Source organism: Apteryx mantelli, chromosome 2, assembly GCF_036417845.1.
Source record: "Apteryx mantelli isolate bAptMan1 chromosome 2, bAptMan1.hap1, whole genome shotgun sequence".
Taxonomy (NCBI): domain Eukaryota; kingdom Metazoa; phylum Chordata; class Aves; order Apterygiformes; family Apterygidae; genus Apteryx; species Apteryx mantelli.
In genome coordinates, this window is record NC_089979.1 from 36341080 (window position 1) to 36613415 (window position 272336).

Below are 272336 nucleotides of genomic sequence, written 5' to 3' on the forward strand. Positions count from 1 at the left end.
GGGGGAGAAAAAAAAACGTGCATAACAAAGACAACATAAAGTTTCCTGTGTCTAATCTTACACCTCAGCCTTTGATCAAGATTTTCATGTGTTACGTTAGAGTGTTACTTAGATCGCAAGCACTTCAGTATAACTGGTCTGTCCTCATACTTATAAAATTGTACAAATACAATAGATACCATGAAATAAACATTTTGATTAATTTATCTTTATTTTGATATATCACATTTGTTTAATAAATTATTCATTTCTATATCTAACTCATTTTGCACTCATCTTTTATATCCCTTCCTTTTCCTTAACCATCCCTGAGATCATTGCAAAACTGACCTTCTTTTCTGAAAAAAAAATAAGTAAACACACCTTTAGAAAGGGCTATAGCAAGTTTTTTTTCAGAAAAGTAAACACTGTTGTCTGGATTAAGGGTTTACCAATCCAAATCATTTTTAATTCTTGAGAACATTAGGCATTTTGTTTTGTTCTTTTTCCCATGCTGTTTCTTTACTGGTTCTGCACACAGCATATGAAATAAAAGTAGATCAGCTGTAGTAACACTGAGAACTTGAATAGAATTTTACATCTTGAGCGTGGAGGGCCAGCTTCCTATTTTATTCACACTGTGATATCCACACTATAACCCAACTGGCTTGAACAGAACTCATTCAGACTTGACAATATTCAGCAGAATCTGTTATTCTTGAATTTTCTAGCTCCTGGTAATTAAAGGAGCTAGATAGGCAATAAATGAAACACGCAACATACAATAAATGGCTCCCTTAGTGACTCTCCTTTAGTGGTTATTGTGTGTTATAGCAACTGCTCCTTTCTCCCTTCCTGATCCAGCCTTCACCTGATACCATCCTCCAGCCTTGCCTGGTTAGCTGAAGAAAAGAAATACCTACCCTGGGGTTCAAGCACTGTGTGACAAGAAGAAAGTTGTAGTATGTAGTGAAGACAAAAGTAGGGTGGTGGCCTTTCTATGGATAAATTTTGCTTCCCATTTTAGTGTCATCACATTTTATATCTGCTATTGATTCAGTTATTATATGCCATTCCCTAATGTAGTCATTACTGTATTCCTACATTCCTGTGGTATCATAATGAGAAATGTGATGCTATGTGGTTTTAGTCCCTATAATGAGAACAAGACGGCTCTCCTCACATATAAAATTTGTAATTACAAAAGGCTGTGTTGAGTTACTGGCAACTAATTAAAACTCTCTGTTGAAATGACATTACTTTATTACAAATCATTAACATAAAATGTCAAAATTAGCATGGTAGATGTTTTTATATGAAAAAATGGGACTACTTTTGTAAGTGAAATCAACAAAATTTCAGCATTTTAAATATCAATATTTTAAGATATTTTATATTGTCATTGTTAAAGAGATAGAAACACAACTTTTACTATATAAAATCATAAAAAGCGAATTTTTACTTTTAAAAATGTCAGTGACTATCAATGTTGCTTCTTGCATTTATTATGCAGATTAAATAAACTTTAAGAACATGAAAATGCCAAAGGGGGGGTCTGAAATTACAGTATTAAGCTCATATTTCACTCTATATTCTTAGAACACAGAGCACACTAATTTACTCTCCTCCTCTGTGAAGTAAGTAATATTATTATCATATTACATACAGTTAAATTGAGGCAAAGAATTGAAGTGAATTCCTCCAGGCCAGCCAGTAAGTAAAATGCTAGCACTGGGATGGGAATATAGGGCTCTACACTTCACAGCAGGCTGACTTCCAGGAAATCACATATACTTCTCACTCATGGATTTAACTGAGAAGGAGTATACTAAAATACTTGTCGTTATTGTAAAGGTGTTTTGCAATAACAGCTATACAGATAGAAAGCAATTAGGATATTCAGAGATGTAGCTAAAAGTTCTTACTGTCCATAACAGATTTAGGACAAAAATAAGTATATAATCACTTGCTCTAAGATCACATGATTATTATTTAATGGAGTAATCAAAGCAATCACTCTTGGAGTGCATTTCCATGCTAGGTTTGAATGTTTGCAAACTAGATAATAAGCATGTTTTTCATTAGAGGTCTGTAAGAGACATTAGTGAAGTCAAGCCATAGTTTCCAAGGTACTTGTTATTTGACAATATTATGACTTTGATGACATATAAAAGTGCTACGAAGGTAACATTCTACTGGTAGCATATTAAATATGCTGTAGGACACATAACCAATGGATATAATTTTCAAATGTGCATGGAGAATCAGACTTGACAGTTTTGCTTACAAAGGCAAGCAGCTATTTGCTGAGAACAGATATGACATGCTATTCATCTTGTTGCTGCTAAGCCAAAGGGATTGCAACTATGACAACAAACTGTTAGATTTGATTGTCAGACTGCTTATGCAATGTTAGTAATAAAGGGTGTTTAAAATCATATCTCATTTGTTCTTGGGCAACCATATAGTATTTCCTATAATAATTTTCCTGGGGCACTTAAAAGGACAAGCCTAATTAAAGAACTGATATCTGTCTAGCTCAGCTTTGCTGGGTGTAAGTATCCAAAGTATGTGTGTGTAGGGAAAAGGAGCAGACGTGTCGCTGTTCCTCTCCTTGCATGGGTTGAGGCAACATGTCAAATGAAATAGTCATGTCCTCAGACCTGTCAGCTCCCCCATGTAGGCTGGGCTACACAGCTTCTGACACTGGAAAGTCAACGCAGCTTTAATCTCATATATAAGGCCCAAAGTGATAGTGGAGAAGAACTAAACTAATGTCCTGTGCTGGATCTTAAATATAGTCAAATTCAAGCTGCTGAGGAGAATGCAGTGATTGAGAGAAGACAACTGGGAGTCCTCTTACGTAGAGCTGAGAACTTCAGGGAGCGGTGAAGACGGTCACTGGCTCGTTTCTGGTTTCAACATGATAGCACTTGAGAGCCAGTGTAACTCTCCAAGCTCTCCTCTGCCATTAGCCTCACAGTTCAGACAATACTGGAAAAACACTTTTTCCCAGCACACCAAATACTTGCAGCATTAACAGCCCCTTAATAACACATTGCTCACAGAGTATGCAACTTTCCTACAGAAATCAGAGCTTATTAAGGGAAAAAATACTGCCCTGTGTTCAAATGCAGGTGCTCCAGCGAGACTACAGAGTCCTGCACCATCTTGTTTGTCAGAGCAGCTGGGCATTTGGGGAGCTGGAAAGGAAAACTCAATCTTTTTTGGTGAAATACGGGTCAGAAAGATTTGTTTAGTGTACATGCAGCTAGATGATGCACAGTCATGGGCAGAGTCAGCTGCAATGGCCAAAGCAGTTATTTTCTCCAGCCAGCCATCTCACCCCTATCTTGGCAGGTGTAGCTGAGGTGGCATGAGTAGGCAGAACAGGCTGCCTATCAGAAAATCACATTTACTTCTCGCTTGTGGACTTAACTGAAGAGTATACTAAACTGCTTGTTGTCAGTGTAGTTGCTGCAGGTTACAGCTTGGCACATTAATTCCAGCTGCTGCTGATTCCAGTTCACACCTCCTGGGCTGTAGACTGAAGGGACTCGAGAGTAAATGCATCTTACTATTCATCCCCATCCCAGCAGACGGGCAGGGTGGAAAGCTGCAACAGTCAGTACTTCAGTTACCATGGTTAATTCAGTACAACTGCTATGTGATTCAGGCATGAGTCTGAATTTTGAAATGCGTTTTGATCATTATACATAAGTTTACACAAGCAGGACAGATTCACGACTTGCTTCTTTGCAAATGTCATATTGAATGTCAAAATACAGCTGAAATTCTCTTTTAATGCAAGCAAGTAGGCTTTAGGCTTAGAAGTAGATGTGAGATGGAGATTCACTATTGATGGCAGATTCAAACAGTGTGAGCAATAGTAACGCATCATTTGGGGTGGACAGAGCTTGTCTTCACCAGTGCATTGTGCTGCATTAGAACATGACCTTGAGAACCTGTGCTAATTAATACAATTTTATTTTAAATAGTGTCAGATGTTTCTGAGTAAACCTGCTGATTAGAACTACAAATACTATATTCTTGGGCTCTCTTGCAAGAATATGGATTTAGGATGTGTGTTTTGCTCAGGGGAACTCTGAAAAAAAAAAAGTTGGCAGTTATGATCAGTATCTGGGTTTTAATTTTGTAGCTCATCAACTTTTGAAAACTGCAAAATATTTTACAGGATTTTACAAGATTAATCCCTTTTACAATTACTTGTTCTTAGGTAAGTGTAAAAAAGAATAAGACTGGAACTGGGTAATTTTCTGTTTATCTCCAAAGGTTCTTAGTTTAGCTCCAGACAGTTCAACTCCTTATGCACAGGCTTTATTTTACTCCTATTGAGTCTTGTTAAAGTAGATGAGATTAATCAGGTATGTGCATGTTTATGGAATCAGATTCTCACCTTAGATATTATTTGTAAATCAAGAGCCAGTTGGGATGCTGCATTTCAAAATGCAAAGGCCTGTGTAGAAGAATAATGATTTAACATGCCCCCCAAATGTTGTCCTGTGGCCAGGGTGCTGGCTTTTACTAAAAGGATTTGGAATATGATGAAGTCCATAGATGTTCATGATCAGCTAAGATCTTTATTTTGCTGAGCAGCTGGGAGGTCTCTAGTCACTGTTTTAATGAGTTGGTCATCTGTCTGAGACAGTAGCTAAGTTGTCATTGATTGTGATGGTAAGACTGAAGATCACATTTTAATAGCTATATTAAAATTAAAAGGTGAGACATTAACTGTATTATTCCACGCTTCTTCTCAGATGCAGCAGCTGCACAGTGTGGCATAATTTAATAAAGCTATCCCTCATGTGATGCATGGGAGTGAAAAAGTTACCAGTTAGTAGTGTAAGAAACAGCTTGATAGCTTTTGTTTCATCAGCAAGGACACAACAGAGGGGCTGTACGCATATCTAGCTTTTAAAAATGTTTGCATAGTGAGCTGGAATTAAAATATTGTTAAGGCTCTGTTTTGACCAGGGACTCTTTTGGCTAAGACAGGCCATCTTTACTAAGCAAGAACATAGGGAATTCCTCCCCCTTCTGCTATCATAACTGGTGTGAAGGGTAAGCAAGTGTTGACTTGAGTACCAGGATTGCAGAGCTGAAATCAGGGAGGGGGAGGATGGAGGATGTTTATAGAAAGGACAATGGCACACTGAAAAGACGTGTTTGCAAAAAAATGGTATTTCAAGCAATCAGCAGGCACTGGGTGTGTAAATCACCAAGCAAATGAGCGGCAATGCGTGAAAGAAAACACATGAACTAACGCAGACCATGGGATAAAGCTGGATCTGAAATTCATTCTTTATAGTTCTGGTTGCTGCAAAGTGAGGAATGCTAAGAAACCAGTCTTCACACTCTCTTCTACCCTCCGCAATAAAAAAAACTTAATTAAACAGAGGAGTCAGCAGTCACCTCCTCAGGCATAAACAGGCACCTGAGACGGTGCGTGTAGGCTGACTTCAGCGCTGGATCCGGAGCAGCGTTTGGCGCAGGCGAACGAGGTTTTCATGACAGATCCTAATCAACTTCAGCGGAGCCCGCTCGTGTTTCTCAGGGCCGTCGGCACAGCCTCGGCGAGGCGAGGCGAAAGCGCGCTGCGCGCAGCAGCCATGCCGCTCTCTCCCTCCCGGGCTCGCGCCTCCCCAACAAAGGCAGCTCGCTTCTGCGGGCGGCGGGCGCGGGAGGGGCGCGCAGCGGCTCGCGGCCAGCTCGGGCCCGGCGGGGGCGGCGCGGCGCAGCGCAGCGCACCGCAGCGCTGCGCGGCCCCCACGCCCACCGCGGCGGCGTGCCGGGAGGGAGCGCCGGCTGCGCGGCGGGCGGCTGCCAGCCGCACGGCTGCCCCCGCCCCCGGGTCTCCTCCCTCCGCCGCCGAGCCTCCGCCTCCTCCGCCTGCTCCTCCTCCTCCTCCGGCGGCGGCGGCGGCGGCGGCTTTCTCGGCCCCGGCTCCCCGCGGCTTCGCCTCGCTGCGCTGCGAGCGGCTCCCGCGCCGGGCTGGCGAGGACGGTAAGGGCGGCGGCGGGGCCCGGGCTGGGCGCGGCGCGGCGCCGTCCCGCAGCGACCCCCCCCGCCCGCCTCCCGGTGTGGCGCCGCATCCCCCCGCCGCCGCGGGGAGCGGCGGGGCGGGAGCTGCCCGGGAAGGGGCCGGGAGCGCGGGGCGGGGGAGCGCGGCGGGCCGCGGGCGCTGCGCGGGGAGCCGCGCCGGGCGCCCACCTGCGCGGGGAGCGGGCGGCGGCGCTGCTGCTGCCGCGGCGGGGGCGCGCTGGGCGGCCGCGGTGGGCGCCTCGGGGCCGCGCCGGGGCCCGCGTAGCTGTGGGCGTGAAAACGGAGCCGGCTCCTATTACTTCTCAACCTCGGAAAGGTGGCTCCTGCTGCAGGAGATCCCCAAGGTGAGGGCAGCTCCGCGGTCGGTCCCTGGTGGGGCGGGCTGGCTGCTCCGAAATCCCCCCTGAACGTCAGGGGAAAACATAAGGCCCCGGAGAAAGAAGCTGAAAGTAATAGCTATTTAGCTGCTCGGAGTTATTTTCCTGAGCCGATGAGAAGCGTGCACTTCCTCCCGTCGATGCCCTCTCCCCGAGCTGCGGGGCAGAGCACATGGCTGCTTCTGCCGGGTCAGGCTCGGGCTCCGCTGCACATCTGTCACTACGCTGCGGGAAATCGGGCCTGGCTGCGGCTGGGCTGCCAGGCGCTTTAGTTTCAAAGTGATAATCTGACCTAAAGAAAACTTTACATGAGGGAAGACTTACCCAAAAGGTTGGTTATTTATTTATTTACTTTCCCCTCCCTCTTCCCTTGTTCAGACAGGGCTGTGATGAATCTCTCAATGAAGGGAAAGCAATGAAATTGCTTAGTTGTACAATACTATATGTATTCATGTGTCCTAGGTTCCAATATACATGGGAGTTCACAGGACAGAGGGGAAGGTTAAAACTTTGAAAGAGCTGGCATTGGTGAATTAACTTCTCCTGTGCCATCATAGTATTAACTTACTGTATCTGTATTCATGGGTAACTTGCATGTTGATCCCTCCTATTGCTTTTATTTAGAGTCTGCAGTTGTTATATTTGGATATTTAAGGCAGAAGGAAACATCTCCTTTGTGCTTAAAATGACAAAGGTATTGTGTTTTGTAGGCAGGAAGAAAATGTGTAACTCTAATATAGAACTTCTTATCATTTAGTTCTGAATACTCATTTTGTCTGTCAGTCTGCCACTAATTTTCTGGGTGATTTTGCAAAGGTCACTTCAGTTCAACTTCCCTCTTCTGTAAAATGCTTATATTGATTTAATATAGTATTGGGACAGAATTGGCATTTATAATTTATTACACATTCATACTTATATGCCATAAGAACAATGTTTTCTCAAACAACTTATTCTTGGTTCTGTCTGTGAAGCCCAATTGTCATTCTTGGTGTGTGTGGTACCCGGTGGGTGTACAGCTTGGCTTGTCTAATGTTGTGTCCTAATTATTTAAAAAAATGCTTGGAGCTGTAAAAGGGTCAGTGTAATCCATACCACACACTTGTACTGTAAACTGGCCTAGAACTAACAAAATAAAACAACTGTAAACACTTTCAGAGTAAAGTGCCATGTTATGTATTTGTGTCTGACTAATACAATGAATAGCTTTTCCTGAAGCTTGCAAAGTTTTCGGTGCTGTCATCTTTTGTTTGGAGAATGGCTGAATAAAGCCCTGTTTCTGTAAATGCTTGGCTTGAGCTAATGAGACTGGCCATGAAAGTAGAAGGCACCAGTGGTGTCGTGTGCCTGCTGGGAAGACGTGCCTACTGCTGACTGTGGCCAAGGGAGGTGGGCACAGACATCACCAGTGGGCCTTCAAAGTGTACTGTGGTGTACCTTGGGGACATAGGGCAGAGCTGTGTTCCTTGGCAAGGGCTCCATATTACGTGGTAGTTTACCACCTTTGTTGATATTTCATGTGTCTATATTGAGTTTCCTCTTTGTGGGTTTTGACCTCTTTGGGCAGGAGATAGCAGGCAGGTGCTGCACTCTCCTCCTCGCAGCTCCTTTGTGTAGATGCAGATATACCAGTAATACGCTTTTTTTAATGCAACTTACTGCAGTGTTGCAAGAGATTGAATTTGCTGATATAACCTCTCTCTTGTAAAGAAGGCCTAAACTGCCCTCATGCAATCCACAGTACATCTGCATAAAGAAAATTGTATCATAACTTAAAGCTAAGAAGTAAACAGTGTTTTGCAGGATCATACAGAGATCATTCACTGTCACCTTGCCAAAATGGTACTTCGTGTCCTACTTTAGTACTTGGCCATCAGTGCACTCCATATTTTCCTTGTGGTCTCGTGACATGCTGGAAGTGTCAGATCTCAGGTTGCTGCTGGGGATGCTTAGTAAGGGCACAGTCTTGCAGTGAACATGAGGTTGTTTTTTGTTGAAAGCTCATGTTCCTCTCCAAACTTTGGAGAGCTAATGCTTATTTAATGAGGCAGAAACTAGTTGATTGATTCAAAGAATAACTACACTTATTATAAAACATACCTAGGTAAAGGTGTTTTGGTTGCTCAAAATTCCAAAAGTGTATTTGAGAGATTATGCTAGCAAACAAAAGGAAGACTCTTTCAAATGTGCTTTCATAGGTATGTTTCCAAGCAGTGGCATGATTAGATTGGAAATCAGTATGCTGAAATATCATAGAATAGATTTTTAGCCATTAATTGTAATGGAATGCATAGTGACTGAGGCTTGTATTTACAGCCTGCACAGAATTAGACAGCATATCTTTGAACTCTGATTAAGGAATGTCTCTGGTCTCTCCGTGACTGACACTGGATCTTGCTTTCCATTGCTAGATTAGGATTCTGTTCCACAAGACCTTAGGCACATGTGTTGATTAGCCACAAGCTGATTCATTTTTAAATTAAATTGACAGATAAGCAAAAATGTCTGCTACAAAGGGCTTTCATTTCAAGGAAGTTTTACTTCAGAAGGACAAGTTTTGAGGAATTAGAGGAACTAGTTTGTGAAGTCCACTGGACTGAAGACCCATAGATGTTAGATTTTTTGTTTTGTTTTTTTTCTTTAAGTTTGGGATGTCTTAAATGAAAGGTACGACATCTGCTTGGAAATTGCACTTTAAGCAGGAGGAAAAACTTGTGAAGTGGGAAGATGCAGACCATGCCACAAGAAAAAGATACTGTGAGTTAGCTGAAAACCCGTAAGGAATGAAGTGAAGGAGGGGATCGATCATCAGACAGCAGAAACTGCAGGGATAACGTGGATTTGTCAAAACCTAGCACACGAAGAAATTTAAGATGAAACAGGAGGAGAAAAAATAAAAAGAAGAAAAGAGAAGCTGACTGTGATGTGTTGAGGATGTGTGGCTTTGACTCCTCCAAAATTACCCAGTTATAACTAGTTTTCAGTGGGGATGAGGATTTGAATGTGGGTGAAAGAATAACAAATGGAAACTACCGAAGTAAGTATCTTGCATCTGCTTCCAGACTTAATACAGTCAAACTGAGGAAGCAAAGAGTCTCTGTCTTAGGACTCTGAAAGAGCTGGCACAGAACATTAGTCAGGTAAAAAGGGTTGTTTATTATCTGCCAAGTTAGATATAGTGATGCGATTGCAATATAGCCAAAGAAGTATACTTCCCTTTATTTTAAAAAGGGGAAGAGGATGAAATCCATTCATACTTTTTAGTCTGATCTTAATAGTATTCATGGATTTAGAACAAGTTGGGAATGGAAGAAGTAATTAAATATACAAAGATAAGTGGAAAACAGGATAAAATACTGTGTGGATTTGCCAAGATTAGGTCATAGAAGTCTAAAGTCATATTGTTATTGGATAAAATACCAAATTTTCTAGACAAAGGAACAGAGTAAACTACTTCTGTTAAATATATGTATACTGTGGTGCTACGCTGAAAATAACTCAATTGGAAATACGGGAGTTGGCTAAAGAGTGGTAAAGTAGCTTAGGAGAACAGCTTAAAGAGGAAATTGTTGTTTGACTGTATTGCTAAAGGAATTATTACTCTGGATAGATATAGCTGGAGATCTGTTTTTTTTTGTTGGTTTTTTTTTCCTTTGTAATATTGGCTTGATAAAACCATGCTAAGGATGACACAAAGTTAGGAAACGATGTCAGCACTGAGAAGGATTGGGTTATTGCACAGGAAGAATTGGATGTCCCTGATGCCTGAAGCAATAGGAATGACAGGAAGTAAAATAGCTCTAAAAGCAAAGTCATCTGCTGAGTGTTTATTAAGAACACCTCTGCTATTAGTTGGCAGGTCATCCCTTAAAACAGGGCAGGAGGAAAAGGCCTGAATGCCATAGTCAAATGGGGGAATGACTGTTTCATGGTGGGTGTGAAATAAAGGTAAGGTGATCCTCAATGAGATCTCTTCAGTGGAGACAGGCAAGTTACTCTTAATACACAAGGCATTAGAGGCACTTCATGTGAAATACTGTATGCAGTTCTGGTCACTTGTGTATGGAAAAGACTGAATCTCATGGAAGAATACAGAGACATCCAGGTTGCAAAGATGACAGGGCATAAACAGTCTGGGTTTAGACAAGAGACTAAAACATCATGGCCTTTGTAGCTTAGCAAAGGCTGAGAAGGAAGATATCAGCTGCTTATAAATTGCCTGAGGTGAATTCCTAAAGAAGAGGAAGGGTCACAAGCTTAAGGCTCATCTCTAATTTTGGATTAAAAACTAGATAAAAAGGAGGATATCTGGATGACTTTGAATGTCGGAATACATGTACGCTGGAAATGAGAATGAGTTTCCTAACTATTAGATTTTGAGTGCACTCCTAGCTGTACTTTTCTTAAGTCCCAGTTTGTGTGTGTGTGACTATGAAAGTAAGGAAATATGCAATTCAGGTAGCTCAGGCTACCATAACTTCATTGTTTCTATCCTGACTGCTGTTCAACAGAAATAGAAAACACTTCTGTGAAGGAGAATTGAGAAGCAGAAATGCTTGTTGTTTGAGGTATGTGTTGTCCAATTGCGTGATGCGAATGGAATTTATAGCAAGTAACACTCCTGTCTATGGCATTAGTAGCTGCTGCTTTTTTCTTTTTTTTTTAATGTATAATGAAGTGGACTCAACTATAAATCATAAAATATTAAAGATAACCACAAATTAATATATGTGGGACAGAAAATGCCTAAGTGAAATGCAGGCTGGAGGTCAGGATGGCTGACCTGAACACATAAATAAATAACAGGATTATGCTCTCTTACTGAGTGTGTGTGCCCATATCTGTCTGTCCTCTATCTAATTTCATGCTTTTTTTTTTTTTTTTTTTTCAAAAGTGCTTTGAGAGCTGGCTGTATTTCTTGTTGAGAAGAACATGATCCTGGGAATATGAAGGGGAAGATTGCACCTGGGAAGGGACTTGAGGCAGAGCCTTCCATAGTAGGCGAAATGCAGTCCTGCTGAAGAGATCTACTGCTTCATTCATCAGGTGTAGTCCCCGCCCCAGGGCTTGGCTTTGGCCCTGAGCTATAGAAAGGCTAACGTGACCTACCCACAGAGAAGAAATTGAGGCTAGTGTCAGATATGCCAGTTCAGATGCTTGTTACATACCTTCTCCAGTAACTCTGAAGGCGTCTTTGGCCGTATGGCCAAGAGCTGTGTGCTTCATTGAAAACATAATAAAGGTGTATATGGCTTGAAGGCTTTGCTATGTTGACTTAATTTGATCTCTGCCAGTGTGTTTGTCTCTGCTAAGGTCTGCCCATTTATGAACTCAGCTCTCATATGGCTGGGCTTTGTGTGCACTGTCAAACTTTTGGAAGTTTCAAGTTGAACTTTGTGTGTCATTTTGTGGACAAGTTTTTTAGAGGAATTGTTTTTTAGAGGAATTGTTACAAACACACTTGAAGCATCTTATTTTTTATATCAAAGCAAGATCAGTGTCTTGACATTGCTTTATGTCTGTTTGTTTTTAATTTAGAAGATGGGAGGAAGATGCATAATTTCCTTAAAAAATGCAGTTGCAAACTCCTTTCTAGCATAGTTTACCTAAAATTTGATAGTTTGGAATTTTAATGTTTGGCTTAAATGCATACTGCTTTAGAAAAAAGTGTCTGCATCCCCCACAGGAAATAAATGTGAAGAGTTTGGGTTGAGCCATCAAAAGAATAATTTAACAGTTCCTGGGAAAATTGAATTGATTGTCTTGTAACTCTTAGCATGTATTATTAGGCTATTCCCTTATTGTGACTTTCATTTGCTCCTGTCGCTCTTTTATGAGTGTTGGGTGTATCATTAAAGAAGATGAGACTAGGGGTATGCTTTGCATTTTATAGCTTCCTTCATTTGACAGTTTTTCAGTTCCAAATATTAACGGATAAGGTGGATAGGTTATTATTTCAGATGTATAAAAGAGAGTTTCAACCTAAAATCAACCAGTCTCTAGCAAATCAGAGCAGAGCACATCTCTTGGTGCATAGTTGTGTTCTTTAAAAACAGAATCACTCTAATAATTTCCTGTTACAATTTGAGGTCTTGGAAAAGCCTGCATTAAGAAATGGAAGGAAATGTTTTAAGCCTTTATTGGTTAGGGAAGATAACAGCATCCAGTATTGTCTGCAGCTCAAGCAAGTGGAAAGGAGTATCCTTATTCTTGTAGCTAATAGGTCAAGGAACTGTGTTTGTTCATGGTAAGCATAGACTGGGAAGTAGAGAAATGGGGTTGGAGTGAGGAGAAAGTGGTTTAAGAGAAGGAGGTGAAACCCAGAATGTCCAGAAGTGGAAGAATAGAAGAGCGAAAATGTGATTGAGAAAACAAATTACGGAAAGACTGTGAATGAACAAACTGGTGAATAGGGAAATGAAGGAGAAATGCTTATATTACACTTGAACTCAGTATGCCCATTAACTTGCATTCAAATTAAATTGGAAAGTTCATGTTTTATTCATCACTGTGATGTAACTGTGGGATATCTATTAACTGGGTTGGGGCTGCACTATTAAAAACATGATTTGAATGAAGAGAAGGTTATAGTGGGGAAGGAACAAAGCAATATCTCTCGCTAAACTTCAGGAGAACCTTTTAGGCATGAGTATCTGTAAATTTTGTGGTGTGTTTTGTTTTGTTTTGTTTTTTTCCCCCTCCCCAAACACAAAGCAAAGGGAAGGAGAATAATTGTGGGAAGAAGAAAGGGAAAAGGAAGGTTGTTCTGCAGCCTTCCAGTGTTCAGTTCCACATGGTATTTTTTAGTTTCAAATAGCAACTTCAAGGCTCTCCTTCTCTTGTGAAAGAACCATTGGTAGGAATATCTAATTTCTTTTTTTCTTTTTTTTTTCCTCCTTTTTGTCCAGTACCTCAACATAGTATTAGACAAGTCTATCTTAAATAACTACACAAATACATGAGTGGACCCAGGTCTTTGGATTTGTAATGGCCTTTGTACGTTGTTGTCTCTCTCTGAGGAGTTATCTGTGCATGCTCCCATCTGGGAGTTCAGTGGACCGTTACGAGTGAAATACTTTCTCACTTATATATGCAGCTGAAATGTAGTTGTAGGAGAATCATTGTAAGTAATGGTTGTAATAGAGAACTCTTCCAAATGAGAATGTACGTTTTATCATCATTACCTTAAAAATGTATGTGACCTATATGACAGACTATTATTATTCCTCCTGTCCACCCCCAGCCATTTTAGACCTGTTTTTTAATCTCATAATTAAGAACATCTTGTCACTATACGTGTGCACATACTGCTTCAAAACTACAGTTAGAAAAGTTCAAATTTAATATTAGCATTTATGAACTAGTCATGCAGATATGAGTAGTTAAAACTTGATAATTTCCCTTGCGTTGTATTTAATTGCAAAATTCTTATCTATGTTATTTTGCCTTTCTGAGATGTGAAAATACTGAAGTATATTGCTGTTGAGTTTTCCCAGTGTGTCAGTTTTGGATGTTGAATAGCTGTGGTGAGTGACAACCTCACGAGCTTAAGTGGTAGATAATGTGAACAGAAATTTATGGATTACTTGTTCTCCAGTTGTTGGACAGAAATTGTTTTCCAGCTGAAGATCGCTTGTGGTTGTCAGACCTCTCCGTGATAAAACTTGATACAGTATGTAGGAATTTACTAACAAATAAGAATAATTAACTGATATCTACTAGGGAGAAACTGGAATCCCAATTCTGTGTTTTGAATATGCAATCTTAATACATGAGGTTTCTACAGTGCATTAGTATAAATCTTTGGGGACACTTACAGGCATGAAGGTCTGCTTGCTTAGATTTCTTGCAAGGCTTCAACACAAGCTTTGTCCCCTCACCCTGTGTTATACTCCCATATTTCTGCAAATGAAATGATGCATATTAGGCTAAGCTTCAGAGGTTATAGTTGAAGTGGATCTCTAAAATCCTTTGTATATTTAGAGTCACAAATTTCAATTAAAAAAAAAAGAAAATTCTATTTTGTTTGGCAGACTGTGAATTAAAAGAGAAACTGACTCTAATGAAATGGAGCACATAGAAATGTACAATGTAAGCACTCAAATTCAGAGAAAATGTTTTTCTTTCTTTTTGCTATAATGATTTGAGATGTTTACTTGCTTACTTGCAATTGTAATGAACAAAATTCATGTTTGGAAAAAGTCTTCTTTATCGTTGATGGCCTATTTATTATGACAAGCTTGTGCTATCAAAGCTTCTTTTTTAAGAAGACATATATATATATTTTTTTCCTCTTTAATTGGAGGATGATCAGTGTCCTTTTTCTCTTCCTTCCCTCTCCATCCCCCTTAAAGCAAAACAAAACCTTCAGTCCTTAAACAAAAGTGTCTTTGTTTTTACATTTGTTTTATGAAATCACTTAAATCCTTTGGGAAAAGCTTTCCTCTCACAGGAAGAGACAAAGTTCTTTAAAGCCAAAAACAGCAAGCCTGCTAACAGACATCACAATGTTTTACTATCTGAATAGTACTAGATTGCATAAAAGAAGCAATTTCTCATCTTAATGAATGAAAAAGTGCAATTGCAGAAATACACGCAAATAGACATATGGTTTTCACTTGGCAGATGCAAAATTAATAGCACTTGGGGCAAAAACTTGCTGTGTTACCTTCCTTGGAGCTTCTTTGGATTGCCACTGTTGTGAGTGCAACTTTAAAAGGGATTTTTTCAAAGCTCTGCAAGATGGGAAAATGGAATATTCTCTTTTGGCCCTTCTGTTTTTTTTTTTTTTTTTTTTTAAACCATTTGTTCTCTTGGTTCTCGATCTTTGAGCTGTTCTGATGCTGTGGCTCCAGCTGTGCATCCAGCCATCATAATTTTCAAAAGACAGCTGCTGCAGTGGGCAGATGTGTGAATTACCCTGTACTGATCTAGGAAGCTGGCAACTGACAGGAAACAATAAGTGAGGGAAAGAACCATAAAGACCAAGAACTATGTGAAATATCTCCCTGCTAATTTGTTTGCATAGGTTTTATCCAGAAAAATACTTAAGAAAAGGAATGTTGGGCAGATATGAGATTATTGCAGCATACTTTCTCCAAAATATGACAAAAATGCAAAGTTGTGTTAGAAAATGTAGCAGTGGCTTTGAGTTGTTACCTGTATTGTTACATGGACTGGAGGGATTGGGGGGTGGAAAACCATCCAAGTAGGTGCCTAACATGAATGGAAGAAATAAGCAGCCCCTCCCCCCCCCCCCTCCAAGGGCAGGAGGTGTCTGGCTTGTTTCCTGTGGAGTAGGAAATTAGATGCTGAACTGCAACCATGGTATAGGACAGTCCTAGAGGATGCTTTTGTATGCATTATATGGAGAATTCAAAATATGGGCGTATATCAGTGGCCTCCCAGAGATCGAGTGGCATCTCACAGCATCTCTTCAGGTCTCAGGCAGTTCTTGGACTTCGCTTAAAAATCTTCCTGTTGATGCTCTCCATTGCCTCTCTCTTCATTCTGTCCCAAAGCGCACACTGTGTGAAAATTTACAGCGTTAAATAGGTTCCATGTATTCACAAGCTGTGTAACTGCTATAATTTTGATATTGTACACTCATGGAACAGCTGTGTCATCAAGATTGGCTTGACCATAGTGCAGTGGTGAATACACGCATTGCTTCCCTGCCTTATTTTTATATCCTGATTTTTACAGGCACATCTGCTAGCCTTTCTGGAAGCCAGGAGGGGAATAGTGCCTTCTGAAGTAGCATCCTTACCTGAGGAATCCACTCAGAGGCATGCGTGGAGATGGTTATATGAACATTCACCTCATATTTCACCCATTTTAAGTGTTCTTCGTGAAGACTAGGCCAGAGAATTATAGGCTTTGGAGAGATAGAAACTGAATTAACTCATGCTTTGTGGGCTAAACAGCAGTGATGTTTTCATCACTTGGCCTAAAATGCAGGAGGCAAGTTGTGTAGGAAGAGGCCCTGTCCCCCAGTTATGTTTGGCATAATAAAAGATGGCATTTCACTCCCTGATCTTCCATTATCCGAGGACTGCTGTGAAGGTATTAAATGATGCTATTTGTACTGTTGCAATCAACTAACTTGCTTTCTAATTTCTGGACGAGTGTTGCTGAGAAAACTTCTAAAAATGTGCACTGTACCAATTTGAAATCAGATCCCCCTGCTGAACCTTACACATATTTTACTGCATTAGGTGAGCTGCGCTGCTAAGCTGGAGAGTACAGAGGGATATTTGTGTCCTGTGCTATTGTTATGGTCAATACTAATCAAATAATACTACTAATGACAGTAGGCTTATGTTACTACAGAGTATTGCGATATTGTTATATGTTTTGGTCAGAGGGGATCAATGAGGTAATGAAGTGGAAGAGCTACTTGCACCCATAGACCCATACTTGCTCTCCCACTGCCCTTTGTCCAATTTTGCTGTGGGGCTGAAACCTTTTCCTCAAACTTTCCTGGTAGATGCTCTAGCTGGGGTGGGTTGGGGGCAGGGAGGACAGGACTGGGGTCTAAGGCTGGTCTCAAAAATGCCGCATTAGTATTTGCACCTATTCATTTTGCTGTGGTTTAGGAGTACACACAGTTAGAACTGCAGTGCTGCAGAGTGGTGGCATGTCATCTGTTGCTACTGTTCGAGCGTTAAAGAATTGCAGTATAACTTGGACAGGAGGACAAGGAGACAGTTTGCATATTCACATGAATTCTGTCTGTTTTGAGTCAATTATCTGGTGTTCCCTATTGTCTTTCACAGTACTGAAGTGTATAAATACACTATTATTTTCATTTCAGAGCTATTTAGCAAACACTTCAATTGTAGAATAAAGTTCTTATCTGAAGGAGTGGTGCTATTATATGGCAATTGTTGTGCTACAGATACTGTCTAATGCAAAGTTAGCTGCTATGAGGTTCCAGTCTTTCTGCTATTTCTTTCCCATGCATAGAACACTTAGTAATTTAAAGCTGAATTTCTAATGAGAAACAAAACCTGTTTCTCATTCACTGTGACTCGTTTTTATGGAATACTTAATCCAACTTGGTGCAAATTATGAAAGCTGTCTAATATTTGAAAGTTAAGTCTGTTTTGAGCATCGGAGCAGACTGCAAAGTATGAGCAATCCCAGTGCGGTCCTTCTCTTCAATGAAGTGTCATTTGTACCATAGTGTATTAAACTGAAGAAGCAGTAAAATAGTCTTGTGCTTTGTTGTAAATAGCCTAACCGTTTAATTACATTTTTATTATGTGTTATTATAATAACTGATATACTGGGGTGGAGAAAATATTCTCTTGCTCTCCAGTAGAGCGGTCATATGGATGAAATTTTTTCTTCATTTGAAAATGTTTTGCATTATACAGAGTTGTACAGATTTTTATTAGGCTCAAATTTTTGTGAAGTCAATGCCAGAACTTGCTTTTTTCTTATAGCAAAGGTTGCAGCCTCTGACAGATATACTTAATCTTAGTTCTGTTTATCAAGTCACACAGCTCTTACAGTTGTTATCTGTGATCGACTACCTCTTTGACATGCCGACTAATACAAGTATAAATGTGAATGTAAGAAGTCTTGTGGTTGCTGCCCTACAGACCTCACTAGAACTTCTAGTGAGTGTTCTCCAAGGGTAAGATAGAGGCATAGGTTGATAAGGATGGTAAGGAAGCACTTAATGGTGTTAAGGGTATGGCTGGATTACTTCTGGCTGCTGTGCTCTGTACCTCTGAAGGCTTCTGAGAAAGTAGGGAGTTTCCCACTGGGTTGCTGTCCAGAGTCCTATTTCTTTTTTGGATATTATCATGTCTTTGATCGCAGCTTCACAGCCTTTGGGAGCTTGAAGTATAGGAGAACGTCTTTTGCCTGTTGAGAAATTACAGAACGCACATGTTTGTTCCTGGTTACACGGTAACCCTTAACCAATGTTTTTGTGACTTGAGAAGAACAGGCATGTGTTCTTCATGGAAATCTGTATTATTCAGATAATTGAAAACATGTTTTAAAACTCATCTGAATTCTCTTGAATTCTGTAATTGGTCTTCAGCCTAAATACATATCAAATGCAAAATGATGTAAAATTAAGACATCTGGTTTATTCTGTTGTCTGCTCATAAAATGTAACTTGTGGCAAGGAAAAATCTTCTCAAGAAAAGATTTCCCTTAGTTTCTTACTGTGAGTTATTCTCACTGTCTTCTCTTCTTGTCTTAACATTTTTTTTAGTTAGGACTTAAAATTATTCTCTCTGCTTGCAGTCTCTAGGACTTGCATTTAAACTAGCCAATTTATGCTTCATTTTTGATGTCTGTAGTAACTTTACCTTTATGTTAATGTATATAGATGAACAGTTTAGGACTTGACCTATATAATAGAAGTGCCTTTCAGGATGTATATATTAAAAAAAAAAGAAAAAAAGGAGGGGGAGGAGGGAGAACTAGTGCCCAATGCAATAATTTTACTGATGTCTGTAAAATTAGTGCTGTTAGAATAGTCGAGATCTGTTGTCTGTTTTGCAGTCATGGCTGTAAATGCAGCTTGTTAAGACACATTTTTAGCTATCTTGAAATGAGGCAGGGGCTGAGCTAGTGCTCAGGGGCAGAGTCTTTCCATAGTTCTCTTTACAGTCTTGATTTCGGGATGTGCGTTTCATGTGCCCTTATTGTGGGGTTCACCTTGTGGTTGGGCTCCCTGATGCTCTTGACAAGAAGCAGCCTCTTGGGAAGTTGTGCAGTTCCCTCCTGCACTGGAGGTCCCAGTTTCCCTCAGGATCTCACATAGGCACAAGCAGAGCTCAGCCTTGTCTGCCTCACCCCTGGGACTGGGGTATATCTGGCACCTGGGTTGGACTAGAACAACTGTAGGGCCTACTGCAGAGACCTTCTGCAGGAGAACGTGTTCAGCTGTTATGCGCACCTCGTGGCACAGTCAGAAACCTGCTGGAGAAACTAGATGAAGGGTTTATCCCACACACAGATTTGTGCTGTCCTGCTTAAACTTCCAGAGCTCCTCTCTTTACTGTCTGTGATTGAGCTATAACAATAATAAAATGATAGTAGTTGTCTGCAGTCACATATAAAGAACAGAATGCATAGGGCATAACACTGCACAAACTGACATGTCAGGTCAATAAGAGGGAATAAGCCCAGATTTTAGTTGTGTTTCCAGGAAGCCTTGCAGTCCCCTACCTCTAGTTCTACTAAGGACACTCAACAGGAGAGCTACAGCTGACATACCAGGAGTCAGGCCATGCGGAGCTTTTATAGGTCACAGTCAAGATTTTAGATCATAGTTAGAGAGAAAGTAGAAATCCCTTTGCATAAAGCACAGGGAGGTCATCAAGTGAAATAGTTCTCAGGGAAGTGTGCATACATGGGATAGGGAAAGGAGTTGAAAGGGGAACTCTGGATTTATGACTTGCACCACTGACCGTGGGTTACCTTAACATCCAAGAAACATTACATTGATGTTTCCAAGTGATCTTGAGTCATCTTGGAGACAAAAGATTGAATCCTCCTCCCCATCCCTTGGTATTTTTGACATTAACTCAATGGTGTCCACATGTGTACACACATACAATATTCTTTGTTTAAAAAACCTAAATGTTTCTGTAGGGACCTGATTTAATTTTCTGGATGAGCTTTTCCTTTCTGCACCTGGTTTGGACACAATCTGGGAAAGTGGTTCCAGGACGTGATTCGCATCCACAGGAGAAGCAGTGCTCCTCTGAGGATTGTTAGCTGCAGTAGGAGTATCACCTTTAGTGGCAGGTATCAACCCAAATTCATCTACTGCAATGCACATAGAAGAGGTGGCATATGAGCCCTAAGCTACTTCCCTTCCCCCCCCCCCCCTTGGCTTTTTATGTGTCCAGAACAGAATGGTGACAAGGCACAGCTCTGTGGGGCACTCTGTGGAATGTATTCCCTAGTACCTCTCCCTAGGCCCCCTCTCAGATATCTCCTAAAATACCTCAAATGCTTTTAATTTTCACTCAATGTCTGTACTTTGAGTTGCTTTGTCTGGAAGTAGTTACTTGTAGAAATTCTCACTGGTGGTATAAGATAACTTGGCAACTTCTATGAGAAAACAGTTATATGGGGAAGAGGTTATTTTGAGACTTTGTCTTATCTGGAGAATTGCCAAAAATTAGGAAGTACAAAATACACTTTTTTCCCTGAAATTTCACACTGCTTTTAAAAATAAAATGCTTCTGCTTTTAAGTGGGTGAGTCCTTGCTCAAAAGTAGTGATTCTCAAATGTTCATATTTTAGCCAGGAATAAAATCCTTTTTTTGTAAAATCTTTTCAGAGCCTGCCTTTGAGAAGGAATGAATTTGGTAGTCTTTAGACTTTTCTCTTTACAGAATGTAATAAGTTTGTTTGCTTTTTCAAAGGAAAAACTGAGAATTGCAGTGAACATGCTCTGTTGCATTTTCAGCCCAGCTTTATACAGGATAAAGCTGTTTAGCCTTTAATACAGTAAACAAACTAGTTAAAAGGGGTAAGTTATGTAATTATCATGAAATTTTAAATAACTATGAGCTATTAGTATCTGATTGTCAGTAACAGCATATTATGATATTTAAAAATTAGCATGTACAAAGCAGCTGTCTGAGCTTCTCCTCTTACTGAGCTCATAATTAAGGAGGTGACTTATAAGTAGGAAAATGGTTGCAGATATTGTCAGATCTTTTAAAGACTTTTGGTTATTCCAAAAAGAGATTTTGAGGTTTTGTGGCTTTTATTTTTGTTTTCCCTCACTTTCGTATCTTAATTATGTAAAAGTTTTCAGATTGCAAGCTGAAGTGCTATTTTATTTCTCCAAGAGTCTCTTGGTGTCAGTGTGGTGAGTGCCAGTTTCAGGAGCTTGTAACTTGTTTGTGACAGTCTGTTCCTAGCTGAAGTATAGCAGATGTTTGATGCTTTAAAATAATAATGAACACCGTAAAATACTTAGTAATATGAATGTACTTTACAGGTCCTGATGTAATTTCGTTTGAAACTAGCAAATATGCATATGGTATATGGAAACAGATAAGAAAGTACTCCCCCTTTCTGTGATATCGTATCTGTTGTGGACTGCAGCTGACTCTAGGCAAGAAAAATACATAGTGGATAAAATGTGAAGTGATATTAAACAGTCCCAATGGCAATTAGCTTGAGTTGTGCATTCAAGGGGGAAGGGTGAGAAAATAGCCTGCAAACTTTTGCACTTCTCAGTGCAAAACTGTGGGTTTAGGCTCAGTGTTGGCTACAGATGGACTAGGAATTGAATCCCGTTTTACGGATAAATCTTGCCAAATTTAAATTCTATTCCGTGTTAAGAGAAGCAACACCAAAAGTAAACAAAATAATTCTTTCTGCTTTGGTATTTGAACTTTTATGAGGAAAATGGCATGTGACTGAAACCAGTAATTTCAATCTCAGTAGCAAACTATGGAGACTTCTCAAAGCTGCTGAGCTTGGACTTCTGAATTTCTGATGCTCACTTAACTGCCCAGGTGATACAAAAAGAGCTTCCATTTTGAGATGGAAGTAATCCCTTAGGTCCCAAGTTGGGCTGGAAGTTTCCTGGTGTACCAGTACCTACTGTGACAACTTTATATCACAGCATAAAAGTATAAGAAAGGATTGCCAGAGGCAAAAGGAGATAGTATTTAAAGAGGAACCTTTTTTCCTCTTTCACCTAGTCATTTTGCTGTATCACATGAATGATAACTGTCTTTTAAGATTATTTTGTTGTTATGGGAATTCATTTGTTTCTGATGAATTTCTCCTCCCGTCCCCTGTTTTTTGAAGATCTTAAACTGAGTGCTTAGACTTCATGAATTAGTCCAGGAAATTATGGAAATGTAATGCAAAGTTTACCGTATAGTGATATGTATGACAGCATCAACTTGAATTGTTTAATATCTGCACAACAACAGCTTTTGATTTTTCTTGAGCTTTTTTTCCTCACTGTCAAGTTCATTCCCAAGAATGGTGGGTTGAATATACATGTGTCAAATGCAGGTATTGCTCTGGCAAAATTGCTGACAAGCTAAAGTAGGTGGTTATTGTTTGTTTTCCAGGAAGACAGATACAGTACTCCACTTCTGAGCCAAAAACAACTTTTCTCAGACAAAGCTCGATCTTTTTGTAAGTATTTTAAATCCTGCCTACGTATTGCAGGTGCGCTACACAGACCACATGCTGACCGGTGATCACTTCCTCTGTGGACAGAAGGATTAGAATCGAGTTTCAGTCCTAATCCTGGGTTTCCTGCTGCAGATTAACTTTCAGTTCTTATTCCCGTTTATCTAACTGTGCGTTAAAGGCTATGTTTTTATTTATTGTTGCTCTCAAAAACAAACAAAAATTCTACTATGCACTACATTTGAATGAGATTGTGTTAAATGGTATTTTGATGTCTGTTATAGTGGTGAGTCTATTAAGACTTGTGCCTTATTCTTTCGGGCTCCTCACACATAATTAGGCATGTGCTATACAAATTCATGGAGTAAAAGGCATTGGCTATTTATTAATTAGAGCTGAATGATAGTAACTTCATATTGAGATTATTTTATGATACCTAAATGGTTTAAGATCTCAAAGCTCTTATTTTTTTCAGTTAATGCTTTATTAGTCTATGTTTTGTTATTTTTAACTTTACAGTAAATATATACAGTTCCTTATGTGCGGACTGATATCCTATAATAGAAAATACATTTTTTGTTTTCCTTGGAGTTTGAACCGACCTTCAGAATTTTATATCTGAAAAAATGCTTTCATCACTCTGGGTTTTTTTTAGTGTTCTCTCTGTGTACTTTATCTGATCCACACTTTTAAATGTGATTGTGCACAGATTAATAGCATCTAAAATCAATGTTGGCCAGAACAAAAATATTAAACTAAATTTGTTCAGTCTGTTCAGTTGATAAAAACTTGGTGAAGAAAAACTGTTTCCTTTTTACACAGTTCCTTTTGTTTATCCTCAGAAGTTTTGGATTTAGATACCTAGTTAAACCATCTAACCTAACTAATTAAGACATAATCATCTAGATACAGCATACAATCTGGTTTAAGCAAAAGGAAAATTAATTTCTTGGTGTTCTAAGAAATTTAAAGGAAATATTTTTAAATTGTTTAGCCAGGGCAAATGATATCATGTTTTTCAAAGAAAAAAAAATTACTAGAAGCGTGCACGTGGTATGGTGTGTTAATTTTTGCATAGTTTGTTCCTAGCTGAAGTATAGCAGATGTTTGACATTTTAAAATTATAAGGTATTTTATGGTTTCGTTATTTACTTAGTAATATGAATGTACTGTATAGGTCCTAATGTAATTTCTCAGTTTCTTTCCCAGTCTCTTGTGAGACTTGAATTGGTGCCCTAATGAAGTCTCTGAGGAGTTGTGTGAAAATCTGGATTTAGTGAAGCAGAACGCTTTGTGTTTTGTTAACTAAGGGTCAAAACATCTTTGACTAAGGGATTGTGTCAGTTTGGGCTTGTAATAGTGCCCACTGTAAAGGATACTGCAAAAATGTATGTATGTCATAACATATACATGAAAGTGTATGGAGCAAGTTTAGTTACAGAGTTTAGAAAACTTCACATATTGACAATTTCATTAACGTATTTCTGTAAAATGGTCATCAGCATTCCCCCAGTTTTACTATTTAAAGAGAAGCTTTAATAAAAGGTAAGCCTTTAGTTCTTGTGTCCCACATTGATAGAGCAATGAGCTGACTTCCTGCTTTGTGGGGGGAGGAAGAGATGAGAATTCTTCTGTCTCTCATCCATCCATTTGTAATCTCCTACTACTATTATTCAGAGGCCTAAAAAAAAATATACAGGCTTCTACTTAAAATTTTTTTTGATTGTGTTATAGGAATAATATTTTAGGTAGTTTGAGATTTCAAGAAAATAGATGTTGTATGAAAATACCTATGTAAGTGGAGAGTATTTCATTGGCATGCTTTTGAGACAAATTAATTGTTTTCTATATGAACGAATACTATTTTTTTCAGTTTTCATAGAAACTCATCAATAAGCCGTGAGCACAGAACAGATTCTTTATCCTATATGATTTGTGTATCTTTGTCTCTTAAACCTGTTTAACAAAGTATTGCAACAAATTTGGGATTAGTGATGTGCTTAGTTAGCTTTGTTGAAGGAGCCTGGGACAGAAAAATGGGGAAAATTCACCTTTTTGCATTAGGTATGATTTGCTGGCATAAAGATTAGCTGTATCATGCATTTCTTTTCAAACAGTTCCTGGCCTCATGGGTGCAAGGAAGCTGTGATCCAGCCCTAGCAGTATAAATTTGGCAAAGAAAATAAACATGGGTTTTGTACAGATTTGTATATTGGCAGTAAAATATTCTCAGCTCATGTGCTTTCCTTTTACCTCTCACAAATTTAAAAATAATGTTGGTTTAGTGCCAAGTGTCTGTTGTTATACATGCCTGCTTGTATTTTAGTATACTTTACTGCTTTTAGTGGCTTTTTTTTTTTTTCTGGATCAACTCTGACACACTTATGATATTGAGGGCTGTTAATACCAGCTTAAATCAGGTATTGCTCAGAAAAGTTTCTGATACATTATTAAATAGAGGTTTTAAATTTCAGTGACATGAAGTCTTTATTGTAAAATCTGAGTTATAATCTAGGTTTGTTTGGTTAAGCTATGTTAATCTATTACTAAAAATACTCGGGCTTTTCTGTTTTTTGTTGTTTTCATTTGGGATCGAATCTCTTTGAACCATGTAGACATGCACCTGTGCTCATTTTAATCCCTGTGTAGTTTTCATCAATTATCACAGCAGGCAAGAAGAAAATCAAATTGTAAAATGCTTTTGAAAAGTAAATACGTTCAACCCGGAGTTCAAGTTTCTATTTTAATCAAATATCTGTATTCATGTTCTCACACAAAGCTGGGTAAGGGAGGGGCAAGAAAAGCCTTTTTTGTTTTCATTGTGAAATATCTGTTTTGAAGTGCTTTGGAGTAAGATGGGTGTAATATGTTAGTGTTTGTAGAGGAAAGGCTGTTATGTGTGTATATGGATTTTTTTTTTTTTAAGCTAGGAAAAAATCTAGGTCAAGAGATTTCAGTCTTATTAATAAAACTTAAGGCTTTATTCAACAAAAACTATCCTCCCTGGCTAGAAAGCCTCCTGACTCGAGAGCCATCGGTGGGGGAGGAATCCATGGCCCTAACGCATTCACAGCAGCTTTGCTGTTTCTATCACCATTTTTAAAATGTCACCTTCCTCCAGTGTATTTGTGATAACCGCCTTCAGAAACTCGGATGTACGGTGTTTTTTTGTTCTGCTTTATCGTTGAGGGCTGGGGTGGTTTGTGTGTGTGTTGGCCTGGCCGGGCGCTCGGGGACCTCGTGCTCGTCGGCTCCCATCACGTCTTGCCCCTTGGCAAGGGGGCGTTCGGGTCCGCTCGCTGGGAAGAGCAGGACTGCGAAGGCCCGCAGTGATAGCCGAGAGTCGAAGCTCTTGTAGCTTCAGCAAGAAATACTTGGGAGGGTGGGGGTTGAAAGGAGAGGAGGTAGTTGTTTTGCCATGTTTATTTTCTCTTTAAAGATAACTTTTGCTGGTCCTAATTTTCATCTTTCTTGTCATTTGGGAAGCTGCCAGTGTTTTGCATGCGCTCACGTAACCGAGGACCCAGACGCTTCAGAAGAGCTCCTTCGAGTCTGCACCGGCTCCTCCGAGGCAGGAGGTTTCTCTCAGCCGCGTTTCCCGGGACGTCGGGTTAGGGAAGGGCTTTAATTGCAGGGGTGTCGTGCTGAGCTCGTGATGTGAGCGCTGCGGCGCCTTGATGAATTTTGCGAACGCTGTTTAGGGAGACCTGAACTGCGACTGCAGGCAGCCGTGTGGGGTTTGAGATTTATTAGCTTGTCTACCAGTTAAAGCACTCCTGAACCCAGTCCCAGAAGGAGCAAAGCCGTACTCATACGGTGCTTTTTCCCACAGAGGGCCCCACAGCTGTGGCAAGCTTAATTTGCACACAGGTAACCGAGAAGTGACTGTGTACTCCCCCTCTCTCCTTAACGTTGTCTGAGGCAAATAGTTTCTTAAGAGTTTCGCTCTAAACTGTAAGAAAGCGGACTTTTTTTTTTTTTGGCAAGAAGTTTATTCTGTGTGTATGAATCTACTTTTCTGGGCAGTGTGAGTTGGACCTGGCTGCTAGGTCTTGGTTAGAAAAAAACCCTGAAGACTTAGTCTGGAAACGAATTAAAAGCTGTCTTTTTGTTGTCTCGGCCATAAGGACTGAGACTTGTAGGCAGGTAATCAAATTCCACCCAAAACAGATTTCATTAAGTTGCTAAACAGGCTCTGGCCACAGGCCTGAATGATTTTATTTTTATTTATTTTTTTGTGTGTGTGTTTGTGAAAACATTCATGTCAGCAAAAAAAAAAAAAAAAATCTTGCCAATCTAGGCCTCTGATTTTAATTCATTAGGAGATATTAAAGCATTAAATCTCTTCCTTAGACTCGTTTAGCTTTTCTGCTCCTCTTATTTGCCAGTTACTGACCTATTTATTTACTTGCAGCTTTTCTCATAAGCCTGTTCCATGCAGGCTGCGGCTTGACTGCCTGGACCTGGCATGACCTTCCCAAGCGCGTGTGAAAGTACAAGTCTTTGAGTTCCTTTCAAAGACCCTTTCTGCTGTTATTCTGCTGTGACTTGCTGAGCCAGAGATTAGGTGAAAGAAAAATAGCTGCCTCTTTTTCCTGCTGACCTCTACTCGCATGTCTGAGTTCCTGTCCTTGGACTGGGAGTTCACTACTGGATGGGGTGTACTTTTGTATCTGTACTCTCTGGATAGAAGGTATTATCAACAATATATTGTGAAGGTTTTTTTCCCACCGCTTTCTTAACCCTTGCACCCCAACGTTTTTTCTTGGTGGCAGCAAAGAAGCTTGCTATATAGGAATGACAAAATCAGAAAAATGTAATTTTTGGTAGTGTGTGATAAGTAGTTATCACCCTCTTGTTATTTGGGTGTTGTGGATGTAGAGCAAAGTAGTTGGGGAAATAGGGTACACAAAGGGGCACCCAGAAATGTGAAATCTAATTCCTTCAGAAATGGCTCATGTCCCTGTTGCAGTATTTTTAGTGACTACATACAAACTGCTGTCAAATATATAAACTGAAAGAACAGGAGAATATTTTTCTAGGCTCTTTCAGCTACAGCAATCTACTGTACTAGAGCTCCAAAAAAAGTCAGGAAAAACTGGTTATGAAGCCTTTGGTTTTCCTTTAAGTTTGTGTGTGACCCTGGAACCAAAAGCCAAGATAGCTAAATTTATAGTAATTAATCATGGAACAACTTACCAAGGGATTGTAACATTTTCCATAAGATAAGAGGCTTCTTTAAAATATGCTGTTTATAAACTACAGCTGCTGTATTTTACAAAAGAATTAGGTAGGTAGTTGCCATCTGTATTGGCATGTTGAAGTTGTATCTGCAATAGTCCTTTCAGGCTTTAAGGTTTTAGAGAATTGATCTGTATTTAACATTGCTTCAAGGAGTGTGAATTCAGGGGATGAAAGGTCATCCTAAACTATTAAAAAAAAAAAAAGAAAAAAAAGTTTGTTCAAGACTCCTGTATTTACATTTTCCTTTCCCTCTTTACTTGCCCAAGATCTTATATGTGGGGAGGAGGGCAGAGAGCCTGCCCATCTGCTGTTACAGGAGGTGATATGTTTCTGCCCTTTGTTTTGTGCTGGCAAAAAGACTTGATTCAATATATTTATCGCTTTCAGGGGAGTCCTTCAAATATGTGCAGTTGCAGGTCCTAACTTCCCTGAGTGAGAGGTGCAAAAACCTTAGACATAATAGCCCATATGACTAATATAATTGCATCTTCTTTTTGAATTGCTATTGTAGATATGAAGCAAACTTTGAAGCAAGTCAGTTGACACCCACACAGGACTAAATTATAACATCCTGAATAAATTACTGTTCAGTGTAAGTGCTACAGTAGTGTCAACACCAAGAAAGCTTGCTCCAAACAGTTCTTTACAGGTTGAAAATCACTTTAAATTGCCTGGGTTTTAAAAAGTTAATCTGTTTAGTTATTTGAATGAACAAAGTTTGAGATTATCAAAACTTCAAATGTACTAAAAATAACTTGACATTTTTCTCTCCTATCAAATTCTGTTCGTATCCCATAGATTATGTTGTAATTTTTATAGTTAGTGACCAAATGGTGACTTTTAGTATACTATTTTTTCTTTAAAATGTAATGAAATAATTGCTCCCCCATTTCATGGCAAGCAAACCGAAACATATTCGGTCTTGAATTAAATCACATGAAACCCTTCAGTAGGGTCTGAGGAGGCATGCACCTGTGAAAACTTATCCTCTTTCTTTCTTCACCCATGAACATATTAAATGTATCGCTTCTACAGCATTAAAACGCAGTGGCAGAAGTGATAGCACTCCAATAAAGATCAAGGTAGAACCTGCTTAGATGCTGGATCTTTTGTTTACTTTTATAAAAGCTTTTTTCCTTTGCTGCTAGTGAGTCTGACGTTTGTATGTGGGCACTTTGTTAGGATGCCTTCTATTTGAGCTTCCAACTCAGAACTTTCAAATTCAATATTTAGGGTTTAATACTTTTTTGGGTGCCTATTCTTGTAGTTAAGTTCGTAACTAACTTTCTGCAGGAACATCATCATACCTGGTATAGCAAATGTTATCTAGTTTTACAGAGAGAGTGCCATATTGGCATTTTGTTATTATAGTGGAATTATCAAAATATGCATTTTCAGCATAAAATCATCAGTCTCCAAACATATGCTGCTTATCAGAGTTAAAAGAAAATTATACACCCCAATGATAGGAGTTATTAATACCTCCAGTGAAGAAATGTGTGTTTCGATATGCAAAATATCATTTGTATACTTGGAGATCTTTTTGTATCCGAAATAACTTTTGAAATTTCACATGATTCTACCATTACAAAAATGCTGGTTAACTAGCACAACTGTCAGTATAGTGGGCTTTAGTGGTCCATCCTTATTATTAAAAAAAACACCTATTACTGTTAGGTATCTGAGTGCAGAGTGAATGACTGTGTAGAATGAGCTCTCCATTGCCCCTGGGTTTCAGAGTAGAAAGGAGCATTTGCCTTATGGACCAGTCACATGCAACTGTTAGGTTACACAGCAGTGTTGCACTCATCCTTTCTGTCTGCTGTGAAATATCTGTGTAGAAGTCCTGTGAACTGCTGTTTATGTAGCATGTCTGCTTTAGTAATAAGTCTATCCACTTTATGAATCTTCTTCCTGTTTTAAAAGCCTTTAATATTGTATACTCTTTCCTTCCTCTCCTAACTGCAGCATTGTTTAATGTGGATAAGAGTTATCAAAGGAAAACCATATAGATGGCAACTCATAGAAAAGCCCTATCAGCCCTGTGGACCTTTTGCAATGTATATAGGGTTATGATATGACTGTAGAGAGTCCTATGTGATATTATAATTAAGCTATAAGATGTGTCAAAAGTTTAGGTTTGAGTTATCAGAATTGTGTAGTAATATCGTCTCTGCTAAGCTTCACACTGATTTAGCATTTTGCAAAGTGGCCTAAATCAAGGTCAAGCTGATGGATGAAAGTGGCTATAGTTGCAGAACTCTTTGCATACTGTAATGACTTAATATAAGGTTGATAAATGTTTATAGAAGAAGCTGTAAGCAGCTGCAGAAAGGTGGCAATAATTGCAGAACTCGTTACATATTATAACAACTTGATATAAGGTTGATTAAATGTTTATAAAAGAAGCTATAAGTGGCTTCAGAAAGGAAGTGTAGAATCTTCTGATTCAAATTGTTGATTTATACTGCTTTTAGCGTTAATAGTTGGCTTGGCTGCTTGCCCCTTCCATGTGTTTGCCAACTTCCTGTTACTTAGAGCAGTGCAGTTGCTTGGATTTGTTTCCTGTTGGATATGGAACTACTGTAGTATTGCACTGATGTTCTGGGTAGTAATAATTTGTATTAGTTAAACCAATTTTAATGAATAATCAAATTTTGATAACTAATTTAAAACCAAGAAAAGTAAATAAGCTTGGTGTCTTGTATACACTTTTACTAGTGTAAATAAGAATGCCTTGAATGACCTGTTTTTAAGCTAGAGTTGTATCAGTATATGAAGTTGTTTCCTTCTCAAAAATGCGTGCAGAACGAGAACATCACCTTAAGTGCCTCTAACTTTAGACCTTGCCAAGCTGAGAGATTGTATTTAATTCCTGCCAATGTAAATGTCTGTCAATTGTCCTAAGGACTGAGCCACAGCCTAGACATGGGCTCAGTTTCTTGAAGTTTAGACAAAGACTTGATAAGTCCAGTATCAGTGAAACCCTTGGGGATGGGTGCTAGGATTCATTTTGCTGCCTCATTAAAATTGTATTATCAGTATAATAGTAGTATAATATTATAATAGTGTAATATTATAAGTATATTCAGCATTTTTTTTCCCTGTAAGTTGTGATATCATTTTATTGTTCCTATCAGTGAAGATGGTGAAGTACTGAAACAGAATGAAGGGAGGTATTGCATTTCTTGAAGTCTTTTACAGCCCAATATTAGGTATATTTAAAAATCATTCTCTAACCAAGTTTCTAGGAGAACTTTATTGCGTCTCTATTCTGAGGTGTGTTGACCTGAGCATCCTTGAGTCCCTGCCTAGGTCTCTAAAATGGGATCCTGGAGTGCTTCCCAACCTAGGTCCTTGGGGTGTTTCCTAGTTACGTACTGTCCCCAAGAGTTCCCCTGCTCTAGGTTTGATGCCGAAGAAACCTAGGTGTGGAAGCTCAAATTGCTGTGGTGCATTTTAGTGGGTCCCCCAGCTTGACTGCTGAAGGGGAACAGGCTTGGCTGCTGTGCTGAGGAACACATGTGTTTCAGTATATAGGTTATCATCTGAGTGCTAATTTGTTGATAGCTGTCTAATCAACAGAAACACTTTTTTTTTTTTTTTTTTTTTTTTTTTGGTGTGTGTGGCTACCAGGCAGATGTGTCTACTCCCTTTCTCCCCTGTTACTGAAGGAGGAACAAGAGATTTTACTATAGCCTGTATCTGGCTTAGGTTAGTACCCTTTTGAATATATTGACTTTGTTACTGGCTTTTTTCAGTGCTGGTATATTTTATAAGCCCTGACAAATATGTTGGCACTTGCTCTCTTGTGCTTTGAAAAATAAATTTTATAAGTACTTCTGTGACTTATATCCTTTTTACAAATTTGACCCTGCGGGCTGACCTGAAGTCAAACCTTTTCATATGTTTTCATATTCCTAGCAACTTGGACTGTGGTATTTTGAAGTCTGGATTTAGGTTTATATTACTTGTGTTAGAAAATACTATGTTTCGGGTCTTCTGGTGCCAACTTCTTTTTTCGTTTTGTTTTTCCTGTTGACTGACATTGAGTCCAAAATTGAGTTAACCTATTTGTGTCCTTCCCTTCCCTAGTTGTAAAATATCTAAGGAGAAGCTGTATTACAGGTGAATAACCATGAAAAGGTTAGTCTTCATGATTATACTGAGATGCGATGTATTGAAAGAGAACTGCACAGTTTCAGTGTAATACAGTGTAAGTGGTGGTTAGCCTCAAATGAACATGGATCAAATTAAATTTTTCCTATTTTTTCTTTTGGGTTTTAATTTCTTGCTGATGAAAGTTTTTAACTGTCAATTTGCACATAGACATGTGGTCTAGAGGATCTGTCAGACCGGAAGAAAATCTGCCTCAACAGGCTGTAATGTCCACCTGTGTTTTCTCTCATGCTTAATAAATAAATAGATATATCAATGACTGCTTCCTTCCGCTGATTCCTTCCTCTTGCCAACTGTTTCTTATTTCTTCTAAAGTGTGTAACTGTTTTTATTTTGTCCTGTTTGCACATGTCTCCTATTATTAATTATTTGTACTTACTCTAGTTCTCAGGTTTATATTGTAAATCCTGTTCTTGTGCTGGGCAGTGAGCAAACAAAGATGGTCTGATACTCCTCCAAAATGTGTGAACAACTCCTTATTTAGTAACTGTTGTGCATACACTCTAAACAGTCATCACTGCCCCAGGAAACACTGGACAGAAGTAAGTTTGTCTCACTTTTAAGACATATTTGAAAAGGGTCCTGCAGGATACAATGTTTAGACTAGATAACCTGTGGAGTCTCCTTTAATCTTGCCATCAATAATTCAGTATGTTGGGGTTTTTTGTGTGTTTTGGTTGTTTTTCTTTAATATTGCAGTACAGGTGCCTTGCTGGTCTACTGAATTTGTTTTTTGCCATTATGGAAGAGATCTCACATATTCATGCACACAGAGGCTAGTAGTTTCATGCTTTCTGGCCTTTCCATAGTCTTGACAAAAGTGCTGTACGGCCTCCTAGCCTTTTGGTTACTTTGGAGAGCCATGCTTGTAGTTTCCTGGCATCAATCCCTGGCTGAATTGCTTGGGCAGGTATTACCTCATTATTTATCTCTGCTCTGGAAACCTGAGAGCTATCTTGATTCTTGATCTGATCATTTAATGGTATTGGATGTTGCTCTGATTGTTTTGAATGTGGGTCATTACCCCTTTGTCAAAGGCAAGGCAGAACTAACACATTTGCATCTGCATCTCATGGTGTTTCAGTCCCGTGGTAGAAGGCTTTGGACTCTTGTGTCTCTTGAGCTGTCTGTCTTCTGTGAATATAGCAAGATATGGAAGATGAGATGCCTACGGCAATTTCATTTTATAATTTGTGAAAAATCCTACTTCTCTAAATGTGGTAGACTTGCAATAAGAACAGTCACAAGTCCAAATCTGTTGGAGGCCCTAGGTGATATTTGTCTATCTCTGTGATAATATTACAAAAGCTTTTGAAACCTTCCATGCATTCCAGAGATTGTTCTTAAAATGACAATGGTGTACCTGTTGAAAGTCAGAAAGAGGTGTTACCATTGTCGAGTCTAAAAATCTTTCTTGCGCTTAGCTTTGCTCACAGCTCCACCCATTAGGTGCTTATTCTGGACACTAGGTGCCATTAATTTTTGAAGAGTTTTTTATGAGAATGTAATCAGGGTAGTGTAATGTACACAATTCCTGGTTCAGCTGCTTATGATTACTCATGTATATTTTTTGTGAATGTTTCATCATTAAATCATCATTCATCACCCAAATAGTGGGCAAAGATAGTGATAGCATATGGTTGCTTCTAGTATCTGTCCTACAGTCAAACCAATTACCTAGCTTGCATCTCATGAGCTGCAAGGTGGTTATGCTTTCTTAGGGATTATGAAAAATGAATAACGCTAAACCACAAACAAACAAAAAAAAAGTGTTGCCCAAAGGCTTTGTATGCCGTGCACTGTGGAGCTTCCTATGAAATCAGTGAAAATATAAGATGCTTTTCCTATTTTTCTGCCTTCATAAAGTTTAAGATGCTTTACTTCAGGTGTTATACCTAAGATATTCAGCAAGTTTTATATTTTGGGCACCACTTTTTAAGATGATATATGTTGGTATGTTCCCAGGATAATCAGTAATGAGACTCAAACAGAGGGTATGCTGTTCTTGTAAACAAAAACCACCAGGGCTATGTCCAAGTCTCAAACCATTTTCAGGACTGCTAAGTCACAAATCTCTTTGTCATATACATTGGAATGCCTGAGCGAATGATTCTTTGTTACTTTAATGCTGCATCTGTGCATCATTGTTAATGCTGCCCCTTTTCAGGAGCTTAACTGCCCTTTTCTAACTACTAGAGAAGTCACCAGAAACTCTTATGAAGGGCCTCTTAATTTGCCTTAATTTCAACTCTTGTTTCATATTATATGGTTCTCAGTAATATAGTAATAATGCAGTGTGGTTTTCTTCTATTTCCTTTCACAAGGAAAATTTAAGACATTTGATTTTTCTGATCGAATTTCCTAGTAATATTTATGTAAAATAATTTGGCCCACCAGTCCACTTCTTAAGCATGTCTCCTCTTGCCACTAGAATCATTGTATTTACTTTGCATCGTATGCCTGTTTTTCCTTCATCAGCCTTCCTTTGAAGTCTTAGCTTGCCATTGTCACAGGATCCAGGAGCCTTCTTGAGTGTACAGGCTTCCTTCTTTGAAGTCTCTTTGTCTAGAGGTGTGTATTCACCGAGGCTGAAGACAGTAAGAGACTGTACATTAGCATGTAAACTCTGTTCATAAGTTCACAGTTGCAGTTTTCAGTGAGTACGTCTTGATTTGTGCCTGTGTAAGGACCTTTCAGTGTGGGAATACGTTCATTTCTTCTCAGTGGAGTTACTTGTAGGAATGGTTCACCGCCACAGGTGTGTCAATCCTCTTTGAAAATTGCACATACACTTGTATCTCACATTTTTAGGATTTTCATACCCAAATATGATAAATTAAAATTGAACACAGCTGTTTCTTGAGCATCATTTGTAGTCATAAGTTAGAGCCCCAGTAACTACCTGTTTCTTTTACCAGACTTGAATCTGACCATGTGTTTTTTGTTGTTGTCTTTAACTTGCTTGGGATCCAGCTGTCATTCCTGGACACATGATGAGAATTGCATGATGGAAATTATCGGCCTGCCAGGTTGACTGGATACATCTGTATTGCTTCTTTGTTTAAGTATTGTCATTTCATTGGGAGTAATGTGCTCTACCATATCCTTTCACTGCCACCCAAGACTCTTCTAATTTATTCATGTTTGGAGCCCTGTTTTACTGGGCTGCCTACTGATACTCTGAGAACCCTAATCGTTTCCCTCACAACATCTATACTTATCTTCCTTTGTTCTTAACTGTCGGCAAAAAAAAAAAACCCTGCAGAACTAGATAACACTGTCCAGCAAACCTGTTTTTTTGCTTTTTTGTCTTTGACACTTAATGACTGTTCATGATTCATTCCAGGAAAGTGCTAGGCCTTTGTTAGAAAGTTCTTGAAATACATACATATTTTATCATGTAACGCTATGAACTTATAAGAAGTCCGCGGAGGAAGGACTCTGAAGTTTTTCTGCTCTGTTTTTGTAAATAATCATATGATTGCTTTAAGGACTCTGTCTTGTTTTCCTGATCAGTAGCACAACAACACGTCAACCATAAAATGACGGCTTGTATAACTGATGCACGTGTTTTCACAGACACTTAGTGCTTAATCCATAACTGATACAAATCTTAAACTAAACCCTCAATCTTAGACTAGAAGAGAGTATCTGAGAATGTGAGTAATAACTATTGCAGGTTTTGTCAACAACAGCTACCCCAAACCTAAAATCTTCTTTTTGTGTTGTCTTTTATATGAATTTTTCAAACATGCGTGCATACGTGCACACTGACAAAAAATTAGGGTGCTGGACTTGGCAGTCTGCTTCTAATCTAAGTTTTCTGTCAGTATAATTAACAAGTAGGAGATTAACGTACTTTCTGTTCCTGTAAATATATTTTAGCTTCACCCTGGCAGTATATACTGGCTGCATAGCACTGCTGATGCAGGGTCTTTACAATGAGATGCTCAAAGCAACAAAAACAGTGGTAATGAAATTGTTAGACTTCTGAAGAAGTTGTGGTCCAATTGATGTAACTTTTGTTCAGGAAAATTAGCAGTCTATTCATCAAACTTTGTGGAGAGTAAACTACTTAATAGTTTCTCATGTGTGTCTTTGGGATGAAATTTATCATCCTTGGTCTGTCTTGACGTAGTTTTTATCCCGTGTGTATAAAGTCATTAAGGTTCCTAATTCAGCGGTAAAACCTGCTACATTGAAGATGTGTATGCCTAGATTTGATAACATAATGTAAAGTTATACATTTCATAATGCTGTGTGAAGCATGAACATGTTATCATTAATTGTGGGAAGCCTGAGGTCTGTGTGGGGGTGGGTGGGTTTTTTTGGGGTGTGTTTTTGGGTGTGTTTTTTTCCTTTTTTTAGTTGTGTCTTTTCTTTGGTTTAAAACAGAATAGGTGAGCAGGCTACCATTGTGTTTGGTTGTTATTTTTAACAAAAACTCATCCCTGTGCAGGAGCAGAAACTGCCAGAATTAGCAGATGTGGTCCCTTCCTAACTTCCTCCACTAATTAATGTTTTCTGAAAATCATGTTCTCTAAATTGATTACACCTTCTAATTTATATTTGAGGTTTTTTGCCTGAAAGCTTTGAAGGTGTAGAAGAGTAGTGAGTCAGCACTCCTGCCTGTGAAAATTTAGGATATACAGTAAATAGACTGAATCTTTTTGGTGTAATATCCATTGGCAAATAGTTTCTTGTTTCTAGCTATATGCTCAGGTCCCCTATACTTTGTCTGCTGTGTTAGATTATATTCTCTCTAAGGATCCATTTTCTGTTTAGCTGCAGAAAGCATCTATATCTCTTTTGGCATAGAAAGCATATCCTGTTTATCTGAGTAGTTAGATCCTTCCAGCTGTCTAGGTGCAGCTTCTTGACTTTGGTTTCTTCCAAGTGACAGTGATTAAGGTAGCGCCTTATCAAAGCATCAGGTTATCAATTGTTTAATCATCTGCTGCTGAGTTTCTATATCAGCTTATTTCATTGTCAAGAAATACTACATTTTTAAAGACTTACGTTGGGATTATGGAAACCTCAGAGTAGATTCAAGGGAGGTTTGAAGGTTTAGCTAGGAGCCTTTGGGATTGTTAGAATAGGGAGTCCATTCATTCATTCACTGATCCTTCTGAATGAGGTTTGGCTTGTCTTCCTTGATGTGTATTTTTGTAAGTACTAAAACTTTGATCTCTTCCTTAGAAAGAGTTTGAAGGAAGGGAGGAACATAGCAAATGAGGATATTCCTTTTTAAAAGAATGAAAACTCTTTTCAGAAGGAACATCCAAAGACCTGTTGATATTGGGCAGTGAAGAAGGTGACAGTGTATCCTGAAAGGCTCCAGATTTTTAAGGCTAAAAGGCTGAAACTCAAGATGTAGTCTATAAATACAAAAGAAATTTCATAAAAATATTTCTGAAGTACAATTCTCAGAGAAGCTGACTAATAACTGCAAATACTCTATATAAACTTATTCACACACACGTATGCATACTATACTCTTTTTTTTTAACATGAATATATTTGATTCAGTGAGTGAATTACCACAGCACCAGGTATAAATTTGGGAACTATAACCACTATTCTTTGCAGACTCTAAAACAGCAACCTTCCCTTGCAGAAGACGTAGAAAACAAAGAACTCCAGTTGCAGCAGGGGCAGAAGGGGAGGAATTGATCTGTGAAGCTGAATATTTTCCTGCATGAGAAGACAAACCTTTTTTCTGCAATATTTTGTCACTTTTTCTCTTTAAATCCCTGCAGTGCATGGAGGGATTAGTGCCTTTAGGGATTTTGGAGGTGTCTTCTGTGCTGCAATAAGTCATTGATATCTGTAATACTTGTCACTCAACTCAGAGATAAAAGTACTTGAACTTGCTCAAGCTTAGGCCAGGAAACATGACAAGAACATGCTAGCTGCACTCAAAGAACATGCTTTTTTTTTTTTTTTCCCCTTGACTTGTCAAATATGAATTTACTGGGATCTTAAACTTAGCTGCTGCCATCCTTTTCCCTGCAAAGTTGCTTTAGTTTTCAGACTGAGAGGGGTTTCAGTTCAGAATTGCTGTTTGAAGCACAGTGATCAGAAATACCAAAAGAATTTTTAATAATAAAGTACAAGAGTGTATTTCTACTTGGAAACTTATCGTTGGGCTTTGTACTAAACAAGTCAAGGTTGGCAAACTTTCTATTTTTTTCTCGCACTTGCTTAGGGTTATAAAATACTTTTAATTTTTGCTTTTGTACCAAATAGCAGAATAGTACTACAGTAGTCCCGTAATAACTAACTATAAAGCTACATTTCTCTGCATATGCTTATGCATTCATGTTTCTCTTGTTATTTCTTCTAATTTGTAATTGCTTGTGAGACGGCACCCATCTGTCTCTGAATTCCCTTTGTTGCTTGTTTCTGTTGTGCTGCTATTTCAAACCCAGCAAATCTCTGAGAAAATGTATGCTAAAATCCATCCACCTGTGCAACAGTCTTCAAAGACAGTGAACCAGCCATCCTCTATGTACTAGTATTGAGACACAAATTTGGGCAGATTCCCCCAAAACTGGGGGGGGGGGGGGCACGGAGAGAGAAGGTGAAATAACTGCTGTCTGGCAGATGTTGCTTCTTTGTGTGTTGACTCTGAGGTAACAGTTTTCTTGAATTTGTGCTTAAACAGTTTCTGCAAATATTTGAGATTTTTAGTGTAGAAATTCCATGTTTTGTCATATATTCAGTACCCTGATTGCAGTTCTGGTTTTAGAGTGAATAACAGTGATTAGAAAATTAAAATCATTTGAAGATGCTCTGAACTCTTTCCTTAAAAAAAGCTGCTGTGCCATTTGCTTGTGCCAGTAAAGGTGCTTGAGCATATACTGTTGAATAAAGCCAAACCCCAGAAAACTCAGGTATTTGAATACTTTTCTTTTTAGTGTATTGTAATTAAAGCAGGTCTTACCCCAGGTGGCATGTTGCGAAAAAGAACTTGAACCTAAAGACATATTTATGTTGCATCTTTTAACCCAATAAATTTTGTATGGATGTTTTGCACATAAAAAGAAGCTATTAATGTCATTTCAGGAAGGCAGCTTCTGTGTTATCCATCTCTTCTGATGGTAGATTTTGAGCGTGTTGTTTGTTTTGTTTTTAAGTCTTTCTCAGCAAGAGAAAGTATATTTAACGGGGGCTACTCAGTGAGCTGGGGGAAGGCGGCCACAGCTCTCGCCAGCAGCAGTGCTGTGCTGCACGCTGGTGCCCTGCAGGAGACGGCGTCTTGCCCTTCCTTCTTTTCCCATCTGTGTGCTTTCAGAGCAGGAGAGAAACTTGTACCTCTAGGTGTAGCCTGTTAAATTTCAGGGCTTGGAGTTTTTGCCATTAGGACTGGTAGTGTAAATGATGGAGAAATTTGGAGCAGACTGAGTGCTTGGCCTGTGTCACTAAGCTGCTCCTTGCAGCCTTTTGGTCTCCAAAGGAGGACATATACTTCTGATTTCTGAAACCTGCTTTCCCGTTGTTTAAGCTGGCAGATCCAACCTAAAAAGAGGGTGTCTCAACTGTGGTTTTGATGACACACAACGATGGAGCTGAATGCCTTCCCTGTTGCCATGTCTCCAGGCACTGCTGCAAAGAGCCTTTGAGAGCTTCAGGGTGAGAGAGCTGCCTCCAAGGTCGACTCTCCATTTGGAAACCTCTGCTGAAGGTGAAGGCCTCCCAGTACGCCAGGCAGCCTTAGCCGGTGCTCAGAAATCTTGCATCCAGGTAAGAGATTAATTTTTCAAGTGAGTTGAAGTGGCTGACATAGTTTGCGAGATGAGGATTTTTTTCAATTCTTACTAAAGAAACACACAAAGGCATCTCTGGGCTTTTTCCTTCTTGTGAGGATTGTTGCTTGCTACCTAGTACAAATGTTGTCATAGCAAAAGCTGGGGGAAAGAAAACAGTATGTTGTAGGCTAGAGCCAGTGGTAATCCTTATAAAATTAGTGGAAAGATAAATCCACAGTTCCTTGTTGACAAGGAAACAGACTGTTTCTGAACTCTACAGTGTTGTGGGGTTTTTTTGCAAATGTATCCTATTTTAATTGCCACATTCAGAACTCCTTTCTAGTGGCCACAAAAATATGGAAACACTGTAAGATGTGTCCAGTGACGGGAGAAGAGTGAGGCTTGTATATGATGCATATCTGTTTACTAGTGCTATACCTATTTCTTAGTCTGGCCATCCAGAACTCCTCCTTGCTTGCAAAGGATGAATACTGAAGGATGAAAAAGAAATGGGATCCTGAGATGTTGAACTTTGGGCCTGTCAGCACTACAGACACAGGCATTTTGGGAGATGTGACCATACTACAATTTTATTTTATAGCCAGGATTTTGAATGTACTGATGATATACGCAGAATCTTTCCTTCGTACTGAAAAGATTAATTGAACTTGTGTAGAGAGTTGGCTGAAAAAAGTGAGAAGTAGTGGAGATTGTTTTCCACCAATTTCTTCAAGATTAAACATGGGCCTTTCTAAAGGTCTGCCAACTTTTGCATTTTTTAAAATAGCTGTTGGGAAGGTGTTAACTTCATTGCTGGAAGGTTCCTTAAATAAGTAGTCCTTGATTCATTTAGGAAGGATTACATATTTTTCCTGTTAATTCCTCATTGAACTTTCTCATTTAGACTACAATTAGGGTAGTGCAAAAGAGCTCCAAAACAGAGTAAAGTTTACTGCCCTAGCACCAGTGTAGTAAAATCAAAATCAGCAAGAGTTTTCCTCTAATACAGTCAGCGTTTTGGCCAGTAACCTTCCCTCGTGGTCTGTTGTACGTGCCCCGGAGTAAGACAACCAAGAATGGTTAGGCCCACTTATCCCTTTCTTGCACCATTCTCTTTCTCTCTGCTTGTTACTACTTTGAATGAAATTTCAGTTCAGTTTCTTCAGTCCAGTAGAAAGATCATTCCTGAATAATTAAGGATACTGTACTGAAACCTTAGTAGAGCAGAAAAACTGATTATTTTACAGCAATTTCAAGCTGAACCCCTCCCCCCCCCATATTTTTCTCCTAATGTTTCCCTTTTTACACTTACTTTAGGGGTATGTGAATGAATACATGTTGAAATACCCTTCCACTAAAAAAAAATGCAGCCTTTCTCCTCGATACTCTTTAAAAAGTGAAATTGTACATGTTAGTAAAGGCTTCGTAGAAGGTATCTGCCTAATCCTATAGGGGTGCATGGATATACCTAAAAGGGGGGGAGGGTATGATTCATGTACAAAAGTTTAAGAGACTATAAGCTTTCAGTGGTGCATAGTGTATGGGATGGGAATAGTCTTGAATGCTGTTTCTGCTTCCAGCAAATCAGTTTGTTCTGTGTCTTTGTCTCTTTTTTTCCCTTTCTTGGAGGGGTGTGTTGCTAACCAGAAACACACGATATGAGACAGCCAAATATTCTGGAGAAAATCAAGGGCACTTTATAGCTGTGAAGATTTTTATTTGCCCTAGATTTTTTTCATTGATGCAGCTGTAATTGTTGTAAATTATATGAATAATTGATCAAGGAGTTCTTGTTACCTGAAGTAATATTATGCTTTTTGCTTCTCAGAACTGTGCGCTTCTTTGTACTACAGCACTGCTCACACATTGACTGTTTTGTTTTTCTGAAAGCTTTCTGCTCATGCTGCCTTTGCCCTCCCTTTTGCTTCTCCCCTCCCCCGCCCCCCCAAGTGAGTGTTGTTTTTGCTTCAGTATACTCCATGATTTAATTGAAAAGTCTCTTTGGTCAACAACAACAACATTTAAAAAAAATCCTGGGAACTGTGCAATGTACACATCTGGTTTCACATGAGCGTGAATTGCTGGCTTTACAAATATGAAACATGTAGTTCTTGCCACAGAGTTAGCTAAAGTGTTCCGTAACTTGAGACTGTATTTGAAATAAAAACAAAATTGTATAGCTTCTTTACCATACTAATGGAAAACATTTAATTTACTTTTTTAAAGCCAACCAAAAGAATGATGCAATGCTGTTCAAGCAGATTTATGGTGCCTTTTCTTTTATAGAAATCAATACAGCTTGAAGGTGCTGTTATGGAAGCTGGCTAGTTGACTGAGATCCAGCTGTGTTCAAATGTAAACTCCTGCACCGCAAACCAGAACTGATGGTTTTGATTTATTCAGGCATCACTGTATGTCTGAGATCTTATGGTGTTGGATTTTATTCATAGCTTTTCTCTGCTTTATTTCCACTGATTCTTGATTAGAATTTCAAAATAGCAAGTTCAGTCTGTGTATGATTATTATTTTTTTTTTTTCCCTCTCAGATTGTTCAATATTTTCTTCATTTCCTGAATTAAAGTAACTTAATTCTGGGGTAGTGATACCAACCAATGTGTGCCTTTCAGTGGTGGGTTTTCCCTCTCTTTCTGAAAAACAAGCACAGGCCTTCATTCAGCTGGAGTGTTAAAGGCCAGCATAATCTTCCACTTTGTACAGAAGGAGCTCTAGACGATGAATGCTCTTCCCTTTCTTTTCTCCTGCTAAGGAAGGTAAAAATGCAACAGTGTAATTTTGGCTCAGCCCAGAAAAGTTCTTACAATGGAACTGCTTTTTCCTGAAGAAGTGAAACTAACTGCAGGTTTTCATAGTACACCCACTTTTACATCTTTGTTTCCTTTCTTATTCCCCTCTGCCCCCACTGCTTTGACTTATTTAAACTCTGGACTATGAAGGGTGGTTAGTGTTTCTTTCCTTCTTATTTTCTTCCTTAATGGGATTTCTGTCCTGCTTAAGCAACGTACTCCTGGTAAAAATTTCGTTTATAAAATTCCCCTTCAGATGGGTCCCTGACACTGCTTCCCCCCCCCCCCCCCCCCCGTGATGTCTCTGCTTCCTGTGAACCTATGAAGGTCCCTAGTTGTTGATCTATGTGCCAGTTGTGCTAACTTTTACCATAAGGAATCTCCCAAGCTGATACTTGTTTCTGGCAAGCTACAGAATACGTTTCATCTTTTCAACAGTTTTTCTCAATTTCTCAAGTAGTGAAGATGCCTGAATCGGACCATTTTCTCTCTCATCTACTTAACACTCTTGTAGTGAATAAAAGGTGTGAGAAGATGTTGTATGTAGGAAGTGAATCGGAGTAGCTTGTGTAGACCTTCACTAGAGCAGCCAAAAATGACAGATAGGCTTGAGTGCCTTATCACAGGGCTGGCTCAAGGTGGGGTGGTGAAGAGAAAGCAGGTGGTTGTAGTTAAGAGTCTTGGGTTGGGTTGTTCTTGTTTGAGTTTTTTTGAGAGGATGGAAAAGTGAAACTGAATACCATTAAGATGGAGGGTAGTGTTGCTGATAGTTGCATTACTGTGTGTGTGAGAAGGCTACCAGGGGTGAGACTTGATACAGAACTATGCGAATCCAAATTCACGAATTTTAACAAAATTAGATTATCTAGAGGAAAACAGTGAAAGCATTAGATTTATAGGCCTGAATTTCAGTGCAGTTTCAAAAAAAATTATACAAAAGTTTGTAGACTTTTGTACTACTCAGTAGTTTTACTTGTAGGATAAACATTGCACTTTTAAGATGTATTGAATGTATATTTTGCCACAATTTTTCTTATGTGATACCAGTAGTATTGTTTGGGAGCATACAGTGTGATTATGTTTAGTATAACCATGAGGACAGCATATATCCCATAGCTGCTAAGACATAATAGAGATTTCAGATATTAGATATTACCAAGAAATTTTGAACAACTTATATTATTTTCTGATGTGCTTTCTGAAGATGGGCAAAATGCCTTTGTATTAGCATCAGAATGACCAATATGGATCACTGATGTTTGTACAGTCATAAATCTTTTTTCTCTGTGCCTGCTATTTTGCAAATATTGCCTTGTGTTGTAGAATATCAAGTTGTTTGAGGTACTACCCACCAATACTCTTTATAGGAAGTGTGTTATAAAAGCATATGAATCATTAGAAGAGACGTAAAATATTTTTTTTCCTTTTTTGTAAGGCTCTTCCAATATTCAACTGTTTCTACTCTATTTGCAACTGAAACACAGTTGCTTCAACAAACAGGCTGACACATTTTGACAGTGTTTAGTCAAATAGGTCTTTAGTTTGACTGTTGTAAAATTCCTGTTAGCATGCAAGGTCTGGCACTTAGTTTTCTTTCTGCTTTTTTTCATATGCTTATACCTCAACTTGGACTGTCAGTGGGCCATAACACTTGTGAACTTTAACTGAAGTGTAGCTTTAAAATTTATCACAGGGTATTAGCTTTGATTTACAGTAGTAGCACTGTATTTCCAGAAAAACACTGAAATGGAGCTGTTAGTGCAAATGCTGTAAGATTTTTTTTTTTTTTTTTTCCCCTGAAGTTCATGGAGCACAAGATGGTACTTTTAGGATGCTGGTACTTTTAGGATGGAGAATTAAAAAACTTTTCAGAAATAAATAACATTCTCAGACTAGCAAAGCAGTATGTGAGGGATGAGAAGAAAGGCACTGATTATTTTGTAGAGGATAATCCCAATTGAAATGCCGTTGCGGAAGATGCCTTATACCTACTTTTCAATTCATAATTTAAGGTAAAAATACAGGGAATGACCTAAAAATGATAGTCTTTAAGCTGCTTTGAGTATGTCGTGTCTTACTTTTAACCTAGCTTGAAATTTAGCTTTTCCTCTCAAGTCAAACCTGAATAAACTGTTTTGGCTGTTCATGTTGTCCTCGTGGTTCTAGCTTTACCAAACATAGCTATTGCTACTTTATTTTAAGGCAACTCTTACTTGAAATTTGAATCCCTCTGGAAACAGAACACTGTCTGGAGGATGCAGACTGGCTGTTAAGAAATTTAAACAAGATAAGGCTAATCCCATTGTATGCTTCCCCATTAGGAGCTGGTATCGAGACTTCCCTTTCCTAGCCATAGTTCCATGCCACTGGCTGTGTGCCTTAGTAGATTTCTCCCCTGCCTTTTATTTTTTCTGAATTCTTGGCTTGGTTAGACATTAATATTAGTGTTGTATGCAGTTGTGGATCACTGCCCTACTGTGCCAATTTTCAGACCTCTATGAAACAAAAAAGCTCTCGGCTTCTAAGGATGAAAGAGCACTATTGAAAATAAGTGCAACTATAGTCTGGTTATGGCAAATGATTAAGTTTCTTGTATGTGGGATATTTCATTTCAAAATGGTGTTTTGTATAAGTATAGATATGCTAAGGATTAGAATGCTAAATACTTGTGATCTTTTGCTCAGCTGATTTACAGTTTCAGAAGCAGAAATTTGTACATATAATATGAATTTTTGTACTGTCATTTTGGAGTGGTACTGAACCAAATTTCATTATCCTTCCCCATAGAAGAGCTACTGTCAGATATTTCAGAAGCAAATATAAGAATCCTCCCACAGGTGTGGGATAATACACTCTCAGTAGTGGTTTTGCCCTGGTCTCCTCCATTTAGAGATTAAACTGCAAATCAATCAGTTTAATATCTGTTCTAATATTGTTTGCATTGATTAAAAAATATATATTTATACAACAAGTATATTAATCTTGTTAAAATACTGGTCTTATTGACTTCCGGTGGCAAAGATATCCATATTTAAATTGCATGATGCCTTAGAACTTGTTTATAAATATTTCTGGGCATTTAAATCTGCATCTTTAATAACTAAATGTAGCCTTTTCCCTTGTTCTTTCTATTTGACTACACAAACAATCCTATTTTTTTTTCAGGTTCTTGTCATATTTTTGTACCCTCAAGTATTTTAATTGCTTTCTCCAAGGCTTTTTTAAGAAAGGAAAATTAATTGATACTCTACAAATAACACCTTTAAACTTGCCCCCCCCAAAAAAAAAAAAAACTTTTTCAGAAAGAAAATAAAATGCAAAAAGTGACTTTTTGATTTCAGGGCCTGGTTATCTTTTAAGTTCTCTCAAGAAAGCCTTAGCTTTCTTAAAACTTGCAGCATAACAGAAAACTTGTTGGGTATTAGGGCATATGTTTTTGAAATTTTTTTGTTAAAGGCACACTTTCAAACCTTCCTAAAATAAGAATTGGTAACTTCAGTAAATAAATGAATAAATATATCCTAAGCAATGATTGTATGTTAGTAATCAGCAGTTAGTCTCCTTTCAGTATTTTGAAACTTTTATAAGACTAGATAGTTATCAGTAGGTTTTGACTCACTGGGAAGAAGTTTTCTTTGGTACTTAAGGTCTGGATTAAGGGCAGAAACTTTTTGTTCTAAGATCAGCTACTAACTTCTGTTATGTGGCCTTGGGCATGTTGTCACTTTACCTTTCTTTCAGGGGTTTACCATTTGAATCCACTATTGTCTCCACCGTTGTAAAGTACTTTGTAAGCTTTGGAACTATTGAAACTCTACTCTGAGGGGATTCAACTTCATTTGCTACGCAGTTACGCATGTAGCAGTGTAAACTAAAGCAGTAGTATGTAGTTTAGTTTAAGTTCATTAAAAAAATTCAGCCAGCAAAATGAAGCCACCCTGTATGACATGTGTTGCAGTAAAGTGGATTTGAAGAAAACTCTAGTAGTTAAATTTTAGGAGTACCTGTCTGTACAAAGAGTGACAGGAATAAAGCTATTTGGTCTGAAAATGGAAATGCTATGAGCAAAATAGTTATAAGAAGGAAAGAAAAGATCTGTCCTAAAATGAATACGTGTCAGTCTTAGTTTGCCTAAGTTTTGAGCAGAAGATTTCTACTTATGTTTCATGCCAAGTAAATTAAATCTATGAGGAAAAGCTAGACTCCAAGTTTTGGACTCTTAGTTTCTTTTAACAATATTAATGTGATGAAACAGAATATTGATAAATGCAAGGTTACATTTAACATGGACCAGCTGAGACTCCTTTCTGTGTTCCTATGTAGTGTGAGGATTGTGTCCCCTGTAAGTTCATTGCTTTGTATTTTGTCTGTACTTTTGCATGTGTGCCAGAACATGCTCAAGGAAGAGACATAAACTTTCTTTCTTTTTTCTTTTATGAGTGCTTTTATTTCCTGTCTAGAGCTGGAAAAGAGGAGCAACAAGAGGGGTTTTGTTAAATACAGCAAAATCTAATTACAGCTTGATTTAAAGCCACACTTACACAACGGCTGAGGGGTGAGTTCACTTCCACAAAAACAAACTTGTTGGCTTCCTACTGTGCTGCGAGGAATGTTAAGATATGTTGCCTGAAGAGCAGCTGCCTCCCTCTACTGGCACTAAATCTTCTTACACTATGTGCTGCAGTTACGTGATGTGAAAATAAGAATGTACTCCTATACTAAAGAGTATTGGTGGATGTATTCTTCAATGTGTACTCATCTTACTGGTTACGATGTAGGTAATGCAACCTACATCATTTGTTAAGTACGTGACCAGGCTCAATGCTTGTTTTTCTATTAACTGGGGGGAAAAAACTCTTTCCCCAAAATATGGAGTGGAAGAAACAACTACTTCATTTTTAAAGAGTTGTGTGTCTCTGATTCAAAGCAGAAATGGTGGTGAATATAGCATTTTTATTTACAATATGTTTTTCGTTGAGTGTGCGCATCTGAAAGGAGCAAGTTGTGATCTTCATTGTCTGCTGATGTATTTCTGAAGGTTGTGGACCAGTAGAAAAAGGGCTTTTAAACTTTGGATTTCTGTCTTCTTCTGTTTCTGATTTAAATGTTCTGCTTTTCTTTTAACTCTTCCTCAGGAGGAAAAGATTCTGTATCTCCAGCTTACTAAGAGCTGATCATTTATATCGTGCTCTTCTCTTCCCGGGATAGCCTTTGCCCAAGGCCTGTATCACAGATGGCATCATAACAGTGTCCTCATAGTCATTTGTGACTGACTCATGCACACAGGTCTTTATGCATCTCTTCTTTCCAGCTGATGACTCTGCCGTTTTTAGCAGAGTTTTTGATTACTGTTATGAAAGTGCCTGACCTTGCACTCTGTCACTCTAATTCATGAGATTACTCATTTATTTCCGTGAGGGGCTTCAGTCCTTCTCTGTGTTGATTGATGCCTTTCAGTTTTGCATAATCAGAAAGTCTTATCAGTGCACACTTCCAACTTGCAGCAAGGTCTTTTATAAAAATATGAAGTAACATTGGAACTAGCTTAATTTCCTTGATGTAGGAGGGTGGGTTTTGTGTATGTGTGTTCTGGATTTTTTTTTTTTTTGAAACAATTTCTTGTCCTTTCCTTGTAGTGACCTCAGCCTTACTTATAGTGCTTTCGCCACTCCCTCTCCCCCTTCTTCACCTGAAGTGATAATTTTCCATGTGGCGTCGCATGAAAGTTTTGCTAGAGATTAGACTTACCGCAATGCCATTACCTAGGAAAATCAGTTGCAAAGAGAGATGCTGTAATAATCTAGCCCAATATACTTTTGGTAAATGTATGTTGCAGTTTATCCTGCTTTCCAGTTTTCTCCATATCCTTTCTTATCTTCAAAAATTGTCCTATAACTGTGTGCCTGAGGTGAAAATAAGAGGTCTACAGTTCAGCGGCTCCTATTCCTTAGACATGTTAGACAAACATAACTACCTATATATAATCACATTCCTAAAAATATAAGAAAGTGTCTCTGTTCTGAAGTCAAATACAGGAAACTTCCCAGGTGAAGTCTCAGACTTTTATTCAGATTACATAAGCAGTAGCTTTTGTAAACACTGATTCGCCACGTTTCACTTCTCTAGGTATTTCTGGGCTTTAGCTAGGTCTCTGCTAGAGTCCCTGCATTCAGTGCCTCATGTTTTCCCTGAGAGGTTGTCAGGTGAAGGTCATCAACTGTAGAAAGAAAAATAAACTGTCTTTTTTAGCACCTTTTTGCCTGCATTGTAAAAGGCCTTCAAACTGAGGTGCCCCACGTTCCTCAGAGGAGCACCTTGTGGTCATAGCTTTTTTTTATCTAGTTGTGTTGAAATTCTGCCCTGGCTAAATGAAGAGATGAGTGTTTGCTGGGTTAAAAAAACATCCCATCCTTCACTAGTCCTCTCCAAACCAACGTGGTGAAGAAAGCCTTCAAAATCCGAAGGCTGGAAAAATGCTTGAGCGTGTATGCAGGTGTCCAGGGGTCAAAGTTGCCACTTTGTAGGGCAGCGTGGTAGAGAAGAGAGCTGCTTTTGGCACCAGAACTGTTTACACTGGCATACAGCGGGCGTTCTGGAGTACTCCTGTGAGCCCCGCCGAGACAATCCCAGTCTGGAGCTGTCTCTCATCTCCAGGGTGGCTACGGGCACTTGCTGTTGGAAGCCAGGCACTACGTAAAGGGGTTCTGTACCTTTTGCATCTTCTCATGCAGACCTGAATTTCTGCATTCAGGTTCTCTAGAGAAGGAGGTTTGAGGAGAAGAGGTGTGCTGATAAGCACAAATGACTTTTTAAGCTTTTCCTTCAGCTGTGACAATTATAAAATTTATTCTCCTAGAAGATACACAGATCCTCCCCCCCACCAAACTCCCTAAAAAAAAAAATAATAATAATAATAATAGGGGGTTTTTTTTAAGTGTAGAAATTCCTGCTGTTTCTTTAGTGGATACATTTTTGAGAGGATGAAATTTTTGCCTACATTGATTGCCAGTAGCACATTACCAAAATACTAGCTATATGATTTTAGTTACTTCCCTGAAAACTCAAGCTCTGATTTTTTTTTTTTTTTTTTTTTGCTTAAATTTGTGAAGAAGGACCTTCAGAAAGAAGTAATAAGAGACACAGATCTTTTGTCTGTTCCTAATCACAAACAATGTTCCTTCCGCCATAAAGGAATTTAAGTCCTGTCCAGAGTCTCATTTTCATTTAATATGAGCAATGTTAGTGGGGCCCTGCCAGAGTGGGAAAGTTTACAGGATTAAGGCATTATGTGGTATAACCCTCCTGTTGCATCTACCAGATACAGTTGCGCTGGGGACTGTATGGGACTGGTAGGTTAGGTTAATCAGCTGACTACTAATCTCAAGCATTTAATGTCTACTGTGGATCTTTCATTTAGCTCTGGTTAGTGCTGACCAGTAGCAATATGGAGCGTTGAGCTTTTCAAACAGCAAAAGCTATATGTTCCTCTGCACTGAAAAGAGCTCTTCATGGATGGAAAAGCTTGCTTTTGATGCAGCATGCTGAGCCTGAAATGGATTTCCAGGGGAGGACTTCAGTCCTCCTGGGCTTTTATCCTGGTAATTGTCAATTGTGGGGATGTCCCACCAGGGTTTACCAGAAGTAGCATCAGTCCACTGAATGAAGCTTTTTGTGAAAACCCTTCTCCTTCTGTAGGGATAACTGAGGACATGGTGCTTGTCATGTAACAGTATCCAGAATTACCCGCTATGCGATAAATAAGTGTTTCCACTCAGGCCTGTTCAAATATCTTGCTTCATCTGTTTGTTTGTTTTGAGACTTTCTAGAGTTTCTTAGACAATGTACTGAATGAAAACATATTTCTTTTTTTTTCCCAGGATTCAGTACTAAGCTCTCTGTGATTTATTAAAGTTCGATGTGTACAAAAAGTAGGAAAATATTTTTCAGTGAACTCCTTGCTAGTTGATTTTAATTTTACTTTCTCACTAGTGTCCCTGAGACCTCATACCATGATCTGAGAAGAGCTTGTTACCCCAACAGCTAATAGGTTTCTTTATTTAGCATAAATAAACAATCCAAGACCTAAATCAGCATCCCCTCTTTTGTATGTGCTGACACCTTCAAAACCTTTTGCTGATCTATAAGGTATTTTCAAGAAAGGGAGGATGTTTATGCATTAGATGAAAGTGTCTAATTTTCTTTAATTAAAAAAAAGTCTCTCTCATTTCTGCTGCCTGTTAAAGCCACAGTTTGTAACTGATTCCTTCATATCAGGTTAGGTGCTGTTAGCTTTCAGTGGCATGAAAGTATTTTCTCCTGCGTCACACAAACAGTGTTTGGTAAGAAGCACTCTACGGTGGACTGCTTGAGCAGAGCGAGTGTAGATACATGACCTCAGCCAAAAATTATTCAGTCACTTCAGTGTGATTTAAGTTATCTACATCCAGAATTGCATGTCATTAACACTTGACCATTCTGACATTCAAACTTGAGTCTTGTGTTTGCATCAATCGCGGAATCACAGAATCGCTGAGGTTGGAAGGGACCTCTGGAGATCATCTAGTCCAAACCCCCTGCTCAAGCAGGGTCACCTAGAGCACATTGCACAGGATTGTGTCCAGGTGTGTTTTGAATATCTCCAGAGAAGGAGACTCCACCACCTCTCTGGGCAACCTGTTCCAGTGCTCTGTCACCCTCACAGTGAAAAAGTTTTTCCTCGTGTCCAGATGGAAGTGTCTGTGTTTCAGTTTGTGCCCGTTGCCTCGCGTCCTGTCGCTGGGCACCACTGAAGAGAGTCCGGCTCCATCCTCTTGACACCCTCCCTTCAGATACTTGTACACATGATAAGATCTCCTCTCAGCCTTCTCTTCTCCAAGCTAAACAGGCCCAGCTCTCTCAGCCTTTCCTCATAAGAGAGATGCTCCAGTCCCCTAATCATCTTTGTGGCCCTTCGCTGGACTTGCTCCAGTAGTGCCACATCCCTCTTGTACTGGGGAGCCCAGAACTGGATGCAGTGCTCCAGATGTGGCCTCACCAGGGCTGAGTAGAGGGGGAGGATCACCTCCCTCGACCTGCTGGCAACACTCTTCCTGATGCACCCCAGGATACCATTGGCCTTCTTGGCCACAAGGGCACATTGCTGGCTCATGCTTAACTTGGTGTCCACCAGCACTCCCAGGTCCTTCTCGGCAGAGCTGCTTTCCAGCAGGTCAACCCCCAACCTGTACTGGTGCATGGGGTTATTCCTCCCTAGGTGCAGGACCCTGCACTTGCCTTTGTTGAACTTCATGAGGTTCCTCTCCGCCCACCTCTCCAGCCTGTTGAGGTCCCTCTGAATGGCAGCACAGCCCTCTGGTGTATCCGCCACTCCTCCCAGTTTTGTATCATCGGCAAATGCTAACAAAGTATTGTTACCTGCGGATTATTCCAGTAGTCTTATGCCTTCTGTAGAACTTTCTCCGTCAGGCTGATTAGCAGAACACAAAAAAGAACAGAGAGGTTCAGAGAAATGAATAAACCTTTATTTACCACACTAGCTTTGAGTTAACTGTGTTGAATTACATCTTGATAATGTAATTCTTCAGTCTTTTGCAATGTGTATTCACCTGGGTTTTCATGATGATAGGCAGTTTTTAATGAAAATGTTGACTCATCTAAATAATACTAGTTTTCTTTATTTTAAATCAAAATTGGAAGTATTAAATCGCACCTTTCCTGAATGATTGCTAATGATCTTTGCTAAGTCAGTACACTCATTTACACATTTTAATCACAGGCAAGGTCTTAAATTTCAGTATTAAGGGAAGCAGATGATGATGTTCATGTGGAGTCTTGAATGATAACAGCATTTTGCTGGGTTGATATTTTGAGTCTCTTCAAATTGATAGTAACTCCTTATGCTAAAAGTTTTGTATGAAGAACAAAATGGACTCCTCATAAAACATAAAACTTGGGTTATCTTGGGCAGGAGGGAAGGGTCTGTAAGATGCAGTCTGGATATGCATTTGATACAGTCTTTCATGCTGTTACAGACTGTACACCAGCAGTCCCTAATGTTTGAATGCTTTAATTCTAGTGCAAATACTGAAAAGACTCACCAGTTATCTAAAGCGTCAGGTAACTATACCTGTGTTTAGCTTTGTACTATCTTCTTATCCATGTTTCTATCTCATTTTCTCAGCTGAGAAAATGACAGCAAGTTTCATTAATGTTTAGAAAAACAAAAACCCAAAACACCATGGGAAGTGTTCTCACCACTAGAGTCTGTGCAGGCTCTTGGCTGGCTCTTGTTTCCTCAAGCGATCAGTTATTCGGATGTGTAGTATATGAATCTTCTTTCACAGTACCTTCAAACAGAAAATATTTAACCTCGACTTGTCAACAGGCTACATTTGGAGGTGACTTTAAAAAAAAAAAAATCTTTCTGCTACTAGAGAAAATGGGAACCAATTAATTTAGGAACCTGTTTTTAGTTTATAAGGTCAATGAGAGAGTTCCAGACCCCAGCCTTAACTACTTCCCTTCTCCACTGAGAAACTACTGTGTGCTGGAGACTGTAGTACTTAACCATGGGTTGAGGTGTCTGCTGCCTTAACTGGCTAGTGGATCGAACTGCTGACTTGCAAGGATTCAGACAAGAAATCAATACTGTTTTTCCATCTGGCTGCCTTGAAGACTATGTAAATTAAATCTATTTATCTGTGTTTAAAAAAAAAAAAAAAAAAAGTATGTCCACACTACTACAGTTAGCAAGTGTGAGCTGCTGCATGTGTTGCTGCTAGGAAGAAGTTGGCTGGATACTCTTGTTTTTAAAGCAGTTACAGATAAGTTTGCCTGAGACTTATAGCAGCAAGGTGCAAATAACATACAGCAATGACAGGGTTTTTTTTTTTTTTAGTTTTGTCTGTCTTTTGTTTTTCCTCCTCACAAGCTTGGAAATCTGCAGCCCAGCAGGCTTTGAAAGCTGCTGAGGTGAGCAAGGAGGTACTACCACCTAGAAGGCATATTGTTTTCAGAGCTTCGCTGTCTCCTAATACCTCTTAGGTGTGGCTTTTGTTGCCCCCTTCTTTTGGACACATGCTTTTTTCATTTTTTGTTGGTCTTGTTCTTTCATGTGTGTTTTGTGGTGTTTTGTTCTGTTTCACAGAGCAAACTTCTTAAGTGCAGGCATGCATCTCTGTCACCACCAGCAGCTTCTACAGATTTTATGCATCTTTTTATCTCCAGCCCATCTTGCATATCCGCAGTTGATTGGGCTTCATACTTCTTCCTCTGTGTATTTTTATTTACTTGAGCAAGCTGTCTGTAAGTTCTGTCAAACATTAACTCGGTCTTCTGCTGCGGAAAAGCTAGAGGAATGTCATGAGATGGGAGATATGAGATATTCTAGTATACTACATGATTGGGAGGACTTGAAGGAATCTCTGACTTTACTCCAGCTCCTCTCTTTTGTTAGTTTTGGAGCTGGAGAAACGTGTATGCAGAAGCCTAAAAAACTGATTACTGTAAAAGGTAAAAGATAATTTCCAGACTTCTCCTTTATGCAATCTCAGATATGTAAGTTAAATCCCATGTGCTGAGTGAGTAAAGAGATTTCTGAATGTAGTTACTACTTTATCCTAGCATAGAAAGTAGAATAATAATAAAAAAAAATCAGATATTTAATTTGGTCGTTTTTTGTCTCACTGCATTGATATAAGATGCAAAGCAATAGTAGAAGTTACTGTTTCCAGAAGTACTGTACTAATTTACCACAAGAGATGATTATATTCCAAGTATCTGAAGAGAAAATGAGCCTTCTGAATTCTCCTCAACATCAATATTTCAAAGCTATTTCAATTTGTTTATAATGAAACAGATACAAAATTATATAAAATGGGGCAGTTGTAAGTACTCAGAATAACCTGAATACTTTAAAGAAGATAAATGACTAGATTTTGAAGGTTAGCCATGAGCGCACTAACTTGTGTTGAACTGATCAGTGTGGAAATTGGGCACTTGTGTGCACTTGGTTATTTACACTGCTTCCCTTCAGTCATTCCAAATGTGGATATTTAAGCTAGTGGTTGGGATCTGGTGAGATTGTATGTGGCAATTCAACTGAGTATAGAAATTATGGCATTTAACAGAAACCCCGTTATTATGGCACTTATCAGACATGAATAATATTTACAGTGAAATCAGTGTTAAACAGTTGGGAAACTTAGAAACTTTCCAGTGTTTCCCTTTGCTACCAGAGCTTTTACTGTGGCTATGCTGGTTGTGTTTTGACTACAGAATGCTGGAATTTATCAATATCTGCTTTATTTGCTCATTAGCTTTGAAGCCGCTGCTTTTTTAGACCCTGAATAAGACAGAAGTTTAGGGAACAGGGAGAGACTTCTTTGTTCATTTAGCTAAAGACTGCGTTGTTATCGTGCATGCTGGAGATATGTTTGTGAATGACTGGAGAAGCTATAGTTCTGGCTTTTTTCTTAATTTTTGAGTGCTTGCCTTTTGACCTTTGTTTCACATGGTTTTGTACCTAATTCTTTTAGGGACAAGGGATTAGTGGTATTGCTATTATGGTGTTACTGACTTACTCTTCTACCTCTGGCTTGTTTGGGACTTCTAGTCTTACCACAGAGATGTCACCTGCTTGAGGTAGTGGGAAATTGATCTAAAAAATGTGCTGTCCTTTACAGAGTACAATATCAGAAAAAATGAGGCATTTTTTTGCTGCCTGTGTATGTTTACAAAATGACTTTGAGTTTTTAATGAAGACTAGGTTTAGACATACAACCATTAGTCTGCATTGTTCTTACTCTTATGTTAATATAAATTCATGCCAAAATAATAAATGCTCACTAAAATGACGTGTGGAGCCAGCAGTGCTAAATTACAGTGCCAGTGAGACAAAGGTTGTTATGTACTTGAATTTTAATGTAAAACTGAAGATCCTGATGCATGTGCTTTTAGAAACCAATTCTGGAAGCATTGGGGATTTGCAGTTGGGATAAAGGGATAAAAGGCTCGGTCTGATTTCAGATTTATCTATCCTCTGAGCAGCCAATACTTCATGAAGGTGTGATTTTTTTTTTTTTTTTTTTTTTTTGGATGGCCACAAAAAGAAATTGTGGTCACCAATAGCAGTAGTAGTACAAGTGCTAGTCCAACAGATGTACAAGGCTATACCACATGGATATGTGCTGCAGAGAAATTAGGCAACACTTTTTACTTTTCCCAGCTCTAGGAGGGGAAGATGAAGAAAATGTCTGCTATTGTGCCCGAAAAGGGTTTGGGAAGGCAAAGCAGTAAGTAGATAATTTGCCCCCAGGTTGTGGCACAGTTTTCCTGGTGCATGTTTCCCATCCTTTTTAGAGTACTCTCTAGTCCCCATGCTAATGTTGGTAGGGTTATCTCTTACTCTTGTTTAGTTGGAGCACAATGCAGAGTGTCTATTCAAATGGCTAGAAAGGGAAAGACAACAAGGAGTGTAATTCGTTAGGCTTGAGGGTCAGGCACTTATCTGTCCTAATTTATGCTAATTTTTCATAGCCCTAGCTATGTGAATTTTTTGCTCATTTTACATTACAGAAGGATTAGCTAAAATCCAGAAAGAGTCTTGGAAGCAGGGCCTGGATTCTTACCTGTGCTACAAACTTCAACTGCTAGGTCTATGTGCTGCTACGGGTGCACGGACGCTATTGTTTGGGACATTATACTGAATATGAGTCCTGAAGGCTTTTTTCGTAAAAGGGCCTTTGACTTGCTCTATTAGATAATTAAGTCTCTCTTCCTGGAGAGGCTCTTCATCTGTTCCAGCAAAATGCTTCTAGTTTCTTGTAAGACTGTGTTCTGGTATAGTGAGTCACAGTTACTAGTCTTAAAAGGATACAATTTCTAGACATTAAGACTCTTTCCAGGATTAAAATCAAATTATTTTACATCTAATTGAAAAAAGCTTTAAGATTAGTAGGCTGTCTTCAGACTTGCTAGCCTTGAGATGTTAACCAAAGCCATTGCATACAAGAGCTAGTATTCTTCTGGGATCTGTTGTGTTGAGTGTCTTCAACTCCTGTGCAAATTAGTAAGATCTGAGAGTTGCTTTGAAACTCTGAATTAACCAGCACTTTACCAGTGAGGACTGGAGACTTGAAGTCTCAAAGGTTTACAGCTCTGAGTTCGCATTGAGCTTGCTGGCTGCAACGCAGTTTTTGAGTGTATGCCTGTACGTGTTACTGTCTGAAGAACCACTTCATGTACTGACAGTCATACCTTGACTTCCTTTCTGGTTGTGTCTTGTGGTTCAACATAAATATGTTCTCACATAAAGAAATGTAAGAGAGGGGGAAACAATCTTTAAAGGATGAAAAACAGTAAGTTTTAAATAGCTTAACAGGTCTTCATTGTCATCACACAAGATCAAAGAAAGCCACAATGCTGTACTTTCTGCTCAGAATTTGAAATAACATTCATAATTACAGAAGTGAGCAACTCTGACAGTTTTTTCGTTCAAAGGTAAGAATGCTAGACTTCATTCTTTAGCCTATTACGCTGTTTGCACCATGGCATTTTTGAAAAATTACACCAGTTCTCTAATGGAAAACTTGCATTTAAAGTTTTCCCAGGCCAATCTATGTATATCTCAGGTATATAGGCTCAGCATCTGACTGTGTGTTACAGGTTACAGTAATGCAGTCATAGTGAAAAAGATACAAAGTAGAAATGGAAGGAGAAGAACATGCCAGTAGTAATAATGAAGATTAATAACGTGGAGGTACTGGAAGTATGCTTAGTGCATTCCAAGGTTCTTTTCTGCTCTTCCATTAAGAAAGATCCGAGAATGTGTCGTACTTGTCTGTCAGCTTTCTGGCTCAAGTGACACTCTGGATCCCCATTTGCTTCCACATCAAGTGCACAAATTAATCTCCACTTGTGAAGTGGAGTCCCTTTTGTGGCCTATTCCAAAACAGATTTAACTTCTCACATCTTGTAAACTGTTGGGATTTGCTGCTGTTATTTCTTATATTATGACTTCAGCATCTTAGATCAATTATGATATTTTTTTTATTGTCAGTTTTTTTTTTAACCTGTTTGTTACAGTCTCCTAATGTCTCTGTCTCACTTGGCTGTTTAGAAAAAGCAGTTTCCGTAACATATACTGTCTTTGGCTCAGTAGGGTCCTGATCGTTGATTTATGCAAGTCAGGTATTCACTATATGCAGTGCGGGGGCTGGATCCCCTATTTAGGGCTATTTCTTATGCTTGCAGTGTTACTAACAAGCAGTGTGATCCCTTCCTGTGGCTCACAAACTTCTGGCCAACTGGCTGGGCAGCCAGAAGTTGTGGTGTGGCGGCTAGGAGGCACACATGGGTTCTCATCTGCTAATGCCTTAGCTGTGTGGGTGGGTGCCTTCCCTTTCAGTAGTTCATTGTGCATCTCAACTGCTGGGTCAAAGAAAGAAGAGTTAATAGATGCAGTAGTGTGGAAGGGTAGGGGAGAGAAAAATAAGTGGGGTGGTAAGACAAGAGAGCATGGAGGAAGTTTACATAGTTTGAAGTGATTGCTGAAATGTAGAGTGGAAGAAAACATTCCAGTGAGGAAAAAATGAACATTACAGAGTAATGGAAGCTTTATATCAGGATGTAGGTGTATTGGAGTAGCATGTGTGAGGGGAAGCATGTTTCAGGTTGATGACTTGAAGTCTTTAGAATGACCTATCATTGGCATTTGGCTTTTTTGTGTTCTTATAGATGCTAACAGAATAATCCTAACACCTATGTTCTCCCACATTTGTTTGTGCTGGCAAAGTGCAAGTGCTCAAAGTAGTTAACCTCCTCCAGACTCCACTTTGGATCTTTCTTTACTGCATTTACTGGAAGTGTCCATCAGTGGTAGGATGAAACAGACCTTACTGACAGCTTAACTGCTCCTCATCTGGTTCTTGGAGGTAGTAATGACAGATTGACTGTGTTAATTTTGGTCAGTTAGGTCTTGATGAAGATATTGCCAACATGTCAGCAAAGGCAAGAGGGCAGTAGTTCTCTTTGGAACACGTGGGGCTTTTTTCTTTTATACTTCTGAGGAGCACATCATATGCATGCTATAAAAAATATTCTGTAGCAATCAGTCTTAGTGTCATCCTCCAGAAACTGTCTGTATGACTTAAATACCGTGACTCCTCTGCCTGTTATTAAGCACCTAGAGGAGCGTAGTCTGGGGAGTTTAGGACAGAATTAGCATATTTGGGGAAAAAAAAAAGTTACAGTTGAGGGTTCATTGACTAACTTCTAAGCGACACAGTCAGTCTTGACACGTACACACTCATGTACAGGTAATTGTTTTTGAATTGAACCGCACTGAAATCGTGATCAACCCAAGAAATCTCCATGTTCCATAAAATAAACACAAATTTGTAACTTGGCACCATCCTTAAAGCCTGGCATTTGCAACTTCTTAAGAAAAGTTTAAATGACACACATTAGGCTCGTGTTTTCTGTTGTCTCTCTGTCCATGAATGATGATGGGTCCTCTGATTTTCTACCAATCTGCAGACTTGCCAAAATCCATCAAGTACTTGATAGAAAGGGGAAGAACACAAGTAACTATTATGAAGTCAAAGATAATTTTCACAAGAAACAAAAATAAGTATCTCGGGGAAGGATTGTTGAAATGTAGAAAAATTAGTAAAAGATAAAATTGTTCCCTCTTTTTTTGATCTGTGTAAATGTGAAAAGTGCAGCACATCACTTCCTTAGATTTTTCTGTTTTTTTTGTTAAGAATACATACCTATGCAATGGTTTAGCTCACTTTCTTCTAAAAGCTTAATGAATGCATCAAGCCAAGTAAAATATTCATTAGGGTAATTGGTTCAGTTCAAGCTCTGTGGGCTACAGCTTGGAAATGTACACACTACTGCCTTTATAAATGCAGCATGTTGATTCACCAACCCTTTTACTTTTCATTCCATATGTTTACTGTATTATGCAAAATCTGATTAAGTAACTGTTGTAGCTGTTTCCAAGTAATATTTTGTATCTAAAGTCAAAAGTTAAGTGTTACTCAGAGTGAAATCTATTTATTTGTAAAGCACATATGATTTTTTTATTTAAAATATTGTTTTGAAACCATTGGATATGTATATTTAAAAAAGCTATTTTAACATAAAATATTTGTTCCCAAAATATTGATCTGACTCTTACTTCACTTAGACATGCCTAAATGAGGTATAAAATGTATTAATTGCTAGCTAGATAATTTTCAGTATAAGATTCTGGTTTCATTTCCATGTAAATTCACCATACCCCATAGGTTTTCCTCTGTCCTCCCTGTTGTGATGGGCACCTGCCTCAGGCAATATGGTTTAAGAAAATTTTTAGAATATATATATAATATATATATATTTTTTTATTTTATTTTTATTTATTTATTTTTTGAAAACTCTTTTGTCAAGAATGTGGTTAGGGAAAATTTAACTTATAATTTCTAAAAACACTGCATAGCCCTTTCCTTGGAGTACTTTACTACTCCCCTGCGGAGGAGCAGGACCTTGAAATTTAGCTCAGATAGATCCTTTGTGTGAAGGATATGCTTTTGCTTTCTATGAAAGTCTGCCTAATATTGGCCAAGTTACGTACCTTTGAAACTTGGTCCTTTCCAGCAGATACTTGCTAGGGCTGAGAAGTCTCTTGTGATTGTGTCCTCAGGAAACCTCTCTGCTTCTGTTCCTGACAGAAGTGTCCATGAAGGTGTCCTGTCACAGGTCCTTCGAATGATCCAAGCGTTTGTTGCATAGCAGTCGCTGGCAGCAGAGGCAGCTGGCACAGGTCTTTGCCCTGGGCTGAAGTTTCAGCCCTGTGTAACTTGCCACAGTGAGCTGCAAGAGTCAGAGCCCCTTGAAGGTGCTGTTTCCTACACCTGCCTTTCCCAGCGCATCATCATAATAGCTAGAAGAGCAGGTGTCCCTTGAAATACCAACTTTGCAGTTGTCGATGGAGATGTGTCCTCACTGAGGACCTGAACCACCACACAATCTCAGAAGTGGCAGCGTCCACCAACCACAACTACCACCATGACATTAAAAAAAAAAGAAAAAAAGAAAAAAAAGAGAGGGAGGAGAAGAAGAAAGCAAGTACTAAGAGAGCCTGCAGGAGTGCCACGTTCAGAGCGTGATGGCCAGCCAGCCTTTGCCAGGGACTTCAACTGTAGCTGCTGTCTGAGCTGAGCCAGCAGGTGCGTGGCAGGAGCCTGGCTGTGGAGGAGCTGTGCCGGGCACATGTGGGAGGGGAGCAGTGGGGCTCTGGGAGCTGCTGGGTAGAGGAGGAGACGTGGGTTTAGGCAGAGAGCCAAAGCAGTGGTTTCCATAGCAGCTGGAGCTGGTTTGATTTCTGTTTAAGGTTTCTTGGTCTTTTTGTCACCTGTTGGTGGTGGTCTGTGAAGGTTTCCTCCTGGATTAGATAGAACAATGGTTTGTCCTTTTTTCTTTTTTGTTTTTCTTTTTTGTTCTTTTTTTGTTTTGGCTATTTCTTTTCTTAACAAAATCTGAGCATTTCCGAGAGTTGGATCAAAGGACTGGGAATCAAGGCTATTGGCCTTGTTCCCCTGTTGTTACCTTTGGCAACATGTTGTTAGAAAAATCATTGTGGAACCAACTGTCAGACAGTTGAGCACCAAACAGTTTCACTGTGGCAGTGTCTCCTGAACTCTTTAAATGCAGTTTTTGACCTTCGTATATCCTCCTCTCTTTGTTCATGATGTATATTGTTATCTGACTTAAAGCAAGGAGTACTGTTGAGAAACTTGGTATATTCTACATTGCTTTAATGAAATGGTTTATAACAGCTAGTGATCTCCTTAGACGATGTAATCTGAAAATGAAGATTTAAAATAATAATTAGCATCCTTAGTTTATTAGAACAGAAAACTTAATGTTGACTGAAAGGTGAAACAAGGGGCAGAATGCCACTCTTCCCTCATTTCATTTTTATTTGCAGCCAGTGATAGCTTGGAGTTGTTTGTTTTTTTTTTTTCCTTATAGAAAGAGGTCTAGCACAGAGTGACTATGAGCAATTTTCACTGGCAGATTAAAAAAACTGTGACACAGCCATTTGCATATTATCAATAAATTTTTTTATACTGTTATGATATGAAAGTCTTGTTGCATTAGCAGCGTTTTATGTAGTAGCAAACATAATTTTTGCTACTGAAGTAAGTATGATGCACAAAAATACTTATAAGTATTTAGTACCAAGTACTTGGACTGTGCCTGACATTGTATGGTGCTAGTGATAAGAAAGTAAAGAATTAGGAAAAACGTTGGCATGGGCACATAGGAACTCACTGTATTGTGTGGGGTTCGGGGTCTTGTTAGTATGTTGCTTGTGGATTTGTTTTACTTGCAACATGATAGAATGTGTTAATAAAGTTATGTATACCTAATTCTGTGTTACAGCTTCTGGATTTCATGAGACAGCTACTTGGCACTTTAGAAAAATAGGCTGTATGTTTGACTTAACACCTAGCCACTTACGTTTGAAAACTTTCTGGCCCCTATAGAGCTTTAGGTGAATATATGAACCATGCAGCACTGAAAACTTCAGAAGACTGATTCATTTGTGCTAATCAAAGAGAAGATTAATTGAAATATACTGTCAAGGAATACTAAACTTCAGGTGCTGGTATCTTTTTCTTATTGTTATACACCTGATACTCTGTAGCCTGAAATAATTGTGGAAGCTGTCAGCACATGATGTGGTGCATGATGGTCTCGTAGATCATATAGGTCCACAAAATTAAGGAATATTAAGATGTGTTTAAGGTGTGCTTCACCATGCTTCTAAGAAGTATCTGTTCATGAAAAGTATTTTTCCAAATGAATTCAGTTGTTTTGCATAACAGCACAAATTTCCTTGGCCTTCCACTATAGCTTCAGGAAAGCTTAGTTAAACATTATGTACCCATGCACAAGGAAGCCCCTCAGTCAGCTGAGTACCTGCCCACATGTAAACTTAAAGGACAAAGATGGTCCTGTTGACTTCTGTAGGGTTGCTGTGCCCTAAAAGCATGTGTTTAGGTACTTCACTGATATGAGGTCTAAATTGTAAAGTATTGTAACTAAATCAATCTGAGATGTACAACTTGTATTGTGCAGATAATGTGTATATTTGAAACAGGAATTCCTAATGAAGAGTAAACTGCTTTGTTAGTGTCTCCTGCTAACAGATCTAGCAAACTGCAAGTGGTCAGCTTCTGAAAGTGCGCTCCTAAATGCATCTTTTTTCAGAGATAGAGACAACCATATTTTTCAAATGATGCACTTCAGGTGGAATTTTATCTTTCTGCACCCAGATTAAGAAAACTCCCAAATCTTGATTCTTTGGCTTAATATATTCAAATGCAATCTCCTCATGCGCTGTGCTTTGGCAGCGCTGTGCTAGCGAACAGCTATAATTAGATTAGCAGCCCGCTAAGCAGCGGTGGTAGTGTGGGAGCCTCAGAGAGCATGTGCTGGAGTCTGCATGTGCCTGGCTCTTATTGGCGGGTGCCGTTGCTGCCTGCCGGTTTGATAGGTTTCCCCAGTAATCTTTATGCTGCATTACAGACATAGATACAGAGGTACTGTGTGCACGCAACGGTGGAGGTGCTCAGCTCGTAGCGTAAAAGAAAGCCCACGGATGAGACGCGTTGGTCTTTGTTATAAAACATCAGTACTTAAGGACTGCTAGCCACGAGCGGAGAGGTCAGTGAAGGAGTTTTACTTTGTGGTAATTACTTTCAGGTCTTTATCTCTCCAGTAAAACACAGTCATGCATGAAATGAATACTGTTAATCATGTCATCTGTTTAATTTGATCTTGCTTTCATTAGTATCATGTGTACTCCAGTGGGATAACCACCAGATTATAAAACATATCGTTACAGAGTGGATTTAGTAGAAAAATAGAGTATATTTATACTGGAATATTGCTTTCATTTGAAATCTTGAGCCTGTGCATGTGAGTAATCTTACTGATTGCCTTTTGTAATGCTAATGGAAATATTTCTTTTACTGAGATGTTTTCGGCAGAACAACTGAACTAAAGCATTTATGACTGCTGGTACATGAAGATGAATTTCTAAATAGTGATTAGTTTAAAGAATAATTCTGTGAAGTGTTCTTTGATTTGATCAGAGCAATAACCATCTTGATGGCTCCTTTGCAAAAGAGGAATGAGGAGTAATATGCTATTGTTCTTTCAACAAAGACGCTGTAGCCTTCATGTTTGGGTGGATTCTTTGTTTCATCCACTGGATTTTATATTAAGTAGCTCTTAAAATGAAACTAAAGCCAGTCTGGCTGGTAGACTGCAGTATATCCTCTGCTTGCACACACATATGTAAATACGTATATCTGTATTGTTCTCAAAGGCCAAATTTTTGGCCCAAAGCCTTGTTTATTATCAGAATTGCCTTCAGCTGTAGAATGAAACAAGATGCATATGCCAGTCTCTTCATCTGCGAGTCTGAGACTATTACGGTATTTATCATAACATCATACTCATTTAAGTTCTTTTTATACTTGACTTACACGTCAATTGATCACAACTTTTCCTATAAAAAAAAACCCAGATATTTAATGAGCACCTTTTACAGTGAAAGCTGTTCAAAATAGAAGGAAACAAGCATAAAATATAAACAGATCTCTTAATGTAGTCATGCTTCATATGGTGACGTTTGAATATTGAGGCTGACTGCTGAGACTTCAGAGTTAATGCCCTTGTCTGTGTCAGACTCCAGAGCCCACATAAACTTGTATATTAAGTCACCAGTCATCTAGCTGGCTGGCTGCCACCATGCGTCTGAGGTAAGAGTAGATTGTCTCAGCCAGTATCAGAAAGGTGTTAGGAATGATAGCTATTTTGGTATTAGTCTTCACCCTTTCCTCAGCACCTATTCATGAAGATGTGTTTCCTACTGTATAAAATGAAGCAAAATTAAATTCTTCATGTGTAAGCTATTTCATGTGAAGCTCTGTTACCTTCTGAGTAGAAACCCTTGAAAGTGGGAATTTATTTAGCTGATAACGTTAAATGGCTGTGGGTACTATAGATATGCACACTTTATTTGTGAAAAAAATATTTAAAAGATTTAACTCACAGCTGGGTATTTCTTGGTACATACCAGTTTCCTTGAATTTTTGCTACTAACTAAAACAGTTACCTTGCTGTCTGTATTCACCTGGGTTTTATTTCCAAAGTTATTTCCTTCAACGCAGACTTGGAAAATTATATTTTTCCATAGCAACAATTAAGCCTGGACAGGGGAGGACTCAGGATGTGAAGGCTTGTTGTTTTCAGGGTGTTGCATATTCCTCCTTGCTCCAAATTGCCAAAAAAGTGTGTTTTAAAGAGGTTTTAAGTTAATTTGTGCCTTGTGCCTTTAAGAGAGTCTTTCCTGAAATAATTTATCTACATCTTTGTGACAGGATCCTGTGAAGGAGTAAATAATGGTGATGTTAGTTAAAGAAACATAGTGAGTAAAATCCCCGGTTGAATTATATATCCACCATATTCAGACTGTTTATGTTCAAGAGAACAGAGACTGATATATCTTGTCTTTCATTTACTGTTTTATGCATTGAGCTGTCATCACTTCTTTGTAAAATAAGGCACAGCTGGAAAAATGCTGTAAAAGTTAGCATATTTTTAGTGCTGAGTACAGTTAATACCATCAACCACTACAACTGAAATACTGCACCACTAGCTATTTAGGTATGGACACCTCTACCGCCAAAAAGAGCTGTAATGATCTATGTAAGTATCACCAGAAAAAATGACAGTCATGAACCTAGCACTGGTGACAGCGTAATTTAAACTTACAATGCCTTAACAGCAAGGAATAAGCTACTTTGTTATTGCTTCACTTTTCATCATAACCTCATTTTTTCTTTCAGGTAAACAAAGAAAACAAATTGAAGCAACAGTTTGTATAGATTGCTCTCTAAAAAAAGTTGTATTTGTCACTATATACATATTTTAACCAGCCCATTGCTACAGGAAATCTAGTACTCTTCAGATTGACAACGAGATCTTACATTCAGGTTTTGCCAGTGAATTTCTTGACTTAAAAGTTTTGAATTGCTCTTTGTGAGGAGGCACGTACGTTACGCATTTGCTGTGTGTTTGCCTCTGTGTGCAATTCTTATTTTTGATATGTTGTTCTGTAGCTAAACATCAAAATCTCCCCTTATGTGGAAGGGAGATTTTCCAACCAAGAATGCAGGGTGTGCATGTGTGTACATATAAGTATGTACGGTAAGAACACAAAAGTAGCTATAAATATCAATGTCTCAACTGTTACGGTGCTTCATATATATGTAAATATATATAGCTGCCTAAGAATCACTTATGCCATCTAACATGAAAATGTGTTTGTGTAAAACTAATGTTTTTAGCATTTTCAGTGTCATACTAGTAATATAATCCAATGGCATTATAAATATCCTTGGAAGAGTAGTGTTTTCAGAATCATTGGCTTTGGCTGCTAGCTGAAGATGGATATATGCAATAATCTGAGTACCACTAATAAACAGTGTTGTGCTAGCTCTGGTTTATTAAAGTATTATGTCTTTTTACTGTTACATGTGTAAATGAATTTTGCATTACATAGAACCATACCAAATCTAAAGGGGAAAGATTATGCCTAAGGTTAACGCATTTTTTCTAGTCTGTTAGCAATGAAAGAGATGCTCCAGGGAAAAACAGTCATAGGGATTTAAAATATTACCAAAGTGTTTATTTTGCGGGATTGGCACTTATATGCCATATGACTTGTAAGGTCAAGTAGCAGTAAATGATATATACATACACGTATGTATATGTATGCATGCATTTCTAGGTTTACATTAAAATGAGAAAAGTGTCCTAAAGCACACTTCTCCTTTTCCTGTTTTTGGAATCAATTGCAATTATTACTTCCTGATGTAATATCAGTCTGTATAAATAGTAGAGACATATAGATACCTTATTGAATGTTTATTATAACACTTTGAAATTTCATGGGAAATCAATAGCCTGTTTTCTGTGTTTTGCTGGGGAAGGTCTTTTCGTTCTTCAGACTGTTGAGTTGGGAGGCGGATGAGCACTAGACGGAGATTCTTTACTTAGTCTCTATAAGGTGTAGGTTAAGAAAGAGAGGCCGTATTGTGATTACGATCTCTCAGCACCACTGTAGCAGAAATAATTAAAATAATCAGAAACATTACCATTTTTTCTGTATGCGGATGTTTGAGTAAGTATAGGCCTTAGGAACACCATCTAGTAAGGAGGCGGGCTTTCTTCACGTTGCCGATGTGAACTGTGGGTCTATCTCGCATAGCATTTGGATGGAAAGGGTAGAAGGTTGCTGAAGAAATGGCTCTGATCTCCTCTGTGGCCCCAGCTAGCTGGCCGAGATGGTCTCATGTGAAGAACGCGTGCTGCAATCTCGTCAGCTCGGAGACAAGAGCAGGGCCTCAGAGTGGGGAGTGTCTGCATTTCCCTTGCCACAGGTCTCGCTCAGCTGCCACAATTTATTTTGTAGACTAACTATATGAAGTCAGAAACTTTAAACAGAGGATAAAATATGCATTGCTCTAGGCATCTGCATGTCAAACATTTACAATATATAGAGGAAGATCGTGTTTTACTGAGCAGGATAATGAAAGCAGCAATGCCTCTTTCTCTGGTTCTTGCAACTGCAGTATTTTCCCTCAATTGTATACTTCTAGTATGGTGAACTTATTTTATTTTTTATTTTTTACATTTAATCTCCTGTAGTAAATAACTTTAATTGGTCTTGAATATATTATATGAGGTATTAAATGTGGCTTGATATATTTAATGTAGAATATAACTGGCAAATAGTAATCCTTGATGCTATTGTCTCAGAATAATCCTGGCAACAAGATTCCTGTCTCAGTTTCTCATTGTTTTTCATACACCTGCTTCAGCCACCTGTAGGCACAAATACTTTCTCCAGAGTCTTTCTCCAAAGCAGATGAAGTTTTCAACCCAGATCTTCACTTTGTAAATGAACAATTTAATGAACATGAGCATAAACATGAATTGTCATTTCATTGTGTAGCAGATATTATTCTGTTTTATGCCCCATTGTGCAGCTGTGTCTCACATGTCTGAGTTATATTGGTTTATTAATTGAAAGAGTGTTATTTATACTGGCAATGATTATATGGCCATCTATTTCATTGGTTGTATAACTGGGTTTTGTAGGATGGTTTTATTGCATCCATTCATACCTTCCAAGTATGAATGTGTGCACTACAAAATTCCAATTAACAACAAAGAAGCATATTAAATTCTTGTTGTTGCTTTGAAGTAGCTTATTTTGGAAATTAGTAGACTAGCCCAAAGACTAGACTACTGTGCTTGTTGATTAGCAAGTCTGTTGAAACACGTTCTGTAGCAAAGTCATGCAATGTGGCGTACGACTTGTATGGGTAATTAGTGCTGTTTAACTGGAGGGAAGTTCAAATGTCCAGATTTGCACTGGTATCCACGTTTTCAGGAGTTTAGGAATATTTAGCTCCTGCATCTGTTTAGGGTCCACAGCTATAATCAGTTCTAAGATCTGGGAGCTGTTTTTGTTGGTAATGATTTAGAAGGGGAGGTATTAATACGGTCAGGCGTGTTGGCCTATAACGGAAACACGTAATATGGTACAGCCCCTGTCCCAAAGCATTTTCTCCCTGTATAGTCTAAGCAGAAAAAGACTAGAGTGGAAGGGGAAAACAGAGCCAATAAAGACGAGGCAACTTCTGTGTGCCCACGAGCTGTGGGCTTGCAGAGGGGGCTCAACAGCCTGTGCCTTAGGAGTCGAAGCCCTCACTACAAATGATGTGCAGAAGGGTATAAATACCCTTGCCTGTGTAAGCACTCACAGTATAGACTTCCCAGGGTAAGGACAATTTCCTCATAATGTTTCAGTATCATAATGGGCATTGAGTATTTTGGGCACTGCAGTCATCTGGAAATGAGTGTGCAGTTTTGTTTCTACCGTGACATTACAACAACAGTCTAATCAAAAGATGTATGAGGGACTTGATGGTAAATGATATGCTCTCCTCTTCCATTACCGTTATATCAACCCTAATGCAATCCATGTTCCCCCCCCACCCTTATTTTGCATTAGTATGTCATGGAGTGCAGCGCCTCTAATTTTGGCCCCTAGCTGCTGATGGGGAAAGAAGTCCCCAGGGACTGGGTGAAGCCCAGGAGAGGCTGTATGTCTGCTGTTAGTTTTACGTGGAAGGCAGGTATTGTGGTGGATGCAGCAGAGCAGGACCTTGAAATAGGCAGTATCATTGTCCTTCAGTGCTTTGGTGTCTTGTTTTTTCTTTTTTCCACAATTCTTTTCCTCTTGCCTTGCTGCCGCCTCCTTTCTAAATTTGTCTGCCCCATTTTCCCATTCCAATCTATCGTCTCTTTTTATTCACATTCTCCAGTCAGTCTCTCCCTGCCTTTCAGCTTATATCTGCCATTCAGCCATGTGCTCTTTCACATGTCACAGCCACCTCTCTCTTGGGGGGGAGTGAAGGGGGAATATCACAAAATACCTCCTAGTTAGAGGTGCCAACGATGGTGTGCAGGTGAAGAATTAAAGTTCTCTTACCAAAGATGCTTATTTTTTTGAGCACGATGTCCTTGGTTCCTGCTTGGGAAGCTTATTCTGGCAAATATAAATCTTACCCCTGACCTTTCAGATTCTGACATATCTGCTTTTCTTCTCTCACCCTGTTACCTCTTTACTGAAGACAAGCATCTCTGTTCATCTTCCTGTCACCCTCCTGTCATCTCTAGATCAAGGCTTTCCAAAGTGATTAATGAGTTTTTCTGACTGAAAACAGTGCTGCTTTTAATAATGCCCCCATGCGGATATCCCAGCTCAGCAGTGGTTCTGTAAAATCTTGACCTATGTAGCTGCTTTTTACTACTCCTGCTCTCTGTGGGTTTCTCTGGCAGCAGCGGCAGGATACTGACCTGAATCTGGACAGCTTCACTGCTGCCTATGGAGCTCTGAACTGCGTGGGTGCTTACTGGCTTAGAGTCTTGTTAATTTTACTTTTTTTGCCTGCTGCTTGGCAAATTTGCTGCACTGGTTGCCTAAAGGATCCTGCTTGAGTCTGAGAGCTCTGACTCTGTGCTGGGAGGAGGTTTCGCAGAGTACCTTCGTTAAATCCTCACAGGGCAACAGCCAAGCAGGTTGTGCCCCATTCCATGCAAAAGTATGTAGGATTTGGGATCCATATCTGTAGCGTGGCTAATTTTTACTATGGTATATGTAGGAAAACTGGGTTGCTTCTTTATTATCTATGGTGATTTTTAGCTCTCTAAAGAGTCAGAGTTTTCTGGGAGTATTTCCTTATACTTGAAACCTAAATTTGCATCAAAAGCATATCTGCAGCAAACTCTTAAATCTGTTCTTAGAAGACATCTACAAATACTTAATCCATCTGTTGCTGAACTACTTTCTTTCTTTTTCTTTCTCTCTCTCTTTTTTTTTTTTTTTTGCAAGCTTCATAAATGTGAATGTGAATTGATGCTTCCCTCGCTTCCAAGAAATATGTACATTTTCAGTTATAGCTACTCCTACTTCTGGCCTTTGTGGAACCTACAATTGAAAGCGTTAGGATCTTATAGAGAAAGGTTTTTTGCTTCTTTCAAAAACTGATAATTACATACTTCATGTGTGTAAATACCTGATGGAGAGGAGTAAAGAATATGGAGCCAGACTCTTCTCACTGGTGTCCAGTGAAAGGGCAAGAGACAATGGGTACAAATTGAAATACAGGAAATTCCACTTGAATATAAGAAGGTTTTTTTACTGTGGGGGTGGGTGGTCAAACACTGGAAGAGGTTGCCCAGAGAGGTTGCGGAGTCTCCATCCTTGGAGATGTTCAAAACCCAACTCGACGCAGACCTGGGCAACCTGCCATAGGTGACCCTGCTTGAGCAGGGGTTTGGACTAGATGATCTCCAGAGGTCCCTTCTAACCTCAGCAATTCTGCGAGTAGAGGTCTCTAAACTGCTGACCAGGCAGCTCTTTCACCACTAAGCAACTTATATTTTATGTATTGGTTCTATGATCCAAAATTACTTAATGCTTATACCTATCCTTCTGTATGAATGTGTACATGTATAGATAGGTATACATATACATATCTTTGGCTGCTGGATAAACGTAACTGAGACTACAACAAACTAGAGAAGTTGGAGGAAATTTGAGATAGGAAAGGGTTGCTCAAGGAGGAGATTGCTTTTGTTTTTCTTAAATATACAAGCCCCACTTCACACAGGCCACACCTGTTTTCTTTGCTTTATGCTGTCATTGTCATGTTTTCCCTTCTAAAATTTCTTATGACCTCTAAGAACAGATGCAAGACTGCAGGTTACCTAGTAAATAACTGAGTGAGAAGAACAGGTACCTCTACTTAAAGAAAAATTATATTGGTTTGTCATGAATTTATTCTTGGAATTAAAACAGATAATATGCTAAGTCTGTATAGTTGTAAATGCCATGCAAAAATGCTTGACAGAAGTTTTATTTCTTCTAAGATGCTTTCTGTTTGGCACTTATACAGAATTATGTCTTTGTTATGGACCATGTTAAGTTTCAGTGGGCACACAGTGTGCAGGAGGAAATCTGCCTGGCAGAAGGAGGTGACTAAAAGGCTCTGGGTCAGAAGAGGAGCGCCCTCAACCTCAAAAGCATAGCTCCAAAGTAAGCACTAAGCATGGAAAAACTCTTCCAAGTTGAGAGCGCTCTACAGAAACTTTGTATTTATACAAATATGTTTTGAAGGTTAATTAGCACTCTCTAATGGTATTCAGTCCTATTTCTACAGTGCATAGTAGTTGTGTAGACTTAACATCATTGCTGAAAACTAGATAGCTGAATGAGCCTGACTCCTGAAATTACTTTGAAGGCACTTGAAAAAACAATAAAAAAATTTGTTTTGTAGATGAAAGAAACCAATCTCTATTTATAAGCGCTTGCCTAGCTGACACATCAGCTTCAATTGCAGCCACTAGGAAGTCTTGAACTTCATTTTTCTATTGAATTTTCAAAAATTATTCAGATAAATTCTTTAATCCTTATGGCACAGTACAGTTTTTTTGTTTTTCATTTTAGTTTAGCAGTTAGGCCTTTTACTTAGGTTACCTTCTCTGGTCCACTCAATTGTCTTTTGAAAATACCCCTAATCTGTGCTAATAAAGAAGTTGCATCTTGTCCTGCACATATGTTTTAAAACCATCCCTTCCTCTGTGCTCCAGCTGCTTCTGTTCACAAAGTCCGTAATGCTCAAAGGTGATGTGAATGTCAATTTGGAGGGCCATTTGGCTATCTGTAGCAGGAAGGAAAAGTACTGTTCTGTATTTTAAAGTGTAAAACTTGCATTTCCTGCTCACGGTATTTCCAGAACTGTTGAAAACACTTGATAGGAAATTCTTCAGTAGAAGTGGGACCTACTCTTAAATCAAGCTCTGCAAATCAGAGATGGGCTTGATTTTTGCCAGCAGCGAGTGCTAGGCTGTCACCAGAGTGACAGCTGCTTTTTCCTGTGATTTTGCATTTCCAGACTCCTCTCTTTCCAAAAGAGAGACAAAAGTAGCAGAAAGGGTTTATGTTGAGCTACTTAGGGTATTTATATGGTGTTCCTGAGGGAAGCATTTGCTGGCTTTTAGGATGTTTTCTTCCTGAAATCTATCAGTTAGAGAATCCTATAACACCAAGTACAGTATTGTTAAAATAATAATCACAAGTTGCACAAAAGCAGGTCTGCACTAGATGCTTTTGGGAAAGACACTTGGCCAAAGATGTGACTTTTTGAGAGCATAACAAAAGCAGCAAAAGCCCTAATACAGACTTAGTGCTTAGTTTCTTTCAGACAGAAACACTGACCAAAGCACTATTGTTTCTCTTGCATCGCTGCATCAGTAGCCTTACTCTTATGGAAAAGTTGTGAAGATCCATACATTTTCTGAGGACAGAAATCTAGTTGCAGTGATCCTTATGGGAGCCCTCTTTGTATTTTGTATTCAAAATGAGGTTATATTTATCGTGTTTAAAAAATGTGTTGCTAATGCTGAGAAACAGGCTGATGTGGTTAATTCTAGCACTGATTTATTTCACTTTTTTGTACTTATGGGAGAAATCAGATGGCTCAGTTAGCAATGCAGAACTGATATAGCCTCAAAAAAATTGATTTTTTCCCTCTCAAAAAGCAAAATGATGCTAAGTATAATTCTGTTTCAGTCCCTGTTTTACCTACTATGATTTTAGCACAATTGCAGAGTCCAGAGAGATTTCTTTAAATCTGTATTTCACATGAGCTGTCACCTGAAGTGGTTTTGTACTTACTCTCACTTGAAAGTAAGTCCCTAAATAATCTGCATAAGTTTTGAATGGTCAAGTTGCCTCTGGTATGGTTAGATGATAGCCTATTTCTGTACAGATCTGATTCTTATCTGTATGTTTTATGTATATAAAAACAGGGTTAACTGTAAGAAATCTCTTCTATGTTGTTCTCTGAACAGCTGAAATCTTGTATTTGTTTTCAGGGTCTTTTAAACTGCTAATGTGTCCTAATACTTCTTATCAATAAAGGTCACCTTCTTGTATAGCCAGTGCAATTGCTATTAAGTTAGCCTACGGAGAGCCTTATTTCTTAAGGAGCCTTTATAATCTCTTCAGGCAAAGTAGCTCTTATACCAGCTTCACAATTTTTCCCTAAGGTAAAAATTCTACAACCCACTTGAATAAGGAAATATATTTCTCCTTCTGCCTTAAAATAATTAAACTTTTTAAATAGTAATGAAAAATGAATACATAACTCCTGTCAAGCCCCCCCCCTTTTTTTTTAATCTAAGACAGTATTAGTGGAATGAAAACTGACCCTACTTTATTTCTCTCAAGGTCCTTGTAACCAGATTATGTCTGTATCTTGAAGATTCTTCTAGCATAGCATGTTAAGATGCATCCTTCCTTATCTGTTCACATTGTGAAATTTTCCATCCATGGATCTCACTGTACTAGCGAAGTACTGCATTTTTTTTAGCTTGGATGAAAGCAGTCTTGTCTCACTTGCATCAATTTTGAATGTTGCTTGAAAGACCATTTCTCAAGCCTGTGGCTTTGATCATATCATCCCTCTTTGCATCTTTTCATTGGTTACTTCTTTTTTGTTGCATCCAGTACTAAAACTCTTGATAAGGTATCCTAGCACTATCTATCATCTCTAGTTTATTATCAAAACTTTGATTTCCTGTCCCCATAATGCCATAAGTCACCTTGTCATTATGCTTTCAAATGGTTAGCTTTCTTGCTTTGTTTTGCCTTCTTTCCACCTGGGATGAGCTAATACTGTTAGATCAATTCAGTATGCTCCGCTGTGTTATGGTCTTTTAATTTACCTTGTATCACTGAACTTGATCTTACAAAATGAATATTAGTAACTTTTCAATTAAGTGACAACAGAAGACCTAGATTTGTACATGGAACACTATATCTTGAGACACATCTTCTGGGAAGACTTTTTTGTGCAGATGCTATGCAAAAGCCTATAACACAACTGAAACTTGCTGAAGTGGCTTCGCTGATCACAGAGGGCAAGTCTAATCCAGGAGTACTTATAGACTGTTGGATTTGTATGCCGTGGAAATTTATCTTTGGTTAGAAAAGCAAATTGTCCTATGAAGGAAGTAAAGTTACAGAGGATGAGGATCAGCTTAAAGAATAAAAGAATGATGAAATAAAATATAACTTTTCAATGTTGCTATTTGGTGTTGAAGGTTCTAAAGAATCTTGGTATGTATTTTCTGGTGTTTCACAAAATAATTTGTGCAGGTACAGTGACTATTGGAGCTTAGGTAGCCATATTATTTTGGAAAATTTGAAGCATTGCCTCTGCAAGTGTTGTGTCTTAATAGAGGGAAAGCTGACTTGCTTCAGGAGCCAGAACTTGAAATAATGATTACTATTTTGTTCCACTGACCATGTACTTTTCTTCATGTATGACACAGCAATGATGTTGGTCTAACCCACACTGTGGTTGCTGGGATTAATAAAGTAACCTTTGTTTAATACCAATCTGGAAAGTCGATTTTTGTGGTGGTGGTGGGTTTTTATTAAGTGGGTGCCTGAAAATCTAAGACCAGTTTTGTTTGCCGTATTATTCAAAACTGTGCTACGTTCACTGTCCTCCAGTGAAGGTGGTTGGAGATGCTACTGGGCAGTTGCAAAATTTATTAAAAAAAAAAAAAAAAGCTTTAATTATATTTTAATGCTTACATCATAAAAACACTTGGGAATGCATTGCTAGTAAATCATAAGAATACTGCCATATCTATTCAGAAAACATCAGAACCTTAAGTGCCATCAGACATTTAGAAAAGATTTGCAAAGAGTGGATTTTTTACTTAAGAATTTGTTATTTCTTTTCAGTACTTTGAGAACTATGAGGGAAAAGTACTCAATTTTTAACAGGCCCCTTAGAGATCCTGAGTGAAAAGGTTCTGAACCACTGTCACAGTGGTCTGTTTGGTACCACAGCACTGTCATTTGAATAAAATTCAGTAGTGGTCACTTGAAGCTGAAAACTTATTTTGAGAAAGTACCCTATCCTAATTGAAGGAGGAAGAAAGAGACTATTCCTAAATTAAGGAATTCTGTTTATAGGTCAGTCACCACAAGAAATAAGATACACTTGAAAAATTCAAATGCAAATTTGATATGTTTTTGTTTCTTAGAAATATTGTGACATATGTTTCTTCTGGACTTTATAGTGTGTGCAGCATTTTTATTTATTTTTATTGTAAAGGTTGTGTGCATGAGAAAAGCACGAGTAACAAATATTACAGAAAATGCACAGAAAAATGCTAATGCCAGGGTCAGGGCAAAATTTGTGTTCTGGATGTTTCTCTTCTGCCTTGCTGCAGTTTGTTAAAAGAAGAAACTGGGATGGGGAAGGATACTCCCATTGCCAGAAGCTACATGTCCCACTGGTTGGGATTGGTTTTATTTCACTAATATGAGCTAGTGACTTCAGTGGCCTTCATAGTCAGTGGAGAGATATGGGCCTGTCTCAGGTGTAAGCTCTTGGACTAGCTCAAGCTGTCCACTTTCTCATGAGGATCTGGAGAAGGACCTCTTTGCCTCTACAGGCTGTTAAGTGCAGGCTGGTGAGTAGCTCGGGTGTAGATGTCTGTGCCTGGTTTGGGGAATCCCCCCTTCAGAAACTCATTGAGCTCCATTTCAAAAGAAGTTACGGTGTCTTGGCTTTGTTGCTCTCCTTGGAAAGCAGCTTCTGAGCCTAATTGCCATAGTGGTTAGAAACCTTCTAATTTCCAGCATGAAGTTTTACTTTTTCTTAGCATAATATATTATATTGATAATTTAAAACTTGTTGCAATACAGTTGTGTGTTCTTTTTGTTTTTTTTTTTCCTCTTTTTTTGTCTATACTCTTCTGTAGACTGAAGGGTCTGCAAAACAGAAAAGACTTTTCAAATGCACCTTCCTTGTATCATCTTTTGGAGTAGGTTTAAATTATGGGAATAGATGTGGTTTCTGGAAGAGCAGTAGAAGAATCTTTGTTCCTCATGAAGATTGTTTGTGTATATGTGTATATATGAGGTTCTGAAAATTTGAAATTGTTAGGTGTGAAGATGGTGTGTGAACATGTTCAGTTCAGGGGTAACCTTTAAATCTTAGTTGCTTTTCAAGGCTGTTCTGCTTTGTAGGTGCATGGTAGCTGAGGTGAAGGTGCAGCTGGCCTCTTTGCAATTAAAAATAATCTCATTACCAGTGCGTAGGCTCTTTGCTTTGCTCCTCTGTGGTGCTAGAGGAGCGAGCGGAGATTACCATGGTGGAGTTTGGAAGGTGAGGAGGTGAACGCTGATGTCGGGGCCGGGGGGAGATCCCAGTGCCAAGATGTTTAACTGAGTGATGACATTTCTTGTGTCACCATTTAAGTTTTTAGAGGTTTATGTGCCAGTTCATTGATTGAAATCTCCTGGGCTCATGTAGCAGTTGCTAAGCAACTGTAAAACACTTCAAAATGGTATTATGTCGTCTTTCTTACTCTGGACCCGTCCTTGAAGCAGGGAGGGGAAAGGAAGAGTTATGAAAGTTGTGGCATGGTGGAACGATATTTCAGCCAAGTGCCACGTGGCAGCTCTCCTGCCAAATGTCACTTCCAAGGTGACGGGGAAGTGCCTGAACTTTCTCGCAGCTCACTACCATTGTAAATTCGTAACTCTTTCACACTGTTGCAGCAGTTTCTGTTTTTTCATGTACATAAATATTATCTTTGACAAGAGAAGGCGCTATATTCTGAAAGTTCCTCTGTCAGATAGTGAAATTCTATAGTAAAACTTTCGCTTTTTTTACAGCAAGCAGTCAAACATGCAGCAAAGGGACTTAAAGGGAGAACTTTTCTACAGCTGACCAGTGTCATTCATTGGCGGACAGGGGTATGCTCTCAATGTGGGCATTGGATGAAAATAACTTTCATTTTTGTGCCAGCCCAGCAACTGATACAGTGTAAAAACAGCAAGATGTGTAAATCACTTTAGCAGTTGGCATGCCAGCTATTAAGATATAAATTCTACTGTCATGGAATCTCAAATTATTATTTCCCACAAATTATGATTTACATATTAGGACTGTGTTCAAATTATTGCAGCCTGAAACCGGCCGTGTTTCATGCATTTTTATCATTAAAATATGATGTCCTTGTTGGCAGTAATTTAGTTTTAGTGTTTGATATATTTTCAAGCACCTTAATTTTACAACTCATGTATTGTTGTTTGACAGAAATGCATCTGTGCAGAATTTTTATGATCCAGAGCCACTATTTTGCATTAACAACTGTTGGTTCTCCTCCTGACCAGGTTTTTCCTCCAATTAAGATGCAGCTGCTAGGACTCCTGGGGAGAGTGAGGGAATTATTTTACCTGATAGAAAATGGGATAATCCTAAAGTAAGGATCTGTCCTTCAAAACAGTCAGGAAAAGGACAGTTTATGAGGCCTTAAAATGACATTTAGCTAGAAATACACTGCCCTGTGACATAAAATAATCAGGTATTATTATGTAAATGATTAATTTAAATCTAAGTGATAAATGATAAATCATATAAATCATGTAAATTGTACTGAGATCAGATCAGAATTAATAATTCAGGGAATTTAAAATATTTTTCATAGTGCATATTTTATAATGGGGGGAATGTATGTTTGTTCAGTCCTTTGAACTTCTGGTTTTCTCATGACATTTTGAGCACTCACAGATGTGGGGCTTTTCTACTTTCTGTTGAGCAGATGAGTTTGTAGGTCAGAGTCTTAAAACTTTCTTGCTCAGTGTTCAGTGGTGTTCAGTTTTATTATAGACTCATCAGTGCTAGCTTTGAGCTTTATGTGCAATTTTATTTTGGTCCCATTCATGCATATGTAATTTTTGAAAGAATATGATGTGCTCTTCTTCCCCCCGCCCCCAACCCAAATGCATTGGTAGAAGTCACATTACCAGTAGTGACAAATGTAATACAGCAGAAAGTCGCTCATACCCTATAATGAAAATAGAAGAGAGATGTCATCCTCCTGTTCAAAGGGTTATCCAACTGGGAAAATATACCAGTCAAAATATACATGTATGCAGCTATATCTTACCTTGTATGATTCACAGTGTAGATGCTTTTTTTTTTTTTTTTTTTTTTAGGTGATTTTTGGAAAGCTGGGGGTAGAGAAGGAAATTCCAGGGTACCTGTGTTGCTTACTGCCACTTTGTGTGATGAAGGGAGGCAGCAAGTAATCTTTTGCTCATGTAAGTGTCTTGGAGGGATTTGCATAGTGTCTTCACACACTTTCTTCCTGTTATCCCAACTTTCTGAAAGGAATATAAGTTATAGCCAGTTATTTCAGCAAATTAATCTAAAATGCTTTGGCACTACCTCCTGACTGTAAATTATAGTATCATCTAAGAGAATAAAAACTAATTAGGCAGGTCAAAATTTGAGAAGTTGAATATTTGGTATATTCTTCCACTAATAAAAATGGATAAAAATTCTTACTAATTTCCATAATAAAACCCCTGTAATATCACAAATCATTGAACTCATTGACACACACAATATTAGAGCTATTGGCTAGCGATAAGAAAAATAGTGCAACTATTAAGATAAGTCAGTATTAAGATAAATCAATATTAATTTGTTTCTGGTCACAGATCTTTTTTTATAATATAAACAATGTGCAGTTTTAACCAATGCCTCTATCTCTTATTGACGCAACCATAAACCAGTGATTTTATTCCTTTTACTTCAATGCAGCAGGAGTCAGAAGAAGTTCATGTTTATAATCTCAGTATTTTTCAAAAGACTTTTATGAACAGTAAGACCACAGGAATACCCCAAGCAGGTTGTTACAGCAGACTTATGACAAATACTATTTATATGGCAGGAGATGCTATCTTTTAAAATAAAATATCCAGCTGTAAGTCTTCAAGATTTTAACTGCAAATAATTGATGCAGGTTGAACAAACTGTTGAAAAAGTTTCTTGACCCTTGGTTTCCCGAAGCAGAGTCTCGGATGCGGAGTGTCCCTGGTGCTCCTGCCACAACCGAATCTAGTTGAGCAGAATAATATGCAACTGGTCTCTGGTGAGGCCTTAATTTTTGTGTTATCACTCCGCTGGCTATCCCCTTACTTTTATGTACATACAAATTGAAGGGGTTTGTATAAACTGGGCGCCCAAGAGCAGGTGCAGACACCAAAGCTCCTTTTAGGGTTTTAAAAGTTTGTTCTCTCTCGGGGCCCCATGCAATGCGTTCTGCCTCTTCATTCCTCGTTGCCTCTGTCAGGGGTTTTGTTAATTCTCCCAACCCAGGAATCCATGGTCTGCAAAATCCCACAGCTCCAAGGAATCCTCGTAACTGTTTCTTTGTTACTGGACGGGGGAGTTTTATTATAGCATTTACTCTTTCTGGGTCTACTAGTTGTTGCCCTTCTCTCAAAATGAATCCTAAGTATTTTACTTCCTTTTGACACATCTGGAGTTTAGACAGAGATGCACGGTGATCTTTTTCTGCTAAAGCACTACATAGATGTGCAGCGTCTATTATACAGGCATTTTCATCCCTACTTACTATCAGCAAATCATCTACATATTGCATGAGAGCTGATTTACCTGGTAATTCTACGTCTTTCAAATCATTTCCTAATACTTATGAGAAAATTGTAGGAGACCCTGTGAACCCTTGGGGGAGGCGTGTCCACATTAATTGTTGTCCTTTCCATGTAAAGGCAAATAAGGGTTGACTACTTTCATCAAGTGGGATACTAAAGAAGGCAGCGGTTAGATCAATTATGGTAAAACATTTTGCCCAATGCGGTATTTGTAAAAGTGTTGTGGAAGGATCAGGCACCACTGGGTGAGGAGTCACCACACGTTGATTAATTGCCCACAAATCTTGTACAAAGAGGTATTCTGGATCTCCATCTTTGTCTAGTTGTTTTTTGGGGGTTTTTTGTTTGTTTGTTTGTTTTTTACAGGGAGTATGGGAGTATTCTGTTGCAAAATACATACTTTTAGAACCCCTGGGGCCAGATATCAGTCTGTCTGCTTTTGCATGCTTTTTTCGGCTTCTTGGGGAATAGGATACTGTTTTATAGCTGGTGGTGCTCCTCCCTTTGTTTTTATGACTGTGGGTTGAGCTGAGACTAACAATCCAACGTCAGTACCAGTTTTACTCCATGGCTTTGTTGGCACAGATTTTAACACTTCTGGTACTTTTACTCCGCGGTTTGGGCTTTCAGTGATTACACTCATTTCCATAACTATTAGATCCATTCCTTCAGGAGATAAGCGTAATTGTACATCTAGGGCTTGCAAAAGATCTCTTCCTAGCAAACATGTTGGAGATTCTTCAGCTAATACAAATCTTCCCCATACACTTTTGTTTCCTGTTGTTACCAATAGAGATTTACTTAACCTCTTTTCCCCTCCTCCTGTGACTCTGTGTATTAGAACCTTATCTTTAGTTTTGGATCCTTTGGGGTAAAATTTAAAAGAGTGGCTCCCGTATCTACTAAAAATTCAACTTCTTGACCTTCCACTTTGCCCACTATATGTTCTTTCTGGTCTAAATGAATTCCCCACATATGAAAAATTCCCAACCCTACTGCCTCCTCAAGGTCATCAGGGCTCCCTTCCTCCTGTCATTGTGAGTGGTTATCTCCTCGGACTAACTCTTCGTGTTGGTAGTTCCCCTCTCTAGTCAGACCTCACGGCTGAAGGGAACATTGCTGCTGTAGATGTCCTAAATCCCAGCAATAATAACACTGTCTCCCTTCGCTTCCCCCTGTCCTTCCTCCTTTGTTTCCTGGCCTCAGCCTGAAGCCTGGGCTTGGCCTTCCTCTTCCTCCACCCCATACCTTTCACTTGCAAGTCTCTTGCTAAAGCTGCCACCGGTAGATTTTTCTCTTTCTTTTTTACTTGCTCAGCTTTCTCTTTTTTCTTTCATCCATCATATATGAATACTGCTACACTTAAAATCTTCTGTAAAGTCTCTCCTTGCCAGCCTGGCATATGTTCCTTAAAATATTTTTGTATATCTGGGGCCACTTGATCTACAAAAACACTAATTGCGAGTGCATCATTGAAGTTTTGTGGGGTCATTCCCCCATATTTTAGCAGGGCTTGCTGAAGCTGTCCCCAGAAGTCACTGGAGTGTTCATCTAGTTGCTGTCTACATTCTTGTACTTTAGCCCAATTTACTCCTAACTCACTGCATACTCTAATTGCTTCTATTAAATTTCGGAGTCCTGTCTGGCTTGCGGCTCTATCTCTTGCATTATTATAATCCCAATTTGGAGCATTTGCTGGCCAGGAGTTTACTATTTCCTCCAGCTTGTTGTGCTAGTTCTGCATCTTTATTGATTATTTTATCCCATTCATCTGGTCAAAGTAATGCTCTCAAAAGAATTTGGGTTATCTCCCCAACTTGGGTTATACCCTATACATATGTTGGAAAATAATTGAGTGTATTGCTTGGCATCTTCCCTTAACCTCAGCATTTTGCTTCCCCGCAAGGCTAAACTGCTAGGATTGCAGGGCTGATTAGTAAATACATGTAATGCAGCAGGAGGTGAATTGGCTCCACCTATTCCCCCTTGCTGTAAAGCAGCAGGATTAGATAGCACGTTAGAGACCGTAGGATTGAGTCCAGCAGCCAGTAAAGTAGAGGTAGGTGGTAAAGGAGGAGAAGGAACAGCAGATAGATCATCAGGCATATAAGGCAGGGCAGATACAGTTTGAACGTTATTTGGAGTATTAGCATCTGCTAGCGCTAGCGTCACCTTTGGCAGGGTGTCTCTCTTCGCTGACCGCTGGCTTGGGTGCTTCTGTTCCCATGCCCAGTTTTCCCAAACACACCAGTAATCCATTTGTGCTGGAAACCTGTCCTTGAGACGACAGCACAAAAAGGTTAGTTTCCGCTGGTCAAAAGTCCCTTGCGGTGGCCATTGTTATACTGGGCTATCATCTTTTGTTGTGAACAGCCAATCCTCCTGCCATGACATAACTGCGCGCCTTTTTGACAAGCTGACTGTACCATCAATCTTTTGGCCAATTTGGAGTACCTTGGCTAAGGGCGTCCACTTCTCTACGCCAGGTACGTTTCCCATCGTTTCTCATCTCTGTGCGCCTTATGCTGATCAGGCTGCTCACCCTTTGAAAAAGCTGCAGCAGGGGAAGGACTCCAACTCACCCCTATATTTTCTACTGAGAGGGACTCAAACCCTTTCTAAAGCTTTCACCGAATCTGCTCAGGGAATTTTAACACTCGCCCTTCGGCTTCCTCCCGCTCCAAAGGTCCCATGTGAACTCACCCACTGCCGGCAGTTGGATGTTTGGAGGCGAGAGGATCCGGTGGTGGTGGCCTAGGGTCCCATCTGGGTCACCAAACTGTTAAAGAAGTTTCTTGACCCTAGTTTTCCTGAAGCAGAGTCTCAGACACAAAGTGTCACAAACTGATTTACTATAAGTGGTACAGCAGCAAATAACAGCTGGAGCTGGGTGCCTCCGGAGAGGGACCTTGTTTGAACAAATCCCTGGGTAATTACACCCTTCCCATCTTGTATCCACCCCATTGTTCTGAACCAATCATAATATTGGAGTTTGGCGTCTTCTAGCTCCTGGTTGGTCCTTTCCGTAGTTTCCAGGTGTGCTCTTTACTTCTTATCTCACTTCAGCATTGCTGTCGATGGCTCTTTTCCTCCCTTGTCTTGTCCCTCGGAACCAGTCTTTGTGGTTACTTTTTTCTCCCATAGTTGTCTGGCTCTTCTACTTCTTTATCTTGTCCTCTGGGATCAGTCTTGTGGTTCCTTTGTGTCTTTCTTCTGTGTCCTAGGGTAAAGTCCATCTCCCTGCTGTGCTCATTAATGCTAAACTGCTTATTTCTCTCTTCAGTCTTGTCATTCTCCCTCTCCCCCGCTTATCTCTCAGACTTGAACCACCTCTGGGGCCGCCTTTTACTAAGCTAGGTAAAAGTTCAACATACCTAGGTGAAAGTTCACAGCTTGCAGCCTAAGGCTTCAGCAAATTTAGCTACTAATGCTAAGCGAGTTTTGCTGAGCGATCAACCCTAGACAGCTTCAGTCCAAGGTTCTTTAGCAAAGTCTGTTGTGAAGACTTGCTGGGATGGACAGAGCTACTTGGCCTCATGGGGTCCTGTAGCACCTGTTGTGTGAAGACTACATGGCACAGCTGGTTCTTGAGAGCTGGCTGTTGGGGTGAGGATTTTTTTTAAGATATAAAAAGCTAATATTTTTCTTATTTGTATGAGTATAGAACAGGTCTCTTGGTTCACATGGATGTGATGGCTGTGAAGATGATGTCTTTTGAACATTGAACTTTATACGAGAATGTTTTTTTAAGTTGTATGTTCTTAGTTTGCAGCCTGTCTGATCAAGGATGGCAGGTTGACTTTCAGGGCATCTAGTGCCATTTAACATGCACCAGGGTATGTGAGACAGCCTGGTGGGTAGGTTCATGCTGTGCAAGAAGCTCTGAGTGTGAGGTGTCAACCGTTTTTTAAATTGGGTGTTTAAATAGCAGTTTTGCAATAGGGAAAGACTGCCTTCTCCTTGTGACCAATCTGCAAAAATAAAACTAGAGATTGGGTCTCAAAAGTTAGTATTTCTAGAAACTGAAACTACAGAAACCATTAGCAAGGCCTTACAAGCTGCTTTTTTGTTGTTGGGGATGGTGGGTTTTTTTCTGTTTATACAGGATTTCCCACAAAAAAAATCCAAAACTAAAAAAAACCAAGAATTTTTATAACTTCCTTGATCACTGAGTTGATCACAGTGGATTTATAAAATAGTCCTTTTTGGTTGTACATTATGTTACCATGGTAACATAGACTTACTAATTTAGAAACCCTTCAGGCTAGTTTTAAGAACACTAACATTACACTAGTATACCAAAACATGAAAAGACTTAGTGTTTAAGTAACTGTTAATGATGATCCCTGTAGATGCATGATGTAGATACCTGTTTTTTTCCAATTTCCAGTATTATGTCAAAGCTGTTGTAGTTAAAAGTGTGTAGCCCAGATGTGGGAGCTGTTATTACTGATACATGTTTCATGCTCTAAATAAAAAGACTGTATACTCTGAGTGCAGTTTTAGTTCATTCTGTGAAATGGAATGAATTTTAGTTTTCAACTGTTGTATGTCATACTCTGTCAATGCCTGGTATATTAACAAGTTCTGCCTGATCTTATTTGCATGTGATCAAAGGTTCTTTCCAGCTATATTGGTTTATACCAGCTGCACTTATATTGGGAATTTTACTACTCTTTGTTTTCTGCATATTTGAAAAAAGAAAAAAAATTGCTAACAACTTCAATGTCCCATTGTAATGCTATATAACTAGTATCTAGTGATAAATATCTTTTTTTATTGCTTTACTAATTAAGAATTAAAGCTTATCAGCAGTAGAGAGGATGAGATATGAAAATTCACTTGAACTACAAAGCTCTGTTTTTGTGAAGTGGTTCTGTCTCACTGTTTCTTGTATTATCTATCATTTTCATTATTTTACCATAAAAATCACCTGTAGTACTCCCTGCTTTGGGTGATTTCCCATATAGCAGAGTGATTCATAGGCTAAACTACTTGAGCCTGTTCTTTAATGTCCTCTAAGGCTGCCATGAGTCCCTATTTCTTGTTGAAGTTCGTGAGAATTGTGGTTGTGTAGGACCAGCAAGGGATGAATAGTACCCTGGTAAGTTATGTCCTTTTTTGCTAGATCTCGCATGTTTATTGGCATTATTTGTTTCACTCACAGTAGACAATGTCACACTGCAGTCTGTATAAAAAATATATATATATCCAACAGCCACATGCTTTTCTGTTGCATATCAACACGTGCACGCAACTGGATTTTTCACTTCTTTAATGTGTTTATATTAAGTTAAGCCAGACTTAGCATGGGGAATAAGCAGTATTTATTAGACGTGAGTTGAATTGATTCTGCAGTCTAACTAAAGAAGATATTTGCCAGGAAAGAAGTGACAAGAAAATTGGAATCTCAAGAAATACAGTGAAATGAAGTTGGCTGAACAATAACCTCCTTTGCAGAAGTATATTTACCCAAATCCGCTTTGTAGCAACTTAACATGCTTCTTGTTTTATGATAATATCTTAAGTCCTTTTTGATGGTGATGGTAGGTTTTATTTGTTTTAATCTAATTTTCTGTAAGTGATACTAAGTTGACAGATCTGGAAATGAACAGGTAGGATTAGATCACAGCTTTGTCAATACCACCTTGGTCAAAAAAGGGATTGTTTTTCCCAGATCGTGAAGTGCTCTTTGCAGCCATGGAATCAGCCCCTTGACAAATGTTTATGTGTTGGAATCTAAGCTTTTATTTAATTAATAATAATGGGAAAAAAATACACTGTCAGCTCTTCTGGTTGTGAGGATTAACCTTAAGACAGTTCAGAATGCAGCTGAAGCAATCGTGTCATCTTCTGTCTGTGTACTGCCTAAAGCTCTGAGATGTTTAAACCACCTTCCTAGCCTTAATGAGTGTTGACTCTGAAACCACAATTGCAGCTGATGTTTGAACATTGCTGTAACTTCTAGCCTAAACTTGCAATGAATGTGCCTATGTGGGATGCTCCTCTTCTGTTTGAGACGGGGGGGAAAAAACAAACCAAAACAACACAGTGCTATATTCTTGGCAGGATTCCCAGCTCTCCCATAACAGTTGCTGTTGTGCAGTTATTCTTTATTAGAAATGGTCAGCACTATGAAGGGGGCATGTAGGAGGCAGTTAGTTAAATAAAACTGTTAACATAAAGATTAAAAAAAAAAAATTTGAACAAGCCTACAGGAAAGCATCCAAGTCTTGTTCAGTAAGGTGCACCCAAAATTAAGCTAGATTATAAAGAATACCTTCCTTCTTTCCCTTCTTCCCTTTTTGGGGGGAGAGCAGGGAGGGAGTTATTTTTAACTTGGATCAATTCACTGTTCTGCTTTTGCAGCGCCCCTAGGAGCAGTCACATCAGCACAACTGGAGGAGTGCTGCGGTGGTGGGCACGAGCCGCTGGGGGAGGAGAAAAGTCACCTTGAGCCAGTGTTGCTGCCATAGGGAGGGCATGCAAGAGGGTATTCCCGCTCCGGGAAGGTGCCTGGCCCTAGGACAGAAGCTTACTCCTGTGGCCCATCCTTTGTCACCTTGCCTCTCCTCTTGCAAGTTTGGTGACATGCTTTTGAGCCAAAATGGGCTAATTTTAGGTCAGCACTGAGACAGTAGCAAAGGAAGGCAGTGCAGAGCTGGGGTGGGCTCTGGACTGGATCCTAGGGTCAGGTTGGGGCGGGTGCCCTCGGCCACCTCCTGGGGGATGTTTGGTGATGGACGTAGGAGGGGGGGCAACACTGCTGGGGACGGAGCTGGTAGGAGCCCAGCGTTGTCTTCGTTACTGTGGTGGGAAGGCCGGCGAGAGGAACTAGTACATGTGAAACGCAGACCATGTCTAATGGCACAGTTTCCCTCTTCGATGGAGAGAGAAAACCTTATCAGCTGCCACCGTAGCTATGATATTTTCCAGGTTTGCTGTCCTCCCCCTTCCTTTGCAATGTGTGATCCAAGCTGGATGCCATGGAGTGGGGGAGCACGTTTATAAGCACGTGCTACTGAGTTATGCCAGCTATGTTTCAAGCAATCACTCCTGCCACCCACCACTCCCTTCCGCCTGCAAAAGTAAATAAATATGTAAAGTCTAAATTGCTTTATTTAGCAATTAGCTCCTGATAATGCAGTAATAACAGTGCTGACATTTTAGCATTATCTAGAGTTAAAGTATTGTAAGTCTCCATGATTTTTACATATTAAAATGTATTCTGACAACAGTGGTTTAGCTGGAGAAACTGCCCTACTTCAGCACCCTCATTAAAGTTTTTCTGATTTTTTTTTTCCCCGTCCCTCCCCCCCACAGACACACACTTCCCCCTGACACTTTATTATTAATTGCATTTTTCAGATGTATAAGAGGCTGTCTTCTTCTCTGACTAGCTGATTAATATCCCAAGGTTTTCCTCACTTAAAATAGCATTAGGGCAGTGCTGGAAGTGGGTACCCTAGTCTCACTGGTATTTTCAATTTTTTTTTTAATTTTGCTTTTGACTTTTTTTTTTTTTTGAGTGTAATATTTGCCTTGCTGACAGTTAATTGGGCAGACTAAGGCATAATAAAAAGTAAAAGCCTGCCTCAGCCAGAAGTACCTAGGTGTTGGTGTGCTGTGGTACAGAATACAAAAGGAGAGAGTGAGTTTTGTTTCTTTCCACACCCCAGAATAAAATGTCCTTTCACTGCCTGCTGCAGACCTTCTGCCTAAGGCTGTAGGTGGGCAGTTTGTTAGTGCCAGGTATGGGCAGCTGTTTCCTATCCTCTGCTGCTGCTCGCCTAGGAGGGAAAATTACTGTGCTCAACCCCCTACTTCTGTTCTTGGAGAGGTGGTTCATTTTTCCCATTAAAGGCTATGTGGCATATATTAAGCATCACAGCTGACTATGAACAAACAACCCCCTCCCTCCCTCTCAGAAGTCCCTCCTTTTTTTTTCCAGTATGCTGACGCTGGTTGTTTAGCACTTTTAATTGTTGTTATACAGCCAAACCACTTCATTACCTTACAGTGCAAGTGCTTGTGAGAGTCAAGTTGTGTCAAAATCTGTTGCTCAAGTGCAAAACTCTCATCTCATAATAGCAACAGCAAATAACCCATGTGTACTACAATGCTACGAGGTTGCACATGGTGCACACACACAATGTAAAAATGCAGAAAAGGCTTCTCTTGCATCTTACTCGCCCAGATCCAGCCCCAAACACAGTGTGTGCACTTTGGCTTATTTGTCCCATGTAACCTCGAGCATTTAAATGAGAAGCCCAAATAACAAGCCTCAGCTCCCTCTGTACTTGATGGAGAGAACTCAGCGTCGGCACTTTGATGCTGGGACTCTGCCTTCCCGCAGATGTACAGTGCTGTTACCAGGTGCCCTTAAGGCACTGTCAAATTTGGGCCTTACAGTATTGCTTTGTATGTTAGTGCTGCACAGAGTGGTTGGATTTCTAGAGTAATGGCACAGGCTGTCTTTTTAAGCACTTTATTTGGATGGGGTTTTTTTGTGGTTTGTTCTGCAAAAATAGTGTCCATCCTCTTTATGCCAGGGTATATTTGTGTCTGCTTTATCCTAACTTCCCCTAACGTGTAAGAATAAGTCACTGCAATATCTTACCTACCTCAGTTTCACCTTACCCTACCTCAGCAACATACTCATTGGAGAGAGGTCTTGCAGGACTCTGCATTCAGAATTTTTGTTCTCAATGTCCCATGCTTTTATTCACCTTTGTAATAATACTAGTTATGCCTGGTGAGGCCAGGCAGATGACTTTAGTCCCTTGAGTTTTGCCGTTGATGTCAGTGACAAGTTACATGTTCTGTCCCAGTCTAGCAGAGGAATAGACAGAAAACAGCTGTTGTCAGGATTGAAACTGGTATACCATATGGCGTCTACATCACCTTTGTCTTGTGTGATTGTTTATTGTGGAAAAATCACTGAAAACTTTTATTTTCAAAGCCAAGTCTGCAGTGCAAACTGTTTCTTTGCTTTCTTCCCCAGCACATTACATGCCTTGTCATTCTGAAACTAGCAAATAAAAAATAAGTCCTCAGGTGCTAAAGATAACCTTACCATAGCACGCTCTAAAGAATTATTTTGTTCTACTGCTTTTATATTTTAAGTGGCAATGTTATTTAGTATTCCCAGTAAGTTCACATCTCTTGAAAAGTCTGTATTTCTTGAATACAGCAACATGTGCTCCATGGATCTGTTACTGATCTTTAAAGCTTTCCATTGTTTCTCCCCAGTTTGCTGTTTCCCATTGCTTTATTAACAGAGAAGCCATTCTAAGTTTATATAATTCTAATTTGATTCTTTTTTTCCAAAATAGAGTATATGACTTTAGATCAAAATTGCCTCAACAAAAGTAACCTGACAAGCAGCATGTTAAAATAGGGTTTAATTGTTCCATCTTTCTTCTATAGCTGTGTCCTGGCTCACTCTTCCTTAAGTTTTTTAGTTCTGTCCTTTCTAAACTAAATTAATTAAATGAAGAGGATTCAGTTGTTTTACTAACCAGATTCAAATTAGGAAGAGCTGAAAGTACAAGTCTGGATAAATACCTAAAATTCAAAAGTATCTAAAGAGGTCAGGAACATGAAGTGAAATGTAAAACTGTAGTTTAATTAAACTTAACAAAAGATAATCCCAAATAAAACTATTGCAACAGAGTGGCTTCAAAAAGGGTAATGCTGGAAAAACTTAGGAGTGATACTAGCAAGAGTTTGAAATATAATATAACGGGGAGGAGGAGGGATGGACAAAAAAAAAAACAACCTGTATAATTATGGGGTGTATAAAGATCCACAGCAGAGCATGCTGCAGGGAGGTAGTAGTTGCTCTCAAGGTCTGATCGCAAGCCCTCAGAGATTGACTGGAAGATGCTATTGATACCAGCTGGTGTTGGAGTAAGCTCTGTATTTCTGTTGTGTTGGCATCTGGAAAATGCAGTCAGTGGCAGATACCTTATTACTTAAGAGATTGACAATACCAGAAGGATTTCAGGAAAGAAAAACATGCATGCAAAAAATAAAATTGGGGGCAAAATAAAATTGAAGTGCAAAAGTTATTAGCAGAGGTGATGTAACAAGAAGCAATGGGATTAACAGAGAAAAATATAACCAAAAATTCTTTGGTACTCATCTTGTAGTTGCATAAGCTTGGGGAATGATCTTCCACAGAAATTGGGAAAATATTCTAGCACTTGTGGTCTCTAATGCTAGATCTAACAAGTCATTAGCTAAGGTATCATAAAGAATAGTCTTCAGTTGGCAGGGTAATGGACTGGACAAAGGATCAAGTCTTTTTCCTAACATCTGTGATTCCTAGTTGCTTTGCCTTTTATATATGTGCAAATTGTATGGAAATTGTAATAAAATTACTCATGTCACTGCTTCTGCTAAAAAAAAATCTCTCATCAGAGAAAATATTTCTATCCCGTGAATGAACTTTGCTTGTTCTCCAAAACTTAGTATTAACCAAATGAGGCAATAAAAACTCTACATTTTATGACAGATCTACTTTCTGTTGTCATGATATAGAGAGGATGCTTTTTTCCCCATATATAATTTCTTTCTCTGCCTTTTCATGTAATCTTTCTTCATTCTTATAAAGTTATCTTTTATTTTGATTTATCTAAATTGAATTTTTTTCCCAGTTGGATGTCTTCTAATGCACCATTATTATTATTATTGAGAATCATCCTCTGGGTAAAATGTCTGCTCATCTCTGGATTTATGTAGAACTCCTTAACACAAAGTATTTTGTCATGCTGTGACCCATTCAAATTGTTTTTCTTGTAAGCGAATCGTGCAATGTCCTGTAACAAGCTCAAATGTTTTAGTTTCAGTGAATATTCAGCAGGTGTAGCTTCTTCAGGGAACCCTATTACATTTTGGTTAAGCGTTCAGGCAGTGGGCAAAAATCTTCTCTCAGATCGTTGCAACTCTTGGATTGCCACCTTCGCCGATGCTCTGGGATTCCCATAGAGGAACTATAAACCTTTCCGCTGATAGGATTAGAATTACAGGACAAGCTAAACTACCATGTATCACTATCCATAAAGCTTTTCCCCTCTGAATTCCTATGTAATTGAATCATTCTTTTGTAAAAACATGCTAGTTACTGTGTTGCTGAGAGCGTATAAGGCTAATTTTTATAAATAACTGCAGGGGAAGAAATAAACATTAAATCTATCAACTAAAGAGTAGTCGATACCAGTCGATAGAGGTGCCGGCTGCGGGCGGCCGTGCCACGTTGCTGGGGGAGCCCACTGGCCGAGCGAGGCTGCCGCGCCGGGCGAGCCCCCGGCAGCGTTGCAGCACTGCAGGGGGAGGATCGGACCTGCCCTGCTTCTCCTGGTCCGCCTGCACAGGTTTCCCCAGCAGGGTTTGCTCCTGCCAAAGCGAGCTGTAAGGGCAAGGCACTTACAAGCACTTCGGGATCCTTCAAGGTGGAAGGGGCTGCAGAAAAGACTGGCTGTAATGCAAAACCATGGCATCTCTTAAGAGCTGTTGTCAGAATGGAGTTAGTTACTGAAAATAAGAGCGAGATCACTGCATGTTTCAGAGGAGTGCCACCATTTAACATGTTTCAAGTCATTTATGTTGAGTTAGGCAACTGTGTCTGATTGCTAGTACGGGGCCTGACTGTTTCTTGTGTTCCTGCCACAAGCAGTTGCTTCCTCAAATAATGCTATTCTTTTAAATATGATTGAGTCCACTCGTTTGCAGAAATGCATGTAAGCTGCCAGTTTGGCAGCCCCAGTGCCTTCAGCGCTGTATTTATCATTAGTTACGTCCAGTCTCTGCACTGACACCCCCCCAGCATTTGTCGGTGCAGAGCTGAGGCGCTGGTAAGACAGTGTGCAGCTGCTGGCAGAGATAAGTCTTATTGCATGTGCTGCTGGCTGAGCTCTGCTTTTCCTCACATGGCTGAAAATTTCTGCCTGCCATCAGTCCCCACTTAAGGTCTGGGTCATGTGGAGCTCAGCCAAAGGATGGAGATGCCTGCAATTTTAGTATTTCTCTGGTGGTTGGCAAGCACACCTTCAACCTCTGGCAACAGCTGCTAACTTAGAAAAAGTTAACTCATGGTCATTTATGCCCTTTGCTGAAATTTTCCATTAAATATCTTCTGTACTGATTTTATTCTTTAAATTGCATTGGAACTTTCATCTTTTTTCATATGCAGGTCAATAAAAAGATAGCAAAGTGTTTAAAAAAAAAAAAATTAGTCACCAGTCTCTGGGATCATGCTTAAACTGGTGACCTAAATTAGAAATATTTCATATTCTGTGATTTATCCAGCTTCCTTGAGCTCCAGACTATTTTTGTTCTGCAATTGCAAATATGAGAGATGCTTTTATTGAAGAGCAGATCTCTGTCATTTTAATCTGCTAAAATTTGTAAATTAGAAATCCAGAACAAACTGGAGGGAATACAAAAAGCAAGCAAAAGAAATGCAGAAAAATATAAGTTATACTTGACTAGCTTGAACAAAACAGTCACTTGCATTTTGATAATACACTGGAGTCTGTTTCAGCAGTTCAGTTGGTTCACTTCTACAGCAAGCGTGAAATCACTGTATTTGTGTATATGAGCAATAATAATAGGTTACAAAAGCATCACAGTAGCTTTTTTGGGGTGGGAGGAGAAACTGGAAGCTGCCTAGAGGTAGAATATTTTTAAATATATTTATTTATTTTTGGAAATAATTCCTTTTTAATTGTGTATTCTGGTGCTGTGCACACTGACATTGAAAAGTATCTTCTCAGTCTGCATAAATTGATTTGGCCTGTGGTCGGCTGTGCTGTGTGCATCCTCCATGTCATGGTTGCCTCAGTTTGCCGCTATTTCTTATGCATGTGTGAGTATGGGCAAACATGCACGAGTGTGGGAGTGCAAGTTTTAGGAGCACTTGGCAACAGCCCCCACACATACTGATCGTGATGCCTGCTAACAGAAAAATACAGAACAGAAAAGCCAGAGGTTATCTTAAGGAAAAGTAAGATGCAGCTTATAGAAGTATGTGTTACTTGGCTTTCATTGCTGAAGTGCAGGGCCATTCGGGGGGGGGGGGGGGGGTTGTCCTGTCAGACCCCTGATGATGGTGTCAGTGCCCCATAAAAGGGATCCCAGAATTCGCTCTTGAAGAAGGCACAAACGCTGGGATGACCCAGGATTTTTTCACAAAATCTATCTAGCCAGTGCAAATTGTTTTGGCTGTTTTGGTATGGGTTTTGAACACAACATAAGCGAGGGCTTGGTGCATTCCCCCCTCCCTGGTTATCAGAAGTTGCTCAGTGTTTGAGCAGTTCAGACAAAATTCAGCAGCATTCTTGCAGGGGCTTCCAAGAACTTATATTGGATTTTGCTGACTTTTTTTTTTTTAATATCAAGGATGGCAAAAACACACTGACATCTCTGGTCTATCTGCTTGGCAATCTGCAATTTTTATTTCCCTATGCATCTAGTGTTGCAGCGCTTCTCCCTTCCACGGGAGCCATTCCAGAACAGGACTTGAGAGGAAAGATTGCTGCAGGGGGAAGGAGATTGTATCACTGTGAAGAAAGTGAAAAATTTCACTAAACTTCATAGGTAAATTTGATATCCTGCAGTTTCAGAAATCCTAAGAGTTGGTCTAGAAGTGTTTTATTCTGTTCTCTCTAAATCCTAGTACTCTGTGGGGACGCTGATCCTCTATTATTTTTACTCCTTGTTAACTTAATCTGGGAACTAAATAACTGCATTCTTTAATGACCTGGTTTTGCTCTTTATCTTTGCCAGTATTTTTGGCATATGTTGACATTTTTCATTTATTCTTATCTCCTCCTGCCCTGAGGTAAGTTGCATTTTGCTCTCTAAAATATTTCACGTCGTAAACAATGACATTTCAGTTAAGACCTTTCTCCTCCTTTTGCTGGTATTAGAAAGTATGCTGGGAAGGAAAGCAGCAATTTTTCTGATGTTCAGGCTAAAATATATGAATAAATACTATATATACATTATATACAGACTATAACAAAGTCTTTATTTCCAATGGTCCCTTTCCAAATTTTAAGTCACTTTTCTTAGACAATATGGAAATTAAGGGCAACACTGGCATCTCAACTATTGGTTTTCCACTGTAGCTACTGATGGTGAATGAAAGAAGATAAGCAAATTCAAGTTAAAAAAAAAAAAAAAAAAGCTATTTTACAAGAATTAGTAAGATACTGTAAAAAAAATTGATCAAGGATTTTTACAGAAATTTTCACTAACTGTCTAGGATGTATTTAACCTTCAGTGCAGGTGCATGGTGTCACATGAAAAAGGTGGAATCTGCTACACTTATGAAATTTGGCCCTTTACTAGGAAAATGCAGCACATAAAAATTATTTAACTTTTTTTTTTCAATTTATTATGCTTCTATAAAAATACTATGAAAATGCATGTGTGTTTAGGTGATGCACACACTTACTGATGTGGATTTCTTCAGAATCCAGGTTTCTTCAAATCTACTGAGAAGAAAAGGAACAGATCTACCCAAAGACCACGGTTAAAAAACATGATTAAAGACCATGGTTAAAAACCAAAATACTGTGTGTTTTTGCTGAAATCCTGAAGCAAATACAGAAATCAAAGAGGAGCTAGGAAGAAAGAATAGAAAACGCTCAACAGTTGTTCATTTAAGTTGCCTGTTATTACTGCCTGAATTCATGTTCTTGCCATCAGATTTGTCTTGTTCAGTCTTTTGTCTCCCATACATTTCAAAATATGGAACTTCAAAATTTGATTCTTTTTGTATGTATTCCTTCCCATTTTATCTTGTCCCCTTTTCTTTTATCCATATATTAAACCAGAACACACAATTGTATTCTTGCTTTTAAGGAAGTTTCACAAAATTAGTGGTGTACTACGTGGTTTGCCGTTTTTAATTTCACAAGAACAGTTGAAAAAAAATCTCTACAGCACAAGGGGAGGCAGTACGTGATAACTGCTTTCTATGTAAGAGGTTACATCTGAGAAATAGGGAACTGCTGAGTTTCATAATTCACTAAAGTTTAACACTTAAAGTTTTCATTATAGTGGCACTTCGTTTGCTATAGTGAGGGGCTGCTTCAATTTCTATTGTAAATCTGACTTTAGAAGGCTTTAAAGTTTTGTAGGCTATTAAAAATCACTCTAGGATTGAATTTGTGAACTAAAAGATTTGGTACTTCTAGTGTATTTTTATGCTATAGGCATTTTGTCTTCTCAGACATTTTTTCACCAAAATTTCATTGTTCTTGATTTTTTTTTGAATAATGCTCTAAGCTTACCTTGACATCTAAATTAGGGGGGGAAAGGCAGAACTACAAGACCCACCTCTGCAAAGTAAAATTTAAAATACCAATTTTAGCACTGGAAAAAAGGTCTAAATGTTTAACGTGAAATATATTGTGTCTGATAAATTTTTCATATAGAGTACAAGCTTCCCTGTAAGCTACAAAGGGTAAACTTTATTGTCACTGAAAGGAATTTTTCTGGAAGACTGCACTGGGAGTTCTTCCGTGTTTAAAAAGGTGCAGATTAAGCAGGAGAGGAGAGACTGTGTCATCTGATGTGAAATTTTGCTTCTTTATGGTAAATTGTTGCATGGTGTCATGGAAGTATTCATCTGCCTGGTAGCATAAAATGAAAACCCAAATAGTTATGCAGTGTGATTAGAAATAAAGGTCTTGATCTATACATAAGTAGCTGTGAGTAATACTAAGACTTAGCCATTAGTATTTGTCGTTTAATTTGAAGGACTGTTATAACTATCTTTCTCTGAAAATGTGTTCCCTTCAATTTGTGGTAATGTGAGACCAATTAAAAGTTTGGCTCAGGAATACTATATTAAAAGGATCCTAAATTCCCACACCAATTCCCTTCATAATTTATACTAGATTTGCTCATTGTTGGACCTGTAGTTTCTGGCCCAGTTGTCTAATTTGAAATGGCCGGGATGCCGCGTGCAAAGCCTGTGACTTTGCCTGTGACTTGCAAACGGTGTTTTGAGTGGCCTTCTTCAGGCAGCCGCCGGGGGTGGAGATGAGTTTGAGAACGATAAACAAAAGGGCAGGGGCGACCCTGAAGCAAAGACTTGCAAGTTCCCCTCCACAGTGCTCCTTCCCACATTTCTGCGGGCTTGAGGCAGCGGTAACTTCCTTAGTAAGGCAGAGTAAGCAGTTAACCAGCTTTCTCAGAGGGGTGGTTGGTGACTATCCTCTTTTAACACTTTGTGGTTTCCTGGGTATTTCCAGCATTTCTATTATATTGCTACAGTTTTTTTTTTTTTTTTTTTCGATTTGATCACCATGCCGGTCATGCAGGCGCGATCCTGTGAGGTGCGAGGCGGTGCAGAATCCCGTCCGCAGGGTCGTACCGAAATAGCGCGCAGCCTTGCCAAGTGCCTTGCACGGTGTTTGGCTGCTGTCGGACAGAGAAGGGAGCATCGGTGAAGCTACTGCTGGTGCCCATCATATAAACCGGACAGGGGAGCCCAGCATTCGAGAAAGCTGTGGCACGTGCTGTGCATTTTGGACAGCTGCACACAGTGGTATTTTGAGTTTGTGTGTAATGCAACTGCTGGGGGAGAAACTGTATCGTGCCATGCTTATGTGGGCCACAGCAGATAACCAGGTTTGGACTGTACAGGTGCACAAGATAACTGCCAGGAGAAAAATGGAGAGTTAATATAGGAAAAAAAGCAACTCCTAACAGTAGCGTTTCCTGTCACTTTGGGCCCTGAAGAGGGGGCTAACTGCCAGCTCCCAGTATTCAGCTCCTAAGTTGCCTTAAATGCAGCTTAAAGTGCACTGGCTGTTTGTCTCATGTTGTTCTGTGTCAGCAACTGCAGCAGGTTGCGTAAGGATTCGGATGGAAAGAGAGGTGATTCTTCATGTTTGTATGTAGGTATTGTCTATGTTCTTGATATTTAAGAAACTTTGGTCTACAGCTTTCCTCATGTGGGCAAGAATATCCCATTTCTTGTTGTTTCAGGGGAAGAGGGATTTGCATGTGAAAATCAATCCTCTTCAAATTGATAATAATACTCCATGTTAAAACAAGACTTCTTAGTAGTATTACTTTTACGATAGTCAAACCTACACTAGAGAAGAACTCTGTAGCGTGTGCATGGTTTTTAGCAGTATTAGGTAACTCTAAGAGGGTGTGAAAGTACTCACATTGTCTAACTTTAACTTAAAACTGCCAAACAGTCAGGGGATTTGTTTCCCTAGGTTTTGTATATAATCAGTCCTTGGAGAGGAAGAGAAGTTCCTCTAGGAGGCCAGGCAAGAGCAGGAGCTCAAGTTGGGTTTACCAGAGCTCCTTTTAGAGGAAGCTTAGCTTCTTGCTAAATTGTATGTATGGGGCATTGAAAGGCTAGCCTCTTAATTTGAGGTATCTTAAGTTTTGGTGGTATGAATACTCTGTCAGCCTTAGTTTACATGCTTTGAATCCATGTTGTACTGAAATCATCCTCCAGCAGGCAGGGCAGTTTGTTCATGTCCTATATTAGGAGTGTCCATAATAGTAAAATATTTTTATAATGCGTATATTTAGTTGTGTGTTAGAATCATTAGATGTAGAAGTTTTTTCTTTTAGGAAGTGTAAAGTAAATGTGCCTTCAGGCAAGTTGTGCAGCTTTTCTGTGAGGAAGATCCTAATATTGTTGAGAGTAGATTCACAGCCTTAATATAAAAAGACGTGCATTTGTTTTAACCCTTTTATGCCTTCTGTAGTTTCATTTACATTATACTTTGTCCAGTTTCTGTTCCTGGTTGTAGACTTAGCTAGGGGCATAAACTTGGATAAGTTTGAACAAGGAGCAGTTTGCTTTTTTTAAATGTGCATTGGTATCACCAGTATATGATGAACTGGCAGCACGGCAAGTCTCCTGTAAGAATAAAGGTCTGGGCAATGGATGCCCAGACCAGTTGGGCTCTGTGCTCCAACTTGAAATCTCCTGGATATCTCCTATTCTGAATGTGAGGCACTTAACGAGGTACATTGTTAGAGATAGCAAGAAAGCATGTGAGTGATAGATATATTTTTTTGTTCTTGTGAAATGCTGTTAAGTTTTGAAGGGGGAGGAGGGGAACCTGAAACTTCTGTGTCAGCATCTTGATGCTGAGTACAAGCTTCTGATTACCGTTTCTGCTTTTGTTGTGGAGGTCACCAAATAAAACCAAGTTTAGGCATATACATTTTTAAAAACACAACTCTTCGGGGTGGCTTTTTGTAGCTGTCTGCTACTGAACAGGAAAACAGGAATAGTGCCTTTAAGCCCTTTGCCTTATATTTGTTCAGGCTGTAGAAGTGCAGCAATGAGGATTGCTTTTGCATTGTGTAAAAAGTGAGTTCTTCCTTTGAATTTTTTTTTTTTTTAAACTTTTGTGTGCATATGCGTGTGGATTTAATTAAAGAGCATGTGTTCACACAGTTGTGCTATTTAAATTAATGTGGGGTGACTCAGTGTGTATTCACTGCTGTCATCCCACAGTGAGTACGATCAGAACATTTTATTGTCTGAAGACAATGCTAATAATGGTAGCATTAAAATGGCATTATAATTTTCCAAGACAATATTCTGTTCCCAGAACTGTGAAGTGACTAAGAGATTTGCCATTGTCAGAAGTGGGAATAGCAGCTGCCCTGCAGTACAGACGGCAGAGTGAGGAACGTCCTTTGGTTCAGCTGCTTCTCTTTGTTCCTGGTTGCCGGAAGTGAACTAGTTTTTGCAATAGGGACGAGCATGCTTGCAAAGTGAGCGCTGCAGCGCTCAGCTGTGCCGAGAGCCATTGTGATAACACAGCCTGGGCCTGGGGCAATCCCACCGCACACTGCTTCTGTCTGGCAGGTGAGCCGTGCATCAGCACCGTGTACCTGCGGCCCCAGCCTAGGCAGCAGGGCCAGCTCGGAGGGTGCCCGCTGCTTTTGGCTCACCCTTACAATTTCAGCTTCCTAAAGGAGGACTCAGTAGTTAGGTTTGGCAGTTTGCAATTCATCCATTGCGAATGCTGTACTGTCCCTGTGATTTATAAAACAGTGGCTCAGAAGTGAAGCGTTTTACGTAGGTGGTGCTTTGTTTTTACTGTTAAAATTTGGTGGGGGGGATTATAGAATGAAAGTAACATGGCTGTGGAGTCTAGTAGAGTGTAGGTATGTTGCTTTCATAACTGAGGTGAAATTATAAATGCAAATAAGTTATCAGTAGAAAATTAATAAATATCATGTCCACATTATTAATTCTTAGCTTGTCTCAAGTAAATTGTTGTGTATACATAAATAATAACTTCCTTATCAAAAGACTTTGTAATAATGCTTGGCGCCTGAAAACAAAGGTGCAGTGATATGAGCCAATTATAATTATTCTTTCTTAGGAATTAAGGTAAAACAGTTCCTTGGGCATCAAGTATTTCTTATTGTTGGATTCAGGAACAGCCTAATGTGCTGTTCTAATAATCCCATTGGATAATTACAGCATAGATAACTTGGTGAGAAAATAAACTGAGGAAGAAAAGAGATTGTTGGCAGTACAGAGACACTGTTGGGAAGTCTCACTGACCTTAAAACATGCTTGTAATAGCATTATTTGCATACGGTGTGGACAACATCCACTGCATAAAGCTGTTGAGACATTCATTAATAAGCACATTGATGTCACGAATGCAAAGTTTGCTTCATTCTCATATTTTCTATAATATATAAATAAAAAGATCACGCTGGTAATTAGAAGAGGAGATAACTGAAAGCAAACCCTGAGATCTTGCTTTGAATGCCTTTACAATGCGCTGAGCAAGAGGTAGTTCTTTAATGACTCTTTTCCCATAAGTGTTTGCCAGTAGCCACATGATGAAGATTCAAAGGGTGGAACTTTGATTTCAGTAGCTTTATTATGAAATCCTGCTCATCTCAATAAGATGGATATTTTTTAAAGTATAGTGTGCATTTGATTGGGATACTGAAGAAAAAGAGCTGCTTTAAGGAAAATGGAGTGGGAGGAGCAGAGCTGCATGTTTCAGAGTCTTATATTCCTCACATCTTTACTTGGCAGAATGTAGTTTATTCGGTTAGCCATTTTCTGTGTGGGTTTGCTTAGCTGCTTTAGTTTGTTTATTATCTGTCAGTTTCTAATAATGCTATGTGTTATTTCTACTAAATGGAAAAGATGAGCGCTTGTGACTGCTAATACCTGTTGCTCAAAGTTTGCTAGGACTACTGCCTCAGAGTTGTACCACTGCAGATACTTGTATGTTCCTAAAGGCACTGTGGGCTGAAGCGTTAGGGGAGAGTAGAACAAACCTTACGTAGCCTCACTAAGGAATAGCTGCATCCTTTCCTATTTTTTTTTTTTCTTGTCATCAAACTGGTTGTTCAGTGTGTGTGACATACAGAGCTGTACACAGGATCCTCCGTAATTTCACTGCCTACTACATGCTTTGTGGCTTCAGAAAATCTCCCCTAACTAGACTGCTGCTAGATAACAGGGTTCGTTGTACCTTCCACTCAGTTTTGTCCCAGTGTGCATGTCAATGGCACCACTTAGTATATTTGGGGATCTTGCAGCATTCTGAGTATTACAGCAGCCAGCAAGGCTTGTGCAGAACGGGGCAGCTCGGTAGCCTCCTATTTAGCCTCTACCGAAAGTTAAACGCCGATCGGCAGCAGCTTCCTGTCCTTCTCAGCCGTTTCCTCAGCTGATTCCTAAATGATGCTTGCATGGAGATCCCACACAGCACTGCCTGTTAACTAACTGCCTTGCTGAATAAGTTATAGACGCCCACTACAAACAAAGGAAAGCTCATGCATTTATTCTAGGTAGGTAGCCCCTTTTGCATCATATTCTGTTGGTTTCCATCCTATTTTGTATGCTGTAGACAACTAAATCATTGAGAGAAACAAAAGGCAGAAGCATAGAGGGTACAGAGTACAGTGCGTATTGAGAAGCAGATTTCTTAGTTTTTCAAGAATGGAAAAAAAAGGAGTAATAGCATGAAATGGATATCTGTGGTAATGAGTTTTAACATGTACAGTCTAATATGTGTTACTGTGTTTCCCACATTTTGGAAGATTTGCTGTTGTGGCAAAGGTATTGTTAATCCCTGAAACCAAGGTAGCAAGATGAGAGTTGGAGAATCATGTCAGCTGAAGGGGCCACCCCAGGGGACCTAGTCCCTCCTGCAGCTCAAAGCAGGTCCAGTTGGATCAGGTTGCTCAGGGCCCTGTGGAGGCAAGGTCTGAGTATCTCCAAGCCTCCCCGGGCTCCTGTTCCAATTTTTGACCTCCCTTGGGGTAAAAAGACTTTTCCTTTGTATATAGAGTGAGAATTTCTCATGTCCCAAGTAGTGGCCGTTGCCTCCCCTCCTGTCCCTCCTGGTGCACCTTTGAGAAGAGCCTGTGCCCCTTCCTGTTAGATAGCGGTAGGCAGCAATTAGCTCCCCCTTTAGCCCTCTCTTTTTAGGGCTGAACAAACCCAGTTCTCTCAGCGTCTCCTCGTATGTCATGTGCTCCAACCCCCAAACTTGCTCCGGTGTGTCAACGTCTGTCCTGCACTGGGCACCTCGTGTGGTTCCCAACAACATGTCCAAGAGATACCGCTCCCTCCTTCCTGTGTTGCATCCAAGAAATATTCCAGTGCTTGGTTCCATTTTCACCCTCAGCTGTTCTTCAGTCCTCACTTTTCTCTACCTTTTTCTGCCACATCTCCAGAAAAAGTGAGATTTTCACAGGGGCGATATGAGAAGACCCAGAAACCCATTTCAGACAGCTGTGCGCACTAGACTTTGACACCAAATTCTATATATAATGAGAGAAAAGAAAAAAACAGTCATTATCTCCTAGTTCTTTTTTTTTTCTTTCTCTCTTCACATCCATTCTTAAATCTGTCATTATTCAGTAAGTCTTGATCCCAACTTTTTTTGCTTGAAGAACTTAAAACGTATTGGATAGTATAAAATTAAAATTTCTGTGTCAGTCAAATGCAAACATCCAACAAAGACAGGTGGATGCTGCTAAAGAGCCAAGATTCAAATGTAAATTATATTCTGTTAATGATTGAAGTGGAAAAATGATGCTTAAACACTGTATCTGCTGCTGCTTCCATGTTTTTTTTCAGGTTAGATTGCCTCTGGTATTTCAAGAGCCTTTATACAGATACTGTATACTCTTGCAGGGAATCTAACCAGTTTAGCAGGGTAAAGCACAGTTGGAGACTGGCTCAGTGCCCAGAATCTGCTTTTAACCTCTGCAAAGGCCCCTCTCTTTCTCAGCAGTACTGAGCATAGTGTAGATGGGGAAATGTCCAAAATTTTCTTACTGAGGGAGGAAAAAAGAAATAATTTCAAGATAGAATTTCTGAATCTTACTGAATCACGTTATGAGCGCTGGCCTAAAGGAAGATACCTTTTTGTAGAGATCTTAAGAAATATGATCAGGCATATTGTAAACATCCAGGTTAGCCACTTGAGAACTAAGACACCAGATAAATTTGGGTTTTATTTCATTAATATATCTTCCATTATCTTCCAGCTGAAAATCCACATGCAGTTATTGTACGTATATATTCTAACAGAGTTACTGTTTTCAGAATGCATAATGTGGAGCAGTAAGTTTCAACTTTTTTTGAAGTGCAGACCATTAAAAGTTGTCTAATGTATGTATGGATTCTTATATAGAGAATTTAAGACTTTGGATGATATATTTGCTTTTCATAGGTATTTTTTGAGAATTCCTCTGGAACAACACATGGACTCATCAAAGAACCATTGATCGCAGGTTAAAAACAAGTAGACTGATAACATGATTGAATGTTTTTATTTCTTATTGACTGAAGAAACTAGATCTGCCCTCTCCCTCTCTAACGTACAGTAATACCAACACAGTATCGATCCATTGTTAAAGAATTGTTGCTCACGGTGGATGCTTCTTATGGACCTCGACATGCTATGCACCCCTTTGCAAAATGAATGAATAAAATATTAGAAAGGCAGAGTTTGTGGCCCAGGTAGGAATTATGTGCATGACCTGTTCTCCGTGGTTGCACTGAGGAAACAATTGAAGTGGAGCAGGGGTTATCTTTACATATGACAAACCTTGTTTTAATTTTTGGTTTGGTTTCTTTTAATGAGAAGGGCATTTATGAGTATGTGTGTGTTCTTTTGATTTTGGACTAAACATAAAACAGCTAGACATCAGAAAACTTGAAATGCTTGCTGAAATTTAATTAGGTAGCTGCATAAAAAAATCAAAGGGTTTCGTAGAGAGGAAGAAAGAAGCTCCTTCTGGTACTAGTGCATATATATAGCTGAGTCCTATTTTCATTTCCATCTCTTCGCCAAGAATTGTTATATAGTAGATGTGTATGATCTGCTGCCAAGGGTGATGGACCAAGGATTAGGAGGAATGAACTGTATTCCTTACATACCCATTTATAAAAAATATTCTTATATCTATTTTACGTAATAGTAACTGTTGGGCAAGGTAATATACTTCAGATATGCTTCAACTGCACCAATATAGCAGCAACTTGTTTCAAAAATTGTTTTTCTTTTGTGCTAGATCAAGCAAAAGTGAGTACAGCTAGATATGGTGGATCAGCTGTTCAGTGTTAACTCTCAGGATGAGAGGCTACCTGATATTTTGTGTTAATCATAATTATTACGATTTTTTACTATGCAAGTGAGGTAATAGGGGGTTCCATCATGGAAACACCAGGTACACTTTTTGAGTGAGATAAGAAAGTGTCACATCCAGATGTAAAAATGTCTTATAAGCTATCAAACCTGTTCATTTTTTAAGTCACCTTCTACTGGCAGTACCAAGGCGAGCAAAGTTTAGCCATGTTTCATGCGCGTGAAGGTCCCTGATGACTTGATGTTAACTCTTAAGAATTTTCCATTTACCTTTTGTGGCTCAGTAAGTGCCTTGGATCTCTTTATTTTCCCGTGTTACAGTAATTTTTGCAAAGAAACAGTGAGATGAATATTTTGACATAGATGGTTGGGAAGTGTTTAACACTCAGTTTCCGATTTTTGTTTTTAATCAGGGAAAACTTGTGTTGCAAGTAAGCTGTTTCATGTCATGCAGCTTGTGCAGAGCGCTTTCTAACCAGCTGCTGTTATTAAATGCACTCCATGTTGCTCACTGAAGAATGGACTGCAGCTTTGAGTTTTCTCTCTGTTCAGTTACGCGGAGGCCAGCTTGCAACTCAAGCACACAGGGCTCCTCTGTGTGTGTGTGTGTGTGTGTGTGTGTGTGTGTGTGCGCGCGCTTGCCCATGTTTGTACTTGGTGTCCTGATCAAGATTTGTTGCCATCCAGCTAGTTCACATAAAATTGCCTGGGTTGTTTTCACCTTTCCTGTTGCAATGTTTCTATAGTCATACTGTTTAGGGTCAAGACTTCATTAAACCTGGAAGAAAGCAAAAAGAACGGCTAGGGAAAGTTTATTTACATATATATATATTTCACATTTCATAAAGAAGACAGACTGCAAGCACTGTAATGCTTTTGACTGGCATGATGTTGCCTAAGAAAATATTCAAAACCCGTTGCGTAATAATTTCATTCTGTTTCATTCTGTCCTTTCTGTTCATTTTGTTTCATTCTGTTCTTTCACCTCAGTTTTCTTCTGCAATGGGAAATAGTCCTTTTACTTATTTTAACTACCCTTTAAGATTCAGATCTCTCAGTCTAAGCTAAGTTAAGTCTTGGAAATTCCTGGATTGAGGATATCCAAGGGAAAGCTAAGTTCAGCAAGAAATTAAAAAAACATGCTAAAGGAATTGAATACATGGAGTGCATGAAAAACACAAATATTTTAGTATATGTTGACACAGAATCAAATGAGCAGTATTACAGTGTCTTTAACAAGAATTATTTTCTCTCCTGAGGGAGAGAAAATTTACTGTTGCACTGATATACGCGACAGTGTTCAATTGAAGGAATCGGTAACGGAGAGAAGAATTACCTTTCCAGAATAGCCTGATTACCTTTTCCTCGTTATGGGAAGGAAAAACCACAGATTTTGGGCTCATCAGCCTGTGATTGGCTTGTGTCTCTGATTCTGGATGAAGCAATATTCAGCTTTGCCTATTGTCTTGTGCATGTCTGTGATCTCTTTTTAACTTTGGGTGGCCAGTTTTTCACCTCTGGCTTCGTGGAACGTGTGGGAAGCATTGTCTTCTCACCCCTCACTCACAAACCAAGCTGCTTCATTTCCAGCAAGTAAAAATGAAAAGAATTGGGACACATCCCCTGAATCCTCACCATGGTGTTTCATGTGCTTACTTACCCCAGGTGCTGGGCTTGCCATACCACTCAGTAGTGAGCTGCTGAGGAAGATATCCTTGGCAATGGCTTTGAGAAGGGGTTATGAGTGGTATCCCTTTGCTTGTGGTATCCAAGGCCAGATGTGTCTCATTCTTCAGATGTATTTAAAATAAGGAATCCAGATGTTAGGCTTGCCTCTTTCTCCCTTTTAAAATCCTTGCCGGGATCTTGCTTGCATGTCAGACATGTTGGCTGTTTCTTCCTTTGGGTTTTCAAAATTTGAAATATGCAGTATCAGTGATATAATAATATCAGTACTCAGTGATCTGAGCCCTTCAGTGATTTTCCTTTCAGCGTAGTACTTTTCCAGTGTAAGGATGTTTAACTGACAAGCAGTCAACTAAAGAAACCATTGGTGGGAGAAAATGGTGTTTTCTGACCCCAGTAATTGAAAGTGTACATCTTTGACATCAAAAGGATAAGGTAGCCTAAGAGATGTGGCTGACCTGCCAAAAGAAATAGGGATGCTTGCCAGAAAGACATGGAAATCTTTATTTTTTTTCTGTTACTTTTGCATTTCAGTGATACTTAGCCCTAAAGATCACAGCCCCATTTTACAAAGGTTTATATATTATCTAATTAGTCTTCTGAATGTAGCATATTACTAAAACTTCCTGGCGTTACAGATGGAAATAGAATTTTGATTCTGCTAGCACCTAGCCTCCGTATGGATTTCTTCAAGTCCATTATTCTTGAAAGGGAGTATCACTTCTTCCTCAACAGTTTGCGTGTCCTTTTGCTTGTAATAATAAAAATGTTCAGAAATTATTTAGCTACAAATTAATTTTAAGATCCTAAGATCTCATTATAGTGATTATTAATATGTTTCACTTAACCTTGATTTTTACCAGCAGATGAGAGAGACTGCTAAATTAGTATAATGAGCAATTGCAGTATGCCAGCTGCCTGACCATTATTCAGTGTTTTTATAGGCATTGCAAAAGAATTTTTTTTTCCTTAAAGAGAAATTTGAATGAGTCTGTGGTGTTTTATAGAGAACAAAGGTGTAGAAAATGTGAGTTGAGAGGACTGATGATGTAGTTCAAACTCTTATGAATGACTGATCTGAAAAATGTTGAAGAAATTAATGTTTTTTACAGTCTGACTGTAGTTCACAGTTTCTTATTTTGGTTTCATTGCTCTCTGTCTATGTTTAATGTAATTTCTGCCTTTACATTGGATGTTAAAACTTCCAGCTAAAGCTCAGGAGGTAAATTGATTGTATACATGGCTCAGCTTCATGGATTTTTGTGACTTTTAGAAGCCTGACATCAGCTTTCCTTGTACTGTTTAGATCTGACCTCTCTCAATTTTTTTTTGTTGTCATTGTTTTTTAGAAGAGAATTGGAAAGATAAGGAGGGTTGCTTTAATGATTCATGTTGAGGCTAAAGTTAAAATATATCCCATGTGCCCATCGCTAAGTAAGATCAAGTGATCCATCACTTTTTTGCACAGATGTCAACCACCATATCTTTGGCACTATATCACGTTTTACCAATTTTTAAGAAAAGTACTCTATGACCACTTTCTGTTTGTAAAAGAAAATATTGTGGAGACCAGAAAAAGTCAGTCCTGTAGAGGTAATACAGATCTGCTATCACTGACCTTGTTAATTTACTTAAAGAGAAAAATTTAAGAAATGATTGAAGTCAGAAATAAACAGTCATAACTCTGCACAGCTGGCAGTACACACTATGCAATCAGTGTTTTCAGTCTGTGGTGATATACCTAGCTGTATTTTTATCTGAATCATACACATGCAAGAAAAATGAAGTCAAGGACCTCCAAGTCCAGGAAGAAGTCCAAGAAAGAATTAAAAAGAACCTACAATTCAACTATATTAGTTGTCAGCAGTAATAAGTTCTATGACCTTCTTGAAGACCAGTCATTTGGTAGTGATTTGGTCACAAATACATGAACTCTTGCAAACTAAGGCAGGCTGCCTGTTTTACTACAAATTCCTCAGAAGGTGTGGAATAAATGCAGCTTGTTTCTTTATTACCTACCTTCCCTCCATCTCATGGAGAAGACAAGCATACATTAAGGGCCTTCTGGGTTACTCTGAATTGGCCCCGGGCGATACAGATGGATAGGCAGGGGAGCCAAAACCTTGTGACAATGATCTGGCATATTGCACGAAGAAGGGATGAGGTTTTCTAAAGCCATTAGAATTATATCTATGTGAGTAATTAGAACCTGAGAAATATTTATATGACACTTCTTTTACTCAAAAAAAAAAAAAAGTGTAATTGGGAAAGGAGGATTTTATACCTTTATTTGTGCTGACAAGTGTTCTTGAACACTCCCAATTCACATTTTCTACAGAGATTTGGGCTGTATTCTGCATTCTCTCTCTTGCTTTTCATGCAGCTACACTTTTTTCATAGGTTTAAAATGTTTACAGGAGCGTACCTGGTCCCCCTCTACTATGTTAAAGGTGTTGGACTGGTCAAGAAGTTTGCCTGAAGTGTAACACTGAAGGGCAGTATGTTGGACTGATAAAGTGCTGGAGGAGATTTGTTACCAAAACAATTCATCCACTTGAAACAGTGAAATGAAAGTATGGTTCTGCCTTGGGCACACAGATTTGTTTCAAATTTGGTTGTTGACTAAGGTGGTGTTCGTTTCTACCCTTACAAAATTCGATTGTGCCTGCCCATGGATTTCCCAGGCTCTTTTTTCCTGTCCGAGCTGCATGAGGCACAGTCTGCAGGCATGGTGGGCATGCTGTTGTGGGGATTGGGGCTCTCAAAGATACTGCACGTGGCAGTGCACTGCTGTTAGTCCTGTCTGTGACACATGTAGACTGGAGAATGTTGCACTGTTGTGTTGATTGGCAAACTTTTATAATGTTTAGGTTTGTTTTTAGAAATGTGCTTCCTGACTGGGAATAGCACAGAGAGCCTTCATTGCAACACAGTGCAATTGCTTGCATGGAGGCAGGCTGAATATTTATAATGAAGCTAATGTGCATGCATAAGTTATTAGAAATATATTTTGTATAAAACTCTTAGTTCAATTTTGTGCTTTTTATCTGTATTTCTTGAGATGATCTGACTCTATATGCACTCATCAGCCTTATCCATTAACAGTCTGTCACTGTACATTCGTTTTACAGCTGCTAAATGGAGTTGTTGGTCTTTTGTTTCATATCATGAACGGCTGAAACCAGTAATACTCTTAAAAACTCCACAGAACATTAATTGTTTGCGTTTTGCTTACATATCTATCTTGTTCATTGCTATCCTAGGTCCAGATTTAAGTTTAATGAAGCCAGTGTGTTGTGTTCCTTCCTAGTAATTTCAGTTTAATGCATGTCCTCTCAAAAAACCCTTGAGAAGTGGAGGAGTGTGTTTATCGTGGAACCAGAAAATTATGACAAGAACTACTCCAGTATTAATACTTGCACTTTTTATTACCATGGCCTTATTGCACTTAGATGCAACAGGCTACACATTTTTGAAATGGTATACACTGCTGTTCACTAAATAAGGACATCTTTCACTATATAGTTCACACTGACAGTCACATCATAAATGTGTTGATCCGTGTTGCTGTTTGAAATAATGATATGTGTTACATTTTGAGGAAATGATAGAAAGGTTTCTAGTCTAGTCTTGCCAAAATTTTGAAGGGCTTTATTTTTGGGTATAGCTACTATCCTATGAATAGTTTTCAAGTCTGTTTGAATTACTAGTATTAGAATAAACCATACAGATATATACATATATATGTGTGTGTTTGTGTATGAATTTGTATACTTATATCAATAAAAAATAAAAGTGTAAATATCTTGATACGGTGGGAAGGAGGCTTTTTGGTGCATGGCCTTGCACTATGTCTGTTTAGGAGCTCTCCTTAAAAGTACTGCATTAGTGAATCTTTCTGTGGCAGCTTGACTTTTCTGCCCTTCTGCTGGGTGGTCACAAGCCTCATAGCAGGGTTAGAAGAATGGATTTTTCGTCCTTCCCTTACTGTATCAGTGCAGTCCTGCATGTAAAAATAAGTCCACCTTTGTCAGCCAATGCTGGACTTTCTAGTGATGTGTCTGGTGCATTTTCTCTGTCAGCTTTGCTCCATTTGCAGGGCAGAGTGCTAAGCTTGGGGGCAATAATTTCTTAAGCCATAGCAAGAGAAGGTGGCAGACCTCATTCACCAGCACCCTTGGGACTGCAGGTGTTTTCTGCTCTGCCTGTTGGTGCTCTCAGGCTGGTCCTTGCTTTGCCAATGTGCCGGACTAGCAAGTAACTGTGAACCCGACTAAACTCCCACCTTTGGCTGTGGTGGAAGATGTGCCCGCTGATGGGATGCTAATGTGTAACTGGTGGGGTTTGTGATGAGGAGCAGTAACTGGAGAGGTGGACAGAGAAACAGCAGTAGACGTACTTCATCCTAGCAACTACAAAAAATTGAAGTAGAAAGGAAAAACAGATGGTGAAACGAGACAGGATCATTTTTCTTTAACAATTCTTGTGGGTCTACAGGTATATTTGCTGTGTCTTAGAAGGAAACTGAAACAGAACATAAACCTCAAGTTCAAGCCAGGATAGACCATAGTAGAAATCTCAGATCATTCAAATCAGTGAAACAGGACTGGCCTCTCAGCTGGATGCTGTCTCACCTTTTATTTATTTATATTGCAGTCTTTGGCTAATAGATACAATCCTCTGACTGTTAAATGCCTGATAAGCTATTCTTTTTACGGGGTGGTTAGAGATATTTGACTATGTAGCTGCAAACGGAGAGGATGAGGTAATGTGTTGGAAAGGAGGCAGATAGAGCTGAGAGGGATTTAGCAGGAGGAGAGAAAAAAGAACAAATAAGAACATACTGCTCAAACACAGAAGTAGATCATGAGAGGAGACAGATACAGACTACACTGGCAGAGATGCACATCAGTCATAGTAGGGAAAAACAAAGAAAACTGTTTTAAACAAGCCCCAGCCTATCCACTCTTATTTTAAAATATTTTACAATTAAGTACAGTTTGCAGTGTTGTATTCCTTCACGTAAATTTGGGAGTGGAATTGCTGAAGGGAGGAATATAGTTTTCAGATCTAATCTTGAAGGAAAGACAAGGAGGGAAGAATGATGAGAAGAGAGGGTCAGCAGGGGTTTGGGGAGGGTGCTTGAGGGGCACTGGCCAGGGTACTGGCTACTAGTGCCTGTTCTTCTCTGTCTGATAAGTACTGGGCAAGTTTGCAGGTATATCTTTAGAGGAGACTGATGTAGTAGGAAAATCTTGTTTACATGATAAATGGTTGACACATGAATGAGAACTCAATCTAGTTCACTCTTCCAAAGCTGTGAAGTTTCTGCTGTGCGGTGGAAAATCAAAAGCAAAAAAAAGTGCATGACAAAAATGAAAATTGAAATATGTGTGTAGAACATTATATGCTCAGTAGCAAAATGCAACCTGAGAAGAAAGTATCAGTAATTATTTTTAACGTATGATTGAATGCCTATATATGAAGGACATCTTGAATGAATATACTGATTTATCTTTCCTTAACTATCATGTGTGTATAACTACTTAATTTACAGAAAGATAATCTCATAACTTTTAAATATTCAAGAGTGATTTTCAGTCTGCCCTATGTGTTGTGAAGATATTTACAAAAAATTTTATCAGATGACACGCTACAAAGGTTTGGATTTTTCACTATATGGATTTTAAAAACTGATTTAAATCCAAAATGTTGCCTAATAATTTTGGAGAGAGAAAGGAGAGAATATGAGGTGAAATGTTTATCAGTTGGCTAGAACAATAGTGTTTTGTAAATACTAAGTGCTGTGGTTTAAAAAAAGTATTGTCTAAAATAAGTGCTTAAGAAAAGGGGGAGAGGCTGTTTTTTTTAAAAAAAAGTCATGTGTAGTAATAGAAATTCATACCTTTTATTAATTTTATGTCACTGGTTCAATATTATAGTTCTTCCATGAATAATCCATTCAAATAGATGCTAAAAAGTAAATAACTAATTTCTTATAGCCATATAAGAACTTAGAAGAAGCTTTTTAACAGAGTTGTTAGTCTGGAAAATGTCCTGCCAGTTACCCCTAGTTCCCAGCAAGGAATATTTGTTTTTACTCTTTGAACTTAACCCAGCATGTGGGAAGTCATTTAAAAACAAACCATTACCAGTGTTGGTGTTTTTTTTTTTTTTTAGTGTCAAAATTGACTAGCAACTGAGCTGCAGTAACATTAACATCTAAATGTTAATATTATTCCTTTGACAAATACTGATGAGGTAGCTGACACTGATTCCTAGCCTTCATAAACCTATTTCATGTAAATAGATTTTTAGGGTTTTTTTTTCAATATTTTCTCTGTTCTTCATCTGGAAGTGGTCAAAAACAAAACAGAAGTAGTTGATAGTGTTTATCTATAGTAACAGACTAAAATGCACAATTTTCTGGTGTTCTTCATCAATGACTTAGAAATTTCATTTCAAAGTTTAGGCCTGTTTGCGTTGATGCTTTTGCCCACTGCATGGTTCCAGCTCAGTCGCACACCTTGCGTACTGCGGCATATGCAAGTTCATGCTCCGAGGCTTCCCAAGTGGCTTTTTAATTAGTTCTGTGACACAGCTCATAGCTTTTCCAGTGGGCAGTCATGCTGCTTTCGTCATTTTTCTCTTTCATTTGAAATATTGTTGGTTGCTTTCCTGGCCACCCCGTGTTTCTGTCCTCCCCTGGAGTGGTGTTGGCTCTCCTTGGCACTTGGTTTCTATGTCCTCTAACCTCGCAGAATTGTTCAGCAGCGCTGAAATGTATATGGTTGCCATATTTCTGCTTTTTTACTTTTTTTTCATCTTTTCTTTCAAACAGATCCCTTGAAGCATTATAATCTGTCATTCAGAGCCTGGACAAAAGTTTAGCACTGTGTTTTTACAGGTACCATTTTCAATTAACACGTTGAATTAACGTTTCTTTGTCCTAGGGTTGATAATAACAAGGGTAATTCCAGAAGAACTTTTCCATTTCTTCTGCTGCTGTCTTGGGAGGTATGTTGTGATAATAAGTTGCTCTTTCTTGACCTTTACCAATTTATTCGATCACAGGCTGATTGGCTGTGAATATTTGTTCGTTGTATTTAGAAAGATTGAGGTTTTCTTTTGCTGGCCCGAATCACAGAGTGATGTATGTGTCAGCATGGCAGAATCCTCTCTTGAAAGAGTCCAGTAGTTCAAGGGTTGTTTTTTTTTCTTTATTTCCAGTCTGTACCTTGTCTGGTTGCAGTCTGTCAATTCAGTAAGCTGTGAGAACTTCTTAAAATGAAGAGTTTCAGCCCAAGCAAGGACTTTTAGCCTTAGGCCTCCAGGGATTTTTCTTATTTATCTTGTTATTATTTATGGTCTCAAAAACGGAAGAAAGCTTCAACATCTCTGAGTCCATCCACACCATGCTCTGAAGCTGATTTCAAGGTCTGAGCAGGTGGCAAGCATTAAAATTTAAAATCTTGTATCCTTCATTAAAGCTACTAAACAAAAGGGGAAAAATCCAATATCAGGAATAATTGAAAGAATGGGGTATGTCAAGGAGCTTCATTCTCAGTGAGTATAAAGAAAACCAGCTGAAACCCAAGTGGGCAAAAGGAGAAGAGAGGAGTTATATGAGTGGGGCACTTTGTACCAATGATTGTACGTTAATAAGTGTTAAAGTGATAATAGAGTGTTTGAGTGTCCATGAATAGTTGAATGGAGTTCGCGTAATTCACTTTACGCACTGTATGTCAGTTTTAAATTGGAAGAGTTTAAATATTTGTGTCAAAGAAAAAATCAGTAATCAATATCTGATGCACCATGTATCAAATCAGCAACACACTGCACTGTTTGTTAGTTCTAATTCCATTCAGTAAAAGGCATTTCTTGTTCATCTGTTTCCAATCACCATATTTGGCTCCAGAATGTAAATTTGCATTGTGTGGGGTCTTAAATTAACAATTATCACTGCTGTTTTATTTCAAGAAAAAAAATGTTAAGTTTGAGAGTACACATGGCTAATTTAAGGGTAAAAATCAATTTCCAGAATGTTGAAATTGTCTCAGAACCAAATCTTGTAAGCTGAGGAAATTCAGACCTTAATTCTGAATATGTTGTAGTATAAAATGAAAGACACCAAAACTGTCTCAGCTGTGCCAATGATAGACATCATTAACATTCAAAAATTCAATTGTAATTAAGCTGCTATAATTTTTGTGGTCACAAATTAACTTATACTAATTTCACAGTCACGTTTCATGTTTTCACCCTCATGATTCATACTGTATGGGAATTATTTCTGTCTTCTCAGAAAAATAATTCAGCGTTTAGTGTTCGTACAGATGCTCCAAGAGACCTGTAATTTGGGGGATGATGTATTGCTTGTTTTACAAATGGAAAAGATCGAATCTCTGATTCAATATCAAAACAGCATTCAGTCTTGGCTGTAGTGACACACCTTAATTATTGGCTTTTAGAGTTCATCTAGAAATGAGTGGAGATCAGTGATTAGTTGGCTTTAGTGAGTGAGGGGTGTCTCCATCCCTGAAGAGGCTCCATCCCCCGGAGAGGATAAGGCAGGGGGCGGGAGGGGGAGCTGGCCGCCAGAGGTTACCTTCAGGCAGCCACTGCCAGCAAGTGAGAAGACTGTGACCAGATGTCCTCGCTTGTGGCTCAAGCCTTGTTCACTGTGTCCTGGGATTTGTCTGGCTAAGGGGCTTGGTCTTAGAAGTTTCAAGTTCGGTTCCTCTAGACCGACCTATTTAGAAAGGTTGTTGATATTCATCTATAAAGAAGGAACAATTTAATGGGCAGTAACAGTAGCTTCAAGCTCAGGAGACTTGTATCCAACTTCTGGGTTTGGAACAAATTTCCTTCATTACATTGGGCTATCATATTCAATCCCGTGTTTGATTCCCTCTTTGGGGCTTTTGTTGACAGGAGGGGGGACCTATTAACAGATCTGTATCACAGGTATGAGAGGAGGATGAAAACGTAGGCAATGGTGAGGTCATTTGATACGACGAAGGAGGCTTATAAATAGATAAATACGTAAGCAAGTTATCTACGCAATCAGTCTAAGGCACTTCTGAGGATTGGATCGAGAGTGTTCCTAGGTTCAGGACTCTCCAAGGGCAAGCCTATTACTTGTATCGGCACTGCAGCAAATAGCAAATGAACATGAGATGAAGCGATGTTAAAAGGAACAACTGGATTTATTGTAGAATCTACAGTAAACCTCTGTATTTGTTTGACTGGCAGGTGTTTATGGTTGACTGGATTTCCTCCCCTTTTTGTTTTGCCTCTTGAAAACATACTGAGCTGTGCTTCGGGAAGAGCTTCACGAGTAATGCACTTCCCCGCTGCACCTTCGCACCAGCTCTGTTCCCCATGACATGACGTAAGAGTTGAGAGAGAGGTGATGAGGAGGAGTATTTGAATAGTCTCTTCATTTTTTTCTTTTCATCCCTCTCTGTCCTTGTATGCTTTTTCTGCTTCCAGACCCACTCTTCAGTGTTCCCTCATTTATTTTCAACACCTTTCCCTCTCTGCTCTTTTCCCTGTGACTGCATTTCTCCTGAACCTCTCCATATCTCACCATTTTTCACTCTTCTTTTGCCTGTCCCCACACTCCCAGTTCCTATTTTTTAGGGTTTTTTGTTTTGCTTTAGTTCGGGTTTTTTTTCCCTTCTTGAAGCTGGAATACCTCAACTCTCCCTTCACTGCATTCCTCTTCACTTGATTAAATACACTGGCGCCATGGTTCTGACTCGGTACAGCTTTTATTTGCTTTAAGATAGTGAGATTTTTATGGGCTTCTCAAAAGTTGTGGGTAGGAAGAATTTTCAGCATAATCATAACTTCATCAGGGTCCTCAAATATATGGAAAGCCATTTAGTACAAGGAGTCTAGACATTCTGACTTTTTAAATGCAGCTTTTTAAACGCACCGTTTTAGTGAACAGTCGTTACATTGAATGTCAAACTGGATATTAGAAAAAAGTTTGGATACTCTTTAACAAGCAGCTAACTGCGTATCTTTATCAGTTTGTGAATATCTGTGGTTTTAATGTGTACTCTGTGGGCACATATTTCTAGTATAGCAATTAAGTAGAAAATATACTTGAAACATTCTAATAGCTTGAAAATAGTGAAGGCTGTCTCATAGTCTGAGGGGCTGCACACACAAATGTATAATTATGCCATGCATGTATAAAATGTTATTTGTCTTAGGTTATACAGCTGTATCATATTGATTGCAACATCTTATAATAACACTAAAGACTTAAACTGCATTGGTGTTGTGTTTCAGAGCTAGAACTGATATTTTTAACCATCTACTTAAAGAAGTCTGAAAAGTATACAGACATGTCTTCAAGACATAGTGATATGCACTTTTATTTTTGTTCTTAACTTCTTATTCCTTAGACTTGATGCTGAAAAAAAGGGGAATGAGCTATCATGTGATATGGGAAAATGTCATCTTATCTATGAAAAACATATCTGTGCCATTCAAAACTAAAAGATATTGTTCACTGAGTTGCTCTGAAGGTTGCAGTGCCCTGGAACACTTCTGTAAATCATTTGTGTTTAAAAAATAAAAATAAAAAATCATTAGACTTCATCTGTTCTTAGGTAGTCAAAACTTCTGTAATGTGTTTATTTAAGAAAACATAAATGTGGAATATTTTGTGTATTTAAGGTTTGGATGGTTAGAAATGGTTAGCCTAGAAAAATTATATTATAGAAATTATTTTCGAGTAGCCAGCTCTGATGTTACTGCAGTAATATCTCATGTTACAGAAAAGGATGTTTAGTACGTAGAGGTTTGACAAACAGCACCCCTCAGCTAATCAGAAGAGTGACGTGCAGTTCTTCGCAAAAGTCTTCAATTTGTCAGAATTAGGCCCGCTTTGTACTCTGGGTGAACATTATCATTTTTGGATTGCTGTAGGTTTTAGCATGCCTGGTTTTTAGTTGTGCCTACTGAACTACCTATTAAAAGTCATACTGTAGTTTCTTAATATCAGTAAATTATGTTTATTGGCTATATCTTAATATTTATATTAAGTTATATTGGTCTATGGAGTTTATCAAAAAGGATTTTCCATATAACAAAATAACAGTAAGCTGTTAAACTAAGAGAAGTCTATGTGATTTTCTGGCTTCCTACTTATAAAAATTGGTAAGTATTATAAGAAATAGGCAATGTACTTGTGCACTACTTCTTTCAAATGTATTTTCGCAAAGGGTAAGAAACTTTGAAAAGGCTATTAAGCTTTGACAATTTTGAAAATAGATATTTTTAAAAGTTTCTCTTACTAATTAAATCTCTGATTGCGAAAGGAAAGGAAAATTAAGTCTGATGTACTTTTTCCATCTATAATAGCTCTTTATGTTTTGTGCTTTTCATAGCATAAATTGGGTTTGTTTTTCTTTCCTGGGCAATATTTATTTACTTTGAGTCTTCGTGCACTTGAACATTCTGGAGTTCTGCAGGATTAGTAACTTCAGGGGAATGTCTAGCTGCAGATATTTTCATTGTGGGTTTATTGTTATTGCTTAAATAAAATCTGTTTATAGCTATGAGATTATGTTCCTTGAATATATCACTCATTGTAAACAGTTTTCTAAAAACTTTCTCAATAAATATACTCTAAACCTGGCAACTTGAGATTTCAAGGGGGTTGGCCTTTTTGACAGAGTCTGGCAAATTTTTTCTTTCCCACAAAAATGGAACTGCTAGCAATGGCAGCAGCTATCCGTTTCTGACCAAGAGGTCAGAAGTTACTGCACTCTTCTGAGAGACGAGAGACTGAATCAAATTGCTGGTCTGATGAATTGAGGCATATTTCTGACCTTCTAAGGGAGAACCCGAGTCAGCAGGATGCTGGGCATTCTTAGGTACATCTTCCTAAATCTTCTCAGTTGAAACTGTTCTACTTCCTAGAAATTACTTTAAAACACATTGGAGCAGCATCAGTTTCCTAACCAAGTACCCTATGCGGGCTTTTTCATTTTTCCCTTAATTTAAAGAAAGCTTGCAAATATTTTTTAAAAGTGGAACCCTTTGAACGGGAGTGCTGGTATCTCCAGATATCTTTTAACCTAGTACTTGGAGCATTTGCCGTGGAGGGCTGCTTCTCGTCTGTGCTCCAAAGCAAGCAGAGGAAAAGCTGTTTCTTGTGACATCCTCATCATCCCTACCTAACTGCATTTTTGGAGCCTACAGCATGCTGAGAAGGATGCTAGCAGGATAAGGCACTGTGAATGAGTTAGACGGGCAAGGAAATCTCTAGTTCCTATAGAGCTCTCTTGGGAATTATCATCAGACTCAGAGAGCTGTTTGCCCATTAATGGAAATAATAGGGCTGCACCTATCCTGAGTGGCAGGTGTGTGCAGTATGTCCAAGAGTCCTGTTCCCCTGGGCGTCCCTTCTTGTCAAGAGTCCTGTTCCCCTGGGCATCCCTTCTTGTCAAGAGTCCTGTTCCCCTGGGCATCCCTTCTCTCCTACATACTCATGTTCCCTGATCATGGGTCCTCAAGTCATCAGTTTCAAGGACCTTGTTGGTAGAGACACTGTGCATTTAACATAACCTATTAAGTATCCTTCATTTTGAAAAAATCTGTATTTTTCACTTTATCAATTTAAATCCATTTTCTTGATTTTTGAGTACTTCCATGTCTATATGTGGAGGAAGACGTTCTTCTTTTTACTATATTAACTGTTAAACTGGATGATCTCTGTTTTAGGGCTAACTCCATTATATAAATTAAGAACAAATCTGATCTTTTAGTTGAGCTGGTGATGAGAAGTGCTCTGTGGTCTTTAGCATTCATACAAGTTTTCAAATATTTAAAGAATTTAGGACTATGTTTAGTTTACCTCCGACTGTTAAACAGTTTAGAATTGGCAATTTAAAAAGTGTTACAATGAAAGTGTAGCTGAGTTAATGATGATCAGTTTTTTGGCAAGGGACATTTCAGAAGTTACAGGGCTGTTTCCCAGCTGCCTAATTACTGATGGCACTTGTGCTTCTGTTCTTCTCTGCTGGGCAGAATATCAGACCTCAGCTGGTGGTCACGCTGGTGACTGATGTATGGAGTATGTAAATCCCGCTATTGAGATGGCTTATCCGTGTAGAAATAGGAAATCAAGGGGACTTCGTAAGCGTATCTCTGCGTTTTTGCAGATAAAAGATTCTGATTTCCTTCTTCGCTAACATATGATTTCTACTGAACCTATTACATAAGAAATTCTCAAAGATTTGGGAAAATCTTAAAATACGGCTGACTTAAAATGTACTTGTTAGGAATTATCACAGATTTTAGATGTGAGTTAAAATGAATAATGTTCCTATAAAACATTTTTTGTTCAGTTTCATAATTGAAAATGTTTTGTTGTTCTGCTTCCCTCTGTTTTCTCCCAGTATGTAAGGATGTCACAAAGCTGGCCAATTAATTATTTTTGTTACACACTGAAAATGCTATCACTAGAGAAATGAATGGTTTTGGGGGTTGCAGAATCCAAGCATGACTTTAAAGGACAGCTGCCAGAGGCAAGGAGACCCAAGTTGCTGGCTCCTTCTATTGAAGGAGGAGAAGAAAGAAGACAAGTAGTCCAGATCCCACCACTCCTTTAACCAGAGCAGAGCAGGAGTTACTGATTCTTGCAAAAACAGGATGGTGGAGTAGGGAAATTCTTTAAAGAGAAAGTGATGAAGGAGCAGAGAGCTAAGAATTCGGTCTGCTTTTCTGAGAAGAGAGAGATGAAGCCGCTGAAAACCTGGCAGAAGGTAGCTGAACGTCTGAGGAACTCTGACATGTTACAGAGCTCAGGGACTGAGCCCTCATTAATGAAGAGGGGGGTTACATTGATTTCCGCAAGTGCGGAGAGGATCCTGGGGAAGTTTTATTGGCCCAGGAGGTCATGGGATAAACTCAGGATTACGATGTTGCTGTAGAGAGGAGGATATAAACTGAAGTGTGATGGGTATGGAGAAATACAGAATTAAAAGAGTAGAAGTAGTTTTGACATGGAAACATGAGCACAGGCGGACATGCAAGTGGTAAGGATGTTTCCCAAAGCTTTGCAGAGTGTTCAGATACTCATTCTGATAAAATATACACTGAGCTAGAAGCAGTCACAAAAAGCTAGAGTTACAAATGTAACAAAAAGTTTCATTGTAGGCCTTAGTTTAGGCCCTTTCCTGACATTTGTTTAAATGACAGAGTGAAATTATTCCACAGAGTACAGTATGTTGTAAGAAACACAGGGGTACAGAGAAAACAGAATTGATTTCCATTAGTGTGCTTTACGAGCACAGCATGTAATATCTCTCTAAATAATATGAAGGCTTGTAATTTTTTTTGTTACTGTCTAGTTGGAAGAAATTTAATTTCTTAGCTTTCTTGAGTGTTTGTGCAGATCTCTAACCCTTTTTAAAGAAATCACAATTTTCGTGTTGAAGAGCCATCTATAGGATGGTATTTACCCAGAAGCAAGTATTACTGAGAGTAGATTATGGCTATTGGGTAGAAAACATTAACACTCGAGGATTTCATAACTAAAAAGAAACAGAATACTTTCTAAAGATTTTTCTTTTGAAGAGATGTCTCTCTGCAGCTCCCGATGAACAGTAAGCATGCATACATTACAGAGGCAAGATATATCTGCTAAGTTGTTTTGCTGCTTTCCAGGCATTTCTATGTATGTGGGATTTTCAGAAGCTATTTCCATGTATTTAGCATTTATAGATAGGTCATCATCCTGTTTTAAATCTCAGATTTAACTGCACAGTGAAATAGAAAGTGTTAAATGGTGGCCAGTGTTTTGATAATGGAAAGTTTTATCTTGCAAGAAGTTTTATCTTGCAAGAAGTTTTTCTTGTGCAAACTTACCAGTTTAATGCACTTTGCAGTGATGCTTAGCATGCAGGATTAATAGGTGTCTTTGAGGGCAATGTAAGAGTAAAGCAGAGTTAGCATATATCTGATGTCAGGCCATGGTACAATTCATCTTCACAAGCCTTTACAAAGGTAAAACTGTTGCATTTCAGTTTTTTGTTATAATACATCAGTAATGCAAAGTGGCAGCTGTTGCCAGAGTTGCTACCTTCCCGCTTGATGGAAACTTCCCAGTTACACCCAGTTCTGCCACTCCTGGTTTTAGGTCACTGTGTGTCACATATTTGACAACCTTTTGAAGGTTGTCCTAAACTTCCACATGAATAAATATTACTGTTCATTTGTTCTTCACTGGTTTATTCTGTAAGGTTAGCACAGTTGAAAATCAGCACTTTGATTAGTATTTTGAGTCATGGTAGATCCCAAAGATTATTCCATCTCCTCCTGCTTTATCTTGACAGCTAATATTATGTGAGGCCTTGTCTTCACCCATGCACATGTTTATCTAAAATTGATTTCAAAAACGTAATACTGTTACCATTCTGGATGTGGATTATTTTATGTCAATTTAAGCCTGGTTTATTTAGGCTTAGCCTGTATTTTTAAACTTCGTAAAATAAGCTACAGATTTAAATTATATATAAATTATTATATTGATAATTATCCCCAGAGGGACATATATGGGTTTTAATCATGCACATTAATGTATCTTAATGCATAGACCTGTAGAAGTCATTCTCTGTGAAGTCCTCATTTATAGGCTTTATTGAGACAATTAACAAAGTGTCTTCATAATGGTGCCTTCAACTCTTAAGTGTACCCAGTCATTCATAGATCCTGATATTTTTCATCTGTGCACTACGTTCTTAAGCCAATTTCACTTTGTGATTTTTTTTTTTGAGTCCTGTTGAGATCACTTGTTGATTACTTGTGCTTGAATTTATGTGATGTTTATGGTGCATATTGAGGTTGTGGTAGTTATATTTTACCATCTGGAAAATAGAATTGACATGGGCCTTTAAATAGCAAGGAGAGCAGAGTGAAGGCTGTCAGCCTTCATTATATTTATCCACTGTGCTTCATCCTACATCCCATACAAATCTTTCATCCAGTGTCTCAGAGGAATGAATTGAGAACATCAGCTTCAGCTTAGACTTGCTGGGTGAACCTGTCCCCACTGAAGTCAAGAGCAAAAACTCCACTTATTTCATTTGGGCGAGATTTTCACTGTTGTTTTTTGTTGTTGTGCTGTAACTTTGATATTATGGAAATACATAGTGCTCTTGTGAGTATACTTTTAGGAAACACTGGTTGAAACTTTGCCAAGGTGCAGGACCTGCAAGGCAGACAGGGAGGGAAATGCATTCGGTACTGTCAGCATCATTCAGTTTGTGTTTAGAATGTAGTTTTAGGTATGAGAGAAAAAATAAACTTGAGTATTGTATAATAATATTGTATTAATAATAATTCCAGAAATAAATACTTGCTAGTGTGGCCAGTTCATAAACTTTTCTTGAATTTCAAAACCCGCATATTTAGAATATACGGAGCTATAATTTCAAAGTTTTGGCGTAGTTTCTCTCTTTCTACTGTGTTGCCTTTAAATCAAGAAAAGAATATTTTATATAGAATTTATTTGTAGTGTATGTTAGTTATATAACTACTGCTGCTGGAGGCTGTATTGTGTTCTCCTAAGTCCTGCAGATAGTGAGTTTGTTATTTAATGTGAATATCTGACAAACATATTGCCGACCTAACAGTGATTAGAGTATGATGCCTAGAATGAGTAAGTGCTTTGGATCTCCACCTCTGTCACAAAGGAGTCCTGAATCAACGTGTCTAGCTGAAAATACAGCTTTAAAAAAACAAAAACTTTCTACCCCTTTTTATATTTTTGTATTCTACTCAGCAGCTCTGTAACAATCGCTGGATGTTAAAGAGCTCAGTTAGTGTGAACTTTAAGAAAGCTTTTATTAATAGTTGCATAGTATTAAAATGAACTATATTTGAATGTGTGTGTGTGTGTGTGTTTTTAGTTTTGTTTTATTTTAAATAATAGATCTCTTAAGTCTACTGATTATTGTAAGAAAAAGCAATAATAGAAATCCCAAATGAATCCTGTAAAATGCAGCCCGGTCCATGGAAGAATTACACCTATGGAATAGGCATTTGGATGTAAAGGAAATTATCAGAGTATAAGGAACGTTTTCAGGTCCCTAAGTATATTTTATACATTTCCTGCAGTGGGTGGAGAAAACCACTGAATTTCTGTATTCTATTTGCCACTGAATCTCTGTAGTGCAAACCTGGTACTAGAGCTGTCCACAATGGAAACTACAGGTAACTACGCCTTGGGTTTCTTTTGGAATTTAAGCCAGAAGAAAGCCATTTCTACCCCTGGTGCTGCAATGAAGATTTTCACAGTTGGGTACTAAATGGCATAGTTTGTCTTCCTGAGACTACATTGCACTGCTGCTGCTTAGCCTTTTGCATTATCAATGAAATTAATGAGGAACAAGGTGCTCATAGCTTTGGTGTTGCGTTTCAGGTGCCTGTGGGCAGCAGAGGAGCTGACAGGAGTTATGTTAACTTTCCACACTAGCAACAGCAGAATTAGGCTACAGTCATCATCGGCAACAGCAGCAGAAGTTGTTTCATTAACACATTACATGCATCCTCCTCTTTTTCATCCCACTTTCTTACCTAATGGTATCTGCTTAATTTTTAGCTCTCTGAGAGAGAATATTGAATAAACGTTCTTGTGATATTTGAATGCAGGACCTCAGTGAAATAGGACAATTTAAACAGCAGACAGAGCTATCATTCATCCTTTTCTGTAGCTGCGTGGTCCCTAACTTTAATCAGCAACCCCACAGGACCAAGCCTCCACGTCTTGCTGTGGAAGCACCTGGCAGTCACTGTGTGAGCTCGCTGAACTAGCCTGACTGGGCGTTCCTGCCCTGGCTTCTCATCAGACCTTTGGTTTTCTTTCTGCCTTAAGAGTCTCATGCAAAGCTCATTGACAATCAAAGCATATTTCCATTGACTTCAGAGTCAATGCTTTTAGCTTAGCCCCTTACGTGCTTGGAAACAAGCATTCTTCTTCTCTGATGAATGTGTACGTGCCATGGGATTCTCCTTTTTTCTTTTTAAGTGCGATGTTGAAGCTGACATGGCTGGTTAGCCTTCTAAGCAATGCTGCCTGGCATCGACGAGGGCTGTCCTGAGCAAGGAAGTTGTTAAGTGGTGGGTAAAGACTTCCAAAAGCAGTGCTGAGGCTGATGCTTCGGTTCCCACAGTTCCTATCCATAGTCCTGTGCTGAGCTCCTCCGAGAGGAGAATGGAGTTGGCAGGCAGTCTTCTGAGGCAGGACCATGGTGACCTTTAATGACAATGGCTGAGGAGGAAGTGGAGAGTTGTGGCTTATTCAAGTGGCATTAACACATTTGATGAAAGTGGTGTTTTGGTACAGAAAATTACTTTTTTTAGTTGTTTGCTTTTTTTTTTTTTTTTTTTTTTTGAAGTCCTGACACAGCCACTGTACTTGTGTATTTGATTTATGCACATAAATACCAAATATGCACACCAGTCAGGTATTTTTACAAGCACTGTAGCAGTTAAACTCTGACCTGGCAATGTGGAAAGATTTGATTTGTGTGCACAGAATAGAAATGTGTATGTGCAGATGCATGTTGGAACTGTCTTCAGTACGTTTGGAAATTTAATACCCTAACTTTGAAATAGTAGTGCCAATAAATATGTTGATTTTAATGAGGAAAGAGAGCTTTTTCTTTTTCAGAAAGACTTAGTTAAAATTCAGGAAGTCAAACTACTGAGGAGTTAGCACTAGGATTTAAAAAGCAACATTGAAAGGGAAGCTTAATTAACATTTCACTACCCTTTCAATTGCACTGAATGCATGTCTGGTTTATCACCCACCTAAATATGTTAGTTTGTATTTGAAGAATACTTGTCACAGTAAGCCTTCAGGAGAAAGCTCAGGCTTTTTCCTATAATCTCATTATAGCATTTATATATTTTATTTGCTTGCTTTGACCTTGAATGAATTAGAGGGAATATTCAATGTATATATTATGTGTTTTGGGAAATAAGTACTTGAGGCTGTTTTCTTTTATGGATTAAGTGTACCTTTGCTTGGATTTTTTTTTTTTTTTTTTTTTTTTTTTAGGTAATTGGTCCAAGCAGTAGACTGATTGGCACACCCTATATTAGTAAGGTGATTATTGATGGATGAGCACATACAGCACTAAAAGATATGCTAAAGCAGGTCATCACTGGGAGGGATGCTGTTCCACGTTCCTTAGGATGAGTGAAGAAGAAGCAGCTTCTTTTCTTTCTTTCCCTGAAGAATACAGTGATAGCAGAATTGAGATATTAAAAAGGGCAGCATAGATTAATGGGGCAGTAATAAAGTAAATGAGATCCATTAGCTAAATTATGACTTGAAAAGTAAATTCCTTGATAAGTGCCCTTCAGTGCCTCACATGGAAAAAATTGTTAAAGCACTCGTAACATCATTCATAGTATTAGATTTTGGACTGTTGTGACAATCTTAAGTGACAAAATCTTAAGATAACTTAGATAAAGATAAACTTCATTCAGATTTAGTGCTCGGTAGAAAACTTGAACAATTATATGCAAATGTAAACACAAGCTTTTTTATTTCAAGCCTTATCAGCATGTTTTATGTGCTCCCAGTCTTTCATCAAAAAACAAAACTTTTTTTCTTCCTGTTAAGCATTTTCAAAATTCTTATGATCAATTTAATTCTTACTTTACTGCTGGAGCACCAGCACTTTAGTGACTAATGTTTCAAACAGACTTTAAACTGGAATGTGTGGCTTTAGCGAGACATTTCAGTTGTGGATTTATATTAGACCAATCATGAAGTGTGTGCATTACAGTTGGAGTGCTTCATGTATCTGATTGCTCTTTGATTTTTAGACCAGCTCATTTTCTGGAACATTTAATAAAAAAGGAAAATGCACTTACGTTCTTAGATTTACAGGGTTTATTGCCCATAAGGAGTAAAATGTTATGGGTTTAGAGATAAAACATATACACAAATCAACTAATCAAAGCTGTAGATACCAGCTTGAAAATGCTCTTTCACTGATCTTCAGGAAATAGATGGCTCTAATCCTCTGAACTGATGTGTTTTGCTTCCCTTTCCCCGTCCGCCTCCAGAAATGTACAGCTGCATCTCGATGATTTTTTTTCTTTTTGAGCGTAATTTTGTTAAATCTAAAATTGGATTGTAAATAACAAGCAACATATTTCTTTTAAAATGCATGAGAGTGCACAGGGAGAGAGGAGCATTGGTGCAGTAGGTGGAGGTCTGAGGGCACGTCTCCTTTGCGCTGCCTGCAGCTGTAACCCGGCCAGTGCTGGGAGAGGGTCGGGACTTGGCTGTTGCTATAGCTCTGATGTCAGATGCTCACGCTAACATGTGGTTGGTTATTTTACGTTTCAGATCACTGCCTGTAGTGGAGCACAAAGAAAACGACAAGACTCCCACATCTTTCAGTGAGAAGAAAAGAATCAGCAGAGCAGACTAATACGGACTTGTGTCTGGTGGCCTTTTTGCACAAAGGCTGCCTTTAAAAGAGAAACGCAGTGTTATTTAATGAGCTGTGAGATGAGGCGCTGCTGCTAACACTCAGATTCCAGGATTCATCTGCTATTCATTGTGCTTAATGTACATGTTTCTACACCGTGCATTTAGAAGATCCCAGAGAAGAATTCAAAACGGCTGCGGGGGAAAGACCACCAAACATGCCTACAGAAACACTACCAACAGGTAGCATGGTGAAGCCCGTCAGTCCCGCTGTCACTTTCACGTCTGCCGTTCCTCTTCGCATCCTGAACAAAGGACCCGACTATTTTCGCAGGCAGGCAGAGCCTAATCCGAAAAGACTAAGTGCAGTGGAGAGACTAGAAGCTGATAAGGCAAAATATGTCAAAAGCCAAGAGGTCATCAACGCCAAACAGGAGCCTGTGAAACCAGCGGTGCTGGCAAAGCCGCCGGTGTGTCCCGCAGCCAAGCGAGCACTGGGGAGCCCCACCTTGAAAGTGTTCAACAACAATGCAAAGACTGAGAGCGGTGTCCAGAGAGAAAATCTGAAACTAGAGATTTTGAAAAACATCATTAATAGCTCCGAAGGCTCCAGCTCAGGTTCAGGTCATAAACACAGTTCACGAAACTGGCCACCCCACAGAGCTGATTCAACGGAACTGAACCGACACTCGTTCGCCGAATCTTTAAAGGTTTACCCCACACAGGGCCGCAGCAGCCCTCAGGAGAGCAGCTCCAACGTGAGCAGAAGGCTCCTAGACCAGTCGACAGAGACTTTCTTGCATGTCTCTCACAGCTCCTCAGACATTAGGAAAGTAACTAGTGCAAAGCCCTTAAAAGCAATACCCTGCAGTAGTTCAGCCCCACCTCTGCCTCCAAAACCCAAAATCGCTGCCATTGCCACCCTGAAATCCCCAGAGATTGAGGCAGTTGAATCTGGATGTGGAGTTAGTAGAAGACCCTCCCTACAGCGATCGAAATCTGACTTAAGCGACAGATACTTTCGTGTTGATGCAGATGTTGAACGATTCTTTAACTACTGTGGACTGGATCCTGAAGAGCTTGAAAACCTTGGGATGGAAAATTTTGCAAGGGCTAACTCTGATATTATATCCCTCAACTTTCGCAGTGCAAGCATGATTAGCTCAGACTGTGAACAGTCTCAGGACAGCAACAGTGACCTTAGAAATGACGACAGTGCCAATGACCGTGTGCCATATGGCATTTCTGCAATTGAAAGGAATGCCAGAATCATCAAGTGGTTATATAGCATCAAGCAAGCGAGAGAGTCACAGAAAGTGTCCCATGTGTGAGAGGAAATCCACAGGAGGAAAAGCAAGGACTGTATCTTTGTCTGTGAATATTCAGTTGTGAAGGGTTGTGAAGTCTACTTGAAGTCTTGTACACCTCTCAAATCTCTTTGTGTTGCTTGTTGTGCAATGTTTTCAAGTTGCATGCCTGTCAACATGTGAACTGACCTGGCTTCCACTTGAACAATAACTAACTACAAAGCCTGGCTGAGCATACACATTATCTGCCAAAAGTTTAAGACAAGAATCTAATTAGGGCTTTGGCATAATCGAAAGTGTTTACATGGAAAGGTTATATGACTTCTTTGATATTTATGTAGTTCCTTGTGGATTTTATATGTCACTTTTTGTCTTAATACAGATATTGTCAACGGATGTTACTAGTTTCTAAGATGAATCAGAATCCCTTTGGGCAAATAAAAGTAATATTGGCCAAAATAAGAGATTTGGACATATAACAATAGGCAGAACAGCCTGATCTCTTGCAGAAAGTGGCTTACTGGCACATGTAAAACTGTTTCTAAAAGGCAAAGAATGCTGCATTTTTGTTAAAATATATATCCCTACTTGTAGTAAGGGACTGTTCAGTAAGAGTTTTCATTTTCTAGGTAAGCTCCCTCAGTTTTACAGCAGAAGTAGTCTAGTGAATCTGCTTGACATCTCATAAACTAAATGAGTCTTGTATTTTGTTTGGGGTAAGCATTTTAATGTTTTTATATTACCCCATTGGAAAGGCTTAAAGAAGGTCAAAGTCAACAGATGAGAATGTCTTGGGTGTGGGATTTTGTGGGTTTGGTTTTTACTCAGAGATTCCTGGTCTTAAACTTTTGACAGGAATGATTAGATCCTATAGCTGATATTGAATGCCTTTATTAGTCAAACACATAATGACTACCAACTCCATGCTGTCCTTTAATTTTTTGTAGACCTATTTGAACAGTTCATGAACAAAAATGGAATCACACAGCCATATCAATATAATGCCTCCTATTCAGAAGTAAATACACTCAGTAGCTGACCTATATCTGAGAAATTGTGATTATGTTGTCTTGCATATGTTATATCTAAGGCTGTGAAAGTTTGTTACAGCTCTAGGAAAGTGTAGAAACATGACAGTATGTAGCTTTTTTTTTTTTTTTTCCCCTCCTCTCCTTACCGTGGTTAGTGCTGCAGGTCAACCTGTTACAAATCTTTTGACAATCTGTGTCTTCCCAGTGGTTTAATTAACTGTCATTTCAACTGGCAGTTGTGGTGTGGTAGCAGAGAAGTTGAAAGTACAGTGGTCTGCTTCATTATTATTGTATACATGCTTTGAAGTAAATTGCAGCACTACCTTATACTTCATCAGCTAATAGGAAACTTTTTTATTGTGTAAATGCTGTAAGACTTTGTATATACTTCAGTTGTTACGAAATCTTTAAAAGGAAGAGTGTTATGCTAATAAATAGCTCCTGGTGCAGGTACAGTGGTTTTTTTGTTCATTTTTTACTCCTCTCAAACTATATCGGGAACTCAATTGCAGAGTGTTTTAGTGCTGTAGAAAGCCTTGGTTAAATAATAGTTCCAGTAAAAGGTTTCTTCCTAAAAGTGCTTTTCAGAACATAATTTTTAAAAGTAACTATAGCAGCATGATCTGTCTGAAGAACTAGAAGAGATTTTCAGGACTCCTAAAATAGCTTGCTTCTTCCTTACCTAGCAATGTTACTGTTCCCGTTTATAGCATCTGTTCATAATGAATCACTGCAGTCTTCTGAATTATTCTTCAGTAGTGCTTATTTATATATTTGAATATTAAAGATGTTTTACAAAGCCAGGTTCTATCTTTTCTTTAAGGAGCCTGTAGCCCAGCTTTTTACCAGTAGCCACAATTGATGCAGGCGAGGCTAGCAGTCACGTAAAGCCACGCACTCATTGTTGACTATGGAATTATCCTATATCAACTTTTATATAATTGTTTTCCAAATTATTCTGTATGAAAAAAAACACATTTTCAGTTTCAGGAGAATACTCTGCCTTCTACAGGTGGCTTCATGATCTAAGATACAACATTTAGTTTGATCAAAAAATGTATTTCGGCTACAGGCACATTTGTGACTTATTTTAAGCTCCATGGATTTCAGTTGGCATTGACATCACACTGGTTTTTCAAGCATATTTTTCCAATAGTGAGTTCTACTCAGCTCAGTGACTATTTTGCCAATGAAAGTAGTGCTTTAAGGGATTTAAGCCAAGTGTAATGCAGCTGTACAGCAATGAAATAAAGAACTTAAAACCAAAATAAAAATGCACTCCCATTGTTCTCTCTTAAGCGTTTTAAGAATGATGATAAATGTGCTACCTCTAACTGTTGTCAGCCAAAACATTAATAAAGAAGCCTTTATAACCAGCAAATAGAATAGAGCCTGTACTAGTGATCTGAATGTACTTCCCAGGGCTTGTTCTGAAGCTGTAGGCTCTGAGAAATCAAACTCATTTTCTTTTAATGCCACAAAGGGGGTTAGGCTTGTGAGCTATTGGTAAGAGAGTATTTCCTTACCCAGGCTCTTAAGAAACACCTTTGACGTAGCATAACAAGGATCTTACTGCACTCTCCCTGCTTGTTACAGTGTATGTGCAAATAAGATTGTACAGGACCCAGACTTTCAGAGACAACTGTACTTGCAACTCTGGTGAGGTTGTAGTAATCGAAAAGAAATTACAGAAAAGGTCATCTGTTGCAAACAAGTCCACAAAGATTTGGACAAGCAGATAACAGTTGCCTTCATTTGTCCCTTTATTAGTATTTATGCTGATAGGATTTAATATGTCTTTCTGTTACCAGTATGTTTGTATAGAAGACACATCACTGGTGGCTGATTCATTTTTGTTTTCAAATTGGAATAACCCTTTTGCCTTTGCAAACAGTAATTCAGGCGTTTCTGGTGTGCCCATTATTTTGTCTGTGTCTTCGGACATTCCCAAGATCAGTGTTGAATTTGCAGGCAGCTGTAATGGACTCAGACGCCTCAACTGAAACCCATTTCAGTCATGTTCCTGTTGACTTCAGTGGGCAGTTTCTCAGGTGCAAAATGCACAGCAAGCGTCCACAGTTAAACAAGGTTACGGCAACTCTTGTGGGAGATGCAAGTCTGTGGCATTCATGAAGGTCAGTGCTGAGTCCTGGCCTCAGAAGTGAAGAAGAATGCCATATGTTTGCAGGAGTTGGTGTAAATTCTCTTAGGCACGTGCACACACACAAAAGGACAGAGCTTTATGGTGGTTCTGTTATTTTGATTTGTGGGGAGGGAAAGGAAGGGAGAAAAATGCTGTAACAGAGTACACTTTGAAACCTATGCATGGTTTTGCACAAGGAAAAACCTTTTCTCTGTGTGGAAAAGATAGGCAGCAAAGTAGAATTTGTCTTTTAATTACTTCATATTTAATAATAATGCCATGAAAGATTAGAGATACAGGATCTGTGCTACAAATTTACTTCCAATGAATTTGAGTTCTGAAGTACTAATTTATGAATTCTGTTTCTGCAAGGGAGGGTGCTGCAAGCATATGCACTGTCAGAGTGACCTTGAAGGGTAAATACAGAATGATGATGCTTTTGGCAAAAGTTCAACAATCAAAAGACATGTTCAGACAACAGAGCCAATCAGTATTGCTGACTTATCTCTTTTTACAGCAGTTTATCCATCTGTGGAGGCCATACGCATTTGATTCAAGTCATTCAATGAGAAACAAAGTGCTTAATGGAGCTCTGCAGTAGAGCTGAATAATTTCTGTGCAGGAGAAGAGGAAAGGATCAGGTATCTAAACCTGGAAAGAGTGTTCCTGATTCCTATTGATTTTAGGATGATAATGCTCAGTAGGTTATATTCATAACACACTTGTTCATGAGAAACTTTTATTAGGCAGAGTGGTCAAATGAATAAATTTGGGAGGTGCTAGTTTTCCAAGGCTATAAAACTCATATTTTATGTGATTAATGGTCCTGCACCAGTAGCCAAGCACACTAAGCTTAGGATATAAGAGCATCTGGAGCTTTGTTCCTATGAACAGTAAGGGTCCATTGCCTATTTTGGCAGTGAATATAAATGCAGATGTATCGTATGGTCCCTTTGTGCGGTACAGAGAATAAATTGGTTAAGGTGTCTTGTCCTGAATTGTGATATAACTCCATATTAAAATCCTTGTTACTAAGGCTTAGATGCTCACTGATATTCTGAGTTTATCTGACATTCTTTACTGTCAGCAGAAAGACTCCAATAATCTGTCCTTTGAGATGTATCACCTATAGCTTAATGGTAAAGGCCATTAGAACTGTCAGTTTAGGGTAAGGATTTATCTCCTGATGAGGGCATCTGTTAAGTATGTGAAGCTTCAAATAAGCAAATTGCAGTCAGTAGTGTAAACCCATGAACACCTTGTTTCTTTCTCCCCAGCAGTCTGAGGGGTGATCAGTCACTTTATCCTAGTATTTGTTACAGTCAGTACATCATTGCTAAAATACTCATGTTGCCCATCTGGGGGGGGCAGAGCATGCTAAAGTGAAACGACACCTACACCATACCATCTGTCTTGCGCTGGTAAGCTTTAAAGTATTTTTTTTTTATATTGGATCACTTAAGAATTTGGTTGTGCCTGCCCATCAGAACTCAGTAATAATTAAAGGTGGCTTTTTTTTCATGAGAAACAATCATTTATGTAACAAAAAATGTAATCTCTTAAATGTCATTTTGCTAAATTTAAAGTACCTTTCTTAATGGTCTTATGACGAGTCAGAGAGTGCTAGTATCTGGGCTATCATTGTTTCCTGCTTTTGGCAGTGTAAGTTTTCTCCACCTTCTTGATTATCTTGCCTTTTCTGTATTTTCCCAGCTTCTGTTCTTCCTTTCTGCTCATTCCTTCCATGTCTTGTCTGGCTTTTTCATCTGTTATCTGAGGTATATGACTAATGTCATCTCCTTCTCTCCATTTACCCTCTTTTCTCGAGCAACCTCATCCCTCAGTAACGTTAATCCCATAGCAACCTTCCCACAACTTGTCCTGTCTTTTACAACCCCCAAATTCATGCCAGCTTGTTTCCAAGACTAGCTTTGTGGCTGCAGTTGAGCTGCCGTGTCTTAAATAGATGGAAATATTTACATTCTTCCCCCCCCCCCCATGTGCCATGCTATCTGCAGGCAAGAACAATAGGAAAAGATTCTTCAGGAACAAAAGCATACTAAGTCATTTAAAGTCATTTAAAACACTCATGAAGAACAGGATGCCAGATGTATTTTGAAATATCAACCTCTTGGCCCATAATTGCTTGTATTTCTTTCTCTATCATCTTTAATGCCTACTCTCACTACTTCTTTAGCTCCATACAAAATACAGAGATGGTGCATGTCTTGAAGACAACAGCATGCAAAGGTGGCACCGTCACTGGTGAAAAGAATGGTGTAAACCCACTGTCCAAGCAATAGCTATTGTGCTGCCATCTACCGTTCAGTGAAATAGTACCTGTATGTCTTATACCTCTGGTGTGTAGACCGGTTAGGCTGCATGCTCAGTTCCTAGGCTGCAGTGTGAAGAGCGCACTCTGAAAAGATTAACGTAAAACAAGACAGCAGGTGGTGGAGAATCCAGGAGAGATTAATTCGTTCCTCACCCAAATATTGCAGGAGACTTCCAGTACTGGTAAGAAAAGAGAAGGTTTGCAAACTAGGATCCAAGGTCCTGGACTTCAGGGTCTACCACCTCAACCTCGAGTACAGAGAAAGGGATTGGGGTGTCAGTCTGAGACACAGGTTAAATCAATGTATGCAAGCAGAAGGTGCAAATTTAAGCACACCAGTGTTTCAATAAATACCTACTTTTTCAATAAATACATATCTTAAAAATGAAGCTGAAGAAAAAAAGTGTTAAAAACAAGAGTTGAAATTTGGTTATCAGCTGTGTATGCAAATGCCTTTCAAAGAGATGAGGGGGTGGGGGGACTCTTGCTTTTTAAGAAATTAAGTTTTTAAAAGATATTTTAATAAATTACCTGCTTTTCAAATATATTTATCTTTTATGAAGTCAGCCTTGCCATTCTGAATTGTAAAAGCTTTGCTTCTCTCAGCACAGAGAGTTTAGAAATATATTGACAATGAGTTGGAGTGGCTTAAGTAGTAGGATAAAAGGGTACTTAGCTGAATATGAGCTTTATTTTACTAAATAAGTTTTGAAGGAAGTTGGGTTTGTTCTTTAGTTTAAATAGATTTTTTTTTGGATCAGAAAATTAACATTGTCGTCTTCATTAATTTTGACCTGCAAGTGAGACTTGGAAGCACAGGTTTAGTTAATGTGTCTGGCTGCGTGAAAATTATAGTATTAGGTCTTGATAAAGGCTTGATTTTCTTTATCCATTTTTTGCATATCTTGGAGCATATCAGCTTACAAGTATCTGGCACAAAGCTAACTCATCCCTCTGAAAACCCTTTCTGTGAGCTAATGGATTTGAGTCCATCTGCTGAATTTTCTTTTGTGTTGAAGGACTCTGAACAAAGAGCTATCCTAATGCTTTGAATTTCCCATGACTTTGTTTCTAGCGTGTTCAACAAATGATGCCTTTCAAACCCAATGCTATGAACTGAGTGAAATAGGAGCGCTGTATAAATATTTGCTCTAGTATTCAATTCAGGAGGTAGAGAGCAGGCAAGAAGTCAAACTGTAAAATGAATTTTTTTGATGTTGTTGCTTCCTAATAAAATTTCAGGGTTGTTTTTTCCCAAACACTGTGCAGTGAGACAGAGCCAGGCAAGCTAATATAACCTTACAGGTTTTCTCCATGGTAGTGTGAAGAAACGTTAAAACGTAGCTAGGTACTTTGTCTGTGAAAAACATGAAAAAAAATGGAATCAAAAGTCAGGTCCATTGAAGTTGATGGGAATTTTACCACTGAATGTAAGGGGGGAGGGCAGGTTTCCACCCAGTGTCAGAACTTAATATTTTGCCCCATTGCGGGGGGGGAGGGGGGGGGGTTGGGGGTTGGTGGGTTTTTTTTCCTATTGTAAATCTTGTGTATTAGTTTTCTATCACTTACCTATTCTTTTTCTGTCTCCTCGAGCATCATGGAGGAATCCCTCTCAGGCACCACAGGCAGGAGCCATGGGAAAGGTGAAATCTTGTACAGGTGTTTAGAGATCCCTTCTTCCTTTGCTTTCAGACAGACAGACAACAGCATTGCTAGAGCATCTGCTGTTTGCAGCAGTATTTGCCTGGGCCACAGTGCTCCTTGCCTGCAGAGCCAGGGGTCTGACCCGGTTCAGAGAGTAAAAGCCAGTGTTTCTTTGATCTTACTTGTGTTCTTGACTTGCAGGTATGGCACATCATAGCCTGACATCTTCAGAAGTGCATGGATCTTATCAAAATGGTGTCTGGTAAAATTAGTCACCCTAAAAGGCCATTTCAGACCCCTGAGACGTAGTTGAAAGACTGCTAGCAGGCACAGTCCTGATCTAAACACAAGGAAGAAGCTACAAGGTCACTGTCTTGTCCTGTGGTACAGAAGGAGAAACCAAACTGGGTCTAATTAGAGAAGAGCTGAAACTCACCATCGAAAGCTCCTTCTGCTCACTAAGCCAAAAAATTTCTCCCTGTACCCTATTCCTCTGTAGCAGCACAGTTCAAACCTCTGATGAAGACTACTGGGCTGCCAAATAGTCTCCCAGCAGGTGCTGCTCATACCATAAAGCAGCTGAATGTGTGGCACCCAGACTATCACAGCTGGGTTATTCAGGGAGAAGGTAAGGATTCTGGCTATGGAAATGTGTTATCCTAAGCAAACTCCAGAAACGTCCTTTCTTTTTAGTAAAATATCTTCTGGAATTATTGGGAGGTTTTGCACAGTGCAGAGGAACTTCAGAATTCCTCACTGGGGACATTGCAGGTTTGTCTGGAGGATTTTATTCAGAAGTTCATAGTTTAGTTACAGATGTCAGACTAATTGCAGGAGGGTGGATGCTCTGGCTAATTTTCTGGAGGTGCTGATTCTCTCCACCAAACAGGAAGCACTGTGGAAACAGCCCAAAATTAGTCTCCATGAATATTTTCCTAACTCACTGAAGAGACTGGCTCCAGCCACTGTGTCTGGAGTTGGCTGTCTACCATATACCCTATTCTCATAAGTATAAAGGCCAAAGATGACTTTTCTTGCTCAAGTTTAAGTAATAATTTCCCCTAATATGCCCTGTTTGAAACACAAAGAGGGCAAAGACCTATTAACTCATCTTTTACTGAGATTAGAAACATTGTCTCTGCAACATAATCCCAAACTGTTCTTTTAAAGCTCTAAGCATTTTTTTGTTTTTAGGAATGGTATTTTTATTTATTTAGCTTAAACATCCAAAACAACAAATGCATTTTTTCAAGATTTTGGAGAGGGGGGAAAAAAAGATCAAAATGCTACCAAGGTGAGAAGACACAAATAACGCACACTTCCTGAGCTGCAAATGAGTGTGCCATTTCTGAGTGTTGGTCTTCAGCTCTCCCTTAGAATGGTCTGTGCATACTAAGTGCTGCACATAATGAATGATCTCTAGATGAAGACCATCTCCTAGAAACTGCAGTGCCATGGGTGAGATACACTTTTTTCCCCCCACAAAGGCTGGAGCAAAGTGAGGGCCTCACACGTTTTCTGAGAACTGCAGAGCAAGAGAAGCGAGTTAAAATAAATAAATAAATAGAAGAATAAAAAAACCACACAAAGAAACAAACAGAAAAGCGTCATTTGATTCAGTAGTGTTTGTAGCACCCCCTAATTCAGAGAAGTCAGTTGTCAAGTGGATTATCGGGAAAACAAGGCAGTGATCAAAGCTTCATGTTTCAGTCTGACAAAAAATATATTAACCCATAACAGCAGATTCTCCTTACTTTTCTAATAATTTTAAGTCAAAGAAATAGCTATGGCTAATACCTGGCAGGTATTAAAATCATCTACTATTTTTGACAATGCTACATGCTACTGGGACATGTAGATAATATGAGGATGTGAGCTGGGCTATGGAAAAGTTGAACTTTTTCAGAAAAAATCTGATTTAAAAAAAAAAGCATACAGAAACTTTTCCTAAGCAATGCTGACTTTTGCACATGTGTCTTTCTCAATAGCTACGAGTAAGATTTTCAGCTCCAGAGACAAGTGATAGGTTTACTGTCTATAAAACCATTAAAACAGGGAAGCAGGAGACAGAACAGCAATTTTTAGAGTGACCTTGATGTTAGCATATCCTGCCCATGTCCTGTGTGGTGCAGGGGGAACAGCAAGGGAAGAAATTGCTGCTTTAGCACGTGGTCTGCAGTAGAAAAGAAGGGGAAGTAGAAATCTGAAAATAACATTAGCCATGGCAGTCCAACCATGAGGACTTCCTGAGGAACAGTCTGCAGGAGCAGAGCTAGTCCCTGCATTTAAATGAACAAGCGTTTCAGACCAGTGATGTTGAGCAGTTTCCCTGTTCAGCGCTCCCAAAAGACTTGACTGGACATGGCCCCTAATGGCAACTTTTTAGTTTTTATTTGCCATGCTCAAGATATGTCCCTACAGACTCATTTGTAATGCTTCTCTCATTCTCCTAAATTGGGAAGGGCAAGATAAGCATGCTGCAGGTCTTTGTACTCTCCGCAGTAAAACAGAGCGGAGATGAGAGTGGCACAAAATGTCCAGGAGCCTCAGAAATCATCCTCAGATAGTTCCCTTCAAAAACCACCCCCATTGAGGGAGGCATTGATGTGTGATAGCGGAGGCAGGAGCTGCATCCTTTAAATATTTTGGAAAGGAATTACTAGTTCCTTTGAAAGCCCTGCTAATCCCAGGCTCCCTTAGAGCTTCTGGTGAAAGCAAATTGGCACTTTTTTCAGTCCTGCCCTGCATGGCACCTCTAACGTAGTTGTTGCTGCAAATAAGTAGAATTTCTACAGCAGTTTGGTGGATGCGTGGCTATGTGGCACATTCAAGAGCCCTGCTGTTCAGCCATGTCCTCACGCGTCCCTTCCCACCCTGCTGCAGAAGGTACGTTTCCGTGGAGTAATGCTTCTTGCTCTACATTTCCCCTCTGCTTCACTATTGCTGTTGCTTTTCCAGGCCTGTGCATTTTCATGTCAGGTGCTCAGGGGCTGAACATCCTTTCTCCTGGACCTTTCAGATTCATGCTGAATGGTGAAACTAGATATTATAGCTGATGCTGTTTGTCAGATTGTCTTATCCTTGAAATTTTTCTGACGATACCCTGGGTCTCCACTTTATTTCTGGCAAGGCATATGAAACTGTTTCATAAGTATATCAATAACTTTTGAGTGTTCTTGTTGCTTTTATTAACTTAATCTGAGGCCATTTATCTCTCTTTCTTGAAACTTTTAGTCTTTGAGTTTCCTCAGGTTGAAGCATTTATTTTTTTAGACAGCTTTTTCTATGTAACTTGAAAGATAGTTAATTATGTGTTAACACTATGGCATGAGTAACTCTACTAAACTATTGATATGCATGTAGTTAGTGAGTCCATTGGCTAAATATGCATTAGTGACCAGGATGGAGAAATAGTAAATATATGAGAAATTTTAGAAATATATTTTTGAGAAGCACTTTTGGAGCAATTCCAGTCTATCTGAGCACTGCAGATGTCACACGGGCTGCCTGCATTTGCAATGCGTAGTAAAAATTATCAGAAGATTCTGATTAGTAAGTGGAACGTGTAATATATTCCCAACAGATCATTCTCCCATAAGAAATAAGTCATTTTGAGCCCTGTTTATTTTTCAAAAGTGCAAAATAGAATTATGCTGAGAAAACTTTGTGCAGGGTAGAGAAAGAAAAGCCACTTTCGAGTTAGAGGAACCCTGAATAGAATAATTCACTTGAAACATTTCTACATTATTTTTAGCAGAGAATTTGACTGACGAGTGAGTCATGAAGAAGCAGTCAATCTGTGCTTCCAGTGATTTGCAGTTTCTAAGGAACGCGGAGCTGAAGGGCCCTCCTGCGCTGGGGTGCAGCCCCGGCTATCACATGCCACCACAAAGACTTTGTTGCTCTTGAACAGAGTAACTCCGTCTTTAAAATAAGTAGGTATTTTGTCCATGTTGCTGCTTTCAAATGGCTGCTTTACAAAGCTCTCTTTGTCCTGCTTCCCAAAGATGAGTCTCCTTCAGAAACCAAAAGCAATTGCAGCTGTGTGCAGCCATCTCTTGGGGCGCTGCTGCGTGCTCTCACGTTGTGTGGATGTTTAGCAATAGATTTAATTCCTTCTTGACATCTCTGGCACCACAACAAATCACCTACGTCGCCTGTGAGAGCATGCACTTTGGGAATATGAAGGTGTTTCTTCATGATATGCTATTTTGTCTGCTTTCTCGCAGCCTGCAATGGACAGTGAAGCAGCTGGTAGTCACTGATGTGTCTGTTGGCATCCGCCACCGAAGAAGTGGCTTGTGCTAAAAATGGGCAGATTGTTGGAGACCACCAAATTCATGTTCATCAAAAGCAAAATGTTCTGTGGTCAGGGCACCTCAGTGGAAACCTTGCACTCTTGCGCCCTGCTCTTCAGCTGCCTACGAGAACTGCTGATGGAGAGCCGGGAGCCGCGGCAGCCACAGCTCTCCACACCTCCCAGCCCTGCTGGAGCATGGATGCACCGGGGGGCTCCAGTGATCGGGGTTTGGAGGCCCCCTCCATCCTGGGTCCCCAAGGCCACAGCTCCATGGCAGCCAGCAGGCATCCCCCCAGCTGCAAATGCTGGGTTTTCAACCTTTCAAAGTCTTTATAAACTGATTTTTGAGATCTCAGTCTTTACTGGAGAAGAACTTTTCTGGGACAGGATTGCTTTTGCCGGAACAGCTGCCAGCTGTTGTTTCAGGCTAATCCATAAACTCAGGCAGGCATTCACATTAGTCACAGCTCCTCCTTTCTTCAATTCTTTCCAAGAAGAATCTACAAAACCTAGAGATTTGTTCTCTGTAGTAAAAAATTAGAATGAAGACCCTGGAAAATAATTAGGAAGTGTAACTATTTGCCATTTCCTTTGGCTTGCTAGGAATGCTCACACTACAGAAAATGCATCTATTTTCATACACAATATTGTAAAATATGTGCATTTTTATTACATGTAAACCACTCTACATAAAAGGAAACTTCTGATTTTTCTTTCTACAGATCAGTTTTTGGATTGCAGAGCAGCTGACTTGTGAAGCTACGTGTGGGCACCCTAAGCAACCACAAAGGGGTGGAATTTGATTGACTGCATTGTCAGACAAAGTCCCACCTTGAAACGTGAATGTGTCGTAATGCTGCATTTCAGCTTGGCAGAGTCAGGCCTGGTCAGGATTTGATGGGCAGACCTTTCTGTCTGTCGTGTGAAGTGTCTCTGGCAATTCAGTAAGTGCACTGACTTAACATTGCATCAGTATGCCAAAATGCAGCAACGCGGCTTTGTATTGCTGAGATCCCAATACTCTTCTGATTAAAAATAGAAATTTTGAGCACTTCTGCACAGTAAAGATACTGTAACCTTGCTATAAAGAAGGCTGTCATCATTCCATTGCTTTGTAAACTTAATCCACTATTTCGCTTAGTGTATTTTTTACTGTATTAAAAACTCATCATTTTTCTTTCCATCAGTTGTTAAATTTCTAGGCTATTAGCAGTGATTCTTTGCATGTTGTCTGTTTTGATTTTGGGTCCTTCTCAGTCGTAGGCTACATTAAAAAAAAAAACTTTGTTGCTGACTCTACTACACTTATGTAACTACAGCTCTCCATAGCTGAAAATTATCAGTGACAATCTCCATTTATTTGATCATTGATTTCAAGATATCGTCAGAGGAAAGCAAACCACACAGCCAGTGTATATTGTTTTTTTCATTTCCAAAAGAAATACCATAATCTGCAGAAAGAAAATCCCAGGTATCCTCTGTAAAATACTGCAGAATGAGAAATGCTTGCAGTTCTCAAGGGAAGGTAAAGCAGGGAAAGTTCTGACCCATTATAGAAAGGGAACTTCTGCCATTTCTGTCACTGAGGCCATGTTTTCATTCAAGAGTTACAATAATTGCTTTCTTTAAAAAGTAATTTGCCTCCTTATATGGTGTTTTTAATAAATTCAGCACTATCGTTGCAAATATGGACTTGCATTAGTGGAAAGTGATATGCCATGGTGAAATGTGGTCTCCAGAAATTCATTCCTCCTGAGTGACTTTTGTTATGTTGTTTTATTATTTTTTTTTTAATAAATTAATCGATTTTTAGGCCAGATGAGATCACAGGTATTGTTTTGTCTGACTTTCTCCATAATGCCAATTATAACTAGGCATGCATTAATTCCTCTTTGAATTGCAGACTATATTTCAGTCGAGAAATCCTGTTTTGTTTTAAACAAAGGTAGTGATGGAGAACCCACAACAGCATATACTAAATCATTTGAGTGGTTTATAACTCCCGCTTAGAAAAATTGTAATCTCCTTTCCAGTCTGAATTTGTCCAGCTTCAAATAGCAGCCCTGGGCTACTGCCATACAAGGCTGAAAAGTCCATTACCAAAGTTTTTCTCTCTGTGTAGGTGCAGAGAGTGTGATCTTGCCAGCCCTTAACCTTTTCTTGGGCAAACTAAACAGATTTCAGATGAACAGTTTTTTTATCTTACCTGCTCCAGAGTCTCCTAGCAGAACTGAATAGCACAGAAAGATAAGCCTCTGTTATCCATGCATATGTCACAGATGCATGTAGCACTAACGTTATTTTTTTTGGTTTTGAGCAGCCTTTGCATGCACTCAGGAGATGGCCAAGCTTTATGGGCCATGATGGAGGTTAGCTCCCCCCACCACAGCTTCGTGCCTCTTCCAGCCGCTTTTGGGGCAGGGCTGTCACCAGCTATTTCAGCACACAGCCACAAGTGATCTCACCCTCACCTGCTTCAGTCACAATGATCCAGGTCAAAACAAGAACAAAACAACAACAGAAAAAACAACAAGAAGACAGCAACACCTTATTGAAAGTGTTTGGGCTAACCTAGATCCTGGTGACAGAATGGGGCTAGAAAGGGGTTATATGCGCAGTTATACCAGGTCAGCCGCAGACAGGCTATGGTATCTGATCTCAGTCAAACCTTCTCCTTGCTTTGTCCAAGGCTGCATGCTGAGCAGATGTTTCCACTCCTTCCAGTCCTTACTAGGAACTATTTTTTCCTGAATATCTACATCTGACTTAGTATCCAATTACAGGTGCATGTTATTCAAGGCCTTCCTCAAATGTGTATTTATCTTGGATTTGTCGACAGTGAACCTCGATGGACATCATTCTGCCCACACACTTGTTTCCTTAGAACCTGTGGCGTTCTTTGTGCTCTTTGCCATCTCTGGAAAAAAAACAAAATCACTGTGCTTCAGCTTCAGATCTTGTTAATTCTTTTAGCTAAAAAAAACCAAACCCGTCTTTGAAGTTCTTAAGCAATTGCCACTCATAAGATTGACCATTTATTACCATTAACCTTTTACAAGTTTCTCTTAAATGAGTTATTTTATATGTCCATGTTAAATTATTGCAGGGAACCCTAGTGGTACAGTTCTGGGGACTGTCACATCTATAACCCTCAACATCATCCTCAGAGATCTTTTAAAGAAAACTACAGTGTTTATCAGTCTCCATTCATCCAGTGCAATTGTTACTTTCTCATTACAGTTCCCTTTTCTCTTAAGTTCCTTCAGAAATCTAGCCCTAATACCATGGCTCCTGGTGTATGACATTTCAGGAGAGGTTAGGTCCTCTCTAATAACCGCTTGCTACAGAAACCTTCACAAAGCATCACCATAGCAGAAATGTCAGTACAAGTGTGTCCTGAGCATGTTTATGTCATCACACACAAACTTCCTCTGAGGCTTCATAGGAATATGGTAAGAAAAAAATTATTCTCAGCATCATGGAGACGTAATCCTATGCTACCTGTGTACCACTGTCCACTTAATGTTGATGGGGGCTCCCTTCATCTCTTAGCTATTCTGACCTCTGCATGTCGTGTTCTTTCTGCTCATCTCTATTTGCATAAAATGCAGAGAGAATTCACTTGAACAAACGAAGTTAAACTTTTTGCCCTTGCCTGTTTAGCTAGTATATCTATCAGAAGCTGCTGGCTTTGCCAAGGAAATCTTTCCACAAGCTTGTTCTCCAGAGCTTTCTGGCATTTACGTGTGAACTTAAAATGTGCTGACTTCTGTGTCTTCGCAGGATGTATTTATGAAACCAAATCTTAAATTTTCTATAACATGAAGTTAATTTCACCTAAAGAAGTTGACAAAAGAAAAGAAAAAAAAAGAAAGAGAAGTCTTTTTATTATTTTAATAGAGAAAGGATGCTTTCTCACCACCACACAGCAAAGAAGTAATATTAACATTGTCCACTTAAATCAACAAGTCAGCTTTGGGACTGCACTTGCAACTGCTAAGCCAAAACATGAATGTTTCCGGAAAACTGAAGAATGTGAATGTGAGTTTAGAGTTGGAAGAGCCTTGAAATTTCACCTGCCTTGGCTGCTACTGAGGTTTCATTGTCATAAAAATACAAATTCACCATTGTTTTGACCTAGTGTACTTCCAGATGAAATATTCTGTGACTGCTTTGTTTTTAAATTAAGTACCCTGTCATTCAATAATTGGTCTATGACTACAATTGCCAGTCTTTCAGGCAGAACCTATTAAAAACAAATTAAGTTGCTCCAAACTCTGGTGATTTTATGATTGTAGAGATCAATACAAATCAGAGTTAATTAACCTTTTTATCACTTAGGTTTTCAATATGAACCATACTGCAGCATTGCAATAATTGCCAATATTCCTACCTCTCCATACCCACTCTGTAGTAATATTAATACAGAATTTGGTTTATAATAACAGAGGCTGGAACCTAGACAACTCAAGTTGCCTCCTACACAGCAACAATGATACGATGGTGTAATTAGATAGTGTTTATCTGCATAGGAAAATATTTCAGAAATATGAGTAGAATCTAAAAAATAATAATAAAAAAACAAGAAACAAGAAACAAAAAACAAGACAAGTAAAAACAGCACTTGAATCTTTGTTTCCTTTCCAAATATTATCAGAGTTGTTACAAGGTATAATTTTGGTTGTAGTATAATGTACACACAAAAACCTCATCTAATTACAAGTATTTCTTAAAATGTTCAAGACAAAATGTGCAAAAACATATAGTCTGGACAGATTGCTTTTTTCATACAAAAACTCTGTAATAAATTCTGTAAATTTTTTGTAATAAACTTCTCTTTAATTGCTATTAACACTCCCATTCAAGATTTCAGCAGTAAAACAAAATTGAATTTATGAATCTATGAATTCTTTGAAATCTACCTCAGTGTCGCTGCTTCTGTTGCTCTTGCTTTATGGAACTTGCACTATACAGTAATATGGTGCCTATTTTTAAGGCGCCCTAAAGATAATGTAATGCAGGATCTGTCAAATACAGTGTGGCCAACCTGAATTTAGTTATGTGCTTTCTACTCATCCCAGGGGAAATTCTGGCTCTTCTGAAGTCAGTGCCAGTTCTGCTGTTAATCTCAGTGGAGGTGGGATTTCTCTGTCAATTTTAAATTCACAGAGATCTTAGAGTTGGTGCAGTGTTTCTGTTGCTGATGTTGTTGGTTTGTACACCATGCTCTGTACCCTGTGTCCCTGCCCTGGGTTCCCTCCTTCATATGTCCTTAGGCTGCGCACTTGGTGGACTGCAATCACGTCTTCATGCTTGCCTAGAAAGTGTCTATTGGGAATAATACGCCCAAAAGAGGTGCAATGATAACTCTTTTTAGGTTGTTTTCTAAGCTTAAACTCTGAGGAACTCTGTGCATACATCTCTGAATGACAAATTAGGAGGGAAAAAAAAAAGCTTGGCTAAATTCTATGTTGATGCAGGATAATGAATGTGGGAAGAAGGTAAATTTTATTAAATCAGGTGACACGACTGGAGAAAGAACAAACTTTGAGATACATGATATCTGACAAGATGCTAAGATATTGATGTTGACCTAGTAAAAGCTATTATTACCGGTCTCTATAAGCTTGGTCTCCCTTATATCCCTAGGCTAACACGGCTATAGCAATACCGTGATTACTATGCACGCAGTCAAGGACACAAGAAGCTGACCTGCAAGCACCTCTTCATCTACACTTCTTTATTAGCAGCTGATTGATTACCTGTGGTTTGCCAATTTCTATCAGCTTTCAGATGCTTTGTTTTCAGAACTCCACTATATTGCAAGACTCTCTAGGCAGTAATATTAAAAATATTGTTGCTCTTTGGGAGTTCTGTCCTGAATCAGGACCATGCAGAGATATCCCCATTGGAAGCCACATGCCAGGGCTCAGCAGGCTTGCAAATTTTGATATGCAAAGAGATACAATTCAAAAGACAGATTTTTTCTAATGCTTACAGTGAAAGATCATGAGCTAGAAATTCCTGATACCTAAGGCTATTTCCTGCATTTACCTTCCCCATCTTTGCCTTTGTATTTATGTATAATGGCTGGAGAAGCAAATTAGCTTAAAATGATGAACATTCATTTATTTTTTTTTAACAGTGTTTGAGATAGTTTTAGATCCTAAGCATGATCTCACGTTCTTGGAAAGGATATTTTCATGACTGTGGAAAGATTTTGTGAAAGTTGTTGGTGCGAGTTTTTTCTTGTATTTTTTTCTTTCTTTTTTTCAATTGTCATAAAATACATGCTTGGTACGTAGCCATCTTACTGGTTGATAACAAACAGCATCACCTGAACACAGGACCCATTTATAGTTTTAAAGAATTTAACTCCAAAAGTATTAACATTTTCCTTTACAGTCCTCTTGAGCTGAATAAATGCTTACCTCAGTCCAAACTGCCTAGTTCAATTAATCATTTATTATACAGGTTTGATGCGTGGATGACTGTTTCTAGCTTGTTGGTTTTAATTAATAATGTAATATCCCAGTCTTGCCTCATATCATCACTGCATGATTCCTACAGCCAGTGGTTAATGCAATACATCCTTGGAAATCTCAACCCTGTTAGTTTAATTGACTGACTGGAGTAGAAAAAGACAAACATGAGCTGATAACATGTACCATATCTCACACTAGAGGAGATATCTGCAGGTCAGGATTTAAGCACCTCACAAAAGCAGTTTGCTTTCCAGAGAGAATAAGCCTATAGATTACTTTTGTTCCCTCTTCCCTTCTCTTTTCTCTATTCTCTGTAATATTTTTCAGAAAATCTTTTTTAAGGGGGTGGGGGGTGGGAGGGGGCTATTTTCATTTGTCACATTCCCTTGGATTTTTATTTTTTGTTGAGCTTTTTTCTCTGAGAATTTTACACTGGCCATGCCTATTTCCCACGAGTGAGACCTGCATCAGCCTAAAGGTAGTGGAGGTTTGCAAACATACTTGGTTTGGACTTCAGAGGCGTTTTTGTTAGTAGCGTTTTTGAGACACTCGGTGAATTATACCAACAAAAGGCGAGTAGACAAGTGAGAAAACACAAAAAAGGGTTTTCAAAGAAACTTAGAAACTTTCCCATTTCTTCTCTACAGTTTATATTTAAAAAAAAACCTTAAAACTAAAAGTAAGCAGCAAAAAATAATGTATTAAAGCCATTTCTGGCAAAGAATTCCCACTAAATTATAATGGTATTTAAGGTAGAGAAAATTTCCTTATGCAGGTCCCTAAAACTCCTCAGCTGAACTACATTACCCTAATGGGCTTGAAACTTTGAGAAAAATTCTGGCATGAAGAATGCTTTCTAGGTATTGTAGCTTTGGTATAATTTGCTTGATGATAGTTCAGATTAATAGTTGCTGGTCACTAACATTACATTTTCTATCAATCAGTTTTGTATTCAATATTTGTATGTGCTATGCAATTTGTTCATAGAGGAGCTTTAGAAAAAAAGTAACTTCTGGTACAATTTCGGGCTGATTTCAGAAGCAAAGCCCAAGAAATTATACTGTTTCAGGATCACCAGTTTGTGTCCTTGGACAAGCTGAGCAATTTTACTGGACTGTCATTTTTGTAGCTATACAGGATTCACAGGAGCAAATTTAAAATATGTCATTTTATTATTCAAAGGAATAATTTTTTTATCAGATTTTATATTCCTGTTTTTCTCATGTGGATTCTCTCTTCTCATACTCTCCGTCAGACAAACTCTTAGGAATTTGAGAATATGTATAAACATCTTATGAGCCATGCTTCTTGATATTCATCAACTCAAAATAAACCCTTTTTTCTTGCCTTGAGAAACAGATTAAATGAAATAACAAGTTGGATGCTGGATCAAGTTTAAAAAAAGAAAAAGATTTTGTGAATTAGTTTATTTTAAATGATATTTTAGCAGGTGGGAGTAGAATATTTATAGTGGGCCAGAAAAGCTGAGAAAGATCATTTCCACAAAAAAAAAAAAAAAAGAAAAGAAAAAGAAAGAAAGAAAAAAGCCCTCCCTCAAATGTTACCCAAATATCACATCACAAAGAAAGAAACACTGTCAAAGTGGAAGATGTGCTCTGTCCTGATGCACCAGTTTCATAATATTGTGACATTTACCTTCTAATGATAACTGAACTTTGATCTTTGGAAAATTATAGAGTGAAAAGCCTGATCTGCTGTGATTTTGCCACCTCCCTGAGGGAGCTAGATGCACCCTGCAAATCTCACGAGGGTTAGGCAAAAAAAAAGAAGACAGCAGAGTATGGGGAAAGGTGGCTGTTTGGATTACGTGTGCACAGGGAAGTTACGGGGATTAACCAGACTGAACACTGTGGTTTGATTAAGAGTAGCCACACAAAACCAGTGCAAATACACATCTGGGAGGAGAGGGAGGTAAAGACATAAAACTGAATCTCTCTACCTTTCCCTGACGCTAGCTCTTGAGACATTTGGAGGCAACAGGCTGAAGGACTCCTGCTTTACTCCTGAGCCACTCGACAGAAACAGCAGGCAGCAGCACTAGCGCAGAGAGCAAAGCCTGTGACAACCCTTCTTAGGAGTAAGTGGCCTAATTCTGGGTATGACTTAGTGAAATTCTGCTGGCACTGTTCTCAGTGTGAGATGGAGGCTAAGGTGTCTACATACGTTTGCATGGTGTCCTAACGCAAATATCCACTTAAACAGTTAATCTCTGGCCTGACACAAGGTGCAGAAAATATTTGCTCTGCTGGTGAAATACTGGCATTCAGGTGCTGCTGCGAGTTCTCATTGTACAGTGGAGCTGTTGCTCATTTTCTGTTCCCTTGGAGCTAGAGGAAAACACATTTCCTTCAGAAATTTTTGCTTTCCAAAGCCCAGCAGTTACTCAGTTTTCAGAGATTATTGTATTTGCTTGGAGGCACTGGGAAATTGGCTGCACTTAGTGTGAGTGCAATGGGAATGAGAAATAGTACCTGGGTTTGTACTCTTGTGTGCTGGATCCTGGCAGGCAAATCCTGTAACTCAATGATATATTAATAAACATGCTCCATGCAGCGGGGCGGGGGAGGGGGGGGTGGTATTCACAGAAGGCAATAGCCAGTGCATAAGGGCATGCAGCCAAAGGCCTGTCTTTGCCTTGGCGATCATCTACTACCATAACTATCCTGGAGGATGTTGTGCTTCTGCAATCTGAAGAAGCCTTTAAGGTCTCCCAGAGACAAGCAGCTCCTGCCCAAAGGCAAGTTTCACCAACTGCCCTTCAGAGGCCAATGTGGGAGATAATCAATTAACTCTTAGGAAAGAAAAGCTAGGCAACATTTAATAAAGTCAACTATTTTCTCCTGGCTGGAAATTTTGCTGTAAGACAGAATGCTTTAGATAGTCTCAGGTGTGCTTTTTCTGACCCAGGTTATCAAGTGATGTTCTGTATACTCAAGTTACTTGAATGATACCATTCATATGCATCTTATTGCTGGCACTGATGAATAGAAAAATATCTGCAGTGAGGGGAATATGTTTTTTACTGGTAAAATTCTTGCATAAACTACTCATACAATAATTCTGCACTTGAAATAATATAATATTACATTGCATAAAGGAATGCAATTCTCACATCTGAAGCTGAAAAATGCCTTTTGTGACTGGCTTGGAGTCTTCAAATAAAGGTTAGAAGACAGTGTTTTCATATGCAAGGAAATTTCTGTAAAAGGAAATATGAGCCTTACAAACTGTTCTTGGTTAGCTTTGTTAATAATACTCAGTTAATTACTGTTTTATATTTAATTACAAAAGATTGTGATTCATTATTTAATAATGAATTCATATTCATTATTATAGACATCAGACTGCACAGCAAATATGCTTCCTTTGTGCATGAAACTGCTTCCAAATTCTCAACCTTTTGTAATATAAGTGCAGGAAAAAGAATTAAAAAAAATATGTACACAAAGGGAGATACACTAGAACATTTTGTCTATTCATCGGAGCTGGATAGTCAACATGACAAGAAAAATTAAACTGGGATTTAGAGACACTGTTTTACCTTGTAGAATGAAGAGCTTTCAGGATTTTACTTTAATTACCTTCTTGTTGAGCTTTTCTTTTGTTGTCTAAAACCATCAATGAGACTTTTGTCTTCTGTTTTCCATTGCCATAAATCTCTTGAGCAAAATTGCTCCCTCCAAGTAACAGCAGAATAAAATGGAAGACAAAAGCACAGAAATGTTTAGGCAACAGACTCCATTAAGAAAAGAGCAGAAGAGAAAGAGAAAGAAAGTTCATCCGATTGAAGTAAAATTTCTAAATATTTTCATTTCTTTCTCCTACAGAAACTTTCCTACCTCCTCCAGGAAAGTGTCCAAAACCCACTGTGATGGGTGGACGGTGGGGTGACAGACCCTCGTGCTCTGCCCTGCTCCTCGCTTGGGAGGTCTTCTGCCCAACGATGCCAAACAGCTCTGTCCTCCTCCAGGTCCCTCACCTGCTTCTCACTCCTAACCTGGCCCGAACCAAACTTTTAAGATCTCCTGGGCAGGAAAAGGGCTAGAGGAAAAAGAAACACACTGTGAAACCCACCAGCTGTATTTAGGTCCCCACCGCTTGCACAATGCGGCAGCTGAAATGCAGCAGCAGCAGTGTGGTGACTCCCTTAGGAGTCCCAGACAAGCTCAGGGCGGATGGGTCCTTCCTTCCGAAAACGTTTTTTGACTCCCAATTTGAGACAGGCAGACACAGAAGGTAGCATCTGAGTCTGAGACAAGCAATATCCAAGTGGCTATGGACCCTCATCAAAGCCATTTGAAACAGGCATGGGCTCCTGCTTAAACTCAGAGAGAACAGCTTTGAGCACTGGTATCAAACATAGGTAATTGCTGTAACACAAGGCTGGGTTATCTAGGATAAATTGTTCATGGCAGAAGCACCATGGTAGAGCCGTGAACCTTCTTGAAAGACTTTGCACATAACCCAGCACCCTGCTGTGAAAAGTTTCAGTTTTTAAGAAATAGCATTATGCAGCTGGTCGAATATGTTCATAGAAATCCTCTGATCAGCTGTAGAAAACAGGATACTCGCTAAAAGAGAGCCTAAGTCAGTCAACACCTAACATTAATATTATATGAAAAAAATGCAAGGTGAGTTTTTTAAATCTCTCAATTATATTTTTAAATTATGCTTTCTGCAAAGGGGGAGAAGTGTGAAGTTTCTTTGGCATGTATAAAACCCAAGAATTTGAGAATCCTTGATCATATTTAGTATTAATGCAAATGGATTTCCTTTGGTCTTTGTTGTGCTCTCTCTGAATTTTTAGTGGGTTTGGCCTCTGGGTCCTTTATTCTTCAGCAACTATAATGCAGAGAATAATATGTTTTACTCTAGTTGTACTGACTTCCAGGAAATGATTATTTTCACTGGCTGCAGAAATCCTTGCCGTTACTGTGAGGAGCCCTAACTGATATGCTCTGCTTAACGGCCTGACACTCAGCAGCTGGGGCAGGGTACAGCTTTTGGGCACTCTTTCCCTGAACCAGTGTGTTGGCCAGAGGAAAGACTTTGATCAGGGACACCATAGATTAGGTTTCAAAAATAGTTGTGTGACAGACATTTTTTGATATTATTCAAGTCACTTATTTTCTCTGCGCTTTATATCTAAAATGGGGAGAACCACCTTTTCACTCATAAGAGGCCAGAGTAGCATCAATTTGCTAAGGTGTTCAGAGGATGACAGGACTGGATCAGTACTTAGACAGAAGTTTTAGCAGAATCTCTTCTATCTCTATATACCACCTAGGAGAATTCCTTTGGTTAGACCTTATTCAATGTTTTAAAAGGAGGTGGACCTGATGTGTCCTGGTGGACCTGGACCTGTGCAAGCTCAGAGCAAGAACAGGTTTCACGCTTCAAGACTTAAATAGGCCTTTCAGTCAACTCAGGAGGAAATCCTTCCCCTTAGTTTCTTGTTCTCTGCCTCTGGCTGGCTTAGATGCATTATGGCATACTTTTCCCCAGAAAAAAGTGCCTCTGCAGAAGACAAGATTTAAACAGGTCAATTCTTATAACAAGGATACAATTGAATTCTGAGTTGAAACCTAATAGTGGCTGCCTTAGCCAAATACATGGCTTGTGAAGTGAAAGCCTGCCAGACAAAATATCTATCTATTTATCTATCTATCTGGTATTTACTCTATTTCATGGGCCAATCAAGAGAGAAACAATAAATATATAAGTGTCCGTGAACTAGTTTCCCAGGGAAAGTTGGTAGAAGCTGAAAGTACCCTTCCTCCCATCAAAGCTAGCAGTCTTTATAATTGACAGTTTTCTCTCTTTCTATATATAGCTCTAACATCTGCAGTGTGCAGACAGCCTCGGAAACCGGCATTCCAGGACAAACAGTGATTTTTTCCCCAGCTGCGCAGACTCTGCCCCCATCCTTACCCAGCACTCCCCCAAAGTGGGAGTGGGGACAGTGTCCTAGGAAAGAAAATGTGATGCTATTTATGAAGGAAGGTGGAGGAGTGAAGCCCTGCCTGCCTCAAACCCATGTGTTTCTTGTCAGCATTTGGATTACATGGGAACACAAAGATTACTGGACTGCTCTCTGCAAACAGTCTCTGTGATTAATTTTGCCCTTTGGTGCACCTTGACTGCACTGAAGCAGCCATCAGTTTGCTTGCACATGCTGAAGACAAAGCGATTGGCACATAGTAGCTGTGGCCCTGAGCACTCACAGCCTGTGGCTCCCTGCTTTCTGGGCAGCTGGTCACCAAAACCCCATTACATTTCCTTGTTCTTGTTCTCCTTCCCAAGGGCTGGGGTGTTATGGGCTTTCTTTAGGCTATTGCTTTGAAAAGTCCTCCAGAAAAGCCCAGTTTTCTCCCTTGGCAATTTTGGGGGCTAGGGAGAGCAGGCTGCTGATCGAGGGCAGGTGATCGCGGTCTAGCAGCATAGCTGGCCCACAGGACTTCGAAAGAGAGTGGTCGGAGAAGGCAGTGCAGCTGGGGGAGAGGGCAGGTCACAGGGCTGAATTTGAGGCTCGGAAGAGCTGGATAAGAAGAGCTCAGGAAGCGTGGGCTAGATGAGTGGACAGTGAGGTGGACTGAGAACTGGCTGAATGGCAGAGCTCAGAGAGTTGTGATCAGCGGCGCAGAGTCTAGTTGGAGGCCTGTAGCTAGCGGTGTCCCCCAGGGGTCAGTACTGGGTCCAGTCTTGTTCAACTTCTTCATCAATGACCTGGATGAAGGCACAGAGTGCACCCTCAGCAAGTTTGCTGACGATACAAAACTGGGAGGAGTGGCGGATACACCAGAGGGCTGTGCTGCCATTCAGAGAGACCTGGACAGGCTGGAGAGGTGGGCGGAGAGGAACCTCATGAAGTTCAACAAAGGCAAGTGCAAGGTCCTGCACCTGGGGAGAAATAACCCCATGCACCAGTACAGGTTGGGGGTTGACCTACTGGAAAGCAGCTCTGCCGAGAAGGACCTGGGAGTGCTGGTGGACCCCAAGTTAACCATGAGGCAGCAATGTGCCCTTGTGGCCAAGAAGGCCAATGGTATCCTGGGGTGCATCAGGAAGAGTGTTGCCAGCAGGTCGAGGAAGGTGATTCTCCCCCTCTACTCAGCCCTGGGGAGGCCACATCTAGAGTACTGCGTCCAGTTCTGGGCTCCCCAGTACAAGAGGGATGTGGCACTACTGGAGCAAGTCCAGCGAAGGGCTACAAAGATGATTAGGGGACTGGAGCATCTCTCTTATGAGGAAAGGCTGAGAGAGCTTGGCCTGTTTAGCTTGGAGAAGAGAAGGCTGAGAGGAGATCTTACCAATGTGTACAAGTATCTGAAGGGAGGGTGTCGAGAGGATGGGACCAGACTCTTTTCAGTGGTGCCCAGCGACAGAACGCGAGGCAATGGGCACAAACTGAAACACAGACACTTCCATCTGAACACGAGGAAAAACTTTTTCACTGTGAGGGTGACAGAGCACTGGAACAGGTTGCCCAGAGAGGTTGTGGAGTCTCCTTCTCTGGAGATATTCAAAAGCCGCCTGGACGCGATCCTGTGCAGTGTGCTCTAGGTGACCCTGCTTGAGCAGGGGGTTTGGACTAGATGATCTCCAGAGGTCCCTTCCAACCTCAATCATTCTGTGATAACAGAAACTCTTGCAAGAAGACACCAGACATGAGGAAAGCTGTCTTCATTCTGCCTTAAGTAATGTGGTGAGGTGCGGCTGGGCTACTATGCTGCTTGCAAGGAAAAGCAATCCCTTTCTAAGCAAAACCAGTAAGCAAGAGAACCAGAAGAGCTAACAATAGTCTGAAAGGCTTTGTCCCACTTGTGCATTAAATCATATCTTCCTTGTAAATAGGTTGTGTTGTAATGGTAGCTGTGGTACCTCTTTTATGTCAACAATCTACTGATATATCCCTTCATGTGATGTGTGCACAGGTAAATTGTACTGATTAGCCCTTCAAGAGGGGCTAATGAAAATCACACTAACACTGGCTAACAACAAGGTGAATGAGGAAATCTTCTGGAAGTGGACAAATGTTTGGCTTAAGACATGTGTTTCTGTAAATGATCCTTCTTAGAGTGGCTGCTGATGCCACTCTCCATTAACAGCCATTCATTTGGGTGAGGAATAAAAATTAATGTTGATAAAATGGATAATGTCAATATTTTGTTTAATGTCTGATGAATTTGCTCATACAATAATTATACTTTCAGGATTGACTAGAAAGAATTAAGTCATTTTCAGGACAATGAGAATAGACCAGAACATTTGGTGAAGCCACCTAACATCTAATCCAAAAGCTTTGTCCGGTGTTTCCATCATCAGCTGGAAAGCTGCCACCTACTAAAAGAAAAGTGGTGTGGCTAAGGGATTGAATGAACACACTTTTCTAAAATACAGATATTTTCCCATTCACCAAGTATGCATAACAGTCTGCGCAAGATTCAGATAGGTTTTGTAATCTGCTTGCTTTCATTAATATTGTGATAAGAGGAAGTTACATGACACTTCCTTTGAAAATGTGTGCAATGCTCTTTCTTTTTTCATAACTATAGGATAATTCTGCATGGATTTTTAGAGTAGCTCCATGGTGGAATTCGCTAAGGAAAGGACTCATTGTACTCTGAGATGACTATTGTTATGTTTGCAAGGATACATCCCACAGGCAGCTTGCCAAAAATCAGGAACAATTCTAATCACAAATGTATGGAGGCATCAGGATAGAATGATGTTCAAGCAACTTTGAAAAAGATCTGCATTTTATAACACAGGCTTCTACAAGATGTAGAAGATGTAGCCCATACACTTAATTAAGCAAAATCTGGTTGATTATCAATAATACTACTGTCTGATGTTTCTTGAGAGTACTAGAACTTTCACATACAGTATTATCTTCTTTTTCTCATGAGAAGGCATGGATTTTTAAGATCAACAACAGCATCTGTTGGCCTGCATAATGACAACTTCATTGTTTAAGCCGTTCTTTTTCAAGGTCAGAAGAAAATTGCCTTCTTTCCACCTACAATATTGCGTTGTTGGCACAGAGCATCAGTTATGGGTGGGTTTTGTCATTTCCCTCAGACACATGAATCATAGTCATTACCAAATGCAGCAGTCCTGATTGGAGGGTGGAGGGGTGGGATAGGAAACCTATTTGATCCAGTATAGCAAATCCCCTGTTTAAACTGGGAATCTTCCAAATTCCCATCATCTGCTTCTGAATACCATCCCTGTATACTCTCAGATGAGGAAAAACATACTGCATCTTTGCATGTCTAGCTAAGAAGAAACGGTTTCAGTCACCAGAGAGCTGAAATTGCCAATGTAGATAGTCACTTCACATTGCAATTTGGATACTGGACTTGGAAAAGAGGATTCTAAACTGCAGCTTTTTATCTACTATCTTGGGATGCTGTAGGAGGACTAATGCAAAAACTGAACAGCTGGAATATGCGTTTTTTCTCTGCACTTGAAAATCTTTTTATTGAAGGGGAGGAAAAAAGTGGAATTTCAAAATCTGTGTATCTGATGAGGGAAAGTATGTTTGTGCTTAATCTTGAAAGAAATGAAAAACAATCCATTACTATGGTAAAGGGTTTCTTCTGTACCTCTGCCAAGGTCTTTGAAAGCATAAATCCAGGGAGAGAACAGTACAGACCTTGAAAGAGAGCAGTTCTGCTGTTTCCCCACAACAGCTTTCTTAGGATTCAGAAGGTTGAGAGAGTTTTCTTGACATTATTTGCCATTGTTAAATACAATTGAAAACGTTTTTCATAACTTTTGGCAGTTCAAGGTCTCACCAACATAAAAAGAGTCTGGCAATACCTGAGAGATTTCTGCAGACAGTGAATGTCCATGCTCCCTTCTCAAGGTCCCAGGTCTCCTTGCTTCAGACATCCCACTGTGAGCTCTCTGTGTGGGAGTCTTTCTGCAACTGGGCTTGTTGTCATCAGGCTCTTTAAATTCAGGTCAGCCTGTTCTCTCCTTTTCTCCATTTCTGTTCTGTAGAACCTTGCTATTGAGAAATTCAGAGTGCATTCGTGGGTTAAGTGCTTCAAGGTAGTCTTTTCTCCAGCCAGCACTCTTCACCTGAAGTAACCCATATGATTTGAGAAGTTTTATGGGGACAGAAAAATGTCAAGCTGTCAAAACAGAAAGACCTTGTGAAAAAATAATTTTGTTTCAATGTACCCAGGTTGCCTTCTACATGCATTTGCCTACTTGCCTACCAGAACATCTGGCTATCTGCTACAGATTCCTGAATCCCAGAAAGACCTCTGGAGACTAGAAGTGTGGGACCTGCTGCAATCTCAAGGTGCAATCTCCTTTGCCTGTGGTGGGGAGCCCGAGTGCTCTGAGAGCTTTAGTTTCATATCCAGGAGACACTCAAAAGCCCTGGTCTTGCTCCACTGGTGGGGCTCTCAGGCTTTCCAACTTTGTTTCATGTGTGTGGAGAAACTGGAGATGATCCAGTGGAAAGCTATCAGGAGAGTCCTAGGAGGTCTAGAAGACATGTCTTGAAAGGAAAGGTTGGGCTTGTGTAGTCCAGTGAAGAGGAGGCTAAGAAGAAATCTAGCAGCAGCCTACAACTACTCAGAAGGCAGTTACAGAGATGGTGAAGTCAAATTTTTCTTGGAAGTGGCAGAAAATATGACAAGGGGCAGTGGCCACAAACTGTGACTTGGGAGGTCCAGGATGGACTTTAGGAAGACTTCTTTACCAGGATGATAGTGCATCACCAAAGCAGGTTGTCTAGAGAGGTTGTAGAATCTCCATCCCTGGAAGTTTTCAATATTTGCCAGACAAAACCATGAATGACCTCATTCAGCATTGGTGACAACCCTGCTTTTTAGAGCAACGTTGAACTAGAGACCTCCAAAGGTCTCTTCCAACCAACACATCCCTGATTGTGTGGTTCTGTGGAGATCTGAAAGCTTCTAGGATTTCTGCTCTACGATAAGCAGGATCAGGCAGGAACAGTTGATTTATCTTTCAGAAAATTATAAACAATATAAGCAATCCCCACTTCACCTTCCAGGACAGAACTTCTTTGGGTTTTTTTGTTTTGTTTTGTTCCTTAATCACACACTTCTTGAATTTCCTCTTTGTGAACACTTCAGAGAAGGTTGAACTTTTTTCTGGCCTGGGATGGAAACTGTTTGACACGTCCAGGTTTCCTGTGAGGTGGCATTAAGAATTTTGATCAGCTTCGGTAAATCACAGTAATAGCTAGGCAAGCAGCAAAGAGACCCGAGTAGAGAGCATGAGCTTTAGGACCCCTAGCACAAGGACCCCCTGCTATTTGGGGAAGATGAATGGTTCAATTTTTTCAGCAGGCATTTTGGCATTTCCAGGCGTCTCCACTTCTGAACTCTGTACCTGCTGTACTCATCGTGGGGCAGGATTGTTCTCACCTTCAGCATACAGAGTGTTCTGCTAAAAGCAAAGTTGGCCTGATCACCATCTCTCTCCTTTTCCTTCTGCAGAAACATATAGAGTTATCATCCAGAATCAGGCCTGCCATTAAGAGTATTTGCAATAATCTTTACAGCGTTGCTGGAAAACCTTGCTGCTGCTTGCACGTTACTTCAAACAAATTAAAAGGCTTGCTTTTGATTTTTTTTTAACCACTCAGCAGCAACAGCAGCACGGTCTGAGCATGTAAAACAGCTCCACAAAGCACACCAGCTGAGCTGCTGCTTTTTACCAAGAGCCCCTCACAGCAGAAACCAGAGAAATCAATAATGCTGTGCAGCTCAGAAGTGTTGAAGCTGTTCAAGGTTCTTACATAGAAACACCAAGCGTTCATAGTGGGAAAAATAGCTCACCTCATTAATGCTTAAAAGAAGCCTTTAAATTTAATTTGTGGAGACACTGAGGTGCAACCTCTGTGATGAGGGAAAGTGACGGGTGAAGAAATATAGGAAGCAGGTAGAATTAGTGATGCTGTGAGAGGGGAAAGAGATCAGCTGAGTGTTGGAAAACTGCTTATTGCACTACTTATTGCATCAGGATTCTGGACACACAATCTGCATAAATACACAAGTCCGGCACAGAGGTAAAAGAGCTCTTCTTTAATAGTAACATTTAGCATTCTGAAGGCAGAAATATCACTGGGTGGCTGATTGCCCTCTACCCTTGCAAGTCACCTTGTAAATCCTGCTATTTCAAGGAGGTTGTACTTTCATTATCCCCTATGGAAGGGATGTTACAGTTCCAGATCCCACAGGAATAGGGCTACTTTCCACGTCAATACAGAGATAACTGGCATTTGCAGAGACCACCATCAGCCTAAGCTGTTGCCAGTTGTTGTAGTCAAGAAACAGAATAACAGCCTTTCTCATTCTTCTTCACACACACACACACACACACACACACACACTCTATTCAGCAGATCTCTTTTAAGACACTTGCCCGTAAATATTGGCTGCATGTGCTGCTCCTCCTTTGACAGTCCTGCAAAACTCTTTGGCTATCATAGTGATATACTGCCTTGCCAACTTTAGGATTTGGATGACCCACTGAACTTTTCTTTTTACCAGGATAAACAAAAATAAAAGCATAATGTTAGCCATCAGCTATACATTTCTTCCTTCTAGAGGCAAATCTAAATTTATGGCCAAATCTTCCTTTCCATACACAGTACCTCTCTTTTCCATCTTGCTTCTCAGCACCCACTCATCTTCTCACTTTTTCCCTCTTCTCTTTTTTAGCTTCAATCTATGAACAAGCAGAGGCTCCATCTCTGTGGATAGTCTAAGACTTTCTACACCCAGTAAGCAGATGTTCTTCATTTAACAGCATATGCAGACACACTCACATCTTACCTGCTAGCATCTTGTGTTTGTAACCACAAGATTCCTCTAATTATTATAATATCTTCTTTCTCCAGGTATTTACCTGGTCCATGGAAACTTTATTGCTTTCCACAGGTCATTTGAACTCTCTGTCATTTTAAAATATCCTATTATTGCTAAAGAAGCAGCTGTGACCTCCCCTTTGAAAGCGTTTTGCCTTGCAGAAAAAAAAATTGCAGGAGTGCAAGAAAACTAGATATGCCTATGCTAAAGAGTGTAACAGACCATAGCTATCCCCTGTGTGAGCTGAAATATTGAGCCTCCTTCCAAGAGGCCACTGGGACAAAATCATGGCAGCGTAGGGCCACTGGTCTGTTTTCCTTTCCTTTACTTTTTACTTTTCACTTTAGCTACTAAGTTCTGAACAGGAATATATGCAATACATGCCAGCCCAAAATAGGGTTTTGCTAGGACTGAGCTGACCTTTTGCATTTGAAGGTTTTGGTTTGAAAGAAAACCATGGTATTTGCCTTATCTGACATCTAGACATCCTAAAATTTTTCTGCTTCCTTACTGGTTTTGTGATGTAGATCTTCAAAATGTAACACTACTCAGCTGCTGGGAATGAAGCTGTATATGGTAAAGAATAGCCTGATGGAGTAATAAGGAGTAAAGTAGAAACAGGGCAAAACCCTTCTCAGGTATCTGGGTCTGACTTTCTTTACTACCAGTTACCAATAACTTGATTTCCTCTCTGATAATTGCATTACAAGAGGAAACTGAAGTGCTGGGGTAGGGCCAAGACATATGCAGCAAGACAAGAAGAGTGCAGGCGTTCCAGCTTAAGAAAATAAATCTTTCTCTGAAGAAGAGGTTTAGTTCATCACCTTTGTTTTGTGCAGCTAACACAGCAAACATGTAAAACCAAAACACACCTGCAGTTACCAGTTACATTCTCTTCAGCTAAAATTCTTTCTCTACAACAAAACAAATACCCTCCCCATGCAGAAAATACCCAAGAGCCCCTCACTCTCACCTTCAGCCTTCCCTTAGCCCAAAGGGACCACCAAACAGGTTGCCTCCAGTTTTGAGGCCCGAAAGCTGAAAGTCTTTCTGAAGCAGGAATACACCAAACCATTCTTTAAGTTTAGCCTTGCTTCCCATGACTGGAGGAAGCACTTCCAGATGTGGGGGATGGAGATTTGTCTTCCTCTGCTCCTTGCCTTCTTGCGTGCCCTGGGACAGATTGCCTTCAGCAGCACTGCCAGGGTGGGCAGATCAGGCTGCAAGGCACAGCTAAGAAATTCCCAGTAGGCTAACGTGTCTGTCACAACGTGATAAGAAGTTTGCACTTCTTATACTTTCTTTATGCTAAACTACTTTTGACATTGTAAAGCTCAATTGGACAAAGAATTAGGATTTGCACTATGAGGACCAAACCTGGTGAGGCCTGTAGGCAGCCAGAATCTCCAGAGTCTTTCCTATATTGCTAACCTTAGTGAGAAACACAAGCCTGCGGAAAATAGTGTGGTAACCTGCTTAGCAAAAGGTGAACTATGCAGTGAAGCTGTGATCAAGATGTCACTTTAGTGTCCTCCTCCTGAACCACAAAAGGTTGTCTGGGATGTAATATTAACCTAGGTAATCTGTGCCCTTCTCACTTCTGTCCAACTTGCTGTAATGAGAAAATCCTGTTTAAGAATCACCTCCTTAGGGATAAAAAGACACCAGGATGATGTTCTTCCATCATTAAGTCTGTTAAATGTGAAATTGTAATGGCTGGTGTTCTCAGAGCATTAGCATGATAAGGTAGGGAGCCCAGAACAAGTCATTTTGCAAAGCGAGCCATTCTGGGGTAATCACCCTTCACTGTGTATTTTCTCCTCTTATACTGTTCAGTCCTCTCCTGTAAGGGGAAGGGTGCAGCTCTCAGCTTTCTACAATTTTTCAAACTGCTTTTTTATTTTTGTTTTAAAAACATTCTTAGCTTCTCCTCCTCCTACACCCTACATAACCTCATTCTCTCTTTTTGCAAACAAGGAAAGCAAACTTTCAGGTACAAAAGGGAGATATTTATATTTTTAACAACAAGCTTCTCAATAGATTGGCAAGACATCTGATGGTCCTGTAGGCTTTCAAAGCTACAGGTAGCAGGAACTATGGGTTTTTGCAGATTCACGTTTGTGCTGATTGACTGAACAAAGCTTCTTCTCTATTATTTTGCATTTCTCCATGGAGGATATCTCCAAGAAGGTGCTATACTCTCCCTGTGAGCAAGTATACTGCCTTACTGCAAATGTATAATATATATCTCTTCAAAGCTCAATGCTATTTCTTATTATTACACTAACACCAAACAGCTGTGATGAGGCTCCAGATCCGCTGAGACAGTCACTCTTGACACCCAGTAGATGTGTCCCACATAATCATCACAGACTGTGCGGTGGTGAATGTTTAAGGAGCGAAAGCTCCCGACCAAACAGTGGAGACTGCCCTGAACAGAGAGAGCTTGCCAGCCTCACTGCAGCGGTTGTTGAGAAATTATTTCTACTCCTTATAAAAGCAGAGCAAGTATATTTTTGGACATTTGTCCTTGCTAGTTCTTTTATGAAAGGATATTTTCATCTATTAGCCCAAGCAATTTTTGGATGTATTGACAGACTGTTATATCTGCTGGATTTTGTTTTACAAGGAATCTATACTTTTTGGTGGAAAAGTTCTCCATCCATTGTGCCCTTTCTCCCAAGTCAGAATGGCCCTGGTGGTAAGCTGGAGGTCCTACCAGTGGAAGAGGAGATGGCTCTGTCTGTACAGTCAGTCTGAACTTGCCCAAAATGTGAAGCCTCCTCATCTGCGTGTGTGCATCCTCCACTGATGACCAGACCAACCCATTCTCCACAGACCAAGTAATACCTCTCATGAAACAGTGACTTCAGTCTGCATCAAATTAATTTGATTCAGAAACTTGGGTAGGAAGTTTTGCAGTGCAATTAGCAGACTCTAAACTGTTTTGCTTTGTAATCAGTGGGATCATCACAGAGGTTATACTTGGCATTGGGTTTATATATGTGCCAAATACCTATAAATACATTTCATGTGTACATTAGGCTTGCTGAATTGCATTTGTACCTTTGAAATGAGAATGTAGCCACTATTTCTCCTCAAGCTTTCTCTAACAATAGTGGCATGTTTTTTGTCAGTAAAACTGTAATGGATTGATTTTGCAGTACAAAACTGAACTGAAATTGGTAAGGGAAAAAAACAAATGTTTAATTGTGGAGGGACAATTTTAAAAACACAGCAAACCAAACATCATCTTTACAATAATCATTTAAAATTAGTGTATACAGAATTGGTGTTAGGAATGCTTAAATTAAGTGTGCTCATGATTGTTGTATTTCTGCAGGTCATTATCTTACTAGAGAAAAAAACAAACAAACAATAATAGCACAAAACTAAATGGTCAAAGAGTATAGATTTTCAGTTTTACCATCATTTGTTTTCCCAGAAAACTACTTTAAAAATAGACGAATTCTGAGAACTGAAAATGTATTCATTATAAAATGATTTCACATTAACTTACTTAATAAACAATAATAGTATGAAAATTTTCTGCCCTTTGAGGGATGCACTCTTTATTGAATTTAAAATGATAATAAATCATTGAGAGCCTACTGAGCTAGGTAATGAAAGCAACACAGCAATTTAGGAGTTAATTTCTGAGCTTCTATAATACTTTCCAGCTTTTTTTAAATCTTAGTAGGGTTTTTATGCTTGTGCAATTGTAGTAATTGAAAGTAGATTATAAAAATGATTCTCATCTAGACCATTCCAGGGTAAAAGAAACATGGAATTGGAATGATATTTCATCTGGGAAAATATGGAAATATAATTTTCATATCCTATAATGGTTAGAATGTCTGTATCTGCCATCTTATTACTGCAGTGAGTATGCACAAAATTAGGTCTAACTAGATCTGACACACTCCGCTGGTTCATTCACCGTGCCCACCAGCATGGGCATGGTAAGTGAACACCTTCCATTAGAGCAATAACCAAAGTTGGCATCACTGAAGTCTTGTTTCCACAGGACCACTGAAGAAATCGTGCCTTGTCCTTGGGGTGAAGATGGCTTGGCTGGGTGGCAGAAGCTGTCAGCGTGAGCTGTGGCTGGGGTCATGCAGAGAAGGCTGGGCTGGAGAGCCGACCGAGAAGATGTGACCTCAGTCCCTGTGAGAGTGAAATCTTCAAGGCAACATTTTTGGACCATGACAAAAAGGGAACTAATGAAATAGTTGTGCTCACCGAGGCTACTGAAGTGCAGAGTGAGGTTTATCTGACAAGCATCCAAGCAGAGAGATGGGTCTTCACCGCCAGATTCACCAGCTGAAATATTCATGGCCCCTTGCAGTAGCCTCTGCCCCACTCCAAGGTCTCTCCCAGCTTGCGGCCAAACCAAGCCTGGTCTTTGCAATAGGAATACGCTGAGCTGCATAGGAGCTTGTGTACGAAATGGTGAAGGAAGCACAGATTTTCTGTTTATCCTGAAGACAGAAGGACAGGAAATAGCTACGATGCAGGTGGCTAGAGAGTGTGAAAAACAGATTTTTTTTTTTTACAAGATGAAAAGATTACATCAGAAGGCTAGAGCAGGGCAGGGCAGCTCAGGGAAGAGCATGAAGTTCATGTGCAACAGAGGTGTTTTTTTCTGGGTCCAACAAGCAACAGGAGACAGACGGCAATGCTAGAGGCAGAAGGTGAATCTCTCTGGTTTCCAGCTCTGACTGGAGCAGCTGGACTTTGAAGAAAATGAGGGCTCAGAACTTGAGAGAGTACATTTGTCAAGATGAGAAGAAAAATGGATTTTGGCAGAGGAAGTTGAGATACTGTCTCATGCAAGATGATATGCAGCAAGTCAGAGAAGGCAGATTTAGCGTCCTTGCAGGCACAAGAGGTGAGAATTATGTGGAAAAACTAGAAAGTGATGGAAAAGGAAAGCTTAAATATTCTAAGAGCTTGAGGGAAAAGAAGCATCCAACCAGTGATAGATAGCCACAATATTTAAGTTAAAAGGGCTGGAAGAGAGGGAACTTTTACTCTGATGATAATGCCAACCTATGACTGGAGGGCAGCATGTGGGCCAGAAAGACCAGGTGAAATAGCTGCAGGAGAATGGGAAGAGAGTTGGGAAATCAAAAAAATCCACAGGCCTAACTTGCAAATTTGGTCAGAGACTCAAGGCCCTTCTGTTTTCAGCTATGCTAGAGAACAGATTATATGTTGATATGTCTTGAAAATGCATAGTGGCATTAATGAGAAAAGTCTGGATGATCTCAAGTATATTGTGTCCTATGAACAGGCATTAGCTGCATTCCAAGGCCAGTGTCTTGGCAGTCTATAAAACAACACATAGGAAATATATAAAAAGCAATGAGATTCTAATGCTGTGTAAGTATTTGCCAAATTTCATTCTGTAAATAAAAATTATGTTATCTGAGCAACAGTGACCTCTGAAACTAAGAAGCCAAGGATACATACTTAGGGAAAAAAAATCTCTAACAGTACATATGCATGAAACAACTTTGAGTGTATCAGCATTGTGAGCTGGAATAATGGGCTATCATAGGACAATAGAGCTGGGGTCACCTAGCAAAGAGAGAGCCTGGGGATGGCATGCCCATCTGCACATTCCTGATTTTCTTCACGATAACCAGCCAATTTTTCAAACATACTTCGCATGCAAACATATGTGTTCAGCATTTATATTAGCAACATGCATGACACTGTTTGAGCTGCAAGCTCATTAGTGCATCACCATGATGTGCCACCTGAGCAGAAGGAAGATTATACAAAACAGAGATTAAAAGGTGCATGGAATTGGCTGAGGTGAGAGTAGAAGGTGGCAAACAACTGCACTGTATCTAGCACCAGGGAGAGTCATACTTTTTATTTAATATGTATTTTGATTGATGGCTCTAATAACCTCACATTTGAAGGCATACAAAGAACGGTCGTGATCTAAAACGTAGCTTTCATCAGAGCTCTGAGGACTAGCCAGCAGCTTACTAAAGACAATGGCTATAAACACAATCAGAAAGAAAGTCTGGACTAGGCTTGGATGGATCAAAAATCAAATCAAGGAAAGAGTAGGAAAAAGAAGAAATCAGAATTCCTGAAACAGCACTGACATTTCTGTGTGACAAGAAGGTGGGAGAGGTACTATAATAAAATGTAGCTACCACTGTAGATAATGATTGCTAAAATATTCAAGAGAACTGGCTACTGAGAATCTGCAGTCTTTCCATTTGTGACTGAAAATCAGGAAGGAGTAGTATGGATTTTGCTAACCAAATTGAAGCTCATCTCAGGCAGGAGCAAGAAGGCACAAAGGAAAACTTGAACTATATGAGTTATAGAAAAGAAACAGGTTTGGAGCCTTCAAACCCCAAGAGAAAGGAAAAAAAAAATAGCAGTTAGCTGGAGTATATGGGCTGAGAGCTACCTGTGGGCTAAACAAAAGGAAGTTTACCAATCAATGAATAACCAAAGTAAATTAGACTGCATGGATGATATCCCTAGAATCATATGACACTTATTGCACTAGAAATACTGGACATCTAGAGAATCCTAGACTGTGTCTACATCAGAATAAATAACATAACTGAAGGGAGACTGCATTCTTGCTGTGAATTTCTCTCTATTTGAGGATCCTCAGCAGGGAGTTGAGCGTGGTTTAAGAACTTAGATGCATGCACAAACCACTAAGAAAGGAGAAAAACAGTGCCAGGACTGATGCTGGTTTCTGGAACAATGGGCTGTTTTTGTGGTGAAAACCTGGCTGGATTTCATCTGCTATGTTCAAACAGAGCATAGTAGAAGGGCTTTGAATTAGACATGAAAAGGAAAAAAAGGACTTCTACTCAAATTAATGTGACATGACACTACATGAGGCAGAGCTTTGAGGTAGATCTACTTGCACCTTTTCCTTTTGATGAGCATGTGACACTGTCTCTCTCTCTCTCTGCAGCTCTGTTTCATTAAAAGACAAGCTTGAGTAAAGTTGCTGTTGCAGCAGAGGAAACCCAAACCAGCTGCATCTGAAACAGATTAAAACAAAAAGACTTCTAAACAAATCTTTTCCTCTCCACATCCCCAACCCCCTATTCTTCAGGGTAGGTCCTTTCCTTCAGTCTTGCTCTCCAGGCAGCAACTTTTAGTGGCTTCCTAATTGCAAGAAACTTTACACAGGGTCTCTCCCAGGGACAACTTCTTTCTTAACCTCACCTTTGAGATCTGGCTCCGTCTCTGCCCTCTCTGCTCTTCTCAGGAGCCTCCACTGCTTTTGCAGGCTCCCTGCTGCAGTGCCTGTCCCTGATCAACCCAGCTCAGACTTCGCAAGCTTCCTCCCCTGCAGCGGTGAGGAAGAAGCCATCCCTCCCCACCGAGGGGAGGCTTGATTGCAGCAGCCCAGAAGAGGTCTAATAGCAAAATATATAGTACCCACAGCATAAATGGTGAACGAACAAGTAAAAGCCATAACCCCCTTGTCACATTTCAGTTGATTTGGGAAGTCAAACCAGCACAGAAACTCAATATAGGAAGAGTAATCAAGACCGGTCCCCTTCTGCTGTAAACCACTGCATCATATAGCATAATACAAAGTAATATAGTATAATGCAGTATATCACATAAGGCAGGGAGTCTACCAGGCACCTCATTTTGGAAATAAAAAATAATTGAAGAGCAGGTAAAATTATGCTCAAACGCCCACACGTCTGGTAATGGAGCACAAGCAGAGGAACAGCATTCCCAAAGAACAGGGAGAGAACTGGAGTGCTTGTCTTGTGAAGACACTGATTTTGAAAATTACTAGTAATGCAGCAAGGAATAAAAAATGGTGGATATAAATTTACCAGAGACAGAAATACTGGAGAGAATAGATAGCAATCAATAAACAAGAGGGGAATTAACATAAAATCACTTGGGCCACTGAACTGTGACTACAACTGTGCTGGTTCTGGACTCAGCTAAACCTGAGCTAAGAGCTACTTGATATCCAAATGTGATGTCAAAAGCTGGTTGGCATTGGCCCATTCCTCCTCATCCAGACAGACCTGCTGTTCCTTATTTCAGGCACACATGGATGTGTACATAAGCACGCGCGCGCGCGCGCTCACACACACACACACACACACACAGAAATGATTTATTTTGATTTAGTTGCCTACTTTTTTAATTATCCTGCATGTGGTTCTTCTGCACAATGCTAGCATCCCATGCAGACTGTAATTCCAAGTTAATAGCAATCCCCACAAGTGTTTGGTGACATTTATGCACCTTTCTGTGAATGTCCAGGTTGCTTCACAGTTGTGTGGATAACTGGATCATCTCACAGTTGCAAACTGCCTTTGAAAAGGTTGGAACCCATGAAGTCTGATTGAGTTTGATATTATTATCTCAGCTGCACAGTCAGTGTATCATAATACCACTGAATTTAAGTGTAATATGGAAATGAAAGTGTACTGTAATAATCTTGCCATCTTACATCCCACTGTGACTTAGTTATTTTCACCGCTTTTCTCATGAAATCTTTCAGTTTCATGCTTAACTTTTTTTCCATAACATTCAATCAAATTTCATTTTATTTTTCATTTTGCAGGTCTCATATGGGTGTCGTTGAAACTGAAACCAATTAAGAAACATGCGCAGACAACGGAGTGCTGTCAAGTGTGAACAATGAAATTTCTTCCAAGAGAAGAGAGAAAGAGAGCGCACTATAAAGAAGTCTGCGAAAGCTGTGTCCAACCAAAGGCCACGTTTATGTTGCAACCTGGCTCTGAAGAGTGTGGTAAGCCAAGACACAGCTGACCCTGCCTTTGCAGGTCAGCTACTCTAATCAAGTTCAGCTCACTACTAGCTAGCCCGGTTGAAGTATACTGTAGTTCAATAATACAGGAACATGAAGCAATGATTGTTTGATTATGAAGAAGATATTTTAGTTTAAACTGACGGGTTCTTTTCTTTTTTCTTTTTTTTTTTTTAATTCTCATGATCTCACTAGAGAGCCCTGTAAAGGTTATATGGAGACTTTTTCCCTATCTCTAACCTAATTTCATTTCTTTTATGCTCCATCTCAATTCACTGGAATTGTCATGTTTCTTTATGGGATAATTATAATATTCCTGTAAGGCTTTATTACCTTAATTTACCAGTATATATTCTCAAACCTAACTCTATTTTTAATATGTATTTTAAATAATTAATATGTAGTATAGGTAAGCATGTGGTACAGGAGAGAAATTAGACATCAGGAAAATCTCCTAGGGAGAGTCATACCCTGTCCACATTCCCTTTCTCCCTGACCCCAAGAGGGGTTGAACCAGATAAAATTGGTACCACCAGCTTGCCAGCTACTTCCTGCTGTTAGAATGGACTTTAACACGTGTGGTCAACCTGAAGAAGTAAAAAAAAATATGAACCTAGGCTTCCAAGTCAGGAGTTTGATTATACAGTTGAAAAAAAAAAAGATAACTACCGTATGGCAGATGGGGTGGAAGAAATGCTTGTTTTGGGGGGTATTTGCAAGAATGAAGATAAGAAAGTAGGTTTATCTTTTCCTTTTGTATGCAAGATGAGACTCTCACATTAGGAGTTGCATCATTAAGGTAGAAAAAATAAAACCCAGTCAATGTCTTGGTAAAGGCTTGAAAGTTAACTGCAAATATCTGTGAACTCTCCAGTCATCCTGCTCACGTGAATGTTTCCAACCCAGCCCTAAAATGACTGGCTTGGTACTGCCAGTACTCTGGCTGTCATGGCAAGGGGGACAGCATGCATTAATTGTCAGTTAATCTGCCCACAGCCCTGAGTGGGTTTTGCAGTAGACTGTGTCCCAGCCCCGGTGTCACCCATCGCTTCACACCTGGGTGATTGCTGGGTGGGGGAGACCCCAGGGCTGCAGTGTAAACCTGCCACCTTTCCTTTTCCTGAGCAGCGGTGGAAAGCTTTTACAGTTAGTTCTACAAATGCAAAGTTTCCCTTTTCTCCAACACTGGCAACAGATGTGGACATAACACCCTTGAGCTCCACAGGTTATTTCACCTCAGGCAGGTGGTACCTGAACTCCTGATCCCACAGGTACGGCCACATAAAGAGACATTAATCACAGTAACAAAACAACAGCAGGAGTAATAATTACTTGCAGAGAATGAAAGATGCAGAAGACAACTGTCATGGGGATGCAAATACCTGACATGGGGATCTCAGATTTACCTTGCCAGGAGGGAAACGGCCTTCACCACATCACTGATTACCATGAGCATGATCAATGACAGAGGCCTTCAGCCTCCATCATCTTTCAACAGCACAAAATTCACAACTGAGGCCTCTGATTATTTTTCAGAGAGAGAAAATTTAGATCAATACAATAAGAACTGATTATACAGAGAATTTTTTCACATGGGGTGTCTTTAGACACCACAAAATCTGTACAAAACCATCCAGAACAAATGGAATAATGTCTTATGAACTGGATAAATGACGAGAGATAAAATTAATAGCCCAGCCCATTTACTAACAGTCGGTATTTTCACATTTTTCCTTTTTTCTCCTTGCCTCATAGCTATGGGAAATGCCCATCCATACAAACATTCATTTTAATAAAAATTTCCTCCTTTTCTATTCTGACATATCTCCTTACATCTTTTCTGTTGCAATCTTGCCATCTTTGCAGCTAGTTCTTTAAAACAGTTTCTAATTTTATCGTGTGCTGTGAAGTTTTTGAAGATTCGGTGTTTGAAAAAGACTGTAAGAAAAAATAGGCTGCACTGAATAAATAGTTCCTCTAACATTTTGATGTCTCATAGATATAAAAACTGTTCAGAACATGAGGGTGGGAAGAAGTTCTGAAAAATGACAAGCATATTAAAGCACCCTTGCTGCTTTCCCAGAAATACTGGACTTTGGGTAATGTAACCTCCTCAACCTAGGCCAACTTTATCACGGGCATCTGATGTCTTCCAAGCGATGCAGCAGCCTAAGAAAGAAAAGAAACAAGGCAGAAGGAGGTGAGAAAGAGGGACTGAGTCATAAACTTCCATGCAACCTCTGACATTTTCTTGTGTCTGCAGACCCTTATGAACAATGAAAATGTCAACAAAAGAATAAGTCACAGGAGTAGTAACAAGTCTTGTCCTGCTTTGCTGTGAAAGCTTTAAACAAATATTGTTACCTCTTTTTGCCAGTATATACCTGTCTTTAAAACAAAATGAATAATGCTTACCTGTATTTACAAAAACACTCTGGAAGGCTTGGATAGAAAACACAACATGAGTAATATATAGGAGTATTCTTAAATCTCTTAATAATTTGTGTAGTATGAACTGCCTACTATTATTTGCAGTGGTTTATTAAAAATAAATTGAAATATGTAGCATTGCTCAGATATTTTGCTAAAATAGCCTGGGGAGTGGGGTTGGTACATTCTTTTTAAACTTAGGAGTTGCTCACTTAAAGGTAGTGCTTCACTGACTGCCACAAAATAACCGGCCCAATGCAACACATTTCACATGGGAAATAACTAAATTCTAGTTTTTGTTCAGCTTGGCAGCCATTGAACTGAAACTCATTCAGTCCAAAGGATCCTATCAAATCCTGTAAACCTATTACAGAAAATTACCCCAGTACTTATGAAAAAAGTCTGGTACTGCCTTAAAATATTTGGGGGATAAGTTATTTCCTCTCTTCATATTTGAAGCATTTTTTTAAAGTTTGTAGTTGTCTTTGCTTCCAGCGTTTTCCCCAAACACCTTTCAATGTTTTCTGTAGGAGTAATCACAAAGCAACAGAAATATGCCAAATATATTGATTACCAAGTAAAATATTTACCCTCGCAACTAAAAATCCAAGGAAAGCTCTTAAAACTTCCTTCCCTTCTCATGTGACTTCTTTTTCTATATTTTTTTCCTCTGTTGGTTTCAGAAATCACAGACATCAGATAGAAGAGTACTTTCTTTGAACATATTGCAATGGAGAAAAGGTGATTCATGGTTAGATTCTTTATTCCATCAGGAATCTACCTACATTACTGCCTTAGTAATCCATCACTTGCCTAATGGGCAGGCAATTTTTGTAATTTTGGGGGACAGAGTAACCCTTTTTCACCAATTTCTAAATCTCTATTCAAATATGATTTAAAGAAAAAAATTCAAGGACTAAAATTTCCCAGAAGTGTCCAAGCAAGGAAGATGAACGGTTTGAAAGTGCTGTTAGTGTAGCAACCACAAGTTAGCTCTGCTCTGTACAGAGCAAAGAAAAAGAAGGTCCTTTCTCCTGCAAGCGTTTGGTGCAAATTGCTACTAGGTGCGACACGAGGAGTGACCTAACTGGGGGAGGAGCAGGCACCAGAGCTGGCAGTTGGGAGATCTTGCCGTTAATCGGGTTTATTCTATACACAATCTTATGGCTCCAGTGTACTTATGAGTGTGTGTAATTGAAAATACACATGCAGCCCATTTGTAAGCAACCTAAGGCGTCTTGTTTCTTTATCTCCAGCCTGGTTTAACCCTCAAATACACAGAAGACTGCCTACTTACTGCTCAAATGACCCTAGTGAACAGCCTCAGCTTTTCAATCGTTTTGATATTTCAGAAGGAATTCCCTTCGCAAGTATTAAGCAGATGCTTGCTGCTCCATTCATTTGTAAGCAGGAACTGTAACTGGGCTATGAGGAAAGCGGGAAAGATGTAACAATGATTACATTAGGGTTTGGGGTTTTGTTCGAATAAGGGAGTCTAAGCCAGCAATTCAGAAAACAGGGCACTACTGTTCAGGCTTTGATATGCTGATTTTTTCCTCTCCCAGACAAATGACGGTAGGTTTTTTTTGTCCTCCTACACTGGCTTTCCCTGATTCCAAATAAAAATAGTTTTGAAAAGCTGCAATTACAGAGGTTACAAATAATGTGAAGCAACACAGCTGGCACTGGAACATTTCCAGAACATAATCACCTGTCGTGTGTGCTAATTCCCGCCATGGTGAGGTCCCATTATTTCCAGTGGGGTCCGACAGATCTATTGTTAAAAATGTCATCCCTTAATGGAGCAGGTTTGGGATTGTCTGAGCCCTAGCTTGCAATGTTTCATATGTCAGCTTGTGTTAAGAAAGTATGTTATTCCTTTGAATGATAGCTTTTTATTTGTCCCAGGCCAGTATTGTCAATAAAAGACTGAAGAAAAAGGTGATTAAGCTACATGCAACCACAATTAGCTTGCTATGAAAAGAAATGACACAAGCAGAACTTTCCAGTAAACATTATCTTAAAGAGAATTGAATAGGGTAAAAAGTGTGGGGAGAAACCGAACGGTTAATTTTTAAAGGTGGAATATTACTTCAATACAACAAAAGGCAGTTCTCTAACTCCCTTTATTTGAATAGATGTTTGCCTTGTGTTGTCCTTTATATTCTCAGAGCTGTTCTGTCACTCTTGAGTGGGAAAGCTCTGCTAATGCCCTTCTAATACGCAGTCTCCTTTATTTATTTTTTTTTCTGATTGAAAAATGCAAACCTCTCTAGTAAGACAGCAGTGTTTGTCTCATGTACAAGAAGCTGGAACCATTGTCACTTCTACAAGCACCCTCCTGCTCATAAACATAGGCATGATAACACTGAACACTAACATTTAGACATTTACCAGTCGCAGGACTTAACAGTGATTTCAAACTGTCATCCCTCTTAGGGGAAGGGGTGAGTCCTCAGAAAAAATATAGTTCCATTTTCCTGTTACTGTCACCACAATACTTTGCATGAGGCTGATTTGGGGATGTTGGGTCAAAACTGTGAAGTCAGTCTTAGGAGTACATCCCAGCCCAACTGGTTTTGCCCCAAAGGTGCATGGGTGGCCCCAAGCATGCCTCCTGTTGCACTCCCAGGCCTCTGCTGCTATACAAGAGCCCAGTGCTCCTATAGAGATCTCAGCCTATCTATCTGCCACAACTACCAAGGGATCCTTGTCCAATTAAAATGGGAATATGAAGGCTGTTAATCATTAAATACCAAAGAGGTTTGTGTGATTTTTTTCCATTAGTGTTTGGCATCAGACAGGCTTGCTGCACTAAACGCCATAGATTTTTAATTCTGGAAACTCTGAAAACTGATACGCTCTCCAAAGCCAGGTGTGCTTAGCTTCCCTGCAGGGTGAGAACAAGGTCCCCTAACTCCTTAGCCATCCCTTGTCCCAGGAAGACGTCCCAGGTAGGCTCTGCGGAGGCTTAGCGGGTCCCAGAGCAGCTCGGCCTCCCATCTCCCTGGCCTCTGCAGTTATGGCAATTACTGCTGAGAAAGCGCTGGCTGTGGTAGGTCCTTCCCCATGCATGGCTGAGGGAATGGTTTGTGGAAGCACAGCACCTCCACCAGCCCCTGCTGGTGTCCCTGAGCTCAGTTCACACAATTTGCATGGATGTGTCCCAGTGCAGCAAGAGGCAGTGGTTTCATGTACGCAGTTAGGCTGTTTTTTTGGTGTTTCATCACTTCATTTCATTTCTCCCTCCTCGCTTTGGAAGTGGCTTATCCTTTACTAAGTAGGTGTATTAATAACAGGCCTCTGTGCAGCCCAGAGCCATGTCCTTTAAGTGTCCAAAGGCCATAAAGCCATTGGGCAGGAGCAATGGCAACTAAGGTTGCCCCATAGCCCACAGTGAAAAGAAGCACTTATGCGGCGGTTATGGGGAAGGGATGCTCCTGCCTTAAAGTGTGCCTGTGTGGGTGTGCGCACACATGCGGGAGCTGTTCTGATTACTCACTCCTTGGAAGTGAACAGCCCAGCTTGTGCAATGAGAGATGAGGCACTACAGCCAGCCTGTCACTTATTGGATGTGAAGCGTGTTGGTGCTATGGGGATATTAGTCACTCAACAACCGCAACCTCCTCAGTGAGACGCCGGATCCAGGCTTTTCTTTCATTGTTGAGTATTTTCCTTTTAATTTTCTGTGATCTCTCTTTTCTCTTCTCTGTGTCTGATAAATACATGTTACTTATTTTATGGGTAGGACAAATGTCCTTCATTACTCAATCCACGGCCCGTAAGGGGATACTGTTATTGAAAGCCCTAGGAAGACAGGAGGCCTGCGAGACAGCGCGCATTGCTGAAGGCCACAACTAATTACAGGTGCCCACATGGGAGGGTGGAGAGGAGCAAGAGGTGAAGGGAGGGGATGCTCCCAGCAGTGTAATCAGCAGATGCAGCTTGTTATCAGCAGTGTTGTAGCTAGCAGCAAAACCCCAGAGTTTTATCCCTCCTTTATTACTTTCTAATAAAATATAGTTTTATCTGTTCTCAAAATATAGTTTTATCTGTTCTCACACAAGATGTTTATAGGCCAGAGTGTTCATTGTTCCCATGATTTTTTCTCTCTGATTTTAACATTTTCTGTTCCATGGGGACAAGTTTATGTACCTACCTGCACTTTGTAGGTACATAAAGATATTTTTGTAGACACATAAACATACCTCCCTTTAAGATAAAAGGTAGGTACTTTTTATCTTATGCACCCAGGAAGAATACCAAAGCCTACAGTTAGCATGCACACAACCTGTACTGGGGTCTCAAACTGACACAAATGCTGTCTAGGATGAGCAGAAAGGCTCCTAACTTTATTATTTTCAACTATATCATTTTTTTTTCAATTCTGTGAGTTGATCTAATAAAAGATATTGATCCTGCATCTGGATGTTGCCTCAATAATACTAAGCCACCCATCTGAAATGCCATTCATCTCCAAATGTGGTACTAACAACCATTCTATGGAAAACAAAGTCACTTTCTTGCAAATATGTCAGAAGGGATAGTAACAGCAATTTGTACTTGCATGTAATAGCCCTATGGCTGGTGGAAGTAGGAAACCAGGATTTCAGGTTCTTCCCAGGCTGAGAAGGTCCAAGCACACTCTCACCAATTCCCTGTGAATGCCCCAATCTTGATGCTGTAGGAGAGGTCAGACAGAGAAAAAGCAAGACACTCTCTGTCCGTCTGTTTAAGTTGTGCCACTGTACAGAAAGTGAAGGATATTCAAAGAGCCAGGAAAGGAGAGTTCAAAAATGAATGAATGCCCAGTTTAGCTCAGGTTGGAGAACCAGGATAGCCAGATGTGCCTGACAGAAACTGGTGCTGCTTCTTAACATTTGGTACAATGTCCTGCTAATGTGGCTGTGCATGGCCGGTACCTAAACGGGCTCAGGCAGAGCTAGACTGAGCATCTCTCACAAAGCGACACTGCGCCCCAAACACTCATCTCCAATTCTGGAGCAACTGTTGCTCCTAGTGATTCCAATCTACCCCCAGAAACCTGCTCTTCTGCTCAGGATTACCACTTTCATAGGGGATATACATGTTGTTTCAGAAAAAAGCAGTTTATTGTACCTGTAGCAATAAGCACATTCACTTAAATCCCTGTGTTAACAAGCTTTAGAGATATTGAAGAAGTCACGGCTTGCTATGCAACATTTGCTTCTCATAGGGAAGTAACTCTAGGATTTTTCATTATTATATTTTCTATTGTAAATATAACCTAAAAAATACATATGTATTTAAGCTAAACAAAAATTGTAAAGAATTTTATACAATTTCCACTTAATTTGACTCTTCCTCTATTCTACTTAGTTGAAAGCTCAGACACCTAATAGTTTGTATAAAATACTAACACAGATTATTTCCTCTAGTTTGATGGATTTCAAATCTGTCCAGTGGAAATTATTGGCTAACACAGACTCCATTATCCATTCTGTTTTCAAGTCAGGTTTCAATCTTGCAAAGATCTAATGCCCTTGAATAGCTTTATTTTGAAGAACTGAGCCCTTAGAGCTTAACTCTACTGTCTGATTCACATACAGATATCTATTGATGACTATAAGAGAGGAAGAAGAACCAAGGCCTGTATATTCAAGTAACGAATTTGAATCATTTACTTGTAAACTCTTTAAAACATCAGCAGTATGGTTGGGGAATAATAGCAGTTTGCAAATTATCATCACTCTGCAATAGGATCTACCTCCACACAGTTATGTGTCATCCTTGCAATCTTACACAATCATTAGAGACATGGAGTACGTTTTTAGGTACCTCCTCTTCCAACTACTTGCATTGCTCATACCAGAATTTAAACAATAATAGTAGAAAAAGCAAGAGAGACACATGCAGAAGTGACTGAAGGCACTGTCAGAGATCTGTGTTTGCTTGCATGTGAAATGAAAGAAGACCTTCATCTTTGTTAATCTATCTTTTAATAGTAAAAAAAAAAAAAGAGAACAGGAGATCAAGAAATTAGGAGAGTAAAACATGAACTGAAATTGAAACAGCTCTGAAAATAAAGTCACCTGGAGCTTTGAGAAGTAGGACCTAGATCAAATATATGAATATTGGCCAGCATTTCTGCTGGGTGACTAGTGGTCTTGAATTCCTCACTTTTCAGATGCCAGCTAAAGAATTCCCAAAGAGTCTGACAGTGCCCAGCATTAGAAAACTGATCTCTAGAAATCTGATCTCTTTAATGGACCTTAAATTGGGCATTCAGAATTACTACTTGCTTTTCAGAAATATTAGTATTTGTGAATATGCCCTACAGAAAGTAAATATTTGTATTTTTATTCTCTTTTTGCTTCTTTATGCTGCTATAGTTCTTTCCTTCCAAACTTCAAATCAACTGCAATAAATGGATTCTGTTGTTGTGGTTAAGCATAAGGTTATTCTTTATAATGAAATAAGCTGAGGTCCTAGTCCAGTAAAGGTATTTACAAGTAACTTGATGTCTGAGGGAAGGGTAATCCCATGAATTTTACCCAGATTATTAGCAGATGGACCTAAAAATTAGAGCTAGTCCTAGTTCCAACTGTGGATATCCAAGTATATCTGTTGACAGGTTTATTCAGGCTTTAGCAGAATCTGTTAAAAATATGTTCTTTGAGTAAAAAACAGCCTGTCTCCTTCTGCTACTGGAATCTGACAGATGTTCAAAACCCCCTGAAGATCAGATTTGGGGAGAGAGTACATATATGAGTAAAACTGAGGGTAAAATCCTAGCTCCATAGAAATAAACAGAAAACTTCCCATTGCCATCCACGCAACTAGGACATCATACTAAGTGGTTTTGTACAGAGCACTTCTCTTTCTAAAAGAGGGCTTTATGTATGCAAGCTTCCATGGGGAAGCTAATTTATAATCTGGTCAGGATCTGTGTATGGGTGTGTACATTCATATGTCTACCACAAAAAATTTTCTACCAGCCAATCACCACTGCAGACACATTGGAAGCTGGCAGAGTAGCTAATTAGCCTCACTAAGAGAAATCTGCTATTTTGATTAATGCCTGTTTACAAATTGCTACTGTTTTTTTTCAGTTGTAATCTCAGAAAGGAGTTTGCTAGGGATGACTCTTCTGGAACATTGTTTTTTCCTTTGTCGAACTACAAGCAATGTTCATTCTTCATTAAGAGAAGGAATTCTCTGGATTTCAAAGTAGCGGTAGTGCTAGCTATGAATATATAGTAATTTGCATAGTAGTGATGCAGCACCATCCTCTTGCATAACACTATTCACCCATAGATCTCAAACTGCTTGGGGAAGGAGGCATCGTTATCCCAGTTCAGCAGAGGGATATGCCAAGGCAGGAGGAGGGAACTGGCTTTCTGGCCTGTCTCAGTGGCAAAGCGAGGGTTGATATCAGGCTTTAGGGAAGTCCCGTTCAGATCTGGATGTTGAGGTGTTCGTTCAACCCTCATTCAAATCTTCTGCTGCGGGTAGATAAGTACTAGCTTAGCTAAAATGAACATGATGTTGTCAGTGAAGAACTAATTCAGCATTCACTAAAGTTGTTAGAAGAAAAACTAACATTGATTTGGATCAGATTGATGAAATGGCAAAAGAAAGAGGATAATTTTAAGATTGCTAAACTGCTTTTTCCATTTCCATTTCCAGCTTCACCAAAAATAAAAATTGCTGCCTCTATGCAGGAATATACCTGAATCTGTAAGTGTTACATGACCTATTATCAAAAATGACTTTTTTATTATTTAGAAAAAGAAAAATGTTCAGCTTTAGACTCATAGCTTATATCATGTTCACAATGCAGACAGTGGCCATGTAACAACTGTTAAGCAATGCCTGGTTTTTTTGGAAAATCTCCTTCTGCCTTAAGAGGTTATTTACAAACAGACAGACGGACATAGTCATCCTACATATGATTTTAGTGATTCTTTTATGCCAAGACCTTCTTTTGTGAATGGCCTATGTAACACTGTGGTATGAGCAGAGTCACTCAGACATAGAAGAACTCTCTTTTCCGTTACACTGTACGTGTGACTGGATGAAGGGAGGTGGTGAAGAACATACCATCCAGTCTGCTGTTTCAAGTTCTACCATCTACTAAATAGTATCTTGTCCTTCTGAAATGAGAAGGAAAGAGCTGTTACTGTCACTTGCAGAAATTCAAGTGTGCTTTAAACAACAGAAGTGTTTGTCCGCCTGCACAAGCACTCTTTGAGTAAAAATTCATTATGCCAAGAAAACCATTTTTGTAGTTCTTTGGGAAAACTGGAGCGTGTGAAAATGGATTCTGCCGTTTTCTTGGGAGCAGTATTCCTCAGCTTTCTCCGCATGATCACTCTGGGGGCCAGAGGCAGTACAGAGCCTAGTCTGCCAATCTTTCCTAACTCATATTAGCTGGCCAGGGCTCCCACCAGGCCTCAGTGCAGTTACGGGTAACTGGAGTGCACCATATTCCCCCTTCTCATGGGAAGGAGGCCAGACAGAAGGGCTGGCAGAGACACAACTCTGAGAACTCAGATTTCCCCAAATCCCCATGGAAGTAGTGAAAAATAATATTGTAGAGCTTGCAGAGTTGGCCCTGGTATACTTCCTTCACTATACCATTGATGCTTTTTTGCAAGGCATTTATATATTAAATGGTGGTTTTGCATTTAAGTGCTTAAGACTGGCCAGACTGAGGGAGACCAAAGCTCCATGTAGTCCACTGTCCTATTTCCCGCAGCAGCCAGTAGCAGCTGGCTTGGGAGGATGTAAAAACAAGGTAAACACACTAATGCTGCACTCCCTTGGCATTGCCTCCAGCAATCTCTGACTCAAGGACTTCTGAGCCAAAAGTAGTATCCTTTTATTTGTGTGTGTGCAAGCGCTAGCAGGGCCCCGTGCACAAACAGCTCTTGGCAGGTAGCAGAGTTCACGGCTGCAACCTGGCAGTGCCATCCTGCTGCCAGCACATGACCCAACACGCCAAGCAGCAGCCTGCAGCCACTTGTCTACACCTTGCCTGTTTGTATGCAAAGAATCAGAAAGCCTAAAGCATGTGTTCAAACAGGCTCTGAGTATGATGCTCAGGTGTAGATTTGAAGCCTTTTTTTTTTTTTTTCCTGAACCTGGCTACATTCTGACTCCGTGTTCTGGTTTGGTTGAAAGCCATGTTTTGGATCTGATCTTGAGCCCAGAGGCTGGGTGAATGGCATCTCTTGTTCTCTTTTGGGACCACTGCAGAAAGCCACGCTTCCAAAGGGGGCTTTGTGCCTTTTGTAACAGTTCTGCCTCCAAATGAAGTTTTTCATCCCAAATGACCTCAGACAGAACCATGTGAAACACATACCTTGAACAGGAAACTCAGCTCAGACTGAAAAAAGGGCTCAATATTTGTGAATTTCGGCTTCTAGTTGCAAAAGTTTGAAACACACAGGTGTAAAATATTCACACACATGAGAAGCTGGCAAAATTCACCTTCCTTCCAAGTACCAGAGGAGAAAAGGGGAGGGAGAAAAGGTATCTTATGACTGGGAAGAGGATGTCTCGTCATTTGGGTCCTGGAAACTATCATTTATTCAGTGTAAACCTCATCAAGTCAGTGGGGCAATTCATGCGTATCTCCTGGGAATCAAAATACATGACCTGTATGTCATCAACCCAGAAATATTTTATAAACTTTTTATCTATACTTACTGATGAGACAGAATAGAAATGGGGTGAGTAATGGATAGCAAAGATTAGGAGGCAGTGCTGAGGCAAGATCCAAACTCACAGACAGTGCCTGTTTCAGCTGTGAGGAGTAAGAACTTTTCTCAATAGCAAACAAATTGTGGGGTAAAAACACTTGAACTGGTCCTCTTCTATCAGAAGACAGAGAGAGCAAGGTTAGCAGGCCCTTTTGCTTTCAAGTCTGTTCCCCTTTGCATCTTCTGTGCTGACCTACAGACTCTCTGGAAAAATTACTCTGCTCCCAGTGAATGTAAGAGTAATTTATTTGCTTTGGTTGACGCTTAGGTTTAAAAACTAGTTATTTCTATTGTCTTTGCTTAGCAATCCAAACAAATAAGAAAAATAAAATCAGTGCTCTGAGGACCTTTTTGACATTTCATTGTCAACGCAGCAATAAGAAATGTTTGAAAAGCCTCAAGGCAAATGATTAAATTCTTTATCTGTCACACCAAGAAAAGGCTGCTCCTCTTGGTAATAAAGCTATACTTGTCCCTCAAGAAGAAGGTGAAAAATAAATTTGTGACTAGAAACCATAAAGCTCTACTGGTTGCATGGTTTATTTCAGGACAAAAATAGCTCCTTTAGGTTGGGTAATAGGTATTCCTTAAGCATCAGTTGTCTTTTTTATCACAGAGATTTCAGAAAACTATGAATTCCTGCACTTAAAACAGTAACGTTTCCCTGGGAAACATGAATGCTGACAAACACTGCAAAAGCAAACACTGGTAACACCATTTTTCTTTTCAGTCTTATACAAGTTTGCCTCTACCAAATCTATGACTTCAGGTTTTTCTACAGCAGAGAAATTTTTAAAACAATCATTTTGTCAATTTAAAGTACCCCCCCATCTTGGAAAGATGTTAAAAATTCATAGTTAAAATGCACCAGAGACCACATTATTATGAACACAAAGATGACCTGTGATGTACGGATAGAAGCACAAGTTGTCATGAAAAATGAGATTGTGTATCAAAAGCAGCACTTTGGAGAAAATGTTATTGACAGAATTGAAGCAGTCCAATTGCAGTTGAGAAAAAATGAGGGAGTAGCTATCACAACTCTTCAGAGCTTTTACTTCCATAGCAAAGGTGACATTATCAGAGATGAACTGTGAATAACTTTCACTTCTTGTTCAATACACAGCACAGGAAATGCTAGGATCTGAAACTGACATTTTAGGTTAGAGAGCAATTAATGGGCATGGAACAAAAACTTGTTGAAGCGTATTTAGTTGTGCCAGAGGTAAATAAATGAAACAGGAAAAATGTGAAGATGGGCATCAGGGGTGGCAAGAGGTCTAAGCAATGAGAACTGAAGATGTTATCTTCCTGGAGAAGGGATACTTCCAAAGCAGCGCTGACTGTGTTTAAAGCTGGTACAAGATTTAGAAATTCTGCTTGAGTTTAAGAGAGAAAAATCTGAGAGTGAGCCAAAAGGAGGATTTTTCTTCATGTCCTGCCAAATTATGATTAAAGAAGTCAGGGTATTTTTTTCTGCTAATTCAGTTGTATTATTAGTTGCTTACACTTAATCAGAAAAAATATTAAATAAAAAGGTAGGTAGTGAGTTCCCTGTGAGGAGTACTTTTGGCTTCTTTGAAGCTTTGTTTGGTTTCAGGAGTCCCAGCTAGGGGATTTTATTCCTGTGACAGCCCCGAGCTGTGGGCCCAGGTTTTGGTGTGTAGAGCAGGTCTTGCTACAGCCTGCCTCAGCAAGCGTACTCTCACCTGCTGGATTGGGAGGCAAGGCACATCCCTGCTTCACATCACAACTGAAATCAGTGTGGTGGCTGTAGTGTCATCCCCAGGTGACACTCATTAATATTCCAGAAACAAACAGACAAGTTCTAACAGACTTAGAGAGTATTTGGCAAGGGAAAAAAAAAAGAGAGAGAGAGAAAGAGAGCGCATGCGCGCAAGAGACCTCGTTGCAGGCTGGAGGTGAAGTCCAGTGTAAGAGCAATGTGGAGAAACTTGTGGAGGATTTGCTGGTGGTAGCAAAGTCCTTGGCTGCCTTTCTGCTGGATGAATTCCTAAATCCATTCATCTGTTTTGGAAAAGACAAGGCAATGCTTCTAGTTAATCATAACCAATTTATGTTTCCAAAAGTGCCAAAATGTGATAGAGAGTATTTTCTTGACTAACTTGTCCTCTTGGCTACAACGGCTTAATATTATTGTTTTCATTACAGCATGAATATAGCCTCATGCAACTGGAATGATTAACACCTTTCGAATTTGATTAAGCAGTTCAAGATTTGCTTTTGTACTTGTTGAAGCCATCACTCTGCTTTTCTGGGTTATCATGGCTGCATCACAGGTCAGAGGAAAAGGTGAGTAAATTATTTAGAGCTGGTTGCCTAATTGTGAATTAATCCACCTGTTGGGAGTGCTGACTGAATGTAGTGGCTGGCATCTTTTCTGAGACACCAGCCTCGTCATCGTCTGCACAGCTGCACCAGCTGGTTGGCTCAGCCCCAGGATTCTCCTGTCTGCTCAGATGGCATACAGTATGTGAAGACGCTGTGGAAATTATTTATGTGTGGAAATTATTTATGAAAATGCCATGAAATGATTTCATAAAACATATCTAAGCTGCCTTCAAGGGATTTATTAAAACCATCTGCATGTTACACTTGTGACGTATCAGTGAAGTGCCATTTGCACCGTGCCTTTAAGAGTTCAAAGCGGATGCACCTCTTCTGCAGCATCAGCTGTGTGTCCTGGGACATGTCATGAAGCACTGGTCTCCCTGGTCTTACAGCTGAACTCTCAGGCCAGTAAAAGACTTAGTAATGCATGCCACAGTTTCCCAGTATTGCTCTTTAACTTCTTCACAGGCACTCTTGCTTAATGTCTGGGCTCTGGGAATTTGGCTAGCAAACCCTCTAAGAGTAATGAGAAAGCCTATACCTAGTGTCTCTATGGCAAGTGCTTGTCTCCAGTTCTTCATAAGCAAACCACGTACTGTTGAACTGGAAACAATGGTTGTGTATAATATTTTTATGTATGGATTTTAAAAAACTCAACACTTGAGAGTGTTAGGTGTAGCAAAAACTACTCTTCTATGCAGGAAGGAAAAATATCATGTGTTGTATATACATAGCCAAGCTTTTCCAGAAGAAAACAACAGGTACTAAAAAACAGTGTATTGATCTTCCTAAAATATATTACAGCACAGGGTTAAAGATCTTGTACTGTTTCCTTGTATAGAAAAATACAGAGTGAAAAACTGTCAGAAGAATGATAGAGAGACTGAAAAGACACACACATTTTAAAAAATCTTTTACAATATTAAGGACAGTCCCTTCCCAAGGTGTAGCAGCCTGTCATTTGTTCATTCACTAGTTCATGCTTCAACCTGACAAAATTTCACTGTTCTGTGAAATTACTTGTGCTCTTCCACATACCTGGGGGTATGCACAGCATGCTCTGCCTTCAGTTCACTTAATCTGTATGTAAAATTACAGCATGTAAAATTGTACATGTGTAAATGATGAGCATAAGTTTGCGCATACTCGTGTCTGTGGTAGATTTTCAGTAACTGTGGGGACTCACAAGACCACCTTAAGACCTACAGACAGATCTGCCTAACACCCTACAGAGATGTTTCTTCTATACCACCTCTCAAAAGCAGACCCGCTTCTCTGTGTGGTCTCTCAGGCCTTTCTTTGAGGTAGCTGGCACACTGACTTCCTCATCCTGGTTTTTGTTTTTTTCCTGCAAATCCTGACAAAATAACATCCTGAAGTGGTGCAGCTCTGGGCAGCTTTTAAACTTCAAGTGACGTAATAGAATTTGCAGCTGTATGTATACTAGTTCAGTCCCTGGAAATCATGCTGAAAACCCTAGTAATCGGTGAAGAGAGTATTTTAATTTAAACAGTATATATTATAAAACACGTTATTATGCGTCACTAGAGACATAATAATTTTTTCCCTCCATCTTGTCTGCTGATTTCTAGCCTTCCTACCATATATCCCAAAGCTTTGCATTAAAGTGAAATAATTTGTTCCTCTTTTGAAAGTGAATGTTCTGATGAACATTTGATAAAGCCATCAAAAGCCCCTGCTATTATGTGCTGTAATGGCCCACAGGAGTATTTGATTAGAGCATTTTCCTTGTCACACCGACAAGCTAAGAGATATTATCTGCCTCTGGAGGCTAAATGGAAGACTTGAGGGATAAAAAGGTCTATTGTTATTACATGCATAATCTTGTGACTGAAAATATCACAAGGGATTAAGACAGCTCTTTGGATATATGGAGTGAGTCAGTATATGTAAATTAGTTTGGTTTACCAACACTGCTGTGTTGTAATTATTCCATCCAGCTAAAGTTAAACTTAAGAATAAACTAGGGAATAATCCAGCTGTGATATGGTTGCTTTCTTATTTATAACAAATGTTGTTTTCCTTATAACGGAAAAAAGGCAGCAGTATTGATAATAAGCTGCCTGTTTAGACCCTAACCCGAGAATCTCGCACTGATGAGCAGTTAAGACAACATACACCTCTGCTCCCACTCAAGAACTAAATGCAGGCTGATATCAACAGAGCAATTGCTCAGACTCAAGTGCCAGTTTCCACCTTTAACAGGATCCAGCAGGAACAGGTGAAGGCGCTAATGTTAAATGGAAGCACTGGCTGTTTTCCAGGCCTGACATCCTGTAAGGCCACTCACTTGCCTGAAATGCCCAGTGTGAGTAGGATAGCTCCTCTGCTTAGGCAAATAGCCTAAGAAATACAGCTCCACATGAAACAAAAAAAACCCCCCGAAACCTATTCTTTCCTTCTGCTAAGCTTTGTCAGCTCCATGTTAGTTTTTTTAAGTGTTGCACTAGGAAAAATAGAATCACTAAACTACATGATGCTATGTAGTAACATTGTTGAATATACCTGGCTAAGAATAACTGTGAATAAGGTAAGGAAACGAAAGAAAAGGAAGAACTGTGGGCTGTGGGGAGTTGAGACAGCTCAAAAGACATTGGCCTGCTTCTTCGTTTGCTTTTATTGTGGCAACACTTATGTAATTTTCATCAATCTTTGACAATAAAACCCAAGTATATATTTAGCATGCCTGACAGATGTATTGCTTTAAGAAAATACTGCTTTTCTTAGTGGTAGAACAGTTATTACGGTGACTCTTTCTTCTCTCTTTTATACATGAAACTGAGAAGTAAAATAAAAATCATTCCATTTATAGAATTTATAAGAAACCAGCTCTGAAGCTATAATTGAATTTGCTTTGGAATATTTAACAATATATTCATTTTATTGTATTTGACTTTTGACTCTGGAACTTGAAATTTCGTAGGAAGATATAATAGAAAATATATGGAAGGAAATGCATTTTTCTATGTTATATACCATATAATTTGCTCATATATAATATTTATACAGTACTGAGGACACTGAATGTACAATGACTTTGTGCAGATTAGTTACTTACTGAGTAAAGTCTTTGTAGGGTTCTTCTTAGAAGAACTTACTAGGAAATAAGCTGCCAAATTTTTACTTTCCCTGATGTTTTAATTTTTAAGACCACTTTGCAGTTTATCCTATGGGTTCTAACTATAGTGGTAGCTTTATTATATTAAACAACAACAATTCTCTAAGTTCTTGATAGTACCTGTTATTTTATTTCACAGGCTTTAAGCAACAGAAACACTCAACATGCTGCTTTATTTTCCATTTTTCACTTAGGTCAGAGTTGTTGATGAAGCTACCTTAGAAAGTCTCCATAACTATATAAATTACTTAACATTTGATGTCAGCTCCCTATTCTAAACAAATTTATCCCAGCTTAGCTGAAAGCCAAGTGTTGTATTTCTACTTTGTAATTAAGAAACTGAAGCAACCAAACATGCAGGTTAAACCCAGATCTAGGTTATGTCTATAGCCAGTGTAGGCTTGATTTTGCAACAGCTCGTTTGATCTAGGAGAGTTTGAGCATGTCCTATTTCGGTCAAAGCTTCTAGGTGGACATCAAGGACAGGCAGTTCTACAGGGTGGTTGATCCCTGTCCTGGGGAGATAATGCCACTTTGAACAAGTCTTCACTAACACTCAGGAACAATTTGCACTCCCCAAGCAGGTGTGAAGGAGGCAGAACAGACTGAGCTGGCCTTTGCTACAAGAGAACACCAGGAGCTGATGGCGAAGAGGGTCAGGCATGAACAAGCAGAAGGGAATCTGGGAAATTATGAACCGAAATTCTTGAGAACAGGGGGAAAAAAAAACAAACAAACAGACAAAGGGCAAATATGTTAAGTAGTATACAATTCAGGATGAAGATGTGGATGTGCTATGAGAAGAATGAAGGTCTGCAAATGGGTAACAATGAAATTAGTCACAGGGAATACGTAGTCCAATAATATTTCTTGTACTAAAACACTGAAAGGTATCCATGGTGAAGTGTTGCATTTGAATTACTGTGAGATGATAATTTCCCCAGAAATAGCGTTAACATTACATCAGCCTCCTATGTAAAAGTATCAGCATCACAGTGGATGAGAATTGCTAAACTTTTATTGGGACCAGACTATCAGTGTAACTGTTTAGTGAGCAATTTATCATCCTTACGAGCCTCCGTTTTTATTAACCTCATCTGCAGCTGAGGATGAATTGCTTTCCCAACCGAAGTACCGGCAGCTACAGAGCCCTCCCTTAGCAGCAGCAGGGCATTCACTTGCCAAGGCGGCTCTCAGGGCAAGGAGGCAACCCCTGCTCAGGGAGTACTTTGGTCTGCGACACAGGCAGTGAAAGGCACTCTTAGGAGAAGTCAGGGAGTGCAAAAAAATGTTCCAGTCGGTCCAGCGCATTTGCACACTTCATATCTGCTCAAATCCAGGCTGTGCTTGAGGAAAGCCACAGCTTTCAATTTGTCCCACCAAAGATACAATTTTAAGTGTTCTTGTACAGATCCCCCCTGGTGCTAGAGCACAAGCCTATGCTTCATGCACACATGAGAACGCAGCCAGTTTCCATCCTGTGGTGCTGTGCTTGCACTGGAGTGCTGAAAATACAACTCTGCTGTGAGCCCCACCGCCTTCTCCCACAGACTTGCTGACCCTCCATGCCACACGCTTCCTCTGAGCTCCCAGGAGGCACCATTCTCTGGCTGCTGGTAGGACCACAGAGGGTTTATACCTTGTATTTGGGTAGAGCTACCTGCAGGAGCTGGACCGCAGGGGCTGCCCAGACAAGGCATCCACAGTATTGGCAATCTCAGCCCAAGGTGCCTATTTCCATTCTGCCCGGGCCAGTTTGGCTTTAAGCTCCCACACCCTGTAATCTTGTCTCAGCACCACATACAGCTCTTGGTGTTCCCTGCCTTGTTCTTCTTTTTCCTAAAACTATTCCTAAAACTGCACTAGCTTAATTAAATTATAGGTTTTGAAAACCAAATTAGATCAAGGAGTGACATCCTCTGTGTGGAATCCCTTAACTCAGCCTGAACAGAGCTCATAGCAATTTAGCCCAGTTCAGTAAGGAAGCTACTAAAATTGGTTTGTACAGGCCAAGAGGACAGACAGAGCTGGAGTCAGACAGACAAATCCCCAATCAGTCTAACAGGATCCATTTTAGATTGAACTGATGACCAGACAGCTTAGGTTCAAAATGCAATCAAAAGGCCTGGGGTGTTTTTAAGGCTTAAATCAGGTGACTGTGGGGTTTTTGGCTGATTTTATTCTGCCTTTGATCATTTCTAGCATACTGTTTGTAAAGACCCTCAGCTGATACCTTACTAATCTAAATCAATAGGAGGCAAGTTAAATTTAATTTAAAATGGAGACACTTGCAGTGAAACATCTTTAAATTCCTCACTTACTGGCATTTGATTCAATTAGCTTATAACTTTCATATCATGCTATTGCAATTAGGATTTTGTAAACATTTAATTTTCATTCAGCAAAATTTGATTTATTTCCAGAAGTATTAGGAGGGGGAAAAGGAAGACTATTTGTGTCTTTCTGCTGTTTGATGATAAAATATCAATTTGAGAACAAAAAAATAGATGCCTCTGAAGCACATGTGCAGACTACACAAGGAAATGAATACCTGCAACATGCCCATTCCACCTAATCCATTTTTTCCCATCTATTCTAGGAAGACATGCCAATCTATCAGCTTGGAGGAATGAAGAAAAAAAACCATAATCCACCACTAAGATAAGGAATGCCTAAACACATACTTAATGTAACCTTCCTGAAAAGAGGTAACTGCTCCTCTGATTTTGATGGGATTGAGTGGTTTCCAGGAAATGGACTACACACAGGGCTAGGGAAAAGATGACTCTATAATCATCTCATTGTAATAAATCATGTTATTGTAATAATTGCTGTTGGAGAAGACCACTCAAAATGTCCACTGTGTTTTCAAATAGCTAAACCAATAAACCCCAAATAGGATGGTTTAGAATGCAAATGCTCTAGCCACTTAACTGGAGTAGATCAGTGCTAATTGATATCATGGTGGTATTAATAAAGGGATAAGTAGATGTGCAAAGACAAGTTACCTGGAATTAAAAGTCAAATAACAAAAGTGCAAAAAAAAAAAAAAAAAAAGGCAGGTGATGTATTGGATGGGAAAAACCGCACTGGCAAATTAGGCAAGCAAAATGCATATGAAAATGAACCAATGAGAATCTGTATTCCTCTTCATAGAAGAAAATTGACAAAATGTAGAAGAGCACACATGCAAATCATTGCAACATAAAACATGTTCCAACACATTGCCATCCTAGTGATATATCAAACCAAGGGGAAATGAAATTCAGCCTTTGCTCCTTCTGTGTCACTGCTAAGGGACAAAAATATACCATAGGTTAAAGATTCTCAGCCAGCCTCAGCCAGTTACAGCATAACATACAATTAACTTTCACAGCTGGTCACAGGCTTTGTCAGAAGCCTGGGGAAAACAAAAAATCCTGGGAATTGGACCTGGTTGTGAATGTACTTTAAATATTTCTTATTAAATCCATTCCAAGTTACACTTGCTGCTGTCTGGGTTAGCTGGCTGATGGTGTACTTATAGGATCACATGGGAACAGTACAGCATGATCTATCTAGTCAATAAAAACCCTTAACTTCCCTGGTCTAAATTATTTTTGTCATTACACTATATGCAGCCACAGTGAGATCACGGAAATTGTGCCTTTTTCCTAGCTTAGGCTTGATCCTGCCAACAATTACACATATGCTCAAAATTTACCAGTGAGACTGATGCTACTTAAGGATTTGGACCTAGCCTATTAACTCTCTGTGGCCAAAACTATCATTTTATTACACGTAGCTGTACAAATGGCTATCACCAACTGTACTGCAATATGCCATTTCTTCCTAGAGATTCCCCACTGTGAAATGGGTTTTTTAATATTCTTCCGTTACATTGTCTTGACTGAGTTCTGTGAGCTGGAAGGGCCATTGCAGAGGATAAGTGAGTGAAGTGCATCTCTGAGGGAGTCCCAGCCAACGGCATTTAGCACAACCAGAAGGCAAACAGGCCTTGGAGATCCCTCGCCTGCTCCCAGTTATCCCTTGCCAAACCCACAGAAATGTGGGATGAACAGGGAGTTCACACCCACTGCTCAGAAACTCCAGCTCAGTGGTTTTCCACCTCACAGACTCCTAAGTGTCGGAGCACTTGGGGAATTTAAGCCATCAAATAGAAGACTTTCTTTCCTTATAGTCCCTGCTGCACGCCTTAGAGGTGTGTCACAGAACTCAGAGGACCACTATTTTTGTGCAGTCTCAGACTAAAATGGACAGGATGTGTGTCTGCACCATGCTGAAGTGATTATTTGGTTACCAGACTGGAACTTGACTGTATATGTCCAATGCAGAGCATTTGACGTGCCTGAATCCATCCATATAGGTGTGACTTTAATACAGATTCCCAAAACACTTTTTTTTTTTTTTTAAGGGATAATCACCTAATGTTATTTGGGCTTCTGATCACTGCAATTATAAACCTAGTCTACCAGATGTGGTAGCTGTTCAGAATGATGGATGATATGGTTTTTCTGGCTATGAAGGTCTGTTTATTTTAATTAAAATGAACTGTTGTGATCTTCTCTATCAAGTTCTACCACAAGATAAGATGGTGGTTACCAGCAGGGGTGAATCAAACCAGATTTAATCAATTCAATGGAAGTTCTTGCAATGTTTTCCAAATGAGCTCCTGGTTGGTATATTGACCCTAGTGAAGTTAATGGGCATTTTGCCATGGACTCAAGTGAGGTCAGGATATAATCAATCACCCACACATTTGAGTTTATACTGCAGACAGAAACATTTTTCCTCTCTCTATCACATCCTGAATAATAGCAAAGATAACTTCAATCTGTCTTTGTGATTTACCAGAATACTTTATTGCCCCCAGTAGTGACTTAAAGGCAAGCAGTGGTTTTTTTTTTTGTCTGTGGGGTTGAAACTGATGGAGAATGAGTGACTTGTACCTTCATCCAACCAAGAACAAGCAAGTAAGCTTAATTGTTGAATTTTCTGTAGAGAAAATTACAATTAAAAATATATTTATATACGCAAGTAGGTGATCTTTTTAAAATAACTCCTAGGTATATATGTATGACTTTTTTTCACTTCTATCTTTCTTTTAATAGTTAGGTTCACTTGGCATTTTCTAGGTGTGCGCAGGTAAAAAGTCTGATATTATATGTAAAACAGCCCTGTGTGAACCATGTAGTTTCATATTCCATTTTAATTAGGTTTTTACTTGTAATTCAGAGCATGATTTTGCTGCTAGCAAGGAATAGTAGAGAAGCCTTCCTGAGACTACTTTAACATATGTACATTCCTGTAGAAAGGTTGTGAATCTAATGGATAAAGTGCCTATTTTGTTTGAAGATTCACAACAGCTCACCTTTAGCTTTTCTCAAGGTTCTGTTTTCCTATATCTGTTTGTCAGAAAAGTTATGTTAGTTCTTAATTGTACTTATTCTTGCTTCATGTCTAAAGCAAATCTTCATCCAAGCTATTTTATTAGTAAGTTGAGCCAATGTAGTGTGGGAAAATAAACACAATCATCTGAATTTTTACTTCTCCTTAAACTAGCTTTATTAGGAAAAAGGAAGAACTATCCCAGTGTGCATGTCCATCCATTTAATAATCAGCACTATAAACTCTCCTTCAAAAAAATGCATGGCATTAATATGATATGATTGTTCCTCTGCTAACAAAGGCCCCTACATCTGCACTTCCAGAAAACTTTAGCCTAAGAGCTAGGCATCAGAAAAATAGTAAACAATTTAAATAATCACACTGGAACAAAAAAGATGTTCTGAATTTCACTGCAAATGTTATGGGCAACCCTAGTCTCTCTTAAAAACACACATTCATTGATCATAAAAGAATATACTCATGCATAAACCTCTCTCCTAGTAAATTAAACAGCAGTAAAGAATGTTCCCAGGCACAGGAACTCAAATTCTCTGTACACTTAAATGTTAAAATGATCTCTGGCATGTTTTTGGCATTGCCTGATTTGCACCTTCTCTCACATTTCCCAGGCACAGTTTGGGAGACAGTATAAGCCAGGGACCATTCCCAGTAGGCAGCTTGCAGGTAACCACCTTCTTTTACCAGGTAAGGGAGTACGACATGGGATATTCAGTTCCAGCTGGCACCATTGTCACAGAATAGGTCCGAACAACTTTAATTTAGTTGTATAATAAACTCTTAAGGAACTTCAGCACAGGGTGAATGGAGCTGAGTTAGCTTTACCATTAGGCTGCTTTGGGGTGAAAGCAACCTGCAGTTTACACTTCGGTATTTATACAAACAACCCCTATTTCACTGCAGTGTATTTGACTACAGGTAGAAAGATAATCCTTCTGCAGCCTTGGGACTTTAACAAAAGCATCCGCTTTGTTGGCATGTTTCATCTCTATGAAAACCTCTGGTAGAGGAGAGAAGTTTTGCACTCTTTTGACTGGGAAATTATGTTACATATAAAAGTTTACTTGATACATTGTTGTTACCATGAGGTTTGCCAAAAAAGCCTGATTCCTACACAACTAGGCCATATGAACCATAAGGTTCACTGCAGTGTTGGTGACCTAGTGGCTTTTGGCAGGATTCTGCTACCCAGCAAACACCTCATCTTCATCCTCTTTAGTTCCTTGAAACTGGATATTCAGTCATGTAGAAAATTAGCTCTCCTTCATGCCCACTTGCAGTTTATATAATTTGGGAAAGACTCATTTCTGCATTTCAACAAAAAGATTTTATGGTTCAATTTCTAGGTCCTATTGTCAAAATGATGTTCCTGCATGTGGAAAGAAATAATCGCAGGCACTTTCAGGATGCCTAGCTGTACAGGAGGTACCCATTTCGCACACAGACAGCTAGCTGTTCTGTACTGATAGATAAATGTTTTGTGCCTACAGTGATGCATAGGTCTGAACCATGTCCTGACCTAAAGAGTGCTTTCATCCTGCTCAGCACTTTGCCTGGAAATTTTCTTCCTTGTGAAAGTTGCTCTCAAGGGACCGAGCTCCTTTATTATTTCCAGCAGCTGCCTCCTTCCCCAAACTGCTTTTACGCCACATGGCATCTTCTCTGACCTGTACAGTTTTATCTGTCCCAAATGAAGTTTCTCGGTGCCTCATTCCTGCTTCCTGCATTAAAACACTGGAAAACAGTCTGGAACAGGATGACTTCAGATAAAAACCTTCAGTGTGCTCCCAGATCATATTAATTAATTGCCAGGATGAGTATTTTTAAAAAGAGAGGGAGAAAAACATATTCTTCAGACTTTTTAAAAATCTCATTTTGTAGGGATATAATATCTTTCTCCAGAATAGCTCCTAGATGAATTTGTAATTATGAAAGCCCCTGCCTTGCAAAGACTAGCACAAACTCTGTAAAGAAAAATTAGTTCCTCAGGAAATCAAAGAGAATATAAAAGAAAGACTGTCCCTGCAAGATTACAGTAAAGCTAAAAAGGAGCTTGTATTAGCATCACATCCTGATGGAGTCCTTTTGTCAGGCAGGAATAACTCTGCAGACAATATTACAGATCACGCTCAGCAAAAGACTAGTATGCCCTGCAACTGAACTTCCTCACATGATATCAAAATGCGTTCCTATTGCCTTCACTGCAGCAGTATCCACTTTCAGTGGATTTAAACATAGCCAAAGCGGTGAAAAGGTTTATGTAAAACCCAAATATTTACACAGTGGAAAAAATATTGCAGACATTGGCAACAGAGGATATGCAGGAACTATGTGACAGGAATGCTCTGTGACTTTGTGCTGCGCAGAGGTTTGCATTAGTTCTGCCTGCTAAATGCAATGCATCAGACAACGTCACTGGGAGTGCTCGCTTTAAGTTGAGGTTATGATGCAAGTTCCCTCTGCTTTCCGTAAGGGCTAGACGAACAGTTATCTAAACCCAGGTTCTTGAAAGAGCATTTTCTTTTTTTGAATAATATATATCCACAGGCCTTCTCACATCAGAGGATGCCAAAGTGTATTTTAATGATATACTACCTGACATGCACTGACTTTTAGGGTGAAAGACAGCAGGCAGCTCATGTGCTACTGCACAGCTGCAATATTAGGAGGCAGAGAAATTGTGGCCAAGGACATAAAGGTGAACTTGCTCTATATATTAGTCAGGAGATTTTTAACGTCTATGCTGCTCAGACAGAAACATGGCTTTTGAAGTCTGGTCTTGAATATTCAGCATACAGTGAGCTATAGGGAATTCAATTTATCTAATCCAAAAAAGAAGCAACAACTAAGTTTGTCACAGTACTTCTAGCAATTGATGCTAGAAATGCTACCAGTTGTGATATTTATAGTTTCATCTGAAAGACTGGAAATACCACTTACCCAGTCTAAGCACTGTTTTCACTGCCGGTAATGCCAAATACTACCTTTAAGCTTTCTTCCATGATGCTGGGAAAAGTTTGAGATGGACAAAAGCAACCTTTGTGCAAGATCACACATCAGGTGTGAGATTCAGCAGTGCTATGCTTGCTTAGGCACCAGAGCAGTCTCAATAGCACCTCAACATGTTATCCCCTGTCCTCCACTTCTTTTCTCTCCACAAAGACCTCTGTAGCAGAGGAGTAGTCTTTACATAATCTTTGAAAGCTGACATTTACTGCCCCCAAAACATGTCTGAGCTGTTGTCAGCTTCACCCTTTCAAACTCAACACAGTAAGATCAACAGCCCAGTGTCTAGTATCAAGCTCTTTTGAGACCGATGACTTCATGTGAATTTATCAAACTTGAGAGCCTGCTCCAAGCTGATTTGGAAGATGGAGCACACAGGAAAAGAGGAAACCGATGGTGATAATATTCAGGAGTGAAGAGTCATCTGATCTTTTCCCTTAGGATTTTTGGGGCTCAGATTTTCATGGGAAAGCTCTTTTTTCAAACTGACCTCATCTATACTGCATACCACAAAAGCAGAACTGTTTCCTAAGAAGTGCTTCAGGAACTAACTCAGGGGCCAGCGCGCTTTATGCGTTTACCATCCAATCCATTGCTCAACTAGTCATTAAAGAACTGTCTTTCAACCACATGCAGCCATGTTATAGGAGGAATGAGAACATAATAATGTAAAGCTCTTAAAGATTCAATATATTTTCAGCCATGGGAAACATTTCAGAAAAACTGGAAGCAGGGATTGGTGTGTTTATTGAGTTATGGTGACTTTTGGTTCATATTCTGTTATGTGTTTACTGAAGGTGTTAAAGCACGGGTAGCATGGTATGTACTCTTAAGTCATACTCTTAAGTCCCACAGTGTGCTTTTAATACATCAGTCAGACTGCCCTTGCATTCATTCAGTGTGGAAGAGAAAACAGCCTTCCTGACCACCAGAGCTGCAGACTACTCATGGAATTAAAATTCAGTGTGACTTTCCCTCTGCTCTGTGCAGGATCTGCTATCAGCTATATCTTCTTTAGGCCCTTGCCCTATTCACCCCATAAAGTACAGATTCTTTCAGAACAATAGTACCTATACAATTTTGAATATAATTTTAATACAGTATGGGTGTATGATCTGCACACCTCAACTTTACTCAAAATGTTTTATGATCACTATTAAAAAAATAGCACTGTTGAAAAACGTATTGTACACCCTGCAACACAGTTCTCTAAGGTTCATAACTAAATCAAAACAAGTCTTAGCTCAAGAATATGAAGGGAGAGCATTGTTTTTGTTTATTTATCTCCAGAAGAACAATGCAAAATGTTTAACTTTCTGTCTGCTTTAACACTAAATCTCCTTTTATATTTAAAAATATCTAAAGTATAGATTTATATATTATGTATACGAAGAACATATATCATTTGTGTTCAGGAATAAGCAAGTCAGTTTTGCTTATATCTGCAAAATAAACTGTATATGGTTTAAAGTTCTTTCCTGTTGCCTGAACAGTGTTTGGGTATCAATGTAAATGAGAATCAGGTCCTATGAGAATTAGTACACGAAAGATATTGATGTCTTAATGGCTATAAGGATAGGGAGAGATAATTAATTCTTTCTTACCCACTTCCCCCAAATAAAAAATTTGAAATTTCATTTAAGCATTGAAATGCATTCATGTGACCTAATGGTATAAGAATTGAAATCAGTCTATAGGATAAACGCATGTTCATCATTTCAAATGTCATGCTAATTACTTAATACAAATATTTTCCCATAGCATCAAGCTGGAAGTGTACATTAACATTAAAATCATTAATATCTGTAAGTTTAATGACAGGTTGAACTACTAGAATTTATTAGAGTTCAAACAGTATGAACAGTTAGTCTGTTCATTTTGCATCTGTTCAAGTCAGTTGAAGCTGGATATTAGATATCTGATTCTGCATGCAAGCCAGTAAACATGAGAATTTACTGAAAAGAAACGAAGAAAAGAGAAAGGGTACTTTTCTGGCATCATTCTCATTGCTAAGGAAACCATCTCCTTGTTTTGTAAGAGTGTACAGTGCCTAATGTACCTCTGGTGTTTATTACATTTACTCCAGTACAGCTCATTTCATTGTTTGGCAGTAGAAAGAATTTAAAGTCTTATCACAACTAATGGATATGTTTTAAAGCATTGCCCGATAACTTATTCAGTTCCTCCAAATTTTCACTTTATAACCTGTATGTATATTTCGTCTGACAATTGATAAGGTTCACAGTTTGATATCTTTCGTATATCTGTTTACATTTTAGAAAATGTAAAAATAATATTCACTACCTGGGAACACATACAAATATTTTAAATAATATATGCAGTGCAGTGAGGAATGTATCCATTTTTATTTATTGCTTTCAAACAACAATAGCATACACATCACTGTATAAACACCAAATAGGATACTAAACTGGAATAAAGTAGCAGATCATGTAGACCGGGATAAAGTAATTGAATTACTTTGCACTTTATGGGCACGACTATACTGCGAAGCAGGAAAGGGCACAGAAGTTGGTTTAGACACTAGACTCCTGGGTGCCCACATTACTTAATTGTTAGCCCACTCTGATTTGGACTGCTTCAGTGCTCTCCAGGATAAATCTGCTCTAGAGGAGCCAAACACTAAGCACTGTGGATGCAAGCAAGACAGTGTCACTGGAGGCTAGGCCCTCTTTAATTTACCAGGTTACATATAACTCAGTGCATCTACACCAGAAAATGGAGTCCTTGCACAGACCCCTAGAGTAACAGGAGCCTGAGGGCCTGAGTGGCTCAGTGCATGTATTGCAGCCCAAAACTATATGGATTTTATCAGTTTGGCTCCAAATGCTGTGTTGGCTGGCAGAGCTGGCCCCGCACAGTGAGACTCAATCTAGACCTAAGGTGATACATTACATGGCACTGACCAGCACCCTGCAGATTTACGGCTCACATATTGCCAGCTCTGGCTTCTCTGCCCTAGGCCCTGTACTATTTCATTTTACAGACATACACTAAGCTTTTGTGTTAGGGGGACTAAACTGGTATTACCCACAGTGATTACTGATAAAGTGCTGAAATTTCCCACAGTTGTTAGAGACTGTTATATGAGGACCATCTTCTATTGGTTAAGAAGAATAGAAATCATGAGGAATCTTTTGGGAAAGCTACACTTTCTAAACCCTATCTACTTGACATTTTGATTCATTTCTGCTGCTGAATTTCTATGTTGTATAGTGAATGTTGCCTTGAAATATCCCATGATATCATTTCCTTTAACAAAGCCTTTTTCTCTCTTAGCCTGGAGATAAAGAAGGAAGGGATAAGTCTTGATACTTTCTCCCCCTCAGAGATGTTGCACTTGCACTCTTTGTTAGTTCTACCTTCACTAATTGCATTGGTATTTTTGGACACGACATGCAATGTGATTGTGACTAGTAAGTTGTGCTTTAATCACACTGAGTTCCACAAGTGTTTTCTGTCTCCTCGTGTTGTTTGCCCACTGAGCTAATGATAACATTTTCTCCAGTTGTCTCAGCTAAGCCTGCTCTATTGCGGCAGCCCTGTTCAGCATGTAACCACTTGACATATTCTTGGAACAGAGTAGAATAGACTGTTGTATAGGCTTTTAAGACTTTGCTGCCTTTGGTGAATCTGGATATAAATATTTAAGGGAAAAAGAGGCAAAAAAAGTTATCCATTCTCTTGATCACATTTTTAGTGTAATAAAAATTACCAAACTTAGCCTTAAGTTTATAAAATAAAATATTGCTAAAATTGCAAGGTTCAATCCTACCCTGACTCTAGCCTCAGAGATAAGGCAAGATAAAATCTGGCTTGTAGAATAAATAACCATAATACTTACGAAAATAAAAAATAACTCAAGTAATACATATCAGAATGCTCATTTACAGCAGCAGGGCTCATTTGGTGCTTCATGGGACAAATCCATCTGGTCTACCACATCTCACAAAGGAAACACAGGGAAGACTTTCAATCCAAGAACCTATAGCACAAATATTTATGCAAGCAGTAGCACGGTATGTACACAGGAAGAAGTGAGACTGCAGGCATTTCTTCTCCATACGCATTTGCATGGCTTGACACTTAGTGTTACATCAACACAAAACATTGCAGGAGGCCTCAAATTGGAATCCAACCACTGTAGCTGATGAGATTGTACCATCTCAAAGGTTTCATTGTATTATTTTCAAAATTCTAATATTTATAGTGTAGGCAGGATATTTCTATCCTTCTCCAAAAATAACATACCTCTACAGTGGCTGGGATTTTCAAAGGCAGCTGGGGGAATCAGGCCTGCTGCTGAGGGTTTGAAAGATATTAGATCCAAAATCCCTCGATGCTTAGAAAATGCCAGCCACTGTACATCATCCAGATACATCTTTTTCTTGAGTACGCACTAGTGATAGCCCAGATAACAACATGGGGGATCATCCTAACCAGATCCCCAGATTTGGCAGTTCTTTGGATTTTCCCCTCTAGCACCTTCCCATTTGCTTCAGCTCCACTGGTTCCCACTGCTTCAGAGAAAAGCTCCAGCCTCTGCTGTTGAGGAGAAAAACACTACCACCACCACCAACAACAACAAAACATAACAAAAAACACTTCTGCATTTCTCTTCTTTGTATGGGCACCTACTCAAAGGACGAGTCCCACATCCCTTAGCAATGTCCTGAGCTTGCCTTCCCTTTCTAAGGAACTCTCACCATGCAGAGGAAAACCCAGAATCCTTCCCCTTCCCAAAGTGCTTTTGCCCATAACACAAAGTTGCACCTTCAAGTTATTCTTTGGAGCACAGCTGGGTGAGACTACTTCAGCTGGCCCATTTTGACTGCCACGGTACATGGATGCAGAGTTTTGCCTACTGCTTATACAGAGCACCGATAAGTCTAACGCCATTGCCAGTGCTTTTGCAAGTAACAGGAGGTTACGGAGCTGTATAACTGCCCATTTTGCTCAAGCTGAAAAGCAAATGAAAATATCAGCATTTGGCTACTACCAGCGCCAGATGGAGACGAGAGAGAAAACAATAAGCAAAACAACACCAATGCACCAAGTGTAGTCAGGAGAGGTTGATAAAGCGACTCCTTCCTCCCCACGATTCCCTGAAGGTGTAGTTGCTTAGGACCTATAAAATTATCTCATTAAATGTAAAGGGCCTTTGGTCAAGTCTGTTGTTATCTGTCTTGAGTGCCTTTTCCATATTTTTGCAAATAAATCATGCTGCCTTTTGACATTTTCCCTGTTCAATAAGAAGTTGCTTATACTGTGGTGTGAGGCTTGTCAGAATGCTGCAGTCTGAATTAAAGAGCAATTTTAACACAAATGCCAGCTTTCTGCAAAAGCCTTCCCTTCAAGGGAGACTTGTTTCCTTTATGTTCTCTGCCACTCTGAGGGCATCTGTTTATGTAGTGGAATACTTGTAGATTATAGAAAGGTAGATTTAAACATTTTATTTTAACACTTTGTGAGTATTTAAACAGTTCCAGGGTTTCGTATCTTTAAACCACTTAGCATTGGTCTTTTGAAGTCTGGTGGGAACCATACTTGTAACTTAAAACAAAGTGAGGCAGATGCACAGTACTTTTTGAACCTTATTTTGTATTCTAAAACCCCTATATCCAATCTGGACAGAGGCATAAAAGTCTAATAAAATTAGCCTTGTGCAAAAACACACTGAGCTTCCACGATTTCTTTCCTTCTTACATAAACTTGCCTAGGATTAATTCTTTTAATTAGAGTATAATCTCCTAAGTGATGCATATATTGCACAATCTTATCTGTTTCTCAGATACTTCTTATCATGAGAATTTTCCCCCCATCTGTTCAAATGCAATTGCAAAATGTAATGCTAAAATCAACAAAATGTATATTAAGCGTATTCATCTCTAAGTCATAGAGCCACAGAAGTATCAGAGGTGTCTCTAAATGGTATTTATCTCTTCTTGGTTTCACATGAGGTAGGCACCTAAATACTTTTATGGACCCAGGCCTTTTAATAAATGTAGTATCCTGGGGTCTATATTCTTTTTAATTAGAGTTGTTTTTCTCTTCTTTCCATATGTTACATTTATCCAGACATAACTTTGTCTTACTTATCTTACTTGCAGAATCTAAAGTTAATGAAGTAATACACTTAGCTTTATTGTTAATAAAGAGAACTGGTATTTCAGATTCTCTAGATGCTCTGCCGAAATTTCTGTTTGGTAAAACAGGCTGTGAAACAGCCTTCTGGAACTTGGTAATTTCATTCCATCTCCAAATTTATTACACTTGTATATTTTGATCAGCAGAGCAAATTAAGAATAGTCTATGCAGGTTTGAACAAAAATATTAATGTGTCATGTATAAATCAATTCACTGCATTCCACAGTGCTAAATGCAAATCATTTCCTTAGACAGTTTGTCTAATTAAAACAAATATCTATTAGAATTTCCTAAAAATAAGATTTTATATCCCCTTTAAATTGATTTCTTATATATTGCACTGCAACAGAGCCATCACTCCACTTTCATTTAGGTCATTTTTGTGTCTGTGACCAATGGTTTAGAAAATTTTACTTTCTTTCAGCAGACATATCCCCCTCCAAACTGTATCATAATAAAACCTTCAAGATGCACACCAAGGGCAAGAAAATTGTTAATGTACTCTGCTTCATAACTTATTTCAGAAATTTTCTTGGCATCAGATATGCTATTTGCAGAAATGAGCATAAGTTCAGCTATTCTCAGATCCACTTCTTGAGTCTTTGAGTCTCTCTTAGGGACATATTGGCCTCTTTAAAGTCACAAGACTATCATCTCCCCACATCCCATCCACCACACTTACAATTATTAGCATTCTTTTTACCCTTCTCTGTATGTTTGCACATCTCTGGGCCAATCCATTGACTTGAGTGGAATTCTGACATTAAGCAACACCAGCCACCAACTTTTCTGCTCAGTAGGTGACAGCCTCCTCTGCCCATGCATCTAGGGACCCAAGCATTCACCATTTTGCTCTTGCCAAAATGCCCCTATATTTCGTTCAGAAAACAAACTTTCTTTGTAAGTGTTGATATTTCCAAAGAAACAGAAAATTCTTATCTGTGACCGGTAATAGGCAGTGCTGTTCCTTTTCAATTGTGCTGCGGAGCATCTCTACCACAGCCTCAGTCTGGAAGCCCCAGACACCCATCTGGGAAGACGGGAGCAAGTTCTAGTGGCTGGCTGGAGGGAGCAACCTCTTTCATTCATTCAGATGTATGTCCTGTTCTGGTTGCAGGGCCAGGCAATCACTTATCTGCTCACACACTACACACGGAAGAGGATGCATGGTATATCGGTTGGCACTGATGGGAGTAAAAGTCCTTTCAGCATGTCCTTCTCCCGTAAATCTGCAGCTGGACTTGACAGCCACAGGGGTTCTCAGTGTAATGGTCTCACCACAATGTTTGCAATATTGTGGTGTTGGAGTTGACCTTGAAGAAAATGTATGAGATCATTCTTGTTTCATGCTCAGAATGCCTGCATGTGCTTTTGCAGCTAACTATGCCTATGGCGCTAACACCAGAGCATGAGCCTCACCAGTACTGACCCCTGAGGGACACCACTAGCTACAGGCCTCCAACTAGGCTGCACCACTGAGCACAACCCTCTGAGCTCTGCCATTCAGCCAGTTCTCAATCCACCTCACTGTCCACTCACCTAGTCAGCACTTCCCAAGCTTGCCTATGAGGATGTTATGGGAGACAGTGTCAAAAGCCTTGCTGAAGTCAAGGCAGACAACATCCGCTGCTCTCCCCTCATCTACCCAGATAGTCATACCATCGTAGAAGGCTATCAGGTTTGTTAAGCATGATTTCCCCTTGGTGAAGCCATGCTGACTACTCCTGATCACCTTCTTGTCCTCCACATGCTCGGAGATGGCCTCCAGGATGAGCCGCTCCATCACCTTTCCAGGGATGGAGGTGAGGCTGACTGGCCTGTAGTTCCCTGGGTCCTCCTTCTTGCCCTTTTTGAAGACTGGGGTGACATTGGCTTTCTTCCAGTCCTCAGGCACCTCTCCTGTTCTCCATGTCCTATCAAAGAATATTAAGAGCAGCCTAGCAATGACGTCCACCAGCTCCCTCAGCCCTCATGGGTGCATCCCATCGGGGCCCATGGACTTGTGAATGTCCAGTTTGCCTAAACGATCTCTAACTCAGTTCTCCTCGACCAAGGGAGTCTTCCTTTCTCCAGACTTTCTCCCTGGTCTCCGGGGTCTGGGGTTCCTGAGGGCTGGTCTTAGCAGTAAAGACTAAAGCAAAGAAGGCATTCAGTATCTCTGCCTTCTCTGTATCCTTTGTCACCAGGGCCCCTGCCCCATTCAGTGGCGGGTCCACATTCTCCCTAGTCTTCCTTTTGTTGCTGATCAAAGAAGCCCTTCTTGCTGTCCTTGACATCCCTTGCCAGACTGCATTCCAAATGGGCCTTGGCCTTCCTAGTCACATCCCTGCATACTTGGACGACGTTCCTATAATGCTCCCAAGTGGCCTGTCCCTGCTTCCATCTTCTGTGCACTTCCTTCTTCTGTTTGAATTTTGCCAGGAGCTCCTTGTTCATCCATGCAGGTCTCCTGCCCCCTTTGCTCAACTTCTTGCTCATTGGGATACACTGCTCTTAAGCTTGGAGGAAGTGATCTTTGAATATTAACTAGCTCTCTTGGACTCCTCTTCCTTCTAGAGCCCTATCCCATGGGATTCTTCCAAGAAGGTCCCTGAAAAGGCCAAAGTTTGCTCTCCTGAAGTCCAGTGTTGTGATCATACTTTTTGCCCTGCTTCCTCCTTGCAGGATCCTGAGCTCCACCATCCCATGGTCATTGCAGCCAGGACTTCCCCCAGCCTTCACATCTCCAACCAGCTCTTCCTTGTTTGTTAGTACAAGGTCCAGCAGTGCACCTCAGCAGTCCATGCCATGTATAGCAGACAAATAAAAATATTCATTAACTCTGTCTCATCTTTACCTGAAAAGAAGTTGCTTATTCTCAGATAATCACATAGCTTTCAGCATATCACTCAATTTGACTATGAGTGACAAAATGAGACTTTATCCAGGAGGAAATTAATAAATTTTCTGTGAATTATTTTAAGACAAATATCTCTTAGGTGAAACTGAAAAGTTCAAACACTCTGAAATCAAAATACCATGTAAGATGCTATACAATACCAAAGCATACTGAAAGTCAGTTACAAAATGCACAGTCTTTACTTATATTTTTGGAACAACACATTTTATGAAACACTACATTTCTGGATGCTAGTTAAGAATATGGCCTTTTGTGTCATTTTAACCTCTTGCACAAATCTCAGTAGATGGACTCTATAATCCAACAATCATCACAATCAATGCCTTGTTATACTGTTGAGCAGAAAAAGGGTTCTTTGACAGGATGATTCGGTGTTATACACGCTAATGTGAGCCATAACATCTACAGAATAGCTCACGAATACCCAAAATACTGTTCAGCACTCTAGTCAGAGATGTGTTTTACTTAGCCATAGTGTCAGATGCAGTTTCATTAACCTTATTTCTCTTTCTTTTCTGTAAGGAATAATTCTGTTGTAGCTTAGACTCACCAGGATACAATGTCATGGATACCAAGTAGAGTAAATAGTATTAACATAATATGCACAGTGCTTCCAATTTCCATGCTTCACACAGGGAGATGTGTAATGACTAGAGTCTGACAGTTTAATTTATTCAGCCTTATTACACTGGTTTGTTAAAAAAAACCTTCAATTACAGATTCATTTTCCTTTTCTTAAACCATGAACATGGAAGTAATTTACTTCCATCCTCCCTTAATTTTTAACTGACCTGTATTGCATAGTATTAATAAAAGAACTCAGATATTTTAGATGTCAACCAGGACCCAGTCTGTAGTCTATATTTAAAATTCTGACTGCTTCTTGTTATTGGCCTCATTCCACAGTTGCTCAAAGTCAAAGAAAATTACCAATAAATTAGTTAAATGTATATTCAGAAGATGAGCAAAGTCAGAAATAAGATATTAGAAATAAGTTTCAGGATACAAGGAGGTAGTTTGTCATAACAGGAAGGAAGTTTTTTTGTCTTCGATTTTAGCAAAGTTGTAAAAAGAAAAAAACCATAATCTATAGTATGTCAGAAGTTGATGGAAATAAATTAATTGAAAAAATTGGCAAAAGTGCGTTTATGCTTCTGGAACAGAACTTTTCAAAGAGAACTAACCTAAAAATTTAGTTCAAGTGTCCATCATAGGTCTGCTGTGTAATCTTAAGCAAATTAATTCTGGTCATATTTTTCAGTGTATTTAGACACCAAATCCCTTTAGGCATATTTAAATGTCTGCCACTTAAATAACTTGGAAGATAATCAGCCAATCAGCCTGTCTGTGTCATAAAGTTCATTTCCAATGCAAGGCTGATGGGTATGCTGACCTTGCTCAGAGATGTGACGGTAAATACAGTAAATACTGGAGTTACTTTGACAACATAAAATAAAACACATGCAAGAAAGTTTGCTTGTGAAATGCACTGTTGTGAAACTTTGCCAACATTCACAGAGCTCAGATTTTGATTTTTTGCTTTGTGCAGTTCTCTGACTGTCAATTTCTAAGAAACTTCCCCTTCAGTAGTAACTGAAAGTACAATAATTAACTATGTTGGAATAGCTAACCCGTCCAGATCACATTACAGCCTGAAGGCTCTGAAAGTTTGTTTACCTGTGAAAAAGTTTTGAAAGTTCTACCAGCATAATTATTCTGATAATTAAACACTCCTGGTACGTAATGCCTCTCTGAATGCTCTTATTTTTAACCCCTTCTAAAGTATCATAACGTAAATCAAAATCCCCTATCTTTTCACTTGAACTTTTTGTAAGGTAACAATAACCACATAAAAGATGGTTAATCTAAGTCATGCTATCTTGTGTTTGTTGCACACTAAGAACACACATAAACAGCGATCATTGCTCAGCTGATGCATAGTAACTTATCAAGTCACAGATCACGTAGGTGAATCCTGAAATCCATGCTTCACCTTAAACGAGCATATGCTTTCCATGCAATCAAGCCTCTACACTCCAGTGCAAATTCAACATAGTGGTCTCATCACTTAGCATCAAAAGCAGCTTCTGATGAATGAAAATGATGCAGAAGTTCAACTGTGCAATCCAATAGTCCATTCATGTTCAGAGAGAAGTGGAAGAGTTTTGAAAATCCAGGGGATATTTAGACAAGTAAATTGATCTTAATGTCATTAATAATAAGAGAAATTCAGAAGGGTCCCTTAAAGGCCAAAATATGTTCATTTTGAATTACTTAACGCAGCAATATTCTGTTGGGTAATTCAGTGTCTTTTCCCCCTTTCTTTTCTTTCACAATAAAAATGGGTACATTTTTTTCCTAATACAAATGTGGTAACATCTAATTGCTTCACAAACATGCTGTGCCAGTGCTATCACTACAGAAGGAATCTCTCTGTTGATCAAAGATCTCTATCTGGTTATTGTTTCTCTACTGGAAGTGATATCCTGCCAAACACAGCTCACTCACAGCATTTGCTCCAGCTCTGCTAGACTGCTGTCAACATATTTGAAAGTGCTGAGGCTTGCTAATATCTTTTGTTCCTGGGCCAATGCCAGCTACTTGGTGAGGTGACTAAGCTAGTAATATTGAATGTAATTCCACAGTCACAAGTGTAGAGACATGTAAAAGCATCCCTCAACAAACCAAACATTCCTAGGAGCCCACAAACTTGCAAAGTTTTGACAGCAAATAGGATGAAAAGCTGATAGACCAAGAAGTTGATGCCATGTAATACCAAGTAATTTCAAACAAGGCCAAAAATGCTCTAGAGCCACTACTTTTCCAGTCACACAAAAGACTAGGACTATGTAAACCATTTCACAGGAAAACTCTTTCTAGGGAGTTTGGCTCCATCATAATGCACCGCCTCTGTGTGTCTGGCTCAGGAAGGCTTTGCCCCTGGCTAGTGACTCATCATGTAGAGTTTCATAATACACCAGAAAGTGCTGAGTGTTCAGGACCCCTGTCGTAAAGTAATTTTCACTTAAATGCAAAACAAGTCTGAGAGAGAAATCAAAATTTGCATAAACACCCTAAAGGAAACTTCCAACAACATACTTTCTGAAATCAGGCTGACCTGTGAACAGTTTGTAGCTCCTGAACGACTACTCAGTACAAAAGCATGATTCAACTCTTCAGCAATTCTTTTAATAATCTAAGTCCTGCTAATGCTCCTTGTTTGTTCTGTAGTAGCCAGAAACTCTTCCTTGACAAAGTGCTCTAAGAAAGGACATCCACCTTCACACGTCACCAGGATAAATACAAATTTCAGTCACTGTCCATCCTGGGAGTGCTTTTACCATACTCTTTTAACTGGCTAGACCACAATTATTAACAGGTTTATTTGACAAGAATATAATTTCACATTGGACAATCTGAAATACAGTGCCACAGCAAGGTAACAAGATAGTGCCCTCACTCAGAGGTGAATTTGGAGCACCTCAAGAGTATTTTGGTAGTCAGCTGTGGGAAGAAGAATGAAACAGGACTGCAGAATCACCTTATCCTACCTTGGTATAAATAGTTGGGTAGAAATTCCTCAGTCAAGTGATTCTCTAACTGCAAAACGCCAGATTGTCAAAAATGACATGTTAGTGAGGAAAGGGCTTTCATTTCAACACATATTTGATCTTGAAAACATTTGAGGGGGGGAAAAAAACATTTTGAACCTGTCAAAATATCTATTAGCATCATTATCAATTGGGAGATTCCAACTTGCCTCTTCTAAATTACTTCTTATTTCAAAATTCAAGCTACCTCAAACTATCCAAACTAACCAACCAAAAATCATTAAAAATAAATGATCTATTTCATTTCACTCATGAATACTTTTCAAGATTTTGAATTTTTCATCCTGATTTCAGAAAGGGCCAACACTGATATTATAAAAAATATATGAATGTAAGAAAAACATTTTACTTCCAAAAATGAGTTGCAGTTGACTCCCACTGTGCTAGTTTGCAGAGACCTACAAGCAGCAGTCTACTGTCTTATACCATACCAAGTGACCTTTCTTAGCATTCCTACAGTTTTGTTTTCTGCAGAGCACTTCAAAAATTCACACATTTCTTTTTCCAGGATCTTTTCTTTATAGATATTTTTCAGGTGATTTTTTTCCAGAGTTCAAATGCACTGTAACAGCACAGGTGGCGTTCATCATCTCCCAGCTTACAAGGTGTGACAGGTTCTGTGACTCAATTGTGGGCCATCCCTGCTAATGTGGATTAATGGGGAGGAGGTTTGCAGTTCCAGATTTCTATTGTTTGTCTGTTAAGTGTCTAGAAGATCCTGTCATGGCTGCTGAGTAGCAGCCAACAGCTGCCTCTTGTTATTCACCTCCTTTCATTCTTCTTTCCCTCCTCATTGCTTCCATTTTCTATTGCAGTAATGAGGGAAGATTAAAGAACTGCCAAAGATGAGGAACATAGAAAATGCAGAAATGAAAGGAAAGTTGCATGGACTGCAGATGACACTCTAGAGCCTGTGCTGAAGTGAAGGTCAGAAGCTTAAGTGACTGGGCATGGCATATTGCCCTTGTTCCCCTGGATTTTAGGGAACCCCCTAAAATCACTCTCTAAAAGAAAAAAAAATCAGGTCAAATTGTGTTGCATGAAATAAGAAATAATAAACTGATAATGGAAAAAGAGCCCAAAAGGGATAAGCATTCCTAGGGATCCAGAACACTGTAGGGGCTGAAATGTACAATTATTTTTAGGTTTCCAAGCATTAGTCTACAACTAGAATCTTTCTTAAAAAACAACAACAGCAACAACAAAAAAACAGTTATTTCCAGCAGAAACAGGAATTTAATACAACTCCATAATATCACACAATGCAAATAATGTAAGCAGGAGAACTGCACATAATTCTACTTATAAGCTACATAAATTTACCACTAGTGAATTAAAGAACAAATTAGTATTGCCTGGGATTAAATTCCTTGTGATGCGTTGCCTGAATTTAGAAATGATGTTACCCAACAAACATCTCACCTTAAGCTATGGGAGAGCCATGTACTGATAGACAGGAGGAAAAAGGGACTCAAGGATGTGTGTATTGTTTTCCCAGTTAAACAAAAAGGCTTTCTACAACTGGGGAAGGCCATGAGATATTTACATTAAGGGCACTTTGCAGGGAATATACTTTCCTTTAATAATTTACAGGGTAAATGATTCAGTTTCATAATACAAAGCGTTAGGGAGGGTATTCTAGGCAGAGAATAGCTCTCTATGAATTATTTTTAAAGTGCCTGTCATGTAATGTGGCAACTTTCAGTTCCAAGTGCATGCTCTTTGTGATAATATAGAAGTATTCCTAGAGGTGTGAACTATTTAAAAGGCACAGAAATCATCTCAACTTGACCTTCAGTTTACTGGTACCTTTTTATCAAAACTCCTGAGAATTCCCATGACTGCTACATAATACACTGCTATCCTGTTTGCTTAAATCAGTGGAAGAACAAAATGCTATATATACTGTCTTCTTGTTTTATATTTATATAGAACTTAGTACTGTGTAGCCTTGGTACATAGCTACAGCTCTTAACCCCCACAGCAATAAAACGACAATATTTAAAATTAGAAAGTGAGGTAGAAAAGGTATCTGCTCAGAGATAAAGTTTTGAATTGCTGACTTTAAAATTGAGTCTCCAGTTACTGCTTACTGTTGTATCAGCACCACCTACTGGTGGATCATACCCGTTTTCTTTGCAACGCTATCAGTAAATTTTATTTTCCCTTTACTTTCTATTTGAGCTCTGAAAATACTTGGGGGACATTAGAAAGAATGATCGTTGTTTTCTAAACTCTGTTGATGTCACATAGAACAATTTGTCCTGAACGTTATTTGTTGTAGTGAGTGTAGAATAAGTGCCTTACCCAAACATTTTAAATCCTGATTTAGGCAAAACTTGTCCTGAGGCAGATGGTTTGCCGCTAGAAAGGTAGGAAGGGGAGTTGGCTTCTGGCTTGTATAATTTTTTTGCATGTAATCTAATTCATCATCTTTTTGCAACTGAAACAAAATGGGATTCATTGGCACAGTAAATGATCCTGAAAAGATTAGTATATACACTTCATTTCACATGTTAATAGTCTCAGCATCTCAAGGGAAAGACTCAACTCATTTGACCTAGTCGCACCCAGGCTCATGCCACCGACTAGCTGAATGGGTCTGACTAGATGTTAGTCACCAGGAAGGCTCGATCCCTCCAGCCTGGCCCTGACCCTCCCTCTGCCAGGCATGCCAGTCTTGTGGATCCACCTCCCCCCTCACTGCGGCTGAAACTGCTCTTCCCTGTTGCTGAGCTAAATCCCTTCAGTTCTGTTTACCCAACCCAACAGGATCTATCTAGCTTTTGAGGGGTTAGTTTTCTGCTACTTAACACATTAAATCTGCTCGCATGAGTACACAAAGCTGCAGGGCAGGAAAGAAGAAAGAAAGAGGAAAAGGGATCTTCAACTTTTGGGATCAACAAGCTATTAGGCCAGCTCACTCTATTTCACACTGGGAGAAGGGTGTCTCAGCTCTCTCAAAGTCAGAGCAACAGGTATCAAGAGGTATCATTCATCCCATGCTAAAAAAGGAGTCTAACACTGGTTGGGTGCATGCCCCTTCTGAGGTCTCTCTGCAATAGACACTCTACCAATCTGACAGCTAACGTTAAATGTATATCCAAGCCAAAGTTGTTTATGTGGGACTGATGTCAGCAGTTGTGTCTGAAGAAGGCCTGTGTACCTATATATTTTAGACACATTGAAAAATTGATGGTTGCATGGTTTTTTTTTCTCCTGTAGTGAATGCCAGGGAAGGGTCATGAGAGGTGTACTATTGTTAAAAATATTAGAAATACAGAAATTCAAGATCAGGAGGCATTTCAAAGGCCATGAAGTCCAGTCTATTTCTATTATTTGATGATACAATATATCAATCTTTTGCTAAACTGAAGTTAAATTCTACTTTATTTTTGCCAGATGTTTCTCTGTACTATCAATAGAAATAACATATACAGGATTTGGCCTACAGTCATGGATTTCCTTAACCTTACTATTTACCCTAACCTTGACCATATTATTCTATTTCATTTAAGATGGATGTTCATCCCTTGGTATCATGAAAAGTTAGATTAATCATATGCAAATAGTCTTATGTAAAATATCTTTGCTCATGGAGAAAGGGTTGCACAATTAAACAGAAGAACAAGAAATGGAGTGCCGAGGGTAGACTAAGTTTACTGAAATATTACTGGGGAGCCAACGCTTGTGGTCATTGTTTGTTTAATGGCAAAGACTACTTCATATTTGCCAGAGGCTGTGACCACATAAACCTTTTTTAGGCTGGTTTATGAAGAAAATTTAGGTTATGTGATTATGCTGTCAGTACACCTTTTTATCCGTTAGTCCTTTCTCTTACCCTTGATGAACCCACTAGTCAGTTTCAGCTGAGTTAGACTGAGAAGCAGAGGTCTCAAAGTGAGAGGCAGAGGCCTCAAAGATACCAATTTCCTACAAATGCAAGAAATAGGTGCAAATAGGTGCCTAAGTGAAGCAGAGAAAGCTTATTCATGGATCTGAAGAGGGAAATGAGGGATAATAAAGTCTATTCGTATTACTGTGAGACAGCCAGACAGTCAAGCAGGACATATGCAGCTCCAGACAAGCCACAGCAGATGACATCCCTGGTCCAAGCAACGGGCTAAAATAGGTAGCTAAGAGACAAGGTAAGGGAGATGGGACATGGCAGTGCGAGGAGTCTGGGGACACGAAAGAGCACAAAAGAGACACAAAAATGGTGCTGCAGGGGGCCAGAGGTACTGAAAGGGCTGTCGGGAGCATGGGAGAAGGAAAGTACCTGGTATTTTGGTAGCAATGGCACTGAGGAACTGGAAAGGGATATAATAGGAGGTATAAAGGGAGAAATGGAAATAGGGAATGTGGAATACATATTTTGGGAACTTGGCTTCCTTAGTTCTGCGGAACAGTTTGTCTAATACTTTTATCTTCACAAACTTCCCATTTGCAGCTGTGGTAAGAGGTCCATTGCAGGCTTGCTGCTTGTAAACATGCTCTCACAGCAATGTAAGCATGGCCTTACTGCTTTTCCTTGTCCAAATGCTTTCCTCCTGCAGTCTCTCAAATCTATTTTATAGCTTGTAGTGCCTGCTTCACTGCAGAACTGTTAAACCTCTGAAACCTTAATCTTCCGCTGTACTTTGCCCCTGCACCCATTAGTTGTCCTGAGGGAGACAAGATGTCTACTAGAGCATCGTAATGAAGTAAATATATGTTAGGACTGGCAATATTAATTTAACTACTCTGATTTTTTAGAGCATCTGCAGGAAGAATTAAAAGACATTTTAAAAAATCCTTTAAAACACACACAAAAAAAACCCTATTTTGCTTTTTATTTAATTTACTTTAAACAAAAATGCATGTGTATTGCTCCTGGGAAATTTATTTGAAATCTTTTAATCCCCCCATTCTCTTTTCTGTGTATTCTTGAACCCTTTTGTTACATACTGTCAACTGCAAAGTTAAGGCTGTTAGGATTTATCTTCCTTTCAAAGCTATTGAAGCATTTTGTCCACTGTAACTGGAACCAGTTCAGTTCTTCTGGTATATGCTATAACTGGAGTCATAGTTTTGGGAGGGTTTTTTTTCTCCATTCTCTCTTCTTCATCTTTCATTTTATTCTACTATTCCTATTCTTTTATTCTGGCAAAACTCAACCAGAAGAAGGAAGTATACAGAAAGTGGAAAGGGGGACAGGCCACTTGGGAGGAATATGGGAACGTTGTCAGAGTATGCAGGGATGTGACGAGGAAGGCTAAGGCCCGTTTGGAATTAAATCTGGCTAGAGATGTCAAGGACAGCAAGAAGGGCTTCTTCAAATACATCAGGAGCAAGAGGAAGACTAGGGAAAATGTGGGCCCTTTGCTGAACGGGGTGGGTGCCCTGGTGACAAAGGATGCAGAGAAGGCAGAGTTACTGAATGCCTTCTTTGCTTCAGTCTTTGCTGCTCAGGCCAGCCCTCAGGAACACCAGACCCTGGAGGCAAGAGAGAAAGTCTGGAGGAAGGAAGACTTTCCCTTGGCGGAGGAGGAGTGGGTTAGAGATCATTTAAGCAAACTTGACACCCACAAATCCATGGGCCCTGATGGGATGCACCCACGAGTGCTGAAGGAGCTGGTGGATGTCATTGCTAAGCCACTCTCCATCATCTTTGAAAGGTCATGGAGGACAGGAGAGGTGCCTGAGGACTGGAAGAAAGCCAATGTCACCCCAGTCTTCAAAAAGGGCAAGAAGGAGGACCCAGGGAACTACAGGCCAGTCAGTCTCACCTCCATCCCTGGAAAGGTGATGGAGCAGCTCATCCTGGAGGCCATCTCCGAGCATGTGGAGGAAAAGAAGGTGATCAGGAGTACTCAGCATGGCTTCACCAAGGGGAAATCATGCCTAACCAATCTGATAGCCTTCTATGATGGAATGACTGGCTGGGTAGATGAGGGGAGAGCAGTGGATGTTGTCTACCTAGACTTCAGCAAGGCTTTCGACACTGTCTCCCATAACATCCTCATAGGGAAGCTCAGGAAGTGTGGGTTAGATGAGTGGACAGTGAGGTGGATTGAGAACTGGCTGAATGGCAGAGCTCAGAGGGTTGTGATCAGCGGTGCAGAGTCTAGTTGGAGGCCTGTAGCTAGCGGTGTCCCCCAGGGGTCAGTACTGGGTCCAGTCTTGTTCAACTTCTTCATCAATGACCTGGATGAAGGGACAAAATGCACCCTCAGCAAGTTTGCTGATGATACAAAACTGGGAGGAGTGGCGGATACACCAGAGGGCTGTGCTGCCATTCAGAGAGACCTGGACAGGCTGGAGAGGTGGGCGGAGAGGAACCTCCTGAAGTTCAACAAAGGCAAGTGCAGGGTCCTGCACCTGGGGAGGAATAACCCCAGGCACCAGGACAGGTTGGGGGTTGACCTGCTGGAAAGCAGCTCTGCCGAGAAGGACCTGGGAGTGCTGGTGGACACCAAGTTAAGCATGAGGCAGCAATGTGCCCTTGTGACCAAGAAGGCCAATGGTATCCTGGGGTGCATCAGGAAGAGTGTTGCCAGCAGGTCAAGGAAGGTGATTCTCCCCCTCTACTCAGCCCTGGGGAGGCCACATCTAGAGTACTGCGTCCAGTTCTGGGCTCCCCAGTACAAGAGGGATGTGGCACTACTGGAGCAAGTCCAGCGAAGGGCTACAAAGATGATTAGGGGACTGGAGCATCTCTCTTATGAGGAAAGGCTGAGAGAGCTTGGCCTGTTTAGCTTGGAGAAGAGAAGGCTGAGAGGAGATCTTATCAATGTGTACAAGTATCTGAAGGGAGGGTGTCGAGAGGATGGGACCAGACTCTTTTCAGTGGTGCCCAGCGACAGGACGCGAGGCAATGGGCACAAACTGAAACACAGACACTTCCATCTGAACACGAGGAAAAACTTTTTCACTGTGAGGGTGACAGAGCACTGGAACAGGTTGCCCAGAGAGGTTGTGGAGTCTCCTTCTCTGGAGATATTCAAAACCCACCTGGACGCAATCCTGTGCAACGTGTTCTAGGTGACCCTGCTTGAGCAGGGGGGTTGGACTAGATGATCTCCAGAGGTCCCTTCCAACCTCAGCGATTCTGTGATTCTGTGAAAACTTTGCAAATGTGCAGTTCTTGTCACATAAAAGCCAAATGCCTGTCACGTGTAGATCCCATAGCTGAACACTACACTACTAAATGTTTTCAATATCCTAGGCAAATATAACTTGCAAAAAAGTAATCACTGATGACACACTTGCAGAAAACTAAGCAGCTCTGAGAAAATGAAGAGTCTTTGGAATGTTGCTGTTTTACAATTATTGTAAAATTATATCCGTAACAAAATCTAATACAAATTGCAGAGCTAAGCCAAAGACAATGAAATGGCAGAACATTAAACATCAACGGAAAAAAAGTCTTTTTAATTATTTCAACACATTGAGTTATAGTGGTGTAAAGCTTCAGAAATTAGCAGTAACAACATGTTTTCAATGGACTGTGTTCTGTTTGTTATAAGGGTAATATGTTTCTTTTTTAATACAGATGTGAATTTTTCAACCCCTAGGAAATTTCCTTTGCCTTATCATGTACATTGTGATCATAGGCCATGACAACTCACTGTGTTCACCCCAAACCTTTTCTTGCTCCTATGTCATTTCCTACGAGAAATTTCACTCTAACACAGTTCTTTTCACAGTCACAAAGCATACAGGTCCTCCTCCCTATTGCCCTTTCTAGTACAAGCTCCATGGGACTGTAGCTCCTGCAGAAGCAACACAACCAGGGAATTACTCACAAAACCTGTCTCAGAGAGTTTCATGTAGCAGATGAAAGTGAATTTTGTCATCTTTAGTATTATTTTCCTCCCGAAGAATATTACCAAGTCCTCTTAAAATCAACTTCAGAGACTGTTAGATTAAGCCTTGACTGGCCTGGCCAGTTTTCCACAACAAAGCTACAAGTCAGTAAAGCACGGACCGATGGGTTCCTGCTGCATCACCTGTAGGCAAATAGTTCTGTAGGGATGCGATGTTGTCTTTTACATGCTCCTAGCAGGATCTCTGATATCTTTGCATCCTCTAGACCTGATCTTAAAATCCTAGACACACACTATGATCACTGAAATGATTTTTTAATTAGAAAACCTGCAAATAGTAGATTAATGGAAGCATGCTAGTTTGGTTTTGGGGTTTTAGCTGAACATTTCTTCACAGATGGTCAGGATCACCAAAGGAGACTGTTCACCAGCTCTGGCTTTCCAGGCCCTGATCCCTTTCTGCTTTGGAGTTAGTAGGAAGGCTGGCTAGATGAATCTCCCTTTTTTCTCTCCAGCCCCAATTCAGTTAATGGAAATCATAACAGTAAAAAGGACTATTGATTCATTAGTAACCAGGCAATTTTTGCAGATGTACATAATAAAAAACAGCACTATTAAAAGAAGTGTAAAGATCTTTAAAAGAGTTACTTCACAATGGTAATCAAAGCAGTGTCAAATTCTGTGATTCAAAATATTTCTAATTAATTCCAGTCACACTGTCTTTCAAAAAACTGCTAGTATATTACTGCATACTGTATAATTGTTTCTAGGCACCCTGATATGATAGCATATAATGGCATAATCTTTTGTCTGTCTAGCTACATTGATTTTGCCTGTTTGTAATGCATGTTGTAGCAGATCTAAACACTGAAAAGGAAAGATTTCATTAATTAGATTAGTTCTGGCATGCAAGTTATTTACTGATTTCTGTGTACATACTTACAGCACTATGCATTTTTGGCAGAAAACAAAACAAATGGGTTTAAATGAATGCTGTATCAGCACTATCTCATTTGGTGTTAGAATAAGTAAGATACAAGGTTTCTAATCAAGATGTTCAATTTGACTTCAGAAGTACCTTTAAGAGTTTATATGTTGCCTATCTTCATTCTCTAAACCCTAGACTGGATTTTGTTTGTCTTCTCCCTCTCTGCTCCAAAAAGAAAAAAATATATTTTGAGCCTGGAAATTTACCACAGACATGTTGTTTGATGCCAAGTCAGTTATAAATTAGGCATTCAAAGTCTAAAGGTTGGAGAATGAATGTCCAAAGCATTTCTAGAAAGAATTTGGTGTCAAGAGGTAGAATGTTCTCAAGAGCTAATGATCTCCTGAGATTTCAGTAAAAACCTCATTCTTAAAGTTCTCTTGAACTCTGTTTGAAACATCTTTTCCAGCTGCCTCAATTACCTGGTCCCTACATCAGATACTTCTCAGAGCTCCAGAAACAATGTGCCTTCTCAGAGTAATGGCTAAGCACACACCACAGGGATATCTACCTCTGCCCTTCCCTACCACTGCCATCCTCCCTAGTGCTCACATGACGTGAATCCAGTTTTGACCAGCCCCAGGTCAGATGTATCCGTTCCTTCTTACTGTCTTGGCAAGTCACATCTGAACCAAAACTAAACTAAAAGAAAATGGTACTTTCTATGCACCTCTTAGCCTCATAGTGGTAAGACCTCATCAACTACAGCAGCCAAGTTCCAGTTTTGAGAACTCCTGTAAAAAACACATCAAAGTATCAAAAGCTCTCTTGATTCCACCAGAACGCCTGTCTTCCTTTGAACCCTTTTTATGTAGAAACATTGCTGACAGACTTTTCTGAATATCCTGTATTCAAAGTACTGAAAACAGGAGGCTTTTTGTCAAAGAGTAGAAATAGGTGTTTGACAAGTGAGCACAATCAAAACAGTTATTCTCTATCTTTTCCAAGCAAAAGGAAGTGGACTGTATAGAAGATCCCACAGATTGGATGCAGCTAGTATGTTGCCAGTTAAACTATGTTTAGTTAAGGAATGTACTTGGATTAAACTCTCTGATTTTTCCATCTTTTTATATAGATAGATAGATAAAATCAAGATTTTTTGACATTTTAAATACATATTTCTTATTTATTTTTGAAGATACATGCACTCCTCTTTTGTATATTATTGAAAATTACCTAAACCTACTTGTTGCCTAATAGATAAAAAGGTCTCCAATAGGTTTCTGAGTTTTTGCATAATCCCAATGAGCCAATGTACAATTGTTTTGTATCTTAAATTTTTGGTGTTGTTTTTGTTTAGACAGCAAACTTATTCTGGCATCACCAGTCCATACAACTCAAAGTCCTAGCACTACAGTGTCAATCTTACTTGAATGTCAGTCCAATAAGTAAATACTTACGTGGTGTCTTGGGTATCTATCTCAGCCTCTGAGCCCGTTACACTGATTGTTTCTTAGTGCTTATAAACCTGAAAATATAAATTTTATTTCTAACCCTATCCTGATTATTCTTTTTAAAGCCTCTACATTGCTTTTATTTTAATGTCTAAAGAAATTATTATTATCTTACCTTTGTTATAGCTTTTATTTTCTTTCCTTTTCTTCTTCTCTTTTATCTTACATCTACAATTGTAGGGGTTTTGTTTGAATTTTAATAATTGTTTTTCGTTATTTTTGCTTGCATATTAATTATATATTTACTTCTGGACAACACCAACTGCACCAAGATTTTGAAAATAAAAGGTGTGTTGTCCTTCAACTGAGTTACTCCCAAACAGAAGACAGTAAATGATGCTCATTTTAATCTCTAGAAGGAAAATATCTAGGCTAATTGAAGAGTATTTCAGACATAAAGAAAAATACAGGAGCAATTTTAATTAAGAAACAATAGCTACTAGATAGTAATTAACTGTTATAAATCTATAGTTGTGCAAGAAAACATTGATCACAATAATAACATTATGCAAATTAAAATGACTGCTTGGGATAGACAGATTTAAATTTCCAGATGTCTGTGACAATATAAATTCTCACTGAGAAAAATTAAGTGCTAATCTGTATTCAGGTGACCTCCTGAAACGTTGTTGACAGCCTTAAACAAAGAGAAGGTAATCACAGAGAAAGACAAACATGAATAATGCCAATATTTAGGGAAGATAGGCCTGTCAAAATATGGGACATCTAATTATAAAAAAACTGATTTCATAATAAAGTTATTTGGCTTTTAAAGCAATTACAGTTTAGACATTCTCTCTGCTAATTCAGTCTATATCACCACAGAACATTTTCACTTAGATGACAGCTGCATACTACATATCAATCCAAGGAAGACTGACTGAAACATGTGACTACATTTTTATTCCTGGCATATTCATATAAAGGCTTCAACTACAGGAGCCAGCTGAAGTTGAATTGTATTTCTATTCAGTTTTTTTAAATAAAACAGAGTAAGAATTCATTACAGCAGACATGATCCGCATACATATTTGAAAATATGTGAGCTACTTGAATTGTATTATATGTGCAAACCTCACTGTTGTATTTTTGTCAAACACCTGAAAAAGTTCTGAGGTATGGCAGATATTGACCCTTGGGATGGAGCTGGGTAATGGACCACAATTTTGTTCCTGTAGTTCCTCAGCTGAAACAGATCGCTCTGTCTGTGTGTTCGCTGAGGGTTTGGCTGACTACGAAGGCACGAACTAAGTGCACTGTTTGAGTCTTTCTTAAAAGGTCCTGTGTGCCCTCAGCTCCATTAACCACAGTTCCCAGCATTTCTGAAATGTAAGCTATCATAAAGAGGGTCTAGACAGATTCATTAGAGAAAGTGGTAGATGTTTCAGCTGAATGGGAGTTGAAAGCAAATGAGGAATGTTAGCTGACTATTTCAGCTGAGCACGAGCCACGTCCAGCTGTATGCTTGAGAAGTATTTCCGTTCAGCATTCAAGTCGTAGCCGGGTACTAGCAGAAAGTTCCCCCTTGATGTTTCAATTGAGGGTTAATTGACCATTCTGTGTGAATGCTGGATGTCATCCCAGCTGTCAATTCACAATTCCAGATGAAATTCTGAACAGCCAATTGCGCACTGTAATCACTTGCATATTCACCAGTTTAAATTACAAAACTTCTCAACCACCAGTCAGCTCAACTGGCCTAGCTTAGGGTAGTGATCTGTTTGTGTGCATATAGAATGGATCCACTTCTTGATGAAATATGTAACTGGAAACTGATCTATTGATTCCCATTTTTAGTATCATCAATATTTACTTTCCATTATATATAAAAGCTTTTGTTTTGTATAAAAGAACATGTTTGCAGTCAGCCTGGTTGTCCTGATGTATTGCCCTATAACCCAAGCAGCAAATAACAATGTCTGATCAGAATTTAGTTTAAGGGTTTCTTTCATTGCTTCTTTCCTATTTTTTGATTTTTTTTGGGGGGGAGGCACTGAAAGCATACACTATTAAATATTACTTGCTCTTCATTAGTTACATTCATTTACATTAGTTACATCTAAGGTTATTCCAAGTCTTACCTATAGCATCCATTTTTTATTTCACTGCAGAATAGGACATAAGATGTTCAACCAAAATTTCAATAGCTCATATTACAGGTAACAGAGATCCTTAAATAAGTTTTGACTTCCAAGTTTCTAGCTTTTCCTTTATGACACCCAACATTGCCAAGTCTGATACGTCTACAAATTATGAAACAGCCACATAACAGCTAAGATTTTTCTCTAAGTTTTAGTGCACTTCATTTTGTATGATGTGACACACTCAATTTTCAGTTTTAGAAGAAGCTTTTAACTCCCAATCTTTAAGATAAAGAGTTGGAAAGAAAATAAAACCTGACACTTACTAAACCGACCTAGCATCCTGGCATCCCCGGGGCCACCATTTTGAGTGCTCAGCGTTAGCGCCACAGCTGCATCTGCCAGGCTGATGCCCCTTCCGCCTCCGGGTTTGCTCAGGCGTTTAACTGAACGGCCCTGAATATTTAACTGTTATTAACGGAGCGTCACAGCTCAGCAGAAATCCCGCCATTTAACGGCGCATTTTACGGCCATTTAACGGTGCACCCAGCACGGGCCTGTTTGCGTCCACCGAGCGGGCGGCGCCAGCTCCTTCCGCCCCGCCCCGCCCAGGGGCGGTGCACGCGCTTTCTGCCTCCCAGCCAGGCGGGGGCGCGCGGGCACCGCGGCACGGGCGGCGACACCGCGGCCGCCCCCGCCGTTGCCATGGCAGCCGGCGGCGGTGGCAGCGCCGCCCCGCCCCGCGCGCCTCGGCGCTGGCCGCCGCAGGGCGTGGCTGCCGTCGTGGAAGATGGCGGACGGCGGGGGAGCTGCTGCGCCGCAGGACGGCGACGCGTCGCCGGCGGCCGGCGGCGGCCGGCGGGGCCGGGAGCCGTGGAGTAGCGGCCGCCCGCCCAGCGCCCGGGATTTGCAGGTGAGCGGTGGGGGCAGGGCGTCCCACGCCGGAGCGGGCGCCCCCGGCTTCCCTCGGCCCAGGGGGGCGGGGCGCGGTGCCAGCCCCCTGCCCGGCCCGGCCCGGCCCGGCCCTGCCCTGCCCTGCCCGGCCCGGCGGAGCAGCCGCTGTGCTGGCACCCCTGCCCCTCGCCTTGCCAGTCGGGGCTGCCCGGGGTGCCCGACGAGAGCCCTTGCCCGGGCCGGACCAGGCCTCTGGGGCGGCAGGGGAGCGAATGCCCTTTCACGGGGGCAGGGGGCTGCTCCCGGCTGCCTTCCTGCGAGGAAACTTCTCTCTCTCTCATGTTTCTTTTTTCCTCCTTTTGAGACTGGGAAGAGAAAGAAGCTTCTGAGCGAGGAGGAGGCACTGCAGAAAGCGATGAGGGGTCTGTGTGCACAATGGTTAGCCCTCCAAGAAGCTCGAAGGGCTCTCCCGACTCCTCAGTTACTGGGTTGTATTTGTAATACCAGTTATTTTGGCACTTTTTTTTTCTCTCTTTTTTTTTTCTCTCTTTTTTTTTCTCCTGATTATCTAGTAGGCGTGTCTGCATGAAAATGTCACCCTTCACAAATGTAAGATAAGACTGAGGACAAGATCTTTTCCTAGATTTCCACAGGAAAAGTTTTGAGAAAGTGTGGTCACAGATGTAACTCCGTATTGGTCCTTAAACTCACAACCACAAGCATTTTTAGTGGCATTCACTCTTTTGTGACTGCCAGATTGCCTGAAGGTTCAAAATATTTTAGCAATAAATTGACTAGAGAAAAGGTGAAACTTGGAGCAGCTAAATTCCTCTCAATTTTATTTAATTATACTTTTTTAAATTATATTTAATTATATATATAATTATGTAAAAACATGAAATCTGTATTTATCTTTCTCATGTACTTATCACTTGGGTTTTTCAGAGGTCCTTGTTGAGATTAACTTTACTATAATATGTGCCAATTAAAATGTCCGTGTTAATATTCTTGGTTCATAAGCTTTTCAATCAGATGATAGAAGTAGGCAGGCTTTTGGGGTAGATGATTACTAATAAAATTTTAAGAACCGAAGAAATGCTCTGCTTGGTCAGAGTGGCGGTCCATCTAGCTCAGTATTTGATCTGTAATGGTGGCAATAAGAGATGTGGTATACAGAAAGCACAGAAGCCTGGCTATTGCCCCTTATGCTCCCTTAGCATCCCACAGTCTTTGAATTAGGGATGGTACAGAGTACATCTTTGCCCATTCCTTTTACCCTCTGCTCATGGACCTGTTGTGTATGACTTTCCTCATCTGTTTTACTTACCTAGAAGATGCTTGCTTGCATCCTCAGAGAAAGTGGATTTCTTAAACAATTTCTTAAGCAATTTCATTACTCAGTTTAATTTTCTTAATAGCTACAATTCCTCAGCTTATTTTTCCCCAGGAAATGCCTCACAGTGATATAGTATTAATATGCTTTGCTTTTTAATAGTTTGTTTTCAAGGACAGATGATGTTTCATTTTATTTCAATGTTCATTGCTTGTACATAAAACTGTAATGAAATTGTAGTTCTCTAGTACCTATTCTGATGTGTATGATAGAATGTTAATATTGTTTGCAGAGCCCAACCCCCCCCCCCCCCCCCCCGCCAAATCACATTATGGCACTGTGGCTTGAAGACAAAATTTCCTTAATTTTGAGAAACAAAGTAAAATATTATTCAGAACAAAAGTGTATGCTAAAAATAGCATGTTAGGTGTGTATCCCACAGCATTCCTTAAAAATGAATGTGACGGTGGTATGGCAGCATTTGTGGTACATTTGGGGAAAACTTTCATTAAAAGTATCTGCAGTGTTATCTTGAATTCAAATGATTAAGGCTGAATTTGAATCTTAATTCTAATAGAAACTCATTTGAGTTGCATTTTTCCCATTTCTATATAAAATGTTTAGAAATTTCATTTTGTACTTTCCAGTCTTATGAGAGGGATGCACAGCAACTTTATTTCAGTTTGTTAATGTTAATGAGATGATGCATAATATATGTGTGTGGACATATATACACAACTCTCTCCTGTAGTTCTGAATCTAATACAGGCTGAATGTAAGTAATGAAGCAGTGTGGACTAAATAAATGCAGAGTACAAGTTCCAAGTCACACTTGTATGATCATGTTGAACATCACGCATTTTGTTCATAAGGCAGAAAAGAAGCTGAATTTACAAAAGTAGCAGGGGTTCTCACATTGATGTCTTTTTTTTTTTCCCGGTGATGTGTGCTTTTTTGCATTAATTTTGTCTTATTTCTGCTATATATAGTTCTAGAGTTACAGGCTTCTAAAAAGATTCCTGTTTCCTACAGTTGGCCTTGGCAGAGTTATATGAAGATGAAGCTAAAAGGCACTCATCGTGTCCTGACAAACCAACAGCTACAAAAATCAATAACTCAAGAGTACCGCAGAGGTAAGACATTCTTTGTACTTCAGGAACGTGTTAATTAGGTATTGTATCAGCTCAGAAAAGTTTGAAATTTGTCATCCATCATACTTACCTCTTTATACAAAGAGAAGATCAAATAGCAGTTCATAATCCTGAACTGTGAATCCCTGGGGGGGGGGAAAAAACACAACACATTCTGAGATGACAATTTTTTTTTGAGCTTCCATGCTGTATTTCAAATCGCTCTAAACCCACTTTAGAAAAGATTAGATAAGATTACGATACTGTAAGTCAAATGTAGTGTTGCTGTTTTCACATAAATAGAAAACCAAAATTTGCTGTACCAGAAAAATACTGTAGTTGTCCACTACTTCAAAATTCAGCAAATCTGTAGGTTGTGAGAAATCTGGTGAGTGAGCTGTTTTCAGTTTTGTGCTTAGGTCAGTACTATTTAAGTAACTATTCTGATAAGACAAATATTCATTAGAAAAATGATTTAGTTTCACTGTATTATGGGTGGTGAGAGGAATAAGCAGGACTTCTTAATTAATTTGTCTATGTGTTGGGGCAGAAAGGAAGGGCATGTTATTGTCTATAAAGCCACATTTTGCTGGCATGCAGTGTTTACAATTGCATGGCATTTGAAGACTCAATACAGTTTTAAAATTCCTAAGAGGAAATCTTGCCAGCTTTTAAAGAATTTTTATTTGATTTCTTTTAACAAAGAAGAAAAGTCTTTAAATCATTATTGCCAGTGAGGCCACAACAAGTCTTGCATTTGGCTTGTCTTTCAATGACTGCTGCCAATATGGATCTCTGTTTTATGGATTTCCATCATCAGAGCCATGCCTCAAGTACATCTGCAAATGCACATCTCTAGAAGGAGGGATTTTAGCACAAGACTTGACACTTGGAAAATAATTTTCCATGGTAAAACCATCTAAGATGACTAATCACTGAATACTGTGTAAAAACAAATTAAGCAAACAACTCTGCCAGTACATAGCAAGAAGTTACAAATTTCTCTTCCAATTCAAGGAAAAACTGCAATACAGTATCTGGAATACTTCAGTGTGATAGCTGTTGGCAAACACTTGCTCTTTGTTGGCAGTCGTGCTGGAATCAGTCTGAGAAAGAAGAAATGGCTGCTGTTTGTGTGATATTCAGAATTTTTTTTTTTTTAATAGACTTTAGTTTGCTCTCAAATGAGTAGCATATTAATTGCAAGGAAGCATGGTGCTGCTCTTTAAGTCATCTGCTCATCTTGTCTTCCAAAATCGCAGGTATGGAAGGATGTCTCTGCAGCCTGCTGGAATAAATGCTGTGTTATATAAGCTATCATGTTATATAAACTCCAGCACCTTTAACAAAATTATGACTGTTAGCACAAAAATACAAGTCTCACAAAACCTACAATGTACAAATTGTACAAAGGGAAGAAAACAAAAGCAATTAAATCAATGCTTGCAGCCATAACCTAAGTCCCTAACAATACCATTTTTTCTGAGAAAGTAATAAGGTGCAGATACTTCTAGGATATAAAATTACATTGTTTCATCGCCACTGATATTTTGATTAATAAGGTATAGTAGCCAAACAAGTTGCCTAAATCTAAACTAGAGAACTGCAATTGTGTAGCAGATTGTATGTATGTTCTTATCCCATAGTAGTTGGCTACTTTGCGTATATCTTGCATTGAGGAGTTTCATCATAAAGTAATACAGGATAAGGGTGTACATCCATACAGCTGCTCCTGGCATACTACAGATTTGCAAACTACCTAGTTTGTGCTCTGGTAGCTAATTGATCTGTCCCTACCCTAAGACAGAATCTGATTTTGTATTTAATTGTCTTTGAAAAATCTTCATAATGTTGGCATTCAGTATATTTTTAAAATAATGTAAAATATAAATGAGAACTACTGCTTTTTAGTTTCTAGGATCCTTATGGACAGGGATTCCCAGGACATCAAAGAAAAGCAGTAGTGCCTAATACTTGTGCCTTCAGAAAATCAGCTAAAAATGTTGTGGAAGGAATTTGTAATATAATTGATAGTGGTAGGCTAGATTCTGCAGCAGCTGTTTGGATTGCATATTACCTTTATCTGTGGCAACACCAGTGGCATAAAGCAGAATTCTGCATTCCCCAGGATACTGTGAAATGGCTCTGCCATATGCACGCCTCTCTCCTCCTATTCTGTGGTAAGCATAGATGGATATGTACTTTGACCAAAGAAGCATGGTGTGAAAATGATAAACTTATTTTCATTACATGAACAGATATTGGAGACCATCCTCAGGATGTATCTTCTGGAGGACTTCTCTTCTTTTAAAAAATGCTTCATCCTGTAAAAAAAATTAGTATTCTTAGTTTTTGAAAAAAAATTAGTTTCAGCAGTACTTATTACCTCTGATACACTGTGAAGTGCATCTACTGGTCATGTTTAAACATTTTATTTAATTCTCTTGGCAGTCTTAAAATTGATTCTTTTAGAAGTTTGAGAAGACCAGAGAGAAGCATGAGCGATGACAAAGAAAACCAAAGGTATTGTAAAAACAACAAAGTCATTTAACAACTGTGAAAGTAATTGTTTTTTCTGACGTTCATACGTTCCTTCTCCCCATTTTTCAAAATGGCTGTAAGCTAAGTCTTTCCTGCAAACAGGTAGTAACTAAAGAGGTGCTATGTGACTTATTGGAGAAGGTGTTGGAGTATATTAGCTTTATGCTGCTGGAATAAAACTAAATTTAGCAGAATCTGGCTCTAGTAATCTAGGACCAGTTTATACCTGAATGTATCTTACTATGTGAATATATGGATGTAAAGGTTGTAACTTACACTTGGAATCAAGAGGATTTTTTGCCTTGTCACAAACCTCCTGAATGGTTCTATGTATCCATTACTCAAATATCTGAGTATTTCCTCATTCTTGAATTCTCATCAGAGTTCATATTCTCATTTCATCTCCTTACCATCATAATTCTTTAAAATTCTTGTATCTAAAGATATTCCACATAAATGGCAATCAGGATGATAAATATGGACTTATGTACAGAGGAGAAATGGTACTTAGGGGTTGCCAGTTATGTGACATTGTAATAGTAGCATGGTTATATGTGCTTCATACCCACTGCTGTTACTGAGTAATTGTAGAATGTGGTGGAATCAACTGCATTTTGAAGGTATTGGTTTTGGTAACAGTTTCGCATAAATTAATTGATTCGTGTTGCTCCAAGTGGTTAAGTCACAAACTTAAGGAAGGCAGAAACCACTTATTTTATTAGCTATTAAAGCTGCATGTAATCGAAGAGGAATCAGACTCTCATGTTTGCCACTTTTTATATTTATACATAGGTTTTTTTTGTTTTTGTTTTAGTATCATTGGTATTTAGGCATTCATAGCCCCTTCCGCCTGGACTATCTTGGTCTTCATAGTCAAACAGATATAATTTTAAAGAGAATTATTTGTAGTTTAACTTTTGGAAGTGGGGCTATGCTGCAGAAAAAGATAGCAATTTAGCTTTCACAGCAGTTTCTGCAGATTATTTTAAAATGCCTCAAAAGGTTAATTAAGTAAAATGTTATATTTCAGATATTGGAAAAGGAGAGAACTGCATCTTTAAAAAGATCAAATTTTGGCACTGTTTAGGTTTTTCCACAACAGTTTTATGCTCATTCTGCCAAGGCAGTGTTAATTGTGAATCTGTATTCTAACCAGCCCAGGCACAGTCCCATGCACAGGACCCCCCTGAGGAGATCAGTCTTTCCAGGAGCTGGCGGAACCCACATAGGATGAGGTGTGTAAAGCCATGGCTGCATCAGGGCTGTGTTTGCTTGATCTTGGCTCCTAACCTCTGGGGTCTGTTCCAGAAGGCACTTTGGTAGTTTTGTTAGTGTGATGTGTCTGGAGCAGTGCTGCTTGGATTACTGGGAAGGTCAGAACTAAGCAGAACACTTCTGTGTTTAGAATAGAGAGGTCTTTGTTCATTAAGGCTTTTTCTTAAGAGGGAGAGAAAAATGATGCCCATTATATAAAGCATTGCCACTCATGAACATTACCATTCTTAAGATTTTATTCAGGTGACTCAGAATATAGAGGATTACAGATTTCTGAGGCTTCTAATAATCCAAGTAAAATTGTTGCTGAACTCTTCAAAGAAGCAAAAGAACATGGGGCTGTCCCATTAGATGAAGCCTCAAGAGCATCTGGTGATTTCAGTAAAGCTAAGGTATGAGTAAAAAGGTATTTTCCTCTGTATTTTCATCAGGCTCTGAAACTCATATAACCATGTAAGAGCAAGTATGCCTTTTTGTGGTTTGAGAATAGCAGAAGATTTGATCAACACAGTTGTATATTTTATCTGTGTTCAAATTGCTTGCTCTAGAAAATTAAGGGGGGGCAATTTCAGAGGAATCATTGAAAATCAAGTTGAACTGGGACTACTTGCTTTATTTTTAATTAAGATTGATATTGAAAAATCAACTGCAGTTGTGTCCTAATCAAAATCTTTTTTTACATGTTGAATTAGTAATGCTTGAAAAAGTGTACAGGTGTAAAAACTAAACCATGTCATATAAAACCTGCTTAGCCTGATTATAATTACTAGCTCTAATTTTCCACTTAGAAAACTACAATTTAGAACAGTTCATTTGCTTTTTTATCAAGGAAGAAAGCTTGTTGATGCTTTTATTTGCTCCTAGGTAAATATCTTAAACTGTTTCAGGTATTTGTTCAGCTGCAGAATGTTTTCAATAAGCCTTTTTGTGTATTTTTTTCAGTCATTTTCTGGTGGTGGATATAGATTGGGTGACTCATCACGAAAGCGCTCTGAATACATATATGGAGAAAACCAAGATGTAAGTAAAATGCTGAATAGCAGGAAATGGTGTCTCTAACAGCTGTCTGATTAACAATGCTTACAACTTGAAATACCAGTATTGCCGTAACTACGGCAATAAGAAAAACTAGTATCTAAATGTATTAGGTATGTGTTAAGTAGTTGTTGAAGTGTCCACAGAGACAAAATACATAACGTTTGCATTAGAGAATTGCTGGGCAAAAGGGTTGGATGAATAGATCCAATTTTGTCACGTGTGAATTTGTGTTGCTGGGAACATTTTGATCTTCTGATCCGAGTTGTGAAGCAGAGGTTAGAATTAAAAGCTTTATTTGATGGGGAGAGGAGACATGACAGCTATTAAGGCCTGTAGGCATTCACAGGATTGATTTGGATCAATTAAGTTTTTCTCAGCAATTAGTAACTTGTAACTGTCTAATTCTTTCTTGTCATATATCAATAACAGGCATATATTTTCTAATATATGAAAATACCTATCAGCTGGATATCTTTACTGTGCTTGGTATAGATCACATTCAAAAAACCAAACAATCTTCAAACAACTTACTGTAATTCATAATTTAGAAAACCAATTCATATGAATGTTAAATAATACCACAAATCTATCTTGCATCAATTACCTTTTTATTATTGTTAGGATTGTACAGATAATTGAACTGGGGTTGCCTGTAGCAAAAGCCAGAGAAGTGGAGGGATGCTCGTCCAGATTCCCCCCCCCCCCCCCATCTTATCTTAAACAGGTTAGGACTCGAACCAAAGACTTTCTTCCTCCAAATGTGTCCCAACTACCACAGATGTTCTGGAACTCTATTTCAGATTTATTTGAACACCGTAATTATTTTGAAACCAAGTGGCTCACATCCTATTTCATAAGCAGCTAAACGTAGGTTTGAGCATAGTGGCAGTTTTGTGAATGTCACCTTTTGCTTCCTTGAGACAAGTGCTCAGAAACAAAATTCATCAAAAATACCAAAAATAACTGTTTTAGCACCTCTAAAGCATTTTGTTAGTACTTGATGGAAATTAGTTTTCATTAGACATGATCCAAATTCAAAACTGACTTCAATATTGAAGCTAACATAAGGTATACTTTTTCTGAGAGTGGAACATAACATAAAAGAATCCTGCTCCTACCTAATAATAATGCCATGTTCACTGTGTCTTAGTTATTTTTATATCAGCTGTGTACAGTTTATGCCAGGGTCTTTTCTCAGCAAATTATTTTCGGTGTAGCATAGAATGCAGGGTTCTCCTTTTATTGCAGTTTGTAATTAGAGGAAAAGGCTCTAATTTGAGACAGGCTCCTAGCCCACAGCTGTGAAAATGCTGATTTCACTACTTGAGAAACTAAGGAAAAAAAGTTATTCCTCGTTTTTGCTGTCGTCTTTTGCACGCTTTCATGGCTGTGACTGACTGGAATTCACTAAGCCATTCTGTTACACAAGATTAAATGAATGGCTGATACCCCCACCCTACAAGCTGAACTTGCTCAGAAAACCTTATGTATACTGCATCTATCTCTAGACACAAGACACAGGACTCTATGTAGGAAATAGGCCTATTGCTATTTCTATAGAAGCAGTTTCAAGGGTAAAACTATGCTGAATGAAACAACATTACTGATATCAGTTGGTGTCCTGCAGAGTTTGGTTCTATTCATCACCTCTTTTTTGTGCTCTATGTAATTTATTTTGGTTCAGTAATCCTCTCTGTGCAAGTTACTTTAAAAATCTGTTTGTCCATTTTTTTCACTGAACTTAACACATTTTCTGGAATAGTCCACTCTGACTCACATTTGGCTGTAGGAAAAATTAGCTCATCTTTTCTTTGAAATTCTTCCTCACTTTCTTCCTTACTCTATTGCAAATGTATCCTAGCTGATAATATGAAAGTAGTAGAGGTGTCAGAAGTTTTTATTTGCCAGCTTTTCAATCTAAGCATGATTTTTCAGCTTTTCTCTTTGCATATCTTAGATGCAGTTTTAAATTCTGTCACTTCTTTGTAATAAAGAAATGGAGGTTTTCTCTTATTTGCTGTTATTCCTATAATTCTTCCAGCAGAAGTGCTGAGTCAGGTCAGGGAGCCGATCCGTGTTAAAAAAGTAACCTTTTCTTCTTTTTCTCCCTTACTTCCTGCCAGATCAATTTTGTTCTGGATCAGATCACTGTGTGATTTCAAGTGCTTGCCCTACTGTAAGGGAAGATTAGGTGAGAAAGCGCAAGACCATCTCTTTCAGCAGAAGCATCAGCTCATGCTGATTTAAATTCATGTAATATAGCATTAGCCTCATATGCTTTGGGTGTTTTTTTGTGGTTTTTTGTGTTTTTTTCATATTCCTGACTATAACTATCTTTGTTTCCTCACTTTTCACCTCTTTTTCCCCTTTGATCTTTCAAATTTAACATTATTAGTTATCTTTATAGCAACTGTTATGTTACTATACTCCTTTCTCAAACTTTCTCACTGCCTCAAATTAACTGTCTTTACAGCCTCAAATTCAAATCTGCACATAGTTTTGCTCTTTCTCCCTATTTTTTCTTTCTGCGCTTCAGTGACTGTTGCTCCCTTTTTCTCCCTCTCCTTTTCTTGAAGAAGCTTTTTTTATTTTGGGAATAACTTTTTTCTTTTTTGTCACGAGTTATTTTGAAATTCTTAGCAAACATTCAGTTATTTTCCTCTAGCTGTTGTTCTACATTATCTCTTAGTTATGGTAATATTTTAATTGTCTCAAGTTAGGAATTGTTTCCTGATGTATCTTGCAAATTGTTAAAATCTCAAACTGCAGGGCATGAATATATTCCAGGAATGGTGCAGCAGCAGCTTTGAAACCCCTGGAAAATCATCCAGCATTTCTTTCCTCTCACTTAAAAGACAGGAAATGAGTGAGAAAAAAGAGCTAAGTTCTCTACTCTTTGCCTAGAATAAATATTAAGCTCTTCTAGAAACAGGAACAAAAATGAATAAGGCTAAAAGATGTGGTTCAGGCTGGGGTGTGCTGAGCTGGCACACCAAGAGCTGCCCCATTCTGCAGTTCCTCTGAGGAATGGTCAGCTGTACAAAGCCAGAAATGTGTTACAGTAGGATTACTATAACTGGAGGCAGGGCTAGTTTTCTGAAGGAAAATCAGTTTTACTGGCTAGGGAAACCTAGTTATGCAGCTTGGCTTCAAGGCAACAATTGCAGGGAAGAGAAGTGTTGAGAGCTGCAGGCTCTGAGGACAGCAGTGCCTCCAGTGAAAAGCTCTGGCTGGAGGCAACAGGCAAGACAAGGGAGTGAAGGAAGCTGGTCTCCAGGATTCTCAGAGTTTGAACTGAATGGAGCTAGTATCAGCTTCATTGGAGCTCAGCATGTAAGGATTTGAGGAAAATATAGTTTTTGCTGTAACTGGTATATCCCCAGTAATTTGTAAGTTTATGAATTTATTTCATGATTCATCAACAACAGAGGTTTATTGCTTTTAAAAGTAGTTGTAACACTATGAAGCTCAATGCGCAATCACCATACGTTATTTATCATGTCAAAGATAGTAAGAGATTCTTTTTCCCCAAGGGTGAAAGGGGTCTTGGTGTAGGTAGTAGGCTATAGCTATGGTTTACTTTTCTGAAGATTCTAGCAATGATAGTCTAAAACATACTGCAGTGTTCTGTTCTCTTTTGTCATTTGTCTTCTTGTTTGTGGTCTGCTACCAAATCTGTTAAGTGTAATTAAATGTTTTATAATAATAATCTATATGAAGTTGAAATACTTTACTTGTGTGTGTATATTTATGTGTGTGCGTGTATATATATAAATATTTTTTACCATCTTTGCTTGATAGGTTCAAATTTTGCTGAAACTGTGGAGGAATGGCTTCAGTTTAGATGATGGAGAGTTGAGATCCTATTCAGACCCGACAAATGCTCAGTTTCTTGAATCCGTTAAAAGGGGGTAAGTTAAAATGGTGACTTTTTTTTTTTTGAGGTATGTCTTTCAACTGAAGGGGAAAAAATTCTCCTCAAGGTTAAAATTATTAAAAGCTCCCAGCTTTTTTCCCAGAAATTGTTCTTTGCTTCAGATTTTTACTTTTCTTTCTTCCCTGCCTGCACCCCCAAAATGCATTCTCTATTTGTCATCAGATTCATGGGGTATTTTTAAATTTGGAACATTCTGGTTCATTCTGGTTGTTTAACTCTGGATATTACTTTTAAAGGATGGCTGTTGGTTTTACATCTTTGGTCAGCACACTGTAGGATTCAACTGTGAGCTCAGTGATTTTATTTGCCTTTTAGTTTCTCATTTCATCTGTTATTTTGGGATGAAATCAATTCATAAAGGAATTGGATGTCTGTGACTTTTAATGTAAACTTAGTTATAGTATCAACTTTTACTGTATCCTGTAAGGTTTTTGTGTAATTTTGTATTGCAATTCAGAACATAATTGGGAAACTTCTTATTTCTGTAATTAAGAGAAATTCCTGTGGAACTTCAACGACTGGTTCATGGTGGCCAGGTTAATTTGGATATGGAAGACCACCAAGAACAAGAATATGTGAAGCCTAGACTGCGATTCAAAGCTTTCAGTGGAGAAGGGCAAAAACTTGGAAGGTAAAAAATACCAAGTTTTCTTTTCTGTTGCATCTGTGTGCTGTTTCAAAAGCTGGATTTAATCAATTGGGAGACTTCTGGAGAAGCTAATCAGACAGATGACAAAATTAATATAAAATTATTCTGTACTGCATATATTTCAGCCCAATTTGACAGAATCACCAGTAATCATGGAAGTTATATAATCTTAACAAAAAATGAGTTAATTTGTTAATTAATTTGTTGTGTAACTTAAGTTAATTTGTTTTGTCTCCTGGACCTGCTGACAGACTAGATGCCTTGTCCTTTGCCTGCCTTCCTATGGATATGGGATTTCTCTCCCAGGTCTCGCCTATAACTTTTTAACTTCAGCCATGTTTAAAACGGGAGCAAGGGAATCTGAAAAGTGATTAGTACTGTACAGATTTCTGTCTGGATAGAAAATGAGACCCCCAAAATTGTTCCGCATTTAGTGAGAAACAGGCAAAACTTAATCATAATGGGATGTTGGCAAGTGAGAACATACCTGATTTTGGATTAGGTGTGGCACATGCTGTGCATTGTTGCTGGCATCATCACAAGGGGAATTGGAGATGCTATTGCAACAATATGCTCATGCTTGACTTACTGTTTATGAAGGTATTTTTGTATGGAAGCAACTCTATCTTTTCTCTGAAATGAAGCGGTAATACTGTGTTCTGAAACATAACCTCATAAACAGTCATTCATTATAAATTAGATGAGGCAAGTCTGTTATTTTTAAAAAAGGGAATTAATTCGGTAAGCTCATTTTATTTTATTTATTGATCCAACATGTATATGCACAATAAGTTATATTAAAATCTCTTAATTGTCACTAGGGTTTAGTTAAAAACTGCAAATGACGCCACAAAAATCTACAGTCAGAGCTAATTTTTAAAAGTGAATAGCCAGAGAAATTGTATATGCTCCCCTAGATGAAGTAGTATTGGAAAGCCAAGCCTGGATTGTGGGAGGAAAGCAACTCAACCTTTAACCTCTGGCTGAAGCTCCTCCACTTTCCCCAATTGTAATGTCACCTCTAGCTACAGTATATAATTATGTATGTAGTAAATAAACTGAAGTTTAATGATTTAGAAAAGCTCCTGTCTGATTCTGTTTCATTTGTTATCCTGGTTCAAGAGTAGACTGATGCTCTGAAAACTGTAACAGGTGTGTAGTGTAGCTGATCTGATACATAATGCACCAAAAGTCATTCCTGTGACTGAATATCTCAGACTGCTTTGTTCAAAAGGTGACTGTAATGTGTGTGGGGAGTCTCCCACAAAAATGTGACCTGAATACTGCCAGTCTTTTAAATAACAGAATTATAGGCTTCATAGCACCTTTCCGCAGCTGACTTGATATTATTTGTTGAAAATCTTTTCTTTTCACTAAACTTCTAGTTTTCTGTTCATGTAATATCTTTTTTTGACAAAAAGATATTACTGGTATGCTCTTGCAAGTAATTTAATTCCATCTACCTCATCTTTTTAAAAATGAGACAAGAATAACCTGTGATCAGTAGATCTAAAAAGGTAGTAGGCTCTGGTAGGGATGACATGGTAAGCAATTGTATATGGTAACTTCTTCAGCTGGGCACTTATTTAGGTTATCTTAAAAAAAAAACGTGGGGAAAATGGGAGGTTCTTTATATAAGAAAAAGTGCACACCTGCTGTGTGGCTTTTTTGTTCTGGTGGCTTGTGAGTCTTAACTATGCAAGGAATGAAAGAAGAAGCCAAAAGGTTATTTCCAGTCAAATCTCTTTAATTTTTATACCAAATGTAAAAAAAATTCCAGCCTCACTATGTGGTGATGTCAATTATCCACTGGTATCATTTGCACTCTAAAAAGATGAGGGATGCCCAGACTCATAAAATAGTGTACATGAAAGCAGTTAATAAATCAGTTTGGGTCAACTTAGTGCGGTATAATAGCACATCATTATTTTTTAAATATGATCTATAAGGTAAAACATATAAAGTTTAGTATCAGAGACTGTCATTTCATGCTCTATATGCATAAACAAAGATGTTTTGTACCTAATTACCTGTCATTAAAATCATGCAAATGTAATGATCTGCACAGTTGTAAGAAAATATATTTACATATAAAAATTTGAAATCATAAACAAGAAACTACAAAAACATTCTTTCTGTCTCTGTATTTAAAAAGGTATGCATAGATAACTTTGAGAGTATTTTCATTGCTCATTTGTATTAACTATACATGTTAGGCATTCCCATGGAAAAGATGCTAATAGCTCTGTTTGTGACTCTTCCCCCCCCCCCCCCCCCCAATTCTCTAGCCTTACACCTGAAATAGTCAGCACGCCTTCTTCCCCAGAAGAGGAGGAGAAATCTATTCTTAATGCACCTGTTCTGATAGATGATTCCATGCCAGCAACTAAAATTCAAATTAGATTAGCAGATGGAAGCCGATTAATACAAAGATTTAACCACACACACAGGTAAATTGATGCCACATCAACACAGGTAACCATAGCTTATTTTGATAAGTTTGTGTTTTATCATTAGTAAACATCAGCAATGCATCAAAAGGGGGAAAATCTAGCTCCACTGAAGTGTTACAACTCTATCATTTTCACAAGAGACTCACTGATGCAGAATTCTACTTTCAAAGTCAGTGTAATTGGAAATGCAAGGTATTTGATAACTGCAAAGTCAAACTTTCCTGACCAATTATGTGTCCTGTGATTTGTAAAGAGACAGGACCAGCCATAATGAGTGTCTGTTTAGGTGTGACATCCTGTTCCTGTTCTCAGGGCAGCCCAAATCTGGACAACCTATGTTGTCATCCCTAGCTATATATAACCCTAGATCCTTCTTGGGAGGATCCTGTGACTGACTTGGATGATGCTGTGAAGACACTTAATTGCAAGGCATCATGGAGTATAGTTTGAACTTGGAATGTAGTCCGTACTACAGGCGAAGTACTTTGGCCCATACTCAAGAGCTCCAACTTTTTCATTATATTTGAGAGCCTATGACAACAGGGCATGGGTTGTAAGTGTAGGTTGCAGCCCATACTGAGAAGAGTATATAGGCATTAATGTACTCATTTGCAATTCTGTCATTCTGGTGTATAGGCTAGAGATAATACTGAGAACCAACCTTTGTTTTCTTTTGGATGGTCTCCTCCTGGGAATGGGTGTGAACTTGATGGGTTTTTAGATCTGTTAGTAGTCTGCTGATTGGAGTTTGCCATCAGTTTTATCGACATTGTTTGGACATTGCCACAAATGGAATTGGCCAACCTGTTTTGTTTGTCTAAGAGGTTGTGTTCGTGCAAGGTTCTGCAAAGCTCTGCTTTGCACTTGCTGTTCTGCGTGGCTGAGGGAACTTTGGGCAGAGGTTTGCGCAATGGTTCCACCCACGCTTCACAGCAGGCAAGGTTCAAGCCAGCTCCAGTCCTAAATCTTCACCATTGTGTTAGAAGGCAGCTGACACTGAGTTCGAGTCCTGCATCAAAGGTGGGCTTACCGTGGATCCAGTCCCATGTTAGCACTGTTACATGACTTTGAGAGTCAAACTGGTTTTTCATTGGCTCAGAATAAAGGCAGAGCTGAAGTGCGTCTGTCTTCACCTGAAAGCATACGCAGACCAAAATGAGGTAATTTTAGCTGAGATGGCAATAGTAAGGAAGACACTGCAATAAATGTCCTTATTTCAGCAGACCTGATAGTACAGGCTTTTCCGTCCCAGCACCTACTGGAGAAGTGACTTAGCTAAACAGTATAGCTGCTGGGAAGCACCTGTAGCCATGGCAGGTTTTTGCCTCCATTAAAGACTAGAGGCGGTAAACTTCCCAGGAACATCCATAGCCAAGGGTATGTTGAGAGAAGCTTATTTAGTCATTATTACCTTTCTCTTGGATGTGGATTTTTTTCATTATTCTTGCATATGTGTGATCAAAATCGGCTACTAAAGTGCATTGCTTATATTATAAGCCTTGAAGACTGATAGAAAGTTAGTCAGTGCTTACTTGGTTACAATAAATCTGCCTACTTATTGGTTACAATAAATCAGAGTTAGTCTCAGCTTACTGTTTCTGGTGAGAAACCTCAAGTTTCAATTTTTTAAATCTATCAAATCGTATATAGTTTTCATCCTTGTCTTATAAAGATAAATGATTTTTATGTTATGCTGTTGCTGTGGTTGTGTTATGAACAATTGCATTAATTATTCCACTACTAAGTGAAAGTAGGGAAACCTTGTGCTGTTCAAGTGCTTTGCTATTCCCCTCCACTTTCTCATCACTGTCAACATATATTGTCAGATTCTTCCTTCCATTAATACTTTAGCCTCTTTAGCATACACTAATTAGTAGGGAATTTTTTTTGACAGCTAATATTTAAATTATTTGACTTTATATATTTAGTATCAGTTTCCAAGGAAAAATAAAAAACTTACCAAATACTTTCTTGTGGTACAACTTTTATTTCTATCATTTGAGAAGGCAAGCCACAAATTCAGTTTTATTTTTCAGTTTTTGTATGCAAGAAACAAAAACTTCTAAGCTACTACATTTAGTCATCTGGATCAAAATGGAAGAGTAAAACCAATAGGAGGTTTTAAATGGTTTAGTTTGTTAGAAGATTTTGTGTTCTCTGGTCTTGATGTTCAGAGATTTATGCCAAAATTAAATCATACACGGTTTTCATGTTCATATCCTTTCCACAGGATTAAGGATATTCGAGATTTCATTATCCAGTCTCGTCCAGCATTTGCAACAGCTGATTTTGTTCTTGTGACTACCTTTCCAAATAAAGAGCTAACAGATGAAAACCTGACACTACAAGAAGCAGATATACTTAACACTGTGATTCTTCAGCAATTAAAGTAATCTTACAGCTATTGGTACAATATACGGAGTGTGCTGTGTTGTCATACAAGGGTGTTTACAAAAGATGAAAAAAGGAAAGATCAGTGTCCCTCTTCCCCCTCCCCACTGCCACAGGTTGGATTTTGGGGTTTAATGTCTTCCAGCTATAACATATGTAATTTTATTTTAATCTCTCAAATTGTTCAGTTTTTTTCAATGTTAAAATTAAGTTTCCCTGTGTTAGCAAACTTCAGACTACATCTTGTACTAAATGTGAATGAGAGATCACTTTCTTACTCTTCAATTATTTTGAGTGGGGGAGAGGTGAGCATTTTTCTGAAGGGAACAGTATCTTTCACTCAACTGGTAAGATTTGCACTATAGAAATGTTTTATGCTGCATTGACAAACAGCCATTTGAAAACTTAGCCTGTAGGTTGTTTACCTTTCAAATTGTATTAATACTGAAGTATTCCATTTTGTAGGTTGAGAGATAATTAATGCCCTAATGTAACTTTTGTATATTCTGTTTATAGTGTTTCATTGGTGCAGTATAATTACTTATATTCTAGATTTGATGTAAATTTCCCAATATCGTTGCTGATATGAATGAATCAGTATCAAGAGGTGCAAAGCTCAGCTGTTCCAGACTATATAATAGATTGTTCTCATTTGTATTCTAGTTGTTCTACTTGTGGTGAAAATAAGGATTTTTTTTTTTTTCTTTTCTGAGTTAGAGAAATGGGAGAGACCATTGACATCTGGAGAAATGCTGTGATTCAGATTTCATGAGAGTTGGCCTGTGGTCACTTTGTTTGAACTTGAATGTGCAATCGAGCCTTGTGCAGCTACATAATTCTTCACGTGACTGGTTACTTCAATAACCCAAAACAAAAAAAAATTTGTGTGCACAAACACAGAACTTGTTTATGCAGTCACTTACATGCACAAATGTAGATATGTTAATTGGTCATGTATTTTTGACCTGAATGTCAGGTCTTTGTATTTGGAATTTTGGCCAAAGGCATTTTGTAGTATTCAATGGGGATTTGGTTGTGCAACTTTCATTATACTCATTTGGAAGCTGTACAATTAAACTCCATGTTTAATCTTTGAAATTATATATTTTTTCAAATAACTTGGCCCTACACTGCAGTATGCAGGTAGGAATCTCATGTCATGAAAAACTGGCTACTGTGCTTTAATAGTATACAGATTTGTAATATTTGTAGCTTTATATCAGATGAGTGGACCACACTCTGAAGGAGAGTAAATGGGCTGTATTCCTTGTTCCAGTATATATGTTAAAAATACTGTCTTCACTGATTTTTTTTTCTGAAAATATCAGCATTTATTTATCTATACTTAGCTTATCATTGTTCAATATACTTGATTAACATTACATTTTTACCTCAAAGTACATATTATGAGTAAATTTTAAATGTGCAATTGTATTTGAAGTCATATGTTTTGTAATCTGAATATCTGCATGATTTAAATCATAATTCTTTTCATGTGCTAAAGCAATTAAACTTTTAAGCTTGAAAGACCATAGGCAACATTTTATTCTTGCCAATTTATGTTGTGATGAAGCAGTGGTTGTGTTGCATGCCAAATTCTTGAGCCTAAAGGGAAAGGAATGGGCATTTAATATGCATATATTTTATATGCTAACCCTTCTCTATACAAGAGCAGAGGCCAAAGTCAGATTACTTGTAAAATCAGCATATATTAGCAACTATATCGTGCTGTTCTCACTCTTGGTGAAAATCTTTCCGATAATAAATGAACCAAGAAAGAGCATGCAAGTACTCAGAGGTGCTATTACTAGCTTACCTGCTTAGCTGCTTGCACTATGCTAAAGCTCCAATGATCTTTAAATTCCACTGTTCTGCAGGGAGAGTAGACTGGGATGCTGCTTCCCCTTGCTCATGCAATTTAAGCCTGACAAGCCTCAGAGTGGGCATACAGCGTTCTACAGGCAGGTGAGGGAGTGAGCAGCAAGAGTCTGGAATAATGAATACTGAATTTGTGACATGCTGAGAGCAGTAAATTTGTGTAGTTCCTATTGGATGGATACAGTTGGAATAGGTTCCTGAAGAGATTAAAACTAGAATTGGTTCCATTCAGTTAATCATCAATTCATAATGCAGTGATAAATAACAGTAGGCAGCAACGTGACGAAAATTCAGTAAACTGTAGCTATCAGATCAACTGCATCCATAGACAGCCAAACGTTAAGTTATAAATCTGGAACCACTGACTACAGAAGACACTAGTAGCCTGGAACATAGTGACTCTGAAAAGGAGTTGGACAACAAAATAGGAAAACAATACAGCAGAACTGTTTACACCCCTTAGAGATTTAGAGAGTTTGGCTTTGTGACTGGGAGATGATTTTAACCTCTGTATCTATCCTTGATGAGTTATATGTGCTGGTCCTGGTTCTTAACGTTCACAGAAAAAAATGAAAGCAGCAGTCCTTTATATATTGTATAACATGCGGTTCACTGGCCATTCTAACTTGATTTTAATTGTTTTGTTTTGAAGACACTTTTCCCTCTGCTCTTAGTAAAAATGGTAAAATAGAGCTTTTTGCAACTGGCTTGCAAGGAGAGAGTTAACTCTTCCTGCATGTGCTGTACAGCTACCTGTTTTTAAGGTGGAGACTAACAAGCCACCTTGATAGAAACAAAATTAAAACTCAGGCCTGGAAACACTTGATATTTCAGCTAGGCTTATCTGATAGATCTGACATCAGTCTTACTCTTAATGGAGAACTAGGCCCTATTATTAGGAATATGCCTAAGGCACATTGCCTGAACGTTTCTGCTGTCTCATGTTGCCCATTGTACGCTAACCACACCTGCCACATTGAACAATGGAAAATCTTGAAGATGCTCTTTGCAATTCGTTGTTTTAAAATGTTGGTGTTAGTACAGTCATTCTTAATTGCTGACAAAAGGGTTTAATTTCAAAGGGGTTTTTTTGAAAACTCGGAATCTGGAAGCTAAGTTACACTGTCTGGGTCTCCATGATAAGTACTTTCCCCTCTCTAAAGCAATTACTTAAATGAAGGGAGATAAATGAACAGACAGTGTATCAGTTTGGCAAGCCTGAGAGCAATTTGGTCCTAGGAGGCAAAACAACTATTTTCAGCATGAGGATGCTTGAATGTGGGGATCTATATGGGGACACATCCTAGCTGAAATAGTCACTGTTCTGTTAAAGGTTGTCAGCTGAATCAAAGTCAATACTCTAGGCCACTGAGCTTTTGAAACCTGCTTTCCTTCATTCCTGACTACCTACTAGTTATTGTCTAACTGTTGCTGATCATTCCTGTTGGGTAGAATAGCTCCTACAGTGTGTCAGCTCTTACAGAAAATTGTAGTGATTTGCAAAGTTCCGTTACAAAAGGCAGACCTGAAGCCTTTCCCTTTCCTTCAAAACCTTTCTTCTTCCAGTGTCTTTAGTGCAAAACCACAAGGTAAAGTAAATAAACACTTGGGTACATTAAGCAAGTCTGGATTGTCAGATCTTCACCCAATGTCACTTTTAAATGTTGCACTTCACCTGCTTCTATTTAATGGGTTTTGATAGGTGAGCCCCAAACAATTAAAATCATATAATCAAAATTTGGCGTCTTCCCTTTGTAGTCAACTCCTGGTGCTGGCAGAGAGTTCCTGCCCAAGGACTGCAGCCCTCTAGAGTTCTCAGAAGGGCAGCTCTCTTCCCTCAGGTTCACAGTTAGCTATTGCAAGAATTATTTTTTGGCTTGGTTTATTAGCAAATAAAATTGTTAATCTTTTTGTACTCCAGGCTGCACTAGGCTTGTCCTCTATTCTGTTGTCTTGATAGTTCACATTTAATTTCTTATATAGGTTATCTATCTGACACCTTTGGACTTTGACTCCCTAAGGGACTGTTAATCGTGTATCAGGTTTGCTAAGGTAATGCTTTTTGTATTCCTGTTTTTACAGATCTCAGCCTTTGGAGGACAGTTTTGTCTGTTTGGGGGTTTTTTGGTATTTTTGTAATATCATGTGGTCCAAACTAGGAAGTAAAGTTTAGGTTGCACATATGATGATGGAGTAGGTCACACTGTCAGCAGATAAATTTGAGAAAACTGGAATTTTGAAAGAACTTTGGAAAAACTTTCATTTTCCATGTTTCTTCTCTAACCTACACTGACCTCTTGCACTCAGTAACTTTTACTTGTTATTTACTCAGCTAAACATTATCTGTGTACAGAAAATCCCTTTAAGTTCCATACCAGAGGCTTGAGCCTGCAAATTCTTATGCTACTATGTAATGCTCCTGTATGCTCCTAAGTAATTCCCTAAAGACCACTTATAGGCACATATGAGAATAATTAGCTTCAGGTTTAATGCTTGGATCCTAAGCTTTTTGTGGCTAGGGCCATGTTCCTTTGTGTGTCTAAAATTTCTTTAAAACAATGGCTGCTTAGTTCTAATTGCAGTCTTCTGGCCCTACTGCAATATAATTTTGAAACAATAATAAATCAACTTAATGAGTATATTATTGGTTTCTCCAATTCTAGCTCCTAGTAAGTTTATAAAATTAACTGGTATTATTGCAATGAAACTGTGTTGTTTTTTTTTTTTTCCCCTGGATCTCCAAGCTGATGCATTAATGCATACAATCTATAGCTTCAGTGTAGAGAAAAATATATGGAGGAGAATTGCTTGTTTTCTCTTTCGTTCTCTTTTGAAGTGGTAGTTTAGCTGAACCCATAAAAAGTCAGAACAGGCCAATCTGGCAAGGTCTGTTTGCCTTAGTTGTCTGTATAGGCTTTATTACCCAATCAACTGCGCAAGCAGAGAAGGTAGAGGTGACCTGGAGTCAGGGATTTCCAAATAGCTTTCACTCATGGCCAAGGCCACCAGCAAACACACATTTAGTTTTATGAATTTTCTTAGAATAGTAGCATATGCAAGCTCAGATAGTGCTACTGAATAGTATTTGTACAAGTACAGTAATTAAGCATTTGCTAAATGTTGCCACAAGAGCCCGATTTTTCCTTTCTGGTTTGCCTCTACATAAAGCAGTTTACAAACACTATTTAAGCTGATAATAGTGAATCAGTAGGGCAGATATTTCCTTCCTTCTTCTGTCACTCTGGGGAGCTGATTGTAACCTGCATCAGGTGGTCTTCTGCTAGCAAAGGTTACACGCATGTGGCAGGAAAAGACACTGCTGTCTTACCCCAGCTATTGTAGCACTCTTTGAGCTTGCAGTTTACACTTCTCATGCTGTGTGACTGCCACTCTTTCTTCATAAATGTCATGCTTCTTCCTTGTATTCTTGCCTACTTGAGCATCTGTCACTGAAATTGAGTCTTCTGACAACATATTTTCATTCCATGCTTTCAGAGTTAAAGATCTATTATATTGTGCCACCATTCATTTTGTTTGACCTTCTGCAGCTAATGCTTCTACTTCAAGTGTTAGACTGATGAGGAAAAGTGAGTAATGCTTTGCTTGGGTGGCTACTTAGGCTGATCATGTAGTAGTTTCTTTTCTGCCTAAAATTTACTTTCTTAAGGATAGAACTCAATAGATTGCATCTCAAGGATCCATCTTGTTTGCCATAGCTAAGCTGAATTTTCCCAAATCAAAAAGCTTGAATATCTTGTGTGCTGCTTCTCTGTTGCTACTACTCTGAATGTATTTGTATCTGGCTGTTTCTCAGCCACTCTCTGGCCAGAACAAAACCCTTTAATCCACAGGGAGAGGTAAAAAATGCAGGATTTGTTTTAGAAGCATGAGCCTTTTCCCCTAGAGTGAACTAAAATATTGTAAACATGAGGGGTGTTTCCAGTGAAGTTGGCTGCAAATATCATAATGGATATAAGAAGGGAATGGTAAGGACAAAGGGCCTTGAGAGTGAGGGGTGGCTGGTTCTCACTTAATAGTAGACTATTATAGATTTATGTTTTCCCATTGCTTTTCTGTCTTTTGAATGTTAGAATGATGGAAAAAGTTGCTGAGGGCCTCCCTCTTTCCTCGCTATTTTTGACTAAGGGGACAATTATCACCTTTAACCTAAGGTCAGAGCACTTTGCCAATATTTCTGACTCTGGGTCTCATAGTTTCATGCCAATAATGAGATTTTAGTTGCTGTTGGAGCTGATCTGTCAACCAATGACATGCCAAAAACGGCAGATATCACAGTCTAACTGTGGGGGAATTTCATCATCATCGTTGTTGTTTTTTCTTCTGCATTTCCTAAAGCAGAACATCAGTCTAGATTGCTGCAGAAGTCAGCAGAGGTTTGTTCTCGTTCTGTGAGCCAACGGAATTTTCTAAGTGAAGAAGTAAAGAAGAGCCAAAAAAGCTCCAGCAGCGAAAGGTGACTTTGCTTACGAGCTCTTTCTGAGCACTGAATCTGTCCCTTGAAGTTTTCCCTGGTTGCAGTATCCAGTGACTGGGTTAAAATAGGAGCGATGAATCATAGAATAATTTAGGTTGAAAGCTACCTCTGGAGTTCATTTGTATCCTACATTTCTTTCACCCTACTCTCCAGACTTAGCAAGGAGCAAATAAATCAGCTTGGATTTAAACCCATGGTAGTACAGAAAATCTGTGGAGTTGCATATGAGAAATATTGAGTAGGAGGTAATGAATGACTTGGCTGAGGAAAAACATGCAGATGTCCCCAAATATCCATCTTTTCATTTTAAATGTGCATCACTTGTTGGGACCATTGACACCAGTAACAACTCTTACAAGAGGAACTTGACACACCTTATTTCACAAATACAGAAGTGTTGGCAACACTGAAAATGTTACACCTGATGATGGGCAGAGATGTCATAAAAGGAAAAGACTCCAAGAGTGTAACATAATCTGTACCCCCAAAGTCATGACTTTATAAGGTTTTTGGAATGTAACTCAGTTATTTGTCTCTTTTCAATTTGAGATTAGCAAGACTGGCTTTTAGGGCTGCATGTAGTTCTTACCCAGAAGAATTTTCCAGGTCTCTTCATGTTTCTTCAAAATTCTTTCTCTGAATGATATGGCTGGTATAATTTCTTTGTTCATTCGTGAGGAGAAAGTAATAATGGAGGTGGATTTTAATTGCTATAAGAGGCTTGCACCAATGAGTATAGCAAGGGAGGTTCTTTTTTTCTCCTGTGAGTACAGATTGTTCTCTACTATTGCATATAGAAAAAACAAGCATATTAATAAAATTCTAATCTTGATAAGATATATCTGCATCATCAGATATATGATATATGTAAATGGGAATATATAGAAGCTTATCAGAATAAACAGCAAACAAAAACAATAGGTAGTATCACAAAGTAACAATCACTTTGTGATTAGGAATTTGATTTGATCTTTTTTTTTCTGTTACATTTTAAAGTAAACAAAAGATAGCTCTGCACCTGAACTTTAGTATAAAGGGTTTATGCAACATGCATCTTGCCAACTTATTTGAACAGAAAGGCTACTGTATTCATGAGACTCTGCATACCAAAATTTAATGTCAATAAAATGGAACATCTCTATGTAGTTTGATAGATCCATATTTGTGTAATCAGCAATAGATATAAACTCATTCTTGGAATCTGTCCTGACACATGCCTCTCTTGGGATTTTAATTAATACAAAAATACAAAGCCACCTTCTGCTCTCCTTGTCAAAGTTATAGAGGAGACTTTCAAGAGCAGTGCACATTGTTTTTTCTTCCTATGGAAGTTTTAGATAAAATTCCTACTGGCGTTGATGAGATGGGAAGCAGGCTGATCCCTAGTGTTTTGGTCAACTTCTACTACAAAAGAACTCCAAAGGAACGGCTTTGAAATGTTTTCAAGGAAAAAAGCTATATGAGTCTATATAGATTTCAATATATGAGTGCATGGTAAGAGAAAGTTAACAGTTCTATGGTTAAAATAGAAAATGCAGAAGTTCTAGTTACTGGCAAAGCTATGAAAAGAATTCATTTCAGAAAGAGTGGGATGGCAGCCATTCTGCAGATCTGAGCTGAAGCAAAGTAGTCCAGAATCTTCAGCAAACCACAACATCGTGACAACTGGTGTAGATCAAATGAAACATAATGTTTAATATTTTAATGCTTTAACTTGAAATAATTTCTGAAATGAAGCAGCTTTTTAAACGGAGAAAAGAAAATAAATATTTCATTTTGAATGGAGTAAAAGGAAATAATTAATCTGTTCTTGTTTTGTTTTTATTTCCAGGCCAAGCAATTTTGGAAAAACAAACCAGATGTAATGATTTTGACAGACCAAAATTTGCTCTCTTTTTCCCACAAAACATTGTTGGCCAAAATGTTTTTCCAAATCTGTGTGGTCTTGACTCCCTTGGCTTGTGCACAAAATCTATGATATGATGCCTAAACGAAGAACAGAATCTCTCCACAGTGCCCTTTCAGAGTGTAATTCAGAGCAAAAGTCTTCAGGACAGATTATTCTTTTGCATGATCAATAGCTTGTGTTTTTGGAGAAAGATAAATTTCTTCTAAGAGCTGATCACCAAAACTGAATTCAAAGCCTGCATTTCTTTGAAAGTCCTTGAAACTCTAAGAGTGGGATTCAGTTCAGAGGCTGACACCCAAATGTGGGTATCTACCTGTATGCGTTTACGTGTGAGAAAAGTGTCAAAGCTTCTCTTCTAGTCAGTGGAGATTCAGGACTTGATTAAGTTGTCATAATGAGATCTAAGAAGTCTTTAGGTGTCCAAGATGCCATGAAGTTGGCAGATTTGACCTATAGGAAACATACCTTTATGAAGTGAACCTGGAGATTGCATGGGGTACCACAGGGCATTTCAAGTGGTTTTAGACACCTGTTTGTGGGCAAACCTCATCAGCTTCAGTCATTTAAGTCTACAGTTTTATTCATTTCACCCTGAAGTAGACCCACATACTTGGGCAGCAGCTGACATTAAGCTCTCTGATTGTGTTGACTAGATCTCCACTGACTCTAGACCTAGTTCACATACGGTTCTACAGGTAGGTTTCTTAATCTGTGAGCTAACTCCTCCTCTAGCTCTCTGTCACTCTGAAAATGGGACTTTAAATTTTTTTTTCCTAAAAATAAATAATTGTGCAGTCTTCAGCTACACAATTTAATATTCTATTTTTCTTATGATATCATACATTATTATTTCTATCCCACTCCATACATATGTAGCACCCAATTTTTTTCCTTCTCGCATGCTTACCATATATGCATTGCAAAATCTAACTACACTGAAATTAAGAATTCAAAAAGACTGTTAACTTAGGAAAAACACCCACCTTAATAATATAATTTTTCCCCAAATAAGCATAACAAGCAGTGAAAATTCTGTTTCCTTATTTATTGTTGTCTAGCAGACTTTGGCAATACATAAATTATAATGGTGGCCATACAGTGCTGCTGATCGTTGCACATGTTTTACTTGGAAGGCTCAAGATATATTATTTTCTGGATGTTTTTACTGGTAGTTCTCTGCACAAAGGTTCAAAGTTAATTGACAGTGTGGTTTGGTGTACTGATCTTTAGCAATAGCTGTAGTAGTGGAACACCTTAATAAATGTTGTTCAAGGCCAGCTTCCAAGGCAAAATGTTCAGGGCTGAATATTATCACCTAATAACTTTGATCAGAGTGCTAACAAATATTTGCATAAGTACATGCATGTGAATTCAGTCTCCTATATTTTATTTACTGTTTGGAATAGGGTCTGTCTGAGATCTGTTCTGGAAACGTAGGTTCATGGTTTCAACTTACTGGGCTCTCCTCCTCTTCTTCCTGACTCCATCATGTTGCAGCTCCTGAGTGTCCTCTTGTCCATTCTTCTCCTGCCTCTCACTCCTTTCCTAACCTCTGTTGTCCCTGGCTCCCCCCCCCCCCCAACAGAAATTTAGTTCAGTCATGATCATGTCATGTCATGATCAGTCATTCCTCTCTCACCTGCCTCTGAGCTTACTGAACACACCATTTATTATTACAGTCTGGAGTGCTTCTTAGGTGTTGTTTTTTGAGCTTCCCATCATTTGAATTTATACCCTTTTCACTCAAGGGATCTTCTTCCCAGTATCTTTAATCAAGTCAAGCCTCAAAACCAGTACCTCATCCTCACCCCTGGTGAGCAATGTCAGTCAGTTTTGCTCCTCTTATTAAAATGTTATCTCTTGGCTTCTGCATAACTGCTCTAAATTATTCCCTTCCCATCCATCCTCATAACAAAACACTTCTTGCTCTCTGTCACTGCAATAATTTTGCCCTCCAGTCCTATCTACATCTGTTCATAATTTTGCTACAAAGGTCATTTATCTAGACAGTGATCCCTCCTCCCTAACATTTTTCTCCTGCCTCTTTTATAGCAGCAAAGATAAAACAGCTTCTTTTCACTTTCAAGGAAAATCATAGCTCACTCCTTTCATATCTGTCATCTGGTATTCACTATACTGTTGTCATGTTTTAGATATGACCGGATCAAGATTCTTTTAGTGCCTGTGGTAAACTCAACATTAGCCAAGCTGCTCAGATATTCAGATCACTAGTTGGCATGCTGATAACACTGCTTTGTTGTTTCCATGCACTCCTCTACATAGACCCTATTCACTGTTGTCTCTTATCTTTTTCTTAGATTGTTAACTCTTTGGGAGAAGCATAGTCCTTTTGTTCTGTGCTTGTGTAATTCTTATAAGGTTCTGATCCACCACCACTGGTGTGGCAATAATATTGACAATAAATAATAAGAGTAAAAATGTTCTTAGCAGAAAGGCCAAGGAATAAGCATGTACACTTGTGCCATCATTTAGCTGTAGAATCCAAATCTCAGGTCAGATTCAGCTGATTGCTCAGCCGCCACCTCTCCTCAGGCTGTGCCGGGAGCTTCCACAGTTAGCTTGGATATTCTGAATTGCATCCAGGTGTCTACCATCTGGCATTGCAATACTTCCAGTAGGAACCTAATGTCAAGCACCTGCAGATAGTTCTTCAGTATACTAGATTGTGGTATATCCGTACCCAGCACTTATATTGTCTGATTATGACTTCTGCAGATTCTGCAGAGCTGCCAATGCTCTATCGCATCATCAAATTTCAGGAAAAGTCCTTTGATAGTAGTTTTTTATAGATGCAGGATAATGTCTTCTAACTCCAGATGTGCAATTTTAAAACTGCAATAGAAAACACTTGTCTTGCTCTTTTTACACAGTTTGTCTGAAAAATACATGGAAATAACTAATGTGCCAAGAGTATGAGGCATAGTTAACAGAACCAATATTACTGAATGTTGCTTGCAGAGTTAATGGTTTCATTTGTAATTTTTAACACTAGTTTTTAGCCCTTATAAAGATGCTATTCCTTACTCCAAGTTCTTACATTCAAGAAATAAAATAGTCATGAAATGAGTCATTTTGATGTGGAGCATATATTTTTAGAAAACTTCTCTTGATTGTGCACCTTTCCTGAAGTTTCACTTACCTGGAAAGAGCAGTCAAGCTGAACTGTTGTGTAAAGTAGAGAAGAGGTCTTTCTCCCTCCACTTAAAGAGCAGTACAGTCATCATTAAAGAAGAGATCAGAGCTGAGATCACAGTAGGTCAGCAAGGCCCAGATCATCTCTCCCCTGCTGATGTGCCTCTTTGGGCAACTTTCATCATCCTGTGCTTCAAGAGAGTCATATAAAATTGGTAGAGGTGAGTGGTAAAGCTGCTGGACGAACTAAATGTTAATATCTGTCCACAGTTCTCTGCCAGGCTCTGATTTACCTTTCAGCAGTGCTTCACACATACAGGCCAGACATTCATACAGACCATGGGCTGAGAAGAGACAGAGAGGAGCTGACATTAATCTTTCTATAAACCAAGTGAAAGGTGAGGTTGGTCAGGGTGTATCTGGCACAGGCAAATCACAGGGATGCCGAGGGGTTGGCTCTGTGTTCCTGAAAGCAGGTACTTCACACAGCCTGTTACTTCAGCATTTAATGCTAGGCCAGAGGCCTCTCAAAGGCCTCCAAAACCTCACCGAAAATCAGCCCTTTTCCTGAAAAGGGCTAGTGCTGGAAGCCTTTGCACCTTTGGGAACAAGTCCATTGCTTATATGGATCCTGAGGAAGTTTCATTATATGTTTGCCCTACTCCCATATGCTTCTGTAGGCGTACATGGGATATTATTAGAAATAGAAAGGGTAGGGTTAGATGGACCTTTAGTCTGACCCCAGTGCTAGACTCTGGTCTTATGATGTTTTTGTGGATATTTATATGTCTAAAGTCTGCAGTTATTGGAGACTGAACTCCTTCCAATCAACTGTTACACAATGCTACTGAAAAATATTTATGGGGTCCTCACACTGAAGTGTCTTCAAAACAAGAGTGACTTAATCAAGGTGATTTAATCCTTCAAAATCTCTGTTGGATCCCTCTAGCTAATGAGTTGTGTTTCAGAAATGACTGTTATCTTTAAAAAGAGAGGCAGAGAGTGCAAGATCTTATTTATCAGTGAATCATGTAAAACAAACTTTTCATTTAAAAAATCTGCAGCTCTTCAGTGAACTGGGCTGAAGTGACCTCTCTCTCTTTTCATGACATGTGAAGATCATTTGATTTTAAATGTTGTCCCACAGAGTTGTCTATCTTGGCAGAAAACAAACTAAAGTCAACAACTGTTAGCAAGGTGTGTATTTACACTGACAATAGTCCATTTGATAATATGTAACCTTTTTATTGTTTAATCCTTAAGGTACTCTGAGGCAATGCCTGCTTTTACCACCACACCTCCCTTATACAGCTGGCAAAAGAGGGGCAGACTGCAGGCATAATTATGTGCAAGCCCCATCTGCATCCTATGCAACTCTGTTGACCTAACTGTAGTTATTGTGGTGTCAATGAGAGCAAATCTTGGTCCTACCTTCAGCCTGCTGCCTGTATGACTTTAGCACTCTGCTCATAAACAGTGGATACCTATTTATGCTGCTACAGCTATCTATTTACATCAAGACCATGGACAATATCTTTCTAAGCACCTTTTTGACCTAAGCTATAGTTGTCAGTAAAATTTATTTCATACTTTCAGAAAAAATATCCTACGACTTTTCCTCTTTTCCTCTTTTTTTTTTCCTTCAGAAACCATTAACATGAAAAGTCTATAATATAAACAACAGTTTATCCTGATATTCTCTACATTAGGATCCAAAAAGGATTTTAAAACATTAGGTATGACTTGAAAATCTTTGTTCCAAACTGCAGTCACCAAAAATATTGTTCAGATGTTGAAGAACGGCTGCCTGAACTTGGAGGCAGCTCTGTTACTAAGTGCCTATACTTTTGCTTCTTTTCAAGCCCAGGACTGCTTTAGTTTTGACAGGGAAGAGTTGTAGTTTTGATCCTCAGGCCATCAGGATCCATAAATCTCCTCCCTCCACCACTAGGGATCACCTCAAAGTGAGCCTCACAGACCATGTCCCCACACAATGCAATGGCAACTTGTTCCTTTTTAAAATTTGGCTATGCTGGTTTTAGCTTCATCCTATCAAACACTTCCCAGACTTCTGCAGCTGAACCTTGAGAAAATTGCCAGTGCGTTGCAGCTCATGGCGCCAGTTCCTTAATTTTCCTCACCACCCAGAGCCAAAGCTACCAAATCCCCATCCATGCCCCATCTTCCCAAACCCCTTCTGCTACCTCCAGGTGTGCCTGCTGCTACTTCATGCTCACTTTACTGGGAATGAGCTGGTTAACTCTGCTGGAGCTCCATCCAGGATAATTTTACATGTCTCCTAGCATCCAGCAGAAGGTTGTCAGATTTAGTATCTCTGTGGATGAGTCGCAGCTGGGGAATAGCAGCTATGGCCAGCACAGTTTCAGAAGTGTAAAAGCTGTGCCTTGTCTTCTAACATGTCTTTCTTCATTAGTAAGGTCATTGTGTCACTTCCAAGAACTCCATGATTGGAAATGTAAAGATTTCTTTTAGCCTGAAAACCGTAAAACATTTTCACTACCCAGACCCCATCTGCTTCAATCAAAATGCCTCTTTCTGCTCAGATTTAGGCCACCTGCTCTCACTCAGCTGCCTGTGTGTTATTTCCAGGATTGCTGTGCAGAGACACTAGCCCTATGCAGAGCTCTCTTGGGTCAAAAAAAAACATATGTACTTAAACTCCTTAGTGTGCCTCATCCATAATGTGCTTGCACCTCTCTCATGAGTTACTGCTGACTCTTACTCCACTAGAGAGTAGCTACAATGTTAGTGTCTTCCCTTTGGGTGTGGGAGAGATGGACTCAGTTCCTTCCTCTACCTCAGGGCCATCGTTCCCATGTTGAAATTGAATCTTTTACTCAGCTAAGAGAGTAGTTTAGCCATCAGGCTACAGACAGGGAGTCATTTGAACCATCCTGTTGTTCAGAGAAAAAGTGCTACAGATTCACCAAGAAGTGAATGTCTGACCTAACCTAGCAGTTAGGGTACTTGCTTGGAAGATTGGGTCTTAGCCCCATTTCTGCCCCTATTTTTCTATGCATTTTACCTAGTAGTTATGTGAAATACGCAGTCTGTGGAGCAGGCTGCCTACTCCACACAGACTGGGTCTGCCTAATATTTTTTAATTGTTCTCACAGTCTTTAGTCATGCTTTTTTGTCTCCAATCTTAAGAAAAGTATTGCTATTTGGAGAGCCAGCAAACAGAATTGTCCTGTAATAACCTCACGGTGTCCGTGACCCTGGCAAGGCAGATGAGTATTGATTGCTGAAGTAATTGATTACATTAGCTGAGGCATAGCAGCCACAGACTTTGTACCGCCTTCTCACCTCACTTATATCTGTGTGACCTTGGTAGCAGAGGTTTAACTGAAGGTAGAAAATTAGCAGCCATGGCAGCAAACCAAAACACTTACATGCATCCCTACTACTAAAAAAAAATTAAATCTCTACCCAGATCTGTTTGAACTGTTCATCTGTATTTCTTTTGTCACAAAGTGGACAGAGAGTGCTCTTTTTTCCTCTCATTTCTATTATGACATTGCTCAAACAACTGGGAATACAATACAGATTGTTCAGGTACAAACTTTTCTAAAGAAGAAATGCAAACAGCTTTTATACCAATGGTGGATCTGGCATTAACCTTTACATTTTCTTAAAAAATGTTAGCTTTATTTTAGAAGGGTCTTCTGCCAAAAAAGCTTCAGTTAGACAGGTCTGTTAAATTCACCTATAAAACTTACTATAATGATCTCTCAGCTAATCTGGATAGGGTAGAAAATCCAAAATTTTTGAGCAACTGCAGGAGAAAGGAGGAGCATTAATAATGTGGAGTACAAGAGAGACCAAATCACTAGAGCTGTAGAAGCCCCGTCTCTACTATATTGGACTCGTGGTCTGATTTTGAGTGTAGAAGAAGGCTGCTGGGAAATTTGCTCCTCCCCAGTCTCCTGCAACTCAGCTGCAGATCAGTTTTAATATCTACAGATTTATTTTAATTTCTACCAAGGGGGAATTAGATTGACCTGAATTTCCATCCACCTTCAAGCCAGTAGTTGATGTACACTTACACCAGACAGTAGGATGAGATACATGATGAGTTATCCACCCCTGTATGATTGAGGCTTTTTTGTATAAATTCACTATAATGAATAACAATAATAATATGAAGACATATGAAATGCAATAGAATAGTCCTATCATCACATCAGAGAAATTCACACCGCCCACTGTGGTTCAGATCCTAACAGGGCTGCCTCGCACTAGTGGGTTAAAAAGGAAGCCAGTTTGATAAAAATGCAATTTATAGTCCTGAGCACGTTTGACATTCCTGTAATTTATGTGAAACTGCAATTCTCAGGGAATCCACAGGGTCTAGTTAGGCCCAGGGTTACTCAACCTGGCTGTAAAGTGAAAGCAGCAGCAGGTCAAGAGGCAGGAGCAGACCTGCAGCCAAAGGCTGTAAGCCTCCCAGTGCTTATTTACTTCAAATTTCTAACTTCAGTGTAGTACAGATTTTGCAATGTATATATGGTGAGTATGCAAGAAGGTGAGGAAAAATTGGCCCTGCCATCAGGAAGCAGAAAGGAGCTGCAGTGCTGCAGTAGGAGTACCAGAGTGACTGGGAAGCAGAAGACCAAGGAGGGGACAGGGATAAATCTCAGAATCCCCAGTAAATCCCTGTCTGAATTTTAAAAAAAACCAATATAGATATAAACCAGCAAATGTGAAATAAATCAAACTAACTCTGCTCAGGAGGTTATACTGGCTCTTTTCAGCTATATAACGCTAGGTCAACTCTGTGGCATAACTCCACAAAGCCCTCTGAAGACATGCTGATATGCTCCTTATGTTTACAGGAGCTCAGAGCTAGGCAAAAAGAGCTGTTTGCCTCTGTTGTTTTATATTTCTTTCCCAGTGAATAGCAATTCATGGATTATGGATCCAGGCTCCCATTCAGGATTCCTACCCCAGCAAAAGAGAGGTGACGGGAAGGTGAGTGGTGAGTGTTGCGCTCCTGCAGGGGGTTCGGCAGGACCACAGGAGCACTTGAGCCAACCCTGGGGTACCACGTTTATGGTCTGATGCCAGCTCTGCTTTATGCAGATCTGCTGATGCTTTATGCTGATACACTTCAGTGAAGGCATTGAACTTGGGTGGGATGGATGTAGACCCTCGTGCCTGCCTCTGCAATGTGGTTAGTTAGTCTGGGAATAGTCTAGCTGTTTCTGTTCTTTTTTACATTTGTAGTGCATATTGATGCACCTGATGAGCAGCTCTCCTTTAAAAATGGTCTACTCCAACGTGCAAAGTATGCAAGCAAAATAGAAATTTCAAAGCAATTTTAATAAATCCATGTTCAATGGGAAAAATGTATACTCTTGCTGGGGCAAGCTCTTGTGACTCAACTGCTTCTGGAAATCTTTGAATTAGCACTGTAGGAGAGCAATGCGAGATGTACAAAAGCTGGCCATTTAAAAATATGCATATCTGTATTACTATTACTACGAGATGGCTGTGTTGCATGAATTGGAGCCAAGATTTGTGTTTTGAAAACAGTCTTCATAATGAATAATGGCATTCATAAGGGAATGAGCCTCCAGATGGCTCAGGTACCTCAGAGCAGTAGATAATATTGTAAATCAGACTTGTTATAGATCCTTTGTAAAAAGGCTTGAGTTCAGGACAGATTGTTAGCCTGCAGTTGGAGCTTTTCCTGTGCTCTTAATAAGTTTTAATAAGTCTTAATAAGTCTTTGTCTTTACTCTTAATAGAGTTTAAATCAAGGGCATAATATGACTGAAAGGATGAGTTGAGAAAAAAATGTGTAGTGTTGGAATTTTCTTTAAAAAAAAGACTAGGTCTCTACTTTTATTTTTTATATATAAAAGCATAAGCAAATAACAAAGGCAAAATACAAAACATTTGGATAATATAATGTAATTGCTTTAAATCCCATACTGCATAATGAATGTGGATGGAAGACAGATTTCTAAAATAAAGTCCTGGTGCATATAAATTTAATCTGTGCATGCTGTCTGTAAAAATAATTCTGGTCAAGCTTAAAGTTATAATCCTCTGATTTAGATTAAAGAGGATAGATTTATGAATATTTATAAATAGTTTGTGGAAAAATTGGCTGTCTGGTTAAAAGGAGTCTGGCTAGAACCTGATGTCTGGGTGGCTTTGTGATGTTACCAGCCCCTAAGAAGCTCATGAACATTGCCAGCCCGGCTGTGGCCTTGCATGGTCATAGACCTTACCCAGATGACCCAGAAACCTTTTTTTTTCCTCTCTTTCTTTTTTTTAATGTTATAGTATCTTGCTTGACTGCAATGGCATGGTCAAGCCAACTTGGAGGACCTTGTCTCACCACCCACTTTATATGACATTAATTGATTTCCAATTCCTTCTAGGATGAAATTTGCATTCTAGGATAAATTTGTATCTATCATCTCCTGTGCTGTCTCTCAGAGCATCAGCACTTGGGGATAATATCAGTAGCCACCCCACAGTGTTCAAAACTTGATTTTATTCTGTCTGGTGAATTATGTGGTGTTATGTGGGGTTATGTTCCCCATGGTTCAATTCTGTAGATATTCCTTGGGTGTATGAAAGTCAGATCAGCTTTAGGAGCTATTTAATACTTCAGTTTTTCATAGACCAAGGGAATAGAAAGAAAACATTAAGCCATGGAAGTATGGAGTTTACAGAAGGCTACCAAATCCAGCCAGACTCAGTAGTTAATATATGGATGGCTATTAATTTATCTCTGTATTGGCATTTGAACTAGCTGGTTTAAAGCTGGCTCAGCTGGCTTTGGATTAGCAGGTAAACCACTGAGAATGTTAAGACATTGAAATGACCAACAGTTTAGAGGTGCATTTTGTTCAGCCAATATCATTTATTTTAATACATTTACATCTTTTTGAAAAGAAATATATTACAATGAATATAATACAAGTTTTTGCAGTTTCACTAGAACGTGAAAGGTTTGTAGATTTCCTTCAGGTCTTTTTCTAGTTTTTCATGAAAACATAAAGGTACTTCCCCAGGCCACTCCCCTGTCCCCACACTCAATCTGCCTTTTTACAATAAAAATACTATTTTACCTATGGAGGGGGAAAAAACCAAAATGTTTCAGTTATAAAAGAGACAAAATTTTAGCTGTGGTTGAATTTTGATAATTATTTTGAACTAGGGGACAAAATTCTAACTATATTGCTCTGGGAAAGTATTTGCTGGCAGAAGAAAAGAACTACTGTAGTTGCACAAATTCAAGATCTCAACTTGCATTTGGTAAAAAGGGAAACATGTACCAGCATTGTGCATTATCCCCACTGCTTTCCAGTACCATAATGGTATAATTTATGTATTTTCTGTTAGACTGATAAATTAGCATCTTCCTATAGATTTTCACCCAATCTTACAACATTTTTATTTAGATTTTATATATATATATATAAAGTTTATGTTTTATAGGGTGCGTATGTAGTAGAAAGTTTATATGTACCATATATAATATATATTTTCATAGAAATTTCAATCTGTACCTGAAATCAACATCATTGGTTGGTTGTAAAATACCCAGTCCTGCACGGGATTGGTCTAAAGACGGACATTGCACATTACTGTCTACAAGCTCTATCTCAAAATATGAAAGTATCAAAGTCAAAAATTGTTTAATTTCATGGACAGCAAATAGCCTGCCAGGACACTTTGCAATTCCTGTCCCAAATGGCATATAATAATATTTTAACTTGCAACCATTGCGGTAGAAGTCAGTCTTTTCTTCTCCGTTCTCATCAAGATAGCGATCATACTTGAATGTCTGTAATAAAATCCACAAAAAAGTTACCTGATATTTGAGTACCTCTGAGGACTGGGTAATACCATTAAGACATAAAATGCAGGCAGGGAAGGAAGAGTCCCTTGCAGGAAGCATTGCACAGGACGGTTGCCTTGCCTATCATTGAGCCTCCAGGGAAAGGAATAGACTGTCTGGGGTAGAACAGAGAACCAGCTGTGGCAGCAGTACTGATGAATGCTTTAGTAAGGGGCATGTTAGTTCCCGCTAAAGCCTGGAGTTGAATGCATTGTGATAAACACTTACCAAGGGATCAGCATAGATTTCGGGATCAAAGTGCAACAGTTGAGGATAAAGAGCTACAATATCATCTCTGCGAATGTTGTAGAACTCCTTCTCTAAGTGCAATGTGAAGTCCTCCTTAGCAACTCGGAAAGTCATGGAGGCACTCGACAACCTCATTGCTTCCTTGATGATGCTATCTGTAGAGAGAAGAAAAAGAATGATTAACATGGAAATAGTATGTGTGTGTCCTTGAGGGAGGTCATATAATTCTGAATTATTGCAAACCCGCTATCAAACCCTGCATTTATTTAAAGATATAATTTAACAATAACTTTATAGATGTCTAAGAAATTATCTTTCTCATTTGTTGTTAGTATTATTATCCTTTCTGCAGATAACACTGAGGACATAATCTACTTTTCTCAAGAATGATATCTATAGTTGATGCAATAAAATATTTGAAAGTGAGAGACATTTTTACTGCAATGAACAGGACTTTCTGAAACTTAGAGGTGATGCATAGAAAACAATACTAACAAAAAGCAACTTGTATTTGTTTGCTTTCACTATAAATTGTTTTCTTTTTAAACTTGGACATTTCTGAAAATGTACCTGTCATTTACAGAACATTGAGAAGAAATACAGGTAGTGGTATTAGAAGATCTTGCTTCACATAGTAAGAGTTGGGACATAAAATCTGGCAACACCCATTTCTTGGATCTTAAGTCATTACTAAAAAAATAATGCTCTAAATTAGCTGTGGGTCTCCAATGCTATGAAGCTGTGTAGCAGTTTTCATACATGCCATTACCTAGGAAAAAGTGCTATTTATTTGAATTCTGATATTCTCAGTACTACCTGGAACATTGGGAAGACTGATTGTGTTGGCCGTTGCTAAAGAATGTTTAAGATTTTTGTTTTGGTGTTCGTTGGCTAATAGTAATTTAGTTACAGTGTTTATATGATAAAAAATAGAAGATTCTGAAAATTGCAGGGTGATTTCTTGTACTGCTCCACAAAATAGTCATACCTAGTATGGGCATATTATCCAGCTGTTTTCGGTTCAAGGAAATATTTTTGCTGTCTAAGCCGATCTTTTCTCCAGCACTTTCCAAAACAGTTTTCACTTCTTCAGTAGCAGCTCTCATTGCTTCTGGACTCCTAAAATCAAAATAGCAGAAATATAACATGATCTCACACTTAAGAATGGTATAAAAGGGGTTTTGCCATTCATTTACTTCCTGACTAAAATTCAGTTTGTTAGCTGACAAGTACAACCTTCTAAAATGAAAATGTTGCTGCAAAATCCACTTACTTAATTACAGTTTTTCATTTATTGGCAAAGATACATTAGCTTCAAAAGTGGAAAAGAACTCCACGTATTTGATTCTTTCTCCAGTGATGAGAGGGACAGAACTAACATGCATAACACAGTTAAATAAATAGTGATGTCACTAAAAGCAATGCCAAGAAAAAGAAATGAAACAATTGGTTGTAGATTAGGCAATAGCCCCACTGCAGGTAAAAAGTTTGGAACAGGATCAGTTTTACAACATCACTTTTCCTTAGTAATGTCCTATTTTGTGGCAATGTTCTATCTATCTGAAAAGAATCTTTCTAATACTAAAATCAACATAGTATCCTTCACTTTCTTGACTTTCTTACAAACATGGAATACATGATGGTGACACAATCAGATTAATCAAATCAATATCAAATCAATAAAGACACAATCAGAGTGCTAAAAGACTCTAAGACCAGAAGAATTTAAGCCAATGAGGCTCTTAGTATGAAAAGTCCCAAAGAACTTCAACTATTAGCATTGGCAGGTAAATATGATGGATGCAATTCACCGACTAAGTAAAACTGTCAGAGATTTAGATATATACATAGAGTTAGTCATGCGGAGGTAGATTACAAGCCACAGACACACACTCTAAAATGGACATTTAATAGTATTACCTAAATTGTGCACTCCTCTCATGAATAACAAGCCCAGTAATCACAATCTACACTGCAGATATCTAAAGTTAAGTGTGTCCCCAAATTGTAGGAAAATACTACATAGAACAGTCTAGTCTGGAAATTTGGGAAATTAGGTACAAGAATTCTGACCCACATAAGGCTTTGAATGCCCCCTTCTATTAAGGAATGTTGACATATAAAATGAAACTCAAAATCTCAGGCCTAAAACTTCATGTATTAATGCAAGGTTTTGGGCCCGGCTCTTCATTCTGCCACAACAGCTTGGTTCACACATAACAACATTGCTGCAGAGCTGGGGAGGAGGGTGGCAGGGAGTTGCCATCAGATTCTTGGTGTATGTCTGCATAATTCCTTCAATCTCAGTAGGTCAATCAATGTATAAACTATTTTCTATTAAGTATCTGTGAAAAAAACAGTTAGGTTAAAGTTTATTTTGCCTAGTCTACGGAAATGGTCTAAAAATTTTCCATTGTATTGGGAGCCTTCAAAACATTTAATGTGCTGCCTGCAACCAATACTTTTAAGGTCACATTGTGTAGATTTACTCCAAAGTGTTGTACACACTATTTTTATGCTAGGACTAAAGGTATTGAGTTGGAATGGGGTTTTTTTTGAAAAATTTCCTATGGAATTCCTCTATGGTACCATTGCTTGGTCTGAGATGAGAGAGGGGGTTTCTGTGGAAGTCCACAACAACGTGCCACTACAGTTGTAATCAGCAAGCTTTTTGACATTGACATTGAAGAGGTATCAAGCAGCAGAATTTGCCTGTAATAGTGACCCAGTTTCTGAAAGATAACAAACATTATTTTCCTCATTTGGAATAAAGAAGCATTGGAACTTACTTAATAAGATAGAACAAGCTCCAAAAAGTGGCAGGAATGGTGTTGGCTTGCGAGGCCCACAGCACTGCCACATGGGTTTTTGCTTTTTCCTTGTCATCAAAGGTTGACAGAGTGTCGTTCAGGAACATGCGGAGGGTGACAAGCTCGGAGAGCTTGTTCCTCTTCAGCAGATTCTTGTGGAGCAGTGCCTCTCCCAGCTTCTCACGTGCACTGTGGGCACTCTTGAACAAATGGATCGGCAGGCCTGCCACAAGGGCTGGAAAGATCTTATCAAATTCCTTGAAGTTTTCAAGGGCATTTAGGATATGAGCTCTCTCAGTTTCCTGCTTTGATAGATTTTTATCATGACTTGAATTAAATTCTGTACCAAAAAGTGTTAAAAAGCCAGACTCAAACATCACCCGGCAACAGAATGCATAAAGTCCTTCTGTCACCCAGATATTAGGCTGGACCTTAGATGTTCTTGATTGCAGCATGACATATTGCAGGTTTTCCATCATTGCTTCGATGAGGGGATCTAGAGCATTACCTTGAAGGGTTCTAATGAAAGTCTGATGAAAATTTTCGGTGGTGTTTCCCTCCATTGGATCAATACTACCATGCCCAAAAGCCTGTCACAAAATAAATTGTATATACGGTAAATAAGGCCTATCGTAACCTTGGTGATAAAGTCTAGCAGAAATTAAAGCCAAAGTATAACTTCATAGCTTACTAGAGGGAAGCACAATAAGGACTATTAATACTAGAACTGATACTTTCTCAGAGAGCCATAGCAGCTATTAAGTAGGCAAACAAAAATAGATTCTAACAGATGCTTATAAATAAACAGACATGATTACCTAGGGCTTCCTTCAAATCTCACTGACATCAACAGGAGCCTTTTTGCTTGCTTCAGTAAGAGTTTGATTGAGCTTTTACTGTGTTACATCATTTTTTAAGACATTAGCATATAATCTTCCATAGTGGTGAATACCTCCTGAAGAAGGTTTCAGCTTCAGCAAACTACATATCATTTTGCAGAGGATGCTAACTGTATATTCACTTTAGCAATCTGGGATACTACATGACTAAATAATGTCATTCTTGGATAATCCAAATGACTGCAAATTCCCTTTCCATTAAGGAAAGGGGAAAAAAAAGACCACAATCTTTTAAACTGATAAAGTGCAGAAATATGAAACAAATTATATTTCAAAGATGTAATTATGCTGTGAAGTTATGTAGAGATTAACTAGGTACTGTCTGACCTGACAGCAGATATTTTGCATGTTAAATATTACAACCATTTTTAAAATAGTACCTTGGCAGAAGTAGCAAAATGGAACTTTTTCCAGTCCAAGTGTTTTCCCTGGCGTATCAAGGAACGGTATGAAAAAGGGTCAGTGAGGAAATGAATGTATTTTCCAGCTACTCGGCAAGTAAAAATGTGTCCATGCTTCTTCTGCTTTTCTCTGAGGAATTCGAGGGGGTTGGCACCGAACTGCAAGGCACAGCCCAGGTATGGAAGGAACCCATTTTCAAGTGGTGGCTCACCTTGTCGCCTACAAAATGCAAACAAGTGCTGAATTTAGAAGTGTGCATCAAGATATCTCCTTCAAGACTACCAGCTAAGTGGTGATGCTAGACTTTTTGTAATGTTTGTTTTCTGCTATACTGTTGACAAAGAATTTCCCCCCGCCATGAACAGTAAGTCTGTTATGAGGTCTATGGTATACTAGAAAGAATAACTTTATGCATTTCAATAAACATAATAAACCACAATTTGTCTACATCACCTTTTTTTCTCCCTGCCTCAGGAACTTATTTTTCACCTGGTTGAATACAATATTGTTTCCACTGGCCTAACTTACATGCACAGATACATAATTGATCCATAAATAAATAAACCATCCCACTAATATTGTTAGAGCCATCCTTGGGCAATGATATCCATAATTCAATTTGAATACCAGGGGAAATAACCTTCTGAGTGTAGAAAGGTTGTTATTATTGGCGTGTCCCATTTGGAGTAGATCCTGTAGTGCTGAAAACAGTGGGAATTTTGCCATGATCTTCAGTAAGCATAAAAGTTAGTCTTTCAGGCAAAGCATCATTAAGCACATGATTATAGTTAAGCCTATGCTTATGATATATTTTAATCTGAAAGTCAAATAACTACTTTATTGCATAAGGTGAAAAATGGATGCTAAAATAACTTCCAAATAATACTTTAGCTCTTCTAATATGATCCTATTGGATATTATACAAAATTAACTATTTTATACCTTTTTTATTAAACTTTTAAAGAGAATAAAAAAATGACTGTCAAAAAATATAAAGGTACAATAGGTACACAAATTGTTCTTTCCGTAAATGTGGCACAAGCCAGTAGGATAAATGCCTAAGTTCCTGCTTTTTAAAAAATAGGTATTCAACACAGTAAACAATACAAGTATGATCTCTATTAAAAGCATGTAACTAGGTATGAAAGATTAGATAAGGGATGTAAGTAGGTATTAGACTATATTAGAAATAAGTGGGTATTAGCTGTGATTACAATGCAGGTAAAACTATAGCCCAGTACTTTAGGAAATCAGAACATGCATATTAATATTTTAATTACCTCATTTATGCAGGTATAGATTTATAGATTTGAATCTACACCTATGTCTAGGCATTACCCCACTATTTTTAAAAAGCCTGTACACAAAAAATGTAACATAAACCTCTCAAAAGTTCAAGCTACAGTGTTGCCTGCATTATCCTGCACCTGTCAATTTATATTCCTCAGATTACTCTGCTTTTAGTCTCACACACAGTATATTTGACAGAAATAAAGGCTGGGTACACTAAGATGCATTTTAAAAAAGATTTCTTACCTCCTCCTCCTCCTTCCTATAAGAAACCAATAAACACAATAGAGTATTGTCACTGCTCCCCAGATCCAAGATGCTACAAACATTTTAGGTCAACGCCCGAAAACTTGCAAGTGGAAAACCTGGTAACTGCCAGTATGGCAGAAGAGGTGGCTGAGAATGGTACAGAAAACAGGTCACTTTTTATATACAGTAGGTGCACCAGTGTATGTAATGGAATTCAGTCAACCTAACAAGCTATTAATTAACCATTTCTGGACAGTCTATTTTGTCTTTGTTCCGGCATCTTTCTGTAGAGAGCTTCGTTGATCTAGACAGTTGCAGACATGGCCTTGAGCTGATATCACATATCAGTAGCAGTTCCAAAGTAATCAAACAGCTGTAATAGTTGATAATTTGAAGGTCTCTCAGATGTGTTTTGATCTATCCCATAGATTTACCAACTACAGTTTATAGTTCAAATTTAGCAATAAATGAAATGGCTACTGACAGGTGTCCAGTGGATACAGGCTGGACTAAATGGTGGGTAAAGTTATTGTTGTCCTTTGGCTGCCAGCCTACTCATCTCCTCCCTTCTTTTTCTTGTGGATTGACTAGGCTCTAATGTGCATGGGTCAGGTTTGGTTGGGGAAAAAAGATTGCTAAAGAAATGGACTTACTCCCTCTAACAAAGTTTCTCTAGTAGAAAGGGGAAAATGGGCTTCCTATGATGCAAAGCAAGAGAAAAGAAATCAGAATTAGAGCACCACACTGTTTCTCAATGTCTTTGGATCCTCTTCCATCTCCAATTCACCTTTTGTCTTCCCATTTAATTCTTCTATCTTTTGTCTTTGCCCCAAACTGTACAGTACCAATTCAGCCAACTTTATGGCCTTGGAATATGGCCTCTAGTCCTGTTTCAGGAAATCTCTGAAGAACATATTGAATTTTCAGAAGACCTAGAAGACCGAGTTCCTTCATTTTCTAATTCACTCCTTTCCATGCTCCTTTCCATGTTCATAAATTGCTAAGATCTTTCTAATTCTCCATTTAACCAGTCACTTTTGCTCAGAGATCTCCTTTAACCAGATATCACAAACCCTTACACTGTCCTACTGCTCCAATGATAGAAATCATCCAGAGACTTCCTCTTCTTATCTCATAAACTGCCCTGAATTTTAGTTCTACATGCCTCACTCCTCTGATTCCACACCTCTGTGTTTTAAAACTCAAAATCATTTCATTACCTTAACTCCCAAGCTTCAAGTCTTTCCCTCACCTGCCTGCATCATTATGAGCCTAGAAGACTACAAGTTAAGATACATCCTCCACATCAGAGGAATATCTATCCTAATCTCCTGCATCTTCCAAGCAGACCCAAGTGGCAGGACCTTTCCCAGCAGTGTTGACTAAGTTCTCCTTCTCAGTAGACTCATTTTGGTTCTAAATGAGGTATGAGTGACTTTCTCAGTGAGGGAGGTAGAGGTGGAGTCAAAGGTTTGGGACAGAGATGTCTGGGAGAAGATCCTAAAAAACAGACTTGCTTGGAGAACAAAGCTTATGCTGAGCTGTATATTGCATTGCTATTAGTTCAGATCCTGAGGGGCCAAGAAGGGAGAAATTGGAACATACAGTCTATCAGCTCTGGGCTGGAGACACCCAGGCATAAAATAACTGCTGGAGGTATTCCAGCTGCCCAAAGGTCAGTGCCACAAGTGCTCCTGGATGTACTCTTATTTGGCAGAGAATAAGTCAGGCTCCTCCCTGATGTTTTCCCTCGAGGCTATGCTGTGGGAAGGAGAGCACTCTTGGTGCTCAGAGAGGAGAAAGAGTAATCTGGGATGAATTTAGTGATCATTAAATAGAAAACACCTCTTGTCTTTCAATTAAAGACTTTAAGAAAAGTTAAGGAAAAAATTATGAGGACTATTTTATTGTGTGACAGTGCTTTTTCTTGTTTGAAATAAATACGTTCCATGACTAACTTACCATAATGAGGGCTGTTGGATCACCACTGAAAACAGGACATGGCTATATTATTTCTATTACAATAATGGTTTAATCAGTTAAGATTATGCCTTTTTCCCTTTCAGCTACTGACTACTGAGGGATCAAACTTTGGCTTCCCCCTAGTACCTGGCATGCAGCCATGCAGCAGGAGGTTCAGACATATAGTGATATCTCATGAGTAACGCAGGATCTAGTGTTTCTAAGAGAGAAACTGCTGGTTTGTAGTCATTTTCAAGTTCACTTTTGTACCAGTTTTTGCTGATGTCCCTACAGCAGGGCAATAAAACACTAAAAGCTTGGAGCTTTTGCCAAAGTCTACCACTTCAAGTACAACACTGAAGGCACCAAGCTGCAAATCTGATAGATGGGAATGTTCCTCTGACTTCAAACCAAGGTAGGTAGTGAGAAACAAAATAACTATACAAAATGCCATTAAATTTGAGGCAATTTGTAATTTTCTTTCTGAGAAAAATATACTTTTTACTACATTGAGTTTTGCCCTCATTTAATCTAAAAGCCACCTCCTTTTGCATGTCAGGTCAAGATCCAGTGTCCTACCCCACTTCCTTTTAGACAGAGGTGTTTCTTTAATTTTCCTAGAAAAAACTTCCTTTTGACCTGCTTCAGTGAGCTTGGTATAACAGAATCACTTTATATCACTTTTTCTCATTTCCTGCTCATTCCCGTTATGCGAAATTTCAGTTCTGGATGTCATCTTTGACTAAATACTCTCATTTCCCCATCCTAAACAAGTATGAACATTTTATTATGTTTGTGTCTACTTCTTTTATTACATGTGTATAGGTCTCAGCCTTTTTTTGTCCAAACAACAGTTAACAAGAAAGTTGGAAGTTTCTGTCAGTTTTGTGTCTAACACTTATACCATAACAATATTTATCCAGCAATTGATACATGTTGCAGCACGTAAAGCTGTCAGTTGTATCTGCCTTTTCCTTACATATTTTGGTTAGATGTAGCACAGTGTGAAGAGAATAGCATTTACAAATGCCATTCTGTTGCCACAACAGAAGGAGCAACTACTCTAAAATCTGTCCGCCTTCTTTTCTCTTTTTGATTTGTACATATCTAATAGCAGTGCAAGTGTAACCTGGTATAAGCAAGGACTGGAGCTGTTTGGCATTCTACCTTAAATAATTGCTCTTTCTGGCAGGAAAACCAAATGTGCCCCCTCTTTTCCATTTAAGCGACCCTTATTTTGCAGCACCTTTGATGAATAACTATAACAACAGAATAGAGTTACTCTCACACAGTTTGAGGTGCTTAATGATACTAGATCACCCCCCCACACCTAGTTTCTTAAATAATCCAATTATAGTCCAAAGTCAGCCAGGACTATAGTATGCTGCAGCCTGTAATATATGTCCTGTAATAAATGCAAGTAGTAGCATTGTCTGCCACAGATATTTCTCCAAATTCAGCAGATGGGAAATATGATTCTCCACTCATTTATACCACTGGACTTTATACTTTCCTAATTTTTCACTAACACCAGGAGGGCACCTTGAAGCTCTGGTTATCATATTCTAAAGTTCTTCAGTTTCAAATAGACAGAGATTTCTCAGCCAGTTGCCTTCCAATTTATATAGCTGGGCCCGGAGGCACCATGTTGCCCACGTGGTTCTCCCAGGCTGCTTGCAGCCACAGGCAGTGGCCACCGCTCTGAACAACAGATAGTATATTTTCCATGACACTTTATGTTCTGAGGGCATCTCTCTTGACCCAAGCTTGAAAGGGCAACCCAAAGAGGGCATGGATACAGTCAAAAAAAAAAAATCATACTGACTGGTTTTGTTCTGCTTTGTGAAGCAGATTTCTGGCATAAATGGTAAGAGGAATATCAGCAAAAAAGAACTGACATAACTTGGACTCAACACTTGTCCCAGGCCAATGATACCAGTGGGAACAAAGCACCATGTACATTTGAACATATGAGCTCTTTACAGTTTTGAATATGCCAGTCTTGGGTGCTGATCCCTTAAGAACAGTGGAGAAACTCAGCAATGCATTTCTGTATAGTTTGATAGTAGTTAGCATAAGTTAATGGGACATGGGGTTAACTTTTTAACAGCTGTCATTTGATCTTTTCTTTAAGCCCTAATGAATGCTAAGCTAGAACCAGTCCAAAAAGAGCAACTCAAATAGAACATGAAAGCAGACAAAGCGGCATGCAACATTTTACCCAGTGAGACGTGTTTAGCATCCACTTCCATCTCAGTCTGAGCACAGCTGCCCATGCTGGTGGGAGGATCACCAGATATAAGGGTTTTGTTGAGTCTTCTGGGCCAGGACTTGTGCGGGGAATGATGCAGAGTTACCTTGCACCACATGCCCCCAAAAGGCTCAAAGACCTTTTTCTCCTAGGTATGCCTACTGCCTGTGCACAGAGCTTGCCACTTGTCCCACACCTCTGCTTCACTCTGTGCACCATGCATGATCATGGTCATGACCTTCTTGGAGCCAGTACTCTTCCCATAAAGCAAACAGTCCCAGCTCACTTTTGGAAAGGAGCTGCTATAATTCCTGAAATCTACAAGAGACTTGTTTATTTTGCATAGCTGCTCAGAAGCAGCTCAATATCCATCCAAACTCTGTCTTCAATTCATATGTTGTATCCATATGGCTTTCATTAGCCATGACCCACCCCTGCTGTTTAAATAGGCAATAGTGGATAGGCAAACTGAAGTGAATAATTTTTTTCCACAGTTACTGATAGCTTCATAACTCAGGAGTGCACTGGAGCACAGAAGGGTGTGACTGAATTACAAGATTACCTTTTGCAATAAACAGCAAATTTACAGCCAGCTAACTATAAAATGAATTTATTTAGTAGAAGTCAACAAGAGATACACCCTATGAAGAAATGATTTACTTTTTCCTCTTGCTTATTTTGTGAGAATGGTTAATATTTTTCATCAACAGATGAAAAATATGGAAACAGCACAAAACAGAACACAAAAAGCAGTGCAATAGCAACACTTGCAGCAAGACAAAAGATCAGGAGGAGTTTCTGGGACATTACAGCCAGGAGACACATTGCAGCTGTGAAACATATAAAAGATATCTCAAAGGGTGGAGCAATATGGAAGGAAAGCATGAGATAAAAGTTTAGAAGTCCTGCAGTGTAGCTGCTAGTAGCTCAGAATCTTTTGCAGCTAGAAAATTACTGATTAATAATTGTATATCACCACCTACTGGTAAACTTATTGAAGCAGCACTTGTGTATTGTATTCTACAGCAGTCACTGAACTTTGCTACTCAGTATTTATGTTTCCTATTTCTACAAAGTAAGAACAATATTTATTTTAAGTGCCTCTTGGAAACATAACGGTATCCATTTAAAGGAATATATTTGTCTTCACATATAACTGTTGGGTTTATGAAAGTTATTATACTATGAGTTTCTGGGGAAAGGAAACCTCCATTTGTTCAGAGTGTAGGTATTTTGCAGGCAGTGGGACACTGCCTGTGCAGATATGCTGGGTAACATTGCTGAGGTTCCTGAGGGTTGGGGTGAAAACCCAGCTTTTCTGGGGTCACTGGGAATTTTGCCATTGACTTCAAGAGGACCTGGATTTTACTCTTCTCTAGCCATAAGTGAAAAACAGCTTTTTTTAGGGTGATATGACAGCTGTGATCACATTGGATTTTGTATTGAAGGGACAGTCCAGAAATTGAAGATCCTTGTCCAGTATCAGTGTTGACTTGACACCATATGTCCAGAAATCAATCCAGCTCATCAACCCCTTCTGTTTTCCAGAGGTCAGCACTGGTTCCTGGCTATGCTCAGGCACAGACTCGCCCTGGCAGTGAGCAGTTAAGGGTAATCAAGCAGTACAGTGCCTCATCGCTGCTGCGCTCCATTTTTTCTGTGTTTCCCCTTAACAAAAAAATGTTACTAGGGATTGGAATTATGACACCACTTGATTGCTGCCTTCCCTGATCCCACCTTGTTTTCACCACCACTTTAGAGCTCTGTAGCAACAGTGTAAACTAGCTGCTGTTATCAACTGATCATGCCAGAAATGTAGTCTCTTCACAGAGACTGTAACCCCAGAAGTAAACCCAGCAAATCCCTAAACTATTCTGTTCACCATTTCCTCTGTTTTCTTAGGCCAATGGAAATGGTGGTAGTCTTGTGTGCCTAAACAAGGACTGAGTATCTACAAGAATCTGAATAAAATGATATTAAATATGCCATAGAGAATAATGCTTCATTGATCTATTTAAGTATTTAGTGATCTATATAATCTATAATAATTTAATGCTATTGCAGTAGCATTCTACTGCTCTATATTAGCAACTGTCACAGTTGTTCAAAGGGCAGATTTTGCTTACATTGTACTTTGTCTTCTGCAAAATTTGTAAGTCATTTAGCTCCAGGAAAATACTGTACCTATTTTATTTTTTTATCCTGTAGATTGTTTGAATGTAATATGGTAGAGACACAGCTCTTCTGTCCTCTGAGACCTTTGTGATTGCTCTGAACCTGTCGGGTTCTTTTCACTTTGAAGCACTTTGCATGTACAATGCCTTGTGTCTGCATTGGGATAATTGACACTGATTGATTATCAGGTTAGGCAGGCACAGGAAGTGGGTTTATTTGAATCCTGTTTCAAGACAGTTGCCCTCAACATTTCAAAAAGACTTCAATGTTATAGGGGAAAATGTTTACTTGAATGAACAAGCTAATGTTTATATGTTTATATTTTTATCTCAGAGCATCCTCTGAATGTGCTTATATATCAAACAATGAACTTTGTTTGCTTACACCATATCAGCTCATTTTCTCTCTGGGATTTTCTTTGTTCTTTGGAATGTCAATTCAAAATTTATTAGCCTTTCTGTCAAAACCTGGATCATACAATGACACAATCTTCCCTCTAATATGAAGTGTTATAAACTAAATCTCAGGAACAAATACTATCCTTTCTTTCATTTGAATGAGAATATTTTAATAATATGCTGCAATCTTGACAGGTTTCCTTCAAACTGTAGAAAAGGGAATTACAAAATCTATGTTTGCATAATTAGCAATTCAGAGTAGCAAGGTTTAAGTAAATTACTTTTTCTAGGTGCCATAGACAACCACCTGAAAAGAAGTGCAAAAATGAGAGTGGTGACAAAAGAGAACTGAGTTGAGGACCCAAGCAGGGAAACAAAATGGATACTGGGTGCAGAATAAAAAATCAAGAGTTACTACTACTCATTCAGTGCAGCAAACTGCATGTTCTCAAAGCAAGCATTTTTTCTTTTAAACTCGTGGTTGAGTAGTATTATTTGATAACAAAACAACAGTTTCTAAATTATCCTATTATACTTAAAAGCCTAACTCAGACATTTGAACACTGAACAGGGAGAAATCAAGCAAAGCTCAGCTCTGGTTACAAAAATGATACTGCTTACTATTACTAAATAACTATTTAGAGAAAGATAGTTACATAAGAAGCCAGTAGAAAATTACAATACAATCTGCTAGAAGAATGTGACAAGCTATTCTGGGCTGCCCCAGCAGACGGAGCAGGGAATGCAGAAGAACCTTCTGCTTTGCTTTGTTTGCCTTTGCTTTTTTTCCTCTCTCTCTCTCTTCCTTCCTTCCTTTCTTTTCTTTCTTTCTTTCTTTTTCTTTCTTTTTTTCTTTCTTTTTCTTTCACTGCATCTCCCTCTCTGTCCTTTTCTCCCTCTCTCCCTTTCTCTCTTTCTCTTTCTTTCTTTCTTTCTTGTGCACAGTCCTCCTGCCTCCCACATATCATTTTAGTTTACTAGTTGCTCTTCTGCAACTCATTGCACGAATTCATCTCCCTGAGTTAAGCCATCCTGCTCTAAACAAAAAGGGTAGCTCTTAATTCATGTCCCCTACTCCATCATACTCACAACTCACTTAACATTTCTGTCTAGAAGTCATGGAGGCTGAGTTGCTGGAAGGTCCCTAGCCATCCAAGTTTATGTCAGCAGTAGCAAGTGGTGTAAAAAAATAGGAGTAGATCCGTAGAGTGAAACAGTTGGTGCTGAAGACCTGATGCTTGCTCTATCTATATTTTGTTTCTGGTTTTGTTTTACTTCACAGTGGTCTGGCCAAATGGACTGAATACCCCTTAGTGGAACAGACCAGATGTGCTCATAGCCTGCAAAGGTTTATATTCATCCAAAATCAAACAATGCAGTTTGTGAACTCTAAATCTGTTTCACTAAATGCAAACCAAAATATTGTAAGAGGGTACATTTGGGAGATTTGCTTTGCACTCCCGACCCAAACTAAAATGCTTTTCACACATTCTTAAGACCTTGCCCCTTTCTGCTTACATATCGGAGTAAGGTACTATTGTCTGTGCCTTGCAGAACATCTAAATCCACTATTGCCAGGGAAAAGATAACAAGTCTTTAACTCTACTGAGTCTTAAGCCATGATTAGCTCAACCAAGCAAGTCAAAACAAAGGCTCTAAATCAGCAAAAAGGTTCAACCACCAACAAGAAAGCACCAAACACATTCACAGTTACCCTCACTGTTGGTTTAGCAAACAGCTTAAACGGAGACAGAAGAAGGACAGTAAGAGAGAGAGGTTGTTTTACTGTTTTTCCCTGTCAAGGAAAAAGCCAGGTAGATCAAGTTAGTTTCTTTTTAGCTTCAACAGACTGGAAGATAGTTGCAGGGCTTCGGCAACATTATAGGAGCAGGCAGAGAACAGCTGGCCAGTTTATGAAGGACTGGGCAGGCATGTATGTGAACATTAAAAAATAACCAGTGACACCAGTATTTATGCTGTGAGGATGGCATCTTCAAAACCCGTCTGTTGTTTACAGATATCTCCATGCTTTTTATGCAGGTGTTGGTATCCCTCTAGCCCTACAGCTTGGGTTCATGCCAGTTCAGCAAGCCCTCCCATCAGGCTGCTGAGCACATTGGCTACGCACTCATTTTGCTCCTGAAGTGATCAGCCTGCACAGCAGCATTCTCCATGAGCTCCATATGCAAGGAAATGAAGAGGTCCTCCACCTTCCTCCTTCCATCCACGGCAGGATGCTGTTTGGATGCTGGGAGATGGGAGTCAACTTATGACCTGTGGTCAAAAGGGGGACTCTTTCTTCAGGCTGTGGTCTGCTGCAGATCTGAGGGGAGAGAAGGGGTCGATGGGGACTCAGAGGTAATTTGAAGTTGTCAGTGGGTTCCTCTTCCCCTTCATGGTGGTTTCAGAGGTTACTGTGGCCACTTTAGAGGCTAAAGGATTGAAGAATTTGGGGGGAGAAGTCTGGGGGAAATGGAGAAGCTGGATTAGCAACACCAGCTGGAAAGGATCCTCAGCATGGAAACAACGGGGGCTGCCTGGTGGGCAGAGAGAAGTTATTGTCACATATTTCCTTGGACAGTTCTGCTGTTTCAGAAGCCTCTATCACTTTTCCGTCAGATCTATATACAAACACAGGATCATTCTCTGAGAATGCCCTTTGTGGATGGCTGCTGACATGTAACCTAGGTATGGGAAATCCTAGAGTGGAGGTACATAAATGTGTCTTTTAAAGTACAACTGAGCTTTACTGGACTGTGCAAAATGCAAAGAACTAAACAAAGGGTGAGGCTGTCCATACTGTAGGCACACAGCTATGCTGTTGATCCACATTCTGCTCTTCCAAGAGAAAATACATGTGTCCTAGTACTCGAATTGCTTGAATATTATATTTTCCCCATCTTTATGGCTATTATTTGTTTCAAAGCATTTATTGGAGGATATGAAAGAAGAACTGAAGAGTTAGTTCCATTCTGTATTGCAGCAGAAATCCACCAATCATGGCTTGAATCCTCTTCCGTGATATATTCTTTTTCATAATCATACATCTATGCAGCCAAAGCTTTCTTTTTGGTTAAAGGGAACTGTGGCAGTACACAATGTCTTCACTGTGCAGAAGAAAGGAAAAATAAGGCATGTTGTAATAGACACCTGAAAGCACCTTGAAAGTGTAAGGTTGACCAACCGCCCAGACTAGACTGAAGACAGATGAAGATGGAACTACTTAAATTAGCTGTCTAAAGCACAGTCCACTAGATTTACATGTGAATCAGCCTTTTGGTCTGAGAAAATTGAATTGCAACTGAATGCAGATGGATAATTTTGAAAACTATCTATCTGTGCTGATATTTAACAAGTAATTATGACTTTTTAGCACCAGAATTGCTGGAGTATTGCATATTGCCCATTTCCTTCTATATGTGTTTACATTATTTTTTAAGTTAAATAAGCAAAGATCACAAAACTACCTTTTGTCATGGCTTTGCTTTGCAGATGAAAAGACTTAAACCACAAGGAGAAAGAGAGAAGTGAAAAAGAAATACATGAAAGGAACATGGTACTATAGGAAAAAGAAAGAACTAATGGATAAGGGATGACAGGTAGACGTAAGGGAGAACAGGAAGTGAGGAAGATAAAGACAAAACTCCAGGTAAAAGACAGAAGTATTGAAACAGCTGGAAAGTTTACGAATGGGAACAAATAGTTGCTTTTCTTAACAAGCTGACAAACATAAGTGCTTCAGTAGTCATATGGTTCAAAAGTCTGTTCTCATAAGTTAAACAGGTTTGGTGTCATCAGAAGTGTGGTGGCAGACTTCCAAAAAAACCTCCTGTGCTGCAGAAAAAAGTGTTGAGTTACTGAGTTCTGAGTTAGGGTGGAAACAGTTCTTCAGGCACGCAAGGGTGCTGTACCACCAGTAGAGCATGCCTTCAGATGAGTCATAAATAAAGTGAGGTTCTGATCACTTAAGGCAATTTAAGTTCCCAAGGCAGCCTTCATGAAAACTGTCATGTTAACTCTGCAGGACCCAAGAATGCCAGTTCTGACAGATGCATTCTGGTGAATACTGCTGTAACAGTTGGAGTCACTGTCATGCTTAGCTTTTCTTTTCCCCTTCTGTCAGAGATTACAGTTCCCATAGCAAAAGCAGCAAAGGGAGAACATCTGAATCTATCTCAGCTACCCCAGTTCAGAGGCTGGTGTCTGTTCAAATTTTTCCTTTTTAGTGTTTTAAGACAATATGCCAGACTCCCAATGAGGCATCAGAGCCCATGTTTCCTCATGCCACTCTTGCTACCAGCACTGAACCCTGCATTAGCAAAGTGTGAAGGAGAGTTGGGGCAGGAGTGTCCTCCCTGGGGGTAGCTACGGCCACAGCAAGATTTGCCTAATGATTTCAATGAAACCTCTTGGGTTATAACATTCAAATTCCTGCTGTGCTTTCATTTTCAACTGAGTCCAGTTTATCATTGTGATCCAGTAAAGGCAGAATGCAGGGGTATGTTCAGTCAGATTATTTGATTTGAAGACTTTGAGGACAGCAGGATCTATCTTTAGTCCTCTAGTCAGGCTTCGTCTAGACCACAGAATTTCACCAGTGGTGCCTGAATCATGGACCTTAACTTCTGCCTGAACTAGAACATATCTAACGTGAATATACAAAATGCTGGTTTAGAGACATCAAGAGAAAGGAAAACCACTAAATTTGTGGGGAAGCAGGATCTAATAGTTAAATTACTGTCACTGTTAAATATATGCCTCACTTCTACTACGCCTAGCTTTTGTTTCCAGTTGTTACAACATTAAAACATAGGATATAGATTTAAAAACATATAAACATGTAAGTCAGAGGTAGAACAGAGCTGTTTAGTTTGTTTAAGTCCTTTCCAATGAAGTCCCATTTGTGAATTAGGTACAGAAAAAGCACAGTCACCCCTTCTGTGTTTAAGCACGGAGCTCAATTCCACCCATTTCCTGAGTTTCCTTTCCTGTCTCCTCTCCCTAAGGCTTGATTCAGGGTTGTGCATGAAGGAGTCTGTTGTCTGCAGGATTGTTGCTTCATCTGCTATAAAAGTTGAAAGATATCTAATGAATGAGGAGAGGGATCACAAGAAGAGAGAGG

General features: G+C 39.2%; 2 protein-coding genes across 13 annotated transcripts; both read left to right on the top strand.

Annotated features, from left to right (window-relative positions):
* The first annotated feature begins 5915 nt into the window (after positions 1–5915).
* FAM110B (family with sequence similarity 110 member B) lies at positions 5916–128343 on the top strand. 10 transcript variants are annotated; one of them, XM_067290479.1, is made up of 5 exons: positions 5916–6003; positions 22502–22568; positions 39496–39734; positions 111917–111982; positions 125471–128343. In XM_067290479.1, the coding sequence occupies exon 5, from the start codon at positions 125773–125775 to the stop codon at positions 126883–126885; it is 1113 nt and encodes a 370-aa protein (XP_067146580.1). In that variant the 5' UTR covers positions 5916–6003; positions 22502–22568; positions 39496–39734; positions 111917–111982; positions 125471–125772; the 3' UTR covers positions 126886–128343. The 10 variants fall into 10 exon arrangements, 9 of the variants coding, with proteins under 9 accessions (XP_067146580.1, XP_067146579.1, XP_067146582.1 ...); XM_067290478.1 differs by lacking the exon at positions 111917–111982 and adding an exon at positions 112029–112092; XR_010883289.1 differs by lacking the exons at positions 111917–111982; positions 125471–128343 and adding an exon at positions 93223–93287.
* A 90011-nt stretch (positions 128344–218354) lies between these two features.
* On the top strand, positions 218355–259230 carry UBXN2B (UBX domain protein 2B). Of its 3 annotated transcripts, none has more exons than XM_067290483.1 (10): positions 218355–218484; positions 220831–220931; positions 223380–223451; positions 224977–225136; positions 225687–225764; positions 229584–229693; positions 230213–230350; positions 232657–232818; positions 235052–235210; positions 259024–259207. In XM_067290483.1, the coding sequence occupies exons 1-10, from the start codon at positions 218362–218364 to the stop codon at positions 259130–259132; spliced, it is 1212 nt and encodes a 403-aa protein (XP_067146584.1). In that variant the 5' UTR covers positions 218355–218361; the 3' UTR covers positions 259133–259207. The 3 variants fall into 3 exon arrangements, with proteins under 3 accessions (XP_067146584.1, XP_067146585.1, XP_013810200.2); XM_013954746.2 differs by lacking the exon at positions 218355–218484 and adding an exon at positions 224626–224704 and having other exon boundaries at positions 220847–220931; positions 259024–259206; XM_067290484.1 differs by lacking the exon at positions 232657–232818 and having other exon boundaries at positions 259024–259230.
* The last annotated feature ends 13106 nt before the right edge of the window (positions 259231–272336 follow it).

Bases quoted from the DNA above. Each gene is read 5' to 3' on its own strand.
- FAM110B (XM_067290481.1), top strand. From the start codon at position 125,773: ATGCCTACAGAAACACTACCAACAGGTAGCATGGTGAAGCCCGTCAGT.
- UBXN2B (XM_067290483.1), top strand. From the start codon at position 218,362: ATGGCGGACGGCGGGGGAGCTGCTGCGCCGCAGGACGGCGACGCGTCG. The intron at 220,932-223,379 runs GTAAGACATTCT...TTCTCTTGGCAG, and splicing joins AACTCAAGAGTACCGCAGAG to TCTTAAAATTGATTCTTTTA. The intron at 235,211-259,023 runs GTAATCTTACAG...CTTTTCTCTGAG, and splicing joins GTGATTCTTCAGCAATTAAA to GAATTCGAGGGGGTTGGCAC.